The sequence below is a fragment of the Oncorhynchus gorbuscha genome, linkage group LG05 (genome assembly GCF_021184085.1).
Source record: "Oncorhynchus gorbuscha isolate QuinsamMale2020 ecotype Even-year linkage group LG05, OgorEven_v1.0, whole genome shotgun sequence".
Taxonomy (NCBI): domain Eukaryota; kingdom Metazoa; phylum Chordata; class Actinopteri; order Salmoniformes; family Salmonidae; genus Oncorhynchus; species Oncorhynchus gorbuscha.
Window position 1 is genome coordinate 52167034 of NC_060177.1, and position 240785 is coordinate 52407818.

The 240785-nt window shown below is 43.6% G+C and overlaps 2 protein-coding genes across 2 annotated transcripts; both read left to right on the forward strand.

The window, feature by feature from the left end:
- Window positions 1–14934: 14934 nt before the first annotated feature.
- On the forward strand, window positions 14935–190099 carry LOC124036021 (fibrinogen C domain-containing protein 1-like). The gene is made up of 7 exons (XM_046350072.1): window positions 14935–15791; window positions 62154–62639; window positions 91975–92134; window positions 92574–92710; window positions 125223–125319; window positions 180499–180678; window positions 186487–190099. The coding sequence occupies exons 1-7, from the start codon at window positions 15720–15722 to the stop codon at window positions 186747–186749; spliced, it is 1395 nt and encodes a 464-aa protein (XP_046206028.1). The 5' UTR covers window positions 14935–15719; the 3' UTR covers window positions 186750–190099.
- A 34844-nt stretch (window positions 190100–224943) lies between these two features.
- LOC124034893 (TNF receptor-associated factor 6-like) lies at window positions 224944–238915 on the forward strand. The gene is made up of 4 exons (XM_046348294.1): window positions 224944–225003; window positions 228981–229079; window positions 229434–229604; window positions 238715–238915. The coding sequence occupies exons 1-4, from the start codon at window positions 224944–224946 to the stop codon at window positions 238913–238915; spliced, it is 531 nt and encodes a 176-aa protein (XP_046204250.1).
- Window positions 238916–240785: the final 1870 nt, after the last annotated feature.

Consider the following 240785-nt stretch of genomic DNA (forward strand, 5'->3'; position numbering starts at 1 on the left):
GAACAACTGCACAGACAACCAGTAGAGTAAGTTCAATTGTAGTTTTATTGTAACTTTCCTAGTTTTTTTGCAGTGCTTTGTTTCAGACCATATACCAATAATTGGTATCACAGTCTGATTTATTAGGCAGCATATAATGAGTCGGTTGCAAGTTCAGAATTGGATACCCAAAAAGCTGTGTCCACTTACTGCAGATAGAAATAGAACATTTGTATCACAAATAAAACAAAACATCAAGAACCCTTTTAGCAAATGCATCTCCTTGATCATGTTTGGATATACTGTTTGCTCTGTCTTTTATGATGAAAGATGTGGGTGGTTCAAACCAATTTATTCCAGTCCAAGTCTATTGATCACATTGTACTTATTATGTAACTTGCATATACATATTCTCTTTTCTTTCTTTGTACAGCACTGATGAAGGATTAAGGATGAAAAATATTCAATTGTTTGTTTTGTTTTAAACACTTTGCACGGTCACCCTGTGTATTCTTTCAAGCATGGATTCAATTAAGTATATTATTTTTGTATCTCGGCCTCCTTGGGTTATTATTTTTCATGTTTTTAGTTGGAGTACCTTTTGAACTCTTTACACCTTAACACATTTCTTTTCAAATTACACATTGTTCTGTAAAAAGCAGGATATTTTTACAAACACTATTCAAAGCTTGAAAGCAGAAAATATATATTTTTAAATGTGCATTCCCGTGATGACATTTTCCACAGTGTGTTTGCAACTGGAAGCATTTTGGCTCATGTTTTCCTTTTCACCAAAGATGCTAAGAACATTTGTCATGGCATCTGATCCTCAGCATCAGGCACTTCATGATCCTACAAACCAACAATACTTTGTCTGAATTATAGTCAACACTTACCTCAAATGGTAACATCAGGTGCACTGGTTCAGTGACACCTCTCTCTCTGATAAAACCATTTTACTGGGCAGGTGTGATTGGTTGGCCAACATGCTGAAGAAGAGACGGGGATAGATGCCAAGTAGGACACAAAGTCAGTATTTTACTGTTCTTGTCCTTTTTTCTCTATGTTTTAATCAGATGGTGGTGTGTGATGGTGGATTAATGAAAGACGGAAGTGAAACTGCATTCTCAATGCATTTTGAGTGTCTTATTAAACCCCCAGACCGAAGCCTTGATAGGCAGGTGGTGGTTGTGAGTCCTGAGTCATTAGAATGAATTAAATTATCAAATCAAATCAAAATCAAATCAAACTTGATTTGGCACATGCGCCGAACACAACAAGTGTAGACTTTACCGTGAAATGCTTCCTTACAAGCCCTTAACCAACAGTACAGTTCAAGAAGAAGAAAATATTTACCAAGTAGGCTAAAATAAAACGTAATAATAAAAAGTAACACTATATACAGAAGGCACCGGAGTCAGTGTGCAAGGGTACAGGCTAATTGAGGTAATCTGTACATGTAGGTGGGGGCGAAGTGACTATATATGGGTAACAAATACACTGCGAGTAGGGGTCAATGTAAATTGTCCGGTGGTGATATTTCTGAATTGTTCAGCAGTCTAATGGCTTGGGGGTAGAAGCTGTTGAGGAGCCTTTTGGTCCTAGACTTGGCACTCTGGTACTGCTTGCCGTGCAGTAGCAGAGAAAACAGTCTATAACTTGGGTGACTGGAGTCTCTGACAATTTTATGGGCCTTCCTCTGATACCACCTATTATATAGGTCCTGGATGTCAGGAAGTTTGGCCCCAGTGATGTACTGGGCCGTTCACACTACCCTCTGTAGTGCCTTACATTCAGATGCCGACCAGTTGCCATACCAGGTGGTGATGCAACCAGTCAGGATGCTCTCGATGGTGCAGCTGTAGAACATTTTGAGTATCTGGGGGCCCAGATTTGTTGTGCCCTCTTTACGACTGTCTTGGTATGTCTGGACCATGAACCATGATAGTTTGTTGGTGATGTGGACACCAAGGAACTTGAAAATCTCGACCTGCTCCACTACAGCCCCGTCGATGAGAATGGGGGCCTGTTCGACCCGCCTTTTCCTGTAGTCCACGATCAGCTCCTTTGTCTTGCACACATTGAGGGAGAGCCTGTTGTCCTGGCTCCACACTGCCGGTTCTCTGACCTCCTCCCTATAGGCCGTCTCATCGTTATCGGTGATCAGGCCAACCACTGTTGTGTCGTCAGCAAACTTTGTGATGCTGTTGGAGTTGTGTTTGGCCACGCAGTCGTGGTTGAACAGGCAATACAGGAGGGGACTAAGTACACACCCCTGAGGGGCCCCAGTGTTAAGGAATGTTGTTGCCTACTCTTACCACCTGGGGGCGGCCCGTCAGAAAGTCCAGGATCCAGATGCAGAGGGAGCTGTTCAGTCCCAGGGTCCTTAGCTTAGTGATGAGCTTTGAGGGAACTATGGTGTTGAATGCTTAGCTGTAGTCAATGAATAGCATTCTCACATAGGTGTTCCTTTTGTCCAGGTGGGAAAGGGAAGTGTGGAGTGAGATTGAGATTGCATCTGTGGATCTGTTGGGGCGGTATCCGAATTGGAGTGAGCCTAGGGTTTCTGAGATGATGGAGCTGATGTGAGCCACGACCAGCCTTTCAAAGCACTTCATGGCTACCAATGTGAGTGCCACGGGTGGTAATCATTTAGGCAGGTTACCTTCACTTCCTTGGGCACAGGGACTATGGTGGTCTGCTTGAAACATGTAGGTATTATAGACTCTTGACAGTTGGTCCGCACATGCTTTGAGTGCATGCACCTGTTTTAAAGGTTTTGTCCACATCGGCAACCAAGAGTGTTCACACAGTCATCCAGAACAGCTGGTGCTCTTGTGCATGCTTCAGTGTCGCTTGCCTCAAAGCGATCATAAAAGGCATTTAGCTCATCTGGTAGGCTGGCGTCACTGGGTAGCTCGCGTCTGGGATTCCCTTTGTAGTCCATAATAGGTTTCAAGCCCTGACACATCCGATGAGCATCAGAGCCGGTGTAGTAGGATTTAATCTTAATCCTGGATTGACGCTTTGCTTGTTTGATGGTTTGTCTGAGAGCATAGCAGAATTTCTTATAAGTGTCCAGATTAGTCTCCTGCTCCTTGAAGCGGCAACTCTAGACTTTAGCTCGATGCAGATGTTGACGGTAGCAGCAACATTATGTACAAAATAAGTTTAAAAATAAGTTACAGAAAACGCAAAAAGATAACAAAATTGAGCAGTTGAGAATGTAAAACGGCAACCATGTTCTTCGGCGCCATCCCATCCATCCCAATGATTGTGTAGAAGGACGCTATTTTATTATTAATATGCTGGCTAAACACAATGCAGCTGTCAATGCAAATCCTTGGCAGTATCTGCTTCTGAAATAATTGCCTGTTTATGGAGCCACTGAGGTGTTTCAGCAAAAATAGATGCCCAAAGGAGGCTATTGTACGACAGTGCTGTCAGGTCTGCGGTCAGGTCTGCGGTCATGTCTGTTGTCAGGTCTGAGGAATGCTTCAGTGTTTCCCTCACCTACCTGCCCGCACTAGAGTTGTCTCTCTACTCACTTGTCACCTGCACTTTAGAACCCCTTTCTCAACCCCCTCTGCAAATGCTTGCGTAATATTATGCTTGTGTAGTATTATGCATGTGTAGTATTATGCTTGTGTAGTATTATGCATGTGTAGTATTATGCTTGTGTAGTATTATGCTTGTGTAATATTTGATTTGTTCATTTGACTTCAAAAGGGACTGAGAGACTGAGGAAATTCAAAATGGTATTATTAATGAGAGAATAAAATTAATGTATCCCTCTTGAAGGGCACTCATTCAATGTGCAATGTATTTATGTGTGTTTTTGGGGTGTCACAACTCAACACGTGGCTATTTTCATAGCTCGTGTAAATCTATCCCATCATTTGTTTAAGTTAAGTATCAGAACTTATCTTTCACTACCAATTCAACCCAATTGACTGGTTCCTCTTTTGTCTGGTCATTCATATCAAGGAGCTCATGTGGGCTCTCATTATACATTGTGCGAAACAAAGGCTCGCCCTATTTTCATTTCTGCTCTTTCATCTGTTAATTGTGTTCCCTTATCAGCACTATACTGCAGATTGATAGCATCAATCTGATCAAAGAGAATAGAGTACAAAGAGAATATATTGTCTTGTCTGCTGACTCAATGATGGACCACTAATGATTGCTGATACACCATTTAATCTACCAGTTGCCATGTGAGAGAACCCTAAGAGGACCATGATGATCCATCTTACCTTCATGCAGCCAGGATGTCTTGTTTCCTGTGACATCAGTACACTTTGGCCATCGATCAGTGCATTTCATGTTGAAAGTGTCCGTCTCTCTCATCTTCACTGTTGTTGACTCTTTTCTCATGTGGACATGCCAATTTGGTAAAGTCAGGTTACAGTGCTTTGGTGTTTCAGTGTTATCATTGGGGTTTCTGAATACGCTCTAAGTTGGATCAGCAAAGGCCTTACAAGTCACAAAATAAGAATATTGCTTTATAATGCTATGAGGATATCCTGAGATTATTTGTAATGCTTTATCTAAAATACAATGTTATTGTCCATTGTAACTCAAATTTGAGGGGTTAAAGTGCCTGGCAGTAGGTGGCTCCAGAGATTCTGATACCAGCAACCCTCTAGTTAATGGACTGTGTTTCTAACCACCACCACCACTATAAAGAACCTGGCTCCACAATGCAACATGGGTGAGAGCAAAAGACCACCACAATAATCCAGAGCAAATCTTTTAATAATGTTTTCAGTTGATGTGTGAGTAAAGACAGAGGACCGAAATACTAGATGCCACCAATGGCTTAGATCAGTGCTGTGGCATCCTACCACAAGAACAATAATAAAACACCTAGTGTTTCACCATCCGTGGGAAAAAAAGAGCAGGCAGGAAAATACACTGAACAATATATAAATGCAAACATGTAAAGTGTTGGTCCTGTGTTTCATGAGCTGAAATAAAAGATCCTTGAAATGTTCCATATGCACAAAAAGCTTATTTTCCTAAAATGTTTTGCACAAATTTGTTTACATCACTGTTAATGAGCATTTCTCCTTTGTCAAGATAATCAGCCACCTGTCAGTTGTGGAATATCAAGAAGCTAACAAAACAGCATGATTATTACAGAGGTGCACCTTGTGCTGGGGACAAAAAGCCACACACAAAAAAAAGCAACACAATGCATAGATGTCTCAAGTTTTAAGGGAGTGTGCAATTGACACACTGACTACAGGAATGTCCACCAGAGCTGTTGCCAGGTCATTTAATGTTCATTTCTCTACCATAAGACGCGTCCATCGTCGTTTTAGAGAATTTAGCAGTACACCCAACCTGCCTCACAACCGCAGAACACGTGTATGGCGTTGTATGGGTGAGCAGTTTGCTGATGTCAACGTTGTGAACAGAGTGCCTCATGGTGGCAGTGGGGTTATGATATGGGCAGGCACAAGCTACGGACAATGAACACTGTTATGCTGGTGAGTGAGGACCCAAAAGCGACTTAACAGAAACTGAGTTTATTTAAGTCCAAACAGAAATAACATAATCCTCAATCCTTTACAGGAAATGTCCAAACGGGGATAACAGAAATCCTCTAGTTGTAGAGGGGAATTGCAGGATAAGCGGCAACCGACTGCAGGTCCCTTCGGGTAGGCGCGGGCCGTAGCTGACAGAGACACCTGCTCACACGCAGCATCTGAAGATAAGGCAAAACACGACAGGACGGAACAAGTACACAGCGAACAGCAAACAAGAATCCGACAAGGACAGAGGCAGAAACCGAGAGAGAAATAGAGACCTAATCAGAGGGCAAAATAGGGGACAGGTGTGAAAGAGTAAACGAGGTCGTTAGGAGAATGAGGAACAGCTGGGAGCAGGAACGGAACGATAGAGAGAGAGAGGGATAGAGAGAGGGAAAGAAACCTAATAAGACCAGCAGGGGGAAACGAATAGAAGAGAAAGCACAGGGACAAGACATGACAATATATGACAATACATGACAGTACCCCCCCACTCACCGAGCGCCTCCTACTCACCGAGCGCCTCCTGGCGCACTCGAGGAGGAACCCTGGCGGCAACGGAGGAAATCATCGATCAACGAACGGTCCAGCACGTCCCGAAATGGAACCCAACTCCTCTCCTCAGGACCGTAACGGGAAACGATGAAGAGGGAATCTAGTGCAATTACTATTATAAAAATGAGACACGGGTAGAGAACTGTAAGAGTTTGAGCAATCAGGACCAAACAGGCCAGGAGAGTAACAACTAGGGACAGACTGAGACACAGCAATGCTAAGACCAGGAACAGGAGAGAGGCGGTGGCTGTGGACAGACTGAGACACAGCAAGTGCAGGAGCAGGACCAGGAGAGATGCGGTGGCTGGGGACAGACTGAGACACAGCAAGGGCAGGAAAGATGCGGTGGCAGGGGACAGACTGAGACACAGCAAGGGCAGGAGAGATGCGGTGGCTGGGGACAGACTGAGACACAGCAAGGCCAGGAGCAGGAGCAGGAGCAGGAAGAGAGTTACCGGACTTAGTCTGCGCGCAGTCCGAACAAGCAGCCACGAAACGGCGCGTGTCACGCTCCTGAGTAGGCCACCAAAAATGCTGGCGAATAGAAGCAAGCGTACCCCGAACGCCGGGGTGGCCAGCTAACTTGGCAGAGTGAGCCCACTGAAGAACGGCCAGACGAGTAGAAACGAGAACGAAAAGAAGGTTCCTAGGACAAGCGCGCGGTGACGGAGTGTGAGTGAGTGCTTGCTTTACCTGTCTCTCAATTCCCCAGACAGTCAACCCGACAACACGCCCCTCAGGGAGAATCCCCTCGGGGTCGGTAGAGGCTACAGAAGAACTGAAGAGACGGGATAAAGCATCAGGCTTGGTGTTCTTAGTGCCCGGACGATAAGAAATAACGAACTCGAAACGAGCGAAAAACAACGCCCAACGAGCCTGACGCGCATTGAGTCGTTTGGCAGAACGGATGTACTCAAGGTTCTTATGGTCAGTCCAAACGACAAAAGGAACGGTCGCCCCCTCCAACCACTGTCGCCATTCGCCTAGGGCTAAGCGGATGGCGAGCAGTTCGCGGTTTCCCACATCATAGTTACGTTCCGACGGCGACAGGCGATGAGAAAAATACGCGCAAGGATGGACCTTATCGTCAGAATGGGAGCGCTGGGACAGAATGGCTCCCACGCCCACCTCTGATGCGTCAACCTCGAAATTAATTGTTTAGTGACGTCAGGAGTAACAAGGATAGGAGCGGACGTAAAACGCTTCTTGAGAAGATCAAAAGCTCCCTGGGCGGAAACGGACCACTTAAAGCACGTCTTGACAGAAGTAAGGGCTGTGAGAGGGGCTGCCACTTGAACGAAATTACGAATGAAACGGCGATAGAAATTCGTGAAACCGAGAAAGCGCTGCAGTTCGACACGTGACTTAGGGACGGGCCAATCGCTGACAGCATGGACCCTAGCGGAATCCATCTGAATGCCTTCAGCGGAAATAACAGAACCGAGAAAAGTGACAGAGGAGACATGAAAGGCGCACTTCTCAGCCTTCACATAAAGACAATTCTCTAAAAGGCGCTGGAGGACACGTCGAACGTGCTGAACATGAATCTGGAGTGACGGTGAAAAAAATCAGGATCTCATCAAGGTAAACAAAAACAAAGATGTTCAGCATGTCACTCAGTACATCATTCACTAATGCCTGAAAGACAGCTGGAGCATTAGCGAGACCGAACGGCAGAACCCGGTATTCAAAATGCCCTAACGGAGTGTTAAAAGCCGTTTTCCACTCGTCCCCCTTCCTGATGCGCACGAGATGGTAAGCGTTACGAAGGTCCAACTTAGTAAAGGACCTGGCTCCCTGCAGAATCTCGAAAACTGAAGACATAAGGGGAAGCGGATAACGATTCTTAACCGTTATGTCATTCAGCCCTCGATAATCCACGCAGGGGCGCAGGGTCCCGTCCTCCTTCTTAACAAAAAAGAACCCCGCTTCGGCGGGAGAGGAGGAAGGGACCACGGTACCGGTGTCGAGAGCTACAGACAAATAATCTTCGAGAGCCTTACGTTCGGTAGCCGACAGAGAGTCTAGTCTACCCCGTGGGGGAGTAGTACCCGGAAGGAGATCAATACAACAATCATACGACCGGTGAGGAGGAAGGGAGGTGGCCCTGGACCGACTGAAGACCGTGCGCAGATCATGATATTCCTCCGGCACCCCTGTCAAATCACCAGGCTCCTCCTGTGAAGAGGGAGCAGAAGAAACAGGAGGAATAGCAGACACTAAACACTTAACATGACAAGAGACGTTCCAGGAGAGGATAGAATTACTAGACCAATTAATAGAAGGATTATGACACACTAGCCAGGGATGGCCCAAAACAACAGGTGTAAAAGGTGAACAAAAAAATCAAAAAAGAAATGGTTTCACTATGATTACCAGAGACAGTGAGGGTTAAAGGTAGCGTTTCACGCTGAATCCTGGGGAGAGGACTACCATCCAAGGTGAACATAACCGTGGGCTCCCCTAACTGCCTGAGAGGAATGTCATGTTCCCGAGCCCAGGCTTCGTCCATAAAACAGCCCTCCGCCCCAGAGTCTATTAATGCACTGCAGGAAGCTGCCGAACCGGTCCAGCGTAGATGGACCAACAAGGTAGTACAGGAACTTGACGGAGAGGACAGAGTAGTAGCGCTTACCAGTAGCCCTCCGCTTACTGATGAGCTCTGGCCTTTTACTGGACATGAAATGACAAAATGACCAGCGGAACCGCAATAGAGACAGAGGCGGTTGGTGATTCTCCGTTCCCTCTCCTTAGTCGAGATGCGAATACCCCCCAGCTGCATGGGCTCAACACCTGAGCCAGTGGGGGAAGATGGTAGTGACGGGGAGAGGGGGGACACTGTTAACGCGAGCTCTCTTCCATGAGCTCGGTGACGAAGATCTACCCGTCGTTCTATGCGAATAGCGAGTTCAATCAAAGAATCCACGCTGGATGGAACCTCCCGGGAGAGAATCTCATCCTTAACCTCAGCGTGGAGTCCCTCCAGAAAACGAGCGAGCAACGCCGGCTCGTTCCAGTTACTGGAGGCAGCAAGAGTGCGAAACTCTATAGAGTAATCCGTTATGGATCGATTACCTTGACATAGGGAAGACAGGGACCAGGAAGCTTCTTTCCCAAAAACAGAACGATCAAAAACCCGTATCATCTCCTCCTTAAAGTTCTGATACTGGTTAGTACACTCAGCCCTTGCCTCCCAGATTGCCGTGCCCCACTCCCGAGCCCGTCCAGTAAGGAGAGATATGACGTAGGCGATACGAGCAATACCCCTGGAGTACGTGTGGGGCTGGAGAGAGAACACTATATCACACTGGGTAAGGAACGAGCGACATTCAGTGGGCTCCCCAGAGTAACACGGTGGGTTATTAATTCTGGGCTCCGGAGACCCGGAAGCCCAGGAGGTAACCGGTGGATCGAGGTGGAGATTGTGAATCTCCTCCGAGAGGCCGGAGACTTGGGCGGCCAGGGTCTCAACGGCATGTCGAGCAGCAGACAATTCCTGTTCGTGTCTGCCTAGCATCGCTCCCTGGAACTCGACGGCAGAGTAGAGAGGATCCGTAGTCGCTGGGTCCATTCTTGGTCGGATTCTTCTGTTATGCTGGTGAGTGAGGACCCAAAAGCGACTTAACAGAAACTGAGTTTATTTAAGTCCAAACAGAAATAACATAATCCTCAATCCTTTACAGGAAATGTCCAAACGGGGATAACAGAAATCCTCTAGTTGTAGAGGGGAATTGCAGGATAAGCGGCAACCGACTGCAGGTCCCTTCGGGTAGGCGCGGGCCGTAGCTGACAGAGACACCTGCTCACACGCAGCATCTGAAGATAAGGCAAAACACGACAGGACGGAACAAGTACACAGCGAACAGCAAACAAGAATCCGACAAGGACAGAGGCAGAAACCGAGAGAGAAATGGAGACCTAATCAGAGGGCAAAATAGGGGACAGGTGTGAAAGAGTAAACGAGGTCGTTAGGAGAATGAGGAACAACTGGGAGCAGGAACGGAATGATAGAGAGAGAGAGGGATAGAGAGAGGGAAAGAAACCTAATAAGACCAGCAGGGGGAAACGAATAGAAGAGAAAGCACAGGGACAAGACATGACAATATATGACAATACATGACAGAACACAATTGCATTTTATCGATCGCAACTTGAATCCACAAAGACACCGTGACGAGATCCTGAGGCCCATTGTCATGCCATTCATCAGCCGCCATCAACTCATGTTTCAGCATGATAATGCGCAACCCCATGTTGCAAGGATCTGTACACAATTCCTGGAAACTGAAAATGTCCCAATTCTTCCATGCCCTGCATACTCAACATACTTTCCAGCCACTGAGCAAGTTTGGGATGCTCTGGATCGACGTGTACGACAGCGTGTTCCAGTTCTCGCCAATACTCTGATTTTTCCTGACATTTACTCCTGAGGTGCTGACTTGCTGCACCCTTGACAACTACAGTGATTAATTTTATTTGACCATGCTGGTCATTTATGAACATTTGAACATCTTGGCCATGTTCTGTTATAATCTCCACCCGGCATAGCCAGAAGAGGACTGGCCACCCCTCATAGCCTGGTTTCTTCCTAGGTTTTGGCCTTTCTAGGGATTTTTTCCTAGCCATCGTGCTTCTACACCTGCATTGCTTGCTGTTTGGGGTTTTAGGCTGGGTTTCTGTACAGCACTTTGAGATATCAGCTGATGTAAGAAGGGCTATATAAATACATTTGATTTGAATATCCAGCAACTTCGCACAGCCATTTAAGAGGAGTGGGACAACATTCCACAGGCCACAATGAACAGTCTGATCCACTCTATGCGAAGGAGATGTGTCACGCTGCATGAGGCAAATGGCGGTCACACCAGATGCTGACTGGTTTTCTGATCCACACCCCTACCTTCAAAAAAATGTTTTTTTTTTGTGACCAACAGATGCACATCTATAATCCTACTAATACGAAATCCATAGATTAGGGGCAAATTCATTTCCTTATATGAATTATAACTCAGGAAAATCTTTGAAATTGTTGAATGTTGCGTTCGTATTTTTGTTCAGTATATATTAGTTGATTGGCTGTGTCACGCCCTGGTCTTAGTATTTTGTGTTTTCTTTATTATTTTGGTCAGGCCAGTGTGTGACATGGGTTATTTATGTGGTGTGTTGTGTCTAGGGGTTTTTGTAGGTTATGGGATTGTTGATTAGTAGTAGTATAGTCTAGAAAGGTCTATGGTTGCCTGGAGTGGTTCTCAACCAGAGGCAGGTGTTTATCGTTGTCTCTGATTGGGAACCATATTTAGGCAGCCATATTCTTTGAGTGTTTCGTGGGTGATTGTTCCTGTCTCTGTGTATGTTTGCACCAGATAGGGCTGTTCTGGTTTTTTCACGTTACGTTTTATTGTTTTGTATTGTTCGTTATTATCTTTATTAAAGATGTATCGAAATAACCACGCTGCAGTTTGGTCCTCCTCTCCTTCAACAGAAAACCTTAACAGGCTGACTGACTCAATGACTCAGAGTTGTCTTTTGACTTTAAAACTCCATTCAAAAAAATGGGCTAAGAAATAAAAAATTCTTTCCACCGGAAAGCTATTCACGTCAGCCTCCAGTCCCAACAATAGAAAGTTTCCTTTACAATTTATCTACATTTTCTTATTTTGGGGATGTGTTTCATATACTCCTATTCTTCATGCAGTTATTTATTGGTGTTTTAACTTAAGATATAATTTTTCCTCCATTTTAAGGGCCACTTTACAAATTAGACGGCTGCCTCTGACAGTCCTGCTCACTCTGCCAGATGATTACAGGCTTCTACCCCTCGGTGCATGAAGGCTCTTCATATGATTGGTATGGCCAGAGCAGGTCACATCCTCACAGACACACACTTCCTCTGCACAGATTCAACAAGGATATTCATTATGGCACTGCTTGTGAATCCACATTGTAGGCTACTTTTCAACTATACCTCGGAAATCGGACAGGCTTCATTTGATGGTTGGTTTTTGAATGACATAGAATGAACAGGATGAATTGATTGGTTTCTTGAGAAGGATTTGAGACACTGCATTGTATGGGATTTTGCTCAAATGTGAATTCAACACCTTTTCTTAGACATTGGGACCAACATATTCAAGGTTATAGCACAAACTCCTACATTTACAGTAGACATGTAATGTTTATAGGACCCTCTCGAAAACTTCACGGTTGTTTTTGTATGGTTTATTGTTTTTGTCAGCGTCATCCCAATAAAAAGGAATATGTACGCTCACCACGCTGCACCTTGGTCTTCTTCCAGCAACGGCTGTGACAGATGACAGCTTTGCACAGGGCATTGTCCCCAATCAGCAGATGGCACCGGAGAGGATGGCTGACGTTTTACGTGCTCATAAACAAGTGTGCTACTTTGGTTGTTTTTTTGTGTTGTTTGTAACTTATTTTGTACATAATGTTGAGCTACCATCTCTTAGGACCGAAAATAACTTCTGGACATCAGATCAGCAATTACTCACCTCGAACTGGAAGAAGTTTTTTTTCTTTAACGAGTCTGACACAAAGGACATACTCCTTTCTCAGGAACAGGCCCAAATCCCTGTAATTTGCGTGATGAAAAGAAAAATAAAAAAAGGGGTGGAGGTCGGGCTTCTGAAAATTCGTAGGCGAGCGAGTAAACCCCCACTGCCATCCGTTCTATTGGCCAACTTGGAATCATTGGAAAATAAAATCAATGGTCTACGATCAAGATTACACAGAGACGCGTACAAAGCTCTCCCTCACCCTCCACTTGGCAAATCTGACCATAATTCCATCCTCCGGATTTCTAAGAAAGTGGTCAGATGAAGCAGATGCTTTCACTAAGACAGACTGGAATATCTTCCGGGATTCCTCCGATGGCATTGAGGAGTACACCACATCAGTCACCGGCTTCCTCAATAAGTGCATCAATGAAGTCGTCCCCACAGTGACCATACGTACATACCCCAAACAGAAACCATGGATTACAGGCAATATCTGCACTGAGCTAAAGGGTAGAGCTGCCACTTTCATGGAGTGGGACTCTAACCTGGAAACTTATAAGAAATCCTGTTAAGCCCTCCGACGAACCATCAATCAGGCAAAGCATCAATACAGGGCTAAGATCGAATCGCACTATACCGGCTCCGACGCTCGTCGGATGTGGCAGGATTTGCAGACTATTACAGACTACAAAGGGAAGCACATCCACGAGCTGCCCAGTGACATGAGCCTACCAGATGATCTAAATTACTTCTATGCTCGCTTCGAGGCAAGCAACACTGAGGCATGCATGAGAGCATCAGCTGTTCCGGACGACTGTGTGATCACACTCTCCCTAGCCGATGTGAGTAAGAACTTGTGAGAATGCTATTCATTGACTACAGCTCAGGGTTCAAAGCCATAGTGCCCTCAAAGCTCCTCACTAAGCTAAAGATCCTGATACTAAACACCTCCCTCTGCAACTGGATCCTGGACTTCCTGACAGGCCGCCCCCAGGAAAGAAGGGCAGGTAACAACACATTTGCCACGCTGATCCTCAACACGGGGGCCCATCAGGGGTGAGTGTTCAGTTCCATCCTGTACTCCCTGTTTACTCATGACTGCATGGCCAGGCACGACTCCAACGCCATCATTAAGTTTGCCGATGACACAAAAGTGGTAGAACTGATCACCGACAAAGATGAAACAGCCTATAGGGAGGAGGTCAGAGACCTGGCCATGTGGTGCTTTGTTTACTGGCCATGTTTACTTGTGATCAAGACAAAGGATATGATTGTGGACTATAGGAAAAGGAGGACCGAGCACGCCCCCATTCTCATTGATGGGGCTATAGTGGAGCAGATTTAGAGCTTCAAGTTCCTTGGTGTCCATATCACCATCGAACTAACATGGTCTAAACACACTAAGCCAGTCGTGAAGCAGGCACGACAAAACCTATTCCCCCTCAGGAGACTGAAAAAATGTGGCATGGGTCCTCAGATCCTCAAAAGGTTGTACAACTGCACCATTGATAGCATCCTAACTGGTTGCATCACTGCCTGGTATGTCAACTGCTCGGCCTCAGACTGCAAGGCACTACAGAAGGTAGTGCGTACGGCCCAGTACATCACCGGGGCCAAGCTTCCTGCCATCCAGGACCTCTATGCCAGGCGGTGTCAGCCCTTAAAATAGTCAAAGACTCCAGCCTCCCTAGTCATGGGCTGTTCTCTCTGCTACTGCATGGCAAGCGGTACCAAAAGGCTTCTTAACATCTTCTACCCCCAAGCCATAAGACTCCTGAACAGCTAATCAAAGGCCCCTCAGACCCCTCTTTTACGCTGCAGCTACTCTCTGTTTATTATCTATGCAGTCACTTTACCTCTACCTACATGTACATATTGCTATTGTTCTTTTACTGCTGCTGTAAATTATGTGTTACTTTTATTTTTTACTTAACACTTATTTGACTTAAAACTGCATTGTTGGATAAGGGCTTGAAAGTAAGCATTTCACTGTAAGGTGAAATGTTATCACTGTCGCTGTTGTATTTGGCACATGTGACAAATAATATTTCATTTGATATCATTTGAATCATTGCCCTGGGGCATTGTGATTTTTATTTATTTTTCAGTCCAGAGGAAAGAGTGCCTCCTACTTGCCCTCCAACACCACTTCCAGCAGCATCTGGTCTCCCATCCAGGACCAACCCTGTTTAGCTTCAGAGGCAAGCCAGCAGTGGGATGCAGGGTGGTATGCTGCTGGCAAACGATAGAAGGGCAATGATAGAAGGGCAATGTTGAATGTCTGTAACTTCCATCACATGAAGAAGAAAGCAACAAGCTATGCTCCTGTCGCAATGTTAAGCGATTCAATTAATGACCTGCATCCTCATCTCAGAGGGAGTTGAAACGGGTGCGTAAAGCCCATGCAGGTACAGACATTCATGTAACATAGTGGCACACACACTGTCTGCGTACGCACTTGCACAGCGAACGGAATCATTGAGGGAGGCACACGGGTTGAGGCTTGGATTTCTCGTCTTTCCAAATGCAATATGCTTCTAATCTTAAAGACTTTGCCTTGAATCATATCAGAGAGTTGCTTCATGCTTATTAAGTTAAGGTAAAACAGAGGCGGTTGAATATCTTACCCGAGCTCTCTCACATTTGAACAAGGACATAGACCACGCGTAAAACCTTGACAGGACACTGGGCAACATTTTGAGTCTGAGAACAATTTAAATAGAAGGGGTTTTATTCTAGATTCTGGTTAACGACCGGTGAATTTTTGTTTCTTTAGGAACGGAAAATCTGCAACGCATCAAACGCGCACTGCCAAAGTGCACGTGGATTTTTTTTTACACTGTAACAAGAAGGAACGTTGTTGCAATTTCACAATTGTGGAAATTCAAAGCAACTATTTGCAAGGGGTTCTACAAGTATGTATGATTTCAACATGTTTGTAGTACTAGATTCCCATGATCTGGACCTCCGTTAGAATTGTAGAGATCTGTGCAGTGAAGTAGCCTAGTTTTGTGTGTGAGAACCTTTTTTCTCTTCTTATTGGAGTATTTCAAACACGCATATACCCTGGTATGTTGATGACACTCTTCCTTTACCAATGATGTCAAATCTCGGATTTTAAGAATTTCAGAGAATGGTCAATGATCGATGGACAATCATGAACAGTGTGTCAGAACTCGAAGATGGACAACAGCATAAATCGCAGGTAGGCATTGCATGCTGCACAGACTCATTAATTGATCTGCTCTGCTCAAAAACAAAAAACCCAGGTGTAAAGCCTGCAGGCACCATCAAAGTATTTCCTCAAATAGACTGTGGCTCCTAATAATGCAAAACTATTGCACGTAATTACACATAAACACGAATACACATTTATTTCGTGGGGAACTAAATGTGCCTATTTAGGGAAAGCCTGTACCTATGTTTATTCATTGTTTTGACTTTGAAATTATGCTAATATGATGTGAATTATACATATTTAATTATAATAGTATATAATGTACTGGTAAGTCCATAAATTGCTATTGAATCGCTTGAGTTGATGATGATTTCTAATTGACAAATGGCAAGATGTCCGAATGATCCTGTAGAAACAGAAATGAGCTCAATCCTGTCTATCTTTGGGATTTATCCTTAGTTTTTTTTTTATTGAAATATTTTTCATTCATTTGTCGGTCCACTTACTTTACAATTTGTGCATCTATAGGGACATTAGCCTTTCAGCTGTCCAGCTGCAAATGTGTTTTTTTAATTAGATTTTTGTATAAATATCCATTGAGGTAAAAAAAAAAGAAAAAAAGGCATTACTGTAAAGTGGAGGAAACTGATGTTGAAACAGTTTCTTATCTCACATATTAACTTTATACACTTCTATGCCAGTTAAACATCTCAGTGGAGTATTTGGCATTGTGAAATGGCATACATACTAGGCTAAGTTTGTCGAAAGGCATTAAGTAGCTTGGTGTATTTTTATGTAACTTGGTGTCTGAGATTATATTTATTTTTTTGGCATGATACTCTCTTCTGGCTGTGTATTAGAGAACAGGATTATGGGTCTTGTTACTAATATACTTCTGTAGGAAACCTGTGTTTTTCTGCTTTTTGTTCAGTTGAAAGCGTGTATTTCTGGCCACAGGTGAACCAGGGTATCAGAATCTCAGCAGCTACTTATCACAGGTGGACAACCACCATGCATGTTTTTCTCTCATTATCATAATGAGTATGATGTAGACTTCACACACACAAGCGCACACACAAGTTCACACACACACACACACACACACACACACACACACACACACACACACACACACACACACACACACACACACACACACACACACACACACACACACACACACACACACACACACACACACACACACACACACACACACACACACACACACACACACACACACAGAGAGAGAGACAGAGAGAGAGAGCTGTCTCCATGTAAGCCCAATGAATTTCTTTCATTGCTCCCATTTGGACCAGCTATCATTGACATGTTTGTTACAGTTGCATCATCAACAGTGTTTAATGACTGCTTTGTTAAGTGTTTCAACTGACCAAACCCAAATCTTGATTTTGTCCTTCACTCATGCAACACAATATAATCTCAATTAAGCCAGAATGAAAGACTTGCATAATAGGTCTGCTGCCCAATTAAGTTATGGGTCCATTTATGTTAAAGGAGAAGTTTGCCTTTTTTTCAACCATATCTCTATTTTTGATGTAAGTGGCATGTTATAGAAAGGACCAGACACCTTTTTTCGATTTCACTTTTTATTTTCTACAACCAGCAATTCACTTCCTCATCCTGCAGTACAGGGGCTCTGAAAAAGGAATTGCTCCAAAAAACACACATATTTCCTTTTAGAAACTGAAATGCTCCCAATATAGTGATGCACGTCTTTAGATGTTGTACACATGAAATTGTGCCATTCTGAACTTTAACCGCAACGTTATATATAATTTAGTTCAACTCAAACTGTTTCCCCCTATCCAGCTGTTTCATTCTCCATGTAGCCTGCTGTTAGAATGGACAGAGCAGTATCGCAACAAAATGGAATATAACGTTGCGGATAAAGTTCGGAATGACACAATTTTATTTGCACAGCATCTAAAGACGTGCATCACTATACTGAGAGCTTGCACGTTTCAAAAAGGACATATGTGTGTTTTTGGAACATTTGTTCATGTCTATTCATGCTGCAGGATGAGTAGGTGAATTGATGGTTGAGGTAAGTTTCTTTTAAAAAAGCATCTGCACCCTTCCTTAGCATGCCATTTACATTGAACATTGGTTATAAAAAAAAGCTACATTTCCCTTTAAGAGAAGCAATTATAGGCCCAGTGCAGTCAGAAACGTGATTGTTCTGTGTTTTATATATATTTCCACACTAAGAGGTTGGAATAATTGTGAAAATTATGATAATTCCCTTTTAGTGTAAGAGCTGTTTGAAAAGGCTGTCTGTAATTTCAGACTGTTTTGGCCTTCCATGGTGACATCACCATGCAGTAAATAAGAAAGAGTTTCACACCTCTCTGCCAATAACAGCAAATCTTCAGTTTTGAGTTTGGACTTTAGCACGTTTTGCACATTAGCGTGTAGGGCGCAACGATTGGTGTCACCTCGTTTGTCAGTATGTGTTACAACTGTGCTGGTTGCCCTCTCATTAGTGTTTCACCTGTGTTGGCCCAGGTGCTATTTAAGAGTGTCTGGTCCTGTGCTCTAATTGTCTTGAGAGATATGGAGGGTAAACTCATTTAGTTGTTGCTCCTATTTAAAAAGAATAAAAAAGTCACCTTTATCTGATTTAATTTTGTTCCACCTTTTTGGTTTGCTTCCTGTCTTTAAGTTTGATGTGGGTTGTCTTTTGTTTGCCTCTTCTTGCTCAAATTTAGTGGGTGCTCATTGTATGTGTCTTTTTTAGGTTCCAGTTGTTGTTGCTGGTCAACTTTCAGTGGTCACCCTCATGAGTGTCTTTCAGATCCCCTCCTAAAACCCCACCTGTTTCGTTTTGGTTGTTGTCAGTTACTCTGTGTTATTTCCCCTCTCTGTTTGAGTGACAATGTATGGTTGTCTTGCTGGGGAACGTAACAAAATGGGTGTGCGTCCAGGACATTGTTCCCCATGAGTATGGTAGTCGCTCATGTCACCTACTCTGAAGCTCTGCTCTGCCCAGATATTTGAATGTTCAAAATAAGCTTTTGTGGTAGTTTTTGTCCATGACATCCACCTTGAGGGGTTATAACATTGGTGGAGTCATTTTGATAGTTGCATAAAGGCACAAGCTTATAAAATTAAAGCCATAGAGTTGAAAGCATTTGTGGAAAACCTTACGTGGGAGATGCTAGATAAATGTACAAAGGTGAATCTACTTGTCATTGCAAAGCATTATGACATCAGTGGCATCTGACGATCCAAAAGCAGTAGCCAAAGAGTTGATCGGTACTGTTTTGGTGGAGGAGGAAATCCTCTCAGAGATAGGCTGATGAAAAGGGCGCTACGGGTAGAGTACATCCCGTAAAGTGCAACTAAGGGAGTTAGAACTAAAGGCAAAGTTGGAGCAAAAACTATTTTGAGCTTGAAAAACAAATTACTGCTTGAGCTGTGCCCACAGATAAAGATAAAGATCGTATCTGCCAGTTTGTCATTACTGGCATGAGAAAGAAACGGTCTCTGTGTCCTAAGTTGAAACAGAAAAATGAGAGGGAAAAAAGGTTGTTTCTTCTTCTTGGAGCACTCCAGTTCATCAAGATTTTGGTTCAGATGTGTATGAACCTTTTAAGTGGTGATGCTGTTAAGCAGCCAATGAAAATACTGTGAGACACTGGGGCAGCCCATTCCTTCATTTTGAAGGGTGTTTTACCTATGTCTGACACTTTTTATTTTTGTTATTCATTTTATTGAATATCCGAAACATACAATATACTTGCAGTGAAGCCGCTCAACAACTACACCACACCAGTCATCCAACAGACTCCCATTCAGAGGGACAGACAGAAGCATCCAGGGTCAATTCCCTGCTCAAGGGTACGTTGACAGATCTCACACCAGGCCAAAAAACGTGAACCCGAACCCTCCAAGATCCCCCCCCCCCCACATTTCCCCAATAGCTGTCCCTCAACCATTCGAGACCCCTCCCACAGTCCCCCCCCAAGAAGAAAAATAAAAATACAATTAATTCCATTCCCCACCCCCAAGAACCCCCCAATGCACCAACAACCAAGAAAATTAAGAAAAGAGACAGAAGAAAACAGCAAACAACAATGCAAAAAAACCACAAAAAAAACAAAGGACAACTAAAATCAGAACAACAATGCCTTTGTCTGACACTTCAGCAACTGGCTACAGTGTGTTAATACAAGGCGTGGAGATGGGTTGCATGGAAGTTCCTTTGAATAATGTGGAGCTCTAGTCTGATCTTATTTCTGGTTCCGTTGTCGTTGGAGTGAGGCCTAGCCTACCAGTGAAGGGGGTCTCATTCATTTTGGGAAACGATTTGACTGGAGGGAAGGTCGTGCCAAATCCTGTCGTTTGTAAGGAACCCAGAGTAGAGGAACCTGATGGGTTATCAGAAAGTACCCTAGAGCAGTGATTCCCCCCATGGGGGTCATGGTAGGATTTTAACAGGTCACGTGACTTGTGCAAATAAATAAATATATATATATAACATTATTTTGAAAGTCAACCACCGCACAGCTTATTGTTGCTGACTTTACATAATGTTACCTGTAGCATGCGCTGCACCGCTTGTTGTTGCTGACGTTACATAACTTGACCGCTACACACATGCGTGCATGCGCTGCACTGCTTACATGCTTTCAAACCACTCGCACACTCAAAACAAACTCTGAACCAATTATATTAATTTGGGGACAAGTCGACAACCATTAAACATATATGGCAATTTAGCTAGCTGGCTTGCAGTTGCTAGCTCATTTGTCCTGGGATATAAACATTGGGTTGTAATTTGACTGAAATGCACAAGGTCCTCAACTCTGACAATTAATCCACACATTAAAACAATTTTCATTCGTCATCTCTCCTCCTTCCTTCAGGCTTCTTCTTCTTATTTTGGACTTAATATAGTGGTTTGTAGCATTACTGCAACCTACCGGAGTGTAGACCTTCATCTTTCATCAATCACCCACATGGCTATATGCTCCTAAAAACCTATCTGGAGATGGCACATGGGTATATGCTTCTAAAAACCAATGAGGAGATGGGAGAGGCTGGACTTGAGCGTCACAAATGGAACCAATTTCTATTTTAGTGCCTGGCCACCCGGATGCTCGCTGAGGTGCGCGAGCAGTGTGGGTGCAATGATTGAATAACAATAAATTGTATGTGTACATTTATTTTGCAACTCTTGCGCATGCGACGTGTCCGATCATTCTCGCCCTACACACACACACTCACACATACACACACACAAACGCTGATCGAATAAAACATTTCAACCTGCAACATTGTTTTAAATGTGACACATCCAATCAGATAATACAGATCTTCTTCTGACAGCTAGCTTGTTGGACAGCTAACAATGCAGATGTATTCTGCAGGCATTGCACATGTTGATAGTTAGCTGTCGTTTAACTCATGTAGGCAAGCTGTCAGAGTAAAATCTGCAACAATTTTAAAGAAAAAGTGCAGTTCCCTCTTCATCTACTGCTGCTTCCAATGTCAACAACAAGGCAGACAACCCGGTCCTTGTCAAGAAGAGAAAATACTACCACGACTTCATCAAATATGGTTTTACATAAGACAGGCAGGGTGAGAGTGGAATGCAGTGCGTCCTATGCAATGAGCTGTTAGCTAATGAGTGCATGAAACCCTCCAAAATGAAAAGGCATCTGGACACCAAGGATCCAAGCCACAAAGATAAGACAGCTGACTTTTAAAAAAGTAAACATCTGAAGGCCTCACAAGATTCATTGAAGAATGTATGCACGGTACAAGAAAAGGCACTTTGTGCATCATACCTTGTCGCCCAGTGCATTGCTAAATGCAGAAAATCCCACACCAGCGTAGAGGATCTCATACTCCCTGCTACAATTGATATGTGCACTGAAATCTTGGGAGAGTTACCTGCCAACAAACTTGACACCATGAGGATAAGAATCCAGGACATGTCTGAGCACCAGACATCAGAGCGCATCAGTACAAATGGCCATTACACACTGCAGCTTGATGAATCCACAGATGTGGCTAGCCATGCAATTTTAATGGTCTATGTCAGACACATCTGGGATAATAACATCATTTTTTATTTGTATTTATTTAACTAGGCAAGTCATTTAAGAACAAATTCTTATTTACAATGATGGCCTAGGAACAGCAGGTTAACTGCCTTGTTTAAAGGCGGAATGACAGATTTTTGCCTTGTCAGCTCAGGGATTCAATCCAGTAACCTTTCAGTTACTGGTCTGACGCTCTAACCACTAGGCAACCTGCCACCCTAAAACATCAACATGTTAGTGTTGGAGCAGTTAGTGCTGATTTGCCCACCGCCACAGAGACTGTCTTTAACACAATGGATATGTACCTGGGCTCCATGGGACTGGCGTCGGATGGGTACATCGGTGTGACCACTGATGAGGCAGCTGCCATGATGGGAAAGCCCTCCGGAGTAGTAAAGCGGATCCTGGAGCGGGCACCGAGTGAGACTTGGAATCACTGCTTCCTACACAGGGAGGCATTGGCAGCGAAGTACATGGTGCCTGAGCTCCACACCATTCTCCAGGATGTGATCAAGTGTGTTAACTATATCAAAAAGAGTTCCACGAAAAGCAGGTGTTTCCAGGCCTTCTGCAGGGATATGGGTAGCGAGCACCAGCAGGTGCTTTATCATGCAGGGGTAAAGTGTTGGATCACTTTTATGAACTTCGAGCGTAGATTGCTGCGTTTCATTCGGAAATCAAGTCACCTCTGGCCGAACATTTGGATTGTGAGGAATAGCTTGCACAGGTTGCCTACCTGGCAGATATTTTTTTATCATCTCAATTCGCTCAATCTGTCAATGCAAGTGAGGGGACACAATTGATTAGAACAAAGGGACAAAGTGGATGCCTTCAAGATTAAACTTACTGTTCGGGCAAATCATGTTTCTAACAGGATAACTGACAGTATTTCCTTCAAGATTCTGAACCTGATCAACAAAGTGCACTGCAACACACTGAAAAAACAAACATTAACCAGTTGAAGCTAGGGGGGCGCTATTTCATTATTGGATTTAAAAAACGTGCCCGTTTTAAGCGCAATATTTTGTCACAAAAAGATGCTCGACTATGCATATAATTGCCAGCTTTGGAAAGAAAACACTCTGACGTTTTCAAAACTGCAAAGATATTATCTGTGCGTACCCCAGAACTGATCTTACAGACGAAACCAAGATGCAACCTCAAACAGGTAATGAGCAGGATTTTTGAGGCTCTGTTTTCCGTTGTCTCCTTATATGGCTGTGAAAGCGCCACGAATTAGCCTGCCCTTTCCATCGTTTCTCCAAGTTGTCTGCAGCATTGTGACGTATTTGTAGGCATATCATTGGAAGATTGGCCATAAGAGACTACATTTACCAGGGGTGCGCCCAGTGTCCTTTGTTGAAATTGTTGCGTAATCTCCAAGCTGCTCGCATTCATCCATGTGATTGAGACAGAGAGGAGACTTCCAGGAATGATATATCATGAAGAGATATGTGAAAAACACCTTGAGGATTGATTCTAAACAACGTTTACCATGTTTCAGTCGATATTATGGAGTTAATGTGGAAGAAAGTTTGGCGTTTGGATGAATGAATTTTCGTTTTTATTTGGTAGCCAAACATGACGTAGAAAACGGACCGATTTCTCCTTCACAACTAATCTTTCAGGAAAACGGAACATTTGCTATCTAACTGAGAGTCTTCTCATTGAAAACATCCGAAGTTCTTCAAAGGTAAATTATTTATTGAATGTTTTTGCTGGTTTTTGTGAAAATGTTGCCTGCTAATGCTAACGCTAACGCTAAATGCTAACGCTAAATGCTAACGCTAAACGCTATATGCTAAATGCTAGTTTGCTATGGTTGAGAAGCATATTTTGAAAATCTCAGATGACAGTGTTGTTAACAAAAGGCTAAGCTTGAGAGCAAATAGATTAATTTCATTTCATTTGCAATTTTCATGAATAGTTAACGTTGCGTTATGGTAATGAGCTTGAGGCTGTATTCACGATCCCGGATCCGGGATGGCTCGACGCAAGAAGTTAAACAGCGTCTTGTCAAGCTGCAGGGAAAGTTTTGTGACTTCTTCCCGGAGAAGTACAGAAGACAAGACGACTGGATACGGGATCCCTTTCGAATGGAGATGGGAAGCGTCATTTTGCCAAGCAACTGTAATTTGATCGCGGCCTGAGCATGCGCTTCCCGGAAATGACACTGCCGCAGTTCTGGTGCAGCGTAGTATGAGAGTATCCGGTTGGAAGGCCAAGATGGCGTCTTGAACAGACACTTTTTTTTACCAAACTCCACACCAAACCATAAAGATTGTGAAAAAACATGTTTACAGTCATTGCTATTGATATTTTTATTTGTTCAAGATATAAGAGCTTTCCTGTGACATGAATAATAATTGGATAATTGATTTTGGCATGTCCATGCGAAGTCATGACAAAAAAAAGAGGGGAAGAAGCTAGCTGTTCTATTGCTAATCAACAAGAGAGGAACGTGCCTGTAGACAACTGCCATAACTAAACTTGGCCTAAGGATAATCTCATGCTTTCGAATGCTGTTGAAGATGACGAGTTCCCCTCTTTATCAGTTACTCCGTGCAAACCTCCACCCTCCAAAAAACCCAACATGGACTGACATTGTGGCTACCCTCTCCTTACTCATCAACTCCAGGTCTGATGCCATTTAGAAAATGGTAGACGCGAACACCATGGTAATCAATGGCTTGAAAAAGACTCGAGTTTGCATGTGGTGAAATCACAGATGTGAAAATGAGAGTGGCTAAAGTTGAAAAAAGTGTGGAAAAGGTGGAACAGAATAAAAATGTTTTCCATAGACGTCTCACTGATCTAGAGAAATGCACAAGAAGATTGAATCTGAGACTACGACGTGCCAGAAGTGGAGAATGAGGATGTGTGACGAGAGGCTATCCGCATCTGCCAATAAGTTATGCCTGCAGAGAAGAACAAAGTTGGTGACACCATCAACGTTGTGCATCGCCTCAGCAAGAAGCAACAGCAAAATGATTCAAGACCCAGGGGTATCATCATCCTCTTCACTGCCAGATTCTACAGGGATGCTGTCTGGAAAGCTGCTAAGAAGAACGCGTTCCTTCAGACCCATGGTTTCAGCCATGGTATTCTCAATTTCCTTGTACTGATTAACATTACCTAACAAGCCTCAGGTGACTATTTTTCGGAATACTCAGGTACCTCAATAATTTATTAGCTTGTTATTGAATGACTACACCAGAAGAAGGCCTACATTGTTAAAACACAGTCTGGCTTTTCACTTTAAGTTGACTTAAATGGTGCAGATCTCTTCCATATCGCTTACATTCACTGCTCCATATTATTTTTGTTGTTTTGCATTTGTCTATAGTTCCTCTTAATGCTAGGGGGTTACGAAACAATGTAAAGTGCAAGGCCTTATTTTTATTTGCTAAAAAATTTCTAACAGATTTTTCAAGAGTCTCACTCAATTTCTGCTGATGCCAATTTAACCTTGGTAGAGCATCCTACTGGAAGCTTAATAGCTCGTTATTAAATAATAATATAGTTAAGTTTAAGATTAAAGATCTGCTCTCACACTTTTGGGAAAGGGCTTGTGAAGAAAAATCTTATTGCAGGAACTGGGAGCTCTTTAAATTTGACGTGTCCAAATACCTTAGAAAATAGGGTAGTAATCTTGCTAAAACCAGAAGAGCTGAGGAGGAATTAAGATACCTTTCCTTTCTCAGAGGTCCCCAGCTGGCCTCTCTGGGGAGGAGAAGATGGAACTGATTGAGTTACAAAATAATCTGGATAATATACTGTTACTATATTAAAAACAGAAGGAGCCTTTATTAGATCTAGGAAAACATTGTACTCTACAAATAACACTATCCATAAGTTAAACATTGATGGTTTTATTACAGATGACCAAACATGAATCGCTAAATACTGTAGCAATTTTTACAGGAAATTATATAGCTCTACATATCCGCAGGAATCCACAGATATGTGGATTGTTCACTCTATCAGTGATACAGAATCTAAACAGTGTGATGAACCCATTAAAGTTGAAGAGATTATAGAGTCAAACATCTAAAGAACAATTAATCCAAGTGTTGATGGAATTACGTCAGACTTTTATGTGTATTCTTAATAATGACTATAAGATACCTACTACTTGCAAAAATAATTAAAGAAGTCCTGGATGCAATCATTGTTGAAACACAGTCTGGCTTTATGAGGAACAGACATATTTCTAACAATATCAGAGTAGTACTAGACATACTTGACTACTCAGACCTAATAACCGAGGATAGCTTCATATTATTTTTTAGATTTTTATAAAGCATTTGACACAGTAGAGCATCAGTTCCTCTTCCACTCCCTTGAAAAATTAGTTTTTTTTCTGTAAGGCTATTAAGACTCTCTATACAAATGGTAACAGCTCTATCAAACTGAAACATGGCACCTCACCTATATTTGAGTTAAAGAGAGGAATTAGGCAAGGTTATCCTATCTCTTCTTACAATAATAGTCCTGTACAAGGTATTTCCATCGCTGGTAAAGAAATTATTATAAGCCAGCTGGCTAACAATACTACACTTTATCTGAAAGACGCTAACCAAATTCCCATATCGATCAATATAATACAATCCTTTTCCAAAGAATCTGGTCTATATCTTAACATTAATAAATGGGAAATCATGGCTGTCAAAGATTGTGTGACACCTTCATGTTATGGTATTCCAGTGAAAGAAAAACTTACATATTTAGGCATAACCATTACTAAGGATCAGAAGTCGAGGCTTACTACATTTGAACCCTCTTATTAAACACATCTAAATCAATGGCTACAGAGTGACTTACCTTTAAAAGGAAGATTCCTAATAATTAAGACTGAAGGTATCTCTAGGCTAACACATAGCACACCATCTTTATATCGTGATGGTAAAATAAGGAAGGAGATAGACCAGATGCTTTTCAACTTTCTGTGGAGAAACTATACCCATTACATTTTGATTTTGATTTTGACACTTTGATTCCAAGATGGCATAGCAGTTCAGATGTCTTTTGTCCTTACAACTTTTTTCACATACCTTTTTATATATATTTTTTAATTTTCCATAAACTCATCTTCAAAACACTCTCCTGCAACCCGCATCACCAATTTATATTTATTTTTAAAAGTATTATTTACCTCAAATCTGTAATCCTCCAAGAAGCTAGCCAGAAACTAGCCAGAAACTAGCCAGAAGCTAATCCAGAAACTAATCCAGAAGATAATCCAGAAGCTAATCCAGAAGCTAATCAGAAGCTAATCAGAAGCTAGTTAGCTTCTTTACTGGCTAATCGTTAGTATTCAGCTAACCACGGTTTGTGGTCATCAGCTATCCTTTAGCTCGAAAATCTATCGGCAGTTTTGTACGGCGCAGCGCGGCTCGGAACATACCGGACCAATTTTTCTCTCCATGTCCCTGGATTTCAACCGCTAACTCTGGACATTCATACCTGGATCTCACAGCTAGCTAGCTGCTATCCTTGTGACTATCGGCTTTCATCGATTCCGGAGCCAACATAAATTATTCCGGAGCTAGCCAGCTGAAGAGTTCCATCAATCACTCCTGGGCTACAATCACCTATCCGGACACGTTTTACTGCCTACGCGGAGCCCCACCGGGCCTTCACAACTGGACTGCCCACGTTATCTACCCGGCTCCTCCGTCGCGACGTTACCAGAACGCCCATCTGCGGCCCGCTAACCGTTAGCTGTCTTATCGGCTGCTATCTGAATAGACAATCGGACAATTTATTTATTCATTTTTATTAATATTATTAATTATTTATTTTCTTCTTGGGCCTCTATAACTATATCTATTGTTTTTTTGTGTGATTTGGATTAATCCCCTCTACCACACGGAACCCCACTAATCTCCTGACGGAACGCAAGAGGTGACTAATAACAGACCTCCATCCTATGCTAGCTTGCTTCCGATGGCCTGGCTAGCTGTCTAATTCGCCGTGACCCCCAACCAACCTCGACTCACTGGACCCTTTTGATCACTCGACTAAGCATGCCTCTCCTTAATGTCAATATGCCTTGTCCATTGCTGTTCTGGTTAGTGTTTATTGGCTTATTTCACTGTAGAGCCTCTAGTCCTGCTCACTATACCTTATCCAACCTATTAGTTCCACCACCCACACATACAATGACATCTCCTGGTTTCAATGATGTTTCTAGAGACAATATCTCTCTCTCTTCATCACTCAATACCTAGGTTTACCTCCACTGTATTCACATCCTACCATACCTTTGTCTGTACATTATACCTTGATGCTATTTTATCGCCCCCAGAAACCTCCTTTTACTCCCTGTTCCAGACATTCTAGACAACCAATTCTTATTGCGTTTAGCCGTACCCTTATTCTACTCCTGTGTTCCTCTGGCGATGTAGAGGTGAATCCAGGCCCTGCAGTGCCTAGCTCCACTCCTATTCCCCAGGCACTCTCTTTTGACGACTTCTGTAACCGTAATAGCCTTGGTTTCATGCATGTTAACATTAGAAGCCTCCTCCCTAAGTTTGTTCTATTCACTGCTTTAGCACACTCTGCCAACCCGGATGTTCTAGCTGTGTCTGAATCCTGGCTTAGGAAGACCAAAAATTCAGACATTTTAATCCCAAACTACAACATTTTCAGACAAGATAGAACTGCCAAAGGGGGCGGTGTTGCAATCTACTGCAAAGATAGCCTGCAGAGTTCTGTCCTACTATCCAGGTCTGTACCCAAACAATTTGAACTTCTACTTTTAAAAATCCACCACTATAAAAACAAGTCTCTCACCATTGCCGCCTGCTATAGACCACCCTCTGCCCCCAGCTGTGCTCTGGACACCATATGTGAACTGATTGCCCCCCATCTATCTTCAGAGCTCGTGCTGCTAGGCAACCTAAACTGGAACATGCTTAACACCCCAGCCATCCTACAATCTAAACTTGATGCCCTCAATCTCACACAAATTATCAATGAACCTACCAGGTACCTCCCCAAAGCCTTAAACACAGGCACCCTCATAGATATCATCCTAACAAACTTGCCCTCTAAATACACCTCTGCTGTCTTCAACCAAGATCTCAGCGATCACTGCCTCATTGCCTACATCCGTAATGGGTCAGCGGTCAAACGACCTCCACTCATCACTGTCAAACGCTCCCTGAAGCACTTCAGCGAGCAGGCCTTTCTAATCGACCTGGCCGGGATATCCTGGAAGGATATTGATCTCATCCCGTCAGTAGAGGATGCCTGGATATTTTTTTAAATGCCTTCCTAACCATCTTAAATAAACATGCCCCATTCAAGAAATTTAGAACCAGGAACAGATATATGGTTCTCCCCAGACCTGACTGCCCTTAACCAACACAAAAACATCCTATGGCGTTCTGCATTAGCATCGAACAGCCCCCGTGATATGCAGCTGTTCAGGGAAGCTAGAAGCAATTATACACAGGCAGTTAGAAAAGCCAAGGCTAGCTTTTTCAAGCAGAAATTTGCTTCCTGCAACACTAACTCAAAAAAGTTCCGGGACACTGTAAAGTCCATGGAGAATAAGAACACCTCCTCCCAGCTGCCCACTGTACTGAAGATAGGAAACACTGTCACCACTGATAAATCCACCATAATTGAGAATTTCAATAAGCATTTTTCTACGGCTGGCCATGCTTTCCACCTGGCTACTCCTACCCCGGTCAACAGCACTGCACCCCCCCACAGCAACTCGCCCAAGCGTTCCCCATTTCTCCTTCTCCCAAATCCGTACAGCTGATGTTCTGAAAGAGCTGCAAAATCTGGACCCCTACAAATCAGCCGGGCTAGACAATCTGGACCCTTTCTAAAATCTGCAGAAATTTTTGCCACCTCTATTACTAGCCTGTTCAACCTCTCTTTCGTGTCGTCTCGAGATTCCCAAAGATTGGAAAGCAGCTGCGGTCATCCCCCTCTTCAAAGGGGGGGGGACACTCTTGACCCAAACTGCTACAGACCTATATCTATCCTACCATGCCTTTCTAAGGTCTTCGAAAGCCAAGTCAACAAACATATTACAGACTATTTCGAATCTCACCTTACCTTCTCTGCTATGCAATCTGGTTTCAGAGCTGGTCATGGGTGCACCTCAGCCACGCTCAAGGTCCTAAACGAACATTACTGTGCAGCCTTATTCATTGATCTGGCCAAGGCTTTCGACTCTGTTAATCACCACATCCTCATCGGCAGACTCGACAGCCTTGGTTTCTCAAATGATTGCCTCGCCTGGATCACCAACTACTTCTCTGATAGAGTTCAGTGTGTCAAATCGGAGGGTCTGCTGTCCGGACCTCTGGCATTCTCTATGGGGGTGCCACAGGGTTCAATTCTTGGACCGACTCTCTTCTCTGTATACATCAATGAGGTCGCTCTTGCTGCTGGTGAGTCTCTGATCCACCTCTACCCAGAAGACAGCATTCTGTATACTTCTGGCCCTTCTTTGGACACTGTGTTAACAACCCTCCAGGCAAGCTTCAATGCCATACAACTCTCCTTCCGTGGCCTCCAATTGCTCTTAAATACAAGAAAAACTAAATGCATGCTCTTCAACCGATCGCTACCTGCACCTGCCCACCTGTCCAACATCACTACTCTGGATGGCTCTGACTTAGAATACATGGACAACTACAAATACTTAGGTGTCTGGTTAGACTGTAAACTCTCCTTCCAGACCCATATCAAACATCTCCAATCCAAAGTTAAATCTAGAATTGGCTTCCTATTTCGCAACAAAGCATCCTTCACTCATGCTGCCAAACATACCCTTGTAAAACTGACCATCCTACCAATCCGCGACTTTGGCGATGTCATTTACAAAATAGCCTCCAATACCCTACTCAACAAATTGGATGCAGTCTATCACAGTGCTATCCGTTTTGTCACCAAAGCCCCATATACTACCCACCATTGCGACCTGTACGCTCTCGTTGGCTGGCCCTCGCTTCATACTCGTCGCCAAACCCACTGGCTCCATGTCATCTACAAGACCCTGCTAGGTAAAGTCCCCCCTTATCTCAGCTCGCTGGTCACCATAGCATCTCCCACCTGTAGCACACGCTCCAGCAGGTATATCTCTAGTCACCCCCAAAACCAATTCTTTCTTTGGCCGCCTCTCCTTCCAGTTCTCTGCTGCCAATGACTGGAACGAACTACAAAAATCTCTGAAACTGGAAACACTTATCTCCCTCACTAGCTTTAACTTCTTGCGTCGAGCAATAGCGTATCTGGGAGCGTAATCATAGCCTCAAGCTCATTACCATAACGCAACGTTAACTATTCATGAACATCGCAAATGAAATGAAAGAAATATATTCACTCACAAGCTTAGCCTTTTGTTAACAACACTGTCATCTCAGATTTTCAAAATATGCTTTTCAACCATAGCTACACAAGCATTTGTGTAAGAGTATTGATAGCTACCATAGCATTAAGCCTAGCATTCAGCAGGCAACATTTTCACAAAAACAAGAAAAGCATTCAAATAAAATAATTTACCTTTGAAGAACTTTGGATGTTTTCAATGAGGAGACTCTCAGTTAGATAGCAAATGTTCATTTTTCCCCAAAAGATTATTTGTGTAGGAGAAATCGCTCCGTTTTGTTCATCACGTTTGGCCAAGAAAAAACCCCGAAAATTCAGTCATTACAATGCCAAACTTTTTTCCAAATTAACTCCATAATATCGACAGAAACATGGCAAACGTTGTTTAGAATCAATCCTCAAGGTGTTTTTCACATATCTATTCGATGATAAATCATTTCATGGCAGTTGGGTTTCTCCTCGGAAGCAAATGGAAAAATACACGCAGCTGGAGATTACGCAATAATTGCGACGGAGGACACCAAGCGAGCACCTGGTAGATGTAGTGTAAAATGGTCAATCTTCCAATGATATGCCTACAAATACGTCACAATGCTGCAGACACCTTGGGGAAACGACAGAAAGTGTAAGCTCATTCCTGGCGCATTCACAGGCATATAAGGAGACATTGGAACACAGCGCCTTCAAAATCTGGGGCACTTCCTGTTTGAAATTTCATCTTGGTTTCGCCTGTAGCATCAGTTCTGTGGCACTCACAGATAATATCTTTGCAGTTTTGGAAACGTCAGAGTGTTTTCTTTCCAAAGCTGTCAATTATAAGCATAATCGAGCATCTTTTCGAGGCAAAATATCTTGTTTAAAACGGGGACGTTTTTTTATCCAAAAATTAAAAGAGCGCCACCTATATCGAAGAAGTTAAGCACCAACTGTCAGAGCAACTCACAGATTACTGCACCTGTACATAGCCCACCTATAATTTAGCCCAAACAACTACCTCTTTCCCTACTGTATTTCATTTATTTATTTATTTTGCTCCTTTGCACCCCATTATTTGTATTTCTACTTCGCACATTCTTCCATTGCATATCTTCCATTCCAGTGTCTTACTTGCTATATTGTATTTACTTTGCCACCATGGCCTGTTTTTTGCCTTTACCTCCCTTATCTCACCTCATTTGCTCTCATGGTATATAGACTTGTTTATACTGTATTATTGACTGTATGTTTGTTTTACTCCATGTGTAACTCTGTGTCGTTGTATGTGTCGAACTGCTTTGATTTATCTTGGCCAGGTCGCAATTGTAAATGAGAACTTGTTCTCAACTTGCCTACCTTATATAATACTTTTAAGATCAATTGGATTGTCATGTTTGTCATTTATTGTCATGTCTTGTCCCTGTGCTCCCCATGCTATTCGTTTCCCTCTGCTGGTCTTGTTTGGTTCTATCCCTCTCTCTCCCCCTCCCTCTCTCACTCTCTCGCTCTCTCTTCTCTCTGTCATTCCGTTCCTGCTCCCAGCTGTTCCTATTCCCCTAATCATCATTTAGTCTTCCCACACCTGTTCCCGATCCTTTCCCCTGATTAGAGTCCCTATTTATTCCTTTGTGATCCGTTCCTGTTCCGTCGGTTCCTTGTATTGTATTCACCATGCTGTGATTGCGTTTCGCCCTGTCCTGTCGTGTTTTTGCCGTGATTGTGTATCACCCTGTCCTGTCGTGTTTTGTGCCTTCATCAGATGCTGCGTGTGAGCAGGTGTCTCAGTCGACTACGGCCTGCGCCTACCCGGCGACCTGCAGTCTGTGGCCGCTTCTCCAGTTGTTTTCCCCTCTACAAATCTAGAGGATTTCTGTTATTCCGTTTTGGACTTTAATAAACTCTGTTTCTGTTAAGTCGCGTTTGGGTCCTCTTTCACCTGCATGACAGAAGGAACCGACCAAGGAATGGACCCAGCGACTTCAGACGCTCGTTACACTGCCGTCGAGATCCAAGGAGCCATGCTCGGCAGACACGAGCAGGAATTGTCTGCTGCTCGCCATGCCGTGGAGAACCTGGCCGCTCAGGTTTCCGACCTCTCTGGACAGTTCCAGAGTCTACGTCTCGTGCCACCTGTTACTCCCTGGCCTGCCGAGCCTCCAGAACCCAGGGTTAATAACCCACCTTGCTACTCCGGGCAGCCCACTGAGTGCCGCTCCTTTCTCACGCAGTGTGAGATTGTGTTCTCTCTCCAACCCCACACATACTCTAGAGAGAGAGCTCGGGTTGCTTACGTCATTTCACTCCTTACTGGCCGGGCTCGAGAATGGGGCACAGCTATCTGGGAGGCAAGGGCTGATTGCTCTAACAGATTCCAGAACTTTAAAGAGGAGATGATTCGGGTTTTTGACCGTTCAGTTTTTGGTGGGGAGGCTTCTAGGGCCCTGGCTTCCTTATGCCAAGGTGAACGGTCCATAACGGATTATTCCATTGAGTTTCGCACTCTTGCTGCCTCTAGTGAGTGGAACGAGCCGGCGCTGCTCGCTCGTTTTCTGGAGGGACTCCACGCAGTGGTTAAGGATGAGATTCTCTCCCGGGAGGTTCCATCAGATGTGGATTCTTTGATTGCTCTCGCCATCCGCATAGAACGACGGGTAGATCTTCGTCACCGGGCTCGTGGAAGAGAGCTCGCATCAACGGTGTTTCCCTGCTCCGCATCGCAACCATCTCCCTCCTCTGGCTTTGAGACTGAGCCCATGCAGCTGGGAGGGATTCGCATCTCGAATAAGGAGAGGGAACGGAGGATCACCAACCGCCTGTGCCTCTATTGCGGAGTTGCTGGACATTTTGTTAATTCATGTCCAGTAAGAGGCCAGAGTCCATCAGTAAGCGGAGGGCTACTGGTGAGCGCTACTACTCAGGTCCCTTCATCTAGATCTTGTACTACTATGTCGGTCCATCTACGCTGGACCGGTTCGGGTGCTACATGCAGTGCTTTGATTGACTCTGGGGCTGAGGGTTGTTTCATGGACGAAGCATGGGTTCGGAAACATAACATTCCTTTCAGACCGTTAGACAGGCCTACGCCCATGTTTGCCTTAGATGGTAGTCATCTTCCCAGTATCAAATTTGAGACACTACCTTTAACTCTCACAGTATCTGGTAACCACAGTGAGACTATTTCTTTTTTGATTTTCCGTTCACCGTTTACACCTGTTGTTTTGGGTCATCCCTGGCTAGTATGTCATAATCCTTCTATTAATTGGTCTAGTAATTCTATCCTATCCTGGAACGTTTCTTGTCATGTGAAGTGTTTAATGTCTGCCATCCCTCCCGTTTCTTCTGTTCCTACTTCTCAGGAGGAACCTGGCGATTTGACAGGAGTGCCGGAGGAATATCATGATCTGCGCACGGTCTTCAGTCGGTCCCGAGCCAACTCCCTTCCTCCTCACCGGTCGTATGATTGTAGTATTGATCTCCTTCCGGGGACCACTCCTCCTCGAGGTAGACTATACTCTCTGTCGGCTCCCGAACGTAAGGCTCTCGAGGATTATTTGTCTGTGTCTCTTGACGCCGGTACCATAGTGCCTTCTTCTTCTCCGGCCGGGCGGGGTTCTTTTTGTTAAAAAGAAGGACGGTACTCTGCGCCCCTGCGTGGATTATCGAGGGCTGAATGACATAACGGTTAAGAATCGTTATCCGCTTCCCTTATGTCATCAGCCTTCGAGATTCTGCAGGGAGCCAGGTGCTTTACTAAGTTGGACCTTCGTAACGCTTACCATCTCGTGCGCATCAGAGAGGGGGACGAGTGGAAAACGGCGTTTAACACTCCGTTAGGGCATTTTGAGTACCGGGTTCTGCCGTTCGGTCTCGCCAATGCGCCAGCTGTTTTTCAGGCATTAGTTAATGATGTTCTGAGAGACATGCTGAACATTTTTGTTTTTGTCTATCTTGACGATATCCTGATTTTTTCTCCGTCACTCGAGATTCATGTTCAGCACGTTCGACGTGTTCTACAGCGCCTTTTAGAGAATTGTCTCTACGTAAAGGCTGAGAAGTGCTCTTTTCATGTCTCCTCCGTTACTTTTCTCGGTTCCGTTATTTCCGCTGAAGGCATTCAGATGGATTCCGCTAAGGTCCAAGCTGTCAGTGATTGGCCCGTTCCAAGGTCACGTGTCGAGTTGCAGCGCTTTTTAGGTTTCGCTAATTTCTATCGGCGTTTCATTCGTAATTTCGGTCAAGTTGCTGCCCCTCTCACAGCTCTTACTTCTGTTAAGACGTGTTTTAAGTGGTCCGGTTCCGCCCAGGGAGCTTTTGATCTTCTAAAAGAACGTTTTACGTCCGCTCCTATCCTCGTTACTCCTGACGTCACTAGACAATTCATTGTCGAGGTTGACGCTTCAGAGGTAGGCGTGGGAGCCATCCTATCCCAGCGCTTCCAGTCTGACGATAAGGTTCATCCTTGCGCTTATTTTTCTCATCGCCTGTCGCCATCTGAGCGCAACTATGATGTGGGTAACCGTGAACTGCTCGCCATCCGCTTAGCCCTAGGCGAATGGCGACAGTGGTTGGAGGGGGCGACCGTTCCTTTTGTCGTTTGGACAGACCATAAGAACCTTGAGTACATCCGTTCTGCCAAACGACTTAATGCCCGTCAAGCTCGTTGGGCGTTGTTTTTCGCTCGTTTCGAGTTTGTGATTTCTTACCGTCCGGGTAGCAAGAACACCAAGCCTGATGCCTTATCCCGTCTGTTTAGTTCTTCTGTGGCTTCTACTGATCCCGAGGGATTCTTCCTTATGGGCGTGTTGTCGGGTTAACAGTCTGGGGAATTGAAAGACAGGTTAAGCAAGCACTCACGCACACTGCGTCGCCGCGCGCTTGTCCTAGTAACCTCCTTTTCGTTCCTGTTTCCACTCGTCTGGCTGTTCTTCAGTGGGCTCACTCTGCCAAGTTAGCTGGTCATCCCGGTGTTCGAGGCACTCTTGCGTCTATTCGCCAGCGCTTTTGGTGGCCGACTCAGGAGCGTGACACGCGCCGTTTCGTGGCTGCTTGTTCGGACTGCGCGCAGACTAAGTCGGGTAACTCTCCTCCTGCCGGTCGTCTCAGACCGCTCCCCATTCCTTCTCGACCATGGTCTCACATTGCCTTAGACTTCATTACCGGTCTGCCTTTGTCTGCGGGGAAGACTGTGATTCTGACGGTTGTCGATAGGTTCTCTAAGGCGGCACATTTCATTCCCCTCGCTAAACTTCCTTCCGCTAAGGAGACGGCACAAATCATTATTGAGAATGTATTCAGAATTCATGGCCTCCCGTTAGACGCCGTTTCAGACAGAGGCCCGCAATTCACATCACAGTTTTGGAGGGAGTTCTGTCGTTTGATTGGTGCGTCCGTCAGTCTCTCTTCCGGGTTTCATCCCCAGTCTAACGGTCAAGCAGAGAGGGCCAATCAGACGATTGGTCGCATACTACGCAGCCTTTCTTTCAGAAACCCTGCGTCTTGGGCAGAACAGCTCCCCTGGGCAGAATACGCTCACAATTCGCTTCCTTCGTCTGCTACCGGGTTATCTCCGTTTCAGAGTAGTCTGGGTTACCAGCCTCCTCTGTTCTCATCCCAGCTTGCCGAGTCCAGCGTTCCCTCCGCTCAAGCGTTTGTCCAACGTTGTGAGCGCACCTGGAGGAGGGTGAGGTCTGCACTTTGCCGTTACAGGGCACAGACGGTGAGAGCCGCCAATAAACGCAGGATTAAGAGTCCAAGGTATTGTTGCGGCCAGAGAGTGTGGCTTTCCACTCGCAACCTTCCTCTTACGACAGCTTCTCGTAAGTTGACTCCGCGGTTCATTGGTCCGTTCCGTGTCTCCCAGGTCGTCAATCCTGTCGCTGTGCGACTGCTTCTTCCGCGACATCTTCGTCGCGTCCATCCTGTCTTCCATGTCTCCTGTGTTAAGCCCTTTCTTCGCACCCCCGTTCGTCTTCCCTCCCCCTCCCGTCCTTGTCGAGAGCGCACCTATTTACAAGGTACATAAGATTATGGACATGCGTTCTCGGGGACGGGGTCACCAATACCTAGTGGATTGGGAGGGTTACGGTCCTGAGGAGAGGAGTTGGGTTCCGTCTCGGGACGTGCTGGACCGTTCGCTCATCGATGATTTCCTCCGTTGCCGCCAGGATTCCTCCTCGAGTGCGCCAGGAGGCGCTCGGTGAGTGGGGGTACTGTCATGTTTGTCATTTATTGTCATGTCTTGTCCCTGTGCTCCCCATGCTATTCGTTTCCCTCTGCTGGTCTTGTTTGGTTCTATCCCTCTCTCCTCCCTCCCTCTCTCACTCTCTCGCTCTCTCTTCTCTCTGTCGTTCCGTTCCTGCTCCCAGCTGTTCCTATTCCCCTAATCATCATTTAGTCTTCCCACACCTGTTCCCGATCCTTTCCCTGATTAGAGTCCCTATTTATTCCTTTGTGATCCGTTCCTGTTCCGTCGGTTCCTTGTATTGTATTCACCATGCTGTGATTGCGTTTCGCCCTGTCCTGTCGTGTTTTTGCCGTGATTGTGTATCACCCTGTCCTGTCGTGTTTTGTGCCTTCATCAGATGCTGCGTGTGAGCAGGTGTCTCAGTCGACTACGGCCTGCGCCTACCCGAAGCGACCTGCAGTCTGTGGCCGCTTCTCCAGTTGTTTTCCCCTCTACAAATCTAGAGGATTTCTGTTATTCCGTTTTGGACTTTAATAAACTCTGTTTCTGTTAAGTCGCGTTTGGGTCCTCTTTCACCTGCATGACATGGATAAAACAATTCCTAAGAAGACCCACTTCTATGTGGAATTTTACCTTTGGTGGCCTTAACTTCATGTTGGTTTGCAATTATAATATTGACAAAGTTCCAGTAAAACTCTATTTTTCATCGGCAGGTTTTCTTGTCATGGTCATTAATTTATAAGCATAATTTTCTCCACGCAGATATTATATATGGAATAATCGGGATATATTGTAAAACAAATACCCCTTTGTTTTTAGAATGTTGTTTCTGAAAATAATATCCTATTGGTGAGCCAACCTGTAAATGCAGAGGGTTTTTTACTTAGTTATAAGGAATTCTTAGCACTTTACAAGATCCCTGAAACACCTAAATATTTTGCAATTGTTTTAGATGCCATTCCCTCAGGTGTTGTTTTATTATTCAGGAATGTGTCAATACCAGAACCTTGGAACCTACCTTCCATTAACCCTGTTGACTCATCATTAGGAAAGATTTGTTTCTCTTTTGGTCCATTGAACAACAGAGCGATACGAACCTTGTTTCAGCAGGATGTTGTATCTATACCTTATGTCATTCCTTATTGGAATGGTTTTATTGATAATATCTGTTGGGAAAAAGTAGGGATGTTGCCACACACATACCGTCCTGTGAACAAAATAAAGGATGTTTCTAAAGTATTCATAAATATTATCCTGCCAACCACTATATGAAGAAGTTTAAGAAAAGCATCAACTCTAATTGTACCGTTTGTAATGACCATCTAGAAACGGTGTTGCATCTTTTTGCCATTGTATTCATGTAAGGAAACTGTGGCAAGACATAATTGAACACATTTATGAACATTTTACACTATTGTGGAGAGATATACTGCTTGGATTCTTTACCTATGATAGAAAAAAGCTGAAGAATTTTTATGTAATTCATTTCATTAATCTTTTGGCCAAATTTCAGGATATGAATACTGACTATGTCCACTTCACCATCAGACCATTTTACTGGAAACTAGACAGTATTGTAAAAGTTGTATTTTTTGGTTGTAATCCAGAAGTAGAAAAATGATCTAGATCCTTTGAGGCTATGGAGGGATCCTTAGGCTGATCCATAAATTGAGGCTATGGACGCTATGGAGGGATCCTTAGGAGGCGTCCTTAAATTGTGGATGTAAAGGAAAACATGAGCATACATCAGCATACAATGACACCTTTGTTTTTATGCCCTGGATTTCTATCCCCTTGATATTATTGTTGGATTTTATTTTAACTTCTTATGACTGCAGGGGCACTATTGAGTAGCTTGGATGAAAGGTGCCCAGAATAAAAAGCCTGCTCCTCAGTCTCAGTTGCTAATTTATGCATGTTATTATTAATATTGGATGGGAAACACTCTGAAGTTTCTAAAACTGTTTGAATGATGTCTGTGAGTATAACATAACTCATATGGCAGGCAAAAACCTGAGAAGATATCCAAACAGGAATTATTATTATACTATTGAAATCCCTTTGGGATATGTATGAAGATTCACTTCCTAGGGCTTCCACTAGATGTCAACCGTCTATAGAAATGTAAATGAGGCTTCTACTGTGTTGTGGGACTAAATAAGAGGGGAATGAATCTGACTACTGGCAGAGAGCCAGTTCCAGTTATCGCGCACAGCACATTATATCTTCATGCGTTCCGTTCCTCCTCAAGACACAAAGGAATTCTCCGGTTGGAACTTTTTTGAAGATTTATGATAAAAACATCCTAATGATTGATTCTGTACTTAGTTTGAAATGTTTCTTCGACCTGTCATATTACCTTTTGAAGTTTTTGTCCGACAATTTGGTCGTCCAGCACCAGCGTTTGGATAGGTGTACCAAACGCGCTAACAAAAGTAGCTAATTGGACATAAATAACGGACATTATCGAACAAATCAAGCATTTATTGTGGACCTGGGATTCCTGGGAATGCATTCGGATGAAGATCATCAAAAGTAAGGGAATATTTATCATGTAATTTGTGGTTTATATTGACTCCAAAATGGCGGATAATGTTATTATATTTCTGAGTGCCGTCTCAGATTATTACATGGCTTGCTTTTTCCGTAAAGTTTTTTTTAAATCTTACACAGCGGTTGCATTAAGGAGAGGTATATCTATAATTCCATATGTATAACTTGTATTATCATCTACATTTATGGTGAGTATTTCTGTTGAATCGATGTGGCTATGCAAAATCACTGGATGTTTTTGGAACTAGTGAACGTAACGCGCCAATATAAACTCAGATATTTTGATATAAATATGAACTTTATCAAACAAAACACATGTATTGTGTAACATTAAGTCCTACAAGTGTCATCTGATGAAGATCATCAAAGGTTAGTGATTCATTTTATCTCTATTTGTGCTTTTTGTGACTCCTATCTTTGGCTGGAGAAATGGCTGTGTTCATTCTGTGGCTTGGTGGTGATCTAACACAATTGTTTGTGGTGCTTTCGCTGAAAAGCATATTTGAAATCGGACACTGTGGTGGGATTAATAACAAGATTACCTTTAAAACGATATAAGATACATGTATGTCTGAGGAATTTTAATGTCAAGATTTCTGTTGTTTTGAATTTGGCGCCCTGCACTTTCACTGGCTGTTGTCATATCATCCCGTTAACGGGATTGCAGCCCATTAATAGCTAACATTTCGATGGCCATAATGAATAAATATGCTGATAATGGACAACCTTGTTTTACTCCCATTAACAGTTTGATACTTTCTGAGAAGTAGCCATTATTTACAATTTTACATCTATGGTTACTATATGTAACTTTAACCCATTGTATAAGAGATTCTCCAAAATGTAAATATTCGAGGCATTTATACCGGACAAAACAATATAAACATTTAAAGTGTTGGTCCCATGTTTCATGAGCTGAAACAAAGTATCCCAGAAATGTCCCATACACGTAAAAAGCTTATTTATGTTTACATCCCTGTGTCAATAAAGTGTGTATAGGTGGCAGGGAAGTCAGTCGCAGGAGAATAAACTTGTTAAATTGAGTTTTTAACAAAAACAAAACAACTCCAAAACCATAAATACAAATTAAACAAATTGGGTACGAGGACCCGTCGCGCACCAAATACAAAAAACACGAAACTGAAACAAGAAACAATCTCTGACAAAGACATGATGGGAAATAGAGGGTTAAATACACAACAGGTTATGAATGGGATTGAAACCAGGTGTGTAGGAAGTCAAGACAAAACCAATGGAAAATGAAAAATGGATCAATGATGGCTAGAAGACCAATGATGTCGTCCGCCGAGCACCACCCAAACAAGGAGAGGTATCGACTTCGGCAGAAGTCGTGACACCCTGTTGGTGAGCATTTCTCCTTTGCCAAAATAATCCATCCACCTGACAAGTGTGGCATATCAAGAAGCAGATTGAACAGCATGATCATTATAAAGGTATTTGTATTTATTATGGATCCCCATTAGCTGCTGCCAAGGCAGTAGCTACTCTTCCTGGTGTCCGGCAAAATTAAGGCAGTTATTCAATTTTAAAAACATTACTATACATTCATAACAGATTTCACAATACACTAAGTGTATGCCCTCAGGCCCATACTCCGCTACCACATATCTACAACACAAAATACATGTGTATATGTGTGTGTTTAGAGCGTATGTTATCATGTCTGTGTACCTAGTCTCAGTGCAGTAGGTGCTCTTATTCTCCATGGACTTTACAGTGTCCCAGAACTGAGTTTGTGCTACAGGATGCAAATTCAGTCGTATGTTTTTGTTCCTTCTTTCTCTTCCCCCCCCCCTTCCATTTTTTTTCACATGACATTGTTACCTTTGTTTACAAAGCAGTATATACAAAATCTGGCCATTTCTCTAAGCGAACCCTGAGGGCTTTTAAAGTCCTGTTATCACTGACACCCCAGACGCCAGGGATCACCCTGGTGTAAAGCCACCCAGAGGAGTTGCAAATGACTTTGAACTCCTCCAGTAGCCGACTAGCGAACAACGAAAGGAGCGAGTGCATCTTCCAGAGAGATGTGGTAGCAACACACGCACACATGCACACGCACACACACACACACACACACACACACACACACACACACACACACACACACACACACACACACACACACACACACACACACACACACACACACACACACACACACACACACACACACACACACACACACACACACACAAGCCGTTAAAATTAGAGGAAATTACAGTGTAGTAGAGAGACATTAATGCTGCTGATGACTTTTGAGTGGACTTGGCATCCGTCACATCAGATCATAGACTGAAAGACTGTCAAGCACTATAATCCATTATGGACAATCTAATCAGGGTTTACAGTACATCTTAGAAGTCTAACCAGCCATGTCAATCTGTCAGACTGGCCTCAAGTCATCCCAGTTCCAATGTGCATACCAAGCAGAGCAGTGTGGAAATTTGGCTTCCATCGCACTGGGCACACACTGGTTGAATCAGCTTTGTTTCCAAGTCATGTCAACGAAATTATGTTGAACCAACATGGAATTGACATCTGTGCCCTGAGGGATGCATGTTGATTATAAATAATGAATATGATACGGAACTCACCTGCATTTTGTTTGCCAAAACAATGCAATTCAAGAAAGAGTTAAGAAAATATTTACTAAATCAATTAAAGTAAAAAATCTATTAAGAAAGAACACAATAAAATAACAATAATGAGGCTATATACATGGGGTACCGGTACCGAGTCAATGTGTGAATCCAGCCAATATGTCAGATTTTAGAAAGGCTTTTCAGCGAAAGCATAAGAAGCTATTATCTGTATACAAAGAGGGCAGCATATTTCAACCCTACAGGTGCTACATAAAACTCAGAAATAATATGTCCCATAAACATCACAATTGCTTCTTTTGTTCGATTAATTCCGTCCATATATATCCAAAATGTCAATTTATTTGGCGTGTTTGATGCAGAGAAAAACAGCTTCCAAATTGCGCAACGTCATTACAAAATATTTCAAAAGTTACCTGTAAACTTTGCCAAAACATTTCAAACTACTTTTGTAATACAACTTTAGATATTTTTAAACGTTAATAATTGATCAAATTGAAGACGGGTCTATCTGCGTTCAATACAGGAAGACATCAAACCAAGCTACTTTTTTAGTCTTGCGCAACTCTCAACAGTACTACGCAGTTCCTAGATGGCCGTACTTCTTCATTGCACAAATTAATAACCTCAACCAAATTCCAAAGACTGGTGACATCCAGTGGAAGCGGTAGGAACTGAAAACAAGTTCCTAAGAAATATCGTTTCCCAATGAGAACCCAGTGAACAGACAGAGACCTCAAAAAAAAATTCTGAACGGTTAGTCCTCGGGGTTTTGCCTGCTAAATAAGTTCTGTTATACTCGCAGACATGATTCAAACAGTTTTAGAAGCTGCAGAGTGTTTTCAATCCAAATCCACTAATTATATGCATATACTATATTCTTGGCATGAGTAGCAGGAAGTTGAAATTGGGCACGCTATTTATCCAAAAGTGAAAATGCTGCCCGCTATACCTTAAGACTCCGGTACCGCTTGCCGTGCAGTAGCAGAGAGAAGTCTATGACTTGGGTGTCTGTAGTCTTTGATAATTTTCCTCTGACACCGCCTGTAGGTCCTGGATGGCAGAAAGCTTGGCCCAGTGATGTACTTGGCCGTACGCATTACCCTCTGTAGCGCCTTACAGTCAGATGCCAAGCAGTTGCCATACCATGCGGAGATGCAACCGGTCAGGATGCTCTGTGCAGCTGTAGAACTTTTTAAGGATCTGGGGACCCATGCCAAAACTTTTCAGTCTACTGAGAGGAAAAAGATGTTGTTGCACCCTCTTCACGACTGTCTTGATGTGTTTGGACCATGATAGTTTGTTGGTGATGTGGACACCCGCTCCACTACAGCTCCACTACAGCCCCGTCGATGCCTGTTCGAACCTCCTTTTCCTCTAGTCCACGATCAGCTCCTTTGTCTTGCTCACATTGAGGGAGCGGTTGTTGTCCTGGCAGCACACTGCCAGGTCTCTGACCTCCTCCCTATAGGCTGCCTCATCATTGTCAGTGATCAGGCCTACCACTGGTGTGTCGTCAGCAAACTTAATGATGGTGATGGAGTCGTGCTTGGCCACGCTGTCGTGGGTGAACAGGGAGTAAAGGAGGGGACTATGCACGCACCCCTGAGGGGCCCCAGTGTTGACGATCAGAGTGGCAGATGTGTTCTTGCCTACCCTTACCACCTGGGGGGCGGCCCGTCATTAAGTCCAGGATCCAGTTGCAGAGGGAGGTGTTTAGTCCAAGGGTCCTTAGCTTAGTGATGAGCTTTGAGGGTGTTGAACACTGAGCTGTAGTCAATGAACAGCATTTTCACATGTTCCTTTTATCCAGATGGGAAAGGGCAGTGCTGAGTTAGATTGAGATTGCTGCATCTGTGGATTTGCTGGGGCTGTATGCAAATTGGAGTGGGTCTAGGGCTTCCAGGATGATGGTGTTGATATGAATCATGACCACCCTCTCACAGCACTTCATGGCTACCGACGTGAATGCTACGGGTCGGTAGTAATTTTGGTAGGTTACCTTCACTTGAGACATGTAGGTATTACTGACTCGATCTAGGAAAATATTAGTGAAGACACTTGTCAGTTGGTCCGCGCATGCTCGGAATACACGTCCTGGTAATACATCTGGCCCCGCGGCCTTGTGAATATTCTCCTGTTAAAGGTCTTGCTTACATCAACTACAGAGAGCGTGATTATACAGTCGACCAGAGCAGCTGGTGCTCTCATGCATGCTTCAGTGTTGCTTGCCTTGAAGCGAGCAAAAAAGGCATTTAGCTCATCTGGTAGGCTCGCAACATAGGGGCAGCTCGCGGCTGGGTTTCACTTTCTTGTCCATAATAGTTTGTAAGCCCTGCGACATCCGACGAGTGTCAGAGCAAGTTCAGTATGATTCAATCCTAGTCCTATATTGACACTTTGCCTTTTTGATGGTTCGTCTGAGGGCATACCAGGATTTCTCATAGCGTCCTGATTAGTGTCCTTTTCCTTGAAAGCATCAGCTCTAGCTTTTGTCTCGGTGCGGATGTTGCCTGTAATCCATGGCTTCTAGTTGGGTGTGTACGTATGTTTATTGTGGGGACAACGTCATTGATGAAGCCGGTGACTGAGGTGGTATACTCCTTAATGCCATTCGGATGAATCTCAGAACATATTCCATTCTGTGCCAGCAAAACATTCCTGTAGCATAGCATCCGCGTCATCTGACCACTTCTGTATTGAGCGAGTCATTGGTATTTCCTGCTTTAGTTTTTGCTTGTAAACAGGAACCAGGAGGATAGAATTATCGTCAAATTTTCCAAATGGAGGGAGAGCTTTTGTCTGCGTCTCTGTGTGTGGAGTAAAGGTGTTCTAGAGTTGTTTTTTCCTCTCGTTGCACCTTTAACATGCAGGTAGAAAATAGGTTAAACAGATTTAAGTTTCCCTGCATTAAAGTCCCCGGCCACCTGGAGCGCCGCCTCTTAATGAGCGTTTTCCTTTTTGCTTATGGCCGTATACAGCTCATTGAGTACGGTCTTAGTGCCAGCATTGGTTTGTGGTGGTATATAGACAGATACAACAAATACAGATGAAAACTATCTTGGTAAATATTGTGGTCTACAGCTTATCATGAAATACTCTACCTCAGGCGAGCAAATACTTGAGACCTCCTTAGATTTCGTGCACCAGCTGTTGTTTACAAATATACATAGACCGCCACCCCTTGCCTTACCAGAGGCCACTGTTCTATATAGCATAAAACCCGCCAGCTGTATGTTATTCATGTCGTGGATAGCCATCCCCTCCAGCGCCATGAAATGACAGTACAAGGTATTGTTGATACCTTTAAACCAGTGATATGGAAGAACAAAATGTACATTTTTGTAATTTAGCAGACATTCTTTTTCAATTATAGGGTTCATTGACCCGCTCAAGGACAGATTTCTCACCGCGTCAGCTCGGGGATTCAAACCAGCGACCTGTCAGTGACTGTCACCCACTCTTAACCGGTAGGCTACCTGTCACCCATTCTCATACTAGGAAACTGTAGTTGACTGTTATTTCACTGAAGTATGTAAGTGTTGATCATAAATGAGAGTCATGGGGAAAGCTGCAAACACATTAGGAGAATGCCAGAAATGTCCATTAGCCTTCCGATGAGATCATTCCAACAGACAGTAGTAGATAATGTGTTTGTTAAAACTCGTGGGGTCTCTGTATTCTAGACTGTCGACCTTCTGCCAACATCTTCTAAGTTTCTAAACAACACATTGCTATGCATTGTCTGTGTTTCCCAGCTAATGTATTCTGTTCTGATTCATTCTGACCTATAGAGTTGCTGTGAGCCCCTAACTGAACATACTGGATTACTGGGATTACCACCAGTGGCTGAAACTTTTCCTTTCCTTCCCTCCAATGATAAAACAATTCCATTTGCTTTCCACTTAAATGAGAGCTTACTGTTCATTTATCGTTGTAGTTGCAGGCAGGGCTGGGTCAAGATGAGGGATAAGGAGATGTATAGTAATACCAATAATAACAACACATTGAATTTACATTTTAATGTGTATTTTCTACCTAGCGGTTGGTATTCATTTGATCTTATGGCAACATGGCTCCTAATTGATAGTTCTCCCCTGAGATGCATCTGCTCTCCACCACTGATTTCAATGTGACCTTTGAAATATAATTTAACTATTACGAACCCCATTACCACCTCGTGATTCATTAATTTATATTATATTTTAACATTGATGTCTAAGTCTTTATGCAACCGACTGATAGCAACTTTTTTCTGTTTAATGTAATAACTTTGAAAACAGCACAGGCACCACCCACTCAGTGGCAGTTATTTGTTTTTTCACTCCCTTATGACATACACAAATTGTGAAGTGAAATTAAAAGAATTACCTGTTTCAAAAAATTATAAAAAATAAAAACAGAAAAGTGATGCATGCATATGTATTCACCCCCTTTGCTATGAAGCCCCTAAATAAGATCCGGTGCAACCAATTACCTTCAGAAGTCAAATAATTAGTTAAATAAAGTCCACCTGTGTGCTATCTAAGTGTTACATGATCTCAGTTTTTATTTTATTTTTTATTTTATTTCACCTTTATTTAACCAGGTTGGCTAGTTGAGAACAAGTTCTCATTTGCAACTGCGACCTGGCCAAGATAAAGCATAGCAGTGTGAACAGACAACACAGAGTTACACATGGAGTAAACAATAAACAAGTCAATAACATAGTAGATAAAAAATTATCTATATACATTGTGTGCAAAAGGCATGAGGAGGTAGGCAATAAATAGGCCATAGGAGTGACTAATTACAATTTAGCAGATTAACACTGGAGTGATAAATGATCAGATGAATATGTGCAGGTAGAGATACTGGTGTGCAAAAGAGCAGAAAAGTAAATAAAATAAAAACAGTATGGGTAGGTAAATTGGGTGGGCCATATACCGATGGACTATGTACAGCTGCAGCGATCGGTTAGCTGTTCAGATAGCAGATGTTTAAAATTGGTGAGGGAGATAAAAGTCTCCAACTTCAGAGATTTTTGCAATTCGTTCCAGTCGCTGGCAGCAGAGAACTGGAAGGAAAGGCAGCCAAATGAGGTTTTGGCTTTAGGGATGATCAGTGAGATACACCTGCTGGAGCATGTGCTACGGGTGGGTGTTGCCATCATGACCAGTGAACTGAGATAAGGCGGAGCGTTACCTAGCATAGACTTGTAGATGACCTGGAGCCAGTGGGTCTGGCGACGAACATGTAGCGAGGGCCAGCCGTCTAGAGCATACAGGTCGCAGTGGTGGGTGGTATAAGGTGCTTTAGTAACAAAACGGATGGCACTGTGATAAACTGCATCCAGTTTTCTGAGTAGAGTATTGGAAGCTATTTTGTAAATGACATCGCCGAAGTCGAGGATCGGCAGGATAGTCAGTTTTACGAGGGTAAGTTTTGCGGCTTGAGTGAAGGAGGATTTGTTGCGAAATAGAAAGCCGACTCTAGATTTGATTTTAGATTGGAGATGTTTGATATGAGGCTGGAAGGAGAGTTTGCAGTCTATCCAGACACCTAGGTACTTATAGATGTCCACATATTCTAAGTCGGAACCATCCAGGGTGGTGATGCTAGTCGGGCGTGCGGGTGCAGGCAGCGAACGGTTGAAAAGCATGCATTTGGTTTTTACTAGCGTTTAAGAGCAGTTGGAGGCCACAGAAGGAGTGTTGTATGGCTTTGAAGGGCCAGAAGAATACAGAATGGTGTCGTCTGCATAGAGGGGGATCAGGGAGTCGCCCGCAGCAAGAGCAACATCATTGATATATATAGAGAAAAGAGTCGGCCCGAGAATTGAACACTGTGGTACCCCCATAGAGACTGCCAGAGGACCGGACATCATGCCCTCCGATTTGACACACTGAACTCTGTCTGCAAAGTAGTTGGTGAACCACGCAAGGCAGTCATTAGAAAAACTGAGGCCTCTGAGTCTGCCGATAAGAATATGGTGATTGACAGAGTCGAAAGCTGGACTGTCTTTTATCGATGGCGGTTATGATATCGTTTAGAACAGGGCTCCGGGCAGCCGAGCGGAAATGGAGGAAAACTCGCCTCCCTGCGGACCTGGCATCCTTTCACTCCCTCCTCTCTACATTTTCCTCCTCTGTCTCTGCTGCTAAAGCCACTTTCTACCACGCTAAATTCCAAGCATCTGCCTCTAACCCTAGGAAGCTCTTTGCCACCTTCTCCTCCCTCCCGAATCCTCCTCCCCCCCTCCTCCCTCTCTGCAGATGACTTCGTCAACCATTTTGAAAAGAAGGTCGACGACATCCGATCCTCGTTTGCTAAGTCAAACGACACCGCTGGTTCTGCTCACACTGCCCTACCCTGTGCTCTGACCTCTTTCTCCCCTCTCTCTCCAGATGAAATCTCGCGTCTTGTGACGGCCGGCCGCCCAACAACCTGCCCGCTTGACCCTATCCCCTCCTCTCTTCTCCAGACCATTTCCGGAGACCTTCTCCCTTACCTCACCTCGCTCATCAACTCATCCCTGACCGCTGGCTACGTCCCTTCCGTCTTCAAGAGAGCGAGAGTTGCACCCCTTCTGAAAAAACCTACACTCGATCCCTCCGATGTCAACAATTACAGACCAGTATCCCTTCTTTCTTTTCTCTCCAAAACTCTTGAACGTGCCGTCCTTGGCCAGCTCTCCCGCTATCTCTCTCTGAATGACCTTCTTGATCCAAATCAGTCAGGTTTCAAGACTAGTCATTCAACTGAGACTGCTCTCCTCTGTATCACGGAGGCGCTCCGCACTGCTAAAGCTAACTCTCTCTCCTCTGCTCTCATCCTTCTAGATCTATCGGCTGCCTTCGATACTGTGAACCATCAGATCCTCCTCTCCACCCTCTCCGAGTTGGGCATCTCCGGCGCGGCCCACGCTTGGATTGCGTCCTACCTGACAGGTCGCTCCTACCAGGTGGCGTGGCGAGAATCTGTCTCCTCACCACGCGCTCTCACCACTGGTGTCCCCCAGGGCTCTGTTCTTGGCCCTCTCCTATTCTCGCTATACACCAAGTCACTTGGCTCTGTCATAACCTCACATGGTCTCTCTTATCATTGCTATGCAGACGACACACAATTAATCTTCTCCTTTCCCCCTTCTGATGACCAGGTGGCGAATCGCATCTCTGCATGTCTGGCAGACATATCAGTGTGGATGACGGATCACCACCTCAAGCTGAACCTCGGCAAGACGGAGCTGCTCTTCCTCCCGGGGAAGGACTGCCCATTCCATGATCTCGCCATCACGGTTGACAACTCCATTGTGTCCTCCTCCCAGAGCGCCAAGAACCTTGGCGTGATCCTGGACAACACCCTGTCGTTCTCAACCAACATCAAGGCGGTGGCCCGTTCCTGTAGGTTCATGCTCTACATCATCCGCAGAGTACGACCCTGCCTCACACAGGAAGCGGCGCAGGTCCTAATCCAGGCACTTGTCATCTCCCGTCTGGATTACTGCAACTCGCTGTTGGCTGGGCTCCCTGCCTGTGCCATTAAACCCCTTCAACTCATACAGAACGCCGCAGCCCGTCTGGTGTTCAACCTTCCCAAGTTCTCTCACGTCACCCCGCTCCTCCGTTCTCTCCACTGGCTTCCAGTTGAAGCTTGCATCCGCTACAAGACCATGGTGCTTGCCTACGGAGCTGTGAGGGGAACGGCACCTCAGTACCTCCAGGCTCTGATCAGGCCCTACACCCAAACAAGGGCACTGCATTCATCCACCTCTGGCCTGCTCGCCTCCCTACCACTGAGGAAGTACAGCTCCCGCTCAGCCCAGTCAAAACTGTTCGCTGCCCTGGCCCCCCAATGGTGGAACAAACTCCCTCACGACGCCAGGACAGCGGAGTCAATCACCACCTTCCGGAGACACCTGAAACCCCACCTCTTTAAGGAATACCTAGGATAGGATAAGTAATCCCTCTCAACCCCCCCCTTAAGTTTTAGATGCACTATTGTAAAGTGACTGTTCCACTGGATGTCATAAGGTGAATGCACCAATTTGTAAGTCGCTCTGGATAAGAGCGTCTGCTAAATGACTTAAATGTAAATGTAAATGTAGTACCTTGAGCGTGGCTGAGGTGCACCCGTTTACATACACTTGTTCTGAAAGGCCCCAGAGTCTGCAACTGGCCAGGTCGCAATTGCAAATGAGAACTTGTTCTCAACTAGCCTACTTGGTTAAATAAAGGTGAAATAAAAAATACATTTAAAAAACCTACATTTAGGCACATTGCACACACACACACACACACCACACTCAAATTTATAGAATGTACCGATACAGTCCAATTTCTGCTGGTATTCATTAAGAGACTTTATGATAATGATGGATTCAATCTGGCACTTTTTTGAAGTAACTTCCTCATCCCAAAGGATAGGGGTACTTGTTTAATTTAATCACAAAGAAAACAAACCATAATTATTAAGCATGTTTATCATTTACGCATGTACAGTTAATACAAGGTAAAAAAAAATATTGTCCCAGCTTCGTCCAGGTTAGGGAGGGTTTGGGAAGCAGGGATATCCCTGTCTCATCGCGCACTAGCGACTCCTGTGGTTGGGCTGGGCGCAGTGCACGCTGACCAGTTTGCTAGGTGTACGGTGTTTCCTCCTACACATTGGTGTGCCTGGCTTCCGGGTTGGATGCGCGCTGTGTTAAGAAGCAGTGCAGCTTTGTTGGGTTGTGTTTCGGAGGACGCATGGCTCTCGGGCTTCGCTTCTCCCGAGTCCTTGCAGGAGATGTAGAGATGAGACAGTAACTACTAACAATTGGATACTACGAAAAGGGGGTAAAAAAAATGACGTGTCTGTTTTTCTGCATCATTTAAGAGGGTATGTATTGTATTGTACCTTTTAAACTATCACGAAAAAAATCACTTATAAAAATGCAGTCTGTCCAAAAAGAGCCGTCCTCCTTAGTTTCTACCAGAATGCTCTGCTGAATTGACAAACAGAACAGGGGTTGCAGACCAGTGGAATTGCGCTTTCGTAATAAAATAAGTTCTTCCCAACATAGAGGCTCATCATTTCTTCCTGATATGAGGTAAAAAGGAGTTTCCCTCTGTTCATTTTTTACTTTGAATGGCTTTGCATCATAGTTACTGCTTACTGTACATACCCCATCTTTCCTCTGCTCACCTGATGAATACGCATCAGGCCAACCATTATCTTAACATTGTACAAGACCAGTACAGTTCAGCTTAACGACAATTAGATTTGAGCTTTCTCCTCATTTTTGCTGATATACAGCCATGACCATTGCACTCACTATCAGTTTCTCAATTAGACACAGCCTCCCTACCACTGAATGGATCTATCGTTCAGTATTGTCCTAAATACGCTCTCACTGTGGTGTGAGGGAAAGGTGCAGATATCAGTGAGGAAATTCAATGAATGCTGACACAGAGCAGCAGGATGGCCTGTGTGTTATTATACCCTCTTGGCTAAAGGATCAGATAAACAAACACGCAAGACAGAGTCTTAATCACCCAGCTGCGGAGGAGTAAGTTGACTACTGATTCCGGAGCACAAAGAGTCCCCTCTGGCCATTTCATTAGATATGCTGGACCGTTTAAAAAGACAAAGAAGGACATGTCACCAAGACACATTGGGTGTTTCTGTACGATAACGTAATTATGTTAAGGAGTTTTTTTCAGTGAAAGTAATCAACATAAGGACGTACTTTGTAGCTGTAACGGCTGATGAAACGAGAGGACCAAGGTGCAGCGTGGCAAGTGTTAATGCTTTTATTTGAACTGAACACTGAAATAACAACATTAACAAAGAGAATGAATGAAAACCGAAACAGCCCTGTCAGGTGCAGAAACACAAAACTACTCACATAACCCATGTGGGAAAAAGCTACCTAAGTATGGTTCTCAATCAGAGACAACGATAGACAGCTGTCCCTGATTGAGAACCATACCCGGCCAAAACAAAGAAATATATAGAAAAAGGACATAGAATGCCCACCCAAATCACACCCTGACCAAACCAAAATAGAGACATAAAAAGCTCTCTACGGTCAGGGCGTGACAGTAGCCAGCTATCGATATACGGTATAGCCCAGTTTTGCACTATAGATATGCAGCTTTGCCACATCAAAGTAGGAACCCAGTAGGAAATATGCCTAAAGCCATTTTGAAGCTCAACGGTAAGCCGCAGTATCTGGATTCCTTATTACAGACCTATTTGTATGGATTGGTGCTCTCCCAAAGAATTATGTACAGTATGAGACATCCTCCTCTTGATTTGGGCCAACTCTTATAGCTTTCAGGGATTATTCTCCCATGGCTGTGGGGTCCAAAAGTCAAACGATTTTCTTTTTTTTTCTTCCGTGCAGCCCTCCCCTACCCCAAAAGCTTGCCATTTACTTCATACGTCTGGTTTATGGGTTTGGATGACCATGTGCTAAATGGGCTCTCAGCAGTGTACTCTGGTAAACAAAGCAATCACTGTGTATTTATTCCTCTTCTCACTATTTATATATTTAAGTCCAGAGGCAATATTTACCATTGATTAAACAGAAGAACATGACACTATTTATGCATGGATGACAATCATAGCAGGTCAGTGGCGAAACGGCACCAACTCCCTCCTGAGTATGCTTGAAAGCGTTCCGTGTTTGTCTTGAAGGTGAGCTATTTCACCACTCGTATCTCTGGCACCTTGTGCCAGCTGCTGTTTGCAGATGCCTGTCCGATTGAATCCACTGTACGTGTGGTAAGAACATTACAAGGGGTCACTTTGAATGTCAGGAAGTTTGCTTTAGCATTAACATCACACGGGATATCCAAATGTGAGGCAAAAACAACAACACAGGTAGTGGTATACATTATGTGACTGTCTGTCTGCCCAAAGACTGATCTAGGACCCATGGTCTTTTCCCATCCCCAAGTGGAAGACCAAACAGTCTTGACATCTGCACTGACCTTCTAGAGAACGGGGAGTTCTCATTGTCTTCCATCCCCGGTAAAGCCTCAGGACAGCAGGCCAGTTAGGGGTTTGGCACTGAGGAGGAGCAGTTACATTTCCTGCATGATTTAAAAAAATATAAATCCACTTGGTAAATGTTCCCCATTAAAAAAAAATACATTAAGGATGAGCTAAGTAGATACCGACTGCAGTGATAAAAAAAATCCTGCTCCTCTGGTGTGTGTGTGTGTGTGTGTGTGTGTGTGTGTGTGTGTGTGTGTGTGTGTGTGTGTGTGTGTGTGTGTGTGTGTGTGTGTGTGTGTGTGTGTGTGTGTGTGTGTGTGTGTGTGTGTGCGTGCGTGCGTGCGTGCGTGCGTGCGTGCGTGCGTGCGTGCGTGCGTGCGTGCGTGCGTGCGTGCCTAATGCTCGAACCAGGCCTTTTTTGTCATGTACTGTAATTAAATGAATTTGCTGCAGCGTCAGCCTCATTATTCCCAGCCGGCAGAAGGGTCAAGGTTTTTAATTAGGTGACAGGCTTTTAACATGAGATACGTATCCTGGAGCCTGCATGCACTCCCTGTATCCACAGCACAGGTACACAGTTAATGCCAACACCCCTGCTCAAGTCACACCAGAGGGTCACATGAGAGAACTTCATGACTTTCATTATCCCTCTACTTTCTAATGGTACAGAGATCTGAGCTAGCTTCCCCTCTGCCTTCTTCCTCATAGGGTGTGTGTTTCAAGTGGCACTCTATTTACTATATTGTGTACTAGCTTTGACCATTTGAAATGTCCCTTCTGCCTCCCTCCAAATAGAAAACTGCAGCGCAGTTATAGTCAAATCGAGGACAAGCTTCCTCTGTTTGAGTAAGGGCCACATCTTAGAACAGCTCAGATCCAAGGTTTTCTGCTCAAGTGGATTATTGTGTGTATAGTGTATCAGGGTAAGCTGTGATCAGGGAGCTATTCAACCATCGCCTGACAATTAATAGCCTGATAGCCTCCCAAATAGCACCGATCAGCATTATGTAGTACAAGCATATACTGGCCTTGTACAGGAGAATACACTGTAGCTCTGTTACAGGCAAGAGCTCCTAAAAGCATCTGACTTAATTCTTAATAATCATGCCTGGAATTAACCTCTTTAACTTGGGAAAGCTTCCATGCTATTGTTAATATACAGTACCAGTCAAAAGTCTGGACCCAACTACTCATTCTACATTATCGAATAATAGTGAAAACATCAAAACTATGAAATAACACATATGGAATCATGTAGTAAACAAAAAAGTGTTAAACAAATCAAAATATATTTTATATTTGAGATTCTTCTAAGTAGCCACACTTTGCCTTGATAATGCTATGCACAGTCTTGGGATTCTCTCAACCAGCTTCATAAGGTAGTCAACTGGAATGCATTTCAATTAACAGGTGTGCCTTGTTAAAAGTTAATTTATGTAATTTCTTTCCTTCTTAATGCATTTGAGCCAATCAGTTTTGTTGTGACAAGGTATGGATGGTATACAGAAGATAGCCCTATTTGGCAAAAGACCAAGTCCGTATTATGTCAAGAAGAGCTCAAATAAGCAAAGATATGAATGTCAGTCAATACGGAAAATTTCAATAACTTTCAAAGTTTCTTTAAGTTCAGTCGCAAAAACCATCAAGCACTATGATGAAACGTGCTCTCATGAGGGAGAGCACGGAGTTACCTCTGCTGCAGAGGATAAGTTCATTAGAGTTAATTGCACCTCAGATTGCAGCCCAAATAAATGCTTCACAGAGTTCAAGTAACAGACACATCTCAACATCAACTGTTCAGAGGAGACTGCGTGCATCAGGCCTTCATAATGAAATTGCTGCAAGGAAACCACTACTAAATGACGCCAATAAGAAGAAGATACTTTTTTGGGCCAATTAACACAAGCAATGGACATTAGACCAGTGAAATCTGTCCTTTGGACTGATGAGAGTCCAAATTTGAGATTTTTGGTTCAAACCGCCATGTCTTTGTGACATGCAGAGTAGCTGAACGGATGATCTCCACATGTGTGGTTCCCACCGTGAAGCATGGAGAAGGAGGTGTGATGATGTGGGGGTGCTTTGCTGGTGATACTGTCAGTGATTTATTTAGAATTCGAAGCACACTTAACCAGCATGGCAACCACAGCATTCTGCAGCGATACACCATTCCATCTGGTTTGCACTTTTATTATATTTTTTACCTTTAACTAGGCAAATTCTTATTTACATTGACGGCCTACCCACCCAGCCAAACCCTCCCCTAACCCAGACGACGCTGGGCCAATTGTGCACCGCCTATGAGACTCCCAATCACGGCCGATGTGACACAGCCTGGGAACGTACCATGGTTTGTAGTGACGCCTCTAACACTGAATAGCAGTGCATTATACTACTGCACCACGCTGGAGCCCTACAAGTGGAACTTTCATTTGTAGGACAATGACCCAAAACACACCTCCAGGCTGTGTAAGTACTATTTGACCAAGTAAAGTGATGGAGTTCTGCATCAGATGACCTGGCCTCCACAATCACCCAACCTCAACCCAATTGAGATAGTTTGGGATGAGTTGGACTGCAGAGCGAAGGAAAAGCAGCCACAAGTGCTCAGCATATATGGCCACTCCTTCAAGGCTGTTGGAAAAGCATTCCTCATGAAGGTGGTTGAGAGAATGCCAAGAGTGTGCAAAGCTGTCAAAGGCAAAGAATCTAAAATCAAAAATCTATTTTGATTTGTTAAACACTTTTGATTACTACATGATTCCATATGTGTTATTTCATAGTTTTGATGTCTTCACTATTATTCTATGTAGAAAAACCCTTGAATGAGTAGGTGTGTCCAAACTTTTGACTGGTACTGTACATATGTGACAATCTTATGACAGTTGTAATATTTCCATTAGTCGCTATATGCTCATCTGCCCTTATTTCTAAGACTCATCTGAGGCGTACATTTATTTTATGTAAAAACAGGTCCACCTCAAAACGTCCCTTCGCTTTAGGTTAGGCTCATTTCCATTGTGAGTACTTGAAACTTCACCGTTCACAGTCTAAAGAAGCAGTCAGTAGTTCTGTTACCCCCTTTCTCCTGTGTGACAAACCAACAGTGAACTCCCCTAGTCTTGAGGTGTTCAATGTCACTGCCTGTCTTGGCCTTGTCGGACAGCACCAGGTGAAACAGGAGATAGAGGAGAGGAGGAAACGACAGGGGAAGAAGTGATGGGGGTAGAGGAGAGGTAACGGAAAGGAAAGGAAAAGTGGAAGAGGAGAGGAACAAGGGCGACTCATTCTGTTCTGTTCGACAGCTCCCTGCTGGTGCAGCCCAGGCCTGCACTCCCAGTGAGCCTTTCCTCTCTCTCTGCTGCATGGACGGATAAAAGTTGTCAAATATTGTGTCTGTTCAGCAGAGTGTGCTTTTCCAATCCCAACCCAAGTGGCTAACAGGGCCAGAGGTGGCAGAGATGCCAAGATATGAATGTCTGCTTTTGAGTTGTCTTATGTCAGATTCAAGGGCACGACGGTAGAATGGGATATGAGAGGTGACTACTTGCCTGGCTTTCAAATGATTTTAAATAGTGATACACACAGACACACACACAGCTCAATGTGGCTGCTTTGGTATTGCGTTACAAAGGGTAAGCATCAGAATGTTTAGGCTCACAGGAAAAGTGTGGAGCCCCAGTATTCTCTGCTCTTCCTCGGCTAGATGTGTTCAGAGGGTTCTCATCTCTACAATAAAGGCTAATAATTCTTGCAGACAAGCGACATTGTTGCTTTGGTGTAACATATTTATCTTGAGCAGCATGGCGCAGTAGGCTGTAATCCTTTGTGCACATTAATTATCTTTAAAATAAAGATGACAATGCCTGCAGAGGATGCTGTGGGGGATGGGATTGGGAGTAGCTCCAGACTGTGGATGGGCCAGCCTGGGCCTAGTTTTAACAGGCTGAATGCTCCACTGCAGATGTGGCACTAAATCAATGACTGGCTGTATTTCTCATATCCTCTATGACATTGTGCCCCCACAAATGTTTAAAAAAAGAATTATATATATATATATATATATATATATATATATATATATATATATATTCCTGATGTATTTTCTTATGTCATGTTCACGTTTTGTGACGTGATGGTCAGGTTGTATACTGATAAAATTAATTTTTTAAACATACTCTTACAGACCAGACAAACACATTCTTAACTTGTTGCAATCTGGTTGCAATCTTTCCCAGACCGTCTTAATTTAGTCATGACTGACATCTCTACCTGGTTGTAATCTGGTAATTTGGCTTCTCGACAATCACAAAGAACTGTTTCTAACCATCCTATTCCAAATTGTGTCCACTAGATACATGTATAGAGTACATACAGTAGCAGGATGCAATATATACTGCATGAGGAAGCTGACATTATGACCATGCTATCAGTATGTGCCATTTGTAAGAGAAGAGACAAGGAATAGGCAGGAAACATTACTCTGGTGTCACACAAGTAGAAACAAATTGAAATGGCATTTGAAAAACAGCAAAAAATATAATAACAAAAAATAACTCTGAACTCTTATTAAAAAAATAAGAAAATGCCTGCAAAGCAAAGTTTTCAATGTGACAGGGTGCCTCCGTCCTAGTCTTTGCCCCTCCTGTGTCAATCACTTAATTTGTCATTATAGCTAACTGTCTGAAGTGCAGTGGTATAGTAGTTCATGCATGCAGATAACCATGCGCAAAAATGCACACACACACACTCAAACAAACAAACACTAGTTCTCCCACAGTTGAGAGAGCTGTTGTGTGGAGACGCCTAGCCAATGCACAGATGATTGAGCTACAAGCCAGACCCAGTTTATTTCCTGTCCCACTCTCCTTTACTCCCCTGCAGAGATGCTTGCCTCAGCACCATGATGCAAAAGAGGAGAAACACAAAATGCAGATTCTGAGAGGAGTTGGTGTTCCAAACCCCTTGTCAGCCCAAAGCAGTCGGAAGTGAAATATTGCAAAGCCTACTGTAGTTCCCATTTAGGTTATATTCTACGACAATGGAGGTCATTAGTATGTCTTGGATATTTAACCATTTCTGTGTTTAAGGATTGTGAGACAGACTGAAGTAGACTGAATAATTTGTCTAGTGGTGAGAGTAGTTTGCTATGAGTAGATGGGTAAGAATTGGATCCTAAATAGTTTTTGCCCATCTCAATCAATGATTTATTCACGAGTTGAAAGGGAATTATGTACAGTATTTCAAGATATCGATTTTTATTTTGATGTTGATGTAAATATAATGTATGCACAAGTTTGAGATAGACACAAATATCTCATGTTGGGATTCAGCCTAACAGTCTATCATGCTTTAGTTACTATACCTACACTGATGTGATCCATTCTGGATGCAGTCCTAAACCCTTTATAAGGTCTATATATACTGAACAAAAATATAAACACAACATGCAACAATATCAAAGATTTGACTGAGTTATAGTTCATGTAAGGGAATCAGTCAATTAAAATAATTGAATTATGCGCTGACCTATGGATTTCACATGACTGGGAATACAGATATGCATCTGTTGGTCACAGATACCTTAAAAAAAAGGTAGAGGTGTAGATCAGAAAACCAGTCAGTATCTGGTGGGACCACCATTTGCCTCATGTAACGCAACACGTCCTTCAAATAGAGTTGATCAGGCTGTTGATTGTGGCCTGTGGAATGTTGTCCCACTCATCTTCAATGGCTGTGTGAAGTTGCTGGATATTGGTGGGAACTGGAACACAGTGTCGTACACATCGAACCAGAGCATCCCAAACATTCTCAATGGGTGACATGTCTGGTGAGTGTGCAGGCCATTTTCTTTTTCCAGGAATTGTCTCGAGATCTTTGCGACTTGGGGCCGTGCATTATCACTCTGAAAAAAATGAGGTGATGGCAGCGGATCAATGGCACGACAATGGTCCTCAGGATCTCATTATGGTATATCTGTGCCCACACAATGCCATACACGTGGTCTGCGGTTGTGAGGCCAGTTGAGCATACTGCCAAATTCTCTAAAACAACGTAGGAGGCAGATTGTTGATGAGAAATGCTCTGGTGGATATTTCTGTAGTCCGCATGCAAATTGCACCCTCCCATCTGTGGCATTGTGCACATTTTAGAGTGGTCTTTTATTGTCCCCAGCACAAGGTGCACCTGTGTAATTATAATGCTGTTTAATCAGCTTCTTGATATGCCACACCTGTCAGGTGGATGGAGTATCGTGGCAAAATAAAAATGCTCACTAACAGGGATGGTAATACATTTGTGCACAAAATCTGAGAGAAATAAGCCTCTTGTGCATATGGAACATTTCTAGGATCTTTTATGTCAGCTCATGAAACATGGAAGCAGCACCTTACACGTTGTATTGGCATGCTGACTGCAGGAATTCCCACCAGAGCTGTTGCCAAAGAATTTGCTTATTTCTCTACAGTACCATAAGCTGCCTCCAATGTAGTTTTAGAGTATTTGGCAGTACATCCAACAGGCCTCAGCTGCAGACCACGTGTTCACCACGCTGATGAAACAGTGGGTATGCACAACCAAAGAATTTCTGCACAAACTGTAAGAAACCATCTCAGAACGCTTGGCTTTTTCCACATTTTGTTACATTACAGCCTTATTCTAAAATGGATTAAATAGTTTTTCCCCTCATTCATCTACACATAATACCCCATAATGACAAAGCAAAACAAGGTTTTTAGAAATTAGAGCAGATTTATTAAAGATAAAAAATGGAAATATGACATTTACATAAGTATTTAGACCCTTATTTTCAGCATTTTGTTTAAACACTTTTGGCAGCGATTACAGCCTTGAGTATGATGGGTATGATACTACAAGCTTGGCACACCTGTATTTGGGGAGTTTCTCCTAGTCTTCTCTGAAGATCCTCTCAAGCTCTGTCAGATTGGTTGGGAGGTGTCGCTGCACATCTATTTTCAGGTCTGTCTAGAGATGTTCGATCGGGTTCAAGTACGGGCTCTGACTTGGCCACTCATGGACATTCAGAGACTTGTCCTGAAGCCACTGCATTGTCTTGGCTGTGTGCTTAGGGTCGTTGTCCTGTTGGAAGGTGAACCTTCACCCCAGTCTGAGGTCCTGAGCATTCTGGAGCAGGTTTTCATCAAGGATCTCTCTCTACTTTGCTCCCTTCAATTCTCCCTCGATCCTGACTAGTCTCCCAGTTCCTGCCACTGAAAAACATCTCCATAGCATGATGCTGCCACCACCATGTTTCACTGTAGGGATTTTGGCAGGTTTCCTCCAGACATTACGTTTGGCATTCAGGCCAAATAGTTCAATCTTGGTTTCATCTGACCAGAGAATCTTGTTTCTCATGGTCTGAGTCCTTTCATTGCTGTTTGGCAAACTCCAAGTGGGCTGTTATGTGCCTTTTCCTGAGGAGTGGCATCTGTCTGGCCAGTCTACCATAAAGGCCTGATTGGTTTAGTGCTACAGAGATGGTTGTCCTTCTGGAAGGTTGTCTCATCTCCACAGAGGAACTCTGGAGCTCAATTAGAGTGACCAACAGGTTCTTGGTCACCTCCCTGACAAAGGTCCTTATCCCCAGATTGCTCAGTTTGACCAGGCGGCCAGCTCTAGGAAGAGTCTTGGTGGTTCCAAACTTCTTCCATTTAAGGATGATTAGGGCCGACTGTGTTTTTGGGGACCTTCAATGCTGCAGACATTTTTTGGTACCCTTCCCCAGATCTGTGCCTCGACACATTCCTGTCTCGGACAGTTCATTCGACTTCATGGCTTGGTTTTTGCTCTGACATGCACTGTCAACTGTCAAACCTTATATAGACAGGTGTGTGCTGTCCAATCATTTGAATTTACCACAGATGGACTCCAATCAAGTTGTAGAAACATCTCAAGGATGATCAATGGAAACATGAGTTCAATTTCGAGTCTCATAGCGAAGGGTCTGAATACCTTTGTAAAAGAAAATCTAAAACCTGTTTTCATTTGGTCATTGTGTGTAGATTGATGAGGAAAATGTTATCATTCTTAGAATAAGCCTGTAACGTAACAAAATGTGGAAAAAGTCAAGGGGTCTGAATACTTTCCGAATGCATTGTATGTCACCCATTGAGCATGTTTGGGATGCTCTGGATCTATGTGTACGACAGCTTGTTCCAGTCCCCGCCTATATCCAGCAACTTTGCATAGTCATTGAAGAGGAGAGGGACAATATTCCACAGGCCACAGTCAACATCCTGATCAACTCTATGCGAAGGAGATGTTGCGCTGCATGAGGCAAATGGTGGTCACACCAGATACTGACTGGTTTTCTTATCCAAGCCTTTACCTTTATCTTTAAGATATCTGTATTACCAGTCATGTGAAATCCATAAATTAAGGCCAAATTTATTTATTTCAATTGGCTGATTTCCTTACATGATCTGTAACTCAGTAAAATCTTTGAAATTGTTGCATGTTGCGTTCATCTTTTTTGTTCAGTGTAGTATGACTTTGCTCATAAATTATTTGTGAAGCATCTATGTAGTGCTTTTGAAGCCTTTCAGAATGTTCTATAAAACCTGTAGAAATTGTTTGTGTAAAGTCGGTCCTAATCTCATGCTATTCTCTCCTCTGTGTCTCTCACCTGTCTCCCCAGAGGATGGGCTGTAGCTACTTCCTGTGCACCATTCTGTTCTTTGTGGCTGTCCTCCTGGCCATCATGGCAACGGGTACCATCCTACTCATGAACCACTACCAAGCTCCACCTCCCGGCACCAACGACGGCCCCCCACTCATCTCCACCAACCACGACGAGGGCAATGCCCTGGTGACGGTCGAGCGGGGCGATGGTTCGCGCATCAACATCTTCATCGACCCCAACTGCCCCGACTACAACAACAACTTCATGCGGATGGAGGCCGTGCAGACGTCGCTGCTCCATTCACTGACCGACCATGACACGGACCTGAAGTCAGTGAAGGGCCAGGACCGAGCCCTGCTGGTGAAGCTGGCTGAGGAGGTGGCCAAGCTATCGGGCCATGCCAGCCAGCTTAAGTTGGAGTACGAATCTCTGAGGCGAGGCCAGGGGAACCTGGGACAAGAGCTCAACACTCTGCAGACGGAGCAAGGTCGTCTTATACAGGTTAGAGGCCCTCCCTAAAGGCTCCATAGGCCTCAAAGCCCCATTCCACCACTTACCCAGTGAAAGTGGGAGGTTAATGCTTTATTTTCTTAGTGTATTTTATCCAAAGCCATTTCTACAACTCTCCCATTTTTTTCCAACTGAGTATGTTCTGTACTGGAGTAAGCCTGGTTAATGAGCCAGGTTACTGTGCTCAAGGGCAAAACTGCACTATTCTCCATCTGAATTTCAGGCCAACAGCCTTCTGGTAAACCTTCTGATAACTATGTATGTAGGCCTACCATTTAATGCTTGGCTCTACTGCTGCACAAACTGATGACACCCATATACACGGAGTATACAAAACATTAACACCTGCTCTTTCCATGGCAGACTGACCCGGTGAAGCCAGGTGAATGCTATGATCCCTTATTGATCTCATTTGTTAAATCCACTTCAAGTCAATGTAGATGAAGGGGAGGAGACAGGTTATAGAATGATTTTTAAGCCTTGAGAATTGAGACATGGATTGTAATGTGTGCCATTCAGAGGGTGAATGGGCAAGATAAAATATTTAAGTGCCTTTGACTGAAGTATGGTAGTAGGTGCCAGGCACACTGTTTTGTGTCAAGAACAGCAACACTGCTAGGTATTTCATGCTCAACAGTTTCCCGTGTGTATCAAGAATGGTCCACCACACAATGGACATCGAGCCAATTTCACACAGCTGTGGGAGGCATTGAAGTCAACATGGGCCAGCATACCTTTGGAATGCTTTCGACACCTTGTAGAGTCCATGCCCCGATGAATTGAGGCTGTTCTGAGTGCAAGAGGTATTCCTAATGTTTGGTATAGAAGTGTATAGCGTATGAAGAGTTTTTGTTTGAATAATAACATGAAGGTTGATCTCCTGTACTTCTCACGCTCTCTACTACAATCTAGCTTCACCAGACTAGATTAACCGACAAGAAAAGTATTGCCGTGTTTAGGAAAGTTGGTTGGTTCAAATCACAAGCCTCATGTTCTCCAACTCTTAATAGAGGTCGACCGGTATTGTCCGTTGAGCTCTTTTGACTTGAACAGTTGTTTTTTCCATTCAGCACTTAATTCAAAGTCACTCATTAGATCAATTCTGAGCGTGGTAAGAATTAAATTAGTTGTTTTGTAAGTCGCTCTGGATAAGAGCGTCTGCTAAATGACTTAAGTGTAAAATGTAAATGTAAATGTTTTACCATCATCTGCAATATCTCACTGGCAGCCTCACAGTGAGAGGAGTTCCTTCTCAAGTACCTGTGAAAACATTTGTCGAAGCCCCCCCCCCACACACATATACAGTACATACACCACTGCAAACTGATTAGATGGACGGAATGTTAGAACATGCTAACGAAATTACAGTAAACAAAAATGTACGCTTTATCCAGTATAAATGAATGTGGCTTGCGAAAGTATTCATCCCTCTTGGCATTTTTCATATTTGGTTGCCTTATAACCTGGAATTAAAATAGATTTTTGGGGAGTTTGTGTCATTTGATTTATACAACATGCCTACCACTTTGAAGATGCAAAATATGTTTTATTGTGAAACAAACTAGAAATAAGACAAATAAACAGAAAACTTGAGCGTGCATAATTATTCACCCCCCCCCCCCCAAAGTCAATACTTTGTAGAGCCACCTTTGCAGGAATTACAGCTACAATTCTCTTGGGGTATGTCTCTATAAGCTTGGTACATCTTGCCACAGGGATATCGCCCATTCTTCAAGGCAAAACTGCTCCAGCCAATTCAAGTAGGATGGGTTCAGCTGGTGTACAGCAATCTTTAAGTCATACCACAGATTCTCAATTGGATTGAGGTCTGGACTTTGACTAGGCCCTTAAACCACTTGAGTGTTGCATTAGTAGTATGCTTAGGGTCATTGTCCTGATGGAAGGTGAACCGTTAGCATTTTCCTTGATGGCCAAAAAGCTACATTTGTCTCTCATCTGACCAGAGTACATTCTTCCATATGTTTGGGGAGTCTCCCACATGCCTTTTGGCGATCCAAATGTGTTCGCTTGTTTTTTTTGTTAAGCAATGGCTTTTTTCTGGCCACTCTTCCGTTTAGCCCAGCTTTGTGGAGTATAGGGCTTAAATGGACAGATACACAAATCTCTGCTGTGGAGCTTTGCAGCTCTTTCAAAGTTATCTGTGCCATCCTTGCCTGGTCCATTAGTTGTGGTGGGTGGCCCTCTCTTGGCAGGTTTGTTGTGTTGCAATATTCTTTCCATTAAAAAAAATGGAATACAATACTCAGTTTTAGAGATGTTCAGGACCAGTTTATTACTGGCCACCCATTCCAAAACAGACTGCAATTAAGGGTTTAAGGGTTTCAGTGACTTCATTAGATGTGGTTGCTGATGCGTATATGGTTGAATCATCAGCATACATGGACACATATGCTTAGCTTAATGCCAGTGGCAGGTCATTGGTAAAAAAATAGAAAAGAGTAGAGGGCCTAGAGAGCTGCCCTGCGGTACACCACACTTTCCATTAGAGAAGCTTCCATTAAAGAAAACCCTTTGAGTTCTACTAGATAGATAGCTCTGAATCCACGATATGGCAGAGGTTGCAAAGCCATAGCTCTTAAGTTTCTTCAACGACAGGTTATGGTTAAAAATATCAAAGGCTGCATTGAAATCTAACAGTAAAGCTCCCACAATCTTATTATTATCAATTTCATTCAACCAATCATCAGTCATTTGTGTCAGTACATGTTGAGTGCCCTTCTCTATAAGCATGCTGAAAGTCTGTTGTTAATTTGTTTGCAGAGAATTAGCATTGTATTTGTTCAAACATAATTTTTTCCAACAATTTGTTAAGAACTGGCAGCAAGCTTATAGAGTATGTCTTCTGTTAGAACCAGTAAAGGCCGCTTTACCACTCTTAGGTCGCTCCAGGCCTGAGGACAAATACTTTCCTCTAAGCTCAGATTATAAATATGATAGACAGGAGTGGCTATAGAGTCAGCTACCATCCATGTTTGTCGTGGGCATTTTTGTCGTGGGCATTTCCTTCATACGTTTTCCCACTTTGCCAATGAAATAATCTTTAAAATAATTGCCAACATCAAATGGTTTTGTGATGAATAATCCATCTGATTCGATGAAAGATGAATTTGCTGAATTTGCTGAATTTGTCTTTCTGCCCATAATTTCATTTAAAGTACTCCAAAGGTTTTTTCCATCATTCTTTATATCATTGATCTTGACTTCATAATACAGTTTCTTGTTGTTGTTGAGTTTAGTCACATCATTTCTCAATTTGCAGTAAGTAAGCAAGTCAGATGTGCAGCCAGACTTATTAGCCATTCCTTTTGCCCCATCTCTTTCAACATACAGTTTTTAAATTCCTCATCAATCCATGGATCCTTAACAGTTCTAACAGTCCATTTCTTAACAGGTGAATGTTTATCAATATTTGGAAGAAGTAATTTCATAAATTCATCAAGTGCAGCGTATGGACGCTGCTCCTTAATAATCACATCAGACCAACAAATATTTTTAACATCATCCACATAACATAAAATTAACAACAAATAAGGTACAGGTGAAAACAGTCAAGACAAAACCAATAGTAAAGAACATGGAATCGGTGGCAGCTAGTAGACCGGTGATGATGACCGCCGAGCGCCGCTCGAACAGAGATAGGAGCCACCTTCGGTGGAAGTCGTGACAGTTACCCCACCCCCCACCCCTCCCCGACGCCCGGCTCCTGCAGTGCGCCGACACCGGCCTCGAGGGCGACCCGGAGGCCGAGGCGCAAGGCGATCCGGATGGAGGTGGTGGAAATCACTCAGCAGTGATGAATCCAAGATGTCCTCCACCGGTACCCAGCACCTCTCCTCCGAACCGTACCCCTCCCAATCCACGAGGTACTGCAGGCCCCTTACCCGGTGTCTAGAATCCAGGATGGAACGTACCGTGTACACCAGGGGCACCTCGATGTCCAGAGGGGCTAGAGGGGCCTCCGGCACCTCACCTTCCTGCAGGGGATCAGCTACCACCGGCCTGAGGAAAGACACATGAAACAAGGGGTTAATGCGATAGTAAGGAGGGAGCTGTAACCTATAACACACCTCGTTTATCCTCCTCAGGACTTTGAATGGCCCCACACACCGCGGCCCCAGCTTCCGGCAGGGCAGACGGAGGGGCAGGTTTCGGGTCGAGACCCAGACCCGGTCACCCGGTGCGAACACAGGGGCCTCACTGCGGTGGCGGTCATCTTCTGCCGCCCACCCGCCCGTTTGAGCGATTCCTGGACGGCTTTCCAAGTCTCCTTTGAGCGCTGCACCCCTCCTCCACCGCAGGAGCCTCGGTCTGGCTCTGATGCCACGGAATTACGACAGCTGAAACCTATCCACATCCTGGTTCACTCTCTCTACCTGCCCATTGTGCTCGGGGTGAAAACCTGAGGTCAGGCTGATCGAGACCCCCAGACGCTCCATGAATGCCCTCCAAACCCAGGACGTGAACTGGGGACCCCGGTCATAAACTATGTCCTCAGGCACCCCGTAGTGCCGGAAGACATGGGTAACCAGGGCCTCCACAGTCTGCAGGGCCGTAGGGAGACCGGGCAATGGGAGGAGACGGCAGGACTTTGAAAACCGATCCACAACGACCAGGATCGTGGTGTTCCCCTGAGACGGGGGAAGGTCGGTGAGGAAGTCCACCGACAGATGTGACCAAGGCCGTTGTGGAATGGGGAGGGGCTGTAACTTCCCTCTAGGCAGGTGTCTAGGAGCCTTATTCTGAGCGCACACCGAACAGGAGGAGACATAAAACCTCACTTCCTTCGCTAAAGTGAGCCACCAGTACTTCCCCCTAAGACCCCGCACCGTCCTCCCAATTCCCGGATGACCCGAAGAGGGTAGTGTGTGGGCCCACTGGATCAATTTGTCACAAACACCAAGCGGCACGTACACGTCCACGTCCACCTCCCATACCACTGGTGCCACCAGACATGAGGCTGGAAGGATGGGAGTAGGATCGATGGACCGCCCCTCGGTATCATAGAGACGGGACAGCGCGTCGGCCTTAGTGTTAAGGGAACCTGGTCTATAGGAGATGGTGAACCGAAATCTGGTGAAAAACATGACCCACCTTGCCTGGCGAGGATTCAGTCTCCTCGCTGCCCGGATGTACTCCAGATTACGGTGGTCAGTACAGATGAGAAAAGGGTGTTTAGTCCCCTCAAGCCAATGTCTCCACACCTTCAGAGCTTTTACCACAGCCAGCAACTCCCGGTCCCCCATGTCATAGTTTCGCTCCACCGGCCCGAGCTTCCTCGAAAAACAAGCGCAGGTGGCATGCCCGAGCGCTGTGGTAGCACGGCTCCAATCCCAGCCTCGGACGCGTCCACCTCCACTATGAATTCCAAAAAGGGGTCCGGATGAGCCAATACGGAAGCATCGGTAAACAGCGCCTTCAGACGATTAAGAGCTCTGCCCGCCTCCGCTGACCACCACAAACGCACCGGGCCCCCCCTTCAGCAGTGAGGTAATGGGAGCAGCCACCTGGCCAAAACCCCTGATAAACCTTCGGTAGTAATTGGCAAACCCTAAGAACCGGATGTGGAAATGCGATACCCGAGGAAAGCGACGGCTTGTTTGGAGAACACATGTTTTTTTCAGCCTTGACGTACAGGTCATGCTCCAACAGTCGCCCAAGTACCCTGCACACCAGAGACACATGCGTGGCGCATGTGGCGGAATAGATCAGAATGTCATCGATATAAACCACCACCCCCTGCCCATGCAGGTCCCTGAGAATCTTGTCTACAAAGGATTGAAAGACGGCTGGAGCATTCTTCAACCCATACGGCATGACGAGGTACTCATAATTACCAGATGTGGTACTAAACCCGGTCTTCCACTCATCTCCCTCCCAGATACACACCGTTATCCTGAGATCCAGTTTTGTGAAAAAGCGCTCTCCGTGAAATGATTCCACTACCATAGCGATGAGAGGTAGCGGGTAACTAAACCCCACTGTGATGGAATTTAGACCTTTATAATCAATGCACGGACACATTCCTCCCTCCTTCTTTAAAAAAAAGAAACTCGAGGTGACAGGTGACGTGGAGGGCCGAATGTACCCCTGTCCCAGAGATTCAGTGACATATGTCTCCATAGCCACTGTCTCTTCCTGTGACAGCGGGTACACGTGACTCCTGGGAAGTGCTTCGTTTACCTGGAGGTTTATCGTGCAATCCCCTCATCGATGAGGTGGTAATTGGGTCGCCCTTTTTTTACAGAAAGCGATTGCCAAATCGGCATATTCTGAGGGAATGTGCACAGTGGAAACCTGGTCTGGACCATACACCTACCTGAACACCTACCTATACACCTAGCGCAGGCTGAAGAGGAGCTGGAGACGAGGTAGGCAGGCAGGTCCTCTGCCATCTGTCCATTCTCTCCATCTGGTCCATCGCCGTCCTGATCCGGTGTAGGATGTCAGTGTGATGGAGGACACGCTCTTGCATTGATGGGAGAAGGGGCGCAGCTACTCCTGCTGACTCCATTGCTTATGGTGCGGCCCTGACGGAGGCTGTCACGAAAGCTAGGAGTGGTGGGTGTGGAGTCAGGCGCAGAGAGCAAAGCTTCCAATGTAGATGTATTTATTCAGCTGGGTCTAGCCAACATACAGGCACATTGCCCAATAAACAGTTAAGTCCCCCAAAACCCGGGAAATAACAAACAGCAAAAATACGTATAAGCAAAACAAAAATCTACAACTGACAGAGAGGAATAAGCCCGCACAAAAGCAGGCGGGCCCTGGAAGTTTAAATAGCTCTGAATTAACAACAAATAAGGTACAGGTGAAAACAATCAAGACACAACCAACAGAAAAGAAAACCGAATTGGTGGCAGCTAGCAGACCAGTGACGGCGACCGCCGAACTCCGCCCGAACAGGGAGAGGAGCCACCTTCGGTGGAAGTCGTGACAATAACTCACTGTATCACAATTCCAGTGGGTCAGAAGTTTACATACATTAAGTTGACTGTGGCTTTAAACAGCTTGCATAATTCCAGTGGTTCCACTGGTGCACTTCACAAAATAGATGGCTTAATGAGGAAGGAAAATTATATGGATATATTGAAACAACAACTCAAGATATTAGTCAGGAAGTTAAAACTTGGTCGCAACTGGGTCTTCCAAATGGACAATGACCACAAGCATACTTCCAAAGTCAAGGTATTGGAGTGGCCATCACAAAGTCCTGATCTCAATCCTATAAAACATTTGTGGGCAGAACTGAAAATGCGTGTGTGAGCAAGGAGGCCTACAAACCTGACTCAGTTACACCAGCTCTGTCAGGAGGAATGGGCCAAAATTCACCCAAATTATTATGGGAAGCTTGTTGAAGGCTCCTCAAAACATTTGACCCAAGTTAAACATTTTAAAGGCAATGCTACCAAATACTAATTTAGTGTATGTAAACCTCTGACCCACTGGGAATGTGATGAAAGAAATAAAAGCTGAAATAAATCATTCTCTCCACTATTATTCTGACATTTCACATTCTTAAAATAAAGTGGTGATCCTAACTGACCTAAAACAGGGAATTTTTACTAGGATTAAATGTCAGGAATCTTGAAAAACTGAGTTTAAATGCATTTGACTCAACTATAGCTTTAGAACAAAGTTCTACAGCATTAGTAAAAATGTTATCGATACATATGGATGATATTGTTCCTGTAGTGTTTGTAAACACCCTGGTAGGTTGATTAATAACCTGAACAGGCACTGGTTACAGTAAGAAGCTTCCTCTTGAGCGGACAGCTTGATGAAAACCAGTCAACATTCAGGTCCCCAAGAAAGTAGACCTCTCTGTTTACATCACATACACTATCAAGCATTTTACACATATTATTTAGATACTGACTATTAGCACTTGGTGGCCTATAGCAACACCCCAAAAGAAAAGGCTTTAGATATGCTAAGTGAACCTGCAGCCACAACACTTCAATAACACTTGACATAAGATCGCCTCTAAGCATTACAGGGATATGGCTCTGAATATATACAGCAACACCTCCCCCATAAGCATTTATGTCTCTTCTATGAATGAATTATCCAATTGAGTCTTAGAAATGGCTAATATATGAATGTTATCTGATGTTGGCAAGTTATTGATTTCATTAACCTTGTTTAAGGCTACATCACTCAACTGTACTGTGTACTGAATCACAGTACAGTTGAGTGATGCTATGATTGACAGTTGACAGTACAGTTGGCATTAATCTGTGATTCTTGTCATGATTGGGTTTGGTTAGGATTGGCCAGTCGGTGGGTAATGTAGTTTGTATGTATGCGTGTTCTTCTGAAGGGAAGAAATGGCAAATAACAAGCAATAATGATGATAGTATGTGAATGCATAATTAAGTTATCAAATGCTTTAAAAGTATAAATTGACATATGAATATACAATTAATAAACATATCAATAGGTAAAATGAATAAGTGATTAAGCTATGAAAATATACCACATGGAATTTTGAAAGGTGGGACAATCTTCACTTTTTTCACATATTTTTCTTAAAATTGAAAGGGGAATGGAATCACTTCAGGAAGTTAAGCTGAGCAAAGAGATGTATTCAATCCACTAATACTAAACATATAACATAGAAAACTATATTTTGAACAATGTTTATTAGAGGTGTATGGTTGCGCCATCTTCAATTTCCATAGTAACAACTGACACCAATGCTTCATGAATAGGAGAGAGCAAATTGTGAATTTTGGCATGGTGACTGAAAGTGGAGTTAGCCTATTCAATTTAGCTCTCGTATTTTTGATGTAAATGTTTTCATTATTAACTTTACAAATTAAAATACTCTTATTGACAATTTGAAGAGCATTTGTCATTAGGATGAGCTAGACCTAGCTAAAACAAAATGGCTAGTGATTAGATATGAAGCTAGCTAGCCAGCCAAGTAGAAGAGAGGGCTGCTACATGATTGCTATTTTACCAGTAAAATGCATGATCCCCATATTATTATCTAGCTATAGTAAGTATTAGCTTAGCTAGCTAACTACGTACATAGCTAAATATCTACATTTTATTTTTTATGATTCATAAAAAATAGTAAGCCTGCTGACAGTTGATTGCAAGAAGTAATATATCTTAATGTTAAGCCTTAAGCCTAACCCGTATAATGATAGCTAGCTATCTGTAATGACCTTTGGAGGCTAAGGCTGGTAGACAGCTTGGTAACTAAATTATCCTGGTCTAGCTGGTTCGTGACTTTACTACTTACAGGCATACATTATCATATTACCTCAGTTATGGACTATCAGATATTAAATTGTTACATATTTTCTCAAATGTTAGAGTGAAAACCTTTAGATAATAAAATGCTACTTTGTCACCTTGTAAGCCAATTTATAACTGCAGGGTAAATAAGGTCTGTGTTTTCTTGAAATCTCTCTCTCTCTCTCTCTCTCTCTCTCTCTCTCTCTCTCTCTCTCTCTCTCTCTCTCTCTCTCTCTCTCTCTCTCTTATTGTAGGGCCTCTGTTTATTTATCTCTCTGGATGTATAAATAAATCATTTGAACAATTCTTGATTGTGAAACATTATTCCACTTTTCAATGCTAGAAAAAGTGTTTATTTTACACTGTACATGGCCAGATTTATATCTAACTACATTAGAAGTTGCAGAGAGGCCTTATCTAATAGCGATATCTGAAATAGGAGAGAATAATGTAAATGTTTTGGTTTTTGAGGGCTGTCAACTAGGTAGCTGGTAATATGATTGTTTTCTCGTTATCTCCAAGTAAAATCCCAGTGTAGTGGTCCATCTGGCCCCGCAGCCTTGTGAATGTTTACCTGTTTAAAGGTCTTGCTAATATCAGCTATGGAGAACATGATCACACAGTTGTCCGGAACAGCTGGTGCTCTTATGTATGCTTCAGTGTTGCCTGCCTCTAAGCAAGCATAAAAGTAATTTAGCTTGTCTGGTAGGCTCGCGTCTCTGGACAGCTCGCAGCTGAGTTTCCCTTTGTAGTCCGTAATAGTTTGCAAGCCCTGCCACATCCGAATAGCATCGGAGCCAGTGTAGTAGGTTTGAATCTTAGTCCTGTATTGACGCTTTGCCTGTTTGATGGTTCATGTGAGAGCATAGAGGGATTTCTTATAAGCGTCACATAGAGTTGATCAGGGTGTTGATTGTGGCCTGTGGAATGTTGTCCTACTCCTCCTCAATGGCTGTGCGAAGTTGCTGGATATTGGCGGGAACTGGAACATACTGTCTTACACCTCGACCCAGAGCATCCCAAACATGCTTAATTGGTGAAATGGCTGGTGAGTTTGCAGGCCAGGAATTACGTACAGATCTGTGCATCATCGTGCTGAAACAATTGGCCTCAGAATCTCGTCACGGTATCTCTGTGGATTCAAATTGCCATCGATAAAATGCAATTGTGTTCATTGTCCGTAGCTTATGCCTGCCCATACCATAACCCCACCACCACCATGGGACACTCTGTTCACAACTATAACAACAGCAAATTGCTCACCCATACAACGCCATACACATGGTCTGTGGTTGTGAGGCCGGTTGGACGTACTGCTAAATTCTTTAAAACTACCTTGTGGTAGAAAAATTAACATTAAATTATCTGGCAACAACTCTGGTAGACATTCCTGAAGTCAGCATGTCAATTGCACGCTCCCTCAAAACCTGAGACATCTTTGGCATTGTGTTGTGTGACAAAACTGCACATTTCTGACTTGTTTCAGGAAACTAGGCATAAACAATACTTTTGTGTAACGATCTGTGTAACGATCATGCGATCATGCGATCATGCGGTTTGATATGCCACATCTGTCAGGTGGATTGATTATCTTGGCAAAGGAGAAATGCTTACGAACAGGGCTGTAAACAAATTTGTGCTAAAGAAATATGCTTTTTGTGCAAATGGAACATTTCTTGGATCTTTTATTTCAGCTCATGAAACATGGGATCAACACTCTACATGTTTCGTTTTTTTGTTCAGTGTAATTACTGGTCCAAATCGCCATACAACTTTATTCAAAGTCAACTTTGGCACTGCAGCCAAAGGCATTGACCTACAATCTTCTCCTTTGCAGGGTATTGTAACTCTAATAAGTACAGAGTGCATGCACAATGATTTGGCTGTGGACTAATGCACTCTAAAAATACAGTCCTTTAAAATGTCAGATTTCCTGCCACAAATCCCCTATGAGACGAAACCTGACTGCATTAAGCAGACAAGGCTGCAAAAACAAAAATAGGTTGCATTTTGAAACTTTTTCACTAAGCAACTACACACTTGTATCTACAACGTATAACCGAATCAGACATTTTTCCTGTGGACTTTTAAGGTCCACAGGAAATGGCCCTTCAAAATGTTCCATTCATCAGTGTAGAATGACCCCTGATCTCTGTGTAAAATATGAATACTTAGTAGTAGAGAAGTGCTTTTGGTATATCAACTGGGAACTTGTCCTGAAAAGGTATTTAAAGTAGCTAAACTGTATCACTTTACAAACTCAAGACATGTTCAAAAATCTACTAATCACGGCTTCAAATCACCATACCACTTTGTGCAAAGTCAACTTAGGCACTGCAGCCCAAGCCTTTGACTAACACTCTTCTCCTTTGCATGGTATTATAACTAATAAGTACAGTATGCATGGATGTACTTATTTGAGTCTTGTAGGTGTGGTTCTGCATTTGGTTAATGATGTTTGTCCCCTATGAGACACTGTGGATGTGGAAGCCTTTTTTACTCTCCAAAACAATCTCCAGAATGAATCTGTGATTAATTTTGCAGAGGATGTTTTAGTTGTGTAATTTTACATCCTAACTAAGGTGTTTGGTGCACTATTTCTCAAGTTTAAAAAGTGTGTGACGTGTTGACATATGTAAACAAAGTCGGAACTGCTAGGCAGATCTGTCTCACTGTTTATGCTATTGGATAGAGAGTCATCACCGCAGCTGTTCACCCCATGTTCGTGGGCAAATGGACATCAAATCAAAATCCAACCGTTATTTACCCGTTGTGACACACCGATGTTCCAAACTCCATTTTAAACGAGATTGTCAAAGTCTACACTAGGGAAAGTATTCAATTCCCAGTGTCATCATGAAAATCGTCATCAAACAATATTTATGAGATACTCCATTTGAAGTTTAAAACCATTTGATTGTATGAGAGACAGTCTGCAAAAGCATTATTTTTGTGTTTTAATGCTAGCATTTACATGCACTGAAACACCAAAAAGTGTTTTCACAACACCGCATTATCTTCCAAGAGAATTCTCTTCGATTATAATCACAGCCGTATATATCCCCCCCCCCCAAGCAGACACATCGATGGCTCTGAACGAACTTTATTTAACTCTTTGCAAACTGGAAAACATTTATCCGGAGGCTGCATTCATTGTAGCTGGGGATTTTAACAAAGCCAATCTGAAAACAAGACTCCCTAAATTTTATCAGCATATCGATTGCGCAACCAGGGGTGGTAAAACCTTGGATCATTGTTACTCTAACTTCCGCGACGCATATAAGGTCCTGCCCCGCCCCCCCTTTCGGAAAAGCTGACCACGACTCCATTTTGCTGATCCCTGCCTACAGACAGAAATTAAAACAAGAGGCTCCCACGCTGAGGTCTGTCCAACGCTGGTCAGACCAAGCTGACTCTACACTCCAAGACTGCTTCCATCACGTGGACTGGGACATGTTTCGTATTGCGTCAGATGGGAATATTGACGAATACGCTGATTCGGTGTGCGAGTTCATTAGAACGTGCGTCGAAGATGTCGTTCCCATAGCAACGATAAAAACATTCCCTAACCAGAAACCGTGGATTGATGGCAGCATTCGCGTGAAACTGAAAGCGCGAACCACTGCTTTTAATCAGGGCAAGGTGTCTGGCAACATGACTGAATACAAACAGTGCAGCTATTCCCTCCGTAAGGCTATCAAACAAGCTAAGCGTCAGTACAGAGACAAAGTGGAATCTCAATTCAATGGCTCAGACACAAGAGGCATGTGGCAGGGTCTACAGTCAATCACGGACTACAAGATGAAATCCAGCCCAGTCACGGACCAGGATGTCTTGCTCCCAGGCAGACTAAATAACTTTTTTGACCGCTTTGAGGACAATACAGTGCCACTGACACGGCCTGCAACGGAAACATGCAGTCTCTCCTTCACTGCAGCCGAGGTGAGTAAGACATTTAAACGTGTTAACCCTCGCAAGGCTGCAGGCCCAGACGGCATCCCCAGCCGCGCCCTCCGAGCATGCGCAGACCAGCTGGCCGGTGTGTTTACGGACATATTCAATCAATCCCTATACCAGTCTGCTGTTCCCACATGCTTCAAGAGGGCCACCATTGTTCCTGTTCCCAAGAAAGCTAAGGTAACTGAGCTAAACGACTACCGCCCCGTAGCACTCACTTCCGTCATCATGAAGTGCTTTGAGAGACTAGTCAAGGACCATATCACCTCCACCCTACCTGACACCCTAGACCCACTCCAATTTGCTTACCGCCCAAATAGGTCCACAGACGATGCAATCTCAACCACACTGCACACTGCCCTAACCCACCTGGACAAGAGGAATACCTATGTGAGAATGCTGTTCATCGACTACAGCTCGGCATTCAACACCATAGTACCCTCCAAGCTCGTCATCAAGCTCGAGACCCTGGGTCTCGACCCCGCCCTGTGCAACTGGGTACTGGACTTCCTGACGGGCCGCCCCCAGGTGGTGAGGGTAGGCAACAACATCTCCTCCCCGCTGATCCTCAACACGGGGCCCCACAAGGGTGCGTTCTGAGCCCTCTCCTGTACTCCCTGTTCACCCACGACTGCGTGGCCACGCACGCCTCCAACTCAATCATCAAGTTTGCGGACGACACAACAGTGGTAGGCTTGATTACCAACAACGACGAGACGGCCTACAGGGAGGAGGTGAGGGCCCTTGGAGTGTGGTGTCAGGAAAATAACCTCACACTCAACGTCAACAAAACTAAGGAGATGATTGTGGACTTCAGGAAACAGCAGAGGGAACACCCCCTATCCACATCGATGGAACAGTAGTGGAGAGGGTAGCTAGTTTTAAGTTCCTCGGCATACACATCACAGACAAACTGAATTGGTCCACTCACACTGACAGCGTCGTGAAGAAGGCGCAGCAGCGCCTATTCAACCTCAGGAGGCTGAAGAAATTCGGCTTGTCACCAAAAGCACTCACAAACTTCTACAGATGCACAATCGAGAGCTTCCTGGCGGGCTGTATCACCGCCTGGTATGGCAACTGCTCCGCCCTCAACCGTAAGGCTCTCCAGAGGGTAGTGAGGACTGCACAACGCATCACCGGGGCAAACTACCTGCCCTCCAGGACACCTACACCACCCGTTGTTACAGGAAGGCCATAAAGATCATCAAGGACATCAACCACCCGAACCACTGCCTGTTCACCCCGCTATCATCAGAAGGCGAGGTCAGTACAGGTGCATCAAAGCTGGGACCGAGAGACTGAAAAACAGCTTCTATCTCAAGGCCATCAGACTGTTAAATAGCCACCACTAACATTGAGTGGCTGCTGCCAACACACTGTCATTGACACTGACCCAACTCCAGCCATTTTAATAATGGGAATTGATGGGAAATGATGTAAATATATCACTAGCCACTTTAAACAATGCTACCTTATATAATGTTACTTACCCTACATTATTCATCTCATATGCATATGTATATACTGTACTCTACAACATCGACTGCATCCTTATGTAACACATGTATCACTAGCCACTTTAACTATGCCACTTTGTTTACTTTGTCTACACACTCATCTCATATGTATATACTGTACTCGATACCATCTACTGTATGCTGCTCTGTACCATCACTCATTCATATATCCTTATGTACATGTTCCTTATCCCCTTACACTGTGTATAAGACAGTAGTTTTGGAATTGTTAGTTAGATTACTTGTTGGTTATCACTGCATTGTCGGAACTAGAAGCACAAGCATTTCGCTACACTCGCATTAACATCTGCTAACCATGTGTATGTGACAAATAAAATTTGATTTGATTTGAGAAAAAAAAATTCAAGTACCACTTTTGGTGTTTCAGAGTACTTCCGTTCTGTTTTGAAATACATTCAGTGTGTCGTAACACCTACATTGGGTTTACATTAAAACACCAGATCTTGGCTTAGGTTCACTAGTTTTCATGGTTTTACTGCACAATGATGGTGTTTTGAGTCTTTCTATTTTAATAGTGTGTAGCAGCAGAAGGAGAACTGCACAATCCATTCAACAGTAACTAGAGCCTAGATTTCACCAGAGTACTGAGTACTGTATGTCAGGATGCAGACAATAACCATAATCCATAGCCCAGTTGTCAAAGCTATCAAGGTCTGCCAGAGGAACACATTTTTTTTGTTTCAAGTGTTTGTATCTCCTCTCATACCTCTCTAACGTTTTGCAAACTCGCTCAACTTCTGTAATATTGGATTCAACTATAGAACAGAATGAAAAAAAGAGATCTACTTTCCTAACCTACTGTCTTTTATACCCTGTATCAGGGGGAATTATAACAGCTAAGTATGTCATAAGGAGAGTGTGAGATATAGGGGCTTTGAAAGTGGATTTTTAGACAGTTGTGGTAGAAGTGGATGGTGTCAGTCTGGTCTCGTGGGCGTAAGGTAGCCTAGTGGTGTTGGGCCAGTAACCGAACGGTTGCTGGATCAAATCCCCGAGCTGACAAGGTACAAATCTGTCGTTCTGCTCCTGAACAAGGCAGTTAACCCACTGTTCCCTGGTAGGCTTGTCATTATAAATATGAATTTGTTCTTAACTGACTTGCCGAGTTAAATAAATAAAAATATATTTAAAAAATAGTGGTAGTTCTGTCAACTACAGACCATATCCCCCAAGGGTTCTAAACATGTTTGAGACATTCTCATTTGACTGCACCTCTATATCTGTCTCTCTATCTCCTTTCTACTAGACTGTCCTAAATAATGAAATACGAAAGGGATTGGGATTCCAAAAGGAGAGGGGGTGGTGCTGTTAACTACCTTGATTCCCACTGTCAATTTAAAGTCCTGCAAGAGCCCCGATGCCTACTGCCACTTCATTATCAAAGTGACCTCATTAGAATGATCATTACAGGTAATAGATACCCGGTCTGTTGCTACAGTGCTACATTCCATCAGGGCTGTGGTGATTATAGCCTCTGTCACAGAAACAAACATGTCTTCCCTCGCAAAGTCATCGGAATCAAGAAGAATGTTCGACTCATCTTGACTCATCTGTCACCCTAGCCGTTAAATTAACACTGGTTGGCACTTCTCCCCCTCCCGTCTCCAAGTGGCATCTGCTCATTGACAGCCAGCCAAACTCTGCTGCACAGTCACATTCACACAGTGAGTGTCGGAGACACATAGTCTAAGCTGTAGGAACACTGTCAGGCGAAATGTACATTTAGAGAAGAGATCCAAGGCCTTCTCCTTCAGACAAGGTATCAGGTGAAATTGAGGACTGTCGTGCTTTCCAGGCAGTGCTTTCTGTGGAGCCATTTGACAGTGTTGATAATAGTGCCCAGAGGGAGATGAGAAAAACATTTCGGAGGAAAGAAGAGAGAGGTGGGGTAATTTAGTTATTGATTTTAATGGAGAGACCTCTGGATGAGTTTTCACTTGTACAAAAAACTGCAAAAGGAGTGATAACTGAAGCTCAGAGCACAATGCAATTTTTATATTTGGCGCCCCCTTGTCATTGTTCTTTCGTTCTAGGGCACATTTGTTTTAATGAGAATTGTAGGCCTACATCACTTTTTACAAGCTGAGAGTTCAAGCAAATAATATCCTAGAGCATTTCTACAGTGACAAAATGTATCGTGGCCCAAATTTACAAAACAACAACAATATTTCTGGAACTACAGATACTGTCGAATCTCTGCTCGTAGTCTTCCATTCTGTATATTATTGTTCACAAAGTACAGTATATCAAACTGCTGTAGGACCCGCTACTGTGAGAGAGAGAGGGCTTCAGCAGATTAGAGGAGATGAGTAGAGAAAACTCCTAATAGCATGTATTTTTCATACCAGCGTTGTGGTTTGAGGCCCACTCGTGATTGACAGGCTAGTGCCATTTCTATAGAAGCATGTTAGGGAGGGGGACGAGGGGAAGGTGGGGGGGGCATTTGGGAGAGGGAATCTGTGCAGAGAGCCGAGAGTGATCATGAGGTGCGCTGTCATCAATGTCAAACCCGAGGCATTGTGGGTCTCTAAAGAGTTCCTATGTCAGAGACAGAAGAGGAAGCGAAACACCTCACTCCCTGTTTTTTGGGGGGTGTTTCTTGTTCAATGAAAGTCAAGGAACTAAGTAGACGAGACTCAGATGCTATTTAATTGGTGTCTATGGGAAACGCCCAGTTAAGGAGTCTGGAACATAACTTTTCTTTCAACGGTAAATGGCCTTAGTTCACTATCTTCATTTATCCACTATCTTTGACGATGTCACCTTACTGTAGACCAGGCGTGGGCAACAGACCCGGTGCCAGGATAAAGTGACTAAGGAGGCAGTTGGAGTCGGTGAGGGGGCACAATTTTGGGGGGTTCTCGCATTGGAATTATATTGAATTCAGCTTATACCACGTTAAACCACAATAAACATACAGTTCAAATGCCGAGACCATTGATTAAGTGCTTTATAATCACAGGTTGGCGCGAAATCTGTAGCCTATCTCCACTGCACTGTATCAGCACAATGGACAGCGCCCTACACACTAAAGCGAGGCCGTTTTGGTAATAGATTGGGTAATTCACCTACTACAAACAGCCTGCGTCAATGCAGCCATACACACAGTTGTCTTACCAAAATAATGCAAACTACATGTGGAAAGTAGTAGCTAGTTATTCATACATGCAAATAAAAATACTGAATAGCAGTTCGGCTTAGAATATCGACACAACTGCGAATGCAAACAAATGAATGTGAACAGAACAAAACAGCGGTATCAGAGAGGCCTAGTTAGCAAAATATCAGATAGATAAAGACACGACACAATCTATATTTAGGCTAGTAGCGTTAACAGTAAACAAACAGTAAACAAAAGATGAATGGAGATCCAAATGACAAAAACATCCTACTACAGTGAGTTGCAGCCATGCACAGCTGTCTTGCAAAACACATGGGTCAAAAGGCCTGCTTCAAGCATGGAAAACCGTGTCGCTCATGAGCACAGCAACACGTTGTGATATGTCACAATACACCTATGTGGATCAAATTCCACCCACGTAATCAATTTGTCAAAGTGGAAAATGAGTTCTCGCATGTAGCTTTGGATCCCCCACTATGATTTCATTTGAAATATTGTGTGACTTGTTCAGTATGTAGTATTGTGGGGTATGGTGCTCAACATCTTGGCAAGTTCCTTGTCTTTTCTGAGAATATATTCCATCATAGACAGAAAAAGTCCACTGCCACCCTCCCCTCTTGACTCTTTCTTGTCATTTGTCCCCCTCAGTGGTTACTGGTGGTTACTGGTTTGAAACAAGGAACTCAAGGATGCTCCAACAAATACATGCAATTTCTTGCCAGTGTTGACACTGATGTTCCCATAGCACTTCAAACTTGTTTTTCTTTCCACAATGCAGTGCATTTCAAATGCTCTTTGCGTGCCTAGTGAATCCTTTGGTACTATCAATAGCATACTTACAATTAGAATACCCAGCTTGGGTGAAGGCCTTGTCTGCAATAGCATTAACACAGAATTTTCGACATGGGAAACAAAAATAAGTTGCCGCTGTAAAGCTCTGCTACCCGACCCAAGACTGACGAGCCCCAACATTATACATCGAGTTAGGGCCAGGCAGTGCCTGTTTTTAAATCAATAACTAGGGTATGGGTAGGGCTTGGGTATTACTCAATTGATCACTAACATTTTGAAGCTGAGCAATTTGCTTGTGCTCTGCTGTGCAGTCGTATCTGACTAAGATCATAACATGGTGTCAGAAGTGTTTAAACCCAAAAGAAAATGCTGAATGTTCCTTAAGATTTTTCAGAGTTTAGTGACCAAAAGTAGCTAACTGCTCTCTCATGTCTCTTCATTAGTTGATCAGAGCCAGAGATACTTTTGAGGAGATGGGAAACTCCATTGGAATCATATTAACATTGTGTACATTGCCCATGTTATGTCAATGGGCCGGGCGGTGACTTCTGGGTGATTCTTGGACAAGAGAGCTCTCCTTCAAGGAGTGAATGGGAGTCAATTGGGCGCTAGCTCAAAACACAACATTACCATTAATTTAATCAACAAGAAGTACATTACACATATTTTCCAAGATGTGAGATAACGAACTTGCTATTTGTATAGTTGTATACCTTTGGAATCATGACATTATGTACTTTCGAGGAAACTAGGCACATTTCTTGACTCCTGCCCTGACATTATCAGGAATGAAGGTAAGACCCAAATGCAGACTGTGTGAAGTAACAATGTTTATTGTAACAACAGGGGCAGGCAAACGACAGGTCAAGGCAGGCAGGGAGATAATCCAGAGTAGAGGCCAAGGTATGGTGCGGCAGGCAGGCAGGCTCAGGTCAGTCAGAGGTAGGTTATCCAGACGGGAGCAAAGGTACAGATAGGTGGGCAGGCAGAGTGGTCAGGCAGGCGGGCTCGAATTCAGGGCAGACAAGGGTCAAAACCAGGAGGGCGAGAAAAGAGAGACTGGAAAAAGGAGGAGCTGAGACACAAACCACTGGTAGGCTTGAACAAACCAGACGAACTGGCACCAACAGACAGAAAAGTCAAGTATAAAAACCCAGAGCATAAGGGGGAAGATGGGCGACACCTGGAAAAAATTAATTACTTAAAAATCATACAATGTGATTTTCTGGATTTTTATTTTAGATTCCGTCTCTCACAGTTGAAGTGTACCTATGATAAAAAATTACAGACCTCTACATGCTTTGTAAGTGGGAAAACCTGCAAAATCGTCAGTGTATCAAATACTTGTTCTCCCCACTGTGTATATATATATATATACACTACCGTTCAAAAGTTATGGGTTGCTAAAAAATGTCATTGTTTTTTAATGAAAAGCTCATTTTTTGTCTATTAAAATAACATCAAATTGACCAGAAATACAGTGTAGACATTGTTAATGTTGTAAATGTCTCTTGTAGCTGGAAATGGCAGATTTCTTTATGGAATATCTACATAGGCATACAGAGGCCCATTATCAAGAATACAAAATATAAAATACATAGATTTGTTTTACACTTTTTTGGTTACTGTATGATTCCATATGTGTTCTTTCATAGTTTTTATGTTTTCACTATTATTCCACAATATAGAAAAACCCTTGAATGAATAGCTGTGTTCAAACTTTGATAGGTACTGTAGGTCCACTCTGTGTTAATTTAACACTTTTGTAGTCTTCATAGTGAAACACTCGAGTGTAAGATATCACTTCAGTTTTTTTTTCAAATGACCCATAAAAGTGTTTTTTTCAACACTTACCCAGTGTTTATAGAGGGCCACTCAGTGTTAATTTAACACTTTGGTAGTGTTCTCTTTGATACACCTTTGATACACATCTTTGTTACAACATAACACCTCAGACGGTGTTCAAATGGGAGTGTTTTTTTCAACACCCTCAGAATTGAGCAGCAACACCTTACAGTGTTGAGGATCAACTCTTGAGAATGAATCCTGGAGCTGAATTGACACCAGAAAGTGCTAAATATTCCCACTAGGAAATAACTATTTTGTCTGGTTCTCTCACACTCATAAATCAAGCCTGCAATTTGTAGGTGACTTAAACAGGAACAATAAATGATTTCTTACAAGAGTAGTGACTCGGCTTTGTTTAATTTATTTAGGCCAAAATGAAAACATTGCATCACAGGCCTATTAAAATGTAAAGGTGCATCACAGGCACATTAAAATGAAAATAGTGCATCACATATAGTGCATGTACCGAGGTGCCAATTACTGTGAAAACAGTGCATCACACCCGCATTAAAATGAAAACGGTGCATCACAGTGCATCCAAATGAAATCAGTGCATCACAGGCGCCTCAGTACATGTATTATATGAGAACAAGAGTATTTGCAGAGTTCCTATTTAACACAAGTGGAAGTCCTTAAGTCGAGGCTATGCAATTTTCTTGACATAGATGCAAATAATTTATTACTCAAATCAAATCAAATTGTATTAGTCACATGTGCCGAATACAACAGATGTAGACCTTACAGTGAAATGCTTACTTACAAGCCCCTAACCGACAGTGCAGTTTAAAAAAATACGGATAAGAGATAAAAGTACCAAGTAACTAAAGAGGAGCAGTAAAAAATAATAATATTATGCAGCTGTAGAATCTTTTGAGGATCTGAGGACCCATGCCAAATCTTTTCAGTCTCCTGAGGGGGAATAGGTTCTGTTGTGCCCGCTTCACGACTGTCATGGTGTGCTTGGACCATGTTAGTTTGTTGTTGATGTGGACACCAAGGAACTTGAAGCTCTCAACCTGCTCCACTGCAGCCCCGTCAATGACAATGTGGGTGTGCTCGGTCCTCTTTTTCCTGTAGTCCACAATCATCTCCTTTGTCTTGATCACATTGAGGGAGATGTTATTGTCCTGGCACCACATGGCCAGGTCTCTGACCTCCTCCCTATAGGCTATCTCGATGTTGCCAGTGATCAGGCCTACCATTGTTGTGTCATCGTCAAATGTAATAATGGTGTCGGAGTCGTGCCTGGCCGTGCAGTCATGAGTGAACAGGGAGTACAGGAGCGGGCTGAGCACCCACCCCTGAGGGGCCCCTGTGTTGAGGATTAGGGTGGCGGATGTGTTGTTACCTACGTACCCTTACCACCTGGGGTGGCCCGTCAGGAAGTCCAGGATCAAGTTGCAGAAGGTGTTTAGTCCCAGGGTCCATAGCTTATTGATGAGCTTTGAGGGAACTATGGTGTTGAACGCTGAGCTCTAGTTAATGAATAGCATTCTCACATAGGTGTTCCTTCTGTCCTGGTGGGAAAGGGCAATGTGGAGTGCAATAGAGACTGCATCATCTGTGGATCTGTTGGGGTGGTATGGATATTGGAGTTGGTCTAAGGTTTCTGGGATGATGGTGTTGATGTGAGCCAAGACCAGCCTTTCAAAGCACTTAATTGCTACAGACGTGAGTGCTACGGGTCAGTAGTAACTAGGGGGCAGTATTTTCATTTTTGGATAAAAAACGTTCCAGTTTTAAACAAGATATTTTGTCACTAAATATAATTGACAGCTTTGGATAGAAAACACTCTGCAAAGATATTGTCTGTGAGTGCAACAGAACTGATGTTACAGGCGAAACCCAGATAAAAATCCAATCAGGAAGTGCTGCATTTTTTGAAACCGCCTCATGCCAGTGACTCCTTATATGGCTGTGAATGAGCTGCGAATGAGCTTACATACATTTTCTACGTATTCCCCAAGGTGTCTACAGCATTGTGACGTCTTTTTACGCATTTATGTTGAAGAATAGCCGTAAAGGACCATATTTAGCAAGTGGTCACATGATGGCTCCCGCAGAAAATCTTGCGTAAAGTACACAAGTAGCCATTTTTCCAATCGCTTCTTATGAGAAACCAATTGTCCCGACGGATATATTATCAAATTTTCATGTGAAGAACACCTTGAGGATTGATTCTAATCAACGTTTTCCATGTTTCTGTCGATATTATGGAGCTAATTTGGAAAAAAGTTTGGCGTTGTAGTGACAGCATTTTCCGGTCGATTTCTCAGCCAAACGTGATGAACAAACGGGAGCTATTTCGCCTACAAAAATAATATTTTTGGAAAAAAGGAACATTTGCTAACTAACTGGGAGTCTCCTGAGTGAAAACATCTGAAGTTCTTCAAAGCTAAATGATTTAATTTGATTGCTTTTCTTATTTTTGTGAAAATGTTGTCTGCTGCCAGCAGAGCCTAGCATAGCATTATGCCATGATAAACTTACACAAATACTTGTCTAGTGTTGGCTGTAAAGCATATTTTGAAAATCTGAGATGACAGTGTGATTAACAAAAGGCTAAGCTGTGGCTCAATATATTTCATGAATAGGAAGATTTTGTAGGAAGATTTATGTCCGCTGCTTTATGCTAATTAGTTTGAGGCTATGATTACGCTCCCGGATCCGGGTTTGATAGTCGCAAGAAGTTAAACATGTTGCTATTACAGACTCGGACAGGGAGAAGTTGAAAATGTCAGCGAAGACACTTGCTAGTTGGTCAGCGTTCGCTCACAGAACACGTCTTGGTAATCCGTCTGGCCCTGTGGCCTTGTGAATGTTGACCTGTCTAAAGGTCTTACATCGGCTGCGGAGAGCGTGATCACAAAGTATTCCGGTACAGCTGCATGCATGTTTCAGTGTTACTTGCCTTGAAGCGAGCATAGAAGTAGTTTCACTTGTCCGGTAGGCTCGTGTCAATGGGCAGCTCTCGTGTTCCCTTTTGTAGTCTTTAATGGTTTGCAGGCCGTGCCACATCCGACGAGTGTCAGAGCCGGTGTAGTGCGTCTTGATCTTAGTCCGGTATTGACGATTTGCCTGTTTGATGGTTCGTCGGAGGACATAACAGGATTTCTTATAAGCTTCCGGGCTAGAGTCCTGCTCCTTGAAAGTGGCAGCTCTAGCCTTTAGCTCAGTGCGGATATTGCCTGTAATCCATGGTTTCTGGTTGGGGTATGTACGTATGGTCACTTTGGGGATGACTTCATCAATGCACTTATTGAGGAAGCCAATGACTGATGTGGTGTACTCCTCAATGTCATCGGAAGATTCCCGGAACATATTCCAGTCTGTGCTAGCAAAACAGTCCTGTAGCTTAGCACTTGCTTCCTCTGACCATTTTTTTCTTGATCTAGTCACGGGTGCTTCCTAATTTTAATTTATCTTGTAAGCAGGAATCGGGAGGATAGAATTATGGTCAGATTTGCCAAATGGAGGGCGAATGTGAGCTTTGTATGCATCTCTGTGTGTGGAGTATAGGTAGTCCAGAGTTTGTTTCCTTCTGGTTGCACATTTAACATGTTGATAGAAATTAGGTAAATCTGATTTAAGTTAACCTGCATTAAAGTCCCCAGCTACTAGGAGCACCCCATCTGGCTGAGGGTGTTCTTGTTTGATTATGGCGGGATACAGCTCATATCTCGGTGCCAGCCTCTGACTGTGGTGGTATGTAAACAGCTGCAAAGAATATAGAGGGAAACTCTCTTGGTAGGTAGTGTGGTCTGCAGCTTATAATGAGAAACTCTACCTCAGACGGGCAATGGCTCAAGACTTCCATAGATATCGTGCACCAGCTGTTGTTTACAAAAATACATAGACCTCCGCCCCTTGTCTTACCAGACGCCGCAGTTCTATCCTGCCGGTACATCGTATAACCAGCCAGCTGTATGGTGATATTGTTGTCGTTCAGCCACGACTTCCTGAAGCATAAGATGTTCATTTTTAATGTCCCGTTGGTAGTTTAATCTTCCCAAAAACTCATACATTTTATTGTCCAAAGATTGCATGTTTGCGAGCAGAATTGAGGGGTGTGGGGTTTTATTTGATCGCCTCCTACACCTCAGAAGGCATCCCGCCCTCCGGCCTCTCTTTCTCCGCCTCCTCTTCACGCAGATCACTGGGGTCGGGGCCTGTTCCCGAGGGAGCCATATATCCTTGGGCTCGTCAGAGTCGTGAAAGAAGAAAAAGGATTCTGCTAGTCTGTGGTGAGTAATCGCAGTCCTGATGTCTAGAAGTTATTTTCGGTCATAAGAGACGGTAGCGGCAGCATTATGTACAAAAATAGTAACAAAATAAGTTACAAACAACGCAGATGAACGAACAAAAAAACAATCGGTTAGGGGCACTAAAATCTCTGCCTTCTGCTCCAGCGCCATTTTTAACGCTTGTCAAACAAAGGAACAACATAAAGGCTCTCAAGGCTCTCATAACTACAAACTAACTGTCCCTCTCTGTACTCCGTGCCATCCATCTTACCCCAGCTGGTAGAGTAAATGGCTTTCTGCATAGTGACTACAAAAAAGAGAGACCAATCAGAATACAGAGAGATAAGCCACCTTGGTGGCAACAGAATGGGTCTGACCCAAATCAAGCCACAAGGGTTCAGTTATAAAAATACATCAGACAGTTCATATATTCACCTTGATTGATGAAATCTCCATAAGACAACTCAGGCTGCAACTTCATGAACTTCTTGCATTTTTGGTATTGGACCTTCACCAACATGTGAACTGCTGCAAAATGCAATTACACACAATGTAATATTTAAGTGAAAGTCAGTTGCAAACATTTTATGCTGTTGCTGTAAAATAAAGAAACAAATGACAAAAAATGCCCCCTTATACCCTCTCCCCTTTGTCTTCCCTGGTGTGGATCAACCATTTGTTCCAAATGCCACTTTAATGATGTAACAGGTGCCTGCTTGCCTGCGGATCTGGGGTTTGGCAAGGCAATATTCCAGTGAAGTCAGTGAAGTCAACCAAACTAGCTAGCTATCTAACTAGCTACAAACAGTTACCACCACCACTCAAATCTATAGGAAAGAAACTGGCCAATACATTTCAAGCCATATTGGATTGAACAACAAGCACACACTATAGACATGTTAATCTAAATGACTGAGGACAACCCTGCCACGTGTGCTAGCTAGCTCACGTGAGCACTAAATTAGAAGATGTTGAGGTCGGTGTTGTAGCTAGCTATATAGCTCGTTAGTTATCTAACCATTTTTGGCCAGACAAACATTCTTAGTTTTATGCGTTTTGAAGAACAAATTAGTAGATATTAGCCATGTTGTTACCTTCATTTCCCGGCTAGTTACATGCTGCACCACATGCTCAAATTGATCACACTAGGGCATACCCCAATTAACACCATGCACCTGCTGCATCACTAATGTTAGTTGGCCTCGTGAACTCAACACACACATGGTTGAAATAAACTAACGGTACAGCCTAACTCTGATCCTTTTGGATTTCAATTCATTTTTCTCAAATCAAATTTTCTCAAAGTTTGTTCATTTTAGCTAGAATCCAGCCTACAGTAGATGACATGATGCAATTTTCCAGATTTTTGACCAGTTTTTTCTCTGGCCTCTTGATTTAGTTACCCTAATTATGACCATCCTGCATAGGTAAAAACTCAAATAACATTTGAATGGATTATGATAGAGACATGAGGTTTGAACAAATAATTTTCTTAGAGGATTATCTACAGAATTAGCATATTATTTTAACCATTGGTCAAAATATGTGTTTTTGATTGACACCCTACATTCTGATTAATGAACACTCACACTCAGGGGGAGCCTAATTGCATTTTTTTTACACAATTGTGCAGTGCAGATACGTGCAATGCCGCCGGGGGTACGCAAAATAAAAATGTGATTCACATTTAAAAAATGTTGAAGTCCATTTAGATTTTCCAACATTTGCGTGAGTTTTTTTCTCGCCTGAGTAGCCTCGATTCACTGCCAAAAAATGTAACCATATAGTGTTCAGCGGGATAAAAACACATTGTCAAATACAGGTAGCCTAGTCAAATAATTAACTTCCAATTACATTAACCGTTACTCTTTCACAGGAATTCCACTAATGGTCCATATGTAGCCAAACGTAGCTGCTAATGATTCTGTTTGCTAGAAAATGTATTAATGTTTAAGAAAAAGTAAGGCCTACATCCATAGAGACACATACCAGCTCTACTGGTAGTACTGCTACTACCAGAAGTACTACACCTGTCGATGACACAAGTTGTTCTGCTTCCACGTGCACATCCAATGCTAGCATCAGTTATTCTACATTTGTTGTTAGCCCAGCTAGCATGGACACTGACAGTTGTGAATCTGATGCAGCCGAGGAGCTACTGCCCCCTTACCCAGGAAACCACCAAACAACAGACAGGGACGTTGGACCATCGAAGAGAAGCAAATATGATGAGAACTACATTGATTTGGGGTTCACTTATATTGGGAGTAGTGCCTTTCAGCCACAGTAAGTTATATGTGCAAAAGTAATATCTCACAACTGGATGAAACCTTACCTCTTGCGCAGACATTTAGAAACAAAACATGCCAATTTGGAAAATAAGCTGCTTGAGTTTTTGGAGCGAGAATTTAGACGACTTTTGAGTTGTAAGCCGTATAAAAGCAAGAGATACCATTAATAAGAAGGGGCTAGAAGCATCTTACGCGGTGAGCTACCAAGTGGCTAGGACAGGCAAGTCCCATACTATTGTGGAGGACTTAATTCTTCCTGCTACCTCTGATATGGCTGGGAAAATGCTGGGGGAAAAGGCAAAAAAACTATACAGACAATGCATTTATCAAACAACACCATTTCACGACGCATCAGTGACATGGCAGGAGATGTACTGAAACAATTACTGTTTCGCATACAAGCCAGTGAATTCTATGCGTGACAGCTGGATGAGTCAACAGACGTGGCGGGCCTGGCACAGCTCCTTGTATATGTCCGTTACGTTTATGAGGGGTCAGTTAAGGAAGACATCTTCTTCTGCAACCACTGGAACAGGACAACAGGAGAGGATTTAAAAAAATACTGGACAGCTTTGTGACATCAAATGGACTTTGGTGGGCAAGATGTGTTGGTATCTGTACTGATGACACAAAAGTCATGACAGGGAGACATAGTGGAGTGGTAACGTGCGTGCAAGCAGTTTCTCCCGATGCTACTTGGGTACACTGCAGCATCCCCCGAGAGGCTCTTGCTGCCAAGGGAATGCATGACAGCATGAAAGACGTTTTGGACACTACAGTGAGAATTGTTAATTTTGTTGAAGCAAGGGCAGCCATGTACAGTAATGCTTTTCCAACATACAGAAGTGTGCTCGTTATCAAGGGGCAAAGTATTGATACGTTTATTTGAATTGAGAGACGAGCTTCAAGTTTTCTTTACTAACCATAGTTTTCACTTGTCTGACCGCTTGCATGATAACGAGTTTCTCACACGACTGGCCTATCTGGGTGATGTTTTTTCTCGCCTGAATGATCCGAATCTAGGATTACAGGGAGTCTCTGCAACTATATTCAGTGTGCAGGACAAAATTGAGGCTATGATTAAGAAGTTGGAGCTCTTCTCTGTCTGCATTAACAACATCATTGTATGATTTTTGCGTGCAAATGAACTCAAGCTCAACTCAAATGAACTCAATGTCAAATGTGATATAGCAAATCACCTGAGCGAGTTGGGTGCGCAATTACACAGGTCTTTCCTGAAACGGATGATACAAACAACTGGATTCTTTATTCCTTTCATGCCCTGCCTCCAGTCCATTTACCGATATCTGAACAAGAGAGCCTCATCAAAATTGCATCAAGCGGTCCTTTAAAAATTTAATTTAATCAGCTACTGCCAGATTTCTGGATTGGGCTGCGCTCAGAATATCCGTTAAGACACTGATGCCCTTTCAACCACGTACCTATCTGAGAGGCACAAATTATTTAAGACTGAGACTCTCTCCAATACAACCCAACATCGCAGAGTTCTGTGCATACTCATTAACCTGTGGTGAGTTATTCACAATTTTCCATGAACAAATAAGGTTTTATATGTAAGATGGTTAAATAAAGAGCAAAATGATTGATTATTATTATATTATTATTTGTGACCTGGTCCTATAAGAGCTCTTTGTCACACGAGCCGGGTTCTGACAAAAACTCACACTCATTCTTATGTTTAATAAATGTATAGTATAGTGTGTGTGTGTAGCAGGCTTACAATTATGGCAAAAATACAATATTTGAGAATGCGCTGACCCTGGTGCTGGAGGGGGTACGCAGCTGGAGGTTGAATGTTTGAAGAGGTACGGGACTATAAACATTTTGGGAACCACTGGTGTAGGGTTTACTATTAATGCCATGTCTACCGAGGGAAATCACATGGCCTCGTGTGTTTAGAGTAAGAGAGCCTGCCGTGGTATCGCATGATCCCTGACGTCTAAGATATGAGAGAATGGGAGGTGTCTGCATGCCCTCTTCAACTGGAGATTATTATAGTCAGAGGAAATCCTTTAGAAAAACTACTTTCATGTGTCAGGTACATACTGTACAAGTACTCCTAACTATGCATTACATCCAAATACATTGTTCAAAACAGTTACTGTTAGGACATTTCATCCTAGCTCTGTCAGTAATTTCTCCAGCCCCATCCGGCAGCTTCATAGCAGGTGACAAGGCTGCTGTTTAGTTGTTTTTCCAACTACAGAGTGGCCTTCAATGGGCTATTTGTGCGTTTGTTTCCAGCTGCTGTCCGAGAGCCAGATCAACATGGTGAAGGTGGTGAACTCCGTGAGTGATACACTCAACTCTATGCAGAAGGAGACGGGGAACCTGAAGAGCAAGCTGAAGGCAGACCTCCAGAGAGCACCTGTCCGTAGTACTCGGCCCAAAGGCTGCTCCAATGGTAGGCCTATGGATAGTGGCTGGTGAAAGGAGAAATAGTAAATGAGTGCATGGACAACTCTTAACTACCCCATGTCAGCTGTCGGACAATTGATCCCTTGACCTGCAGTGAACCATATGTTAGATGTATTTTATGTCCGACATGGCTATTGTTCACAATTGCACTAGAGGGAGAAAAAAAGCATAGCTTCATATTGAAATAGGTTTAAACTGTGTTAACTGTTTGCAAACTCTGACATCCCAAATCATTTTTGTACAAACATGGCGTTTCTTTAAGGTACAGACAGGATTTTGACAGGGTGTAGTGAAGCTGTCTAGGTTGATTCAGAGATAGGACAGATTATTAAGAGAAGAAATTGATGGAGCTCGCTGGTTTAATTGAATAATTTCTATGAGAAATTCTAGGATTTAAAAGTTAATCAGGTTTCTGATCACGCTAGGCTCAAGACCTCGGGACTGCAGTGATATCTTCACCAGTGGCCAGCGAGAGGATGGGATCTACTCTGTCTTTCCCACACACTACCCTGCTGGCTTCCAGGTCTTCTGTGACATGACAACGGATGGAGGAGGATGGACGGTGAGTGTTTCTTTTGTGTGTCAACCTGTGTCACGCCCTACTGTGTAGAAGAAACAATCATGTTTAGGTATGATACCAGTACTTGACAACAATGTACGATATACAGTACATCCACACAACATATGGACAGACACACAGATGCATGCATCAAACCAATGTTTGTTTCTTTTTCTTTTTTAAATCACAGAGCAGTTAAAAACATGGCCTTTTACTCACTCACTCATTCATCAAACACATAGGCGCTTTAATAGCACACTAACTAGTAGCTTTAATAGCACACTAACTAGGTCCAACTTTCAGGGTATGTTTGGAGAAACAAATTTGTGTTACTCTTCTCATCACTATTCCTAAAGTGTCCTCCAATACTTCATTGCTTAAAAAGCCAATTATTCTTTGCATGAAGGATCACTTAAAGGTACCTCTTTCTCTTTTTTTCATAAGAATCACAATGTGTTTCAAATACAAAGCCCATTAACTTTTCAAGTGCCTTGAAGGTAATAATACCCTGCGGCTTCTTAGCGTTCCTTCCTCTCTTGCATTTCATGTTCTTTTAGACTGTTGTGTAGACAGAGCATTGTTAGTCTTGCTTTATTTAGAAAGCATTGAACTGATAGTGGGATAGGTCGAGTGGGAGGGCAATAAAGCAACTGGCACAATGAAGATTGGAACCTCGGCTGGCCATGTTTTGTCTGGAGACGGCAGTGTTGATTGCTAGACCAACCTCAAGCACAAGCCATTATACTTTAGATATGACAGCATGACATCAGGTAAAAAAAAGTCCTGCATGAGGATTTATTTATTTATGTTTTAGGGGGTAGATCAGCGTTGATATTGCAGATAGATTGTGGCTTCCATCAATGTAATTGTCTGCATAATTTCCAATTCCCCATATTTTTACTTTAGGGTCACTTAGAAATGTCCTTGTTTTTGAAAGAAAGAAAAAAGAAATGTTGATTAAAGTAACGTCAAATTGATCAGAAATAGTGTTTTCTAATGATCAATTAGCCTTTTAAAATTATAAATACTGTGTTTATTAGCTAACACAATGTGCCATTGGAACACAGGAGTGATGGTTGCTGATAATGAGCCTCTGAACGCCAATGTAGATATTCCATAAAAAATCTGCCATTTCCAGCTACAATAGACATTTACAACACTAACAATGTCTACACTGTATTTCGGGTCAATTTGATGTTATTTTATATATATATAGTACCAGTCAAAACTTTGGACACAACTATTCACTCAAAGGTTATTATTCATTTTTACTATTTTCTACATTGTAGATAATGGTGAAGACATCAAAACAATGACATAACACATATGGAATCATGTAGTAATCAAAATATATTTTATATTTGAAATTCTTCAAAGTAGCCACCCTTTGCCTTGATGACGGCTTTGCATACTCTTGGCATTCTCTCAACCAGCTTCATGAGATAGTCACCTGGAATGCATTACAGGTGTACCTTGTTTAAAGTTAATTTGTGGAATTTCTTTCCATCTTAATGCATTTGAGCCAATCAGTTGTGTTGTGACAAGGTAGGGGTGGTATACAGAAGATAGCCCTATTTGGTAAAATACCAAAAGTCCATTATTATGGCAAGAACAGCTGAAATAAGCAAAGAGAAACAAGTCCATTATTACTTTAAGACATGAAGGTCAGTCAATACAGAATATTTCAAGAACTTTGAAAGTCTCTTCAAGTAGAGTCGAAAATCCATCAAGCGCTATAATGAAACTGGTTCTCATAGGGACCTCCACTAGAAAGGAAGACCCATAGTTACCATTGCTGTAGAGGCTGCAGAGGATAAGTTCATTAGATTTACCAATTTCAGAAATTGCAGCCCAAATAAATTTCACAGAGTGCAAGTAACAGACACATCTCAACATCAACTTTTCAGAGGAGACAGCGTGAATCAGGCCTTCATGGTCAAATTGCTGCAAAGAAACCACTACCAAAGGTCACCAATAATAAGAAGAGACTTGCTTGGGCCAAGAAACACGAGAAAAGGACATTAATGTATAAATAAACTTAGTCTTATATGTTTTTTGGGGTTATTATCCAGCTTGATTGTTATTGCCCAACAGTAAATAGATCTGTGTAGGATTACTATTTTGTCAGTTTTAGAGATATCGAATATTGCAATTTCTCATGAGGCATTCCGCACCACCATCTTTAGTCTGTCATATTAGCATTATTTGTCGATGCTCACCAGCAGGACATCATTTGCCTTTAAAATGGAAGCCCTATCCCGTTTGTGGAGTTTGAATAAGTTCCATTTATTTCCTCGGCTGCAGTCACACTCAATGTCTGCAGAAACCCCCAGATGGCTTGTGCTGAGAGAAGCTGTGGTGAAATGGCCTTTTCAACTGAAAAGAGTGTGATATTCATAACTTCCACAATGCGGTTGGCAATAGCTGAGATAGTGACAGTGCAGTGTTTCCTCTGTGACTTGTTGAGGTTTTCAGGGTTCCAGAGTCATCTCCCTTTGGTGTCAGCTTGGTTTAACAGAGGAGTACTTGGAGACACATTCCCAGACCAAAGTCTAATGATCCAATGATTTCCAAAATCTTAAAAGAGACAAATAGTACCCAGTGATTACCGACCAACCTGCTTCCCACAGATGAGAGTATTAATTTCTGGTAATTCAGAGACATTTTTTTACTTGACCACATCTCAGCAGTGGGCGATGGAAGGCGAAGAATGGAGCTTTTAAAAGGAATTAATAGTCACAGCGACCTTATTCATCATTGCTGGCCTCCAGCAGTTTTCAGGTGAGGATGCAGACTCCTCGTCTCTCTCTGACCGCTGAAGATCTGTGAGCTCTGCTTTCATGACATACACGAAGGCTGCTGCTTCCCACTCAGACATGCCGCGTCTCACTCTCTTTCTCTCCCTCTCTCTCTCTCTCTCTGCTTTCTCTCTCTTTCCCTCTATATACTTTTTTCTTCCATTTGGCTGACCATCGTATTGGCCTGATAGCCTTGTGTGAACAGCCAGGTCACCCGTGATACAAGTCAGTATTCGACGTCCATCCATGTCTGACCACGTGGAACGCGGCCACTAGGGACAACAGTGAGCGCTGTTGCCTTCAAGTAGGTTTCTGTTTTGCTCAGTAACTGTGGATGGGGATGGCAGATGGGCATATGCATCAGCCTGTGATACTATACTCAAAGTTTGCATGTTCAAATCCAGCAAGAAAACATTTTTTTTGTTTTAAGCCTATCTGTCACGCCCTGGTCGAAGTATTTTGTGTTTTTCTTTATGTATTCGGTCAGGCCAGGGTGTGACAAGGGTTTTTGTATGTGGTGTGTAGCTTAGTGGGATTGTAGCTTAGTGGGGTGTTCGAGGAGAGTCTATGGCTGTCTGAAGTGGTTCTCAATCAGAGGCAGGTGTTTATCGTTGTCTCTGATTGGGAGCCATATTTAGGCAGCCATATTCTTTGGTTGTATTGTGGGTGATTGTCCTGAGTGTCTTGATGTCCTTAGTCTGTGTTAGTTTGCACCAGTTAAGGCTGTTTCGGTTTTCACTACGTTTATTGTTTTGTAGAGTTTGTGTTTTGGATTCGTGTTACGTTGTGTAAATAACCATGGATCACAATATACGCGCTGCAGTTTGGTCCGACTCTCCTTCACCACATGAAAACCGTGACACTATCCCAAACCTTAACCCTTACCTTAACCATTCAGAGTTAATGCCTAAACCTAATCCTGACTTAGTTAAAGCTTAAACTTAACCTTAAAACCACTTCTAAATTTGACGTTTGGATACATGGATGAACAGCTAATTCTGACGTGAGACTGTGAGAGCTAATTACGTGTGAAAGCCAGATAATATCATGTTTTCACTCTGGTATAAATGATTCGGGAGACAGGCGCAGGAATGCTTAATAAGGTTTTTTATTAAGCCCAAATTGCGGCGTGCCGTGTAAAGGCATGCGAACGAAGACCAAACAAACACGTAACAAAACAGTGTAGAAACCCAAAACAAAAGAGCGAGGAGTACCTCGAATAAATACACACGTGCACAATGATTAACACACGGGACGAGACCCGTAATCATCTGTGCAATCCACAAGGGCACGGAAGCCAAAAACACACAGCACAGGTACTCACACGCACCAACAGACATAGTAACAATAATTGATACCACCATGGTGAACAAAGGGCACATATATACAAATACAATCAGTGGGAATAGGAGCCAGGTGTGTGCAATGAAAGTTCCAGAGGGATATGGTGACAGTACCCCCCCCCCCCCCCCCCGACGCAATGACACCGGTTTCAAGGACAATCACATGAACGCAGTGCGGGTCGATCAGGACCCAATGCAGCTGCTGAAGTTTTGTCGTAGTCAGACCGGCCAGTTGCCGCTGCCGGAGTTGCGGTGGAGTTGGATGGACCAGTAGCAGTGGCATCCGACAGACCGGTAGTGGTGGAGTCGGACAGGACAGTTGTGGCGATGTCGGATGACCCAGATGCAGCTGGCGAAGTTGCGGCGGCGCCGGATAGACCAGTCGCAGCGTCGTCGAACGGGCCATTCCCACTGTCTCCCTCAATGGGAGCACAGGTACTCACACATACCAACGAACATTGTAACAATAATCCACCATGGTGAACAAAGGGCACATATATACAAATACAATCAGTGGGATTTGGGGCCAGGTGTGCGCAATGAAAATTCCAGAGAGATCCGTGACACATATGACCCTAATGGAATGCATGGATGAAGGTATTTTCCCTGAGGCATCCCTTGCATTGACAAAGTGCACGAGACTAGCCAGAGTGAGTTGACAGATGTCACTCAGATCACTCTGTTTTAAATTGAAATTTGTTCAGATAAAAATGAATACACTTTGACACGTAGATAAAAAAAAATTCTCGTCCTTTTCTTTTAAAGAGCTCTGTCAAAACGGACCAGTCAGTCATGTTGGCTTACCATCAGCTGTGGGGGTGAAGGAGAGGCCAATAAACTGACCGACTGATTGTAACCCCATAACCAGACCATTTAGTTGAAATGCTGTGAAATACTGGGCACCTAACCTGATTGGGATGGTGTTTTAATTCCTAAATGTCTAAGCCATTGGGGAAGGAGTTCTAAACTGACATATGGAATTGTTTTAAGATGATCATATTATGGATCATTTAGCATTGAATAACACATTCAAAAACGGCCAAAAAGACTTTCAGACGCTGCTGACGTTTTCATGAGAACACAATTTCGGCGGTTTGTTTCACGGTCTGACAAACACTGCTCTAGTTCTGCCACCTTTCACCGCAGATGCAGAAGTGCGACGTCAGCGGATGCAGTGGATGGAGACTCATCCAATGCAACCAAAATAGATATATCTAGTTTAAACTGACGGATTTTGATGTGGATTTTTTTATTTGGTTACTTACATTGACGCGCCGGTGCGTCAATCGACTCTAGGGTGTTAATCTGGACACCTCATGTTTTTCCACTCCCACTGTGATGACTGTAGCAGCTTGTCTTTGAAGGTTGCTCGAACCCTAGTGGCAGTAGAGAGGTTAACAAACCCAGATCTACCCTATTTACATTGGGAACGTAATTAGTGTGTTTTGACAACCTTGACATTCACTCATCGCCCATTTCAATCTTGGGTCAGCTTTATTGTGACAGGGTTGCCTCTCCCCACTGGCGCCCAGCGCTCAATAGACTGGTGGGTTATGACACTCTAGTGCGCTGATGTGCCTATGAGGGAGTGTCTCAATCAGGACTCTTCATGCACTGGAGGAGAGAGGTCAAAGGTCAAGACCTTGGAGGCCCAGCATCCTGAAATATCTTACACAGAACATGCTTTATTATTATCAAATTATAACCATCATCCGTAGTGGTGGTTGTAGTACTGTAGTGGTAGACAATAATGATAGTATGCCATCTGCTTTTATTCAATTTGATATAGGCCAAGGCCCAGTTGCAGTTGTAAACAGCAGGGTTGTAGTAGTGCTAGTGCTTTTGATACAAAAATGCTTTTGATATGTTAGATTATTTTTTTCCTTTTAAAGAGAAAGTAAATGAGACCAGCCTCTCAGGGAGATGGTCTGACTGGGAACCAGTCATCCAGGAATCATTTTCTGTCTGTAATCAACTGGGGGGATTGCACCAGCATTACAGGTCCTCACTGTCTCTGGAACGACAGAGCATGGGAATAAAATATAGCAATCCAGTTTCAATTTGACCCTATAATGTTTGACACGTTCTTTTCTATTATAGCTTCTTTCCAAGCTGAGCCCCCGCAGTTCTGCAGTCCTCTCCACATGTTCCATTTTTTCAATAATTGCTGTATTTTTCTGCCTCTCATAGCTTGGGACACGACGTTGGCGAGAACGTGGTCTTATTTCTGATGGCAGACTTTAAAAGGTGATGAAAAGATGAAAGTAACATTAATACCAGAGGGGCAACTCCGTGGCGTATTTTCTCCTTTTCCATTGCGGCGGATTGAATTTTACATGACCACAAAAGGTCTGGAGAAACTCTAACGATTCTTGGAGTGGCTCTTTTAGATTCTGAAATAAGATGCGACCTTGAGATTCAAGTTGTTTTAAAACAACTGAACCCAGCATACTTAAAGGAAGTGGCTTAACCATTGATCCTGCAGAGTCATGATTTACCATGATTACAGATGGGTTGGAATTGTAATGCAGTTCTCAGTAGGGAAAGATATTAATAAAAAGCACATTTAATCCATATAGGGTTCAAATGTCCCTGTCCCTAGCAAAACTAGATATTTTTTTCATTTTCTTTTATTTGCTAAAAGGAAGAGTTCAAATGAATGGTTTATTCATTATTCATTATGGCTCAAGGTTTGCTGAAATATTTATCTTTGGTATACAGTACAGCGACTTAGACATTTTCAGTAGTGCAGGCGTTTTGTTTTATTTTTCGAGGTTAGATGTATTTTTGATGCACATACCACTTTTTCAAGTGTCCTTGACTTCTTCAGTTCCTGAATTGTCCTTGTATATATATTTTTTTAAACTTTGAATTACCGACCGGGGGGCCCCCATTGATTTTGTTAGTCACTCTCACTCAGATACATGTATCATATTAAAAACTGCTAATATTTTCCTATGCCCATGGCAAAATGTGTAAATTGCATAAAATTTGTAATACAATTCAAAATCTTCTCTACTCTCTGGATTTTAAAAATGTCTTTCAGTGAATTTGCTTTAAATGTGCAACATTTATCCAGCACTATGGATTTTAAATTATGCAATAGCCCTTTTCACACTGCATTGTTATTAGACCCTGGCTATCAATTAGCCCCAGGCTAAGACTGGCCACTAGGCTAGCTTGTCCTGTGTTCACACAAGCATATGTTAACCCTAGGCTATGTCAGGACCCGGTTACGAACCCGGGTCTCCAGAGTGAGAAACAGTCACTTAACCAACTGCGCCACGAATAGTCGGCAGAACCCAGAAGATGAGGCAGACACAGCAGTACTTGAGACGGTGTATTTAATGAAGTAAAAAGTGAAGTTCTTCAGGAAAACATGTAACTCCACAACCTCAAAAGGAATCCTACAAGAACAAAGGTAATCCTCCAAGACAAAAAAGGTAAATCCACAAGGTGGAAGGTAAAGCACAAAAAGCCTCAAAAGATACTCAAAAAACAAACAAACAAGAACAAAAAAAACAGAATTCCACAAGAGAGTCCACCGGGATCAACAAGAGTTCTCAGAGTACTAGGGCTGGGTGCTAACATACAAACAGAGAAGCAAAGAACAGAGGAAAACAAAGGGTTTAAATACAATCAGGGGAAACGAGGCACAGGTGCAAATAATAATGGGGATCAAGGGAAAACAAAAGGTCAAAAGGCACAATGGGGGCATCTAGTGACCAAAAACCGGAACAACACTGGCCAAATCCTGACAGGCTAAACTTTAGCCCTGGGCTAGGATTCACACTTTTATTCCAAATAGCTGGGATTAAAGACAAACACACATGCGACAAATATTCTATCTCTGCCACGCAACCAATTTTTTGCAAATAAGGCATTTATTAACACATTACTTCCCTTTGCTTCTAGCCTAGCATTTTATTTCCAACAGTGATGGTTTGTATAAAGCTGATTTGTCTGCCTGTCCGACCTCGGAAACAATGTTTCACTGGCGACTTGTGATATCGCCCCGGCACAGCAAATACTGTGCACAGAGGAGATATCAACTTTTTTGATCCAAACAAAATCGTGCTACTATGATTATGGCTTATCCTGAATGAATGTGTGAATAATGATGAGTGAGAAAGTTAGAGGCGGTGGTGAGGTGAGCATGTCTTGGAGGTATGATATTATGCATCTATAACTTAACTCACTCATCAGTATTCACAATTCATTAAGGACTATCCCTAATCATGGTAGCATCCACATTAATGTAGAAGGTTTAGAAACATATTCTATTCTTATTTGCAATACATTCTTATTTACTCCAAAATGACACAATACATTATTTACCATCCATTTCTATTGGGCATAAAATAATCTAAAACACAACCAAAACAAACAACAAATGCATGCAACAAGTTTGTAGAGTCACAAGCTTGATGTAATCATTGCGTGTTAGGAATATGGGACCAAATACTAACATTTTTACTACTAATACATATATAAGTGAATTTGTCCCAATACTTTTGGTCCCCTAAAATGAAGCCGTTGGTTCGCATTTTAACCCCATAGTCAATGTATCCTTTAAAAGGTCCTTGACTACAGAGCCAAAACAACAATAACATTGTCACCGTCTCAGTACTTTTGGAGCTCACTGTAGATCATATGAATTCTTAATGGGTTTGATCATTCGGGACGCCTGGAATTGGAAATCCAATGTAATTTTCATCCACAATATTTGAGCAGTTCATTTCCACAGTTCCTGTCTGAATTGGTTAAATATGATCTCAGCAGTCAATTGAACTTGTGTCACTGAGATGAGGATAAGAGTAGGGGGCCTATGGGGGAAGTGGAGGGGCAGTGGGTCTGCACACACAGTATCTATAAGACAAAGTCAATTCGAATGTGATCTAGATGAGAGTGAATTCTCCACCCTGGTGCACAGACTGCTAGTGCACTTCAAAGTGTATTATCTCTAGTAGCATGTTCTACATTATTCCAGATGAGGCGAGATTGCCTTTGCAGACATTAGAGGGGCTCTGCGTTGAAGTGACAGTTGTTTGGAGAGTATTGTTGGATCAGTGTATATACAGTGTATTCGGAAACTATTCAGACCCCTGGACTTTTTCCAAATTTTGTTTAGTTACAGCTTTATTCTAAAATGTATTACATTCATTGTGTTCCTCAACAATTTACACACAATACCCCTTATGAAAAAGCAAAAACAGGTTTTATACATTTTTGCTAATTTATTAAAAATAAAAAACAGAAATACCTTATTTACATAAGTATTCAGACCCTTTGCTATCAAATCAAATCAAATGTATTTATGAAGCCCTTTTTACATCTGCAGATGTCACAAAGTGCTATACAGAAACCCAGCCTAAAACCCCAAACATCAAGCAATGCTGATGTAGAAGCACGGTGGCTAGGAAAAACTCCCTAGAAAGGCAGGAACCTAGCAAGAAACCTAGAGAGGAACCAGGCTCCGAGGGGTGGCCAGTCCTCTTCTGGCTGTGCCGGGTGGAGATTATAAGAGTACATGGACATTTAAGGCCAGATTGTTCTTCAAGGTGTTCAAATGTTCATAGATGACCAGCAGGGTCAAATAATGATCACAGTGGTTGTAGAGGGTGCAACAGGTCAGTACCTCAAGAGAAAATGTCAGTTGGCTTTTCATAACCGAGCATTCAGAGGTCGAGACAGCAGGTGCGGTAGAGAGAGTCGAAAACAGCAGGTCCAGGACAGGGTAGCACTTCCGGTGAACAGGTCAGGGTTCCATAGCCGTGGTCAGAACAGTTGAAACTTGAGCAGCAACACAACCAGGTAGACTGGGACAGCCAGGAGTCATCAGGCCTGGTAGTCCTGAGGCATGATTCTAGAGCTCAGGTCCTCCGGGAGTAGAGGGAGAGAGAGAGAACTAGAGGGAGCATAATTCAATTAACACAGGACACCAGATAAGACAGGAGAAATACACCAGATATAACAGACTGACCCTATCCCCCCGGCACATAGACTATTGGAGGATTGGGTTGGCCCAGACAGGCCCGGCAGGATATAACCCCACCCACTTTGCGGAAGCACAGCCACCACACCACTTGTATTCTATACTACTCCACTGACTGTTAAACAGCCATCTCCAGCACATCTTTCGCAACAAAGCCTCCTTCACTCATGCTGTTAAACATACCCTCGTAAAACTGACTATCCTACCGATCCTTGACTTCGGTGATGTCATTTACAAAATGGCCTCCAAAACTCTACTCAGCAAATTGGATGTAGTCTATCACAGTGCCATCATTTTGTCACCAAAGCCCCATTTTTCACCCACCACTGCGACCTGTATGCTCTCGTTGACTGGCCCTCGCTTCATATTCGTCGCCAAACCCACTGGCTCCAGGTCATCTATACGTCTTTGCTAGGTAAAGCCTGTGATAGACAGTACTTTGGTGAAGCACCGTTGGTAGTGATTACAGCCTCAAGTCTTCTTGGGTATGATGCTATAAGCTTGGCACACCTACATTTAGGGAATTTCTCCCATTCTTCTCTGCAGATCCTCTCAAGCTCTGTCAGGTTGGATAGGGAACATTTCTGCACAGCTATTTTCAGGTCTCTCCAGAGATGGTCGTTTGGGTTCAAGCCGGGCTCTGGCTGAGACACTCAAGGACATTCAGAGACTTGTCACGAAGCAACTCCTGCATTGTCATGGCTGTGTGCTTAGGGTCGTTGTCCTGTTGGAAGGTGAACCTTGCCCCAGCCTGAGGTCCTGAGGACTCTGGAGCAGATTTTCATAAAGGATCTCTATGTTCTTTGCTCCATTCATCTTTCCCTCGATCCTGACTAGTCTCCCAGTCACTGCCTCTGAAAAACATCCCCACAGCATGATGCTGGCACCACCATGCTTCACCGTAGGGATGGTGCCAGGTTTCCTCCAGACCTGCCGCTTGGCATTCAGGCCAAAGCGTTCAATCTTGGTTTCATCAGACCAGAGAATCTTGTTTCTCATGGTCTGAGTCCTTTAGGTGCCTTTTACCAATCTGCAAGCGTGCTGTCATGTGCTTTCTACAGAGAAGTCTCTTCCATCTGGCCACTCTACCATAAAGGTCTGATTGGTGGAGTGCTGCAGAGATGGTTGTCCTTCTGGAAGGTATTGCCATCTCCACAGAGGAGCTTTAGAGCTCTGTCAGAGTAACCATCGGGTTCTTGGTCACCTCCATGACCAAGGCCCTTCTCCCCCAATTGCTCAGTTTGGCCGGACGGCCAGCTCTAGGAAGGTTACAAACTTCTTCCATTTAAGAATGATGAAGACCACTGTGTTCTTGGGGAACTTCAATTCTGCAAACATTTTTTGGTACCCTTCCCCAGATCTGTGCCGACACAATCCTGTCTCGGAGCTTTACAGACAATTCCTTCCACCTCATGGCTTGATTTTAGCTCTGACATGCACTGTCAACTGTGGGACTTTATATAGACAGATGTGTGCATTTCCAAATCATGTCCAATCAATAGAATTTACCACAGGTCGACTGCAATCAATTTGAAGAAACATATCAAGGATGACCAATGGAAACAGGATGCACCTGAGCTCAAGTTCCAGTCTCATAGCAAAGGGTCTGAATACTCATGTAAATAAAAGTGTTTCTGTTTTTTATTTGTATAAATATGCCAACATTTCTAAAACCCTGTTTTCACTTTGTCATTATGGGATATCGTGTGTAGATTTATGGAGAAAATGTTTTATTTAATCCATTTTAGAAAAAGGCTGTAACATACATTTTTTGGGGAAAAAGACAAAGATTCTAAATACTTTCCGAATGCACTGTAAGTATATCAGTACCTTTGTTGGATACAATGGAAGACAGAAAATTGTTGTGTTCTTTAGGGCATGCAATGGAAAAAAAATGTAAATGAAAATGTGTGTTTATTGGAAAATTCCAGGTAGTCCCGCCCTTTTTTTAGCCCTCGTCACTGTCATTCATTCAGTGTCACTCATTCCCTATTTCATCTAAAGGATGTTGGATGTTGGCACATCATTTGAGTTGAGATTCAAAGCTCTTGAACAACTGTGATTCTGTCAACACAAGTCAGACTTGAAAGAGATCCTGTTGATTACGCTACCATCCAACAGCCAATCAAAGACCTAAGATCTAAGTTTCCCTCAATCGGCTTGTGACAGCCACCTCAGCCATGCTCCCTCTGTGTCCAAATAAAAAACGGAACCCCTTACGGCTTATTGGAGCGCACTAAGTAGTTGATTAGTAATAAAAGAAGGATATCAAGGGCTTTATTGGCAACAAAAGCTCAACAAAGCCGTAAGTGGTTCAGTTTTTTTAGAGCAGTGCTTCACAGATTGCCATCATTGCATTTGGCTTGTTAGCATTGCTTTCACAGTATGGCTCCATAATCCAAAACACATTCAGTTAATGCTTATCAGCAGGCCAAAGATGATTCTTTACTAGATTGAGACCTGCGCCAGAGGAGTCCTATTGGACATGTAAATGGATTTGGAGAGGCACAGGTAGGCCACAGGCAGATCAGAGAATAATCTGCTATTGGCATCTTCAGACAACACTAGATTGTCTTTCTCATGTACAGTATAAAGACACAGATCTTGAAATGATGTACTGTAGCTTTTAGGCATGGAATATTCTATCCAGTTATGGGTACACGTTCTTTATTCTCTATTGTATGTCTGGTGTTTGGAACACCGTGTAGTCTAACATGGTCATTCCTATGTGGTCATAACTGATGTACCTTATGCTTACTTGTATTGATCCATTCTGTACAGAGCATTGTAAAGTATCCTTTGCAGTGTGATCTATTTGAGACAATATACGGTTGGAAGAAAGAGCCTTTGTTGTTGTGGAGTGATGCACTCCAGCTCTGTGGCTTTGAAAGCTGGTGTTGGTCAGCCAGAGAAAAAGCAGGGGTCATGACACACAAGGAGGAGGTGCAGCAATCTTGCACAAATGACTGATGTCAGTGGAAATGCCTTTGGACTTGAATGGTGCTGTACCATTGGATACCGGTTTACGGAGACACTGTATTCCATCTGTATTTTGTGCTCATTAACAGCCCTGTATGGAACCTTGTGATGGAGCTGGGTAATTTCAGTTGAGCAGAATACTGTAGGGAAGAGCAATTTGTACTGCCAATCTGGTGTAAAGACAACAGGAGCTCTGAAAACATGATGTTCCCCTCCTTCATCCCTATATGGGCCTTTGGATGAGTAATGAGTAACCAGTAGGCCTATTTATTTTCTCCCATCACTCTCGTGTAGGACTGTTCCTCTCATGGGTGTTATGACACGAGTGTACGTTATGAGTGACATTGGGTTGTTTTCCTGCATGGCTCTGAAGGAAAAACATTACAAATATTGTACTGTTTATATGTTTACTATTGTGAGTAGCAATAGTTGTGGTAGTGGTCATCGTCATAGACATCATCGCAGTTGTAAGTAGGGGTCACTGTCATCGTCGTAGCAGTAGCCGTCGTAGTGTAACAGCGTTTAGAACGTTGCCATAAACTCTCTCCACAGCGAGCTCAAAATGACACTGATGTAGCCATGCAATCTGTATCTTTTGGGTGGCTAAAAAAGTTGGTATGTAGTCAAGGAGGGTGGTCACGTGTGCTGCAAAGCAGAGGATCACTGGTTTGGACAGTGGAGGAAGCTAAATTGTTAGCAGCACACTGACCTCCGTTACGGTTGCAGTGGTCGTAATAACAGTCTTTTGTTTTTGTATTAGGCATTGTAGCAGTAGTTGTAGCAGCAGTCATAGTATTAGCAGTCGTCTGGGTCGGTGCAGCGGCTCACGGAGAACGGCTAAGTTTACCATCTCAGTTGATTGACAGCTCTGGGGGAGTACAGTACGTTATCAAGTTCTCTCCACGGTGCCTTGTGGTGTCTAATATTCCCTGCCAGATTGACAAGGAGAGGGCATGTTTGTTGGCACTGGAAAGGCCTCTCATTTTCCAAGCCAACAGATTGGCATGCTATTCTACTCTGCCAGTCTTGGCTGCTCTGAGAGTCTTTCAGTGAATAGTCCAATGACATGAATAGGTTGTAGTGTCTTTGCACTGCGTGGCTTTGTTTGAGAAGTAGGAACACAGCCCTCCAACACACCATGCACACACCACAGAAACACAAGCCACAGACTATCTAATGTCTCATACTGGTCCATTAGGGTAATATGAAACTAACATTTGATGATCATTCTGAGTGCCGTGATATGATCTGTGCCAAGAAGAATGATGACATTTAGAGGCATATTAAAAGAATGACAGAACAAACAAAAATCTGATGTGATTTTCAATTTCTTGTTTGAAAATTAATGCAGTGTTTTTCCCCCAAAGTTAAATTAAACATATTCCTTAGGTGATTAATCAGGAACTCCTTATGTAATAAAATCAACAAAGAGACATTCCATCATCATTTAAATATTTACCATCATTCTCAGATCCCTTTTAATGTCTTCTATCCCTCTCGCCTCCTCCCAAATACAAAAGTGATTAGGAGTAGCCAGCTCTTCCATCGTTGCCATGCGCCATCCCAGCAAATCATTTCTAGTTACCTACAGCATGTATACCCAGAACATTAGTAGAGATGTTTTGAGAACATTCATATGGTACGTTTTTCCAGAACTTTTGAGGTTCCCATGGAGATTCCCATGACATGGCTATAATGTTTTCCCCATTAACATTCAGTTAATACATTCTCGACACAAATGTGGCATATTCACCTTCTAATGTTCATTAAATTATGTTTTCATTTTAAAAAACACTCATGGGATGTTGTCATCAGCTGGAAACCATATAGGGCTCCCATTGGAACGTTGCCTAACGTTGTTGGAACGTTCACTGTTTGCTGGGATGATAGGACTACGAGGCCATCTCAACATGCTGTTAATGAAGACCTAAGCTGTGGGAGTCTAGAATTCTCAACACATTCTCAGCAGAGTAGACCACCCAAGCACACCAGACAGATTGAGAGAGGGACTTCCGGCGATGGAATCATTAAGCTCTTCCCACACACACAGGATGCATTATTCAAGTGATTATGTGGACTAATACCATGTTATGGGATGTGTACACCAGACCATTCCTCTTCCGATGCCTATCAGACAAGTGTCATCTTGTTTTCTGTGGAATGCTGTGATCTAGCATGGTGCTTCACTGTGAATGACTAAATGACTGCTCTGTATTGGGGGCTGGCAAAAAAAGACTCATTGGAATAGGTCAAGTTTCTTTTGCGACTCACTCTGTATTGCGAGGCACAACAGACAGACACATCACAGGATGGGTGAGAGCGAGCGCTTCCCCCGCCCCTTTGGATTTTATGCCACAATAACATATTTATTTTGTGTGTGTACCCAGCATGTGGGGCTTTCGAGTCAGCGCTTTCCACTGCAACGTTATTACAAGTGCCCCCTAGCTCTACCCATCAATCATCCCCCAATTTACCATCTCTCCCAACACCCAGGACTGTGTCAGCCAGGCTGTTATGCGATCCCGGTTTCTTTACACCATCTAAATACCCCTTAAATTAAAGCCAGCATCAGGCCCGCTAATGGGAATAGTCATAGCCCAGCTCATCAAATATTTATTGAAACATGAGAATTTGCCTTTTATTTTAATCAACTGGCTTATACACAAGGTGCTGTGTGTGATTTTGGCAGATTAATCATCGAGAGGTGGCTCATTGAACATTTCCACAGATTAGAGTGAATAATTAAAATCTCTTTGGCTGTGTGGTGGGTTGGAGCGGGGATAGGAGGAGTGAACATATTTATTCTCAGTAAAGCCTCAACACATTAATTTTGAATGTAGCCCAAAGCACCTGCCCAGAATGTTGGCATGTTTTATTAAGAGAATTACAGTGTCTTCACAGATCAGCTCACTTCAAAATACACTGCATGACCAAAAGTATATGGACACCTGCTCGTTGAACATCTAATTAAAAATCATGGGCATTAATATGGAGTTGGTCCCCCCTTTGCTGTTATAACAGCCTCCACTCTTCTAGGAAGGCTTTACACTAGATGTTGGAACATTGCTGCGGGGACTTGCTTCCATTTAGCCACAAGAGCTTTACTGAGGACAAGCACTGAGGTTGGGTGATTAGGCCTGGATCACAGTCGGTGTTCCAATTCATCCCAAAGGTGTTTGATTGGGTTGAGATCAGGGCTCTGTGCAGTTCTTCCACAGCGATTTCAACAAAGCCTTTCTATATGGACCTCGCTTTGTGCACAGGGGCAATGTCATGCTGAAATAGGAAAGGGCCTTCCCCAAACTGTTGTCACAAAGTTGGAAGCAAAGAATGGTCTAGAATGTCATTGTATGCTGTGGCGTTAAGATTTCCCTTCATTAGAGCTAAGGGACCTAGCCAGAACCATGAAAAACAGCCCCAGACCATTAATCCTCCTCCACCAAACGTTACAGTTGGCACTATGCATTGTGGCAGGTACCATTTTTCTGTCATCCACCAAACCCAGATTTGTCAGTTGGACTGCCAGATGGTGAAGTGTGATTCATCACTCCAGAGAACGCGTTTCCACTTCTCCAGAGTCCAATGGCGGCGAGCTTTATACCACTCCAGCTGACCCTTAGCATTGCACATGGTGATCTTAGGCTTGTGTGCAGCTGCTTGGCCATGGAAACCCATTTTATGAAGCTTTCAATGAACAGTTATTATACTGATGTTGCTTCCAGAGACAGGTTGTTACTCAGTAGTGAGTGTTGCAACCGAGGACAGACAATTTTTACATGCGCTTCAGCACTCAGCGATCCCGTTCTGTGAGCTTGTGTGGCTTACCACTTCGCAGCTGAGCCGTTGTTGCTCCTAGATGTTTCCCCTTCACAATAACAGCACGTACAGTTGACCAGGGAAGTTCTAGCAGGTCAGAAATTTGATTAAATGACCTGTTGGAATGGTGGCATCCTATGACAGTGCCACGTCACTGAGCTCTTCAGTAAGGCCATTCTATTGCCAATGTTACCAATGGAGAGTGGATGGCCGTGTCCTCAAATTTATACACCTGTCAGCAACGGGTGTGTCTGAAATAGCCAAATCCACTAATTTGAAGGGGTGTCCACATAATTTTGAAAGCAGATCAAATGACATTGACTCGAAGTGAGAGGAGTAGATGTGCGGTCAGTCATTAGGCTCCACATGCTTTGAAAGAGCCTCACCTTTAGTAACATTGACTAATTGAGCTTCTCCAATGGATCACAGATGACTGGACTAGAGATGAGAATGCTAAGAGGTCATTTTGCCAAACACTCTGAGGAATAACACCTCAACTGTATCACTATCATAATTGAATTTCACATAGATGGTGCCTCTGTCACAATGTATTTGTTTTTCAGTCCATTTGGGAATAGGGTCTCTCTCCTGGCTGTGGAAACTTGGCTTGGCAGTGTGGCACATGTGAGAGAGAGAGAGGGGCACTGGGCCTTGGCTCATTTACATTGATGGTGGATCTCGCCTCCGCTGGCATTTACATCGGCCATTGATCCAGGGGCTGGCTGATTAATCTTCTATAAAGGGATCAGAAGTCAATTAGTGTCTGAAGCTCACTTCTAATTCCAGCCATGCATCAGCATCCTAGCAGCCCTCCTGGGGGCCACACAGTTTACACAGACTTTCTGGAGCTATTGAAGCCATTCACATCACCATTCCTCCCAAGTTTATGCTGTTTGAATGTTTTCATTTTTTTTCTCTCTTGATTTCAAAAGGACATCTGCATACCAAAGACAGCCCAACCTCTCAGGGGAAAGAGCATTGTTTTAAGTTAGCTATTGGTTTTCGTAGCATTCAGCATTTTTAAGATAACAAAATTAATTGAAGGGTGATGTGAAAATTGTGACAGATGGCTTTTTGGTCTAGTTTCTAATGCAAATCGAGCACAGTTGTCACGTCCTGACCATAGAAAGCCTTATTTTCTATGGTAGAGTAGGTCAGACCGTGACTAGGGGTTTAGTCTAGTTTATATTTTCTATGTTGGGTTCTAGTTTGGTTTTTCTATGTTGGTGTTTTGGTATGATTCCCAAAAAGAGGGCATTATATGGCATGGGCATTAATATATTAACTATCATGGGCATTAATATAGGCAGCTATCGTTGTCTCTAATTGGGGATCATACTTAAGTAGCATTTTTTCCACCTGTGTGTTATGGAATATTGTTTTGAGTTAGTACACTTACCATCTCTGTAGTCACGGTTCCTTGTTAGTTTATTGTTTATTTGTTTTTTGTCTTTGTTAAGATTCACTTTGTCATTAAAATTATGTGGAACCTGGTCCAATATTCATTCCAACGAATATGACAACAGTGTCTTAGGCATTTAGGAGAAGAATATGTTGACATGATATGGACTGTTCGGTCCCGCTTTAAATGACATTCAGCTTATAATGACTTCATAAAGCCTTCATAAGCAATACATAAGTCTCACATAGCATCTATAACTGTATGTCATGCTTTATAAAGAGTTTGTAAATGTGTCATATCTGTGACATAATCACCAATGTCAAATATGATATAATCATGTGCTTTATCTTCAGGATCGGGGGTTCCCTGTGGGAATGTTGAGCTAACATAGGCTAATGCGATTAGCATGAGGTTGTAAGTAACAAGAATAATATATATAATAATAATAATAATATATGCCATTTAGCAGACGCTTTTATCCAAAGCGACTTACAGTCATGTGTGCATACATTCTATGTATGGGGATCGAACCCACTACCCTGGCGTTACAAGCGCCATGCTCTACCAACTGAGCTACAGAAGGACCACTAAGAACATTTCCCAGAAAATATATATATCTGATATTAACAAGAATTTAAGCTGCATTGTCCAATTTACAGTCGCTATTACAGTAAAGATACCTTAATAGAAAATTACTCAAGTAAAAGTGAGTCACCCAGTAAATTACTACTTGAGTATGAATCTAAAAGTATTTGGTTTTAAATATACTTAAGTATCAAAAGTCCTGGCTACTCCAACCTCGGCCAACAGCTCCGCCTCCCCCTCAGCTACTCGCCCAAGCCTCTCCAGGTTCTCCTTTACCCAAATCCAGATAGCAGATGTTCTGAAAGAGCTGCAAAACCTGGACCCATACAAATCAGCTGGGCTTGACAATCTGGACCCTCTATTTCTGAAACGATCCGCCGCCATTGTCGCAACCCCTATTACTAGCCTGTTCAACCTCTCTTTCATATCGTCTGAGATCCCCAATGATTGGAAAGTTGCCGCAGTCATCCCCCTCTTCAAAGGGGGAGACACCCTGAACCCAAACTGTTACAGACCTATACCCATCCTGCCCTGCCTATCTAAGGTCTTCGAAAGCCAAGTCAACAAACAGGTCACTGACCATCTTGAATCCCACCGTACCTTCTCCGCTGTGCAATCTGGTTTCCGAGCCGGTCATCTACAAAATAGCTTCCAACACTCTACTCAGTAAACTGGATGCAGTTTATCACAGTGCCATCCGTTTTGTTACTAAAGCACCTTATACCACCCACCACTGCAACCTGTATGCTCTAGTCGGCTGGCCCTCGCTACATATTCGTCGCCAGACCCACTGGCTCCAGGTCATCTACAAGTCCATGCTAGGTAAAGCTCCGCCTTATCTCAGTTCACTGGTCACGATGGCAACACCCACCCGTAGCATGCGCTCCAGCAGGTGTATCTCATCGATCATCCCTAAAGCCAACACCTCATTTGGCCCCCTTTCGTTCCAGTTCTCTGCTGCCTGTGACTGGAACAAATTGCAAAAATTGCTGAAGTTGGAGACTTTTATCTCCCTCACCAATTTTAAACATCTGCTATCTGAACAGCTAACCGATCGCTGCAGCTATCTATCGGTCTATCGGTCTATCGGTAAATAGCCCACCCAACCTTACCTACCTCATCCCCATACTGTTTATATTTATTTACTTTTCTGCTCTTTTGCACACCAATATCTCTACCTGTACATGACCATCTGATCATGTATCACTCCAGTGTTAATCTGCAAAATTGTAATTATTCGCCTACCTCCTCATGCCTTTTGCACACAATGTATATAGACTCTTTTTTCTACTGTGTTATTGACTTGTTAATTGTTTGCTCCATGTGTAACTCTGTGTTGTCTGTTCACACTGCTATGCTTTATCTTGGCCAGGTTGCAGTTGCAAATTACCTTTTTTAAAGTATAAATAATTTCTAATTCCTTATATTAAGCAAACCTGATATACTATAATAAGCACTTTCACGATACACTTGGTTTTTAAATTTACGGATAGCCAGAGGCACACCAACACTCAGACATAATTTAAAAACAAATCATGTGTTTAGTGAGTCTGCCAGATCAGATTCAGTACGGATTACCAGGGATTTTCTCTTTAAGTGCATGAATTGGACAATTTTCCTGTCCTGTTCCTAAACATTCAAAATGTAACGAGTACTTTTGGCTAACAGGGAAAATGTATGGAGTAGAAAGAACATTATTTTCTTTAGGGATGTAGTGGAGTAAAAGTTGTCAAAAATATAAATAGTAAAGTACAGATACGCAAAAAAACTACTTAAGTATTACTTTAAAGTATTTTTAGTTAGTGTTCAACATGTTTAATACAGACAATAAACGTGAACACTACAAAATACCAAAACAACAAATGTGAAAAAAATGAAACAGTCCTATCTGATACATAGACACAAAGACGGAAGACAGGAAACAACCACCCACAAAACCCAACACAAAACAGGCTACCTAAATATGGTCCCCAATCAGAGACGATGACTAACACCTGCCTCTGATTGAGAACCATATCAGGCCAAACATAGAAATGGGAAAACTAGACACACAACATAGAATGCCCACTCAGCTCACATCCTGACCAACACTAAAACAAAGAAAACACAAAAGAACTATGGTCAGAACATGACAAATGGTGGTCAGACCCATCTGTGAAGCTAGCCAGAATAAGGATTAGCCACAATAGTGGACTTTGCAGTATGCTTCTAAATAAAAATGTAATTGACAGTGATGCGAATGCATACAAATAGTAGAATTATTCCATAATTGAATAGATCATGCTAAACGAGGTTGGATTGTTGTTGTATAGCATCAACAAAAGACAATAATTTGTTAATTTGACAAAAATCTGTTGAAATCACACGGGATGTATTATACTTTAGAATTGTATTGGGGGCACACTTATTTTAGTGTACAGCCTTACCTATGGATTGTGGATCAGTGACATGGGGTATCAGTCTACTCAGTGACACCCAGAGAACATTAGTATCGTAGCTCTCATTGCGGGACTCCGAAACAACTTTAAATTGAGCCACATTTATCGTCAACCTATTGAACACTATTCCCGAGGAAAAACAATACTGTGTGGATGTTTTGGAGTCTGATAACTCTGAGGATGACGTTGGGAAAAAAGATATTGGGTATTGAGTAGACTGTCACCCCATTTCATTGATCCCCAATCCTTAGGTAAAGCTGTACAGTGCAATATGAATGTCAATACACACAATAGGCTGACTGGGGAGGTGATTTCACACAGTCACAGTCCCGCGATAACAGCTACAATGCTAATATTTGCATAAACTCTTCACAGTTGTCTTCTGTGGGTGTGACCGAGTAGACTGATACACCATTTCATTGCTTCACATTCCAACCTTGTTTAACATTATCTAGTCTAAATATGGCCTTCTGCATCACCTTCTGCATCACTTTCAAAGAGGCACTTTTATTTGAAGGCAACCCCAAATTCCACTTTGGTGCCTAATTTCACAACACATAACCCGGTCAGCTCGAGCCTCACTAGCTAGATGAAGCTAGTTGGCTTCTTATAACGTTAGCTTTGGGCAACAGGGTTAAGTAGCTGGCTAGCTCCTAAATCATTGCTAAGTATAGTGAAAATTATCATTGTTTTCAGGCTGGTTGTATTGGTGCTATCTAGCTACCACAGAAGTTGCTGTCGAACAAATAATGCTTTATTACCAACGCAGTATTGTAAACACATCGTTCGTGGCCGGTATTTGCTTGTTTGCAGACTTTGTACAGCTTTGATAATGCTACTGAAAGTAGTGGTGGCGCTTGGCTTGCACATGCAAATTCACAACACAGAACATTCTATAATATAACTGTGTTACTTGACGTGTCAGACTAAAAGCTTATTTAACCGTCAAATAGTGTTATTTGACGTGTATCTTTTTTGACACACAAAGACCCAAACGGCCTTCCATAGTATGTCGTGAAGCTAATAGCAGTGACGCTATTACTGTGTAACCCCCGGTAGGGCAACATCGGAAACAATAGCGCACTTGTTAACATTAGTGTGTATTGATGCTCGACCAGTCGCAAAAGCCAACATCACCCACGACAGAGAATTGTCAAGGGCAATGAACTCCATTATCTTGGCGTTAATGGATTTCGCCTTTGAGTTGTCTCGCTGAGATTTTCTTACTTTTTCAAATGACTGCGCAATTTATTGACTGCTCGATCCACACAGCAGACATTGTGGGCTAGGTTAGGAATGCTGTGTTGCACGTGTAGCTGAAAATTTTACATGGCGTCATGTACCTACGTGGTATAGGCATCCACGTCAGCTTTGACATTGGTTTTTCACATCGGCGTTAAACTAGACATCGGGCCAATACCAATGTTGGCATTCTTAGCTAATATCGGCCCATTTCCGATATATATTGCATCCCTACTTTACACCACTGATAAATTGTGGAAATGGGCAGGGATTAGCTGGAATTATGACTCTGTGGTTGTCCTTCATAAATCAGCAAACCTTAATAACCTATTTAATTACACTTCATGTAATAGTTTGAAGTGGGACATCTGTCATTCATAACACATCCATAAGACTCTATATTGGATGAGGCCTGTACTTATGTAACAGTATAACTTTAGACCGTCCCCTCGCCCATACCCGGGACCCTCTGCACACATCAACAACAGTCACCCACGAAGCATAGTTACCCACCGCTCCACAAAAGCCACGGCCCTTGCAGAGCAAGAGAAATCACTACTTCAAGGTCTCAGAGCAAGTGATGTCACCGATTGAAACGCTATTTAGCACACACCGCTAACTAAGCTAGCCATTTCACATCCGTTACACTTACTTTAAAGTCAGACCCCTTTGCTCATTCATAACACATGAATAAATGCCTTGTATTATATGACGCTATACTTACTAGATAGTCAGACAGCTTTGGTGATTCATGACACATACATACAGCTAAATGATGTTAACACAAATGTATTAACACTTAGAAAATTCACTAACAGCTAAAACATGTTTCTTTTATTTGTAAATTTGTTCAAATGCATTGTTTCAAAAAGTCCAGCAATGCAATTACATTGAACATTACACAGGGCTGTGACTAGCGTAACTTGATCCAGACCTGGCAGGCGAAGTGTTCTTGCCTCTCTGCCTGCTGGAGGTTCTGCATGTTGGTTAAATCTTAAAAGTAACAACAAATAAAGTTAGCAGTTTTGTTAGGAAATGCCTTCGTCAGAGCATTTGGATAAGGGCACTGCAAAAATCTCTGAAGCTGAAAACTCATATGTCCCTCACTAGCTTTAAGCACCAGCTGTCAGAGCAGCTCACAGATCACTGCACCTGTATATAGCCCATCTGTAAACAGCCCATCTATCTGCCTACCTCATCCCAATACTGTATTTATTTATTTATCTTGCTCCTTTGCACCCCAGTATCTCTACTTGCACATTCATCTTCTGCACATCTACCATTCCAGTGTTTAATTGCTATGTTGTAATTACTTCGCCACCATGGCCTATTTATTGCCTTAACTCCATTATCTTACCTCATTTGCACTCACTGTATATACTTTTTGTTTTCTTTTGTTCTATTGTATTATTGATTGTTATTTGTTTATTCCATGTGTAACTCTGTTGTATGTGTCGAATTTCTATGCTTTATCTTGGCCAGATCGCAGTTGCAAATGAGAACTTGTTCTCAACTAGCCAACCTGGTTAAATAAAGGTGAAATAAAATTTAAAAAATGTATTGATTTATTATATTCCTTTCATTTACAAATCTCACGATGTGACTGAGACGTGGCTGTTTCTAGGGGGATTCTTATTTAGCTGAGCCTACTAGCTAGCTGCATTTCATTAGCTAGCTATCAATTAAAATATATATATATTTAACCTTTAACTATTGCAGTGAAGTCACCAAAATTATTTGAAATAATGTTTGAGGTATCTCTGTAATCTAACTCACTTTACTACAAACTCATTTAAATTACAATCAATAATGGTGAACTTACTAGTTTTTTCACTGTCTTCTGGTACCACAAGTGGGCATTTGATTTGCAAACTCATCAGATGTGAGCTTACTGAGCAACAGAAACACCGCTAACCAAACAGTGCAGGTCATGAGCACTGAATTAAAGGGCAACTACACTCTTAGGTCTTTCCCTGAACTCAAAAGTAAATAAAAAAATTACTGTAAAACAGTTGGCCTAAGGTGCCCACAATTTGCGGCAAGCTCATATTTTCACAGACAAATTGTTGCGGTAAATTTGCAGCAACTTGTGAATTTCTAGCAAACAATTCTGGGAAACGAACATTCTACTGTTTGCCAAAAATTTACAGCAAGTTCATATTTTTTAATGCAAATCATTTTTGGGGCAAACTGAAGCTGGCGAATAGTCTGTTTGCTGCTAACTCAGTATGAATATGCAAATTGATCAAGTTTTGGGTTACTGTGTGTTACACTGAAATGTATCTACATAAACCAAATCACAAATTTAAATGAATTTACTTCACAGAGTCAAAAACAAACACGTACGAAATGTAGTAAATACACTAAACAACATGTTTTCAATATCTAAATCAAATACATCTTGAAATCAGCATGGTAATGAAGAAAATACCTGCTACCTGCCTAAGGCTACTTGCCTAACTATTTCATCCATAAAGCACTTCTCACAATCCCCAACATGTAACATTTGTATTTAAAATAAATTGTTGCGATAGAATGAAAGCGTACCAGAACGCGCTTCGGTAGTTGAGCTAAAGGCAAACAAGCAACGTACTGTAGGCAAAAAGCAGGCCCAAATGCATAAAAGAAAGTCAGTTTATCAGAGCTATAAGTAGTGCCTTAAGAGCATTTTAGCATCCTCCTGTCACTTCTCACACTACATAAATGAGCAGATACTTATCCACTATTGCTCAGTTGAAAAAAATAGTCTTACTGTGAGTGATTCTGTTTCTGGCAGCTGATAAACCGGGGTCTGTAGAAATTCCCATGCTGGGGCTCAGTGGGAAAGTTGATAAACACATGATAGGATTTGAACCGCACACACCCTGTGCCCCAAGTAGAATACCTTGCTCCAATGTCAATCCACTAATTATCACGTATCAAGGTAAGACCCAAGTGTAGGCTGTGTGAAGTAACAATGTTTATTGTAACAGGGGCAGCCAAACGACAGGTCAAGATAATCCAGAGTAGGAGCAAAGTGTGACACTCAGTGTGACACTAATGACCGTAATCACCTGTGAGCAGTCCCCAAGAGCCAACACAATGAAGCGGACAATGACTTTTTTTTACTTAGTTTTTTTTGTCAACAAAAACATACATTGACAAAATCAGACAACCTTTACGTACTTATCCACAAACATGAATGACATCACACTTGCTCAAATCCACACATTCCCACTGTATCCACAACCAATGAGGTTTCGAATTCTTGTGAGACTCTGCCCCATATGACTGCAAATTGTGTTATGTTGTAGCCAGACAATTAATTTTCCATTGCAGTTAATCACTAGTCTAGCTAACACCTAACTATTGAAGTCCTCCTGACTTCAGTCTGGAATGGCTCTTTGATGTTGTCGGCACAATGTTTCAATAATGAAGGGGGGTTGTTCTTTTACTGGTTGGCTCTCCTCTGTGCCTTTCTCACTCAAACACACACAGCCCCTGAGCGTCGCCCCCTTCTGTTACAATGGTTGTATTTTCAAATACAAACAATAAGAGGTTTCAACCCTAAGGAAGAAAAATCAAGTTTGCGAGAACCACCCAAACCCAGTCGCAGGGTCAATGAAAATCAGTGCCCCCCCCCCCAAAAAAAAGCTCTTAACCCACTCTCAAAAAAGGAATTTCTCAGTTTTAGTTACTCCCAAACTTTTGACTTGACCTATGCATTTAAGAACAGAAACAAATAAATATTATAAAGGTAAGGTAACTCTAACGTTAGCTATCTACTGTCAGACAATGCTAACTAAGTTAACTCAATCAATTTCCATGCACACATGAGATAACCCTGCAGAATATCTTGGTTAAATTAACCCAGATAGAGAATAAGTAAAATGTAGCTTTTCTACCTTAGCCAGCTAACTTAGCTAACTTAGCAGTCCAGAACTGTCAGACTAAGTTAGCTATGATAGCTAAAGTAGCTCTAGCTAGCTACCCTTAGATGCTGAAATAGTTAGCTTGCTAGCTAGCTAGCCAAACGTCATCAAAAAACGTACATTTAGTTATATTACGCAACAATACTTCAATAAACTAGCGTCGCGAACATGGTTGCGAGGGTAAGGTTAGCTAACGTTACCACAGTCAAAGATATTAGTACAGAAATGGCTAGCTAGCTAACGGTCGTTATCTACCAAGCTAATGTTGGTTGCTAACGTTAGCTAGCACCTTATGATAGGACAACCTACTTAACCTGAATGTCCATCAAATTCATAATTCATAAAGTTTGTTACTTACCATTTTCACAATTTAAATAACATTAGCCATTTTCCTTGCAAGTATATTTGCAAGTATTCGGATGGACTTCACAAGCTGGTAGCAGGATAATTAAACTACTGTCTGGGTCAAGTATCCATAGCCCAACCTTTATAACCCAGCAGCAACAACCCAACCTTGCTGTATTTACAGAAAACAACCCAACTTTTGACCATATGCCTGCAACCCAGCAATTGAGTCATCCCCAGAAAATCCAACATTTCTTAGAGTGTAATTTATATCTCAAAGCTATGCATGCAAAAATACATGCACTTACCTTAACAGTCATATGTGTAAACATACTGGATTGTATTTGGATGCATTTTACCGCCATATCATACTGTGCTATTATTGGTTAAGAACACCCAAATGGTTAGGTCATGGTCAGTTTGATCCTGGTTGGAAATGCGCGATCATGCCAGTTATAAGTAGCTAATAAAGAGCTACTTTAAGAAATATCCTGTAGTACTGCATTTTAATATTTTGTACAAAGCGTGCAAAACAAGACATGGTGTCAGAGTAAAAGGTCTTAAAATATGGATTTTTCTGGAGTTCCTTCACCTCGAATCAAATCAAATGTATTTTTATAGCCCTTCGTACATCAGCTGATATCTCAAAGTGCTGTACAGAAACCCAGCCTAAAACCCCAAACAGCAAGCAATGCAGGTGTAGAAGCACGGTGGCTAGGAAAAACTCCCTAGAAAGGCCAAAACCTAGGAAGAAACCTAGAGAGGAACCAGGCCTTGTGGGGTGGCCAGTCCTCTTCTGGCTGTGCCGGGTGGAGATTATAACAGAACATGGCCAAGATGTTCAAATGTTCATAAATGACCAGCATGGTCCAATAATAATAAGGCAGAACAGTTGAAACTGGAGCAGCAGCACGGCCAGGTGGACTGGGGACAGCAAGGAGCCATCATGTCAGGTAGTCATGGTCTAGGGCTCAGGTCCTCCGAGAGGCATGGTCCTAGGGCTCAGGTCCTCCGAGAGAGAGAGAGAAAGAAAGAAAGAAAGAGAATTAGAGAAAGCACACTTAAATTCACACAGGACACCGAATAGGACATGAGAAGTACTCCAGATATAAACAAACTGACCCTAGCCCCCCGACACAAACTACTGCAGCATAAATACTGGAGGCTGAGACAGGAGGGGTCAGGAGACACTGTGGCCCCATCCGAGGACACCCCCGATGCATGGCGTAAGTACAAACTGGGGGTCTACAAACTCACCCGATGCATGGCGTAAGTACAAATAACATGTGGAGCTAATGTTCACGGGTCCTCTGAAGGACAGAGGAGAAGAGGAAAAATGCAGCTACCTGCTCCTCTGATCGGTGAAATAAATGAGAGATATATACAGCACATGGACAATAACCGAGGCTGAATCAAAGGTACTGAAGACATACTACGATCGTTTTGAAGCATATGTTGTCCCGAAGACCAATACGATATTTGCTAGGTACAAATTCCATGAGAAAGTACAGGGAGCTAGCGAGTCTTTTGAACAGTTTGTGACAGAGCTGCGTCTGCTTGTGAAAGACTGTGATTATGCAAACAAGGATGAGATGGTCAGGGACCGTATTGTATTTGGAATACACTCACCGCGAGTGAGAGAGAAACTTTTGAATGTTGGGTGTGAGGTAATGCTGGATACAGCTATCGACATAGCCAGAACTCATGAGCTAGCACAGGCTTAGATGAAAACCATTTCGAGCAGCAGCAGGAGCGCATCACGTGAACAAGCAGTGCATGCAGTCAGGCAGAATATCAAAGCACACCTCCGGTGCACAGAGAGCGTGTTTTCGAACTGAGAGAGACATAACTCCAAGACAGAGCGACACAGACTCAAAACGCCCCAAAACATGTGGATATTGTGGATACAAAGTGCATGGCGAACAAGGAAATTGCCCACCTAAAGGCAAACAGTGTACTAAATGTGGTAAATGTAATCACTTTGCAAAAGTGTGCAGAGCTTACCGTGGGAAAAGAGTACACACAGTGAGTGAAGATTAAATGTCAATCAAAGAGTCAAACGCTGATGAACTGTTTATTGATTCAGTGACACAGAAAAGTAAAATATCAGAGACAACAAGCCTTTGCTGAGATAGGAACACAAAGCACAGAGATAAAGTTCAAACTAGACACTGGTGCACAAGTAAACATTATTCCTCTGAATAAGTATGACAGCTTGACATCTGAGTGCGAGCTACAGCCCACTACGTACAGACTGACTAGTTATGGTGGTGAACAGCTCCCAGTAAAAGGCAAATACAAGGAAAGTGACATGATGTTGGACTTTTATGTTGTTGACACTTGAGCACCTGCAGTGCTAGGTCTTAAAGCATGTTTAGACATGGACCTCAATCAAGCTAGTTTTATCAGTGACAAGACCAGCAGAGACAGACAATGTACTGGAGGAGTTGGCTGATGTTTCTACAGGAATAGGATTATTCCCAGGAGAATGTACCATTCACCTTGACCCAGACTCAACCCCTGTGGTCTACTCTACTCCAAGTGGACGTGTCAAAGTATGGACTAGGTGCAGTGCTACTGCAAGATGGAAAGCCGATCGGTTACGCTTCCAAATCTCTCACAGACTGTGAAATCAACTACGCTCAAATCGAAAAGGAGTTCTACGCCATTCTGTTTGGATGTAAACGTTTTCATCAGTACATATATGGACGACAAGTCATTGTGGAATCAAGCCCCTTGAGTAAATTATGAGGAAACCACTAGCCGCAGCCCCGCTAAGGCTACAGAGAATTATCCTTCAACTACAAGAATACGACTTCACAATCACTCACCGTCCAGACAAAGACATCCCTGTCGCAGACACACTCTCCAGTAAGTTTCTTACCTATAAGGACAGCAGCCTCAGTGAAGGCATGTGTCACGACTCCCTCCGAAGGTGGCTCCCCTTCCCGTTCAGGTGGCGCTCGGCGGCCGTCATCACCGGCCTACTAGCTGCCACTGATTCTTTCCTCCCCCTCCTTGACTGTTTATTGGTTACACCTGTGGTTTATTTGGTGATTCGTTTTTTTTTTGCCAGCTGGCCCCGCCTGCTCTTTGTGTGGGATTGTTTGTGTGACTAGTGTGCACGTTAGAGGTTAAACGTGTTTTCCTGTTTGTGGATTTTTTGCTGGACTGTTTTAGTCCCCGTGTTTGGGGCATTTGGTTTTGTGTGCGCCCTGTGTTTTCGTGGGGTGGCTTATGTTCGCCGTTTGTGCATTAAATAGCACTACCCTAAACTCTCTGCTCCCTGCACCTGACTTCGCACCCACTACACCCAGATCGTTACAGCATGGACATGCAAGTGCACACTGTGTACAGCAACCTACCAGTTAGTGACACAAAACTGAAGGAGATCCAAGCAGAAAAAGAAAAGGACTCACAACTCGCACAGTTGAGGAAAGTCATACAGGACGGATGACCTGAGGAGAGGAGAAAATGCCCTCACAGCGTCTCAGAATTCTGGAACCATCGTGATGAACTATCACAGATCAACGGTATAATTTTCAAAGGAGAGAAAATCATTATTCCTACCAGTCTCAGAGAAGAGATTTTGACAAAGATCCATGCTGGACACATGAGCATGGAAAAGTGCAAACAGAGGGCACGGGACATTTTGTTTTGGCCCGGAATGTGCAAACAAATAGAGGACATTGTTGGTAAATGCACCATACTGTTTTGAACGACGCCCCTTAAACACCAAAGAGCCAATGTTATCTCACTGTATCCCAGACCGACCCTGGCAGGTCGTGGCATCCGATCTGTTTACATGGAACAACGAGGACTACATCGTAACAGTGGACTACTACAGCATATACAGTGGGGAGAACAAATATTTGACAAACTGCCAATTTTGCAGGTTTTCCTACTTACAAAGCATGTAGAGGTCTGTAATTTTTTATCATAGGTACACTTCAACTGTGAGACACAGAATCTAAACAAATCCAGAAAATCACATTGTATGATTTTTAAGTAATTCATGTGAATTGTATTGCATGACATAAGTAAAGAAAAGCAGAACTTAATATTTGGTACAGAAACGTTTGCAATTATTTTTATTTAACCTTTATTTAACCAGGTAGGCTAGTTGAGAACAAGTTCTCATTTGCAACTGCTACGTGGCCAAGATAAAGTGTAGCATTTCGACACATACAACACAGAGTTACACATGGAATAAACAAAACATACAGTCAATAATACTAATACTGTATACAATAATTACAGAGATCCTAAGTTTCCTGTAGTTCTTGACCAGGTTTGCACACACTGCAGCAGGGATTTTGTCCCACTCCTCCATACAGACCTCCAGATCCTTCAGGTTTCGGGGCTGTCGCTGGGCAATACGGACTTTCAGCTCCCTCCAAAGACTTTCTATTGGGTTCAAGTCTGGAGACTGGCTAGGTCACTCCAGGACCTTGAGATGCTTCTTACGGAGCCACTCTTTAGTTGCCCTGGCTTTGTGTTTGAAGATAAAGCATAGCAGTTCGACACATACAACAACACAGAGTTACACATGGAATGAACAAAACATACAGTCAATAATACAGTAGGAAAAAAAAGTCTATATACAGTGAGTGCAAATAAGGTCAAATAAGGGAGTTAAAGCAATAAATAGGCCATGCTGGCGAAGTAATTACAATGGGGTCTTCAGAGCAGATTGAACAGGATTTTTATATTTAATCCATTTTAGAATAAGGCTGTGAGGTAAAAAAAAAAGTGCAAAAGTTAAGTGGTCTGAATACTTTCCCAATGCACTGTACGTAATGCACTGACTGCTAATCTGCAATTATTGTATATACATATCGGGTATGTAAGCTAACAACCAGCATACATAACAAGCTAGCTAACAAGACAACCTAGATAACTAGCTAATTAGCAGGCTGACTCACAAGCCTAGCCAAGTTAGTTGCCTTGTTGCTTTCGTGAGATTGGCTGTGGTCTTGGCAGTTGCAAACAGTCTGGGAAACAGGGCTTCCTGTCAGGCATCATTCAGGGCTCAAATGCCCCACGAGGGAATATTTTATTTTTTGCCTTTACCTCCCTTATCTCACCTCATTTGCTCACATCGTATATATATACTCGTTTATACTGTATTATTGACTCTATGTTTGTTTTACTCCATGTGTAACTCTGTGTCGTTGTATGTGTCGAACTGCTTTGCTTTGTCTTGGCCAGGTCGCAATTGTAAAGGAGAACTTGTTCTCAACTTGCCTACCTGGTTAAATAAAGGTGAAATAAAATAAATACATATATGTGCCAAGATGTCTTAGCTCAATGTAAGGGACTTCATGAAGCCTTTATAAACTGCACGTCATTTAAAGCAGCACCAAATGTGTCAATGTCATTTTCACCAAATGGGGCTGGCAAAAAACAATTATTCAGAGTCATATTCACTAGGCACCAAACAGAAGAAAACGGACTGAAACAGGGAAAGACTACTTGAGCTTGTCCAATAAGAAACGGTCATTTTCGTTTTCTGTTGCAAAACATTTTGCTGTGGTGTGCACTAATGAATACTGCCCTGGATTAGGTTGCATTTGGGCACTTATGATCACAAAACAATATACCAAAATGTTGCCATGGTAATCATATGGGGTGTTTTTCTTTTTCTGTTTATACTCCCAGGTCATTCAGCGCAGAGAGGATGGCGCAGTGAACTTCTTCCGAGCATGGGACGCATACCGCAACGGCTTCGGCAAGATTACTGGAGAGCACTGGCTTGGTGAGCACTCAGGATCAATACCATGAATAACTCAGTCTATTGGTTCGATAACACTCCACGTTCTTGTCACATTCCCAAAGTCTGCCCAGAAGAAAGGAGAACATTTTATTTGGTGTGGGATTCTAAAACTTGTTCTACACACTAGAATAATTCAAGGTAGATAAGACAGCTGGATCAAATTTAGGCTTGCATATGCTGGGTTTTCAGGAAAAGAGTCATTTTTCTTACCTGCAACACTGGAAGCATAACTTTTGCGTCAAAATCTTGGAAATCGATTTAACACTGAGCAGCATAAGCCTCTCAGGTTTCATTCATTGTCGTGACTTGACTTTAAAATTAATCTGAGGACTGTTATTTATCTAATCAACAAACTATGATTAATTGTACCCAATTAAATTAATCATGTAACAAGTAACTCATTAGGAACATGAGAGCGGTTCATTAAAGAGTTACCATCTCCCGAATTAAACTCCTAAAGGTCTTTTTACCTATCACATCTATAAGCAGTCAACTTATTAATCATAACCTCATATCATATCATCATTTTGAAAAGTTGTGTCACGTACTGACCTTAGTTCCTTTGTTATGTCTTTGTTTTAGTATGGTCGGGGCGTGAGTTGAGTGGGTTTATCTATGTTCCGTTTTCTATGTTGTGTTTTGTGTTTGGCCTGGTATGGTTCTCAATCAGAGGCAGGCGTCGTTAGTTGTCTCTGATTGAGAATCATACTTAGGTAGCCTTTTCCCACTTGTGTTTCGTGAGTGTTTATTTTCCGTGTCAGTGTTTTGTTCCACACGGAACTGTTTCGGTTTTGTTTTTTCACATGGTCATTTATTGTGTTGGTGAGTGTTCATTATTCTTATTAAAAAACTAAGATGAACATTTATCACGCTGCGTATTGGTCCGATCCTTGCTACTCCTCCTCAGAAGAGGAAGAGGAAACCCGTTACAAGTCGTAACCTCCTTGCATCTGCAAAAACCAGAGCCTTACTTATTATTATGCACTACATAAATTGGTTGAATTATTTATTTACTAGCTAATTAAATGGGAACACAGGATAACCTTGCACCCTTAATACGTTTAAAACAGGTCCCTAGAGGACTGATGACAATATGGCTGCTTGTTACAAAAGAGATGAAGAGGGCAGGGCGAGACAGAGAGGGAGAGAGACACTTAACGTTGGTACGTTTAGAAACTACTCTCACCTACAGTAACCATATACTACACAAACCGCAGCCCACTTTTAGTAAGAAATCATGAATGTATTTATGTGAAATGCCTGAGTCCGCGTGGATCTCTCTCAGTGGACAGGGCCGCCTTGGAAAGGGAGTTGGGCCTTTCCGCGGCACACTTGTAAGGCTCTGATTGTCCAAAAGGGTTCCAACTATAACGACACCTGGCAAGACCCAGATGCAGACACAGGAGGAAGATGGTTCAAGTCTCTGATATTTATTAAAATACAAGGGACAGGCAATAGGCAGGGCGTGGACAGGCAGAAGTTCATTAACCAGGTCAGAGTCTGAAAGGTACAGGGTGACAGGTGGGCTCGAGGTCAGGGCAGGCAGAAGATGTTGGAACCAGGAGTGCTAGAAAACAGACTAGGAAAACCAGGAGCATGGAAAAAACACGCTGGTAGGCTTGACGAGACAAGACGAACTGGCAACAGACAAACAGAGAACACAAGTATAAATGGGGAAGATGGGTGACACCTGGAGGGGGTGGAGACAAGCACAAAGGCAGGTGAAACATATCAGGGTGTGACACCAACAAGTCTTCTACTGTTGTTCTTCTCTGTAGTTGTCCAGTATCCGGTGACTTGACGTGTAGTCCTGAACAGAACTACAGAGTTTATTTTCCTTCCATTCGCTCTTGAAGATGCTTCTTTGAAGATAGGCAAGCCAGCCGTATCTATGGTTTGAGCAGAGTGCTGGATGGCCCTACTTAAATTCGCTTTCAAAGATACTTATTACAGCTAATCAGCAGTCGCAGTGATTGTCCGGATGTGAGTTTATAATCTCTACCTCGTGTTGAGATTTACAGTTCAAACCACTTTAAACATGCAGCTGCAACTGACGCGTTTGTGGTCTGCTATGTTCATTTCTTGTCTCATCAATTATAAAGTTTGTTCGAAAGGGGGCGGTTCCGTCAGGCTGATACGCTCTCTGACATTCCTAGGGGGCATGACTTGTCACTTGTACAAAGTTATGTAAAATAATTATCTCTTATAGTTTTTCTAATCACATCCCTCTTAACACATTTAAAATCAAATAAAAGTCATGTTAGATGCACAACACATAGGATGGACACTTCATACATGTAGTGGGTATACTTTCCAAAATGCATTTCCTTTATAACATTTTTAATGACATCACAAAATGACATTAGTGTTCTGTAGATCTTCGCTGACCATTCCCCACATTCAATGCTAGAAATATTGTTCCGGTATTTGCTTTTGAACGTGTTAGAGTTTCACCGGGAAAAGCCTCTTGAAACAAAGGACATTCCTTTGGTGAGTATTGGAGAGGGAGATCTGAATCTTCAGGACGTGAGTTGTTAATCACCACTAATCTACGTCCCCTCATTGCAAACCTGATCTGACCTATTTGGATTCTCGTGGACAGTCATGACATCATGAATAGGAGTGGATCCCGTCCTGGTAATTGCGTTACTTTATCCCAGCAACCCAATCTCACCAGCAGAAAGTAAAAGGAAAATATTATTTCTCAGGATTGCAGAGACACATGCTTTGTTATATTCTTTCTTTAGCTGAAATTCATCAGTGAAGCTCAAAGGAAAAGGCCTAGATCAATTCTATACATAATTGTGTGTGTGTGTGTGTGTGTGTGTGTGTGTGTGTGTGTGTGTGTGTGTGTGTGTGTGTGTGTGTGTGTGTGTGTGTGTGTGTGTGTGTGTGTGTGTGTGTGTGTGTGTGTGTGTGTGTGTGTGTGTGTGTGTGTGTGTGTGTGTGTGTGTGTGTGGCGTGCGTGCGTGCGTTTGGTGGGAGGGGCTGGTCCCAAAGGCCAATACAAAGAAGATTAATAGCTTTTTTCCTCATGCCATTTACTGCTGGTTGTTGCTGCCTCATCAAAAATTTGAAATCTGCATACCGTGTTTATATGTTACATTTCTCAAGTTGCCTGTTTGGGTCACTGATGCTTCAGGGACATTTTTTTATTGCTGTACTTTCCACCTGTCCTCTAGGAATGTGTGTGAAGAGTGTAGGTGTGTACTTGCATGGGTGGTTGCGTGTCTTACATTTGCCCTCAGTGAGTGAACCGGAGCCCTAATTCAGGGTTGGGTGATTTGAAATGACAGGCCTGCCACAGAGCATCAGCATGTCAAGATTGACAAATTCTCCAAGAGAGGAGCAGGCAAGAGGAAAGCTGCTGCTCACTGCAGCAGGGTGTTTAATGACATGTATTTTACCTACAGGCAGAGCAGTCTCTTTATGTACTGGTGGACCTGGAGAGGAAAAAAGCATGGAAGACAAGGGGTTCCAAACTGGTCCCATATGGGGGGAAAAAAACTATTAAAATGTATTTTTAGATAAAAACCATGTCTATCTATGTGAAATATTTAATACATTTTAAATACATTCCAATATACTGTCTTTTATAGAATGTATATAAAATATATATATAAATGTATGTCAAATGCATATATGTTGAATACATCGGGAAGTGAAATACATTAAAGAATGTACTTTAGAATATGTATTTATCGATATATTTGCTAAATATATGATAAAATGTATTTGATAATGTTTTGTCAAATATTTTCCAAAATGCTTTGAAATATTTTACATTTTATTTAACCTTTATTTAACTAGGCAAGTCCGTTAAGAACAAATTCTTATTTACAATGACTATCACGGCCGTCGTTGGAAGGAGACCAAGGTGCGTACATTTTCTTTCATTTATATCAAATGTCGCCAACAAAACAACCATGAATGTTAACAGGGCTAAGTGCCACAAACAAAGTTAACTACCTATAACAAAAGGAGGGAAAACGGGCTACCTAAGTTTGGTTCCCAATCAGAGACAACGATAGACAGCTGTCCCTGATTGAGAACCATACCCGGCAAAAACATAGAAACACAAAATCATAGAAAACAAACAGAATGCCCAGCCCAAATCACACCCTAGGTATTTGTATGTTTATGTTCGCCTGATATGGTTCCCAATCAGAGGCAGCTGTTTATCGTTGTCTCTCATTGGGGATCATATTTAGGTAGCCATTTCCCCTTTGGTGTTTGTGGGTTCTTATTCTATGTTTAGTTGCCTGTCTACACTATTCGTATTAGCTACACGTTTCGTTCATTTTGTTGTTTTGTTCATTTGTTCAGTGTTCTTTCTTTATTAAAAGAAGAATGTACGCATACACCACGCTGCACCTTGGTCTCCTTCATATGACGAACGTGACAGAAGAACCCACCAAAAATGGACCAAGCAGTGTGTTCAGGAGGAATGAACCTGGGAGGAGATCCTGGAGGGAGCAGGACCCTGGACGCAAGCTGGGGAGTATCGCCTTCCTAAGGATGAGATAGAGGCAGCGAAGGCGGAACGGCGATATTACGAGCAGTTATACCAACGAGGTAGGCCACAGAAACCCCAAGAAAAAATGGTGTGTGGGGAGGCACATGGAGTCAGTCAGGTAGTCGCCTAGGAGCATGAAAGGACAGCAACGAAGTCGGGGAAGAAAGCCACAGAAACCCAAAGAAGATTTTGGGGCACATGGAGCAGACGGCGAAGTTGAGGGGTGAGTCAGAGACTATTCGATGAGTTATTGGACAGATTGGAGGAGATGGAACGGAGGGGAGAGTATGAGACCGTCTGAGTTTTTGATCAAATTGGAGGAGAGTGAAGAGAGAGAGCTGTTGGTCTGGCATAGTATGCACAGCATTCACCCTGAGGAGCATGTTAGCTGTCTGATGCTACCTGTGTCAGTTCCTCGTACTCGTCCTGAAACGTGTGTTAACCTGTTGTGACGAGCAATCCCGTATACGGGATCCTATTTATAGCCTCAAGCTCATTACCATAATGCAACGTTAACTATTAATGAAAATCGCAACTGAAATTAAATAAATATATTTGCTCTCAAGCTTAGCCTTTTGTTAACAACACTGTCATCTCAGTTTTTCAAAATATGCTTTTGAACCATAGCTAAACAAGCATTTGTGTAAGAGTATTGATAGCTAGCATAGCATTAAGCCTAGAATTCAGCAGGCAACATTTTCACAAAAACAAGAAAAGCATTCAAATAAAATAATTTACCTTTGAAGAACTTCAGATGTTTTCAATGAGGAGACTCTCAGTTAGATAGCAAATGTTCAGTTTTTCCAAAAAAGATTATTTGTGTAGGAGAAATCGCTCCGTTTTGTTCATCACGTTTGGCTACGAAAAAAACCTGTATCCAGGAGTGTAATTATAGCCGCAAGCTCATTAGCATAACGCAACGTTAACTATTCATGAAAATCACAAATGAAATTAAATAAATATATTAGCTCCCAAGCTTAGCCTTTTGTTAACAACACTGTCATCTCAGATTTTCAAAATATGCTTTTGAACCATAGCTAAACAAGCATTTGTGTAAGAGTATTGATAGCTAGCATAGCATTAAGCCTAGCATTCAGCATGCAACATTTTCACAAAAACAAGAAAAGCATTAAAATAAAATAATTTACCTTTGAAGAACTTCAGATGTTTTCAATGAGGAGATTCTCAGTTAGATAGCAAATGTTTCGTTTTTCCAAAAATATTATTTGTATAGGACAAATCGCGCTGTTTTGTTCATCATGTTTGGTTAAGAAAAAATCTTGAAAATTAAGTCATTACAACGCAAACTCTTTTCCAAATTAACTCCATAATATCGACAGAAACATGGCAAACGTTGTTTAGAATCAATCCTCAAGGTGTTTTTCACATATCTATCGATGATAAATCATTCGTGGCAGTTGACTTCCTCCTCTGAAGAAAATGGAAACGCGCATGGAGCTGGAGATTACGTAATAATTTCGACGGAGGACTCCAGGCGGACACCTGGTAAATGTAGTCTCTTATGGTCATCCTTCCAATGATATGCCTACAAATACGTCACAATGCTGCAGACACCTTGGGGAAACGACAGAAAGTGCAGGCTCATGGGAAGAGCTTCGGTGGCGTGCCCGAGCGCTGTGATAGCACGGCTCCAACCCCAGCCTCGGACGCGTCCACCGCCACTATGAATGCCAAAGAGGGGTCCGAATGAGCCAATACAGGAGCGTTGGTAAACAGCGCCTTCAGACGACTAAAAGCTCTGTCCACCTACGCTGACCACCGTAAACACGCCAGCCCCCCCTTTAGCAGTGAGGTAATGGGAGCCGCCACCTGGCCAAAACTCCGGATAAACCTCTGGTAGTAATTGTCAAACCCTAAAAACCTCTGCACCTCCTTTACCGTGGTCGGATTCGGCCAATTACGCACGGCTGTAACGCGGTCTCACTCCATCACCACCCCAGTGGTAGAAATGCGATAACCCAGGAAGGAACCGGCTTGTTTGGAGAACACACATTTCTCAGCCTTGACATACAGGTCATGCTCCAGCAGTCGCCCATGTACCTTGCGCACCAGAGACACATGCGCGGCACGTGTGGCGGAATAGATCAGGACATCATCGATATACAACACTACACCTTGCCCGTGCAGGTCCCTGAGAATCTCGTCTACGAAGGATTGAAAGACGGCTGGAGCATTCTTCAACCCATACGGCATGACGAGGTACTCATAATGGTCAGATGTGGTACTAAACGCGGTCTTACACTCATCTCCCTCCCGCATACGCACCAAATTATACACGCTCCTGATGTCCAGTTTTGTGAAAAAGCACGCTCCGTGGAACGATTCCACCGCTGTAGCGATGAGAGGTAGCGGGTAACTAAACCCCACTGTGATGGAATTTAGACCTCTATAATCAATGCACGGACGCAGACTTCCCTCCTTCTTTTCACAAAAAAGAAACTCGAGAAAGACGGGTGACGTGGAGGGCCGAATGTACCCCTGTCCCAGAGATTCAGCAACATATGTCTCCATTGCCACTGTCTCCTCCTGTGACAACGGGTACACGTGACTCCTGGGAAGTGCTGTGTTTACCTGGAGATTTATTGTGCAATCCTCTCGTTGATGAGGTGGTAACTGGGTCGCCCTCTTCTTACAGAAAGCGATAGCCAAATCGGCATATTCTGAGTGAATGCGCACAGTGGAAACCTGGTCTGGACTCTCCACCGTCGTGGCACCGATGGAAACTCCTCCACACCTACCTGAACACTCCTCTGACCACCCCTGGAGAGCCCCCTGTTTCCATGAAATCCTAGGATTGTGACCAGCCAGCCAGGGAATCCCCAGCACCATTGGAAACGCAGGTGAATCAATAAGGAAGAGACCAATCCGCTCCCCATGATCCCCTGCGTTACCATGTCCAGTGGAACCGTGGCCTCCCTGACCAGCCCTGACCCTAACGGTCGGCTATCTAGGGAGTGTACGGGGAAGGGTAGATCTATCGGCATCAGCGGAATACCTAACCTTAGGAATAGTCCGCAATCCATAAAGTTCCCAGCTGCGCCTGCATCGACTAGCGCCTTATGCTGGAGAGAGGGAGAAAACTCAGGGAAAGAGATTAGTAAAAACATGTCTGCTAAATGGCATGCTCTGGGTGATGTCTGGTGCCATGACTCACTCTGGGGTCTGGTGCTGACTCACCTGGGGTGACCGAGAAGTGCTCTGCCTGCCCTCTCGACTCCCAGACGAGCTCCTCCAGCACCGATCGGCAGTGTGTCCTCTCCGACCACAACTGGTGCAGGAGGAGCCTCCTCCTCCGGTTCCCCTCGATGCGCCCCCAACTCTGCTGCAAAATCAAGAATATTATACGTTTAAGATTGATTCATGGGCCTCCCGAGGGGCGCAGCGGTCTAAGAAACTGCATCGCAGTGCTTGAGGCGTCACTACAGGCTGTGTCTCAGTCGGCCGTGACCGGGAGACCCATGAGGCGGCACACAATTGGCCCAGCTAGGTCCGGGTTAGGGTAGGGTTTGGCCGGCTGTGATGTCCTTTCCCATTGCGCTCTAGCGACTCCTGTGGTTGGCCGGGTGCATGCACCCTGACACAGTCACCAGTTGTACAGTGTTTCCTCTGATACATTGGTGCGGCTGGATTCTGGGTTAAGTGAGCAGTGTGTCAAGAAGCAGTCGGCTTGGCAGGGTCGTGTTTCGGAGGACGAATGGCTCTCGAACTTTCCCTCTCCTGAGTCCATATGGGAGTTGCAGCGATGGGACAAGACTGTAACTACCAATTATGGAGAAAAAGGGGTAAAAAATGTAGTTCATTTGTTATTGATATTATCTACATTGTTTATGTCGTGGCAATATGATCCTACATATTGATTTCAGTAAGATAAAAATGCTATTTATGTTTCATCTGAGCCTGAAATATGAATCTGCATATTATTTTGATCTTGGGGAGACATGAATATTAATATGAGTATTTTTAAGTCATCAAGGGGTGAGGTTGAAATTGCCATTCCATATTTTTCTGTGGTAGTGTATTAGCATATTCAGTCAAAACCAACCTTGCAGAGGACTTCAGATAAGCATTCCCTTTTATCAGTCATAAAAAGAAAAAAAAAATTGTGATAAAAAGTTCATTCCAACACTCTGCTATAAAACTCTAAACCTTTACCTAGAATGCCAATTTATGGAGCATCTGCCTCAAAAGCACCTTTCAAATATAGTGGCAAGCACACCATGCAGAGAGGCTCATGCACACGCACGCAGGTACACACACACTTTCAGCTCCAGCTTCAGTGGTCCACAGAGGTAGGAGGTATTATAAAAGCCTTGCTTTGTGCACTGTTGGAATCCCATTATTGAAGCTCAAGTGTTACTTTTGAGATGGCTGTTTCTTTTTATGATGAAGTGAACAAAAAACACCAAAGCCTTATCCTTCATTCTCTCTAAAAGAAGGAATGTTTTCAATCTCGTAACCTGATCTCTTCGGTATTCCCTGTGTCATCATACCCCACCAACGAGAGCCAGGAGAGTCACACACATATCAGCAGAAAGAGAGGCCCTTTAATATATACTGAACTAAAATATGAACGCAACATGCAACCATTTCAAAGATTTTACTGTGTTACAGTTCACATAAGCAACTCAGTCAATTGAAATAAATTCATTAGGCCCTAATCTATGGATTTCAAAGTGAACTGGGCAGGGGTGTAGCCATGGGTGGGTCTGGGAGGGCATAGGCCCACCTACTACTGGGGAGCCAGGCCCAGCCAATCAGAACAGGTTTTTCCCCACAAAAATACTCTTCAGCGCCTCCCTCAGATGATCCCATAGGGGTAGAAGCAGGATGTGGAGGTCTTGGGCTGCGGTGGTTACACGTGGTCGGTGGTTGATAGGCCGGTTAGACGTACTGCCAAATTCTCTAAAACGACGTTGGAGGCAGCTTGTGGTAGAGAAATTAACATAAAATTCTCTGGAAATTGCACGCTCCCTCAAAACTTGAGACATTTGTGGCAAACTGCACATTTTAAAGTGGTCTTTTATTTCCCCCAGCACAAGGTGCACCTGTGTAATGATCATGCTGTTTAGTTAGCTTGATGATGTGCACACCAGTCAGGTGGATGGATTATCTTGGCAAAGGAGAAATGCTCACTAACAGGAATATAAACATATTTGTCCACAAAATTTGAGAGAAATAAGCTTTTCGTGCTTGTGGAAAATTTCTGGGATTGTTGGGACCAATACTTTACATGTTGCGTTTATATTTTTGTTCACTGTATAATCGCATTGATTCCAACCTTCCTCTACAAGTAATTCCTACTCAACCCAAGGTGAAAGGTCAATGGAGATGGCCAATCAAATTATCCTTTGGCCCCTTATGTACCCGTGGTTTGAAACACAGGGAGGGAATCTCATGTCTGGTGTGGACCTGACACAACTGCCATGTCATGATTATGACAGTCATAACATAGCATAACGGCAGTCATTCTACCTGCCAGGCCTGTTGGCACACAACATTCTTCTCTCCCAGTAATTAATTCATGACATGGCCTATTTGCCAATGCATCCTGGTGTATTGATCGCAGTCTGAATAGTGATTCCTTATTACATGCTGGTGATTGAGGAACAATCCAGAGATTGTGCTGCTCACGATACAATCCCATCACTCTGCTCGATTAGAAGAACATGCACACATCTCAGGGACAGGCAGGGACCTTGCTGCAACTACAAAGATTTGCTGAATGTCATCACCCTGAAAAATGACAGACCATTAGAATGCATTTTAAGCACCTCACCAGTTAACATATGAAGTGGCACACATTTGATGTTCTGGGTGGGTTACTACTATTGACCCAGTTGTCTTTCGGGCATCATTTTTTTCTCATGCTACAGACTCTATTTCAGCATCAGCAACTGATTAAAATTTGAAACTTGTGAGCTTAGATTTTGGTCATCAAAAGTTACATTGCAGTGTTGAGATAGACCTCTGTACTCTGCTGGCCAGTTAGCCACCATAGTTGCTGGAACTGGCCACAAGGCTGGAAAGGATCATGTAAAAAGTTGGGCAAAAAAATAAAAATGTGTTTTGGAACCCAGCGCTTTGGTAGCCTGGGGAACTAAAGGAAGGGACTTACATTTACATCCAACCAGACACACTTATTTTTGTTTTCTGTTGCAAAACGTTTTTAAATGTGTTCCTTTTCATGCCGTAAGGAACACAATCCAGGCTAGGGAAGGCAGGCTAGTGGGATGTGGCCATGACCGTTTGTCTTGTCAGGCCGGTGCCCCACTTTCCCTGAATGGAATGCTGACTCTGTAACTTTCTAATCCTTCTGCAAACCCACTAGTTTCCTGCCACTCTCTCCCTCGCTCACTTTTACTCTTTGTTTTCATATTCAAATTTCGAGTTCCATTGATTTCAATAAGCTTAAATAAGCAGTCACCTTGCATCTCTACCCATTAGAATGTTAACAACTCCATAGAGAGTAGGCTATGGAGTCTGTGCAAAATAGCTTTTCCCATGTCTCACGAGGTAGGCCACTTTGTTCACTAATGGGAGGGAGGTCCATTAAAAATGACAGATGTCATAACAAGCCTTTCTTAGCAGAATCCATGTGTTACCGCTATTGATCAGTCCTTACATCATTCCTTACTCTCAGGACTAACTGCTTTGTGGCAGTTTTACTTGGGTGCTTTAGCTAGGTTAAATGGCCTAGATGATATGTTGCCATCTTAAATAAAGGAATTTGAACTTTAGCACAAATTTCAATGAGTGCCTTTTCTAAACATGCCTATATTTAATGCCTATATTTAATCGTTCTACCATTAATGGAGTCATTTTCTTTGGGACATTACTTTATACATGATCTACACTGAACAAAAATATAAATGCAACATGCAATGTGTTGGTCCCATGTTTCATGAGCTGAAATAAAAGATCCCAGTCATTTTCCATATGCACAAAAAGCCTATTTTAAATTTGTTTACATCCCTGTTAGTGAGCTAAGATAATCCACCTGATAGGTTTGGCATATGAAGAAGCTGATTAAACAGCATGATCATTACACAGGTGCACCTTGTGCTGGGGACAATACAAAGCCACTCTAAAATGTGCATTTTTTTCACACAACACATTGACGTAGGTGTCTCAAGTTTTGAGGGAGCATGGAATTGGTATGCTGACTGCAGGAATGCCCACCAGAGCTGTTGCCAGATCATTTAATGTTAATTTCTCTACCGTAAGCCACCTCCAACGTCATTTTAGAGAATTTGGCAGTACGCCCACCCTGTCTCACAACCGCAGACCACGTGTAACCACACCAGCCCAGGGCCTCCACATCCGGCCTCTTCCCCTGCGGGAGCCGGATAGCTGATGAAACTGTGGGTTTGCACAACCAAATAATTTTTGCACAAACTGTCTCATTGTCCAATGCGTGTCCAATGCGTGCTCATTGTCCTCACCAGGGTCTTGACCTGAGTGCAGTTTGGCATCGTAACCGACTTCAGTGGGCAAATGCTTACCATCAATGGCCACTGGCATGCTGGAGAAGTGTGCTCTTCACAGGTTAATCCCGGGTTTCAACTGTACTGGGCAGATGGCAGACAGTGTGTAAGGTGTCGTGTGGGCGAGCGGTTTGCTGATGTCAATGTTGTGAACAACATGCCCCATGGTGGTAGTGGGGTTATGGTATGGGCAGACAGGCATAAGCTATGGACAATGAACACAATTGCATTTTATCAATCGCAATTTGAATGCACAGAGATATCGTGACAAGATCCTGAGGCCCATTGTCATGCCATTCATTCACCGCCATCACCTCATTTTTCAGCATGATAATGCACAGCCCCATGTCGCAAAGACCTGTACCCAATTCCTGGAAGCTGAAAATGTCCCAGTTCTTCCATGGCCTGCATACTCACCAGACATGTCACCCATGTTTGGGATGCTCTGGATCGACGTGTATGACAGCCTGTTCCAGTTTCCGCCAATATCCCGCAACTTCACACAGCCATTGAAGAGAAGACGGGACAATATTACACAGGCCACAATCAACAGCCTGATCAACTCTATTTGAAGGATGTGTCACGTTACATGAGGCAAATGGTGGTCACACCAGATACCGACTGGTTTTCTGATCCACACCACATCCTACTTCATTTCTTTAAGTATCTGTGAACAACAGATGCATATGTGTATTCCCAGTTATGTGAAATCCAAAGATTAGGGCCAAATGATATTATGGTAATATGTGTCTCACAGCTCTCCTCTGCCTGCTGTCTCTCAGGTCGATGTTCACTCCAGCGTGGAAATCAGTGACGTCATCCCATTTTATTACTGGTAGGGATATACAGTACCAGTCAAAAGTTTGGACACACCTACACATTCAAGAGCTTTTCTTTTTTTAAACTATTTTCTACATTGTAGAATAATAGTGAAGACATCAAAACTATGAAAGAACACATATGGAATCATGTAGTAACCAAATAAGTGTTACATAAATCTAATTATATTTGAGATTCTTCAAAGTAGCCATCCTTTGCCTTGATGGCAGCTTTGCACATTTTTGGTATTCTCTCAACCAGCTTTTTTTTTAAATTTAATTTTAAATTTTACCTTTATTTATCTAGGCAAGTCAGTTAAGAACAAATTCTTATTTTCAATGATGGCCTAGGAACAGTGGGTTAACTGCCTGTTCAGGAGCAGAACGACAGATTTTTACCTTGTCAGCTCGGGGATTTGAACTTGCAACTTTCCGGTTACTAGTCCAACGCTCTAACCGCTATGCTACCCTGCCGCCCCTTCACGATTTAGTCACCTGGAATGCATTTCAATTAACAGGCGTGCCTTGTTAAAACTTAATTTATGGAATTTCTTAATGCGTTTGAGCCTATCAGTTGTGTTGTGACATGGTAGGGGTGGTATACAGAAGATAGCCCTATTTGGGAAAATACCAAGTCCATATTGTGGCAAGAACAGCACAATGCAAAATCAATATACAGAAGAAGAAAAAAACTATGTTAAAATGTATGTGTGTGTGGAGTGCATGTTTGTGTGAATGTAGTCATGGCTCTATCTGTAATCAGTACAGAACAGTAATAGACAAAAACAAACTCAATATAGAAAATAAACATGTAATAAGTTACACACTGAGTGTACAATTAAGTGATAATGCCCGAGAAGTCGGTATTTGGAGGATTCATTGGCATGGGTGTTGTTGTTAAGTTGAAGGATGGAAAACCATGCCAATATATTATCTAAACACCGGCTTCGAGGGCATTACCACGTTTATACAACATATTCAAATAATGATTGACATATTTTTTTATTTTGATGAATTCAATTTCACCATTCCACAAGATATAGTCCCGACACAAATCTAGGGTAGATACCCAAGCCGGCTGGTCATTTGTTCTGATTTGCTAGAAACACTACCCAGTCGTTCAGTTTTTTTGTTCTGTATCTATGGACTCCATCCAGTCGTTCGTTCTAAATGTTCCATTGCCATACTGGCTGGCATTGTTCTTATCCCTTGCTTGATAACCAACTATGGCTAACTTACAGTCAGGTCAAAAAGTGCAGCCAGAATAACAGCAAAGTAGCTGCATTTGCATTTGCTGTTTTCTAAAAACATTTATTTGGATACATCCATAACAATGAGCTAATGAGGCGTGATCTCGCCTGGTATGGATAATGTGCTCACTCATCAGGACACTGTTGTTCAGAGGAGTTAGCCAACACAGCTAAAACAATCACATCAAACGGAAGCTGGAAACACTGCAAACTAGTTGCACTTCATTTCATTTGTATATACCCATAAAAATGATGCCAGCTGATTCATGATTTCGACTGGTTGAGAAACGCTGCCTGTCTGTCTCGTTCCGACTCTTGTCACACGTTCATTACTATGGGACGGCTGGAGAATGAATTTGAATATTGAAACAATGTTGCAAATATCAGAAAGACAAAAAGCAAGGTTTACACAAATCTCCGACGTTGAAAACTAAATGTTAGTCTAAAAGAAATGTCAGATAATGTCAAGATGCTTTTTATATTGGAGATCAATTTTATAAATTGCTTGGCTGGGCTGATGAGTCAGTGGATTGTGCCGTCAGATGGAACAGAGTAAATATGCATTTTAACTCAGATTTAGCCGGTGGTATTGATGTCACGTGTTAATTGCACTTCAATCAGCGTAGATGAAGGAAAGAAGACGGGTTAAAGAAGGATTTTTAAGTCTTGAGACAATTGCAACATGTGTTGACCAGCAGCATACCACCCTGCATCCCACTGCTGGCTTGCCTCTGGAGCTAAGCAGAGTTGGTCCTATTCAAATCAAATCTAATCAAAAAAATGTATTCGTCACATACACATGGTTAGCAGATGTTAATGCGAGTGTAGCGAAATGCTTGTGCTTCTAGTTCCGACAATTGCAGTAATAACCAACAAGTAATCTAGCTAACAATTCCAAAACTACTACCTTATAGACACAAGTGTAAGGGGATAAAGAATATGTACATAAAAATATATGAATGGGTGATGGTACAGAGCGGTATAGGCAAGATACAGTAGATGGTATTGAGTGCAGTATATACATATTCCTATGAGATGAGTATGTAAACAAAGTGGCATAGTTAAAGTGGCTAGTGATACATGTGTTACATAAAGATGCAGTAGATGATATAGAGTACAGTATATACATATTCCTATGAGATGAATAATGTAGGGTATGTAAACATTATATTAGGTAGCATTGTTTAAAGTGACTAGTGATATATTTTACATCATTTCCCATCAATTCCCATTATTAAAGTGGCTGGAGTTGAGTCAGTGTGTTGGCAGCAGCCACTCAATGTTAGTGGTGGCTGTTTAACAGTCTGATGGCCTTGAGATAGAAGCTGTTTTTTAGTCTCTCGGTTCCAGCTTTGATGCACCTGTACTGACCTCGCCTTCTGGATGATAGCGGGGTGAACTGGCAGTGGCTCGGGTGGTTGTTGCCCTTGATGATCTTTATGGCCTTCCTGTGACATCGGGTGGTGTAGGTGTCCTGGAGGGCAGGTAGTTTGCCCCCGGTGATGCGTTGTGCAGACCTCACTACCCTCTGGAGAGCCTTACGGTTGTGGGCGGAGCAGTTGCTGTACCAGGCGGTGATACAGCCCGACAGGATGCTCTTGATTGTGCATCTGTAGAAGTTTGTGAGTGCTTTTGGTGACAAGCTGAATTTCTTCAGCCTCCTGAGGTTGAAGAGGCGCTGCTGCGCCTTCTTCACGATGCTGTCTGTGTGGGTGGACCAATTCAGTTTGTCTGTGATGTGTACGCAGAGGAACTTAAAACTTACTACCCTCTCCACTACTGTTCCATCAATGTGGATATGGTGGGGTGTTCCCTCTGCTGTTTCCTGAAGTCCACAATCATCTCCTTAGTTTTGTTGACGTTGAGTGTGAGATTATTTACCTGACACCACACTCCGAGGGCCCTCACCTCCTCCCTGTAGGCCGTCTCGTCGTTGTTGGTAATCAAGCCTACCACTGTTGTGTCGTCCGCAAACTTGATGATTGAGTTGGAGGCGTGCGTGGCCACGCAGTTGTGGGTGAACATGGAGTACAGGAGAGGGCTCAGAACGCAACCTTGTGGGGCCCCACTGTTGAGGATCAGCGGGGTGGAAATGTTGTTGCCTACCCTCACCACCTGGGGGCGGCCCGTCAGGAAGTTCAGTACCCAGTTGCACAGGGCGGGGTCGAGACCGAGCTGTAGTCGATGAACAGCATTCTCACATAGGTATTCCTCTGGTCCAGATGGGTTAGGGCAGTGTGCAGTGTGGTTGAGATTGCATCGTCTGTGGACCTATTTGGGCAGTAAGCAAATTGGAGTGAGTCTAGGGTGTCAGGTAGGGTGGAGGTGATATGGTCCTTGACTAGTCTCTCAAAGCACTTCATGATGACGGAAGTGAGTGCTACGGGGCGGGAGTCGTTTAGCTCAGTTACCTTAGCTTTCTTGGGAACAGGAACAATGGTGGCCCTCTTGAAGCATATGGGAACAACAGACTGGGATAGGGATTGATTGAATATGTCCGTAAACACACCAGCCAGCTGGTCTGCGCATGCTCTGAGGGCGCGGCTGGGGATGCCGTCTGGGCCTGCAGCCTTGCGAGGGTTGACACGTTTAAATATTTTCCTCACGTCGGCTGCAGTGAAGGAGAGTCCGCATGTTTTAGTTGCCGGCCGTGTCAGTGGCACTGTATTGTCCTCAAAGCGGGCAAAAAAGTTATTTAGTCTGCCTGGGAGCAAGACATCCTGGTCCGTGATGGGGCTGGTTTTCTTTTTGTAATCCGTGATTGACTGTAGACCCTGCCACATACCTGTTGTGTCTGAGCCGTTGAATTGAGATTCTACTTTGTCTCTATACTGACCGCTTAGCTTGTTTAATTGCCTTGCGGAGGGAATAGTTACACTGTTTGTATTCGGTCATGTTTCCGGTCACCTTGCCCTGATTAAAAGCAGTGGTTCGGGCTTTCAGTTTCACGCGAATGCTGCCATCAATCCACGGTTTCTGGTTTGGGAATGTTTTAATCGTTGCTATGGGAACGACATCTTCAACGCACGTTCTAATGAACTCGCTCACCGAATCAGCGTATTCGTCAATGTTGTTGTCTGACGCAATACGAAACATATCCCAGTCCACGTGATGGAAGCAGTCTTGGAGTGTGGAATCACATTGGTCGGACCAGCGTTGAACAGACCTCAGCGCGGGAGCTTCTGGTTTTAGTTTCTGTCTGTAGGCAGGGATCAACAAAATTGAGTCGTGGTCAGCTTTTCCAAAAGGAGGGCGGGGCAGGGCCTTATATGCGTCGCGGAAGTTAGAATAGCAGTGATCCAAGGTTTTTCCAGCCCTGGTTGCGCAATCAATATGCTGATAACATTTAGGGAGTCTTGTTTTCAGATTAACCTTGTTAAAATCCCCAGCTACAATGAATGCAGCCTCCGGATAAATGGATTCCAGTTTGCAAAGAGTAAAATAAAGTTCGTTCAGAGCCATCGATGTGTCTGCTTGGGGGGGAGTATATACGGCTGTGATTATAATCGAAGAGAATTCCCTTGGTAGATAATGCGGTCGACATTTGATTGTGAGGAATTCTAAATCAGGTGAACAGAAGGACTTGAGTACCTGTATGTTGTTATGATCACACCACGTCAAGTTAACCATGAAGCATACGCCCCCGCCCCTCTTCTTACCAGAAAGATGTTTGTTTCTGTCGGCGCGATGCGTGGAGAAACCAGTTGGCTGCACCGACTCCGATAGCGTCTCTCCAGTGAGCCATGTTTCCGTGAAGCAAAGAACGTTACAGTCTCTGATGTCCCTCTGGAATGCTACCCTTGCTCGGATTTCATCAACCTTGTTGTCTAGAGACTGGACATTGGCGAGAAGAATGCTAGGGAGTGGTGCACGATGTGCCCGTCTCCGGAGTCTGACCAGAAAACCGCTCCGTTTCCCCCTTTTACGAAGTCGTTTTTTTTAGGTCGCCGGCTGGGATCTATTCCGTTGTCCTGGGTGAAAGGCAGAACACAGGATCCGCTTCACGAAAGTCATATTCTTGGTCGTACTGATGGTGTGTTGACGCTGCTCTTATGTTCAGTAGTTCTTCTCGACTGTATGTAATGAAACCTAAGATGACCTGGGGTACCACTGTAAGAAATAACACGTAAAAAAACGAAAAACTGCATAGTTTCCTAGGAACGAGAAGCGAGGCGGCCATCTCTTTCCCCTGGTCCCCCCCAAAAATATGCCAGGGCAGTGATTGGGGACATGGTGGTGTCTTTTGGATGGAATGTTAAACAGGTTAAACAGGTGACCTGACTCTCTGTGGTCACTCAAGCTGCACTTGTAAGAGTAGGTTTGATAACCATGGTGTCCTGGCTAAATCCTCAATCTGGCCCTAATACCATCAGGGCAACCTAATGCTTCCAAATGGCTCATTCATCCCCCCCTCTCCCCTGTAACTATTTCTCAGGTCGTTGCTGTAAATGAGAATGTCTTCTCAGTCAACTTACCTGGTGAAAGACAAATCATGTATGTGTGCCATTGAGGGTGAATGGGCAATACAAAAGATTTAAGTGCCTTTGAACGGGGTATGGTAGTAGGTGCCAGGTACACCGTTTGAGTGAGTCAAACTGCGACCCTGCTAGATTTCTCATGCTCAACAGTTTCCCTTGTATATCAAGAATGGTCCACCACTCAAAGGACATCCAGCCATCTTGATACAACTGTGGGAAGCATTTGGAGTCAACATGGGCCAACATCCCTGTGGAATGGTTTCGACACCTTGTAGAGTCCATGCTCCAACGAATTGAGGCTGTTCTGAGGGAGAAAGGGGGTGCAACTCAATATTAGGAAGGTGATCCTAATGTTTTGTACACTCAGTGTACAGTATATAGGAAAGACACCAAAAGACAACAAAAAAAACTATTTACACACTGTTCATATTCTTATACACAGTACAGTTAAATTAGATCTTTAGAAAGAGCAGACGCACTCCGTAGTTGGGGGGTGTTTAGTCCCGGGGTCCCAAGCTTGGTGACGAGCTTGGAGGGGACTATGGTGTTGAACGCTATGCTGTAGTAAATGAGCAGCATTCTCACATAGGTATTCCTCTTGTCTAGGTGGGTGAGAACAGTGTATAGCAACACTGCAGAAACTATTACACTCAACGGAACGACTTGATTAGTGTAGTGTCAACAACGCACCCACTGCCAGCTGGCCTACTTCAGCAGTACTGTATCATTTTAATCATTTTAGTCAATAAGATTCTTGCTACGTAGCTTAACTTTCTGAACATTCGAGACGTGTAGTCCACTTGTCATTCCAATCTCCTTTGCATTAGCGTAGCCTCTTCTGTAGCCTGTCAACTATGTGTCTGTTTATCCCTGTTCTCTCCTCTCTGCACAGACCATACAAACGCTCCTCACCGCGTGGTCTCCGGTAGCCTCTGGAACTGCCAATCTGCAGTCAACAAGGCAGAGTTCATCTCAGCCTATGCCTCCCTCCAGTCCCTCCACTTCTTGGCACTGACGGAAACATGGATCACCACAGACAACACTGCTACTCCTACTGCTCTCTCTTCGTCCGCCCACGTGTTCTCGCACACCCCGAGAGCGTCTGGTCAGCGGGGTGGTGGCACCGGGATCCTCATCTCTCCCAAGTGGTCATTCTCTCTTTCTCCCCTTACCCATCTGTCTATCGCCTCCTTTGAATTCCATGCTGTCACAGTTACTAGCCCTTTCAAGCTTAACATCCTTATCATTTATCGCCCTCCAGGTTCCCTCGGAGAGTTCATCAATGAGCTCGATGCCTTGATAAGCTCCTTTCCTGAGGACGGCTCACCTCTCACAGTTCTGGGCGACTTTAACCTCCCCACGTCTACCTTTGACTCTTTCCTCTCTGCCTCCTTCTTTCCACTCCTCTCCTCTTTTGACCTCACCCTCTCACCTTCCCCCCCTACTCACAAGGCAGGCAATACGCTCGACCTCATCTTTACTAGATGCTGTTCCTCCACTAACCTCATTGCAACTCCCCTCCAAGTCTCCGACCACTGCCTTGTATCCTTTTCCCTCTCGCTCTCATCCAACACCTCCCACACTGCCCCTACTCGGATGGTATCGCGCCGTCCCAACCTTCGCTCTCTCTCCCCCGCTACTCTCTCCTCTTCCATCCTATCATCTCTTCCCTCCGCTCAAACCTTCTCCCACCTATCTCCTGATTCTGCCTCCTCAACCCTCCTCTCCTCCCTCTCTGCATCCCTTGACTCTCTATGTCCCCTATCCTCCAGGCCGGCTCGGTCCTCCCCTCCCGCTCCGTGGCTCGATGACTCATTGCGAGCTCACAGAACAGGGCTCCGGGCAGCCGAGCGGAAATGGAGGAAAACTCGCCTCCCTGCGGACCTGGCATCCTTTCACTCCCTCCTCTCTACATTTTCCTCCTCTGTCTCTGCTGCTAAAGCCACTTTCTACCACGCTAAATTCCAAGCATCTGCCTCTAACCCTAGGAAGCTCTTTGCCACCTTTTCCTCCCTCCTGAATCCTCCGCCCCCTCCCCCCCCTCCTCCCTCTCTGCAGATGACTTCGTCAACCATTTTGAAAAGAAGGTCGACGACATCCGATCCTCGTTTGCTAAGTCAAACGACACCGCTGGTTCTGCTCACACTGCCCTACCCTGTGCTCTGACCTCTTTCTCCCCTCTCTCCAGATGAAATCTCGCGTCTTGTGACGGCCGGCCGCCCAACAACCTGCCCGCTTGACCCTATCCCCTCCTCTCTTCTCCAGACCATTTCCGGAGACCTTCTCCCTTACCTCACCTCGCTCATCAACTCATCCCTGACCGCTGGCTACGTCCCTTCCGTCTTCAAGAGAGCGAGAGTTGCACCCCTTCTGAAAAAACCTACACTCGATCCCTCCGATGTCAACAATTACAGACCAGTATCCCTTCTTTCTTTTCTCTCCAAAACTCTTGAACGTGCCGTCCTTGGCCAGCTCTCCCGCTATCTCTCTCTGAATGACCTTCTTGATCCAAATCAGTCAGGTTTCAAGACTAGTCATTCAACTGAGACTGCTCTCCTCTGTATCACGGAGGCGCTCCGCACTGCTAAAGCTAACTCTCCTCTGCTCTCATCCTTCTAGATCTGTCGGCTGCCTTCGATACTGTGAACCATCAGATCCTCCTCTCCACCCTCTCCGAGTTGGGCATCTCCGGCGCGGCCCACGCTTGGATTGCGTCCTACCTGACAGGTCGCTCCTACCAGGTGGCGTGGCGAGAATCTGTCTCCTCACCACGCGCTCTCACCACTGGTGTCCCCCAGGGCTCTGTTCTTGGCCCTCTCCTATTCTCGCTATGCACCAAGTCACTTGGCTCTGTCATAACCTCACATGGTCTCTCTTATCATTGCTATGCAGACGACACACAATTAATCTTCTCCTTTCCCCCTTCTGATGACCAGGTGGCGAATCGCATCTCTGCATGTCTGGCAGACATATCAAATCAAATTCAAATCAAATCAAATTTATTTATATAGCCCTTCGTACATCAGCTGATATCTCAAAGTGCTGTACAGAAACCCAGCCTAAAACCCCAAACAGCAAACAATGCAGGTGTAAAAGCACGGTGGCTAGGAAAAACTCCCTAGAAAGGCCAAAACCTAGGAAGAAACCTAGAGAGGAACCGGGCTATGTGGGGTGGCCAGTCCTCTTCTGGCTGTGCCGGGTAGAGATTATAACAGAACATGACCAAGATGTTCAAATGTTCATAAATGACCAGCATGGTCAAATAATAATAAGGCAGAACAGTTGAAACTGGAGCAGCAGCACAGTCAGATGGACTGGGGACAGCAAGGAGCCATCATGTCAGGTAGTCCTGGGGCACGGTCCTAGGGCTCAGGTCCTCCGAGAGAGAGAAAGAAAGAGAGAATTAGAGAGAGCATATGTGGGGTGGCCAGTCCTCTTCTGGCTGTGCCAGGTGGAGATTATAACAGAACGTGGCCAAGATGTTCAAATGTTCATAAATGACCAGCATGGTTGAATAATAGTAAGGCAGAACAGTTGAAACTGGAGCAGGAGCATGGCCAGGTGGACTGGGGACAGCAAGGAGTCCTCATGTCAGGTAGTCCTGGGACATGGTCCTAGGGCCCAGGCCAGTTGAAACTGGAGCAGCAGCATGGCCAGGTGGACTGGGGACAGCAAGGAGTCATCATGTCAGGTAGTCCTGGGGCATGGTTCTAGGGCTCAGGTCCTCCGAGAGAGAGAAAGAAAGAGAGAAGGAGAGAATTAGAGAACGCACACTTAGATTTACACAGGACACCGAATAGGACAGGAGAAGTACTCCAGATAAACAAACTGACCCTAGCCCCCCGACACATAAACTACTGCAGCATAAATACTGGAGGCTGAGACAGGAGGGGTCAGGAGACACTGTGGCCCCATCCGAGGACACCCCGGACAGGGCCAAACAGGAAGGATATAACCCCACCCACTTTGCCAAAGCACAGCCCCCACACCACTAGAGGGAAATCTTCAACCACCAACTTACCATCCTGAGACAAGGCCGAGTATAGCCCACAAAGATCTCCGACACGGTACAACCCAAGGGGTGGGGGGGAACCCAGACAGGCCGACCACAACAGTGAATCAACCCACCCAGGTGACGCATCCCCCCCAGGGACGGCACGAGAGAGCCCCAGCAAGCCAGTGACTCAGCCCCGTAACAGGGTTAGAGGCAGAGAATCCCAGTGGAAAAAGGGGAACCGGCCAGGCAGAGACAGCAAGGGCGGTTCGTTGCTCCAGAGCCTTTCCGTTCACCTTCCCACTCCTGGGCCAGACTACACTCAATCATATGACCCACTGAAGAGATGAGTCTTCAGTAAAGACTTAAAGGTTGAGACCGAGTTTGCGTCTCTGACATGGGTAGGCAGACCGTTCCATAAAAATGGAGCTCTATAGGAGAAAGCCCTGCCTCCAGCTGTTTGCTTAGAAATTCTAGGGACAATTAGGAGGCCTGCGTCTTGTGACCGTAGCGTACGTATAGGTATGTACGGCAGGACCAAATCAGAGAGGTAGGTAGGAGCAAGCCCATGTAATGCTTTGTAGGTTAGCAGTAAAACCTTGAAATCAGCCCTTGCTTTGACAGGAAGCCAGTGTAGAGAGGCTAGCACTGGAGTAATATGATCAAATTTTTTGGTTCTAGTCAGGATTCTAGCAGCCGTATTTAGCACTAACTGAAGTTTATTTAGTGCTTTATCCGGGTAGCCGGAAAATAGAGCATTGCAGTAGTCTAACCTAGAAGTGACAAAAGCATGGATTAATTTTTCTGCATCATTTTTGGACAGAAAGTTTCTGATTTTTGCAATGTTACGTAGATGGAAAAAAGCTGTCCTCGAAATGGTCTTGATATGTTCTTCAAAAGAGAGATCAGTGTGGATGACGGATCACCACCTCAAGCTGAACCTCGGCAAGACGGAGCTGCTCTTCCTCCCGGGGAAGGACTGCCCGTTCCATGATCTCGCCATCACGGTTGACAACTCCATTGTGTCCTCCTCCCAGAGCGCCAAGAACCTTGGCGTGATCCTGGACAACACCCTGTCGTTCTCAACCAACATCAAGGCGGTGGCCCGTTCCTGTAGGTTCATGCTCTACAACATCCGCAGAGTACGACCCTGCCTCACACAGGAAGCGGCGCAGGTCCTAATCCAGGCACTTGTCATCTCCCGTCTGGATTACTGCAACTCGCTGTTGGCTGGGCTCCCTGCCTGTGCCATTAAACCCCTTCAACTCATCCAGAACGCCGCAGCCCGTCTGGTGTTCAACCTTCCCAAGTTCTCTCACGTCACCCCGCTCCTCCGTTCTCTCCACTGGCTTCCAGTTGAAGCTCGCATCCGCTACAAGACCATGGTGCTTGCCTACGGAGCTGTGAGGGGAACGGCACCTCAGTACCTCCAGGCTCTGATCAGGCCCTACACCCAAACAAGGGCACTGCGTTCATCCACCTCTGGCCTGCTCGCCTCCCTACCACTGAGGAAGTACAGCTCCCGCTCAGCCCAGTCAAAACTGTTCGCTGCCCTGGCCCCCCAATGGTGGAACAAACTCCCTCACGACGCCAGGACAGCGGAGTCAATCACCACCTTCCGGAGACACCTGAAACCCCACCTCTTTAAGGAATACCTAGGATAGGATAAGTAATCCCTCTCACCCACCCCCCTAAGTTTTAGATGCACTATTGTTAAGTGACTGTCCCACTGGATGTCATAAGGTGAATGCACCAATTTGTAAGTCGCTCTGGATAAGAGCGTCTGCTAAATGACTTAAATGTAATGTAATGTAAATGGATGCAGTGTGGGCCTTTCAAAACACTTCCTGATTGCAGATGTGAGTGCTACAGGGCAGTAGCCTTAGAGTTCTTGGGAACAGGAATGATGGTGGTCAGCTTGAGACATGGGGATTACAGACTGGGACATAGTTTCCTGCTTGTTTATTGCCTTGTACAGTTTGTCATATGCTAGCTTATTGTTCTCCTTGTCCTGAGGTGGAGGAATACATACAGCAGTCACTATAACAGATGAAAACTCTCTTGGAAGCTAGAAGGGTCGGCATTTGACCATCAGGTATTGCAAAATGGGTGAACAATGGGCCAATACTTCCACTGCGATAGAGTCAGCACACCATTTGCTGTTGATGAAGAGGCATACCCTTCCCCTCCACGGTTTCCCTGAATCCAATGTCCTGTCTGCTCGGTGAATGGAGAATCCATCGAGTTGGATAGCCACGGGGGTATCTTGTCGGAAAGCCATGTTTCAGAAAAGCAGAGAACATTGCAATCACCAGAGTCCCGTTAATAGCAAATCCGCGATCAGAGGTCATCCATCTTATTATAAAGAGATTGTACATTGGCCAATAGAATGGATGGAAGATGTGGCCGGTTTTCTCTTCACCTTAATCTCTCCTGCCTCTTTTTGGCCGGCGTTTCCTCTTAGATAGCCCAAAAATTGGGTTGGAATTACACAAAGAGCCCAGGGCAAATGGGTCAAAGTTGAAGCCGGAATTGTCTGCCGATCTGATGTAAAAAATATATATATATATAAAAAAAGTTATTTTTCAATCCTAAGAAATTATAGCGGATACATTCTGTACAAAAAAAAGTAAAGATAAATGCCAAAAGAAAATAGCAAACGTTGGGTCGGAGATCGCAAGATGGCATAATTAGTTATTTGTCAGCGTGAAACTGGTGTGACACTGGTGTGATGCCTGATCACACAACTAGTTTTGATCTTTGTGTCAAGACTATTCTAACCATAAGTCTCCTTAAATACGTCTCCCATAGTGCTCCTTCATATCTACTTGTCAAATAACACCATGGAGAAATGGTGTGGGAATGAATGGGCCCTAATCCGGTTCCAATCAGCTCTTTTCACACAATGCAGCACTTCCCACTCCCAGAGTGTCGCCTACTTTGAATGGACACAGCCAGCGAGCAGCCCTATTGTATTGAATTTCCTAAAGATGAGCCACCATGATATCAGCTCGTCCCTGTTGTTTCGTTTGGCAACATAAACACACAGCTAATTCTCTTATGTTTATGTTGTGTGGCCCATTCTCCTGCCATGTTGAATAAAACATTGTTTGGCTTATATTGGGATTGTTTAAGACTAACTGCTTACCTTACTCTGCGAGTCACTCTCTCTCTTCCACTGAAATAAATTAGAATCAACTTTCCCTTTGAGCCTTTTTATCATTCCAATTCATACCTCCGCAATCTGCAGCCAACTTGGAAGTCATTGATTTTGAACACAAGGCATGGAAATGGGATGAACAGACTAGAGCTACAAGCAGATACCATAACTACTTTCCCTTGACTAATGCAACATCTTAGCCACATACCATAACATATTTCCTCCGGATCTCCAACTTGAGTATTCATCATTTGGATAGGCTTGTTTTGAATAAAATGCATTTTGTACTTTCGAATATATTATTTTTTGACTCTACATCTGTGTGACCTTGTTGATCTTGTTGGTCACATACACATGGTTAGCAGATGTTATTGTGAGCGTAGAGAAATGCTTATGCTTCTAGATCCGAAAGTGCAGCAGTGTCTAACAGGTAATATCTAACAATTCCACAACAACACCTAATATCTAACAAATTCCACAACGAAACCTAATACTCACAATCTAGTAAAGGAATGGGATAAGAATATATAAGTATAAAATCCTGTATATGGATGAGCAGTGACAGAACGGCTAAGTTTCAATAGATACTAGTAAAGAATAGATAGTGAAGGATACAGTATACATTATATACATATGAGATGAGTAATGCGAGATATGTACGCATTCTTAAAGTGGCATTATTAAAGTGACAAGTGTTCCATTTATTAAAGTGGCCAATGATATCAAGTCTGTAGGTAGGCAGCTGCCTCTCTGTGCTAGTGGTGGCTGTTTAACAATCTGATGGCCTTGAGATAGAATCTGTTTTTCAATCTCTCTGTCCCAGCTTTGATGTACCTGTACTAACCTCACCTTCTGGATGGAAGCGGGGTGAACAGGCAGTGGCTCGGGTGGTTAATGTCCTTGATGATCATTTTTGCCTTCCTGTGACATCAGGTGTTGTAGGTGTGCTGGAGGGCAGGTAGTTTGCCCCCGGTGATGCGTTGTGCAGACTGCACCACCCTCTGGAGAGCCTTGCAGTTGTGGGCGGTGCAGTTGCCATACCAGGCTGTGATACAGCCCGACAATTGTGCACCTGTAAAAGTTAGTGAGGGTTTTTGGTGACAAGCCAAATTCTTTCAGCCTCCTGAGCGCTGTTGCGCCTTCTTCACCAGACTGTGTGTGTGGACCCTTTCAGTTTGTTGGTGATATATACACTGAGGAATTTAAAACGTTCCACCTTCTCCACTGCTGTCCCGTCGATGTGAATAGGGGGGTGCTCCCAGGGACGGACTGGGAATGAAAAATGGCCCTGGACTTTTTGACTCAGACCGGCCCATCAAAAAAAGAACAGCGATTCACCACCACCCACACAACCCACGCCACACTTTATGTAAACAAGATTACTAAACAATATTTGTAACAATAACTTGTAATTGTAACAATACATATAGTAAAATATATGTAAAATAGAACAATGGGAGGAGGTTGGCTAGAAGGAGAACATATTGGCACAATGGCACTGGCAGCAAGGTGGCAAGACTATCTGGAACCATCTGACCAGTAGAATAAATAATACAGGAAGACATATGTTGGTGAAAAGACTGGTGAGTAGGCAAGTCATAGAATAAAAAATAAGCATATTTCCTACATCCTTAAATTAGCCATTTCTGCAGCAGCTCACTTCTCTCAGCAATGCCATCTATGACCCGGTCACTGCCCAGGGCCATTAAAACATTTCGCTCAGTAGCCATGAGCATAAAAGCTTCCAGGTGCTGTTGTGATAGAGTGCTCCAGAGCCTACCTTTGATGAATTTCAAAGTAGAGAAGCTCCGCTCGTAAGCTACCTGGGTTACTGACAGGGTAAGGCCCAGGATGTGGTATGCGTCGGTCAATAGGTTGTACTGACTAAGAATACGGTAGCAACACACTGGACAGTCCTTGCAAGATGAACAGCTCTTGTTCACCATTCACCAGTCCACTGTTCTGCCAGACTCACGAGCTCACTATGTAAATTGGACACCATTGCTCTGCTGTAATACTTTGATGAAAGATTGGCTTAGTTCTTGGGGTTGGGGGTTGTCTGTGGAAGGCCACTAGCACTGGGTGTTATCTAACTAAAGTTTTTAGGGTCCAGAAGAGCCATGTCGGCATACAAAGTGCCATTACTCAGAAATCGCCGATGGATGCCATCTATAACTGTATCCAGAATTTGATTATGGACACCAATCCTGTATGCACTCTCTGCCCCAGTAAAAGTCTCATCTTGTGGCATCTCTCCAGGCATGGTGTTCTTCTTTCAAGCCCTTTTCATTGGCAGAGTGGTCTCTAACTCCAGCTCTGTTTCCTCATCCCATCCCTGCAACTTCCTGTTAGCCCACTCAACAAATGTGTCTGCAGCTGCCCTTGACTTTTTCAAAATGTCTTGCCATTCCTTTCAGCTGCTCCTCTGTAGACACAACCATACGGTGCGCAGACAGAATGTCCATTCCACTTGTTTGAAGATATTGTGAGACTGGTGAGGTGACCTGAAATATTCTGAGGAATATTTGAGCTGGAAGTATTGTTTCATACTTCAGCATCCCCTCAACGTATCCTTGAGCCTTGGCCTGTGGCAGTAGTGTTGATGTTTTTTTTAAATCTTGTATGGTTGAAAGAGTGAGAAGGACATCAACATACAGGTCCTCACCTGGATTTCCAAAAAGCTCCAAAGACCTTCTTTAAGGAACTGTCTTTAGCCCAGCAGCGTGTCGCTCCAATTGGAGCAAGACGTCTGTCTCTTGGGGTCCTTGCTCTCCTTCTCCCAAATGTTCACCCTCTGGTCAGATTCACGGAAGAACACAGCTATGTTGTTAACGAGAGAAAAAAAGTGACCCACTTGCCAAGACACTCTCGGTTGTGTCTGCCAAAACAAGGTTCAAAATGTGTGCATAGCACCTCACATGCACTTGATTGGTGGATTTTGCAGAGAGCAGGGCAGAGAAACCTATGTACTGGCCTTGCATACTGGAGGCTCCATCAGTAGAATTGTCAATGCTTCATGTTTTTCAGTACTTCACTCAGTACCTGGACAAGGTATTGTCCACTGGATGCTTCACATTTCACCACAGCCACAAGCCTCTCGTGGATGATGTTCGTCACATATCTGACTATGAAAGAGCATTGATCTTGTGTTGTAATGTCCTGCGAAGTGTCAATCTGGACTGAAAACATACCAGCTTCATGGATTACACTTGCTATGGTGGCCTGCATTGTGTGTTGGATGGTGGTAATGACGTTATCGATGGTAGTCTTTGATAATAGATTGATTCGAGAGCCTCTGCCCCCTCTTGACCCAGACTCATGCAGTTTTTTTTCTCTCTACGCAGGCAGTGAGATGCTTTTTCATTCACATATACTTTCCCAGCAAATTTATCATCTCTAAAAGGTTGCCATGGTCAATGCTGCTGTCATCTAGTGTATAAGCTGCTTCAGACTGCATGCCTCTGTAGCTCAGACCCCTCTTGCCTTTAACAACATCTATAATGCGCTCCAGCACTTGCCTTTTTCTGCGCACTTGCTCTCCATGAGCAGACATCTGACTGGCGATGGACAGGCTTTCAATGTTACCTTTGGAGAACCTTATAAAGTAGGCCTCAGCTTAACCTCTATGCATAATGCTCTTCTCATGCTCTTCTCATGCTCTTCTCATGCTCTTCCACTCTCTGATGGATATGCTTCTAGTCTGCCAGTCCATTCATGAAAGGACTGTTCTCTGTGGGCTTTTCAAATGCCATACAAATGAAGCAGAAGAAAGTATGGTTCTCTTCACTGTATGACAGCCACGTCCTGATTGGTCCCATCTTTACAAAAGAAAACCTTCTGCACCACAGACTTTTCACAATTTTGTTGCGGGCGGAAACTAAAAAACATATCTAGGTCCCCTGACTTCGGCCTCTTAAAATAATCAAAAATTGGGGTGGCTCAATCTACTTCTGTCCACTGCCGATAAACTATCCTCAACCTGGATGAGTAATTAGTATAAATTAGTATATTAGTATAATATTATAACATTAAATAAAAATAGGATGTTAACATAGTATAATGTTAATATATGAATGATATAATGTTAGTATAATTAATAGTGACGATAGTATACTATATAGCACTAGTATAATATTAATTACAATTGGACAATACAGCAGTTTAAGAAATACACAACCAACATTTATCATTTTTGTAGTTTTTCTGTCATTAAATTATTGTGCAAGAAAAATGGTCTACATTGGTGGTTCATCTAAAATGTTTTAATGCTAAGTACTAACTTGTCAATAATCATAACCATTCATGCATAACAATGAGTTCAACATTTCAACAGTTAACACAACCTTTTTTTAAAGCCCCACCCCATCCTGGCTGTGATTTGTTGGTTCACGAAAAGTGACATTGACGAGCGGTTGTTTCAACAAAAGGCACCCGATATAGCTAAACAGCCAGCTAGCCAAACCCAAACATTGCTTATCTTATCCCTATTGTATTCTGTCTTATCGCTTCAGCTGCAAAACCTTGACTAAAAGTTGAACTGGTATCGCTGGGCTCAATGGGCTGCTTTCTCTGCGCTCTCTCCTCTCTGCTGCCAGTGCCTTCAGGCTCAATAGGCTGAGATGATTGACTGGTAACGGCGCCAAATGAATCATTTGTTATTTTAAAACATTTGGCTACATCAGCCTCAAGGGACTTCAACCTCTTCTATCAAAGCACAAGGCGAGACCCAAATGCAGAGACAGGAGGCAGATGGTTGGAGTCTTACAATGTTTATTAATCCAAAGGGGTAGGCAAGAGAATGGTCGTAGACAGGCAAAAAGATCAAAACCAGATCAGTGTCCAGGAGGTACAGAGTGGCAGACAGGCTCGTGGTCAAGGCAGGCAGAATGGTCAGGCAGGCGGGTACAAAGTCCAGAAACAGGCAATGGTCATAACCGGGAGGACTAGAAAAAGGAGAATGCAAAAAGCAGGGGAAACCGCTGGTTGACTTGGAAACATACAAGATGAACTGACACAGAGAGACAGGAAACTAAGTGACACCTGGAGGGGGTGGAGACAATCACAAGGGCATGTGAAACAGATCAGGGCATGCCACTCTTCTCTCCGCTTTTCAGCACCACCTTTACTTTTTTTCTCTTTTTGTTTGCTCATCTTGCTCCACTCAACTATTTATCCAAATGTCAACACTTAACAGAGATGGGAAAGGGGCAGGGCCCAGGTAAAGTTAGAATGGACTGGACCAAAAGTAAATCGCTGGGCGAGATAGGCTGACAGATGTAATATCCAACCGTAATGGCAGTGGGCCAGCAGCCCACTCACCTGAGACAGTCAGACACACAGCACTTGGTTATTTTTATTTAAGCGGGGGCTGGGGTTATTTATATTTTGCGTTGCATCGGCCCCAATTGTCAAGCGGCCCACAGGGGAAAGCTCCCAGGGCTCCAAATGTCCAGTTCGTCATAGGGTGCTCCCTTTGCTATTTCTTGAAGTCCACGATTATCTCTTTTATTTTGGTGACATTTAGTGAGAGGTTATTTTCTTGACACCACACTCCGAGGACCCTCACCTCCTCCCTGTAGGCTGTCTCGTCGTTGTTGGTAATCAAACCTACAACAATTGTGTCGTCTGCAAACTTGATGATTGAGTTGGAGGTGTGTATGGCCACGGAGTAGTGGGTGAACAGGGAGTACAGGAGGGGGCTGAGAACGCACCCTTGTGGGGCCCCAGTGTTGAGGATCAGCAGAATGGAGATGTTGTTTCCTACCTTCACCACCTCGGGGCGGCCCGTCAGGATGTCCAGGACCCAGTTACACAGGGCAGGGTTCAGACCCAGGGCCTCAACTTAACCTCTCTAGGGTACGTGGGTAGAGTCCCACCTCGTCAACAGCCAGTGAAACTGCAGGGCGCCAAATTCAAAACAACAAAATTAAAATTCCTCAAACATACATGTATTTTACACCATTTTAAAGATACACTTGTTGTAAATCCAGCCACAGTGTCCGATTTCAAAAAGGCTTTACGACGAAAGCAAACAAATATGTTATGTGAGTGCCTATTCACAGAATAACACAGCCATTTTTCCAGCCAAAGAGAGGATTTACAAAAAGCAGAAATATAGATAACCTTTGATGATCTTCATCAGATGACACTCATAGGACTTCATGTTACACAATACATGTATGTTTTGTTCAGTAAAGTTCATATTTATATCCAAAAATCTGAGTTTACATAGACGCGTTGTGGTCAGAAATGCATTATCTCAAACAAACATCCGGTGAAAGTGCAGAGAGCCACATAAAATTACATAAATACTCATCATAAGCATTGATAAACTATACAAGTGTTTTTATGGAAATATAGATAAACTTCTCCTTAATGGAACCGCTGTGTCAGATTTCAAAAACGCTTTACGGCGAAAGCACACCATGCAATAATTTGTGATTATGTTAGCCACAGAAACCCATACAGCCATTTTCCAGCCAAGGAGTGTCCGCAGAGTACGACCCTGCCTCACACAGGAAGCGGCGCAGGTCCTAATCCAGGCACTTGTCATCTCTCGTCTGGATTACTGCAACTCGCTGTTGGCTGGGCTCCCTGCCTGTGCCATTAAACCCCTACAACTCATCCAGAACGCCGCAGCCCGTCTAGTGTTCAACCTTCCCAAGTTCTCTCACGTCACCCCGCTCCTCCGCTCTCTCCACTGGCTTCCAGTTGAAGCTCGCATCCGCTACAAGACCATGGTGCTTGCCTACGGAGCTGTGAGGGGAACGGCACCTCAGTACCTCCAGGCTCTGATCAGGCCCTACACCCAAATAAGGGCACTGCGTTCATCCACCTCTGGCCTGCTCGCCTCCCTACCACTGAGGAAGTACAGTTCCCGCTCAGCCCAGTCAAAACTGTTCGCTGCTCTGGCTCCCCAATGGTGGAACAAACTCCCTCACGACGCCAGGACAGCGGAGTCAATCACCACCTTCCGGAGACTCCTGAAACCCCACCTCTTTAAGGAATACCTAGGATAGGATAAAGTAATCCTTCTCACCCCCCCCCCCCTTAAAATATTTAGATGCACTATTGTAAAGTGGCTGTTCCACTGATGTCATAAGGTGAATGCACCAATTTGTAAGTCGCTCTGGATAAGAGCGTCTGCTAAATGACTTAAATGTAAATGTAAATGTACAAAAGTCAGAAATGGCATTACAATTAATCACATACCTTTGAGGATCTTCATCTGGTGGCACTCCCAGGTCTCCATGTTAGACAATACATGTTTGTTTTGTTCGATAATGTCCCTCTTTATGAGCAAAAACCTCCTTTTTGTTTGCGTGTTTTGTCCAGTAATCCGAATGCAGAAGGCACGTGCACTAATTCCAGGATGAAACGTTTTTAAAAAGTACAATAACAGTTAGTAGAAACATGCCAAATGATGTTTAAAAACAAACCTCAGGTTGTTTTTGTCATAAATAATAAATAATATTTCAACCGGACAAAAGCTTCGTCAATAGAAAAGGAGAAACAAGAAATGTTTTACTCATGTCGGCCATGGAGAAGGAGAGCCCACAGTCTTTGGTAGCGGGCCGCATCAGTGGCACTGTATTGTCCTCAAAGCATGCAAAGAAGTTGTTTATTTGGTCTGGAAGCAAGACATGTCCGCAACAGGGCTGGTTTTATTTTTGTAATCCATGATTGTCTGTAGACCCTGCCACATACATCTTGTGTTTGAGCCGTTGAATTGCAACTCTAATTTCTATACTGACACTTTGCTTGTTTGATTGTGTTAAGGATGGAATAACTACACTGTTTGTATTTCCAGTCGCCTTGCCATGATTAAATGCGATGGTACGTGCTTTCAAATTTGCGTGAATGCTGACAGCAATCCACGGTTTCTGGTTGGGGACGGTTTTAATAGTTACAGTGGGTACAACATCTCCTATACGCTTCCTAATTAACTTGCTCACCAAGTCAGTGTATACATCAATGTTATTGTCTGAGGCTACCCGGAACACATCCCAGTCCACGTGATTGAAGAAATCTTGAAGCGTGGAATCTGATTGGTCAGACCAGCGTTTGATAGACCTGAGCACGGGCGCTTCTTGTTTTAGTTTCTACCTATCGGAGGGGAGCAACAAGATGGAGTCATGGTCAGATTTGCCAAAAAGAGGGCGAGGGAGGGCCTTGTATCCATCGCAGAAGTTAGAGTAACAATGGTCGAGTGTATTACTCGCTCGTGTACAGCAATCAATATGCTGATAGAGTTTATGTAGCCTTGTTCAGAAATTAAATTTGTTAAAATCCCCATCTATAATAAATGCAGCCTCAGGATATGTGGTTTCCAGTTTGCATAAAGTCCAGTGAAGTTCCTTGATGGTCGTCTTGGTATCCGCTTGCGGGGGTATATACACGGCTGTGATGATAACCGAGGAGATTCTTCTTGGGTGATAATAAGGTCAGCATTTGATTGTGAGGAATTCTAAGTCAGGTGAACAAAAGGACTTGAATTCCTGTATGTTGTTACAATTACACAATGAGTTGTTAATCATGAAACATACACCCCCGCCCTTCTTCTTACCGTTGAGAGGTTTTCCTGTTGGCGCAATGCACTGAAAATCCAGTTGGCTGTATGGACTGCGACAGCATGTCCCCAGCTAGCCATGTTTCCGTGAAACAGAGTATGTTACAATCCTGGTTATCTCTTTGGAAAGCAACTCTTGCCCTGATTTCGTCGACTTTGTTAACTGGGACTGGACATTAGCAAGTAATATACTCTGAAGCGGTGGGTGGTGTGCGCACATCCGAAGCCTCACTAGAAGACCGCTCTGGCACACTCTCCTCCGGCGGTGTTGTTTTGGGTCGGCCTCTGGAATCAGGTCAAATGCTTTGGAATGTACAGACAAAGCATCTGCTTTGGGAAAGTTGTATTGCTGGTCGTATTGCTGGTTGTGCTGGTAAATTGACGTCTCTCTGATACCCAATTGTTCTTCCCGGTTATATATAATAACACTTAAGGTTTTCTGGGCTAACAATGTAAGAAATAATACATTTAAAAAAACAAAATACTGGATTGTTTCCTAAGGACTAGAAGCAAAGCTGCCATCTCTATCGGCGCCATCTTGATGCGGTTGACAACTCGCCAGAGGTGTGGACTCGAGTCACATGACTTGGACTCGAGTCAGACTCGAATCACAAATATGATGACTTGCAACTCTACTTTGACTTTAACACCAATGACTCATGACTTAACTTGGACGAGAGCCTTTTGACTCTGACTTGATACCCTCCCCAAGCCCAAATATGAATAAGGATGCCATTTTAAAAAGTGTACAGCACGTCAACTCTTCATTTAACAGATTACAGTTGGAATCGGACAGCAGCCAATCAAATTGTGCCAGTGGAGAAAAAGTTGTGCGTGGCTGTACAGAGGATCGTTGTCGGGTGAATTCAGATGGAGCCCTTGGAAAGATGATACCCCAAATTATTATTTTCAGTTATAAAGACTACGCTGTAGTCAACAAAAAACAGATTGCAACTTGCAAAACATGCAGGAAGAAAATAACAGACAGAGGAGCAACAACTTCCAACTTTGTTCAACATTTGTTCAACACTGTGATAGTGTAGAATGTAGGCTAACATAATGTTAAATCAATGAGCCTCCACACAGTCAGCCAGTGCGGGGAACGTGATCATTGCACCCAAGATTGAGCTACAACTGGGTAGGCAGTTGGTAGCCTAAATCCTGCATGATGTTACTGCTTTTCCTAAAACCATTGACACGTGTGTGTGTGTGTGTGTGTGTGTGTGTGTGTGTGTGTGTGTGTGTGTGTGTGTGTGTGTGTGTGTGTGTGTGTGTGTGTGTGTGTGTGTGTGTGTGTGTGTGTGTGTGTGTGTGTGTGTGTGTGTGTGTGTGTGTGTGTGTGTGTGTGTGTGTGTGTGTGTGTGTGTGTGTGTGTTGGGTGATTGTGTACACGCCTACATCGCCCGATTGTGCACAGTTCATGGAGACCCATGTAGGGCAGTACAGCATGAATCATCCACAGCACAAAGCTATCAACAATGCAGTACTGTCCAACCTGGTTATTGCAACTTGCCTCAGTCTATTGTGGAAAACAAGAGCTTTTGTCACTTTCTGTAAGTGGTTGACAGTAAGTACAGCCCAGTGTGTCATAGAACATTGACATCAAAAGTAGAGAACCTCGCTACAGAGAGACGTTCAAAACTGAAAATTCAGTTGAGCAACACAGACCTTGTTTCAGTCACAGTGGACATTTGGTCTGACCGAAAGATGAGGGGGTTCCTTGGTGTCACTGTGCACTGTATGGAGAAATATGGAGAGTGGATACAGCTCAAGTTCAATCTCTTGGCCTGTGACCGTTTCAAAGGCCCACACACGGCCAAAAGAATCTGTGAGCAATTTGAGGCCATATGTGGTGAGTACAGCATTTAAGATAAATTGGACTATATCATTAGTGACAATGCTGCCAACGTGAGAAAAGCATTCACAGTGTGCTTCCCCATTGAACAAGAAGATGAAGTACATGACGAAGTTCACCTTGATGATCACACTCTCCAGCTGGTGGTGGGAGATGGCTTGAAAGAAACAAAAGTGATGACTCTTTCTCTTTTAAAGTTATCAAAAATCAGCTCACTGCTGCATACAAGCACAACACTCAAAGAGGTGTTTGAGGCTGAATCCCTGCTGCTGTCAACACAAGATGGAACTAAACACTGAGACAAGTGAAGGCAGTTATCCAACGTGACCATCTAAAGATCAGTCATGTTCTAGAAAAGGCTGGGCACAAGGAGTTGTTGTTCACAGTACGGGAGTGGAATAAGTTGAAGGAGTTGGTGGGCATCCTGAAGCCATTTGGAGAAGCAACAGATATGACACAGGGGGAGAAGATAGTCAAAGTCAGTTCTGTTGTTCCCTCGGTCCTGTCCCTGAATCACCACCTGGAGCAGCAGAAGCCTCAAGTCCATTTCCTGAGCGGCCTGGTCAGAAGTCTCCAGGCATCCCCGAACAAAAGATTTCTTGGAATTTTCATCAATGTGAAATGGCCAGGACACAAGATGGAATCACTTCCCCCTTTTCAGATCCAGTCTACCTCAAAGCAGCTGCCTTGGATCAGGCTTTTTCTCTGATGTGGGTGGAGCACCATGTGCTGGTCAAGGAGGAGGTCAAGGAACAGATGGCACAAAGAGTGAAAGTGAAATATTGTTTTACATGATTTGCCAGATCTGATTGTGAAAGATGCTGCAGGGACTGAGCAAGCTGTGCTTCTTGTTGATGAGGAAGAGCAAGAGGACCATAGTCTTGGACAAGAAGATGGGCTGTTTGCAGCATACTGTAAGAGGCAGAAGAAAGCTGTTGAGACCTCTCCAGCATTACAGCTAAGTCACTATCTTGACACATACGAAGGACAGAATCCCCCTTGTTCTGGGCAACGAACATGAAGCATTTTCCTTCACTCTCCCGAGTGGCCATCAGGGTCTTGGCAGTGCCTGCCTCCAGCCATGGTGGCATCATACCGCGACCTCATCGTGCACAAATGACTGACAGACTTTTATCGAATTTGGTCTTTTGCAAATGCAATACATCATAGGGCCCTGAGAAAGGAGAAAAATGAAACTGTTTATGCATCACACACACACACACACACACACACACACACACACACACACACACACACACACACACACACACACACACACACACACACACACACACACACACACACACACACACACACACACACACACACACACACACACACACACACACACACACACACAGTCTCCATGTTCATGTTTTATCTCAGGCATTCAGGCCAGTGTTCCAATTGTAGGCCTACTTGAAGTTCAGTAGCAGTTGTTTTGATGTACCTTTTAATAAATGTTTATAACTTTATGGCAGGATTGATTTATGTGTCTAGAGTATATCTGGAGGGAGAGCGAGAGAGAGAGCACTACAATATTTTGATTTTGTTGTCATATTGATATGTCTTTCTCATGGCTACCCATGTATTTCCATGGAAAGTTAAAGTTTATTTGGAAAGTAATACATAAATATATTTTTAAAAGCATTCATGATTTGCGTAAATTTAATATGCTAACTCTTACTCTTGTTAAAAATATGAAATGGTATTAAATTTGGTGAAGAGCACATTATGACTTGTTTAGGACTCAAAACTCAAAGTTTAGGACTTGAGACTTGACTTGGGACTTGTCTTGCTTGACTTTGGACTCGACTTGGGACTTGAGTGCTAAGACTTGAGACTTACTTGTGACTTGTAAAACAATGACTTGGTCCCACCTCTGGAACTCGCCATCACTCATTTTTACTATAGCTGCATCTGAGTGGCATAATGACTAATCGTGTGTACTTTGCCAAGTGCTCAGAGGGAGATAAAGCCTGACTAGCCGAGGAGGTCAAATCAGGTCAACGCCATGGAAGATAAGATGCTGATGATCCTAAAAGTGAATTTAGCTTGGTTGTATCTCTGCGTTTTTCTCAATGCCATCATACAACCAGAATAGAATTTCAGAATGTCATCGCTATCATTGCTGATAGTTCAGAAGAGTTTACAGAAAAAAGATTTGAGCATCCAGTCATATTCATCTCAAGAGATAAGTGAATACACTGATGGATAATTATCATCTTTGAATGAATTATACTGTCTTCTTTAAATGTGTGCATAAATCACTCAGCCCAACACAGCTGTTTGTGTGGTAAATACAATGTATCCATCTGTGGTGTTCAGCTACTTCAATTCTTCTGTACATAACAGGACACTGGTAATGCCATGTTTGACGAAAGCGTTCACCAACGGCCAACTTCTCATGAATTGACTCTTTGTAGAGAGTGGTTGACTACCAAGCTAGGAGGCCAATATTTGTTTAGTTGGAGTACGAACAGAGGGAGACAATTGTGCTTATTTGTATGGCTAAATCCAAGAGGAGTGTGTGAGTGATGATGACATCTAGGATTATTCTAATGCAGTCCCTCTTATGGGGAGAAGAGTCTCTTCCCATCCTTATTGTACAATCTTCATTAGCTCAGCTTTTGCAGAGAACGGCACTTTATTTTTAATTGAATAATCGCTATTTCATAAGCCTGGAGGTTATACAATGACAGAGGTTAGCTGGATATTCGGGAGACTCCCCCGGGAGTGTTCCCCTCAGAATTGCTGATACCAGGAGGATTCTTCTCACAGAGAAGAATGTAAAATATAAAACAAGAGCTGCATCAAGCCTAATTAAATCTTCACCCTTATTTGCATAGAACTGCGCTGAAGGCAGAGAACAGTTTTGCCAAAGCAATCCTGCACAGAAAACCAGAGCCTCTTCAATGCAGACAAGCGCTGGAAATAAATCAAATCAATACTGATGCAGTGGTGTATGTCTGTCTATGGTGCCAAAGCCACAGAGAAAGCCAGAAATTAGAAAATATGGGGACGTAGGGCGGGCCCCAGGTTTCATAGTGGGATGATTCATTTAGGACAAAACTGAGGGGATCCATATCTCCCTTTCTGAGAGGCGTTCAAAGACCCCCTAAACTAGTCCTGCGACTCTCAAGGGTGGCACTGACATCTATGTGATGTACTCTATGAAGTCAGCTTGTGTCTCCTCATCCTCCACCTCCTCCTTGTCCTCCTCTACCTCTCACCTCCGTCTCTATGCCATTATCTGACAGGGAAGGGAGAACAGTCGAGCTAGATGTGTTACCAAGAAAGAACAAGCTCTACTGAGAAGTAGAATCCTGCTGCTGCTGCTGCTGATGTGCACAGTGTGTTCTTAATAATTGATGGCCAGGAATGTTGCATCTGAGGAGAAAGGGAGTCTAGTTGTGATCAGAACCAGGTTGAGAGATCAATGTTTCCTCCTGCCACAATGAGTATCAAATGTGGCCAATCTCCAAGCTGACAATTAGTACAATAATTTCTCACCTTAAAATGTATGCAAACTTATTTTTGAATGAATAAGTCTTCGAATATTTGACCAATTTGCAGTTTCTACATAATCATTCCACTTCAGCGATAGTGACATGTAGGAATCACCATTCAAACCTACTTTGAGATGTAAACAACCGCCTCAACTTTGTTACGTGTATTATTCATTAAAGTCATATCTGACAATTACATGTCCAATACATTCATTTTTGTTTTAATCTCAATATCAAATTATTTATGGGTAAAAATGTACCTTACTGTGATAGTTTTCAATTTAAAATGCTTAGAAAGAAACAAAATAACTTCTTAGCAAAAGGTAATTTCGCAAGCAAGAATGTTGATATGATGGTCTGGGAGTGGTCTGAGTTGGGAGGGAAAAACTGAAAATGTGTTGTTATTGGCAGAGAGGTTTGGAACTCCTTTCATATTGGTCTATTAACTAATTTATCACCTGGTGATTTCACCAATCAGGCCAAAACTCTATCCCACCAAAACAGGCACAAAATCCTGGCAATCTTTTCAAACAGCTCTTACACTAAATGGTGATTATCATAATTTTCACAATTTCACAGCATTATTCCAACCTCATAGTGTGGAAATATAAAACACAGGAATATCATGTTTTTGACTGCACGGGGCCATTAATGACTTTCATTATCTGATTATTAATAATTCCATCAACACCTTATCCATGCAAAGAGTAATTATGACACAAGTCTTCATTTATGTGTCAAAGGGATTAGCAAAATATTGAAGGCATTGCCAATTATCAATTATCTGAATGTTCAGATTGAGTTTGAGATAATGGATATGCTGTTAAATATCTCTACTGCAAAGAATGTTATTTTTGAGAGAGAGATTGAGAGATTCTCAAGGGGTCTAATTAAAACCTAAACACAATTATGGAAATGTACAGGAAAGTGCAGTTTAAATATAAGTAGTGTGCTTAATTTCCAAATGAATGCCTTTGATGCTCGTAAATGTTAACATTTTTGCCTTGAGATAGGTGTCCCCCCTTTTTTGTTGGGTTCCGGGTCCCCCCCCCCTAAAACAAAATATGTATAAGCACTGAAAAGCTTGGTTCTTGTTAAGTTCATTCGATGAATTAGACCAAAGTGCAGCGTGGTAGGCGAACATCTTACTTTATTTCAAATGAACACCGAAAAACAACAAAATACAAAACGAACGTAAAGTTCTGCAGGCTACACAGCACCTATACAAAATCAAGATTCCATAAACTAAAGGTGGAAAAAAGGCTGCCTAAGTATGATCCCCAATCAGAGACAACGATAGACAGCTGCCTCTGATTGGGAACCATACCCGGCCAACAAAGAAATAGAAAAACTAGAATGCCCACCGAAATCACACCCCGACCTAACCAAATAGAGAAATAAAAAGGCTCTCTAAGGTCAGGGCGTGACAGTTCTGGTGACTTTAGAATTTTTTTTTTTTTTAATAATCCATCTCAAATATAATTTACACCCCCAGAAATGAGCTCAGTAACATATTTGTAAAATGATTATAGTATACAGGATGCAATTTAAGGTTGAATGCTGCAGCTATCTAAAGAAACAAAACAGAGACCTTATTTATGAAATAAATAAGTTTATCTTGACAAAATGAACAGAGGAAGATTTGACTGAACATGAATTAGAGCCCACTTATTCATGTTCATCACAAAAAGAGAGCATTGGAAATCTCTTTCCAGGTTCTGATAAAAAAAAACCTAGTTCTGACATAGTTTACAGTCTTTGTCAGAGCACTTTATTCTTCTGGGCTTTTGGATAAAGATTTTCAAAGCTCTCCTGTAATTGAGCTCCTTGATGGGGGGGGGGGGTTGATGGAGAGCCACATGCAGGTGGCTAGATGCTCTCCCTGCGGTCTGTTCCTCAAGTCTGTTTTGACCTGAAGTAACAGATAGTATAATGAGAGAAGGGAGAGGGACAAAGAGGATCTACTTTCACATTTAATTGTTCTTACTCGTTCCATTGCAGAGAAGTCCCTCTCACAATTAACGGAAGACAATGGTATGGTCAGTGTGATTGCTGCCAGCTGGCCAAGGCAGGGGAAGACTTTCCCCATCAAACAGCGAGGGCTGGTCTAAAATACATGAAAAACAAAAATATGTACAGCATTAAAGAAGAGCCGGTGTCCCCGCACATTGACTCTGTACCAGTACCCCCTGTATATAGACTCGCTGTAGTTATTTTACTGCTGCTCTTTAATTATTGGTTACTTATATTTCTTTCTTTTTTTTCTTAAAAGTACATTGCTGGTTTAGGGCTTGTAAGTAAGCATTTCACTGTAAGGTTTTATACCTGTTGTATTCGGCGCATGTGACAAATAACATTTTATTTCATTTTAACAGAGTGGTAGTTCAACAGGAAAAAGGGTTGAGCAACACTGGCCTAAAATGTTCTTTTCAAAAGATTGTCACACTCATGCCATACCTTGAATGCCTCCGCTTGCAAATGTTGCTTGTAAGAGTGCCACTCTTGCAGCACAGCAGCCTCTGGCGCTTGCAAAAAGTGCCTGGAGAGTAGGGTCAGGTTAAAGGTGTTGATCATCTTAATAGAGAACGCTACCTGAGGTCCCAACACACTGAAGGCCCCCAGAATCTCCAGGTGTTGGAACCTCCAGTCTCGGCTGTCCTGGAGGCCAACAAGACTTAATTACAACAACAACAAACAAAAAATAAGCGATTAATAGCTATTTGTTTTAGTTTATCCAACACACATGATGTAACATTGGTTTCATCACAGCATTTGAAAACACGTTTTTTTACCTCCTCTCTGAACCGAGCCCAGAACTGCTCCCTGGTCTTCTCCACCTGCCCCCCCCCCCCCTCCTCCTCCTCCTCCCTTGACTGTGGCATATTATATAGGCACGGCTTCAGTCTGTCAATTTTAAGCCACTTTGGGTCTCATCCGGATTGCCGGTGGTGCGCACTTGGCCTTTTATCTATTCCTCTTTCTTCTCCTTCTCTCAGCTCTCCTCTCTCCTTTTCTCCTTCCATCTCCCCTCCTGGCTTTCCTCTCCTCTGCTCCATTCTGTCCCTCCTGCATCCCTACCTCACTCCCAAGATTCTGCCTCTTCTCTGTCTAGTAAAGTAAGCCATACACTTGTTATGAAACGATAGCTTAAGCTTTTAAAAAGTTAGCTTACTAAAGAAAGTTTTATTTAATTCAGGCTGATTTTACGTTAGCTAGGTAAGGTAACATTACCTGACACTCTTGTCCCTGCCTTCCCTTTCTCTTTTGCTGCTGTGTCTGGAAATATTTCAACAAATTCATCTGAAAAAATAAAAAAGTCTAATCAAAGACTGATGAATGTAGCTATCTTGCTTGCACTTACAGTTCCAAACAAACTAGCTAGCTAACTTGCTTGTTAGATAACTATGTTTCTATCATCAACATACTTGTGGATATTGGATAGCTAAATGCCGTTACAATTGTGGCAACAATATTATAGATCTAAATTATGTTTGTAGAATTTTTAGGTTATAGCTAGCTTATGTAGTTAACTAGTTGGCAAGCTAACGTTAGTCAAACAAACAAGCTAGCATACCTTTCATGCAGTTCCTCAGGCAGGAGCACTCTGAGGTGATTCAAGTTAATTGTTTTTTTTGCGCTGCAGAGCATCTGTATCGAGCACCGGTCACTGGCACAATGTGTTTCTTGAGTTGCAGGCTGCCTACCACAGCTCACAGAGCTAAATAACCTTCAGAACTGGGTTGATCCAAGACAGATGATCTATTACCAAGAAAAGTGAATGTGATTTACAGAACTTTATTGAAACTCTGTTTGGTAGAAATAGGATGTTTCTTTTGGTGTAGCGGCAATGATTCTGCCATGGCAGAGCGCCACACATAAATGAATGCAGAGGAAACACTGCCTTGCAGTCCATACCACAATGAATTGAAGATGTTCTGGAAGCACAGCCGCGAGCTGCCCTGTGACATAAGCCTACCAGACGAGCTAAATTACTTCTATGCTCGCTTCGAGACAAGCAACACTGAAGCATGCATGAGAGCATCAGCTGTTCCGGATGACTGTGTGATCACGCTCTCTGTAGCCGATGTGAGTAAGACCTTTAAGCAGGTCAACATTCACAAGGCCACAGGGCCGGATGGATTACCAGGACGTGTACTCCGAGCATGCGCTGACCAACTGGCAAGTGTCTTCACTGACATTTTCAACCTGCCCATTACTCAGTCTGTAATACCAACATGTTTCAAGCAGACCACCATAGTCCATGTGCCCAAGAACACTAAGGTAATCTGCCTAAATGACTATCGACACGTAGCACTCAAGGGGCCCCTCAGGGGTGTGTGCTAAGTCCCCTCCTGTACTCCCTGTTCACCCATGACTGCATGGCCAGGCACGACTCCAACACCATCATTAAGTGTTGCCAGACAACACAACAATGGTAGGCCTTATCACCGACAACAATGAGTGGCATTGGGGCGGCAGGGTAGCCTAGTGGTTAGAGGGTTGGACAAGTAACCGGATGGTTGCAAGTTCAAACCCCCGAGCTGACTAGGTACAAATCTGTCGTTCTGCCCCTGAACAGGCAGTTAACCCACTGTTCCTAGGCCGTCATTGAAAATAAGAATTCTTCTTAACTGACTTGCCTAGTTAAATAAAGGTCAAATAAAAAATAAAATCAAAAATGAGACGGCCTATAGGGAGGAGGTCAGAGACCTGGACGTGTGGTGCCAGGATAACAACCTCTCCCTCAACGTGATCAAGACAAAGGAGATGATTGTTGAATACAGAAAAATAAGGACCGAGCACACCCCCATTCTCAGTGATGGGGCTGTAGTTGAGCAGGTTGAGAGCTTCAAGTTCCTTGGTGTCCACATCATCAACATACTATCATGGTCTAAACACACAACACGACAACGCCTATTCCCCCTCAGGAGACTGAAAATATTTGGTATGTGTTCTCAGATCATCAAAACGTTCTACAGCTGCACCATCTGGTTGCATCACTGCCTGTTATGGCAACTGCTCGGCCTTCGACCGCAAGGCACTACAGAGGGTAGTACGTACAGCCCAGTACATCACTGGGGACAAGCCTCCTGCCATCCAGGACCTCTATACCAGGCGGTGTCAGAGGAAGGCCCTAAAATGTGTCAAATACTCCAGCCACATTAGACATAGAGTGTTCTCTCTGCTACAGCACGGCAAGCTGTACCGGAGCGCCAAGTCTAGATCCAAAAGGCTTCTTAACAGCTTCTACCCACAAGCAATAAGACTGAAGAACAGCTAATCAAATGGCTACCCAGACTATTTGCATCTATGTTTTACTTAAAACTGCATTGTTGGTTTCAGGGCTGGTAAGTAAGCATTTCCCTGTTGTATTCGGCACATGTGACAAATACAATTTGATTAGATTTTACGGCAAATGGTGGGAGGGCTGCAACTCAATATTAGTAAGGTTTTCTTAATGTTTTGTACCGCTCAGTGTATACAGACAGTCCCACATCATTGCCTGCGTTTGTGCATCATGTATATAGTCTAAGATATCCTCGAGCTCCACAGTTTCACATGTCCAGTCATCCTTTAGCTTATCATTCAATAAGGATTTCAATTTTGTTTGATGAAATAGACAGTGAATTCAGCACATGTTTAAAGGCACAAACAACACAGTGTAGTTGCCCAAAATTAAGACAACGTATTCCAGAATAGGAAGCTGTTTGCCTGCGGTGTTGTTCTCCTGTTCTCTGTTTCTTGTGATCTGCAGGCTCGGGTGAATGTCAGAGTCTCTGAAAAATGCTCCCTGCAGAGGGATTATCAGGCAGTAGCAGCGATCAATGCCTAAAAAGGCATGAGTATCAAAGAGGGTTTGTGTTGACAACACTGACAGCCACACAAGTTCACCCTGAGTGTACATTGAAGGCTGTGCTGGTTCATTTACTGTAGTTACTGGGTTGTCTGTGGGTGTCTTAAAAATACAGTGAATTTGGAATATGTCAAATTCTCGAGTCCATTGGTCCCCAAAATTGTAACAGTCTCGTGCCCATTCAAACATTCAACCTCCAGCTGCGTACCCCTCTAGCACCAGGATCAGCGCACTCTCAAATGTTTTTCAAACTTTATTTGTCAAATGCGCCCAAATACAACACATGTAGACGTTACTGTGAAATGCTTACTCACAAGCCCTTAACCAACAGTGCAGTTCAAGAAGAGTTAAGAAAATATTAACCAAATTAACTAAAGTAAAAAATCAAAAGTAACATAATAACGTAACAATAACAAGGCTATATACAGGGGGTACAGGTACCGAGTCAGTGTGCGAGAGGATAGGATAACAGGATAGTTGAGGTAATTTGTACATGTAGGTAGGGGTGAAGTGATTATACATAGATAATAAACATTGAGAAGCAGCAGTGTACAAAACAAATGGAGGGGAGGGGTCAATGGAATAGTCCTGTGGCCATTTGATTAATTGTTCAGCAGTCTTATGGCTTGGGGGTAGAAGCTGTTGAGGAGCCTTTTGATCGAATGAGAAGGGTGTGCTTGAAAGGATGCACATAACTCTGCAATGTTGGGTTGTATTGGAGAGAGTCTGAGTCTTAGATCATTTTCCAAACACAGTCAGTGCCTGTAGGATACTTTATGTGCAGCTCTATCCAGAAATCTGGCAGTGGCTTCTGATTAAATTCAATTTTCATAGAACCTCTTGTTGCAATTTTGATTACGCTCGGTAAGTTGACTGGAGGCAGGGCATGAAAGGGATAACGAATCCAGTTGTTTGTATCATCCATTTCGGGATAGTACCTGCGTAATTACATACCCAGTTTACTCAGGTGCTTCACTATATCACAGTTGACATTGTCCGTAAACTTGAGTTAATTTGCAAACAAAAAATCACACAATGATGGAAAGAACTGCATTGTCCTTGTTAATGCAGACAGAGAAGAGCTCCAACTTCCTAATCATAGCCTCAAATTTGTCCCGCACATTGAATATAGTTGCGGAGAGTCCCTATAATCCTAGATTACGATCATTTAGGCGAGAAAAAACATCACCCAGATAGTCATGTGAGAAACTCGACATCATGCAAACGAAGTGAAAATGGAAAATTATGGCCAGTAAAGAGAACTTTAAGCTCGTCTCAATTTTAAAAAAATGTATCAATACTTTGCCCCTTGATAACAAGCACACTTCTAGTATGTTGTAAAAAGTGTTACATGGTTGCTGCCCATAGCATTGCAAAATGCAGAAAATACACAAGAGTTCAGGGGCCTTGCTTTAACAAAGTTAAACCATTTTCACTGAGTGTGCAAAACGTCTTTCAAGCTGTCAAGCTTTCCGTTGGCAGCAAGAGCCTCTCAGTGGATGCTTCCGTATACCCAAGTGGCGTCGGAAGCAACTGCTTGCACTCGCGTTACCACTCCACAATGTCTTCATGTCATGGCTTTTGCGCCATCATTACAGATACCAACACATCTTGACCACCAAAGTCCATTTGATGTCACAAAGCTGTTCAGTACTTTAAAAAATATCCTCTCCTGTTGTCCTGGTTTTCAATAGTTTACAGAAGAGGATGTCTTCCTTAATTGACCCCCCATAAAAGTAACGGACATATAACAGGAGCTGTGCTAGGCCCGCCACATCTTTTGACTCATCGAGCTGTAATGCATAGAATTCACTGGCTTGTTGTTTCAAAACATCTCCTGCCATGTCACTGATGCGTTGTGAAACAGTGTTGTTTGATGAAGACAGTGTCTGTATAGTTTTTCTGGTCTTGTACCCCAACATTGACAAAGCCATATCCACGGCAGCAGGATGAATTAAGTCCTCCACAATAGTATGGGGCTTGCCTGTCCTAGCCACTTGGTAGCTCACCATATAAGACGCTTCTAGCCCCTTCTTATTAATGGTATCTGTTACTTTTATACATGTCTTACTACTCGATAGTCACCCAAAGGTATAGCCCGTTGGAAAATCGAAATGGACTGTTTGAAAATCTGAATTACCTTTTTATTTGGCGTACCCCCGGCAGGATTGCCCCAGTTTGGGAATCCAAACTATTATCCATATTGTCACGAACCAGCTCAAAGCCCGTAACAAAAGGGAGACAACGTGGAGGTAAGGAGTAACAAAATATATATTTATTAACTAAAGCAACTAAGGAAAATATACAATGGTGTGTGTAATCAGTAATCAGTAGTGTAAGTGAGTGTTTTGCATTCATGGATGTGATAATGCAGGGTGTTGAAAGGTGCCAAAGCAAACAACAAAAAGGCCACCAAGAAACACAACAAAATCTAGAAAGGTGTCTGCATGGACAGAGTCTCTTCCATGAATGTGGAAGAGGTCTATTTATCCTGGGACACACCTGGCCCAGGTGTTTCCCATGTAGCTGATGCCCCTCCCAACTCTGCCCACTGGCATCCTAATAAGGAAACAAGAACAAAGAGAGAATACGGCAGACAGAGTGGGAGGGTCGTCACAATATTCTTTCAGGGGCAAAACTAGTACATAGGATTTCATATTAGGGATGATGCCATGATAACATGTACAGCTCCAGCTTGTGGGTGGGTCCCATAGTTGAGAGTCGTAAAAGTAACTCATATACATAACCAAAAGTATGTGGACACCTGCTCATCGAACATCTTATTCCAGAATCATGAGCACTGATATGGAGTTGGTCCACCCTTTGCTGCTATAATAGCCTCTACTCTTCTGGGAATGTTTTCCACTAGATGTTGGAACATGGCTGTGTGAACTTGCTTCCATTCAGCCACAAGAGCATTAGTGAGGTTGGGCACTGATGTTGGATTAGACCTGGCTTCCAGTAGGTGTTCCAATTCATCCCAAAGGTGTTCGATGGGGTTGAGGTCAGGGCTCTGTGCAGGCCAGTCAAGTTCTTCCACACCGATCTCGAAAAACCATTTCTGTATGGACCTCGCTTTGTGCAAGGGGGCATTGTCATGCTGAAACAAGAAAGGGCCTTCCCCAAACTGTTGCCACAAAGTTGGAAGCACAAAATCATCTAGAATGCAATTTTATGCTGAAGCGTTAAGATTTCTCATCACTGGAACTAAGGGGCCTAGCCCAAACCATGAAAAACAGCCCCAGAACCTTATTTCTCCTCCACGGTGGGACAGGTAGCAATCTCCTGGTATACGACAAACCCAGATTCATCCGTCGGACTGCCAGATGGTGAAGCGTGATTCATCACTCGAGAGAATTCCATTGCTCCAGAGTCGAATGGCACCGGTCTTTACCCCACTCCAGCCAACACTTGGCATTGCGTATGGTGAACTTAAGCTTGTGTGCAGCTGCCCGGCCATGGAAACCCATTTCATGAAGCTCCCGGCGAACAGTTATTGTACTGACGTTGCTTCCAGAGGCAGTATGGAACTCGGTAGTTAGTGTTGCAACCGCGAAAGACAGACAATTTTTACACGCTATGAGCTTCAGCACACGGCAGTTCCGTTCTGTGAGTTGTGTGGCCTACTACTTTGTGGCTGAGCCGTTGTTGCTCCTAGACGCTTCCACTTCACAATAACAGCACTTACAGTTGACCGGGGCAGCTATACTGTATCAGGGCAGAAACTCACTGAGCTCTTCAGTACAGGCCATTCTACTACCAATGTTTGTCTATGGAATTTGCATGGCTCTGTGCTCGATTTTATACACTTGTCAGTCACTTTTCTCTATGAACTTAAGTGACTTATCCTCATTTAGGGTCATGACACCTAACTTCAAAATGTGGGAACACTGATGTGTTGTGGTATGTGTATGTAGATTTTGTATACAAACATAATGTTATGTGTTGGGTCATGGGTCATTTTGACCCGGAGGCTTTAATGTGTATAGATATTTTCACAGGTCCAAAATTAACAAGTGTCTTTGATGTATTTTGTTCTGACTCGTTCTGGTTGCACTTTTATTATTATGTTTGAAAAGGAGCTTTCCCAAGCTTCTCCTTCTCAGTGCGAGAGCAGCATATATCTGACACAGACACTCAAAAATGAGCTCCAAACAGAAAATGCTTGTTTGTGGGAAAGGAAACATTTCTAACAAACAGTTCTTAAGTATAGAGTTTTTGAAATCAAATGTTCTTGTATTTCTTCTTTCTGAATGGTCTGACAAGACAAAATAAAGTTTTGGCTGTTTTTACTTGATTCTTTGACTGCCTTGAGTGTGTTTAAACTGTGCTGGTCAATCTGACTTTACTGACTGTGGACTTTAATGCAGGCCAACTTAAATGTGTTTTACCTCATTTCTACCAGCATGTCACATGTGCAACCGAAGGGAAAAAAATCTAGACCACCTTTGCACCACACACAGAGATGCAAACAAAGCTCTCCCTCACTATCCATTTGGAAAATCTGACCATAATTGTATCCTCCTGATTCCTGCTTACAAGCAAAAAATAAAGCAGGAGGTACCAGTGACTCACTCAATACGGAGGTGGTCAGATGCCACGGATGCTACGCTACAGGACTGTTTTGCTAGCACATGCTGGAATATGTTCCAGGATTCATTCAACGGCATTGAGGAGTATACCACCTCAGTCATTGGCTTCATCAATAAGTGCGTCGACAACGTCGTCCCCACAGTGACCGTACGTACATATCCCAACCAGAAGCCATGGTTTACAGGCAACATCCGCATCGAGCTAAAGGCTGGAGCTGCCACTTTCAAGGAGCAGGAGACTAATCTGGACGCTTATAAGAAATCCCGCTACCCCCTCAGACGAACCATGACTTTTATGCTCGCTTCAACGCAAGCAACACTGAAGCATGCATGAGAGCACAAGCTGTTCCAGACGACTGTGCAATAACGCTCTCGGTAGCCGATGTGAGGAAGACCTTTAAACAGGTCAACATTCACAAAGCCGTGCGGCCAGACAGATTACTAGGACGTGTACTCAATGCATGAGCGGACCAACTGGCAAGTGTCTTCACTGACATTTTCAACCTCTCCTTGGCTGAGTCTGTAATACCTACATGTTTCAAGCAGGCCACCAATACCATAATCCCGGATATTCTAGACCCACTCCAATCTGCATACCGCCCCAACAGATCCACAGATGATGCAATCACACTCCACACTGCCCTTTCCCACCCGGACAAAAGGAATATCTATGTGAGAATACTGTTCATTGACTACTGCTCAGCGTTCAACACCATAGTGCCCACAAAGCTCATCTCTAAACGTAGAACCCTGGGACTAAACACCTCCCTCTGCAACTGGATCCTGGACTTCCTGACGGGCCACACCCAGGTGGTAAGGTTAGGCAACAACACACCTGCCACACTCATCCTCAACACTGGGGCCCCTCAGGGTTGTGTGCTAAGTACCCTCTTGTACTCCCTGTTCACCTACAACTGCATGGCCAAACACGACTCCAACACCATCATTAGTTTTGCCGACGACACAAAAGTGGTTGGCCTGATCACCGACAACAATGAGACAGCCTATGAAGAGGTCAGAGAACTGGCAGTGTGGTGCCAGGACAACAACCTCTCCTTCAATGTGTGGAAGACAAAGGAGCTGATCGTGAACTACAGGAAAAGGCGGGCCGAACAGGCCACCATTAACATTGACAAGGCTGCAGATGAGCAGGTCGAGAGTTTCAATTTCTTTGGTGTCCACATCACCAACAAACTAGCATGGTCCAAACACACCAAGACAGTCGTGAAGAAGGCACAACAAAACCTTTTCCCCCTCAGAAGACTGAAAAGATTTGGCATGGGTCCCAAGATCCTCAAAAAGTTATACCGCTGTACCATCGAGAGCATCCTGACCGGTTGCATCACAGCCTGGTATGGCAACTGCTCGGCATCTGACCGTAAGTCTCTACAGAGGGTAGTGCGTACGGCCCAGTACATCACTGGGGCCAAGCTTCTTGCCATCCAGGACTTATAAACTAGGTCGTGTTAAAGGGAAACCCAAAAAATTGTCAAAGACTCCAGTCAGTCCAAGCAGTACCAGAGCGCACAGCAAGCGGTACTCGGAGCGCCTAATCCAGGATCAAAAGTCTCCTCAATAGCTTCTACCGACAAGCCATAAGACTGCTGAACAATTAATCAAATGGCCACCCGTAGTATTTACATCCCCCAACCCCCCCCATTAGTTTATTACACTGTTTATTATCTATGCATTGTCCCTTTACCCCTACCTACAAATGATCTCGACTAACATATATCCCCGCACATCGACTCTGTATTGAACTGCATTGTTGGTTAAGGGCTTGTAAGTAATCATTTCAACACCTGTTGTATTCGGCGCATGTGACAAAGAACACCAATATTTGCCCATATTGTGGCCATGTGGAAATGATCTCAAATGAGTGCAAGAAATGCAGAAATTGATGGAAATGCAGGAAATTATTTTAGGTTGAAGTTGAATTTAACAGTATAAAACAATCCAAATGGAGAAATACCCATTGAAATCATTTAGAATTTATGTGTTTCCACCTTAGGGTCACGCACTACTCATAAAGCAAATGTAGAACTTTGATTAATCAAAAACATCAAATACCGTCCAAAAAAAAGAAAAACCATGATGTGATATTTTGGCCATATCGCCCAGCCCCTGTGGCTACTTGGAAGAATCTAAAATATATTTTGATATGTATAACACTTTTCTGGTTCCTTCAATGTAGAAAATAGTAAAAAGAAAGAAAAACCCTTGTCCAAACTTTTGACTGGTACTGTAATGTGTATCTCATTCTATCGATACAGGTGTACGAGTGAGCACACCGTTGTATCTGTGGGTGCCATTGTCGAGACTGTAATGACAACCTTCCAGTGTAAATAGCCCATCTATTTGCTGTAAAAATGTATCCATTAAACAACACTGTTTATGCCTGATGATGTACTATGGCGATGTGCCGGCTGCTGGGAGGAGTCTATCAAGCGGAACCCGCTGTTTGAACTGTGTCTCTCTGCACCAGGAGGGGGGCAGGTTAGGGTGTAGCGCGATTACTTGGTGTCGTACTCCATGCCCAGTCACACTGTCGTATTAAGGTCATTCTCGAGTGCTGAACCTTTTGGAGTTTAACTTAATCTAAAATCGATTTAGACACTCCTCCAGCAGCCCTGAAGTGAATTGGTCAACCACTGTGCTAGCAATGCGTTCCAAGAATTCTGTGTGAAAACATTAGCTATTTCATAAAAAAGTGTGAGACCATCGTACCATAGCACAGCAAGGACAGTGTAAATCAGAGCATTATCGGTAATTCTGTGATTAATGTTAATCGTGACTTTCTCCTAAATGTTATCCTCACTGGCTGTCTGTCTAATGATAGATAGCATCTATCATTAGATCTGCTAAGCATTTCAAACAGCAAGAAGCAGTCAGTAAAAACTAATGTGGCCACCTGCAGTGGGAGATTCACTTTTAGGAACCATACGAGGTATTCCACAACTGTCGACAACAGTTGTAGAAAGGCAGCATGCTTGGCTTAGCAGCGGCAAAACCTCCCGGCCTATTGATTTTCTGTCCTGGTGGTACAGCACATACACCAGTCTATGGCCTACAAAGAGAATTCATATGAGGCAGAGCACAGTAGTTCCTTACCAAGAACCCATACACAGCACTTGCAGAGAAAGGGGGGTGGTGGTGTAAAGCCTCATCTCTCTTTTCTGCTTGGAATAAGGTCCCCCTGGAGCTATTGATCCAAGAGTGCGTTGCCACTCTACAGCACCCTGGCCTCTGGCTGTCAGATGCCTTGTCTTCAACTATCGCTGCCCACGATGGCTGACAGCGAGACTGGGATCCCAGGGGGACAATTTAGCAAACTAATGGTTAACTCTATGAAAATTTAGTCCAAAACACCCAAAAAGTTGGTTACTGTGCCTTGTAATGGTTCAATGCTGGAAAGTTATGTAAGCGCTTCATTTTTCCAAACCTAGTTCTACCATTGCATGAAGATGAACACAATGTAAGCATGAGCTGACAATAATTGCAAATTCTAACAGTGTAATTAATACATTTCACATATGCTATAGCAAAAATCATAATTTGGTTGTGTTTATGTAGGCCTTGGGTAACATTAGAATACCATTGTTTTTTTTATTTCAAATAACAATAGCATTTTCATTTGTTTTTATGTTACTGTAGGCTATACTAAAAACAAAGAAACACAAAAAACACCTCAATTCAAGTGTTCAATCAGTTTTATTCGTGGAGTGCCTTTGTTACAACTATGAAACAGAAAGCATGTGTTGGAACACAGTAACAGCTTCTTTTTATAATAACAAAATAAAATAAGTACCCCAACCACCAAGACGCACAGCCAGCAAGACGCACGATCAGCAAGATGTGCGGTCAAATTATGAAAACAGCAGTAGCCTAAACAGTAATATAAGCACGAAGTGGCCTTAATAAATAGCGAAAATCGTCACAAAAGCAATAATGGCATTAATATAGGAATATAGGCAATTATTGTCAGCTCGCGCTTACATTGTGTTCGTCTTCACACAATGGCATCAGTTGGATTTAATTTAGCTGTTATCCCTTATCCTAACAGTTGACACAAATCTTCGTAACTTTCACTTGCTTGACACACTTTGATATACCTTTGTTTGGTTGTACTGCGTAAGTCTAAGGTTCTCTCTTTATTGTTGTCTTGTCGTTCAACAGCACCTTTGTGGAGTACAACAGCTGTGCAGGTGGCTTATTCTGCGCCAGAGGGAGGGAGCGACTCACTTTGTTCATGGTGCCGACTAGGCTTGTTATTTGCAACTTGTTCGCCAATGACAGTGAAGTGAAGAAATTTTCCATGGTGACATTTCACCCTTTGCCATCATAAGGTTCCACAAGCCTCATCACTACATTCTCCAACACTTGCTCAACTGCTGCTCGACTTGGATCTTTTCCCAGATATTGAAAGCCATTCAGCGTGTGTACAATTACTCCCTCTCTCACAGTGTAGCCCACTCCAAGTAGGTCAGATCAGACGGATAAGACTGTTTGGATTCGGAGGACTGATAGAGTACCTACCATTTTGAGATTAGAATTGGAACAGATCAATACAATGGAATGGTCCACACTGTTCTTCAATTGGTAATTACATTATCATGCATCGTTAGCTTCCCCTCGCTCATTAACTCACCAAATCACCCCCTTTCTCCTTCCCCATCATACTTCATTTATTTGATCTGTTGTGATATGTGTGGAATTAGTTTCGATATAGTTTAGGTTCAGTTTCGAGGCAATTATCGGGATGATTATCAGCTGGGCACTGCACATTCAACTGTCAGGAGAAGGAGAGGCAATGGGGGAAACCATTCAAAAATGACGTGCCCTCCTAAAACGGGTTTTAACTCCAGTTTTGTTTGTAATATTAAGATACACCGACAGCGTGTTATATTGATGTGTTGAAGGAAAGTCGAGAACGGACGGGGCATGACTTCAAAAAGGACAGAGTAATAATGTTTTTAAATACATTAACTGTATCGGTCCTAGTGTTAATCACAGCTGTTCAATTCAGATCATGACTAGCCTCTCCTCTGTCTTCAAACTCAGGTTTGAAGAGGATGCATGCCCTGACCACCCAAGCCAACTACGAGCTGCGCATTGACCTGGAGGACTTTGAGAACAGCACAGCCTTCGCCCAGTATGGAGCTTTTGGAGTGGGACTGTTCTCCGTTGACCCGGATGACGATGGATACCCGCTGACTATTGCTGATTACTCTGGCACTGCAGGTACTGAAATATCCAACTGTACTGTAGCCATTTATTATGGCTCATACACATTTGTTTCATAGACTTCATAAATGCCCCATTTATAAATTGTACTGATCTTCCTATTGGTCAATGCCCCCCTCTCAGGGAAGAAATACAATTTCTAAACATCCAAATATCACGAAAATCCAATTCAGACATCTGTTCACCAGTATGAGAGTCTTTCTCTGGCTGTTGTTTGTTCTACATCAGCTGTAGATCATGAGCAGCAGCATCCAGGCAATGTGTGTGTGATTCTCCACGGTTCAGCTCTTCTGTCGCGGAGGGCTCTTTTGGACATTAATTGGGTCCCTCCACTCCGTTAGTCTCAGGTTCCCCCTTCGTCAGCCCCTCACTCATGGTTGGGCCCAGCTGGACAAAATCATGACCTTCCAGGGCTGCCGGAAAGGGCAGGAATGATGAAGCTGTAGGATGCCTCTGTGGCCACGGCAAAAAAAAAGCAGGCCATTAGGTTATTACGGCCTGACATAAACAAACAGTCGGCTTCCACTTGATTTAATTAGTGAGGTTGTCTTTAAACGTCTGCTGCCAGGGATTCATGCAACATTGATTCCCAATCTTATCAATTAAAGTTGACTTTTCATCCTCTCTTGTTGTTTTTGTTCAGACGAATTGAGGCTCCGGGATAAAAAAAATAAAAAAGAAGTTTGTTTAAAGGCCTAGTGCAGTCAAAATTGTGATTTTCCTGTGTTTTATATACACTGAGTGTACAAAACATTAATGACACCTACTCTTTCCATGACATAGGCTGACCATGTTAATACAGGTGAAAGCTATGATCCCTTATTGATGTCACTTGTTAAATCCACTTCAACCAGTATAGATGAAGGGGAGGAGAGGTTAGAGAATGATTTTAAGCCTTGAGACAATTGAGACATGGATTGTGTATGTGTGCCATTCAGACTGTGAATGGGCAAGACAAAATTCTTAAGTGCCTTTGAAAGGGGTACAGCATAGGTGCAACGGATTGTGTCAAGAACTGCAACTCTGCTGGGTTTGTCATGCACAACAGTTCCCCATGTATATCAATAATGTTCCACCACCCAAAGGACATCCACCCAGTTTACCCAACTGGGAAAAGCATTGGAGTCAACATGGGCCAGCATCCCTGTGGAACGCTTTCGACACCTTATAGAGTCCATGCCCCAATTAATTTTTAGGGCAAAAGTGGGGGGAGCAACTCAATATTAGGAAGGTGTGCTTAATGTTTGTACACTTTATATTTCCATCCTATGAGCTTGGAATAATACTGTCAAATTGTGAAAATGGTGACAATGCCCTTTTATAGTGGAAGAGCTGTTTGAAAACACTTTTCTTGTTGGGATAGAGTTTTGGCCTGCCTCGCCAGGCAGTAAATTAGTTAATATACCAATTAGAAAGAGAGTTTCAAACCTCTCTGCCAAAAATAACTAGTTTTCCATTTTCTCCTCCCCATTCCCAGACAGTTCTAGCTAAAATTATTGCTTGAGAAGTTGCTCTTCGCTAAGAAGCATCACTACATTACCAAAAGTATGTGGACACGAGCTCATCGAACATCTCATTCCAAAATCATGGGCATTAATGTCCCCCCCTTTACTGCTATAACAGCCTCCACTCTTCTGGGAAGGCTTTCCAATAGATGTTGGAACATTGCTGCAGGGAATTGCTTCCATTCAGCCACAAGAGCATTAGTGATGGTGGCCGATTAGGCCTGTCTCACAGTTGGCGTTCCAATTCATCACAAAGGTATTCAATGGGGTTGAGGTCAGGGCTCTGTGCAGGTCAATCAAGTTCTTCCAAATCGATCTTGACAAACCTTTTTGTATGGACCTCGCTTTGTGCATGGGGGCATTGTCATACTGAAACAGGAAAGGGCCTTCCCCAAACTGTTGCCACAAAGTTGGAAGAACAGAATCGTCAAGAATGTCATTGTATACTGTAGCATTAACATTTCCCTTCACTGGAACTAAGGGGCCTACCCCGAACCATGAAAAATAGACTATTATTCCTCCCCCCACCAAATTTTACAGTTGGCAATATGCATTCGGACAGGTAGTGTTCTCCTGGTATCCACCAAAAACCAGATTCGTCCATTGGAATGCCAGATGGTGAAGTGTGATACATCACTCCAGAGAGCACGTTTCCACTGCTCCAGAGTCCAATGACGGCAAGCTTTACACCACTCCAGCCGACACTTGGCATTGCGCATGGTGATCCTAGGCTTGTGTGCGGCTGCTCGGCCACGGAAACCAATTTAATGAAGCTCCCGACAAACAGTTATTGTGTGGACATTGCTTCCAGTGGCAGTTTGGAACTCGGTAGTGATATTTCCACACGATGCACTTCAGCACTCGGCAGTCCAGTTTTGTGAGCTTGTGTGGCTGAACTGTTGTTTCTCCTAGATGTTTCCACTTCAAAATAATAGCATTTGCAGTTGACCGGGGCAGCTCTAGCTCTTCATTAAAGCCATTCTACTGCCAATGTTTGTCTATGGAGATTGCATGGCTGTGAGATTGCATGGCTGTGCATGGCTCAATGTTATACACCTGTCAGCAACGGGTGTGGCTGAAACAACAGAATCCACTCATTTGAAGGGGTGTCCACAGACTTTTGTACATGTAGTGTTTGTTTTTTAACCATTTTAATTGAAAACAATCACAGTAAGGGTCTTAATTGTTACCCAGAAATGTTTTGATATTGAGATTTTAGAAAACGGCAGCATTGGACCTTAATAAAATGTTTGCAGCAGCAGCACTGTTTTGATTTCAGCACAGTCCTGAGTGTGCTTTCAATACCTGGATTTAAATTATTTGTTCTTCATATATTTGGTTTCAGTTAAGTGGCATTTGGGAGGAACAGTTTGCGATGGGACAGTCAAAACCAATGATAAAGGATGTGTTCACATATTGACTTATAAGACAGGACTTGTATTTCTTTACCCCCGTTTGTTCTGCATCCGTTCACACAGAAAACTGTCGCTGCCTTTTAGTCTTTGATAATTCATCTTCAATCCTTGCAAAGATAATTTAACCATTATCCTAAACAACAAAATGATGGTTATATACTACAGAATTGTGTATCATATATATAAACATGAAATGAGTACTCTACCGGCAGAGAAATAGGGCGAACGTGCAATTACCTGTGTTGATGAGGCACACCAGCTGTTCACACTTTTAAGTGCTTACTCTCAGAACTTGAAAGAAACTCTTTAATGACAGTTTGTTACCTAACCAAAGTCTTTTAACCATATCATTACTAGGGCCACAGGAGTGTTGAATATGTTTTATTACAATGCTTGTGGAGTAGCACATCATTTCCCTCTGATGTTTTTAATGTATTCATTGTGAATATGATTATGAGTTCTGGGGCATGTTTAAATACTTTCGCTGCTCTCATTGTAGGTTTCTCCCAGGATATTTGATTAAAATGTGTCCTACATTACATGACATTGCATTACATTTGTTATAATGGTACAGTAGGCATCCATTTACACGGCATCTTAAGGAGTTTAAGAGGTTTAATCATCAATGCAGTGTTTCATTATCATATCCTGCCACTATGTTTACAGTTATTCTATATTTAAAAGGTTGCCAACCTTTATTAGCGGTAATCCACGAGCGTGTTGAAGCAGTTAAAGTCAGAATAGAATAGATGTACAATAGGTGGGGCATACAATACACCGGGGTACTTTTTCCATAGGAAGAGAGGCAGACTCCTACACTGCCCTAATAAACGGACTCTTCCCTTTGTGCAATGCATGGTTTTACTATTATTATCACCATGCTCTTTCATCATCTTCACGAACAAAACAAATCATGTGCTCTGTAATAACTCCATTTCATTGTTGTATGAGTCGGGGGAGTAAACTGACATTTCAAAAATGTTCAACTTCATATTCATAATGTCCAGCACCACCCCAACATGAACATGGGTGAAAATGGCCGTTTCTATGTTTTTTTTTGTAAAAAAAAAAAAAAGATAGAGGAAGACAAGTGTTTCCTATGACATCATCAACAAATTAGTAGGAAATGCCTAGTCATAATTGGTTAAAATCACATGATGCACACCAATGATGTCATTGGAATCACTTATCTTCCTCTATCTTTTTTTTACTACAAAACATAGAAACGTGCCATTTTCACCTACTGTATGTAGATGTTGGAGTGGTGCAGGAGATTATGAATATTTAGTAGAATATTTTTGACATTTCCCTTTCACCCTGTGTCCTGGCTAAATTCCCGATCTAACCTCTTAAACTACAGTGTAACTTTGTGCTCTCAGTCAACTCACCCAGTAAAACAAGGGTTAAATAAGTCTATAGTCTGAGGCACTTGGTGGGAAATTGAAATATATAACAAGATCTGTAATCTGCATAATGTGATAGTTAAGGGGAGATTTTTCTCCTTACCATCAGCCCATGATTACGAGGCATGATATGAAAGCCAAATCTGAGAGGATATCCAAACAAAAAAATGGAGTTAGTGCTATATGGGCAATAAGCAGCTGTCGCTAAGAGCTGCCTGGTCCAGCCACAGTAGAATTAGCACCTTCAGAGTAGAGCGTGGTGCTGCACAGAGGGGATTTGATTAATGCACCACTGGCTGCTGCATTACATCCCTGAGACATACATCATAGGGTTTAATAAGGCCACCACCACAGCCTACAGCCTCTCCACCAGTCTTCCTCTAATCTGCACACACACACACACACATGCAAGCATACACAGATACACACAAACACCACCCATACCCACCCACCCACACATACCATCCTACTGGGCACACACTGGTTGAATAAATGTTGTTTTAATGTAATTCGTCAATGTATTGTGACGTGGAATCATAGTGGAAATTAGATTTGAAAAACGTCATCAACCAGCACTGTTTTCATCTCATTTCAACCAACATTGTAAACATTGAAATTAGGGTAAAACGTCAACTTAAATACATTAACTTAACTTGACTAACAGGTTGTTACATTAATCTAATTTCAACATATTAATCAGAACTATATATATGTTGAATTGTGTGGTTGAATTTATGTAGAATTTCATATTTGATTAGAGATATTTTATTTGACCTTGTTTATAATAATAATAATAATATATGCCATTTAGCAGACGCTTTTATCCAAAGCGACTTACAGTCATGTGTGCATACATTCTACGTATGGGTGGTCCCGGGAATCGAACCCACTACCCTGGCGTTACAAGCGCCATGCTCTACCAACTGAGCTACAGAAGGACCACTTCATTCAATGTTGCTAGTAATATGGTATGTTTGAATCAACGTCGTTGTTTCAGCGTCATGCCATCAACCTAAATAAAGAGCTATATTGAATGTGAAGCCACAGTCCACCAATTCCTGCCTGAACATTGACTCATACTGGTATATAATAGGTAATAATCTTCAGTGAGAACAAGTATACCATCCAGATCAACCTCTATCTACTCTGCTTAGCTTTGGAAACAAGCTGTGTTCGATTCAGCTGAGCTAGCATGTCAACACATTTCTCTCTCTCTCTCACTCACTAACACAGAACCTGACAATAGCAAAGTAATTTACTTGTCCATCCCTGTGGTTTTCATTTATTTCAGTATAATGTTATATTTCACCGAGCAGTAATGGTTTTTCTTTTTAAACCTCTCACACATATACCACCATACATGTCATCATGATCCTGTCAAAGTGCTAAAATGCTGGCAACCTCTCATTCCCCACCCTCTCTCTCTCCCTCTCCTCCCTGTTTCTGCACCCACCCCTCCTCCCGTCTGTCTGTCTTTGTAAGGTGACTCAATGCTCAAACACAACGGGATGAAATTCACCACCAAGGACCAAGATAACGACCACTCGGAGAACAACTGTGCCTCCTTCTACCACGGTGCCTGGTGGTACCGCAACTGCCACACGTCCAACCTGAATGGACAGTACCTGCGTGGGCCGCATACCTCCTACGCCGACGGCATCGAGTGGTCCTCCTGGACGGGCTGGCAGTACTCCCTTAAATTCACTGAGATGAAGATTAGAGCCACGACAGAGGAGAACAAATGAGAGGGAACCGATAGCACAAGAAACAGTAGATGGATGGACTTAGGCGTTATTAAAGACACTCGACCTGCCGAAAATTAGAATAAGGACTCTGAACCTTAATCTGCTCGTACTGTAACCCCTGTCCAAAAACATTCTTAATCCCCTCCAAACGTCGACCATTTTGTGGTGTTGTGTTGAAACCTCCAAGGTTTTGTAACCTTTTGCAGCTTCTTGCTGATCTGATCATGTTTCTAAGAATTATTTTAAAAAATAATGCAGGCAATGTCAGAACCACAGTATTGTTGTGCTTTTAAAAGGAAAGCTGTGGAATTTTGAAATATGAAATGTTAGGATTTTTCTCATTCTCTTAAGTGAAATTGAATTGAATGAATTGAGTTTCCGACAATTTATTTGGGTTGTCCCAGCTGCTTGTATGTACAGTTAACTTTGCATCTGACAGCAGTCTGAGTTCTCCTAAGTGTTACGCAGGGGGTTCAGTGAACCACGCTCACGAGATGAGGAACCCTGCTTGAGACCTGAATACGTGTGATAGGTCCCTGAGCTAACGCTCAGACTTTAGCTCAGTAGGTTAACACTGTCTTGAGACATGCAAGAGACACAGGTTTGAACCCCAGTCAGTTACATGATCTTGTGGTTTACCCCTAGCTCCTTTTTGACCCCTAGACATACCTTGTACAGATCATGTGTCAGTCCAGTGCCCCAGTAAGACACATTCATGACAAAGCATTATATCAGTCAGACAGGGGTTTTAAAGCCAACCCAATCACTTCACAAAAGGCAGCCTTGCCTTTTACATAACATTTACAAATACAATGATCCCACAAGAGTGGCTTTGAGCAACATGCATGTGTGACCTGTTACAATGAAAGTAGAGAGAATGAAGAGAATACGTGAAAGGGCTGGGCCAGCGGTGTGCCAATTATAATCAGAGGCCTGGATCTGTGTAGCCTTCCAGTTGTTGGTGGAAACCTCAGACAGTAGGTTCTAACCTAAAAATTCATCTCCTCTGAGAGCCAAGTCTATTCACTGATATGCTATCTTAACTCAAATTAGTCCTTTCAATATACTGGATTTTGCTTACTCCTGAAGCCTTCTAGTCTGTCATCTTCAGTGTGTGTGTATCGGAGATGATTGATAAAGTCAGGCAAACGGTGTTCTTTACTCAGTCAGAGTACCAAAAATTGAGATTCCCCTATGGGCAACCAAAGTTTTTTTTAAATACGAAAACATTGTGACATAACACAACAACAGCTGGTAATTCATTCCCTGCAAAAAGCAGCCTTTTCATCTGCCCAGATGTTGAATGACATTGTGTCACTGGTACAGTATGAGTGTATGTCTTTCTCATTATTTACCGTGATATGATATAGTGTTCGATACCTTGGAGGCAGCAGACAGTTGTACATCTGTGTAGTTTCCAGACCTGGGTTCAAATACATTTGTATCTGCTATTAAAAATGCCCTTTATTGTGTATTTGAGAATTTCTAAAAATACAGCCTGGAACACTATTTGAAACCCTTTTCAAATATATTTTCAGCAAACATATTTCAAATACTCTGCTCTAAATGTTTAGCAAAAGCCAGATGTTTATATACAATCCTATGAATATATGTTCTAAGTAAATCGATCAATTAATTGCTCAAAGGGACTTCACCCTCAATGGCCATACTTTCAGATAGGAGATTGTAGATTTTGGCCACCAGATGGAAGCAGTGTGTGTGCAAAGGTTAAGACTGATCCAGTGGAGAATTACATTACTGCATCCTATTTTGTATCAAGTCTGCCAGGAGTTTGCCCAAATATGGCAAATTGGTCAGTTGCTACATTTTATCTCTGGGACCCTCAGGATGACAAATCAGAGCAAGATGACTGTAAGTACATTATTTACCTTCAGAGGTGAATGTATCAAACCAGTTGCCGTGATATGTTTTTTTGTTATTGTGTACTCCTCAAACGGTAGCATGGTATTTGTTCACTGTAATAGCTACTGTTAATTGGACACTACAGTTAGATTTACAATACTTTAAACTTTCTCCCCATATAAGACATGTCTATGTCCCAGGAAAGTTGGCTGTTGGATACAACGTCATTCTCGTCACATTAGCAACAACCACTCCGGTTTAGAGACACCTATCCTGTAGAGGTTAAACTGCTGAGGGATGGGTGCTGGTGAAATGTTATCAAAAAGAACAAAGATATTGAGGATTACCTAATCACCCAATATCTTCCACCAACTACTGATCCTCTGAAATTCTGGAAAACACACAGTCACACACACCCAACACTGAGCAGAGTTGCTGCTGAGTACTTACATGTCCCAGCATCCTCCGCAGCTGTGGAGCGGCATTTTAGCATTGAAAGGCGCATCTTCAGACCAGATCGCTGCTCAATGTCCGACAAGCTTTTTGAAACCCTGCTGTTTTTTAAATGTAACATGGCATCTTGCCATCTTTCATGAGACACCAACGTAAGGTAGCCTAGTGGTTAGCGTATTGGACGAGTAACCCAAAGGTTGCAAGATGGAAGATCAGCTCCCTGAGCTGACAAGGTACAAATCTGGTGTTCTGCCCCTGAACATGGCAGTTAACCCACTGTTCCTGGGCTGTCATTGAAAATAATAATTTGTTCTTAATAACTGACTTGCCTAGTTAAATAAAGGTAAAATAAATAGTGTGATCAAAAAGTGAAGTAAGACTCATACATGTAATATCTAAATACTTGTTTTGTAAAGCAATTGAAATACCTGAAATCGTATTTGAACCGAGATCTGGTGGTGCCTATAAAAGTCAGAGTGACAAATGGTTGTTACAAAGTAGAAATGGCACATTGAGGCTCACAACTTGGAGTCAATATTGAGACAACATTGTGTGGTGTGTTTGCCGGGAATGTGGTGGTCTCCTATGCATTTTGTATTTATGTTTAATTTACTGTTTGTTTTTGTCATGATGCGGCTAGTCTTTCCATTTAAAGGTTGAGTGAAAATATTGCTTATATGGTGATAGGTAGAGAGGTCTGTTTAAGTTAGGCTGAAACACACTTAAAGTGAGATTTTAATGTTGGTATTATTATGAGTGTGTTTATAATGGTAAGCTGTTGTTGTAAAAGATCCCTCAGTCCAATATGAGCACTTAATAATCAGATCTTCTGATTGACATTCAGTGTACTTTCTATGTTTTTGTCTCAAAATGAATAAAACAAGAAAACATTGTGTTTAGATGTGTAAAGTTGTCTCATCACAGTATTTTCAAATAAAGGTATTACATTTTACATTTACATTTAAGTCATTTAGCAGACGCTCTTATCCATAAGAACTAACATTTATCACTTTACAAACTTACTTTTTAATTTCTTATGAATGTAGCCTAATGTTATCACTCATTATAGTTACTCAATTAGATGATAATTCCACCATAAGAGGGACATTGAATAAAACATTCTCAATAACAGAGTACTGTCAGTTTGTCATTGGGGGAAGGGACAAAAATATAGTTTTTCTACAGATATACTGTAGACTACAATATTAGTACACTTTTTGAAAATGCCTTAGTGCTATTGGTTACACGTGGTCTGCGGCTGTGAGGCTCCAACAACATGGAGAAATCCTTTACTTTCAATTCTTTGGCAACAGCTCTGGTGGACATTCCTGCAGTCAGCATGCCAATTGCACACTCCCTCAAAACTTGAGACATCTGTGGCATTGTGTTGTGTGACAAAACTGCACATTTTAAAGTGTAATTTTATTATTCCCGGCACAAGGTCCACCTGTGTATTGATCATGCCGTTTAATCAGGTTCTTGATATTCCACACCTGTCAGGAGAAACGCTCACTAACATGAATGTAAACAAATTTGTGCCTAAAATTTGAGCTCATGAAACATGAGACCAACACCAGCTATAATCCAATAGCAAAAAAATCAAGATACATTTCCCTTTAAATGTAATATGCTATGGTACATTAAACTGTTTTCACATTAGGCAAAACACTTGCATTACCCATTAAAATCAATCAAATTTCATTCAATTCTATCACGTGTGTGATCAAAGGTGCAATCATTGAACACGACATACACAAAAATTATTCACAGAAATAATTACATCACAGGTGTACTGTAATCAAATGAAACAAATTAAATAAATTAAAGAAGCAGGCACTAGATTGCATCAAGTCTGTCTTGAGCTTTTGGCCAAACATTCTCAACCCCAGGTCCACATTGTTCATGCACCTGGGGAAAAACCTTTTGGCATGACGAATCCAAGCTTGACATAGGTCTGGATTGATCCATGGCCTGAAGGAGAATGGTACGCTCATGGGAATGGCACCTTACACTTGTATCGTAATTGTTACAAGTTTTGGGTTTTTCCATTTTTGTTTTAAAGGTTGGACTTTAGCACGTTAGCACGTAGGGCGCACAGATTGGTGTCACCTCATTAGTCCATATGTGTTACACCTGTGCTGGTTGCCATCTCATTAGGGGGAAGGTGTTTTACCTGTGCTGGCCCAGGTGATATTTAAGAGTGGCTAGTGCAGTGCTCCACTTGTCTTGAGAGATGTGGAGGGTTTAGTTGGCACTCCCTGTTTGATTTCTAGAAAAACATTCTTTGTCTGATCTTTAAGTTCAGTGTTTGCCTTCTTGGGAAAATATAGAAGGTGCTCATGATGGGTGTTTTTTAGGTCACAGTTGTTGTTGCTAGTCAACTTTCAGTGGATATCCCCATGAGTGTCTTTTACGAATCCCTCCTAGAACCCTACCTTGTTTTGTTTTGGTTGTTGTCAGTGACACTTTGTTAATTCCCTTTTCTGTTTGAGCAAAAAAAAAATGGTTTTCTTGCTGGGGAACGTAACAGTAATCATGTCTTGCATATTCTACTTATGTAGTGTAGTGGTCCAGTACATGACTCCATTCGTAAGGACATGGCACTAGCAACACGAGTTGTGGGTTCCATTCCCACTGTTGTCACATAGAAAAATGTGCAGTCTCATACAGTGCATTCGGAAAGTATTCAGACCCCTTTACATTTTCCACATTACAGCCTTATCGTAAAATGGATTAAAGGCAGAAAAAAAATCTCTTATCAATTTACACACAATACCCCATAACGACCAAGCAAAAACAGGTTCAGAGTTTTGCAAATGTGTGTATATATACAGTTGAAGTCGGAAGTTTACACACACAGGTCGGAGTCATTAAAACTAGTTTTTCAACCACTTCACAAATTTCTTGTTAACAAACTATAGTTTTGGCAAGTTGGTTAGGACATCTACTTTGTGCATGACACAAGTCATTTTTCCAACAATTGTTTACAGACAGATTATTTCACTTATAATTCACTGTATCACAATTCTAGTGGATCAGAATTTTACATACACTAAGTTGACTGTGCCTTTAAACAGCTTGGAAACTTACGGAAAATGATGGCATGGCTTTAGAAGCTTCTGATAGGCTAATTTGAGTCAATTGGAGGTGTACCTGTGGATGTATTTCAAGGCCTACCTTCAAAATCAGTGCCTCTTTGCTTGACATCATTGGAAAATCAAAAGAAATCAGCCAAGACCTCAGAATAGAAATTGTAGACCTCCACAAGTCTGATTCATTCCTTGGGAGCAATGTCTAAATGCATGAAGGTACCACGTTCATTTGTACAAACAATCCCAGAACAACAGCAAAGGACCTTGTGAAGATGTCGGAGGAAACAGGTACAAAAGTAGCTACATCCACAGTAAAACGAGTCCTATATCGACAACCTGAAAGGCCTCTTAGCAAGGAAGAAGCCACTGCTCCAAAACCGACATAAAATAGCCAGACTACGGTTTGCAACTGCACATGGGGACAAAGATCGTACTTTTGGAGAAAGGTCCTCTGGTCTGATGAAACAAAAATAGAACTGTTTGGCCATAATGACCATAGTTATGTTAGGAGGAAAAAGGGGGAGACTTGCAAGCCGAAGAACACCATCCCAACCGTGAAGCACGTGGTGGCAGCATCATGTTGTGGGGGTGCTTTGCTGCAGGAGGGACTGGTGAAAATAGATGGCAAAATAGATGGCATCATGAGGATGGAAAATTATGTAGATATATTGAAGCAACATCTCAAGACATCAGTCAGGAAGTTAAAGCTTGGTCACAAATGAGTCTTCCAAATGGACAATGACCCCAAGCATACTTCCAAAGTTGTGGCAAACTGGCTTAAGGATAACAAAGACAAAGTAATGGAGTGGCCAACACAAAGACCTGACCTCAATTCTATAGAACATTTGTGGGCAGAACTGAAAAAGCGTGTGTGAGCAAGGAAGCCTACAAACCTGACTTAGCTCTGTCAGGAGGAGTGGATCAAAATTCACCCAACTTATTGTGGGAAACCTGTGGAAGGCTACCCGAAACGTTTGACCCAAGTTAAACAATTTTAAGGCAATGATATCAAATACTAATTGAGTGTATGTACATTTCTGACCCACTGGGAATGTGATGAAATAAATAGTCACTGAGATAAATCATTTTCTCTGCTATTATTCTGACATTTCACATTCTTTAAATAAAGTCGTGACTGACCTAAGATTGGAATTTTTACTAGGACTAAATGTCAGGAATTGTGAAAAACTGAGTTTAAATGTATTTGGCTAAGGAGTATGTCAACTTCCGACTTCCACTGTATATATAAAAAACAGTTATCTAATTTGCATCAGACACTTTACTCAGTACTTTGCTGAAGCATCTTTAGCAGCAATTACAGCCTCGAGTCATCTTGGTATGACGCTACAAGCTTGTATTTGGGGAATTTCTCCCATTCTTCTCTGCAGATCCTCTCAAGCTCTGTCAGGTTGGATAGGGAGCGTCGCTGCACAGCTAATTTCAGGTCTCTCCAGAGATGTTAGATCGGGTTCAAGTCCAGGTTCTGGCTGGGCCACTCAAGGACATTCAGAGACTTTTCCCGAAGCCACTCCTGCGTTGTCTTGGCTGTGTGCTTAGGGTCATTGTCCTGTTGGAAGGTGAACCTTCGCCCAGTCTGGGGTCCTGAGCAGGTTTATATCATGGATCTCTCTGTACTTTGCTCCGTTCATCTTTCCCTCGATCCTGTCTAGTCTCCCAGTCCCTGCCGCTGAAAAACATCCCCACAAACATGATGCTGCCACAACCATGCTTCACCGGAGGGATGGTGCCAGGTTTTCTCCAGATGTGACAATTGGCATTCAGGCCAAAGAGTTCAATTTTGGTTTCATCAGACCAGTGTATCTTGTTTCTCATTGCCAGAGTCCTTTAGGTGCCTTTCGGCAAACCCCAAGCAGGCTGTCATATGCTTATTACTGAGGATTGGCTTTCGTCTGGCCTCTCTACCATAAACGCCTGATTGTCCTACTGGAAGGTTCTCCCATCTCCACAGAGAACTCAGTTTGGTCAGGCAGACAGGCAGAAGATTCTTGGTGTTTTCAAACTTCTTCCATTTAAGAATGATGGAGGCCACTGTGTTCTTGGGGACCATCAATGCTGCAGATATTTTTTGGGGCCCTTCCCCAGATCTGTGTCTTGACACAATCCTGTCTCAGAGCTCTACAGACAATTCCTTCCACCTCATGGCTTGGTTTTTGAACTAATTCTTATTTTCATTAACGGCCTAGGAACAGCGGGTTAACTGTCTTGTTCAGGGGCAGAATGACAAATTTTTACGTTGTCATCTCGGGGATTCGATCTTGCAATCTTTTGGATAATTGTCCAACGCTCTAACCACTAGGCTACCCGCTGCCCCTATCTGAATGCACTATATATTATGGTATTACAGTACTGTATTGGCCAATGCAATATGACTAAAACAGTGTGAATCCCACCCCAGCAACTTCATTGTGGATACAGGTTTATTGTATAGGGGATGCATGTTACATAGCAAATCAAATCAAATCAAATCCAATCCAATTTTATTTGTCACATACACATGGTTAGCAGATGTTAATGCGAGTGTAGCGAAATGCTTGTGCTTCTAGTTCCGACAATGCAGTAATAACCAACAAGTAATCTAACTAACAATTCCAAAACTAGTGTCTTATACACAGTGTAAGGGGATAAAGAATATGTACATAAGGATATATGAATGAGTGATGGTACAGGGCAGCATACAGTAGATGGTATCGAGTACAGTATATACATATGAGATGAGTATGTAGACAAAGTAAACAAAGTGGCATAGTTAAAGTGGCTAGTGATACATGTATTACATAAGGATGCAGTCGATGATATAGAGTACAGTATATACGTATGCATATGAGATGAATAATGTAGGGTAAGTAACATTATATAAGGTAGCATTGTTTAAAGTGGCTAGTGATATATTTACATCATTTTCCATCATTTCCCATTATCAAAGTGGCTGGAGTTGGGTCAGTGTCAATGTCAGTGTCAGTCAGTGTGTACATACAGTACATCTTGGATATTGTCAATGTCAGATTTAACTGTGAGTTAAGTCATAATATTACAGTACATATACTTTGTTTCTAATTCACAGACATACACTTGCATTATGTTCTCCATCTTATTAGTCGACAAACCCGTTTAAAATCTATAGGTTTACCAAATGGTTTAATGATTATCAGTTAGTAGAAGTTAGATGAATTAATAGTCAAATGCATTTACACAAATGAGAAGTTTCAAATCAAAGTTTATTGGTCGCGTACACAGATTTGCAGATGTTATCGCAGTTGCGGCGAAATACTTGTGTTTCTAGCTCCAACACTGCAGTAATACCTAGCAATACACAACAATGCAGTAATACCTATCAATACACAACAATGCAGTAATACCTAGCAATGCAAAACAATGCAGTAATACCTATCAATACACAACAATGCAGTAATACCTATCAATACACAACAATGCAGTAATACCTAGCAATACACAACAATGCAGTAAATCCTAGCAATGCAAAACAATGCAGTAGTACCTAGCAATGCAAAACAATGCAGGCGTAATACAAAAAGGAAGACATTTAAGAAATATCAGAACAAACAAAAATCATATAAAAATAATATGAAAATTGCATTGTGAAAGGCAAATTACTTTATATGAACATGTATTGCACTGTGAAACGTGTATTTCTAGATGAAACACGGATTAAGTTTGGTGAAAAAGTGACTGATGTGTGTTGCACTTAGTCAGTTGAAAATGTGCTTAGTTTTGTAACAACTGCCTTTTTGATGATCTATTTTTAGCTTTGTACTGAGAGTTGTGAAAATGTATCACACACTTGTGAAAAATGTACCAAAGGATTGAAAAACTGGTATATACCCCCCACCCCTACTCCTGAAATTGAGTCTGTGACTAAGAACCTATGGAACCTCTAGTGGTGACCTGCTGAACTGCAACCTTATCCAATACCTTAATTTTTATTTTTCCTTTATTTTACTAGGCAAGTCAGTTAAGAACAAATGCTTATTTTCAATGACAGCCTAGGAACAGTGGGTTAACTGCCTGTTCAGGGGCAGAACAACAGATTTGTACCTTGTCAGCTTGGGGATTTGAACTTGCAACCTTTCAGTTACTAGTCCAATGCTCTAACCACTAGGCTACCCTGACCCACACTCTGTGGGGAGTTTCTAAGGTATGAAATTGTGCTCCTTCAAAAGAACTCCCCCATAGGAAGACAACTGCTGTTCTCATATTTTTCCCCTAAATGCACATTGTCCTTCACCCTTGTTCCCCTTTGTTACCCAAAAAAAGATGCATAAATGTTTTGTGTTGAATGGAAAGGAATGAGAAAAGGCAGACATTTGTAAACAGTCTATGCTGCAATGACTATTACCTCTGGATGTTTTCAATCTAAGCCAACTCTCCTGATTGTGCTATTTCCCTGAATATGGTGATGTCCATTGCTTTTTCTTGAATCCTTATACTGTGTTTAAATGTTCTCCACAAAATGTATTAAACACTTACATTTTCTAAATGAGTCTCCCTTGGTGCGTCAGAACTATTTCTGTGTCATCCCTATTTTTGATTATCTGACTCCAGTCCACATTTTTGCCTTTTTAATTACTCTTCACCGGAGACAAGAACAAGGCTAATTGAATAGATCAGCCTAGAATACATTGTGTGTGTGTGTGTGTGTGTATATATACACTGCTCAAAAAAATAAAGTGAACACTTAAACAACACAATGTAACTCCAAGTCAATCACACTTCTGTGAAATCAAACTGTCCACTTAGGAAGCAACACTGATTGACAATAAATTTCCCATGCTGTTGTGCAAATGGAATAGACAACAGGTGGAAATTATAGGCAATTAGCAAGACACCCCCAATAAAGGAGACCGCTTCCTGGCTGATGTTTTGGTCACTTTTGAATGCTGGCGGTGCTTTCACTCTAGTGGTAGCATGAGACGGAGTCTACAACCCACACAAGTGGTAGTGCAGCTCATCCAGGATGGTACATCAATGCGAGCTGTGGCAAGAAGGTTTGCTGTGTCCGTCAGCGTAGTGTCCAGAGCATGGAGGCACTACCAGGAGACAGGCCAGTACATCAGGAGATGTGGAGCCCCTAGGAGGGCAACAACCCAGCAGCAGGACCGCTACCTCCGCCTTTGTGCAAGGAGGAGCAAGAGGAGCACTGCCAGAGCCGTGCAAAATGACCTCCAGCAGGCCACAAATGTGCATGTGTCTATTCAAACAGTCAGAAACAGACTCCATGAGGGTGGTATGAGGGCCCGACGTCCACAGGTGGGGGTTGTGCTTACTGCCCAACACCGTGCAGTACGTTTGACATTTGCAAGAGAATACCAAGATTGGCAAATTCGCCACTGGCGCCCTGTGCTCTTCACAGATGAAAGCAGGTTCACACTGAGCACATGTGACAGACGTGACAGAGTTTGGAGACGCTGTGGAGAACGTTCTGCTGCCTGCAACATCCTCCAGCATGACCGTTTTGGCGGTGGGTCAGTCATGGTGTGGGGTGGCATTTCTTTGGGGGGCCGCACAGCCCTCCATGTGCTCGCCAGAGGTAGCCTGACTGCCATTAGGTACCGAGATGAGATCCTCAGACCCCTTGTGAGGCCATATGCTGGCGCGGTTGGCCCTGGGTTCCTCCTAATGCAAGACAATGCTAGACCTCATGTGGCTGGAGTGTGTCAGGAGTTCCTGAAAGAGGAAGGCATTGATGCTATGGACTGGCCCGCCCGTTCCCCAGACCTGAATCCAATTGAGCACATCTGGGACATCATGTCTCGCTCCATCCACCAACGCCACGTTGCACCACAGACTGTCCAAGAGTTGGTGGGTGCTTTAGTCCAGGTCTGGGAGGAGATCCCTCAGGAGACCATCCGCCACCTCATCAGTAGTATGCGCAGGCGTTGTACGGAGGTCATACAGGCACGTGGAGGCCACACACACTACTGAGCCTAATTTTGACTTGTTTTAAGGACATTACATCAAAGTTGGATCAGCCTGTAGTGTGGTTTTCCACTTTAATTTTGAGTGTCACTCCAAATCCAGACCTCCATGGGTTGATAAATTTGATTTCCATGGATAGTTTTTGTGTTATTTTGTTGTCAGCACATTCAACTATGTAAAGAAAAAAGTATTTAATAAGAATATTTCATTCATTCAGATCTAGGATGTGTTATTTTAGTGTTCCCTTTATTTTTTTGAGCAGTCTCTCTCTCTCTCTCTCTCTCTCTCTCTCTCTCTCTCTCTCTCTCTCTCTCTCTCTCTCTCTCTCTCTCTCTCTCTCTCTCTCTCTCTCTCTCTCTCTCTCTCTCTCTCTCTCTCTCTCTAAATGTTGCAATGTCCTAAAGGAAGTGGGAAGTTATTGATGCAGTCACTAAAATAGTTCAATCTCATGATTGGTAGAAGATATTTCTGTTCTGCAATGTTTATATTAGGACAAAATGCTTTGAAATGTGAAAAGTACAAATGCTATCAAAAAGCTGCAATGTCTGCACATTTTAGAAATTGAATGGCTTTTCTACCTTAAACATTTCAAAATAAATTGTGCTCTAAAAAATGTGAAGTATTTCAAATATTTAGAATGGTCTTGCTGAAACAAGCATATTATCTATTGCTCTATTCAAAACATGTTTATCCATGAGGCAGCTAACGATTAAGAATTCAGCGGTTGAATGGAATAGCCTATAACATCCAAGCATCATCATGCAATTCACAGCGGGCCTTTATGGCACTGGGAAACAAGTAGCTGATGCATTAACAGAGTCCTCATCTGTGTGCGCCCTGTCCAGCCAAGCACTCTAATTATCCCACCATATTGCAGCAATATACTCATTTGGTGATGTACTTGACAATGACATTGACAGCACACAGGACTGTTATGTGAGGAATACAAGAGGAAATGGAGAGAGATGTGGATTAAATAATATCATTGTGTTGAGCCACTGTCATCATTACCCCATAAGAAGGCTGTGTTCCTGCTGTTCTGTTCCTCAGCAGACATGGGTTACATGGGTTCAAATACTATTGGAAATATTTCAAATACTTGAGCTCTAGTTTGCTCAACTCTGCCTGGAGTGCCAAATGGGAGAGGTTTGCACAGATGATTCTATTGATTTGATTGTGCCAGGCAAGCTCAGTTTAAGTTTAAATAGTATTTGAACCCAGGTCAGTTCCTTAGCAGGGCGTCCTGGGCCATATACAGCGTTCCTCATTGAGTTCCCTGAAGTCCTATCGGATCTTGTATATATTATTATTATTATTATCTTGTAGTCATAGCAGATACTATTCTAATTTTTGGTGACTTTAATATTCACATGGAAAAGTCCACAGACCCACTCCAAAAGGCTTTCGGAACCATCATCGACTCAGTGGGTTTTGTCCAACATGTCTCTGGACCTACTCACTGTCACAGTCATACTCTGGACCTAGTTTTGTCCCATGGAATAAATGTTGTGGATCTTAATGTTTTTCCTCATAATCCTGGACTATCGGACCACCATTTTATTACGTTTGCAATTGCAACAAATAATCTGCTCAGACCCCAACCAAGGAGATCAAAAGTCGTGCTATGAATTCACAGACAACACAAAGATTCCTTGATGCCCTTCCAGACTCCCTCTGTCTACCCGACGTCAGAGGACAAAAAACAGTTAACCACCTAACTGAGGAACTCAATTTAATCTTGCGCAATACCCTAGATGCAGTTGCACCGCTAAAAACTAAAAACATTTCTCATAAGAAACTAGCTCCCTGGTATACAGAAAATACCCGAGCTCTGAAGCAAGCTTCCAGAAAATTGGAACGGAAATGGCGCCACACCAAACTGGAAGTCTCCCGACTAGCTTGGAAAGACAGTACTGTGCAGTATCGAAGAGCCCTCACTGCTGCTCGATCATCCTATTTTTCCAACTTAATTGAGGAAAATAAGAACATCAATCCTAAATTTATTTTTAAGAACAATCCTAAATTTATTTTTGATACTGTCGCAAAGCTAACTAAAAAGCAGCATTCACCAAGTGGGGATGGCTTTCACTTCAGCAGTAATAAAATCATGAACTTCTTTGAGGAAAAGATAATGATTATGAGAAAGCAAATTACGGACTCCTCTTTAAATCTGCGTATTCCTTCAAAGCTCAGATGTCCTAAGTCCGCACAACTCTACCAGGACCTAGGATCAAGAGAGACACTCAAGTGTTTTAGTACTATATCTTGACACAATGATGAAAATAATCATGGCCTCTAAACCTTCAAGCTGCATACTGGACCCTATTCCAACTAAACTACTGAAAGAGCTGCTTCCTGTGCTTGGCCCTCCTATGTTGAACATAATAAACGGCTCTCTATCCACCGGATGTGTACCAAACTCACTAAAAGTGGCAGTAATAAAGCCTCTCTTGAAAAAGCCAAACCTTGACCCAGAAAATCTAAAAAAACTATCGGCATATATCGAATCTTCCATTCCTCTCCAAAATTTTAGAAAAGGCTGTTGCGCAGCAACTCACTGCCTTCCTGAAGACAAACAACATATACGAAATGCTTCAATCTGGTTTTAGACCCCATCATAGCACTGAGACTGCACTTGTGAAGGTGGTAAATTACCTTTTAATGGCATCAGACCGAGGCTCTGCATCTGTCCTCATGGTCCTAGACCTGAGTGCTGCTTTTGATACCATCGATCACCACATTCTTTTGGAGAGATTGGAAACCCAAATTGGTCTACACGGACAAGTTCTGGCCTGGTTTAGATCTTATCTGTCGGAAAGATATCAGTTTGTCTCTGTGAATGGTTGTCCTCTGACAAATCAACTGTAAATGTCGGTGTCCCTCAAGGTTCCGTTTAAGGACCACTATTGTTTTCACAATATATTTTAGCTCTTGAGGATGTCATTCGAAAACATAATGTTAACTTTCACTGCTATGCAGATGACACACAGCTGTACATTTCAGTGAAACATGGTGAATAACCAAAATAGCCCAATCTAGAAACCTGTGTTTCAGACATAAGGAAGTGGATGGCTGCAAACTTTCTACTTTTAAACTCAGACAAAACAGAGATGCTTGTTCTAGGTTCCATGAAACAAAGAGATCTTCTGTTGAATCTGACAATTAAAATGAATGGTTGTACAGTCGTCTCAAATAAAACTGTGAAGGACCTCGGCGTTACTCTGGACCCTGATCTCTCTTTTGACGAACATATCAAGACTGTTTCAAGGACAGCTTTTTTCCATCTACATAATATTGCAAAAATCAGAAACTTTCTGACAAAAAATGATGCAGAAAAATGAATCCATGCTTTTGTTACTTTTAGGTTAGACTACTGCAATGCTCTACTTTCCGGCTTCCCGGATAAAGCACTAAATAAACTTCAGTTAGTGCTAAATACGGCTGCTAGAATCCTGACTAGAACCCCAAAATGTGATCATATTACTCCAGTGTTAGCCTCCCTACACTGGCTTCCTGTCAAGGCAAGGGCTGATTTCAAGGTTTTACTGCTAACCTACACAACATTACATGGGCTTGCTTCTACCTATCTCTCTGATTTGGTCCTGCCGTACATACCTACACGTACGCTACGGTCACAAGATGCAGGCCTCCTAATTGTCCCTAGAATTTCTAAGCTAACAGCTGGAGGCAGGGCTTTCTCCTATAGAGCTCCATTTTTATGGAATGGTCTGCCTGTGAGAAACGCAAACTCGGTCTCAACCTTTACGTCTTTACTGAAGACTCATCTCTTCAGTGGGTCATATGATTGAGTGTTGTCTGGCTCAGGAGTGTGAAGGTGAACGGAAAGGCTCTGGAGCAATGAACCGCCCTTGCTGTCTCTGCCTGGCCAGTTCCCCTCTTTCCACTGGGATTCCCTGCCTCTAACCCTATTACAGGGGCTGAGTCACTGGCTTACTGGTGCTCTTTCATGCCGTCCCTAGGAGGGGTACGTCACTTGAGTGGGTTGAGTCACTGATGGGATCTTCCTGTCTGGGTTGGCGCCTCCCCCTTGGGTTGTGCCGAGGCTGAGATTTTTGTGGGCTATACTCGGCCTTGTCTCAGGATGGTAAATTGGTGGTTGAAGATATCCCTCTAGTGGTGTGGGGGCTGTGCTTTGGCAAAGTGGGTGGGGTTATATCCTTCCTGTTTGGCCCTGTCCGGGGGTATCATCGGATGGGGCCACAGTGTCTCCTGACCCTTCCTGTCTAAGCCTCCAGTATTTATGCTGCAGTAGTTTGTGTTGGGTGGCTAGGGTCAGTTTGTTATATCTGGAGTATTCTCCTGTCTTATCCGGTGTCCTGTGTGAATTTAAGTATGCTCTCACTAATTCTCTCTTTCTTTCTCTCTCTCGGAGGACCTGAGCCCTAGGACCATGCGTCAGGACTACCTGGCATGATGACTCCTTGCTGTCCCCAGTCCACCTGGCTTTGCTTCTGTTCCAGTTTCAACTGTTCAGCCTGCGGCTATGGAACCCTAAACTGTTCATATTTACTCTTGAGGTTCTGTCCTGTTGCATCCTCTACATCTACTGTGATTATTATTATTTGACCCTGCTGGTCATCTATGAACGTTTGAACATCTTGGCCATGTTCTGTTAAAATTTCCACTCGGCACAGCCAGAAGAGGACTGGCCACCCCTCATAGACTGGTTCCTCTCTAGGTTTCTTCCTAGGCTTTGGCCTTACTAGGGAGTTTTTCCTAGCCACCGTGCTTCTACACCTGCATTGCTTGCTGTTTCGGGTTTTAGGCTGGGTTTCTGTACAGCACTTTGAGATATTATTGCGTAGCTCAGTTGGTAGAGCATGGCGCTTGTAACGCCAGGGTAGTGGGTTCGATCCCCGGGACCACCCATACGTAGAATGTATGCACACATGACTGTAAGTCGCTTTGGATAAAAGCGTCTGCTAAATGGCATATATTATATTATTATTATATTAGCTGATGTACGAAGGGCTATATAAATACATTTGATTTGATAGAGGACTGAGGGTCTTCCAAATATTGAAAGTGTGTAAATAGTTACCCATGTAGTAGTTACCCATATTTTGTAAATGTATATATATTTTTTCCATATTTTTTTCTCCATTTTTGGGGGGTAGTTATTTGTTTCAAAATGTATACCTTCACCAATTTGGCCACTTGGGTACATTTGGGCTTCTTGTGTGGGACACCTGGGGGTGACTTCATGATAAATGTCATGGAGCACACTCATTTTGGAAGTTATCATTCTGAAACTTTGCACAAGTACTGTTGCCCTCATATTTTTCACTGAAATTGTTTGTTTTATCTTGTTCATTTTAAAGTTGATGATACAACAATAAAAATAAAAAACATATGTTTTTTTCATTGTATTATCTAAACCAGATCTATTGTATTATATTCTCCTACATTCCATTCACATTTAAACAAACTTTAGAGTGTTTTCTTTCAAATGGTATGCATATCCTTGCTTCTGGGCCAGAGCTACAGGCAGTTAGATTTGGGTATGTCTTCAGGCGGAAATTGAAAACAGTAGGAGGGTAGCTCTAATTAAAGCTTGGTGAGAGTGTGGTTGTCATATGGTTATTTTGCAAATAACCTTCCCACAATTTTCTAGGAATTTTGCAGGATAGATGCTTGGCTTTGGAACATTCAACACTTCAAAGGAACTTGACAAATAAACAATATTTTCTTGGTATTACTTTAACCTAACATTTCCGAAAAGATTAAACATGGTTACATTTAATAAAATGTTGGTTATGTTCTAGGAACGTTCTCCAACTGTTTTGACATTGGGAAAGTTCTCAAATAGTTCGGAGAACGTTAACATTCTTCTGTGGGAATTTCAGTATTTCCCATAACGCAGATTTCCTCATGGTTGTATTTATAGTCATGTTCTCAAATTGGTCAGAGAATGTTCAAACTTTACGTAAAACCCCAAGAACTAAACGTTCAGAGAATGTTATTTAAAAGCATATACATTCCGTTCTCAGTATCAACAAAACCCTCCATCCTCTATCTTGTTAAGCGTGTTCAGGTGTGTTGGCTGCACACAAAAATTGGCCACCAGATCTTAATGAGTGCTTTTTCCCTTTGAAATGGGGTCTGTTTGAATAGACTAAAATGAACAGCTTTGTGTGCAGAAAAAAAACATGGCGCGCTATCTCCATCGTGGTAAACAATGGACTAATTCCATGGATAGGGAATGGTAGATTATAGGTTTCATTTACATTTAAGTCATTTAGCAGACACTCTTATCCAGAGCGACATACAAATTGGTGCGTTCACCTTATGACATCCAGTGGAGCAGCCACTTTACAATAGTGCATGTAAATCTTTTAACGGGGGGGTGAGAAGGATTACTTTATCCTATCCTAGGTATTCCTTAAAGAGGTGGGGTTTCAGGTGTCTCCGGAAGGTGGTGATTGACTCCGCTGTCCTGGCGTCGTGAGGGAGTTTGTTCCACCATTGGGGGGCCAAAGCAGCGAACAGTTTTGACTGGGCTGAGCGGGAACTGTACTTCCTCAGTGGTAGGGAGGCGAGCAGGCAAGAGGTGGATGAACGCAGTGCCCTTGTTTGGGTGTAGGGCCTGATCAGAGCCTGGAGGTACTGAGGTGCCGTTCCCCTCACAGCTCCGTAGGCAAGCACCATGGTCTTGTAGCGGATGCGAGCTTCAACTGGAAGCCAGTGGAGAGAGCGGAGGAGGGGGGTGACGTGAGAGAACTTGGGAAGGTTGAACACCAGACGGGCTGCGGCGTTCTGGATGAGTTGTAGGGGTTTAATGGCACAGGCAGGGAGCCCAGCCAACAGCGAGTTGCAGTAATCCAGACGGGAGATGACAAGTGCCTGGATTAGGACCTGCGTCGCTTCCTGTGTGAGGCAGGGCCGTACTCTGCGGATGTTGTAGAGCAGGAACCTACAGGAACGGGCCACGCCTTGATGTTAGTTGAGAACGACAGGGTGTTGTCCAGGATCACGCCAAGGTTCTTAGCGCTCTGGGAGGAGGACACAATGGAGTTGTCAACCGTGATGGCGAGATCATGGAACGGGCAGTCCTTCCCCGGGAGGAAGAGCAGCCCCGTCTTACCGAGGTTCAGCTTGAGGTGGTGATCCGTCATCCACACATGCAGAGATGCGATTCGCCACCTGGTCATCAGAAGGGGGAAAGGAGAAGATTAATTGTGTGTCGTCTGCATAGCAATGATAGGAGAGACCATTTGAGGTTATGACAGAGCCAAGTGACTTGGTGTATAGCGAGAATAGGAGAGGGCCTAGAACAGAGCCCTGGGGGACACCAGTGGTGAGAGTGCGTGGTGAGGAGACAGATTCTCGCCACGCCACCTGGTAGGAGCGACCTGTCAGGTAGGACGCAATCCAAGCGTGGGCCGCGCCGGAGATGTCCAACTCGGAGAGGGTGGAGAGGAGGATCTGATGGTTCACAGTATCGAAGGCAGCCGATAGGTCTAGAAGGATGAGAGCAGAGGAGAGAGAGTTAGCTTTAGCAGTGCGGAGCGCCTCCGTGATACAGAGAAGAGCAGTCTCAGTTGAATGACTAGTCTTGAAACCTGACTGATTTGGATCAAGAAGGTCATTCTGAGAGAGATAGCGGGAGAGCTGGCCAAGGACGGCACGTTCAAGAGTTTTGGAGAGAAAAGAAAGAAGGGATACTGGTCTGTAGTTGTTGACATCGGAGGGATCGAGTGTAGGTTTTTTCAGAAGGGGTGCAACTCTCGCTCTCTTGAAGACGGAAGGGACGTAGCCAGCGGTCAGGGATGAGTTGATGAGCGAGGTGAGGTAAGGGAGAAGGTCTCCGGAAATAGTCTGGAGAAGAGAGGAGGGGATAGGGTCAAGCGGGCAGGTTGTTGGGCGGCCGGCCGTCACAAGACGCGAGATTTCATCTGGAGAGAGAGAGGGGAGAAAGAGGTCAGAGCACAGGGTAGGGCAGTGTGAGCAGATCCAGCGGTGTCGTTTGACTTAGCAAACGAGGATCGGATGTCGTCGACCTTCTTTTCAAAATGGTTGACGAAGTCATCTGCAGAGGGGGGGGAGGAGGATTCAGGAGGGAGGAGAAGGTGGCAAAGAGCTTCCTACGGTTAGAGGCAGATGCTTGGAATTTAGAGTGGTAGAAAGTGGCTTTAGCAGCAGAGAAAGAGGAGGAAAATGTAGAGAGGAGGGAGTGAAAGGATGCCAGGTCCGCAGGGAGACGAGTTTTCCTCTTTTCCGCTCGGCTGCCCGGAGCCCTGTTCTGTGAGCTCGCAATGAGTCGTCGAGCCACGGAGCGGGAGGGGAGGACCGAGCCGGCCTGGAGGATAGGGGACATAGAGAGTCAAAGGATGCAGAAAGGGAGGAGAGGAGGGTTGAGGAGGCAGAATCAGGAGATAGGTTGGAGAAGGTTTGAGCAGAGGGAAGAGATGATAGGATGGAAGAGGAGAGAGTAGCGGGGGAGAGAGAGCGAAGGTTGGGACGGTGCGATACCATCCGAGTAGGGGCAGTGTGGGAAGTGTTGGATGAGAGCGAGAGGGAAAAGGATACAAGGTGGTGGTCGGAGACTTGGAGGGGAGTTGCAATGAGGTTAGTGGAAGAACAGCATCTAGTAAAGATGAGGTCGAGCGTATTGCCTGCCTTGTGAGTAGGGGGGGAAGGTGAGAGGGTGAGGTCAAAAGAGGAGAGGAGTGGAAAGAAGGAGGCAGAGAGGAATGAGTCAAAGGTAGACGTGGGGAGGTTAAAGTCGCCCAGAACTGTGAGAGGTGAGCCGTCCTCAGGAAAGGAGCTTATCAAGGCATCAAGCTCATTGATGAACTCTCTGAGGGAACTTGGAGGGCGATAAATGATAAGGATGTTAAGCTTGAAAGGGCTGGTAACTGTGACAGCATGGAATTCAAAGGAGGCGATAGACAGATGGGTAAGGGGAGAAAGAGAGAATGACCACTTGGGAGAGATGAGGATCCCGGTGCCACCGCCCCGCTGACCAGAAGCTCTCGGGGTGTGCGAGAACACGTGGGCGGACGAAGAGAGAGCAGTGGGAGTAGCAGTGTTATCTGTGGTGATCCATGTTTCCGTCAGTGCCAAGAAGTCGAGGGACTGGAGGGAGGCATAGGCTGAGATGAACTCTGCCTTGTTGGCCGCAGATCGGCAGTTCGAGAGGCTACCGGAGACCTGGAACTCCACGTGGGTCGTGTGCGCTGGGACCACCAGATTAGGGTGTCCGCGGCCACGCGGTGTGGAGCGTTTGTATGGTCTGTGCAGAGAGGAGAGAACAGGGATAGACAGACACATAGTTGACAGGCTACAGAAGAGGCTACGCTAATGCAAAGGAGATTGGAAAGTGGACTACACGTCTCGAATGTTCAGAAAGTTAAGCTTACGTAGCAAGAATCTTATTGACTAAAATGATTAAAATGATACAGTACTGCTGAAGTAGGCTAGCTGGCAGTGGCTGCGTTGTTGACTTTGTAGGCTAGCTGGCAGTGGCTGCTTTGTTGACACTACACTAATCAAGTCGTTCCGTTGAGTGTAATAGTTTCTATAGTGCTGCTATTCGGGGGCTAGCTGGCTAGCTAGCAGTGTTGATTACGTTACGTTGCATTAAAAGAACGACAATAGCTGGCTAGCTAACCTATAAAATCGCTCTAGACTACACAATTATCTTTGATACAAAGATGGCTATGTAGCTAGCTATGTAGCTAGCTACGATGAAACAAATCAAACCGTTGTACTGTAATGAAATGAAATGAAAATGTGACACGCCCTGTGGAGCGAAGCGGAATGCGACCGGGTTGTTGAGTGGGGAAGTTCTATTCGGTAGACGTTGGCTAGCTGTTGGCTAGCTAGCAGTGTCTCCTACGTTAAGGACGACAAATAGCTGGCTAGCTAACCTCGGTAAATTAAGATAATCACTCTAAGACTACACACTCTAAACTACACAATTATCTTGGATACGAAGACAGCAAAGACAGCTATGTAGCTAGTTAACACTACACTAATCAAGTCGTTCAGTTGAGTGTAATAGTTTCTACAGTGCTGCTGTTCGGTGGACGTTTGCTAGCTGGCTATCTGCTGGGCAAATAGCAGTGAAGACTACGTTAGGATGACGAAATGCGATAATTACGCAATTATCTTTGATACAAAGACGGCTATGTAGCTAGCTAAGAAGAAATTGCTAAGATTAGACAAATCAAACCGTTGTACTATAATGAAATGTGAGCTGGCAAGCTAACATTGCTAGCTGGCTAGCTGCTGGGCAAATAGCAGTGAAGACTACGTTAGGACGACGAAATACGATAATTACGCAATTATCTTTGATACTAAGACGGCTATGTAGCTAGCTAAGAAGAAATTGCTAAGATTAGACAAGTCAAACCGTTGTACTATAATGAAATGTAATGAAAAGTAATGAAAAGTTATACTACCTGCGGAGCGAAGTGCAGATGCGACCGCTCGCTCCAACCCGGAGCGAAATGCCTGCATAAGACCAAGCTCAGACTTACTATGTGATGAAATGTATAAAACCAGTAATGAATTACAAAGATGCTGAAAGTAAAAAAATATATATATAATATAATTGAGCAAAATCTCATTGATGCTGTGTCACAAAAAATACATGTGTTCCCATGATTAATGTCGAGGGAAATTAATTTCCATGTGTCCTATCTGTGCTTGGAGTTCAAAAAAGAAAGTAATTCAAAAACCTTAAAAACCTATCATTTCCATTGAGTGTTAATTAACCTCCCAGGAAAACTTTCAAAGAACCGGAGTAAAATGTTCTCAGAACCTCCCTGCAACCTACTGATAAACGTTCCCAGAACAGGCTAAATGTTCACTTCTGCCTCCCGGGTGGCGCAGTGGTCTAGAGTATTGTACTGCAGCGCAACGCACAATTGGCCTATTCGTCCGGGTTCGGGAGGGATTGGCCGGTAGGGATATCCTTGTCTCATCGCGCACCAGTGACTCCTGTGGCGGGCCGGGCGCAGTGCACGCTAACCAAGGTCGCCAGGTGCACAGTGTTTCCTCCGACACATTGGTGCGGCTGGCATCCGGGTTGGATGCACGCTGTGTAAAGAAGCAGTGCGGCTTGGTTGGGTTTTGTTTCGGAGGACACATGACCATCGTCTCTCCCGAGCCCGTACGGGAGTTGTAGCAATACCACGAAATTGGGGAGAAAAAGAAAACGTTTAAAGATACACTATTTTAGCTGGTTACTAAAATTCTAATAGTTTTCCTCGTTTCAGTTTGTGACCAAATAATCATTGTACCATCTAAACCGCTGTGAAATATCGTTTCATTAACCAAAAATATTGTATTTTCAGCTTTTTGAAGCTGGTGTACAAAACCATTTGTAACAGATAGAAATATCTACTGTTTTATAGACTTGTTTTCAATCAGTGAAATCTAACTCACATTTCTATTTGAATTTGGTCGTATCGGCCAAAAAGTTACATATTGTAGTTTTAAAAAACGTTCACACAACTTCCAAGGAACCAAATGTGCTTGTTGGGTAAACAGCATACAAAGTCGCTGTCACAAATGGTCAGTTCTAGAGGTGTCCAAGTAATGTGTAAAGCAGCACAAGAGGGGTGAGGAGTATAAGTTTAGCTGTTTTGGGAGGAATTTCTGTTTGATAAAATGGACACTTGGCACAACAAGCATTGTTAAGTTCGGGGTAAAGTTCAGAGAAAGGTCAGCTATTTTGTTTGGTGATGACAAGCTCATCAGAAGGCATTTTTGACCCCTAATTAAAGAAGTCTCACACATACCTGCATACCCCAATTTTCACAAATGCCTTAGTAGACGTAATTCCCAAACATTCTAATAATTTATGAAAACATGAAAACCACCATATCTAAGTGGTTGCTTGTCAAGATTTTTGTTTAAGTGTCATATTGTTCCTGGGGGTGTATATGAACAGATTTTCAAAATATTTCATGTTGCTAAAATGCTGTAAGTTCCACACGCAAATTATTTTCAAAGAGATGTCTAACAGCAAGTGCGCTGCAATAAAACACAGTTCCACTCACCAGATGATGATAATTTGAAACTTAACTTCTTGATGAAAGTTATTCTTGAAAAGGGAGAAGCGAAGAAATTTGCAACAACATCCTTTTTGATAACACCTGCTGCAAACTAGCTGACAACAAAAGCTATCTAGTTATCTAGACCGTGGAAAAACTATTCCTCACTATTGTGCAGTGACCTGTTGGCCTTTAAGAAGGAAGAAGTTTCCATATGTTTTTGTAAAAGTACAAATTTGATTGTTTGATTCCACTGTCACTCCAAAATGTTGCCCTAATACAGTTCAATGGCAGATTCCTTTATCTAGCTTTTGATGGCCTAGCCAATGGCCACCTAGCTAGCTGACTAGCTCCAGTGCCTTGCGAAAGTATTCAGCCCCCTTGAACATTGCGACCTTTTGCCACATTTCAGGCTTCAAACATAAAGATATAAAACTGTACTTTTTTGTGAAGAATCAACAACAAGTGGGACACAATCATGAAGTGGAACAACATTTATTGTATATTTCAAACGTTTTTAATAAATCAAAAACTGAAAAATTGGGCGTGCAAAATTATTCAGCCCCCTTAAGTTAATACTTTGTAGCGCCACCTTTTGCTGCGATTACAGCTGTAAGTCGCTTGGGGTATGTCTCTATCAGTTTTGCACATCGAGAGACTGAAATTCTTTCCCATTCCTCCTTGCAAAACAGCGAGGTTGGATGGAGAGCATTTGTGAACAGCAGTTTTCAGTTCTTTCCACAGATTCTCGATTGGATTCAGGTCTGGACTTTGACTTGGCCATTCTAACAGCTGGATATGTTTATTTTTTTACCATTCCATTGTAGATTTTGCTTTATGTTTTCGATCATTGTCTTGTTGGAAGACAAATCTCCGTCCCAGTCTCAGGTCTTTTGCAGACTCCATCAGGTTTTCTTCCAGAATGGTCCTGTATTTGGCTCCATCCATCTTCACATCAATTTTAACCATCTTCCCTGTCCCTGCTGAAGAAAAGCAGGCCCAAACCATGATGCTGCCACCACCATGTTTGACAGTGGGGATGGTGTGTTCAGGGTGATGAGCTGTGTTGCTTTTACGTCAAACATAACGTTTTGCATTGTTGCCAAAAAGTTAAATTTTGGTTTCATCTGACCAGAGCACCTTCTTCCACATGTTTGGTGTGTCTCCCAGGTGGCTTGTGGCAAACTTTAAACAACACCTTTTATGGATATCTTTAAGAAATGGCTTTCTTCTTGCCAGATTTGGCCAGATTTGTGCAATATACAGCTGTAGAAGAAAAAGGAAAAGAAAGAGGACAACAAAGTGAAACAGTCAGCACTTCTATTGCAACTTCGTATTTCGTCGTCCTAACGTAGTCTACACTGCTATCTGCCCAGCAGCTAGCCAGCTAGCAAACGTCCACCGTCTACCGAATAGCAGCACTGTAGAAACTATTACACTCAACTGAACGACTTGATTAGTGTAGTGTTAGCTAGCTACATAGTTGTCTTTGCTGTCTTCGTATCCAAGATAATTGTGTAGTTTAGAGCGTGTAGTCTTAGAGTGATTATCTTAATTTACCGAGGTTAGCTAGCCAGCTATTTGTCGTCCTTAACGTAGGAGACACTGCTAGCTAGCCAACAGCTAGCCAACGTCTACTGAATAGAACTTCCGCACTCAACAACCCGGTCGCATTCCGCTTCGCTCCACAGGTAGTATCACATTTTTCATTTCATTTCATTACAGCACAACGGTTTGATTTGTTTGATCGTAGCTAGCTACATAGCTAGCTACATAGCCGTCTGTGTATCAAAGATAATTGTGTAGTCTAGAGCGATTTTCTAGGTTAGCTAGCCAGCTATTGTCGTTCTTTTAACGCAACGTAACGTAATCAACACTGCTAGCTAGCCAGCTAGCCCCCGAATAGCAGCACTGTAGAAACTACTACACTCAACGGAACGACTTGATTAGTGTAGTGTCAACAACGCAGCCACTGTCAGCTAGCCTACAAAGTCAACAACGCAGCCACTGCCAGCTAGCCTACTTCAGCAGTACTGTATCATTTTTAATAATTTTAGTCAATAAGATTCTTGCTACGTAAGCTTAACTTTCTGAACATTCGAGACGTGTAGTCCACTTGTCATTCTAATCTCCTTGCATTAGCGTAGCCTCTTCTGTAGCCTGTCAACTATGTGTCTGTCTATCCCTGTTCTCTCCTCTCTGCACAGACCATACAAACGCTCCACACCGCGTGGCCGCTGCCACCCTAATCTGGTGGTCCCAGCGCGCACGACCCACGTGGAGTTCCAGGTCTCCGGTAGCCTCTGGAACTGCCGATCTGCAGCCAACAAGGCAGAGTTCATCTCAGCCTATGCCTCCCTCCAGTCCCTCGACTTCTTGGCACTGACAGAAACATGGATCACCACAGATAACACTGCTACTCCTACTGCTCTCTCTTCGTCCGCCCACGTGTTCTCGCACACCCCGAGAGCTTCTGGTCAGCGGGGTGGTGGCATAGGGATCCTTATCTCTCCCATGTGGTCATTCTCTCTTTCTCCCCTTACCCATCTGTCTATCGCCTCCTTTGAATTTCATGCTGTCACAGTTACCAGCCCTTTCAAGCTTAACATCCTTATCATTTATCGCCCTCCAGGTCCCCTCGGAGAGTTCATCAATGAGCTTGATGCCTTGATAAGCTCCTTTCCTGAGGACGGCTCACCTCTCACAGTTCTGGGCGACTTTAACCTCCCCACGTCTACCTTTGACTCATTCCTCTCTGCCTCCTTCTTTCCACTCCTCTCCTCTTTTGACCTCACCCTCTCACCTTCCCCCCTACTCACAAGGCAGGCAATACGCTCGACCTCATCTTTACTAGATGCTGTTCTTCCACTAACCTCATTGCAACTTCCCTCCAAGTCTCCGACCACTACCTTGTATCCTTTTCCCTCTCGCTCTCATCCAACACTTCCCACACTGCCCCTACTCGGATGGTATCGCGCCGTCCCAACCTTCGCTCTCTCTCCCCGCTACTCTCTCCTCTTCCATCCTATCATCTATTCCCTCTGCTCAAACCTTCTCCAACCTATCTCCTGATTCTGCCTCCTCAACCCTCCTCTCCTCCCTTTCTGCATCCTTTGACTCTCTATGTCCCCTATCTTCCAGGCCGGCTCGGTCCTCCCTCCCGCTCCGTGGCTTGACGACTCAATGCGAGCTCACAGAACAGGGCTCCGGAAGGCCGAGCGGAAATGGAGGAAAACTCGCCTCCCTGCGGACCTGGCATCCTTTCACTCCCTCCTCTCTACATTTTCCTCCTCTGTCTCTGCTGCTAAAGCCACTTTCTACCACTCTAAATTCCAAGCATCTGCCTTTAACCCTAGGAAGCTCTTTGCCACATTCTCCTCCCTCCTGAATCCTCCTCCCCCCCCTCCTCCCTCTCTACAGATGACTTCGTCAACCATTTTGAAAAGAAGATCGACGACATCCGATCCTCGTTTGCTAAGTCAAACAACACCGCTGGTTCTGCTCACACTGCCCTACCCTGTGCTCTGACCTCTTTCTCCCCTCTCTCTCCAGATGAAATCTCGCGTCTTGTGACGGCCGGCCGCCCAACAACCTGCCCGCTCGACCCTATCCCCTCCTCTCTTCTCCAGACCATTTCCGGAGACCTTCTCCCTTACCTCACCTCGCTCATCAACTCATCCCTGACCGCTGGCTACGTCCCTTCCGTCTTCAAGAGAGCGAGAGTTGCACCCCTTCTGAAAAAACCTACACTCGATCCCTCCGATGTCAACAACTACAGACCAGTATCCCTTCTTTCTTTTCTCTCCAAAACTCTTGAACGTGCCGTCCTTGGTCAGCTCTCCCGCTATCTCTCTCAGAATGACCTTCTTGATCCAAATCAGTCAGGTTTCAAGACTAGTCATTCAACTGAGACTGCTCTTCTCTGTATCACGGAGGCGCTCCGCACCGCTAAAGCTAACTCTCTCTCCTCTGCTCTCATCCTTCTAGACCTATCGGCTGCCTTCGATACTGTGAACCATCAGATCCTCCTCTCCACCCTCTCCGAGTTGGGCATCTCCGGCGCGGCCCACGCTTGGATTGCGTCCTACCTGACAGGTCGCTCCTACCAGGTGGCGTGGCGAGAATCTGTCTCCTCACCACGCGCTCTCACCACTGGTGTCCCCCAGGGCTCTGTTCTAGGCCCTCTCCTATTCTCGCTATACACCAAGTCACTTGGCTCTGTCATAACCTCACATGGTCTCTCCTATCATTGCTATGCAGACGACACACAATTAATCTTCTCCTTTCCCCCTTCTGATGACCAGGTGGCGAATCGCATCTCTGCATGTCTGGCAGACATATCAGTGTGGATGACGGATCACCACCTCAAGCTGAACTTCGGCAAGACGGAGCTGCTCTTCCTCCCGGGGAAGGACTGCCCGTTCCATGATCTCGCCATCACGGTTGACAACTCCATTGTGTCCTCCTCCCAGTGCGCTAAGAACCTTGGCGTGATCCTGGACAACAAACTGTCGTTCTCAACTAACATCAAGGCGGTGGCCCGTTCCTGTAGGTTCATGCTCTACAACATCCGCAGAGTACGACCCTGCCTCACACAGGAAGCGGTGCAGGTCCTAATCCAGGCACTTGTCATCTCCCGTCTGGATTACTGCAACTCGCTGTTGGCTGGGCTCCCTGCCTGTGCCATTAAACCCCTACAACTCATCCAGAACGCCGCAGCCCGTCTAGTGTTCAACCTTCCCAAGTTCTCTCACGTCACCCCGCTCCTCCGCTCTCTCCACTGGCTTCCAGTTGAAGCTCGCATCCGCTACAAGACCATGGTGCTTGCCTACGGAGCTGTGAGGGGAACGGCACCTCAGTACCTCCAGGCTCTGATCAGGCCCTACACCCAAATAAGGGCACTGCGTTCATCCACCTCTGGCCTGCTCGCCTCCCTACCACTGAGGAAGTACAGTTCCCGCTCAGCTCAGTCAAAACTGTTCGCTGCTCTGGCTCCCCAATGGTGGAACAAACTCCCTCACGACGCCAGGACAGCGGAGTCAATCACCACCTTCCGGAGACACCTGAAACCCCACCTCTTTAAGGAATACCTAGGATAGGATAAAGTAATCCTTCTCACCCCCTCCCCCCTTAAAATATTTAGATGCACTATTGTAAAGTGGTTGTTCCACTGGATGTCATAAGGTGAATGCACCAATTTGTAAGTCGCTCTGGATAAGAGCGTCTGCTAAATGACTTAAATGTAATGTAATGTAGATCTCTGCAGTTCATCCAGAGTGATCATGGGCCTCTTGGCTGCATCTCTGATCAGTCTTCTCCTTGTATGAGCTGAAAGTTTAGAGGGACGGCCAGGTCTTGGTAGATTTGCAGTGGTTTGATACTCCTTCCATTTCAATATTATCGCTTGCACAGTGCTCCTTGGGATGTTTAAAGCTTAGGAAATCTTTTTGTATCCAAATCCAGCTTTAAACTTCTTCACAACAGTATCTCGGACCTGACTGGTGTGTTCCTTGTTCTTCATGATGCTCTCTGCGCTTTTAACGGACCTCTGAGACTATCACAGTGCAGGTGCATTTATATGGAGACTTGGATACACACAGGTGGATTGTATTTATCATCATTAGTCATTTAGGTCAACATTGGATCATTCAGAGATCCTCACTGAACTTCTGGATAGAGTTTGCTGCACTGAAAGTAAAGGGGCTGAATAATTTTGCACGTCCAATTTTTCAGTTTTTTTATTTGTTAAAAAAGTTTGAAATATCCAATAAATGTCGATCCACTTCATGATTGTGTCCCACTTGTTGTTGATTCTTCACAAAAAAAATACAGTTTTATATCTTTATGTTTGAAGCCTGAAATGTGGCAAAAGGTCGCAAAGTTCAAGGGGGCCGAATACTCTCGCAAGGAACTGTATATGTATCTCCCCAGAGACATCAAAGAAAAATCCTGATTAGATGTTTTTTTTCTCTTTATTTAACTTGGCAAGTCAGTCAAAGAACAAATTATTATTTTCAATGATGGCCTAGGAACAGTGCCTTGTTCAGTGGCAGAACGAGAGATTTTGTACATTGTCAGCTCGGGGATTTGATCTAGCAACCTTTCGGTTACTAGTCCAATGCTCTAACCACTAGGCTAGAACATAATTGAAAATAATAATCTAATTATCATTATTATGATATAACAATCAATATTTTATAAATCCTTCTAGAAGTTAGGCTATATCCTATAGGCCTATGCAAAACATAGCACATGTCGCTGTAGGGAGGCCTGCTCGCCTCCCTACCACTGAGGAAGTACAGTTCCCGCTCAGCCCAGTCAAAACTGTTCGCTGCTCTGGCTCCCCAATGGTGGAACAAACTCCCTCACGACGCCAGGACAGCGGAGTCAATCACCACCTTCCGGAGACACCTGAAACCCCACCTCTTTAAGGAATACCTAGGATAGGATAAGTAATCCTTCTCACCCCCCCTTAAGATTTAGATGCACTATTGTAAAGTGACTGTTCTACTGGATGTCATAAGGTGAATGCACCAATTTGTAAGTCGCTCTGGATAAGAGCGTCTGCTAAATGACTTAAATGTAAATGTAAATGTAAATCATTCTTGCTGCTTCAAGTTCAGTACCCATACCTGTGAGATCAGGTGCGCATGTGGTCTCAATTCAATAGAGTAGGCTATAGCCAATGCGATGGCGGAGAAGCACGGGGCAGTTATCCTTCCAAGGAAATGTACTTCCTAAAATAGGCCTATGATTAGGCTATAGCCTAGAAAGGCCTAAATATTGATCACCCATATTTTTCCGTCTGAACACTCCAAAAAGGTAGGCTATTAAAAATAGCTGAAGGGAAAGTGCAAGTCTCTCCAATTCTGCTCTCTTCAAACTACATCTAGCATATTGGCTGATCTAGACCAGTAATACTGTCACGGGCGTTGTAAGAAGTGCAGCGTGTATGCTCAGTACATATTCCTTTTATTTATAGAAAATGTAGCCAGAAAAACAAAGAAACGACAGTGAAGCTTAACTTCGGCAATAATGCCTCTAACAAAGTCAACTACCCACACAGAAAGGAGGGAAAAAGGGCTACCTGAGTATTATTCCCAATCAGAGACAATGATAGACAGCTGTCACGGATTGAGAACATTACCCAGCCAAAACATAGAAATAAAGAAATATAGAAAACAAAACAAAGGTGCGGCCGCAAAACCTGAATCTATCTGCGGTGGCGGCTCTGGTGCGGGACGTAGACCCCGCTCACCCCACTTTGGTGGCGCGTGTGGGGACCCTCGCCGCCGACCCCGGACTGGGGACCCACTCTGCGGTCCCCGGACTGGGCACCCTCATTGCGGGCCCTGGACTGGGCACCCTCGCTGCGGGCCCTGGACTGGGCACCCTCGTTGCGGGCCCTGGACTGGGCACCCTCGTTGCGGGCCCCGGACTGGGCATCCGGTGACGGTTCACAGTCCAGAGCTTCTGGCGACGTTTCACAGTCCAGAGCTTCAGGCGACATTTCACAGTCCGGAACCTCGAACGACGGTCCACAGTCCGGAGCCTCCTGAGACGGTCCACGGTCTGGAACCTCCTGAGAACGTCAACGGTCCGGAACCTCCTGCGACCGTCAATGGTCGGGAACCTCCAGCTTCATGGCCGGAGCCTTCCCCTGCGCTGATGCCCAGTCTAAGCACGGCATCCAGTCCAGCTCCAAGGCCAGAGTCTTCTGCGTTGGTGCCCAGTCCAGGCACAGCGTCCAGTCCCGCTCCATGGCGGGAGCCTTCCCCTGTGCCAATGCCAGTCCAGGCACGGCATCCGGTCCAGCTCCAAGGCCAGAGCCTTCTCCTGCGCCGGTGCTCAGTCCAGATACGGCGTCCAGTCCTGCTCTATGGCAGGAGCCTTCCTCTACACTGATGACCAGTCCAGATCTGGTGTCCAGTCCCGCTCCATGGCAGGAGCCTTCCTTGATACCGAGGTCCAGTCCAGGCACAGTGTTCAGCCCAGGTCCATTGCTGCATCCATGGGATGAGTGGGTTCTTCGTCCCTCACCAGAGCCGCCCCCGATGCTGGCGGATCCGCCGGGATGAGCGGGCTCTTCATTCCGCACCAGAGCCGCTCCATGAACGCCCTCCATACTCGGGACGTGAATTGGGGGCCCCGATCAGAAACGATGTCCTCCAGCACCCCATAGTGCCGAAAGACGTGGGTGAATAATGCCTCCGCAGTCTGTAGGGCTGTAGGGATACCGGGCAACGGGAGGAGATGGCAGTACTTAGAGAACCAATCCACAATCACCAGAACCGTGGTGTTCCCCTGAGACGGGGGAAGATTGGTCAGGAAATCTACGGATAGATGCGACCATGGCCGTTGTGGAACGGGGAGGGGCTGTAACTTCCCTCTAGGAATCTGCCTAGGAGCCTTACTCTGGGCGCACAACGAACAGGAGGAGACATAAACCTCAACGTCCCTAGCCAAAGTTGGCCACCAATACCTCCCTCGAAGGCTCCCCACTGTCCTCGTCACCCCAGGGTGACCCGAGGAGGGTAGGACGTGAGCCCACCGAATCAGTTGGTCCCGAACACCAAACGGCACGTACTTTCGCCCCGCCGGACACTGAGAAGGCGCGGGTTCCGCCCGTAATGCCCGCTCGATGTCCGAGTCCACCTCCCATACCACTGGTGCTACCAGCCTCGAGGCAGGAAGGATGGGAGTAGGTTCGGTGGACCTATCCTCCGTGTCGTAAAGGCGGGTCAGTGCGTCAGCCCGGTCTATAAGACAATGTAAACCGGAACCGGGTGAAGAACATGGCCCGCCTTGCCTGACGTTGGTTCAGTCTCCGAGTGGTCGGTCTAGATGAGAAAGGAGTGCTTAGCCCCCTCAAGCCAGTGTCTCCACACCCTCAGAGCTCTGACCACCGCTAGCAACTCCCGGTCCCCCACATCATAGTTACACTCCGCCGGGCTGAGCTTCCTTGAGAAGAAAGCGCAGGGGCGGAGTTTTGGTGGCGCACCCGAGCGATGTGATAGCACGGCACCCATCCCAGCCTCGGAGGCGTCCACCTCCACTATGAATGCTAGAGAGGGGTCCGGATGTGCCAACACGGGTGCATCCATGAACAGCGCCTTCAACCTGTTGAAAGCTCTGTCCGCCTCTGCTGACCACTGTAACCGCACTGGGAGCCACTACCTGGCCAAAACCCTGGATAAACCTCCGGTAGTAGTTGGCAAAACCCAAAAACCGCTGCACCTCTTTTACCGTGGTCGGAGTCGGCCAATTACGCACGGCCCTAATGCGGTCACACTCCATCACCACCCCCGAGGTGGAAAAGTGATAACCCAGGAAGGAGACGGCTCGTTTAGAGAACGGGCATTTCTCAGCCTTGACGTATAGGTCATGCTCCAGCAGTCTACCAAGCACCTTGTGTACCAGAGATGCATGCGTGGTGTGAGTGGCCGAGTAGATCAGAATGTCATCGATATAAACAACCACTCCCTGCCCGCACAGATCCCTGAGAATCTCGTCTACAAAGGATTGGAAAACGGCTGGAGCATTCTTTAACCCATACGGCATGACGAGGTACTCATAGTGGCCCGATGTGGTACTAAATGCGTTTTTCCACTCGTCTCCCTTCCAGACTATACGCGCTCCTGTGATCCAGTTTTGTGAAAAACTGCGCTCTGTGAAATGATTCCACCGCCGTAGCGATGAGAGGTAGTGGGTAACTATACCCCACTGTGATGGCGTTTAGACCTCTATAATCAATACAAGGACGCACACCTCCCTCCTTTTTCTTCACAAAAAAGAAACTTGAGGAGACGGGTGAGATGGAGAGCCGAATGTACCCCTGTCCCAGCGACTCCGTGACATCTCTCCATCGCCAACGTCTCCTCCTGGGACAATGGGTACACGTGACTCTTGGGAAGCACAGGGTTTATCTGGAGATCTATCGTACAATCCCTTCCCGGTCGATAAGGTGGTAATTTAGTCGCTTTCCCTTTCCCTTTACTGAAAGCGATTACCCCCATACTCGGGGGGGATGCACACCGTGGAACCCTGGTCTGAACTTTCCACCAACGTGGCAATGATGGAAACTCCCAGACACCTTCCAGAACACTCCTCTGACCACCCCTGGAGAACCCCGTCTCCACGAAATTTTAGGATTGTGCCGGGCCAGCCAGGGAAGCCCTAGCACCACTGGAAATGCAGGCGAATCAATAATATAAAGACTGATACGCTCCCTATGATTCCCCTGCGTCACCATGTCCAGTGGAACCGTGGTCTCCCTGACCATCCCTGACCCTAATGGCCGGCAATCTAGGGAGTGCATGGGAAAGGGAGAATCTATCGGCACCAGCGGAACCCATAACTTAAGGGTGAGTCCGCAATCCATAAAGTTCCCAGCAGCACCTGAATCGACTTGCGCCCTATGCTGGGATGAGGGAAAAAAGTTAAGACAAACATGTGGCCAACAGAGGGTTCTGGGTGAGTTTGATGCTGACTCACCTGGGGTGATCGAGAAGCGTTCCACCTGCCATCTCTACTCCCAGACGGACCCCCCCAGCCCCGATAGGCCGTGTGTCTTCTCCGATCACAGCTGGTGCAGGGGAGGCCTCCTCCTCCAGTACCCCTCGGCACGGCCCCTCCACACTCCATCGGAATGGGAGCGGAGGGGCTGGGGGGTGGAACACACAGGACCCTCTCCGAACGCCCGCGGGCAGCCAGTAGATTGTCCAATCGGATAGACATATCGATTAGCTCATTCAGGGAAAGAGCGGTGTCCCGACACGCTTGCTCCCTGCGGACGTCCTCCCGGAGACTACACCTGTAGTGGTCAATAAGGGCCCTGTCGTTCCACCCAGATCCTGCTGCCAAGGTCCGGAACTCCAGCGCGTAATCCTGGGCGCTCCTCTTCTCCTGCCTGAGATGAAATAGTCGTTCTCCCGCCGCTCGGCCCTCTGGAGGGTGATCAAACACGGCACGGAAGCGGCTGGAAAAATCTGAGTAGTGCTCCTTCACGGAGTCCGGGCCATTTCAGACTGCGTTTGCCCACTCCAGAGCACGACCCGTGAGGCAGGAGATGAGGACACTCACCCTCTCCGCTCCCGAGGGAGTGGGTCTGACGGTGGCCAGGTATAGCTCCAGTTGGAGTAAAAACCCCTGGCACCCTGCCGCTGACTCCATTCAAAAGGGTGCGGGATTCTGTAACGCTCCGGGTGTCGTGGGTGTGGAGTCAGACGCAGGAAACAGAGAGTGCAATACTGTGCTCTTTTAATGCACTCACGCAACACTGGGTGCTCAAAATCAAATGCCCCAAACACGGGGGACGAAAACAGTACAGCAGAAAATACACGACCAGGAACAAACACATTCCTCTACTACCTACACGAAGGTCACAATGATTAATCCCGCACAAAGAAACAGGTGGACCGGCTGTCTAATAAAGCCCAACTAATGACTCACTAACAGGTGCTAACAATAAACATACAAGGAGGGGGAGGAAAGACAATCAGTGGCTATTCTGCCCTTGAGTTGCGTTCCCATGCGAAACTAGACAGATAGCTAACAACTAAGTCTTCAATAAAACTCCCAAGGCGTGACTTTTCTTGAATGAATATATTGAAACGTTTATGTTGTGAAACTGCAAAATACAGAAAATAATATACTTTAGTGTTCAATTCACACCGACATACTGTAGCTGTACATTAAACATTTGAAGTTGCATAAATACAAAGCACGTGCTAAGGTACCATGCATCTGGCATGATGCCAAACCATATATCTAATTGTTAACCATATGGTAATTGCTCCTTTCATTACTCTAATAATGTATAACCATCTATGTAGAATAACAAAGCATATTACACTAGAAACAGTAACAAAACTACAGTATTGTATATTTTACAATTCGTTTGCATGACGAATGAGCAAAGTAATACAGCTAACGACATACACAAAAGGCATTGCAATTTGTGAGTAAATGCAACCAACATTAATATGTAAGAAACTCTATCAATAACAAGATTATCATCATTAGCTAAATGCTTGAATCGAACTTACAAACAAATATTTTTCCAAGGCTGAAGCGTGACAAGAAATAACTACATTGAAAGACCTGCACCGTAGCGTTGCTTGTAGCTGCTCTATGCGTGCAAAACAAATTCTGAACTTCCTGTTTGCGCCGTCTCTCTAAGTACCAGAAAGCGCCACTAGGGGGCAAATAACACCATTGAACACAATGAAAATCCAATTTAACCATTGTAATAAAATAATCTGTTATCTTCTAACAGGATGGCAGCACAGTGGCAGCTAATAGGCTGGCGACTACGACCACCGAGCGCCACCCGACCTGAAAGGGGAGCCAACCTCGGTCGGACTCTGACAACAATGCTAATTTCACCATTCTCCTATTTCTTTCAAATGCAGTGGTAAATATGAAAGTAAAAGCTTCCAAATTTCTACAAACAGTACCCCTGTCCATAATTGGTATAAATTCTGTAGAGCAGCTCTGTCCACTCAGTAGTGCTACATTTCGGCCTCAGTTGAGCTCCCTTAACAAACGCATAGATGTTCCTTTGTAAATCATAATTTTCGCCATTTGTGGTGTTATCATTGGTGTTCTCCGTGCCGTCCGTGGCCACAAGAAGTAGACCATGTATTTAGCTTTATTATTTTATATAAATATTTATTTTCTTTCCTGGATCAGCTGATGATGGTCGACAATATCACTAGCCATCCAACAAGTAGGCTATAAGTAGTTGGTTAGATTTTGCAATGGCATAGGCCTACATTATTTTGGATTTCTGTGCCCTTAAGAACTGTTTTCACAGTTACATGTACAGTGCATTTTTTCTGAGATCTCAAAGATCCAGGATTCCTACAGAGTTTAAGGTCAATGTTCTAATACACTTGTTAAATGCGTAATAATGACAAATAATAGCCATAAATGTCATTCATGTAAGGAAAGAAACGTTGTGTTTTATGACACATGATCTGTGAAGACTCCAAGCGAATTTTAATATTTACAATGCTTTATCAATACATTTTCTCTGTTTCTAAATGGTGATTGTGTGATGACAGAATATAATTGCTAACGTTGTGATATCTTAATGGCGCTTTCAAGACAACTGGCAAATTAGGAAAAAAAAGAAGTCAAATCATGACGCCAGTGATCTTCAGGTCGGAATGTCATGGTTCTAGAAAGATGCCTGAGTTTCCAACTTAAAATTCCAAGTTGGATGACAATTCAAACTATTTTTCCAGTCAGAGCTCGTTATTTTCCGAGTTCCAGTTGTCTTGAATGCACTGAAGTCAGAACTCTGAGATTTATGAGTTCCTAGTTATTTTGAATGTGGCATAAGCAGCTTTATCTGAAGCCTGCTTATGTTTATGTGTGTAAAATTGCCTCGACAGTGGTGTAGGCCTAGTGGAGGGTAAACGCAAGTAAACACAGTTTACCCATCTTTTTCAGACAAATGCATTGAAGGTATTAATAGGAGTGTTTTTTTTTATCACCACGACAGGCAATCGGAGTTTAGACACAATTGTTTTTACCACACAAGAATACAGCACTGGCTACTGTTGGGCCTATTTGAAGCTAATGGTAATACACATTGTAGCCTAGTCTAGTAAATTGACTGTGTGTATTAGGATGACCATGCCATTTTTCTGGGACAGTTTGTTTCAGCCCCAATTCCATGTCTCGACTTTTCAGGCTACAGAAAAAAGTCAATTTGACAGCAAGACGCATCAATTAATGTAGCCCTAATCTATGACAATTGCAGAATGTCATTAGGCACACTTTTTGGTAACAGTAACCTCCACAAATGTATGAAAAGTTGACATGTTTTGGTAATGTGCTCATTGTTGTGATCATTTGATGAGTTCTTCTGTACAACACATTTGTACTGACAGTAAAAGCAACAATACTCACACACCTGTCATGTAAATAATGGACCTCTATCACAAACGTGGTGTTCTGTGCTAGATGACAGGCAGGATGTGTGAAAATTATGGCACAGGGACTTTCCTATTTGGCGGAAGTGACTGTAGTTGAGGAAATTGAACCTGCCTCACACATTCAGAGAAATAAACTGCAATAAATGTATGTGTGTGTATGTGTGAGAGAGAAAGGGAGAGTCAACAGCATTGCGAAAACTGTCTCCTGGAAATGTTTTACCCCTCATTTGAACACCATGCGTACTCACTGTAAAGTACATTTTTGTTTGGCACCACACATGGGGTTTTTGGTTTTAACATGTTTCCCGGGTAACCATAGGGGGGAAACCCAGTGAATTCTTCAGTCTTCAAAATGATAAAGGTTGACACTATTTAATGGACGCATCATATAGTGGGAGAGAATAGTGACAATTACAATCTTAAAAACAACTTGGTGATTTGTAGATGGAGTCTAGTTTAAAACCAGAGGACAACTTCTAGTGATTCATCTGTCCCAGGTGAAAATGAGTATCCTTCTGGATTTCCTCAAAGTATTTGCGATGATGTACCCCAACAGAAGTACCTGTGCAGCAACTGTAATAACGTACTGAAGGAGGCACGTCAGTGAGGTTAAGGAATTCCAATTGTTTATATTCCAAGTTTTGTGAAACATCTTCATTCATAACCAAAGTGAACCATTTCCTCATATCACACTCTTGCCAGGTCTTTGTATGTAATATAGCCTACATTTCCCTTTTTTGCCTTCCCCTTATGTTTTTTAAAGGTTAAGATATTACAATTTTATGTTAACATATTTGTGTTTATTGTATTTAAATCAAATCCCACATGTTCATTGCTGTTGTTTAGGAACATTTGCGAAATGTGCAAAGAAGAGGATCCGAGCTCAGAGAGTGAAACAAGCATACTGACATCAGACAATGTACGTATAGTATTACTGCACTTTGTATATATGCTTGTATAGTACAAGTGGATAGGGTGGAATGATATGGCAGGCCTCTATGAAGTTGAGAAATGGAAAACTGTTTTTATGGCACACATAGGTAGATAGCTTTGGTGAAAGACCTGCTTTAACAACACAAAGGATATCCTTTTATAAGACCATTTGAAATGTAGGCTACAGTTTCATTTTCAGTCTCCATGTAATACTGTAGCCTCAATAAGTGGAATTTCCTGTAAAAAACAACAACAATGACATGGGATGAATTGAATCAAAAATGAAACCGCTCTTAAAGAGTTCCCCATGTCCCTGTATGTTTACATAAATGTGTGAATATCATTTCCCCTTTTCATTGTTTGACTAATTTGCATGACACAGCCACCAAGGTGCTGTGTGAATGAGCATGAAGTGGGAGGCAAGATTCAATGTATTCCTACGGTAGGTACCAAATCAAATAGAGGCTCTATAATAGTGGTGCTTCTAGTGTTATCCAAAGCATTCCCCTTTACTCATTACTTCTGGCATTCGAGCACTTTGTGTTCCTACGCAAAATACATGTAAATATTTTAGCTGGATAATTGATCCAGATAACACTGATTGAGTTACAGTGCGTTCGTAAAGTATTCAGACCCATTCACTTTTCCCACAGTTTGTTACGTTACAGCCTTATTCTAAAATTGATTAAATAGTTTTTCACCCTCATCAATCCACACACAATACCCCGTAATGACAAAGCAAGTCCGGGCTCTGGCTGGGCCACTCAAGGACATTCATAAACTTGTCCCGAAGCCACCCTTGCATTGTCTTGGCTGTGTGCTTAGGGTCATTGTCCTGTTGGAAGGTGAACCTTCGCCCCAGTCTGTTACGACTTCAATAAATGGTGCGGTGGAGGAGTCAAACGCAGAGAGCAGGTCGTATCGTACGTGTATCTATTTATTCCAACGACAGCGGAGACATGGACATGCCAACACTAGGGAGCATGAAACAAACCGTCCAAAATACACAGGACTAAAACTGTCCGGAAAATAATGAGATAACACTAATACACCAACAACAAAATAACAGAGAACAAACCCGCACAAATACCCAGCAGGCCTAGTGCCCTTAAATAGCCTACAAACAACACTAACTCAAAACAGGTGTACTCAATTAAACCCAATAAACAGAAACAAAAGGAAAGGGAATCGATGGCAGCTAATAGGCCGGCGACAACGACCACCGAGCGCCTCCCAAACAGGAAGAGGCACCATCTTCGGCGGGATTCGTGACACAGTCTGAGATCCTGAGCACTCTGAAGCAAGTTTTCATCAAGGATCTCTCTGTACTTTGCTCCGGTCATCTTTCTCTCGTTCCTGACTAGTCTCCCAGTCAATGCTGCTGAAAAACAGGGATGGTGCCAGGTTTCCTCCAGATGTGACACTTGGCATTCAGGCCAAAGAGTTCAATCTTGGATTCATCAGACCAGAGTATTTTGTTTCTCATGGTCTGAGAGTCCTTTAGGTGCCTTTTGGCAAACTCAAAGCGGGCTGTTGTGCCTTTTACTGAGAAGTTGCTTCCGTCTGACCAATCTACCATAAAGGCCTGGTGGAGTGCTGCAGAGATGTTGTCCTTCTGGAAGGTTCTCCCATCTCCACTGAGGAACTCTGGAGCTCTGTCAGAGTGACCATCTGGTTCTTGGTCACCTCCCTGACCAAGCCCCTCCCCCCAGATTGCTGAGTTTGGCTGGGCGGCCAGCTCTAGGAAGAGTCTTGGTGTTTCCAAAATTCTTCCATTTAAGACTAATGGAGGCCACTGTGTTTTTGGGGACTGCAGCAGAAATCTTTTGGTACCCTTCCCCAGATCTGCCTTCTACTCATGGCTTGGTTTTTACTTTGACATGCACTGTCAACTGTGGGACCTTAAATAGACAGCCTTTCCAAATCTTGTCCAATCAATTGAATTTACCGCAGGTGGACTCCAATCAAGTTGTAGAAACATCTTAAGGATGATCAATGGAAACAGGATCCACCAGAGCTCAATTTCCAGTCTCATAGCAAAGGTTCTGAATACTTATGTAAAAAAGTTATTTCTGTTTTTTTTTGTAATACATTTGCAAACATTTATTAAAACCCGTTTTTGCTTTGTTATGATGTGGTATTGTGTGTAGATTGATGAGGAAAATGTTTTGTTTAATCAATTTTAGAATAAGGCTGTAAAGTAACAAAATGTAGAAAAAGTCAAGGGGTCTGAATATTTTCCAAATGCACTGTATTGCATACTATCTAGCTCCCCAAAACAGAAGACATGATCAGAGCCTGTATTTGGATTTTAGCAGAAAGGTCATACAATTGAACTCACCAGAGAATTGCAGTAACCTGAACTTTTTCATTGCTCTGGTGAGACTCCGCTCAGGGGATATAAGGTTTAAGAAAGAAATTGAATATGAAAAGATGCTAGAATGGACTGGTGTGATTAGAATGTCTGCAGAGTTGACAACATGCCATGTGTTGATATTTGTCCAACGTGAATTAGTCCATTGCTGAGGCCCTGAGCCCATAGAAAGAGAACGGCTAAAACGGACATTCCCATTCAAGTCAATATTGTATTTCTATGGCTGAGACGTGTCTCACCAATACATCATTCTAGTGATAAGTGATATGCTATGTAAGCAGATAACCTATAGCAAATACGTCATTATAATGATAAGTGATATGCTATGTCAGTAGGTAACATATAACTAATACATCAGCATACGTGACAACTAGATTGGTAAAAAAGCATTATTTCAACTTATTCTAATGAGACCATGTTGGTCAGCATGTGGTTCTATAAGGGCACAAGGCGAGACCCAGATTCAGACACGGGAGGCAGATGGTTTGAGTCTTGATATTTATTGAACAATCCAAAAGGGGTTGGCAAGAGAATTGTCGTGGACAGGCAAAAGGTCAAAATCAGTTCAGAGTCCAGGAGGTACAGAGTAGCAGGCAGGCTCAAGGTCAGGGCAGGCAGAATGTTCAGGTAGGTGGGTACGGAGTCCAGAAAACAGGCAAGAGTCAAAAACCGGGAGGACTAGCAAACGAAAATAGAAGCAGGAGTACAGGAAAACCGCTGGTTGACTTGAGAAACATACAAGACGAACTGGCACAGAGAGACAGGAAACAGGGATATATACACCAGGGATGATAAGTGACACCTGGATGGGGTGGAGACAATCACAAGACAGGTGAAACAGATCAGGGTGTGACAGGTTTAGCATCAGAATGGGGTTCAGCATCAGAATGGGGTTCAACATCAGCTCCTCCAAACATCCTAGGCAGAAGAGACACCCCATAACCGTCTGACTTGTTGACTTGTAGGATTTAGGTTTGTTGTGCTAAAATAATAGGCCTTGAGTATATTCATATCAATATCAGTTGGAAAAGTCTATTTTCAGGACAGATGACTCCTATATCTTGATTCAATTGGGTTAATTGGCCACAGCGAATACTTTGAGCATCCGAGTGGAATGGAAACTAAAGCTTGTTAAACAGTAACTCAAATGTTTTACTTTATATTTACGTTCAACTTCCCTTGTATGCTCACAAAGCAAAGGCTTGACTGTCTCTGACTGTTACTTACACAGTGGGTTCATTGATGGTTGTCCGTTTTAACAAGATACTGTTGTATTGAATGATTCGTTGTTATTATTGTGATGATTAAAGAGATAAAATGGCTTTGTGTGTTTGTTGCTTTTGAGCGGTAGAGACACAGCAGAGCTTAAAAGTTCCACTTCAAGGTGTGTCAACTTACAACAATGACAGCCAGAGAACATTGTCATTTAACCAGTTTAGCACTGAAGATTGCACCGGTGTGATATGTAGAAATCAAATAAAACACATTTTCCCCTTGAGGAAAATTTAACATGGTGAGACTGAATTTAGGACTGAATTAGTAATTGAAGTACTGAACGTTGATCTTAATTCTCCTATGTGTTACTGCAGTTATTCAGTGATGCTTCCATCAATAAGGAGATCTTGGAGTTGAAAATGCATTGTGCTAACCAAGGGTGCTCCTGGAGGAGTATTCTCAAGGACTTTGAGGTATTGACACTGTTTTACACATTTGTGAATGATACAATAAAAATTAGATTTTTTAATCACCATGTGACCATTGTAATACATACCCACTGTAATTAGATCAGGGTCAGGGCCCAATTCTTCACTAAAACAAAAGTCCTGTTGAAGAAAACCTTCAGACAATTTAAGAACAAAATATTTGAAATTGGTACTAAAATAATGAATACATTTTAGAACTAATGAGGACAATTGCCCCTGATGGCTGACTCTGCGCTGCTATCAAGATGTTTATCCTCCAAGTGGATTGATTCACTGAAATGTTGTGCTGAGCTTGGGATGTTTATTGTGATTTCTGAATTGTTTTGAATCCTCTTTCAGGAGCACCAGGAGCAGTGTGAGTATGCCCTGATCCCCTGCAACATTGGCTGTGGTCACATGGTACTGCAAAAGGCCTTGGCCTGTCACCTGGAGAAGGCCTGTCCAAACAACATGTCAGTGTTCCCCACATGCTGCCGCACTATGTGCCCCTCAGAGCTACATGGAAGACAGGCCCAAATAATTAACTTCCAGCCGTGCACTCAGTAGCTGTCAAACTAACCACCTTGTCTAAGTTGCAAGTCCTGTCACTGACAATCTTGCTGAGATTCTCAAATGTTCAGCCCTGGTATGAAGTGTTTTTACTCCTGGAAATAAATAGCCAGTGTATGGTTTCCTGTGGTGTTATACTGCAGGGGCTACAGTCGCTGAGAATTGTACAAAATAAGTTAGAATTGGTCTCTAGTGGAAAACCTTGTTGGGGACGAGGTCAGTGTGACATTGGTTGGGTCCCCACAGCGCAGCTCAAGCAGCAGTGTCTCCAATGTTTACTGCTGCCCCATATTCCCTTTCACCACTGATCTGGGAAGGGCAGGGGGCTGCCGAGAGCTTTCGACCACAGCGAAAGGGAGCAGAAAGCCACAGAACTTTAGACTCAAGAAAGGTTAGGTTAACCATTAGGGGAAGGGCATCATGATTTGGGAAGAAATGTATCAAATGTATTGTAAGAAGCAATTGCAAAAGCATTCTGTGTGTAGACTACTGAACACACTAAAATAGTAATACTGTTCTCCTTAAGTTGTCCAGTCTCTTGACAACAAGGTAGATGAAATTCGAGCAAGGGTTTCCTTCCAGAGAGACATCAGAGATTTGAACATCCTGTTTCACAGAAATATGTCTCACTCGGGATATGTTATCAGAGTCGGTATAGCCACCTGTTTTTTTTCACGCATCGCGCCGACAGAAACAAACATCTTTCTGGTAAGAAGTAGGGCGGGGGTGTACGCCTTACAATTAACGAGTCGTGGTGTGATCATAACAACTTACAGGAACTCAAGTCCTTTTGTTCACCTGACCTAGAATTTCTTACGATCAAATGCCGACCGCATTATCTACCAAGAGAATTCTCTTCGATTATAATCACAGCCGTGTATACTCCCCCCTTGCTACTCTAACTTCCGCGATGCATACAAAGCCCTCCCCCGCCCTCCTTTCATCAAATCTGACCATGACTCCATTTTGTTGCTCCCAGCCCATAGACAGAAACTAAAACAGGAAATGCCCGTGCTCAGGTCTGTTCAACGCTGGTCCAACCAATCGGATTCCACGCTTCAAGATTGCTTCGATCACGTGGACTGGTTTATGTTCCGGATAGCCTCAGACAACAACATTGATGTATACTCTGATTCGGTGAGCAAGTTTATTAGCAAGTGCATAGGTGATGCTGTACCCACGGTGACTATTAAAACCTTCCCCAACCAGAAACCGTGGATTGATGGCAGCATTCACGCAAAACTGAAAGCGCGAACCACTGCTTTTAATCATGGCAAGGTGACCAAAAACATGACCGAATACAAACAGTGCAGCTATTCCCTTCGCAAGGCAATTAAACAAGCTAAGCGTCAGTATAGAGACAAAGTAGAATCGCAATTCAATGGCTCAGACACGAGACGTATGTGGCATTGTCTACAGACAATCACGGATTACAAAAAGAAAACCAGCCCCATTGCGGACACTGATGTCTTGCTCCCAGACAAACTAAACAACTTCTTTGCTTGCTTTGAGGACAATACAGTGCCACTGACACGGCCCTCTACCAAAACCTGCGGGCTCTCCTTCACCGCAGCCAACATGAGCGAAACATTTAAATGCGTTAACCCTCACAAGGCTGCCGGCCCAGACAGCATCCCTAGCCGCATCCTCAAAGCATGCGCAGACCAGCTGGCTGGTGAGTTTACGGACATATTCAATCAATCCCTATCCCAGTCTGCTATTCCCAAATGCTTCAAGAGGGCCACCATTGTTCCTGTTCCCAAGAACGCTAAGATAACTGAGCTAAACGACTCTCGCCCCGTAGCGCTCACTTTCGTCATCATGAAGTGCTTTGAGAGACTAGTCAAGATCATATCACCTCCACCCTACCTGACACCCTAGACCCACTCCAATTTGCTTACTTCCCCAATAGGTCCACAGATGATGCAATCACCATCACACTTCACACTGCCCTAACCCATCTGGACAAGAGGAATACCTATGTGAGAATGCTGTTCATCGATTACAGCTCAGTATTTAACACCATAGTACCCTCCAAACTCGTCATTAAGCTCGAGACCCTGTGTCTTGACCCCGCCCTGTGAAATTGGGTCCTGGACTTTCTGACAGGCCACCCCAGGTGGTGACGGTAGGAAACAACATCTCCACCCAACTGATCATCAATACTGGGGCCCCACAAGGGTGCGTTCTCAGCCCTCTCCTGTACTCCCTGTTCACCCATGACTGTGTGGTCAAGCACGCCTCCAACTCAATCATCAAGTTTGCAGATGACACTACAGTGGTAGGCTTGATTACCAACAACGACGAGACGGCCTACAAGCAGGAGGTGAGGGCCCTTGAGGTGTGGTGTCAGGAAAATAACCTCACACTCAACGTCAATAAAACAAAGGAGATGATCGTGGACCTCAGGAAAAAGCAGAGGGAGCACCCCCCTATCCACATCGACGGGACAGAAGTGGAGAAGATGGAATGTTTTAAGTTCTTTGGCGTACACATCATAGACAAACTGAAATGGTCCACCCACACAGACAGCGTGGTGATGAAGGCACAACAGTGCCTCTTCAACCTCAGGAGGCTGAAGAAATTTGGCTTGTCACCGAAAACACTCACAAACTTTTACAGATGCACAATCGAGAGGATCCTGTCAGGCTGTATCACTGCCTGGTATGGCAACTGTTCCGCCCACAACCATAAGGCTCTCCAGAGGGAAGTGTGGTCCGCACAACGCATCACCGGGGGCAAACTACCTGTCCTCCAGGACACCTACACCACCCGATGTCACAGGAAGGCCAAAAAGATCATCAAGGACAACAACCACCTGAGCCACGGCCTGTTCACCCCGCTATCATGCAGAAGGCGAGGTCAGTACAGGTGCATCAAAGCTGGGACCGAGAGCCTGAAAAACAGGTTCTATGTCAAGGCCATCAGACTGTTAAACATCCATCACTAACATTGAGTGGCTGCTGACTCAAATCTCTAGCCACTTTAATATTTGGAAAATTGGATGTAATAAATGTATCACTAGTCACTGGAAACAATGCCACTATATATAATGTTTACATACCCTACATTACTCATCTCATATGTATATACTGTACTCTATACCATCTACTGCATCTTGCCTATGCCGCATGGCCATCGCTCATCCATATATTTATATGTACATATTCTTATTCATTCCTTTACACTTGTGCGTATAAGGGAGTTGTTGTGAAATTGTTCGATTACTTGTTAATGTAGTGTCTATCAAATCCAATGATGTTATTTGTTGTATAGCTACTGATCGTTTTTGCGTAACACTTTTTGTTGTTGTTGCATGACGTGTTAATTGACAAAATTGTCTTGATTCTACAGAAAAATCTGTTATGCAGGTGAATGAGGACCCAAAAGCGACTTAGCGAAAACAGAGTCTTTATTCCAGTAAATGGCAAAAGTAATAATCCTGGAACACTCAAGAAGAAAACAAAACAGGAAAAAAAACTTAAATCCACTCGTAGTAACGAGGACAGACTGGAGACTCGATCATTGACTGCAGGTTGCTTCGGGAAGGCACCGACCGTAGCAGACTAAGACACTTGCTCACACGCAGCATCTGAAGGAGACAAGACACGACAGGGCGAGACAAGGACACAGCACAGCGAACATCATACAAGGATCCGACAAGGACAGAAACGGAAAACAAGGGGAGAAATAGGGACTCTAATCAGAGGACAAAATAGGGGACAGGTGTGAAAAGACTAAATGAGTGAGTTAGGAGAATGAGGAACAGCTGGGAGCAGGAACGGAATGATAGAGAGAAGAGAGAGAGGGAGGGGGAGAGAGAGGGATAGAAAAAGGGAACGAACCTAATAAGACCAGCAGGGGGAAACGAACAGAAGGGAAAGCACAAGGACAAGACAATATATGACAAAACATGACAGTACCCCCCCACTCACCGAGCGCCTCCTGGCGCACTCGAGGAGGAATCCTGGCGGCAACGGAGGAAATCATCAATCAGCGAACGGTCCAGCACGTCCCGAGATGGAACCCAACTCCTCTCCTCAGGACCGTAACCCTCCCAATCCACTAAGTACTGGTGACCACGTCCCCGAGAACGCATGTCCATGATCCTACGTACCTTGTAAATAGGTGCGCCCTCGACAAGGACGGGTTGGAGGGAAGACGAACGGGGGTGCGAAAAAAGGGCTTGACACAGGAGACATGGAAGACAGGATGGACGCGACGAAGATGTCGTGGAAGAAGCAGTCGCACAGCGACAGGATTGACGACCTGGGAGACACGGAACGGACCAATGAACCGCGGAGTCAACTTACGAGAAGCTGTCGTAAGGGGAAGGTTACGAGTGGAAAGCCACACTCTCTGACCGCGACAATACCTAGGACTCTTAATCCTACGTTTATTGGCGGCTCTCACAGTCTGCGCCCTGTAACGGCAAAGTGCAGACCTCACCCTCCTCCAGGTGCGCTCACAACGTTGGACAAACGCCTGAGCGGAGGGAACGCTGGACTCGGCGAGCTGGGACGAGAACAGAGGAGGCTGGTAACCCAGACTACTCTGAAACAGAGATAGCCTGGTAGCAGACGAAGGAAGCGAGTTGTGAGCGTATTCTGCCCAGGGGAGCTGTTCTGCCCAAGACGCAGGGTTTCTAAAAGAAAGGCTGCGTAGTATGCGACCAATCGTCTGATTGGCCCTTTCTGCTTGACCGTTAGACTGGGGATGAAAACCGGAAGAGAGACTGACGGAAGCACCAATCAAACGACAGAACTCCCTCCAAAACTGTGACGTGAATTGCGGACCTCTGTCTGAAACGGCATCTAACGGGAGGCCATGAATTCTGAACACATTCTCGATGATGATTTGTGCCGTCTCCTTAGCGGAAGGAAGCTTAGCGAGGGGAATGAAATGTGCCGCCTTAGAGAACCTATCGACAACCGTAAGAATCACAGTCTTCCCCGCAGACGAAGGCAGACCGGTAATGAAGTCTAAGGCGATGTGAGACCATGGTCGAGAAGGAATGGGAAGCGGTCTGAGACGACCGGCAGGAGGAGAGTTACCTGACTTAGTCTGCGCGCAGTCCGAACAAGCAGCCACGAAACGGCGCGTGTCACGCTCCTGAGTAGGCCACCAAAAGCGCTGGCGAATAGAAGCAAGTGTACCTCGAACGCCGGGATGGCCAGCTAACTTGGCAGAGTGAGCCCACTGAAGAACAGCCAGACGAGTAGAAACAGGAACGAAAAGAAGGTTACTAGGACAAGCGCGCGGCGAAGCAGTGTGAGTGAGTGCTTGCTTAACCTGTCTCTCAATTCCCCAGACTGTCAACCCGACAACACGCCCATAAGGAAGAATCCCCTCGGGATCGGTAGAAGCCACAGAAGAACTAAAGAGACGGGATAAGGCATCAGGCTTGGTGTTCTTATTACCCGGGCGATAAGAAATCACAAACTCGAAACGAGCGAAAAACAACGCCCAACGAGCTTGACGTGCATTAAGTCGTTTGGCAGAACGGATGTACTCAAGGTTCTTATGGTCAGTCCAAACGACAAAAGGAACGGTCGCCCCCTCCAACCACTGTCGCCATTCGCCTAGGGCTAAGCGGATGGCGAGCAGTTCGCGGTTACCCACATCATAGTTGCGTTCCGATGGCGACAGGCGATGAGAGAAATAAGCGCAAGGATGGACCTTATCGTCAGACTGGAAGCGCTGGGATAGAATGGCTCCCACGCCCACCTCTGAAGCGTCAACCTCGACAATGAATTGATTAGTGACGTCAGGAGTAACGAGGATAGGAGCGGACGTAAAACGCTTCTTGAGGAGATCAAAAGCTCCCTGGGCGGAACCGGACCACTTAAAGCACGTCTTGACAGAAGTAAGAGCTGTGAGAGGGGCAGCAACTTGACCGAAATTACGAATGAAACGCCGATAGAAATTAGCGAAACCTAGAAAGCGCTGCAACTCGACACGTGACCTTGGAACGGGCCAATCACTGACAGCCTGGACCTTAGCGGGATCCATCTGAATGCCTTCAGCGGAAATAACAGAACCGAGAAAAGTGACAGAGGAGACATGAAAGGCGCACTTCTCAGCCTTCACGTAGAGACAATTCTCTAAAAGGCGTTGGAGTACACGTCGAACGTGCTGAACATGAATCTCGAGTGACGGTGAAAAAAATCAGGATATCGTCAAGGTAGACAAAAACAAAGATGTTCAGCATGTCTCTCAGTACATCATTAACTAATGCCTGAAAAACAGCTGGAGCATTAGCGAGACCAAACGGCAGAACCCGGTACTCAAAATGCCCTAACGGAGTGTTAAACGCCGTTTTCCACTCGTCCCCCTCTCTGATGCGCACGAGATGGTAAGCATTACGAAGGTCCAACTTAGTAAAGAACCTGGCTCCCTGCAAATCAAATCAAATCAAAAATCAAATCAAATCAAATTTATTTATATAGCCCTTCGTACATCAGCTGATATCTCAAAGTGCTGTACAGAAACCCAGCCTAAAACCCCAAACAGCAAACAATGCAGAATCTCGAAGGCTGATGACATAAGGGGAAGCGGATAACGATTCTTAACCGTTATGTCATTCAGCCCTCGATAATCCACGCAGGGGCGCAGAGTACCGTCCTTCTTCTTAACAAAAAAAACCCCCGCTCCGGCAGGAGAGGAAGAAGGCACTACGGTGCCTGCGTCAAGAGAAACAGACAAATAATCCTCGAGAGCCTTACGTTCGGGAGCCGACAGAGAGTATAGTCTACCCCGAGGGGGAGTGGTCCCCGGAAGGAGATCAATACTACAATCATACGACCGGTGAGGAGGAAGGGAGTTGGCTCTGGACCGACTGAAGACCGTGCGCAGATCATGATATTCCTCCGGCACTCCTGTCAAATCACCAGGTTCCTCCTGAGAAGAGGGGACAGAAGAACAGAAGAAACAGGAGGGATAGCAGACATTAAACACTTCACATGACAAGAAACGTTCCAGGATAGGATAGAATTACTAGACCAATTAATAGAAGGATTATGACATACTAGCCAGGGATGACCCAAAACAACAGGTGTAAAAGGTGAACGAAAAATCAAAAAGGAAATAGTCTCACTGTGGTTACCAGATACTGTGAGGGTTAAAGGTAGTGTCTCATATCTGATACTGGGGAGAAGACTACCATCTAAGGCGAACATGGGCGTGGGCTTCCCTAACTGTCTGAGAGGAATGTCATGTTTCCGAGCCCATGCTTCGTCCATAAAACAACCCTCAGCCCCAGAGTCTATCAAGGCACTGCATGAAGCAGCCGAACCGGTCCAGCGTAGATGGACCGACATAGTAGTACAGGATCTAGAAGGAGAGACCTGAGTAGTAGCGCTCACCAGTAGCCCTCCGCTTACTGATGAGCTCTGGCTTTTACTGGACATGAATTGACAAAATGTCCAGCCAAACCGCAATAGAGGCACAGGCGGTTGGTGATCCTCCTTTCCCTCTCCTTAGTCGAGATGCGAATACCTCCCAGCTGCATGGGCTCAGTCTCTGAGCCGGAGGGAGGAGATGGTTGCGATGCGGAGAGGGGGAACACCGTTAACGCGAGCTCTCTTCCACGAGCTCGGTGACGAAGATCTACCCGTCGTTCTATGCGGATGGCGAGTGCAATCAAAGAGTCCACACTGGAAGGAACCTCCCGGGAGAGAATCTCATCCTTAACCTCTGCGTGGAGTCCCTCCAGAAAACGAGCGAGCAGCGCCGGCTCGTTCCAGTCACTAGAGGCAGCAAGAGTGCGAAACTCTATAGAGTAATCCGTTATGGATCGATCACCTTGACATAGGGAAGCCAGGGCCCTAGAAGCCTCCCTACCAAAAACTGAACGATCAAAAACCCGTATCATCTCCTCTTTAAAGTTCAGGTAATTGTTAGAACAATCAGCCCTTGCCTCTCAGATAGCTGTGCCCCACTCTCGAGCCCGGCCAGTAAGGAGTGAAATGACGTAAGCAATCCGAGCTCTCTCTCTTGAGTATGTGTTGGGTTGGAGAGAGAACACAATATCACACTGGGTGAGAAAGGAGCGGCACTCAGTGGGCTGCCCGGAGTAACAAGGTGGGTTATTAACCCTAGGTTCCGGAGACTCGGCAGACCAGGAAGTAGCTGGTGGCACGAGACGAAGACTCTGAAACTGTCCAGAGAGGTCGGAAACCTGAGCGGCCAGGGTCTCAACGGCATGACGAGCAGCAGACAATTCCTGCTCGTATCTGCCGAGCATAGCTCCCTGGATCTCGACGGCAGTGTTACGAGAATCCGTAGTCGCTGGGTCCATTCTTGGTCGGATCCTTCTGTTATGCAGGTGAATGAGGACCCAAAAGCGACTTAGCGAAAACAGAGTCTTTATTCCAGTAAATGGCAAAAGTAATAATCCTGGAACACTCAAGAAGAAAACAAAACAGGAAAAAAAACTTAAATCCACTCGTAGTAACGAGGACAGACTGGAGACTCGATCATTGACTGCAGGTTGCTTCGGGAAGGCACCGACCGTAGCAGACTAAGACACCTGCTCACACGCAGCATCTGAAGGAGACAAGACACGACAGGGCGAGACAAGGACACAGCACAGCGAACATCATACAAGGATCCGACAAGGACAGAAACGGAAAACAAGGGGAGAAATAGGGACTCTAATCAGAGGACAAAATAGGGGACAGGTGTGAAAAGACTAAATGAGTGAGTTAGGAGAATGAGGAACAGCTGGGAGCAGGAACGGAACGATAGAGAGAAGAGAGAGAGGGATAGAAAAAGGGAACGAACCTAATAAGACCAGCAGGGGGAAACTAACAGAAGGGAAAGCACAAGGACAAGACAATATATGACAAAACATGACAAAATCCTCTTCCAGGTTCCAAAAGGCAAGACTCTTGTGGTTTCTCTGAAGGTCGTTGCCCATTTAAGCCAATTTAATAATTCCAATATTGCATTATAGTAAAATTATTGAATTAGAAGAAATGGGGCATCAAATACAAAGAATGTGTGGCATATTACAAAGCTTTTGCTGTACAGTTATTGACGTTTTTGTCTTGCAATCCCATGTATCTTAGGGGACCGTAGAGAAGGTGAGAGGCCATGAGACCAGCAGCCAGGTCAGCCACCTTCAGCTCCTGCTGCGTGCCGCCACCACCAACAGCAGTGACCTGCAGTTCGCCCCACAGGTAGCCCAGTTCTCCTTGTCTGGTGTAGCAGCTATGGTTGAGGAGCTGCCCCAGCTCAGAGAGGCTTTATCTGACTTGAAAATCCACTAGGACAGGGGGAGCTGGAGGCGGATGGAAGGGACAGATGGGATAGCTCAGCAGCTGAACAGTCTGCGAGATGATGACCAGGTGACCATCCTCATGAACATAAGGCTGCAGATAGACACACTGCAGCAGAGGGTCCAGATATCAGAGAACATCATCTCTGTCCTCAACAGGGAGGTGGAAAAGACCCAGCTGAGAGTGGAGGCTTTGGAGAGGGAGAACCAGAGCAGCCAGAACATGATTCACCAATTAGAAATAAAGGTACAGTATATTGTGAGTCATAGAACACAGTCATCTTTGGTGGACCAGTTATATGACCTCATGCTGTTTCATTCCAGGGCATGCTGTGAACTTTAAAAAAATATATATTCTTCTTAAAGGTCCAATGCAACCATTAAAAAAAAATCTCAATATCAAATCATTTCTGGAAAACAATTAAGTACCTTACTGCAATTGTTGTCAATTAAAATGGTTAAAAATAAACAAAAAATGGTTCTTAGCAAAGACAATTTCTCAAGAAACAATTTTGCTAGGACTGTCTCGGAGTGGTCTGAGGGGGAGGGGGAAACTGAAAACTAGCTGTTATTGACAGAGGTTTGGAACCCTCTTTCTTACTGGTCTATTTGTTACATCAGCTCCTGCCACGCCCTCTACTTCTCATCCTGTGTCTCCATAACCTGCTGCCACTCCCCCAGTGCTCTCTCCCTCCCTCCCTCTCTCTCTGTGTGAGTGGAGACAGGTGTGCTGGAGGCAGAGCAGATCCCCACCAGCTGCAACCTGTTCCATATTCAAGAACTCTACAAATACTCAGCCCTGCCACTTCCACTCTGCCAGATCATAGCCTCTGCTCAGTCAGTCTGCGGTTCAAGCCTGTACCTGCATAGATCTTGTTATCCTGTTGAGTCTAGCTATCCTGTTGAGCCTAGTTTTCCCTAGCCTGACGCTCCTTTTCTCTCCGCCACAGTTCCGCCCGCTCTGATTCTGGCCACTGTCTCCAGTCCCTCATCTCGTCAGTCCTGCCCCCCCCCCCCTTCTTGGATTCCGCTCCGGACCTGCTTACCCTACTGCTTTTCAATAAAAACGTGTCCCTGTCTCCTCGTCTGAGTCTGCAATTGGGTACACCTGCTCCATCACACGTTTCACTAACTAATTTACCACCTGATGTCACCAGGCAGGCCAAAACTCTATCCCACCAAAACAGTCTTTTCAAACAGCTCTTACACTAAAGGCATTATCATAATTTGCACAGTATTTTTCCAACCTCATAGTGTGGAAATATATATAAAACACAGGAAATATATTTTTTGACTGCTCTGGGCCTTTAAGAAGTGCATGTGTGAACTATCCTCCCAAATTACAGAAAGTAACTTTTCTGATGCTCCTAATTTGCAGTGGTGGAATTGTAGCCTTACAATTGCTCTATACACTCACTGGTCTTGAGAATAATAAAATGCTGGTCTGGCTGAACATTGAGGGGGAAGGGAGAGCATCAAATGTCACATCTTGGTTGGAAAAATGGACTGTTGGCAAGAATGTATTTCACTTTCCTGAAAAATATCAATTTATATCCCGCTTCTACAAACGTTCCTCTCCTACTCTTATAGTGGAGAGCCTCTTCTCATGTAACAGTGCATAGTATAACCCCTAACCCCCTCCCCACAAAATGAAACAGATTTTTATCTCCAGCAAACAATAGTTTTGAGTGTACATTTTTTAAATAAAAACACATTACCAGGGTCTCTCTGCTTTTTTCACTGGCCGTTGAAATGTCAGTTTAATTAACAGAAAAGTGCGATGTCATTTTATATTTTAAAGTGTCATCTTAGCTCACTGTTCTAATTTCGCTCGAATCCCAAACAAAACGTTATTGAACAGT

Excerpts from the sequence above, each read along its gene's own strand:
- LOC124036021 (XM_046350072.1), top strand. The coding sequence starts at position 15,720 with ATGGTCAATGATCGATGGACAATCATGAACAGTGTGTCAGAACTCGAA. Across the intron at positions 62,640-91,974 it reads AGCAAGGTCGTCTTATACAG|CTGCTGTCCGAGAGCCAGAT; the intron begins GTTAGAGGCCCT and ends GTTTGTTTCCAG. Across the intron at positions 92,711-125,222 it reads CGGATGGAGGAGGATGGACG|GTCATTCAGCGCAGAGAGGA; the intron begins GTGAGTGTTTCT and ends TTATACTCCCAG.
- LOC124034893 (XM_046348294.1), top strand. The coding sequence starts at position 224,944 with ATGTGCAAAGAAGAGGATCCGAGCTCAGAGAGTGAAACAAGCATACTG. Across the intron at positions 225,004-228,980 it reads GCATACTGACATCAGACAAT|TTATTCAGTGATGCTTCCAT; the intron begins GTACGTATAGTA and ends GTGTTACTGCAG. Across the intron at positions 229,080-229,433 it reads GTATTCTCAAGGACTTTGAG|GAGCACCAGGAGCAGTGTGA; the intron begins GTATTGACACTG and ends ATCCTCTTTCAG.